Genomic DNA, 251,435 nt, shown 5'->3' with positions numbered 1-251,435 from the left:
ATAAATTTTACAATATTTAATAAGGAAACACAGAGATACAATAATCGATTCAAATATCTTATATTAATACTAGAACTATCATTTTATACTATCTAAATATCTATTTTATATATAAATGATTGCAATTAAAATCGTTTCACAAAAATAATTAGATATTCAGTGAAATAAATAATAATATTAATTTTATCGAGATAACTTTCATATTTTTTAACAATGATAAAATTTTGTAAATTCTAATATTGATTCTATTTCAAAATATCAATTAATAAAACAATTAAAAATAATGTTACTTAATTTATAATTCGTGTTAAAACGTATTAAAATTATCTTTGAAAAATCTTATTTTATTTTAAACGATAAATATAAATACCATAATTGTAAATAATAAAAAAAAATTTAATTCGATAATGATTTGCAGTTTACATGGTGTACGGTAAACTGGTGACTAACAGCTCTAACTTTACCAAGCATTTTCGTCAGCGGGAAACACTGATCCCTTACTCTTGATAAGAAACAGCGAAAACGGCGTCGTATCTATATTACTCAGCAGACAAGTGTGTAAGTGCATACAGGTATGAACAAGCATACGTAATCCTGTTTTAAGCATGAACGTGACGAGAAACGCACGCACGCTATTGAAAAAGAAAAGTTGTATCTTTCGTGATGTTTCGATAAGAAAAATGTGGTAAATTTATTTCTTCCTACGTGGAAAAACGCACGAAGGACACGGTGGTTTTAGTATGTGAAGTGTAGCCAGTAATCTCACCGATTTCTCATACGAAGATAAATCGAGAACGTTGTGAAGAATTTTACTTATATCAAGAAAGTTCCATCCATTTTAAAAAATTGATTTTTTTAAAAAAAAAATATAAAATACTTGAACGATGGAATTTATTGGTTAGACTAGTTTTTGTGGGTAAAACTTTTATCCTATTCAACTTTGTTCTCTTTAGACTTTATTCTGATTCAAAAAAACTAAAAATATCACTAATGATAGAGAACAAGGATTTTTCTATTCATTTATCTAATATACAGTGTATTTTTGAGTCTCTTTTTTATTACATTTAAAGTATATATTAAAAAAAATTGAAATTAAAAGTTTTTAAACATTCTAAATTCTAAAATAATGCTCTAAAAATCAAGAATTTGAGAATATCTATTTAGAACAATGCATTTTCAAACGATGTATTTTAAAATAAAGAAAAAAAGAAAAAAAAGAAATACTTTATATTTTCATATGGAAATGTTCTCATGTTCTTATATGAAATGATCTCATGTTCCATTGTACCACCCATGCAGCCACAGTAATAAAATTCATCATCATCTTATGACTTCCTACACTAAGTAGTATGTTACACATACAATTTATTCTGTCATTTTTCAATCAATTTTTGAATCAAGGTTCTCCCACTTCATTGATAATATTACAATCTTCATTACACATCAATATGAAATAAGCATTTAATACTCCAATAAATGGTCATCATGGCCAGAATCATTGTGCACCGAATATATTCTCATTATAAAAATGTGTCAGCATAATATAATAATATAATATAATATAATAGTAACGATGGAAAATTCGTTCCAATGTGAAATATTTCATTCAGTGATTAACTATATTTCAGAAGTCGTAATAACGTTACATATAATTATGAATTTCAATGCATAATATGGAATGAGAATTAAATATTGATTAATTAATTTATTTACTTTATTTAATGTTAAATTTTAGTTAGACCACAATGATTATGATAATAATTTAACGAGTATATCATAAAAGGGGATATAATTTATAAGCATCATTACATTTGTAAATGATTTCAAAAGTTAAACAAATTTAAGAAAATTCACAAAGTTATTACATATAGTTTTTGATTATTAAATTTTCACTCCAACTCGAATTTTATTCAAAATTGAAACAATAAATGTAACCATCGAATAACGATATTGATGATGATAGAAAAATATTTTATCATTAGTTTAAAATATCAAATGGTAAATTATTCCTTTCTCAAATTTGACAAAAGCACGCAACTACGATACAAACCATATTCTAATATTATTTCTAGAATAATTTGGCAACATTGTGAAAGAAATAAAAACGATTTCAAACGATTACGATCATATTTCAAATAAGCAAATCGTGGAAATCGATATATATTCGCATTTCTTCCACGTCAAAAATACGTGATAAAGTTAACAGAATACGAAGCAATGATTTTCCTCACGATTTAGGTAGATCCCATGATCCAGTGTGGGCTTAGAAAACTACCCTCGCCGATTGTCGGCGATTTGCGGTATTTACGTCGATTATCGTCTTCCTGCGATTACAGTACAAAGACCTTGTCCCAGCGATATCCGGACTCTCGTGGTTGCACTCTTCGAGAAGGCTGCGATGTTATGCCACTTGCGGTTACTTTGTTCGTGATCTTTCACTGTCTCATAAACCGGGGCGAAATATAGAGATAAAATTCTTCGTTCGTTCGTCACTTTTAAAGTTTACGATCGTGATCTGAATTCGAAATTTTCGTCGAGGTGTCACAGATCATTTTCAATATATCTTGTATTTCTATTTTGAGACGAGAAACTTGGATGGAGGGAAAATTGTCGCAGCTATCCTCAATTTGTTTGTTCGTAATATATGGATATTGTTTTATAGTATGTTCTTTTATTTATAATACAAATACAATAAAAATTATATAAAGTTAAAAATTGTTGTGGCTTTAAAGATCAATCTGTATAATTATATAATTATACAATTTTAATTATTAATGATATATTTTAAAGAAAATTAGTCTCCAATCTTATTCTGCTTAAATCGAAATACGAAATTACACGAGTGTGATATTTCTTGAAAATATGTAATTCAGATAAAAGTACTTGAAAGGGAAAAAAAATAGTAGTTGATCAGGGCTTGAAAGGTAATCATAATTAATCATAATTTTTTTCTTTTCGTCCAATACAATGTCGAATGTTGTTTGTCGATGACCAGGAAGTTGCTCTCCGTTAAAAGAATGCGTGTTCTCGAGACGATGCTTCTTGAAACGATCGTTCTTTCAAGTGTACACCAGCTTACGTATCGTCGATGAAATTCTCATCGTGATTATTATTGCTACGGACCGATTTGATATGGCCGCGGTGATCGTAGACGAAACGCGATATCTTACAGAGGTTTACGAAATAGGCTTCTCGATGCCTCGTAGACGATACTTGACCCAAATAAAACTACTTCGACGCGGCCAGATTGACATTCTTCGCGTGAATTTTCCATTCTGAACTGCTCTGCTCCCATTTATTTATTTTTTAAATTTCGAGAGCAATCCGTTCACTGCTCCACTTTTTCTTCCAGATTCGAATAGAATCTCTGCATAAATTTCTTAGATGACAATTATTTTCGTTTAACAATAAAAAGAAGGTTAATATTTTATCTCTTTCGATAAATTTTAATACGATTTATAAAAATTTATATTCTCTTTTTGATCTTCGTGTCGATGCAAAAATACGTCAATAAATGTGGATATTTTTAGAATTAAATTTAATAATTAAAATCAAAAGATTTACATTCACATTCAATTAAATTATACAATCATCGAAATTGGTTGAAATACTTCTTGAATTCTATAATTTAATCTTTATTTTTAAATAATTCATTATTTTATTATTATACATACATGAAAGAAATAATAAAATTTCCTTGTCTATGAAACACATGATGTTTCGATTATACATTTTTTAACCGAAGATCACGAAAATTCTATTGCGTTCTTCTTTCGAAATAATTAACAAAAATTCGTGAAATTTAAAGATTCACCGACTGTTCGACTAGGAACCAAGTTAGCGAGAACACGCTCTTTGTCTAGTCAATAATGATCACGAGACCCCTCATTGCCTCTCCATCCGACAGATCGTACAGAGAGGGAAGTATCCACTTGTCTTGTCACCCCAACATTAGCCGCATCGCTTCGCTAAATCGTTCGCACGAAAATAAACAATCAAATTATTCCCAACATTCTTTCGTTTTTCTTTCCTTTGCTCCTGTTCGTCTCTTTTATTTTTTTTTTTTTTTTTTTTTTTTAATTGCAAATTGCAACACTTGCGCGATTATAGAAAAAATAGAAAATCTTTTGGAAGAAAAAATTATTCTCCTTTAAATATTTTAATTTGTTTCTTCTCTCAAATCTATGCACCTGGTAACACAGTCATAAAGTTTCTGAATTTTTGTGTCAAAACCTGTTGTGGAAATACCGTTAGATCACGGGTACGTACAATTACATTGATTTGAACGTTTTCAATCGCATTGAAATAACGTCTTTCATTTTCAAGAGAAATTTTATTTTTGGAGAACATATTCCACGAATATCGATTTTGATATTAATATAAATAAGAGAAATGATTGAAATTTGGTTAAACTCGATTGAAAACAGATTAAAACAGATTCACTTGTACGTTTTCAATAATATTAAAACGATATCTCCAAGATCTTTCAAGATTTCAAATTTCGAGAAATGGATGTCAATTTTAATGAATAAGAGAAGTGGTTAGAGTTTAATTAAATTTATTGAAAGATAATTCGAAAATAAAATTTGATGACCGTCACTCGTTATTTTTTTCCTTATTTTGATAATAAGTCTATTAAATAAATTATAATTGATTAGATATTTTTTTTATTTTTCCAATGACAGATACGTTTGTGAAAATTAATATCTTTATTCATTACGAAAATGTAATTACACATATGTAATATATTTTCATAATACTATATTTACATGTAGATATATTTAGACACACATTGCAAGTTGATAGTTTTAACGTTAAGCTGTGATAACATGGAGTTATAACATCATATAGGCAACTCGTGAAATTATTCGAATAATGTTACGTAGTAAGTAAAACTTTGCACAAATAAATTTAATGCAGAATTATTAAATTCAGACATGTTGCTAATCAATTCTAATAACTTTCTTTCCCCCCCCCCCTCCCCTAAAAAAAAATCTCTCACTTTTGAAAAAAGTTAATCTCACAAATAGATTGGTTGTTGTTTCGCATAAACGAAACTTTGCATAAATTAAATTCAAACGCGTTGTTGAAAAGTCAATCTTAAACAACAACTCCCTAACCTATTACATAAATGAATTATGTTGCACAAATTAAATTTCGAACCGTGCTCATCGTGCTCATCGTCGCTTAAAAAAAGTCTCTCGATCTCTCGAAAAAAATTCGCTTTCAAAATTCTTTCAAGACGTACCAGCCATTTACTACCGCCATGTCAGCGAAAGTCGTTGAAAACCGGAGGGGGGAGGGGAGGATATCAAATGCGATATTGCGTTTACCTTGAACGATAAAGTAGGGTGGATCCGATAATGCGTGTTCGTCCATGACGATATAGCGATCAGCTTCTTCGAGGCTGTCATAAAATTAAATGAAGCGTTCCAAGCTCCATTTCCTTCTTCGCTTCCCCGCCATCGCTTTCTTTCGTTCTTTTTTTTTTTTTTTCTTTTTACTATCCTTCCCTTTCTTCCCGATTCCCTCGAAGATGGGACCGTTCTTCTAAAATAAACTACGGTATTACAGGGGGAGGGGGATTGTAAAATATTTAACTAAGAATCTATCGCATCCATCGTGAGATTCTTGCCGCGCCGAAACAAGGAAAGGAAATGAAATTCCCTATAAAAGGGAAGGTATATCATCGTTCTGTTATTGCCGTGGATCAGAAAAAGTAATTTCTCCTTTCCTTAAGGGCTGTTTATAAGGGCTTATATTCTCAATCCTTTCGGTTATTTACGAGCCAATCTTCTTATTCTAAAAGGAATTTTTTTGGAAAAAAATTTGTGGGAGACGTGTTTTTTTTTTTCATTCTTTATTTCCATTTTATGCTAATGACAAATTTAAAATTTTAGAGTTTTAGAGAAAATAAGTTTTTCGTATAAATGATTATCTTATAAAATAATACAGTAATAATTTTTAAAATTAGAAAAATTAAAGAAATAATAGTTGTAAAATTATTGCTTTGATTTGACGTTAAAGAGAAATTTTATTTTATCCCTTATTCGCAGAAAATGATTATGATTTCGTTAATTGATTATTGTTAATTCAAAATGCAAGAGCAAGGCAGATTTGCATATTTATTGCACAAAAGTTCAAAAATTTTTTTCTCTATTAGATAAAAAATATATATTATTTTACATACAATAAATGATCAAATCTTATATATATATTAATAAGAAACTTTTAAATTAAAATATAAATTTTTATAATAAACAAACAGTGTACGAGACTCAATATTTACTAATTATATATTTAATAAAAGAGCAAAGACTTTTTGTATTAATTAAAGAACAGTAACTAATTTTTCGCCTTTCGACTAATAAACATTTGTTATTACTTTCATTGCTGTTATTAAAACAAAAAGAATATAACCAACAACCATCCGACATAACCATTACAAATTACTTCAACCGTACAGCATCGACGAATTTACTTATAATTCCGGAAAAAAAAAAAAAAAAAATTGGCCACTGTTTTAACAAAATTCCGCAAACATAAGATTTTCTCTTCAAAAAGTTCCCCAATCGACGTCAAGAGGCACAAGCAATCAGTATTTACAAATACCATCTACCCCTCGGTATCGGATGCTACTCCGGCAAAGCGGGATCGTTATGAATACAAAGAAGAGTTCGCAGGAGCAGGTAGAAGAAGGAAGATAAGGTCGAGGACGTCGACGAGGACGAGTCTCGGTGTACACATTGTAACGAACGAGTATTTTCCGTCGAGCGGAATACAAACTGCACATTGGCCGTCCCCTCGCCCTCCTGCCCTCAGCCCCCCCTTTACACGTGCAGACACATTCGCGGGGGTGGCGTGGATCCGTCCACGAAATGAGACTCTGCCTCAGTGTCTCGAAAACGTGTCTCGTACGTACGCTATCCTTCCCCCACCACCTCGCGTCGTCGTTCGCTCAGTCGTCCCCCCACCACTCACGATCCCCTTTCTCCGTTTCGCCCGTTCGGGTATCGTGCGCTCTGTCTCGCTCGCGCCCGTTCCACTCTACGTGTTCTCATCCTTATCCGCAGTGTCCACGTTTCTCCGTGGAGAGAAGCGCACGGAAACGAGGTGCAGGCTGTGTCGTCCCGACTGCGCCTGCTTCCTGGCGGAAACGCGACATAATGCGCCTCGTACCGCACCCCAACGATGACCAACGTGCCGTGAAGAGGGCATCGGCCGCGATGACTTTTTAATCACGACGCACGCTGCAACTTCACCCCTCGAACCTAGCCGGCAACGGCTACCAGAGGCTCTCAACCGTGGTCCATTGTCGATTCGGTGCCGGCCTCGGATGGGACCCGAGTGCTCTCGCACTCTGCTCAAGCACGTTTTGTAAGGGATCCTCGTGTTACGATGTTATTGCATCGTCGGCCATCGATGATGTTTCCCCGCGATTGGACACAGGATTAGATTTTGTTTGCAACGAGTATTTTCGATCGGTTAGAAAATTTTGTACGAATCGAGTGTGAATGGTCGAGGATGATATTTTTTCTTTGTTAGTGGACATTGTTCGATAAGTTAGTAACTTTCATTCTCGATTTTATCCTCGAATGAAGTTATTTAATAAAATGAAGATAAAAAGGGAATGAAATATTTACTTTTTTGAAATTTTTACTTCTGAAAGGAAACACTTTCCACGAGATATTCTGTTGTATGGTAAATATTTTATGATTTTTATTAACTTCGTAATTCCTTTTTAATTTCTGCAAGATTTATTGATTTTCTGATAACTGGGGCGTTAATAAAAGTTCTTATACATTGAGTAAATGAGAAATTTTATCGCCTCTTTTGTAATGGAAAAATAAATAATCATGAAAAATAAGAAAACTTTAGAAAGTAGCTGTATTTCTGCGGGTACAGTTGCAAGTGATTTTTGAGATTTAAAAATCTGATTACATAACCTTATTTTCGTAAAACTTGGCCAATTATCGAAACAAGAAAGATGTTTCTTATATTTCCGAAAGCGTGATTTCCTTCCCTTTTACATTTCTTTTCCTTCACAAAAGAAACTACAGATTCTCTTTGGTTATCTAATATTTCAAATAGAATTGAAATTGATATTATGTTTCGTAACACTCTGCCTTTAATACAAGTTCGAAGCAACGTGAAATTGATACTGGAAGTCATCGAGACATGTAATTTAACATTCGAAAGAGGTTCAAGAGAAACGATTTACAAAATAATATGGAAATTTATGTATTGCCAGTGCGGGCATTAAAGGATTCGTGTCGTGTGCACCCCGGCGCTTAGTCCTTCGGTTTTCTAGATAAGAAAAACGTCCAGATATTCTGGACCAAAAAATGAAGGTAAGATATTGCTGAAACGCCAAAGATAGATCTCTTCCTCGTGCGTGTTCCGAATGGTTTTCACCGATTAGTCTTTCACCGAGGAAACGAGAGAAACTATATAAGACGTATGTATGTATAGCTGTACGAAAAGGCTCTGATTAAATTCAGGCCGACAACGAGGAGGAATGCGATGTATGCTTTACCAAGACGAACGACCGTAGTATATTTCAACTTTACTTTTTCCCTTCTTCAACATTTAACTTATATCCCCTCGATAACGTTAATGGAAAGTAAGTGCGTCTAGATGACTTCACTGAACTGTTTGGAAAAAAAAAGAAATTGTGTTAGCGCTTTCTATTTGCTCTTCGAGATTCGATATTTTTTTAATAATACCTTGCCTTAAACCAATTGAATCCATTATTAAATTAAATATTCGTTTACACGAGATTATTGAAATTCTTTTTTCAGATGCAAGAGTCAATATATATTCACACAATTATCCTTTCGTCATTTTCAAAAAAAAAAATTTTTTTCTTCATAACAGATTTCAAATTTTCCTTGATGAAATATTCGTATTATTAAAGGCATTATTAATTGTATTGTAAAATTTCAACAATACCTTATCAATTATTATCATTATAACATTTTCTAATAAGAGTTTCATTTTAAGCGACGAAAAAGAATTTCGATTCGATGTTAATATTCCATGATATTCGATATTTCCTTTTGTTTGTAGATCAAATTGATGGCGTGAAACTAGACGCGTGTTACGGGGATCGTCACCCATGGATCGATGTTGCTCCATGAAACATCGATTAACATTCCTCTATTTGTTTTGCCATTCCTCTCGTCCCCCTCGTCCTTTCTCCTCCGTGTATCGACGATTTGTCCGCTTATTAGTTATACGATTAGCAGGTTGCTGCAGCATTCGATTTAGTATACGCGCAGAGGGCGAACAAGCCGAACGTACGTTCCAGGATGTAGTCTATAATCGCTTCCTGTGCTAGCGATTGGACGGTAGCAAGGGGTCGATTGTACGTATCCGTCACGTATACGTACACAGGGGATGTGTTTCAAGGGAAACGATCGATTCGTCGATCGATATTTCCTGATATAACTTTGTTTCGATCCGTTCCGTCACGATCCAACTCGTGAAAGTCGTGATTCGATGTCGGTTTAATTGGTTTAATTCATCCGACGGAAAAAAGAAAAAAAAAAAAAAGAAGAAAAAGAAGAAAGAAACGGATATATTCGAACGCGCATCAATTGTCTATTGCATAAAAAATATGCGTGTTCTTTTTTTTTTTTTTTTTAAACGAAAGTTTAGATGCTTTAAAAACACGTAGTAGTAGTAATTAGGTTCGAGGCGAACGTGTCGAATAATTACGTACGTGACAAAACAGAGTTTTATGGAGAGAATTTGATGGTAAGGGGAATGTACGTTTTTTTGAAGAATTTTTTTTTTTGTGGAACATGGCTCGTTAGTAACAATAGAGATTATAAAATTAATCTGTTTTATGTTTAATATTATAAAGGATATAATATATTCGTAAATAATACAGTTGAATTCGTTGGTTAATCTCTTTTTTTTTTAATATCTAATTATTTGTGTGAATAATATTAAAAAAATCTAAGGATTTTTATCAAATTTCCAAATTAAGAATAGAAAAATTATACATGTTTTAAATTTCATACAACTAATATATAACAGATATATAACAGTTTTGAAGATTATTTTAAAATAAAACGATCAAAAAAATTTCCGGATTAAAAAAAATTTAATCGCCACGAAATAATCGGACACGAGAAAACCGGTCGAAGAGAGACAGTGATTTTTCACACTCGATCAGCTTTTCATTTGGCCGTGTACGTACCGTTAACATCGCCCTCCCATGTAGCGGAATGAAAGGGTTGGAATTTAAAATAAGTTCGCACAATTTCGCACGCTCTGGCAGTCGCGCGATTCGAACGGTTAACAGAAAGAAGGAAAAACAAAAAGATAAATCCTCTAGCCGAAATCCAGTCGAATGGGGCGTATTGGAGGGGTAAATGGAAGGGCAAGGGAAAAGCAGGGTCGAATCAGTGCGAATGGAAGTGGACGTTAGGTCGACCGATCGTCCTCCACGCGTCCGGCAGCCGGTGGATGAGTCGAGGCCCGAAGACGGCCGAATATGGCCGAATATCGCCGAAGCGACGAACCCTCGGCCCTCGGCACAGCGTCGCCCCACCACATCCAGTCGTACTGCGAATGCCACGCTGTGTGCTTCGTATTCGCGGTATTTCGGTATACTTTTCGTTCGTTCCAATAAATCGAACCTCGTTGTGTTTAACACGTAATCATCGATGAAATACGCGTCGTACGAATCGTCGTTAGACTGACTCGATACCCCAGGAAATCCGAGGCTCCTCGTTGTTTCGATGATAATAGTTTTTCGACGGTTAGTTCCGCCACTGTTTATCGGTTTCGTTTCTCACGTTCTCTAAGCGTAAGCGTGTGCCAACGAGACGTTTGAAGGGCAAATACCATACCTATGATCGAGGTAATCGTGTCTCTTTCGCCGTTAAAGATAATCTTGAATTAAGGAGAGTGTGGAAAGTGCGCAAAGCCGAAGGAATCGCGATGCGACAGCGCCGGGTGATGCTCCATTTGCACCGGCAACGGCAACAGAAAGGACAAGACGTTCGAAGAGCAAGATAGACGGAAATAGAAGATTTCTAAAGGAAGAAGTTGGCTCGTGGTTAGATAGGATCGTGGTTAATTCCGAAACGGTCGGGTAGGGGGACGCTGTCATTGCTGTTCGAACATTTAAAACTAGCGCGCGTTTTAACGGAACACTCGTGTTCTGATTGGTGGCATCGTTTGTTGTTTACCAACGTCAGTGTGCGGTCAAACTGGGAACCTCGATTGCTCTAAGAAGGAGAGAGGGAGGGATAAAAAAGGAGAGAAAGAGCCACGAGCGCGTTCCTTGAAGGTAATAGAGAGATAGAAAGAGAGAGAGTGTACAGGCGAACGCGTGCTCTCGTGCGAGATAAAAGAAGAAGAAGAAGAAGAAGGAACGAGTCTAAGAAAGAGAGGTAAGCAATAACGGGCAAGTGGGTGCACGAGATGCATTCCAGATGGACGATGACGCCGTACAGTCTGTAAGACTCGCGTGGTTTCTCCATTGTATCGCGTTTATCCGTGATTGCCGTGTCAGGACGTATCGACGATCTTTGGGTGGGTTATGACGCGCGCTTAACGCGTTGCGTGTGCACGAATAGAAGCGAGAGCGTGTGTCGATCCTGTGTACAACATGGAGTCCGACACGGCGACCGACTGGTCGTCGCCGAGAAAAGGCTCCCTCGAGACATCGATGCCGAGGAAATTCCGCAAGGATTCCTGTCGAACCGAGGGTGTAACACTCAATTGGGCGATGTGCGCCCTCTGTATTACCAGCTTGGCCGTGTCCGGTCTACTCATGTACAGGGAACTGGGATTGGAATCGAGGATCGCCAATTTGGAAACTCGTTGTCAGCTTCAAGAAACGCCGGACGTTCTTATCCAGAGGCTGAAGAGGGAAGTTCAGGAACAGTTGGAGGTGCAGCGGTCTGCGTTGGAGACGAGCGTGTTTCGGATCAAACGAGACGTTTCGGAGTGCAACTGTCCACCAGGTAAGTCTAGCTCGACTAGTTTCTTCTCTTTAAATCTTGCGCGCTACCACACTATTCCACGTTGGCTCTCTCTCTCTCTCTCTCTCTCTCTCTCTCTCGCGGGAGAGAGAGATATTTGCAATTTGAATATCCGTGAAGCGGTACTAATTTTTGCATAACTATAAGAATATTATACATAAAATACTACGAATATAACCGTTCGGTAAAACTTTGGTAGAATTAGATAACTTAAGAATCTTAAGAAAAGAAATAAAATCATCGTGGTCGTAGAGATTTCGAAGTTTTCAAGTAAAATTCGACACCAATTATAAGGGCTTGAAGGAGGAAAATTTGCAAGCGTTATCTTTTGTTTTCGAACATTCGAGACAATTTTAAGTGAAAGAAAGGAAGGAACAGTTGAATGGAATCGCTAGTAGATTCTGATATGTATAATTACATTGAGAGGGCGATAAAAGTTTTATTTATACGAAATAAGTTTGGAATCTTAAAAGATAGGCTATTCTCTTAATTCGCGGATTAAGGTAGAAAGGCAAGTAATTTGATTTTAAAGTAAATCTATATTTTAATTTGTAGAGATTTTTTGCAATAATGGAAGGGATTAAACAAAATTCTGTATAGTGAAATGTTATTTATTTTAATCAATAGGATTAGAATAGATACGATTTACAATTATTGAAGGAAATATAAATATTCTTTTGAGACAAAGTGAACGATAAAACGAAAAGATTTATACGTAGCATAAATCAGCCGGAGAATACTTGGTCAATGGATCACTAAAATGACTATAACATTCATCACAAGTGACATTACTATACTCATTCACATATAATAATTTCTCTTTATTACAATATTTGTAGAATTTCAATTTTTTGCTTATCAATATTGTCTCATTATTAATAAATAAGATAATTAGGATAGTTAGACAAAAAAATTAAAGAAACCTAAAAATTTTCATTACAGTTTTACAAAATTTTTAAAATCTTTAAGAATTATTATTTCTATTTGAATTCCATTGAAAAACTATTGATGATTCGCTTTTATGTTACTTTGCACAAATACAAAGTTTCAAATTTATAATTAATTATCTTATTTCTGCTTGGTTCAAACAAGTAATTTCATAATTATTAAATGATAGAAATCTAAGCGATGGAAATCTAAGCTGCATGTTATATCTTTATAAATAAAATGTTTTTCAATAATTTTTTTAAAAATCACAAAAAAATACCAATATAATTTTTCAAATGCTGTCACGCAACTGGTCATCAATAACTAAGAAATAAAAGATATTCAGATAATTCACTGACATATCACTGAATTTATCCACAATAGGAAAAAAATTGATTTCCATTAAAAAAGATTTTTGACTTCACGTCAAAAAATATGATTTATTGGAAAAAAATCCACGTTATGCAATTCCTTTACAATCATACGACATTCATTTAAATTAATTTCCATTACAATTTTCAAAATATCAAAATGAATTTCATAAGTAGCATGTAATCAAGTATAATTATAATCCTAAGATAAAATATAAATATTCCTTTATGATAAACTATATAATGAGAGGTTTCAAAGTATATATATATATTAAATGACTTTGAATGAATTTTTGCACAATGATAAATTTTTAAAAACTGAAAAACTAATATTCGATTCTTTAATAGATGATTATCAATTCACCAGATATTCAACATTGAACTCATTTTCTTTACCGTTATTCCGTTATTGAGAAAAATATCGTACCTGAAGCGATTTTAGTGGTATTGGATTGACTCTTAGACCAATTGCTTATTCATTTTGCGTTGTTTCGAATGTAAAAATGTTTTTCAAACGTAAAAAGTTCAATCTTTCAATAACTTTTGACGAGAAAACTTTAAAATTACATATATTTTTATTCAAACTATTAATTTAAAAAAAAAAAAATATCAATCCAATTCGACAAATAATTTTCTTTTCAGAATAAATAATATTCATTGTTTCTTATACACTCTGCTTCGTCTCAAACTTAATAAATAACTCTCGATCGAATTTTTCTACCAACTTTGTGTTTATTTTAGAACATCTTTAAAGATGTTCCACTATTGAATGTATCAATCACTTTCAGGGTTAATATTTATTTTCCTCGTCTTAGCTCGAGTATTTTCGAGCGTCTTTCGACCACTTTCACTTCGAACTGAACTCCTTGATTATCTCTGCTATTCATTTATCTTCCTTCCACGCGTCTTTCGCCGGTTCTTTGACGTGAGAAAAAGGCACGCGTGGTACGTTGTGAGCAAGTACAAAGAGCTGCTGTACCGAGATCTCGTTCAATTGTCATCGTGCACGAGATGTCTCGGGTTTCTCGCCCCCCAAACTTTGTCGATAAGGGTTGTTTGAGCAAAAATAATGGAAAGTCGATGTTAAAAGGTAAAAAAAAAAAAAAGGTATGAAACGTGTTACAAATAATAGATGATACTATATAACAATGATAAATGATGATACAAATGAGATATGATGATAGATGAAATATTCCAATTCAGAATGTCGTCTCCCTTTATTAACACATGTCTGATATACCAATGTTGAATTGATCGTAGATTTAATTTATTGCATCTTATATTAAAGTTTACATAAAAATAACATTTCTGTCCATACTTTTACAATTAATTATTTTGCATTGGATATTCTTTGATGAATTTATAGTTATTTTCTTTCTTTTTTTTTTTTTTTTTACTCGTGGAATTTAAACAAAGCTTGTAAGGAGAAACCTTGGAACACTCTACATACGTACACGTGCCTGTGTACGTGCATGTGTTTAGGGCAAAGCAGGGAGGAAAGTACGTAGACGCGTGCAAAAAGGAAGGAGAGAGAGCTTTGTCTTGGAATGGAGCAGCTTCGGCACTCCCAAACAAAAGGTCTTGAGAATTTCGATCTTGGAGAATGCTCGAGAGAGCGCCTTTTTTCGAGATCGCCCTTTGCCCGGATCCCCCTGCATGGAGAGATCTTTCGAATGTATTTACTGGCTCGTGCTTTGCGTATTCCACGTATTCTACAATTTGTTGTCTGTGCAAGGCTAGTTGCCAATGGCAACGATATTTGAACATTTGGATTAAATGTGGAACGTTTCACAAGTTTGTTTATAGAAATAGTAAAAAAAAAAAAGGTTGCAAAAGTCTTCGCTTAAATTGAAAATTTTGATTTTTGTCGATGCTTGCAGTGGAGCAAAGTATACGAATAGGTTTGTGCAATGCAATTTTTTCGAAATGATAAATCTTTCTCCTTTTTGCGGGTATTTAATAAACGTAATAACGCATCGAGTTGAAAATATGTAAAGAATCTTATGCGGTCAGAGTTAAAATTAGGGATGGAATGAAATTCTCAACATTCTAGTGTTCATGCTCCACTGATTCCAGGATCGTGCTGTGTGTATTGGCTGGTTACTGCACGGTACGAAATCGAGAATCCATTTTGAAATGCAATTGCCAATTACGTATTTTTACGTATAATTTTTATTAATTAATCTTACACTCCAATAACTCATTTTATCGTTCTATGATTATATGATTTGTTGCAAAGCATGTATGAAAATTTGTTGAGAAATGAAAATTTTCACTCGCAATATTTCTCAATATTGGCATCAATATCAAGGCTTTTTTAACTTTTATGCCAATATTTTTATTCAAGATAAAACTTGGAATATTTTATCTTCTCGCGAGAAACTTTAAATCCTTTTTAAGATTGTTCTTATTTGCCAGAAAACAATTTTGAAGTTGAGACTTTTTTAAAATGTTATCGTAAAGGCAGATGATCAATTAATTTTTAAAAAGTAATTATTGGAAATAATTATCTTTATTACCTTATCTTTTATTACCTATAATGAGTGTCGTTTGCTGGAAAATTTGGATATAATTTGATTCAGAGAAATGGCGTCAAAATTTATCATAAATGAAAATGAAAATGGCTGTCCTTTTTAATATCGACTATCGAAATTGAAACTATTTTATATTAAAAAGAAATTATGAAATGCCAAAATTCCTGCACAACAAATGTCACTTATTAATTGATAGAATATTATAATTAGCCTGTAAATATTTATGCACAATTTAAATATACAAAAACTTTTCAGAATGGGCACGACGTACAGAAAATATTCATAAAGATTTGATTAATCAATAATTCAAACGAAATTTCCAACTGTTACAAAAATTTACTCAATACGCATATGAGAAGGCAGAGAAAATTCTATTTCTTTGAATTATGCTCGTAAAAATTTAATTCGTTATAAAAATCTTCAACTTCGATAACTTTTCTAGAAACACCTTTTTTTTTTTTTTTCGAGGAATTCGTATATAATAAAGATTAATGGATGGATCGTAAATTTTCGTCGAACGAATCGAGTCAAGGTTTCACTTCATCGATCGTGCACCAACGAAATGTCACTGTTCACTTCGAGAACTATGCGAAACCGGCGCTCCTCCGTTTTCGCCAGCCGGCATTCTTCCCGCGAGCACGAGATCGTCCAACGATTCACCTCACGTCCGCCAATCGGTTAATGGCTATTATCAAAGATCGAGCAATGCGATCTGCATTCTCGATGAAACTGCTCTCTCTCTCTCTCTCTCTCTCGTGTTACGACACAATCTAGCACATGCAATTTCTTTAAACTCTTCAATTAAGCGGCTATACGTGCAATAAGGTGGAACGAAACATTCTTTCCCGTTATTTATTACTTCTGAAAAATTAGAAGCGAAAAATCCTTGAGAATTAACTGTTTCAAGAATCATGCATTTTTACTTTTTATTACTAATTTAAGATTGAATTTTTACGGAAATTTAGAAGTAGATTTTTCATTAATGATTATTAGAAATATTTAAAATCAAAACAATTTAAAAGTAGAAAGTTAAGCACAAATTCTTTTCTTCTTTTGTTATATAAAATATAATCAACTTTGATCTTTTCGTTCCATTCGTACAAATATACGTGGAATACGATAGTTAAAATTTCTGATGCAGAATTCCGCTCGTAACCATTGTAATTCATTACCATAATCCCATTCTGTTAAAGTTTATATTTATCGATGGTGATGGCTTTCTATGGTTTAGCGCCAACTATTCATCTTCAAGTTTCGATTCTATCCTCCAATTCTTTCTTCGCGCGCCTATCCTAGCTAAAAGTGTTCACGAGTTTATGTGGATGCGCAGCAATGTGGATGCGGCATAAAGGTTCCAACGAATCTAATGCTGCATCTGCACTGATTCGAACTCTAGTGTGGACACGACACTTCTATTGTTTGTTTGCGAATAGCTCTGCTAAGCCAGCCAAATATTTGCGAATAGTAGTGAGGATGCGGCATAAGACTTCCGACAAATCTAATACTGCGTCAGCATTGGTTGGAACTCTAACATGGACACAATATTTCTGCTATTTGCGAATCGTTTCGAAAGCTCTAGCCAAATGTTTGCGAATTGCAGTGTGGATGCGACAAAAGGTTTTAATGCTGCACTTTGACTTTTAATGTGGACATAAAGATTCCAACGAATCTAATATTGCATCCGCACTGTCTAGAGTCTTGATATTTCTATTATTTGTCAATAGTTCTCAAACACAGAATTAAACAAACGAATTGCAGTGAGAATGCGGCATAAGGATTTTAACGAATCTAATGCTGCGTCAGCATTGGTTAGAGCTCTAACATGGACACAATATTTCTGCTATTTGCGAATCGTTTCCAAAACTCTAGCCAAGTGCTTGCGAATTGCAGTGTGGATGCGACAAAAGGTTCTAACGAATCTAATGCTGCGTCTGCGCTGACTAAACGTTTAACATACTTCCATTATTTGTCAAATATATTTTTGCCAATCCATTATTACTTCTCACGAAGCTAATCAAATGTTTGCGAGTTGCAGTGTGGATACGGCATAAGCATTTCTAATGAATTTAATATCTGCACTTATAAAAGTTCTGATATGGATATTTCTATTATTTGTCAATAGCTCTCAAACGAATTAAACGAATGTTTACGAATTGCAGTGTGAATGCGCCATAAGGATTCCGAATCTAATATTGAATCTGCTCTGATTAGAGTTCTGATACGAATATTTCTATTATCTCTCAATAGCTTTCAAACGAATTGCAGTGCAAATGCGGCATAAGGATTTCCAACGAATCTAATATCTGCACTTATAAAAGTTCTGATATGGATATTTCTATTATTTGTCAATAGATGTCGAATACAGGATTAAACGAACGTTTAATCGAAGTGCGGATGCGGCATAAGGATTCCACCGAATCTAATGCTGCATCTGCACTAACAGTCCGTGAGGATACGGTGTAATAATTTACACCGACTGGAGATGTAGCGTGAACACGATACTTCTGTTGTTTACGAACAGTTTCCAAACACAACCAAGTAGGCAAATAATTCGCGAATAGCAGTGAGGATACGGTATAAGGATTTCCAACGAATCTAATGTTGCATCTGCGCCAAAGTAGAGGTTATTCGCGAGTTATATAGCGCGAACACGATACTTTTATTGTTTGCGGATACGTTGCAAACACAATTATAAGCAAATGTTTGCGAATTGCAGTGTGGATGCGGCATTTCGTTTCGAATATATTCGCCGGCCCGGAAGCAACCGTTTGCCTTCGTTCCCACGAAGAAGAACAATTTCTCTTTCGCATGGTATTGTCTGTGTTTTCGAAATGGGCAAAAATACTACGTAACCCGATGAATATTCAGAGGATCGAAGTGGATAGGAAACGAACGTTCGATGCCTCGAAAGATATTAAAATGGATCGCATCTTTTCGCTCCGGAATATTCACGACGCGGACGATATTTTTCATCCATCGTTTAATCGTTGCTCGATTCTTCCGTTTGATCAGGGAAAATTTATTATACAACAACTTTATTCTTCTTGATTTTATTTATTTTTTTTTTTTTTAGGTAAAAGAAAATTCGCTGGAAAAGAGACAGAGAGTCTAATCCAGGAACGAAAATATGACTGCTTTTTCTCATTTTTATCCGCTTTAGCGTCTAAATATCTTTTTGTATAAGTAGAATTTCAACTATAATATATTTTTCACACAATTGTAAATATTAGAGATTTTCTACGACTTAAAAAATTTTGCGATAAAAATCGTGAAATTTAATGAAATTTCGTAAAAGGATAACAAAAATGCAATAAAAAATATAAATGAACGGCGTTGCACACATTTTTAATGCAATTTTAAATACAATTAATTTACAAACAATTTCACAAGCGTCAATTATATCTCAAATATTATCTCTATTATTATATGCAGAGTCCAATATATTTATATAACTCAGATCTACAAAAATTCACAAGATAGAATCGAAGCAACACGAGGTGTTATATATTAGAAACAAGAGGTCGAAACCGAGATAGATGTCGATTTAATACCTGTTAATTAAAAATTTCTCCCCATAATTGAGGGGGGGGGTTCTCGAAGAATGGTAGACAATGCCGAAAGCCGGGCAAAAGGTACCTCTTTTCCCCGTTTTTCCTTGTCCAATCCGATCCCTATCTCGAATCCTCTTTTTTCCCTCTCACTCTTCCCCAACCTCTTTCTTATCGTCCTCCAACAAAAGGGGAGAGCCGTGCGCCTCGTGACTCGCGGCATCCCCGAAATTGAGATGTGCGAGCTGACGCACGAGCATCATAAATCTTTCCGCCTCCCTCGTTCGAGCGTGGCATATCTATTCTCTGCCTCCCCCTCTGCTCCCTCCTCCTCCCCCTCCATAACGTTTCCGCCACCCGGTATCTTGTGCGTGGGTGAATCTTGATTTCTAGTTGGGCTACGTTTTACGTTGTATTAATTAATTTCTTGAAGAAAATGATGTTATTTATATATATTTTTCAGTATTCCTTATATATATATATATATTTTAGAGAAACTTGAGAACATTGATTTCCAGAATTTTGATGGATGGCTTCTGCCCTGATTTTGGAACTGTCGATTGTTGTACGATGTTGAGTATGTACGGATTATAATTGATGGATAGGTTAATAGAGTTGGACATGTTGGATGTTTGTTTCTTTTTATTTATTTATACATTTTTGCGCCTCTTTGATCTAACATTTTTCAAGTTAGAAGGATAATAATGTATTGCAAATAAAGTTGTTCGGGTTAGAAGTTATTTTAGTTTGAGAAACGAAAAAGAAGAAGAAGAAAACTCGTAATATCGTTGCTTAACTGTTGGATAGATGGTTTTGATTTAAGACAGGGTGAATTACTATTTGTGTAGAGAAGCGAAAGCGCAACGTTCGTTTCTCCCTGTCCCGGGAAATTGATGAGTGTTGTAAAGTTTTTATCGAGGAAACGCCTTCTCCTCCTCCTCCTCCTCCTCCTCGAAATCGATGTAAAGATCCGCTTGTCTCTCCTAATTCGAGGCCATTTGTTTGCTTCTTTCTTTCAAATTTATTATTTTTTCTTCTTCTTCTTCTTCTTAACGAATCCCTGGAATATTCTAATTCCCAATATGAACGCAGGGATTCCGATTCTCGAACGAAAATGTAATCACGATCACCAGAAAGTGGAAATTCCTTCGAAAATGTTTAATACAAATTTTCTATCTATCGATGCATTGCGCAAGAACTGTTGGATAACACTGAGAATAATATTGCCTTAGAGAATAATATCGAATTACGTAAAATTTGTATTACGTACAGCGATATCAAAGATGTGGAGGGGAATCGTAGTGGTCCAATCGAGAGAGAAAGGAATATTATAATTTTGCATTATTTTAAGTTTAATTAAAATCAAATCCAATAATGAAATTCAAAGAATACTGATAAAAGTTAAGTAAGAATTTCTGAATATGAAATTTTCAAAATAATTTTCACGCTGTCGTTATTTCTTGATGCTCTTCATACATGTTCTTGGAAGACAAAACAATTGTCATTATGTAAGTAAGAAAAAAAGAAAGAAGGGATTGAAAAAGAAGATTTTATTTTATTTTAATTTCGATTCAAGAAAGGATATGTAAAGGAAAAATTTATTTTCGTGGTGTCGAGTTTTTTTGAAATTTTTGCTGATCTTTTGCTGATGATGTTTTCTGAGTGACAAGAATTCTATCAAATTTTTAATGTTAATTTTCTTTTTTTTTTTTTTTAATTAATCCGCCATTTCATTCTTATTGTTTAAAAATTTACGAATAATATCACAATTAATTTCGTATTATTTTATATTAATTTATTGTTCGTTGTGAAAGGTAAAGTTTAAAAACAAGTGTTAAAAAATGTTCATTTTGATTCTGTTCTAAATTCCACGATTAATTAGCAGGAAAATTTACTTGTGACGTTTATGATAATTCTCTTTTTTATATTTTTTTGTGTTTGTTTAATACGTTGTTCCAATTTAACAGTAAAATTATAAACTTTTTTTTTTTTTTTTTTTGGTTATATTGGTTTTCGTAAAATATGGTATTAATGAAGTTTTTAATTAAAGTCACTTTATGACATATATTTCTATGGCTAAAACTGCGAATAAATATTGAGATATTTAAAAAAAAAAAAAAAAAAAACGAATAACACGAGTGTTTCGAGTGTTTTTTTTTAAGAATAAAAGGTTTATGCGAAATATTCTCATTTAAACAAAACAGGTAAAAATTAATTTAATTATAAAAATTAATTATTCTTTTAAATGTTTAAAATTAATTTTATAAATTATAGTTTGAATCACGATCGATCGAAAAATTAGAAATGTATATAAATTATAGTTATTTAAAGAACTGAAAACAGCCAGTAATACAAATAGCTGTGGTGTATTTTAAAACGTCAGAAAGAAAATTTGTCGTTTATATTTTACACGAAAATTTTATATGAAATATTTTAGCAATATTTTAGATAAATTAATTTTTATTGGATTGCACGTTACGAAATATTGCTATAAATTTTTTTTCGTTATTTATTGTTTTCGTTATTATTATTTTTTTCAGAGTATAAAAGCGATGATTAAAAAAGATAAAATGAAATAAATTATCATGAACGTGATATAAGATATGAATATTCAAAATTTAGAGATTGAAAAATTTTCAATATGAAAATTATTCGTATAATAATTAATTTGTTGAAAAAACTCAATAAATTCATTTATATTTGAAATTACTTGATTTATAGATAAAACTAGATATCTTTAGTATCTCTAATATCTAGATATCCCTAGAAACAGATACAAAATCTACTAGACTTTATATTTAGTTCTCTTAAATACATTTCTCCCAAATTTTAAAAATTGATCTGCTCTTATTTCAAATACAAGAAAATATTCATATTCTCTCTCTCTCTCTCTCTATTAAAATTCTGATTATTTATTTTTATTTGTAACTATTATATTATAAATAGTTTTAATATCGAAAGAATATTGAATGAAACAATAGTATGCAGCAAATACATTATAATAAATATATCCTTGAATATTTAATCTAATCTTTTTTGAAATCATAATTTGTTCAATGCTCTAATTTTCGCTCATATCAAGTTTAAAAAAAAATCACTTACATGAATGAGACAAAATTCGAGCAAGAAAAAACGAACGATCAAAGAATAATTCTTCCTCTCGATACGTTCAGGTGCACTTGTGCCAAACGCATCTAATCTGCATTCTATCGTAGTTGGGAAACACATTTTTCCAAACTTTTAAGCCGAAGTTCCCTCTTGTGAATACGAAACGGTACGAAAAAGGAAAAAAAAAAAAAAAAAAGAAAGTGAAAAATAGAAAATGGCGGAGAAGCTGCGACAAATTGAATGTTGCATTTTTACACTGACGATGTTGCCTTCAAAAAGTTCTCGAAAGAAGGTGCGATTTACGATTGGCGCACGTGCGTCAACTCTGCAGCTGGCTAGAAGTTTATGCTGAAGGACCTCTCTCTTATATCAAACTGCAGGCCAGCCATGCACAAAAGAATGGCCGCCCTTGTTTCTTACGACTTCTCGAATTCCTTTCTCATCGATGTTATTCACGCTCCACGAGTTTACCCGATTCTTGACGTCTCCCTTGTTTAGATGAGAGATTAACCCTCCATAGTTGGAATTCTATCCGCTTACGGAGAACAAAAATTATGGACGGATTAAGATTTTTTTCTTCTTCTCAGGATTAAGATTCTTCTATACCAATGTTGATTCCGAATATTGTAATTATTAGATCCGAGATATAATGATATCTTATGATGACTTAAAAAAAACTAGTAATCCCTAGTTAAGTATCTAGGTATCCCTAGTAATACATACGTTGCAATGATGGATAGATAATTGTAAATAATTGTAAAAAGGGAATCCATCGAGGTTATATGATGTACAGTTTAGATTTTAAAATATAGAAGTTTAATATTTACACGTGAAATTTATCGATACATTCTTCGTTCTTTTATTTCACTTTGATTTTTCTTGAGCCAATTTCCTTTCCAATTGACTCTTCACACCTCGTTGAATTAAAATTCAATCGAATCGCAAGTTGGATGCGTCGATTGTCACGCAGCATCGTGGAAAATTAGATTACGTTATAAATCTTATTGTTTATAAGCGGGGAATTCCTCTTTGTTCCTCGGAATCTACTCGATAATAGAACAATAGATTCTATTACCGGTCCGGTATCGACAACTTCGGTTGATCAATGGAGGTTTGGTTAACTTGGGTGTTATTCGAGACGACTTCCACTTCTGGCCAAGTGTTCGCAGGGGTTAAGAGCTAAGTAGACGAGAAGCTTTGTAGCCGCTCGGTTAGTTTGAGGTTGACCGCTGCAATGTATACATTTAGTGTGTGCTTTCGTTTGAAGGAATTTCCACGAATGTTTTATATACCAGCGCTCTGCTCGTGAAGCGGGGCGGTAAATGTTGAAAGAAAATGATGGAAGTAGTTTAGAAAGTGGAGATAATTATCCGTGAATCTCGTCCAATGCAGAGTTATAAGTGCGAGAATATAATTTGAAATTTTAAATTACGATTAATTTTTTTCGAGCGTTCATTATTGCAAATGTTCTCTCGTCTAATTCTCGAAATTATTTACACACATGATTATATTTATAATAATGTTATAATATCGTTATACAATTCTGTACGTATATGCATTATATCATTTTGTATATTACCATTTAAAATATTGTATTGTGTTTCTAGACATTATGTTGCGATGAATTTTTAAATTTTCGCATGATCAAACGCGTGATATAATCGTGCTTAAGAAGTAATTATTCTCCCATAAGATTCGAGAAAGTAAATAATAGTTGGATTTTAATAATTTGTACTCTTGCCGAAGGATAAAAGAAACGGAAAAGAAAAGAAAATAACGAACAAAGGATACGATTGAGGGTAAAAACTGGAAGTAATAAAAGGAAAGTAAACGAAAGAAGATTACAGAGTCGAAGCTAGAATGCGAGTACAAAAGGAGAAATTGTGTAAAAGGAGAGGATATAGGAATATAAGTTCAAACTGGAGAAATAAAATTGAGAATGAAAATGAAAAGAAAATAGAATGAACGAAGTAGAAGTACTTATGGTATGAAGCTAATGAAAAAGAAAGTGGTCGATGATTAGATAAAACTAGGGGTATCCAATAGTCTAGGTATCCCTAGTGATACACATCGCTTCTTCATTGAAACTAGGAAAGAAATTGTGAAAGGGAAGAAAAAAGCAAAGAAAGAAAAGTGTATAAATTGGAACGAAGTAAAAGAAAATGGAGAAAACGAAAGAGAAAAGAAATACTGGTTGATGATTAGATAAAATTCCCAATCTAGGTATCCCTAGATAATGCATCTGGTGTTATTGACGCTAACAAACTAATCATCGAAGAGGAAAGCAGAAAGATATATAAATTGAAAATGGAGAAATGAAAAAGAAAGATAAAATAGAGGTAGAATTATAAACGAGACGGAACAAAAAGTAACCCATGGTGATAAAATTAACCAATTATCCCTAGATATAACGAGAATTGTTGAAAAGAAATCGCGTTAAAGAAAAAGAGACAAGTACAAGTTAGAATGGAATAGAAATAAAAATAGAAAAAAGGATAAACAAAGAAAACCACGAAGATAAAGAAACGAAGCGAGGATAAAAATTGAAAGAAGGAAAGACAATGAGGTAGTAGAATCGCTAGTAGTCGGAAGTAACGAGGAAATAGAGGAAGGATAAACAAAGAAAAGAGGGAAAAAAATAGAATGCAAGCAAAGAAAAAGCAGAAAAGAGTTGTAAGAAGTTCGAGGGAAAGGATTTCGAAGAGAGGGAAATTTTTTTTCGCATTATATATAATGCACACATACGCACACACACACATGCATTTATAGTAGTACGAGAAAGGGAGGATAGAAGGAAAGATGAAGCTGTCGATGCGGTAGCGGCGGAAATGTTTGGCTCGGAAGTGGTTGAATTTGCATGAATCGCAGCCGGTCGTTACGTTTCAATGCTTACCCAGTTGCCTTCCGCTCGCTTAAATGTCGTTTAATTAATCGAAACGGCTTATTCGTGTGCAGTTTCGACGACCAATCCGCGGTATTTTCTTCGTTCATTGGATTCGCGAATTATGGAATAGAGCTTCGTTTTTGTGGAAACACGCGATGGATGGATGGATGGATCGCAATAAATTTTCGCAAAATAAAAATTAAAGAAACCAATTTCGATCCTCTCCGTTATGCATTTATGGTATAATATATGAATTTTAATTTTTCCCTTATAATTAAACTATCGTTATTCTCGTAATAAATCCTTATTTTAAAACGATTATAATAAATACGTAACGTAGTATCATATTCATATTCTACCATATTTCAGCATGTAAGATTCACTTTGAAATTCTAAAAACTACATACTCATTTTATAAATAAATAAGATTCTTTTCAAAAAATGAACGGTTTAAAATTGGAAAATCTCTATAGACTCTGTTCTTTAGTATTTTATTTACGTTATCCAAAATATCCAATCTGATCGAATAATCGAACCAAAAAAATACACGACATTCGCAGGAAATGTTCGCGTGGCATAAATTTTTTCGCGAGCGCGTTAATGAACGTCGTGTACCGCATGAAACGTTTCTCATCGTTGTTGCGAAGTGGCCGCTTGGACAAGCGTATTTCATCGTTTGCGATACACGTATTACCCCGTTTTAAATTACCCTTAATACCAGCAATTTCTTCCTACATACGTAACGCTCGGGATTAATTACATTCGAGGGACAGTATATCAAAACGAATTAAAAGGTACAACCGTGCCGACAACCATTTCTCTCTCTCTCTTCTTCGTTTTAATCAATCGGCAGAATCATCGCGCGTATGTTAACGAAGATTTTTTTTTTTTTCTTGCAAAACCTTCCACTTCGAGCCTCGATATCCAACAGATTCGTTGGAACAGGGAGAAAGAGAAAGAACGAAAAGAAACACAGAGAGAGAGAGAGAGAGAGAGAGACGATACGAAGATACAAAGGAGGAGAAAGAAAGAAAACAAAAGAACGAGAGAAATGACAAAATTACAAGTTTACAGAGAGAGCACAGAGAGCAAGCACGGTATAGCATAATTAGAGATGAATCGTTGGCAAAATTCGAACTGTACGATTAAACGAAGAGAATAGAGAGAGAGAGAAAGAGAGAGAGAAAGCCTATTCCCCTGATTCTGATTGGATTCGAATACATTTGGGTATATCGGTGTGGTGTACCTACATCGCGGACCGTAATGTACCGACCACGTGTACCCGCGTGTACCGAAATTGTCGAATGAATCACGTTCCGGCGGACAAGTACTCGCCGATTCCCCGATAACGAATTTGAGACCAGTGCAAACTAATCCGGATCCAAGATCAACCGGTTCCGGACCGGTTCTAGATGGTTTGCTGCTAACTCTTCTGCGAAACAGAATCCCCCGATTTTCACAGATTTTACGTTCGTGAGATTTAATTTTTAGAAAACGATTTTTTATTGTTTCTTAAAAAAAATTGTATAAATAATCGATACGTAAAAATGCGAAGATATACATTGAATTGTTGCTTATTCCTCCAAAATGTAATAAATAAATAAATAGAAACGTATATATTATAAGATAGCTTAAAGTGGCTGGATCAAAGAATCCGCTAGTGAAAACGTCACAAAATTAATTTTGGTATTAGTTTTACAAAGTTTTGAAGAAGGATCAAATAAAGGAAGTAAAAATAAAGTAGAAAGTTTCTACTTTCCATGTATCCAATCCTCTTATTCGCGTGGAATATATGAAAGATCATTGACATTCGATCATTTCTAACGTGAAGTAATTTACAAAAAAATGAAAGGTGTATAATTCGTTGTTTAATCGGTTAGTTTCTCTGCCTGTTTAAAACTGTTACACATTATAGGGAAACGATTATTTCTTATAAATTTGAAAGTGAATTTTAACATACATCGTTCGAATCACTGTGCATCGTTTCCCGATCGAGCAATATTCCTGAAATAATTATGGAAAGATGGTATCGCAGGATTTTATCGATTTTCATCTTACCTCTTTTGTTTTGCTTCGTTATTATTTCGTTTTATTGCGTTGTTTTATAGCGCGACAGAGTTGTTGAACTTTTTAGGAAATGTTCGAGACGAATTGATAAAACAAGTTTTATCGTGGCTGGGATTGAATCGGGTAGATGGAAATATTACGATTTATTTATTTCTTTTCGATCGGGTTTAATATCGGCGTAAATTTCAAATGCTGTTTTACGAGGATAATAAATCCGTTAAAGCGAAAATGAAGGGGCATCATCAAATATTATTTTTTCTCGCGAGGAACACTCCATATTCACAACGGAATAATACATAAATTTTTAACAGCTCTCTCGAAAGTTAATCTAATCTAAGTTTTGAATGAAGAATCAATTGTGGAATCTTCAACTCGATCTTTTTAACTCTCTTTCTCGATCGAAACGAAACGAAAAAATCGAATTAAAACCCGCCCGGTCGATCCAATTTCTCGTAAATTTCGAAAACTATTATTGCACGTTATTACACATTTCGATAACGCTCGTTACACGTCCCGTCGCGTAATAATTTAACGGATATCTTTATATCGGTGGCAAATGTCAAGTTCGGCCAATATCGTAATGTGCAAACAATGGGATGATAATGTCCTAGATAAGGTTACGCGCCGCGCATGTCTCTCATTCATGCATCTGTCGCTCTGCCGGCCGAACACGTTTCACTCGCTCGTCGTAAATCCCGTCATGCGGTATTATCGCGCATAAATTCTCCTATCGCGGACGTTTACGATACTTCTCCAATTACTTGTGCCGCCTAATAAACACTTTCTTACTCGTTAACAGGCGGTTGTGAACGGGTTGTGATTTTGAAATTTGGAAAATTGGGAAAATTGAATGAAAGAAAATGAACTTGATGATAATAATTTGAATTCATAATAATTTTAATTTCAATCGATTGTTATATTTTAATTAGGAAATAGATTATTTGCTAGAATTAAAATTCTAAAATTATTCCATTCGTTTGCTCGTTCGAGAATTTCACGTATCAATGTTAAAGTCTAATCGCTAATCTCTCTGACTTTTGCGTGCATGAGCCACAAATTACGGCTCATGATGTGCATACTTCGACAGAGCTTTCCAAAAAACGTTTGAAATACCAAGAGAGAGTTATTCCTCTAATAATTCTCAAAAGTGTTTCATTAAACAATAATTCCTCGATTCGTGGTAAAATAGCCATCTTCAACGACGATTCGAAAGTTTTCTTCTTCTTCTTCTTCTTCTTCTTTTTTTTTTGAAAAATAAAACTTTTTGAGAGAAAATAAACTGATCGTTGAGAAAAATTTGAGGGGAAAGAGTTTTACTCTCAACGAACAGTTATTTTGCAACACAATGCCCACTCGTGAGAGAAATACCACCCTCGATAGCGACTCTCAAGTGGATTTCACTCTCTCGAATGGATTTACACTCTTAGCCTTTAATTAACCATTGTTTCCAAACAACGTATCCCGAACGAAAATTACAATAAATTACACGGACTGATATTTTGGAAAGGTTGGATTAAAACGGATAAATTATATTTCGAGGAATACACGTCGAAAACAGGCTCGTTGCAAAATCTAATTTCAAGTTTTTCCTTTTTTAATCCTTCTTTCGAACGTTCTCCTCCTGTTAATCTTAGCTTTTCTTTTCAGATGTGAGATGAAAATAACATCTCTTTGCTATCGTTTTATATATCTTTGAAAGATTCATCTATTATTATTATTATTATTATTATTAAACGAGGATAACAAATGTCTTGATAACCTCGTACGCTGTGTTATTAACTTTCGTGTAGCATTCGATGAAAATGGTTCGTTTCACGTAGAAGCATGATAAATTTGTTTAAAGAGACGCGTGTCTGTTAAACCAAAAAATGAAAAAAATAATACGATGGATTCTTTGTTCTTTTCGAATCGTTAGTTTATAATAATATAATCTTTGTGACATCTCTTTAATAACCGTGGAGTTAATAATTTTAAAACACTCTTTACACGAGGATGTAAAGGATCCATTAAAAATAATTGCAATTATTTTTTTTAAGTTTTTCTGGAATACGTAAGAAAGGCATAAAATAAATGTCAAAACACGTTTCCTTCTCGTATCCTGGAATCTATCTCGTAATTTCATTTTTTGCTTCATAATATATATTTCTTGATATTTAATCGTTTGTCTCAGTTGTAGACAAGACACGTCGTAAATAGATTGTGTTTCAATTCTTCTTGAGATATTTTTTTGAAAAAAAAAAAAAAAAATGTTTCGTTTGTTTGTTTAAATAGATTGTCAAACTTTCGAGAATTAATAGTAAAGAAAATTTATTTTTTTTGCTTATTTTTAAGTCATTATCTATTCGTTTCGGTCGAGAATTTAATTAAACACATATTTGACAAATTTTTGAATTTTTGAATTATTCGAAAATAAGATGGCAAAGTTGAAAAAGTTTTTAATTTTGAATCTTCAACTTGTTTTTTATTTTATATTTGATGTTAAGATATTGTTCTTGGTAAAATAGATTTGTACCTCAAACTGGAATAGGCATTCTAGATCAATTTTAGAAAAATTTTCAGAAAGTTTTTTAAAAGAATTCTACTTTTCTGAATTTAAAAATAAAGATTTCCAGCTTTCCGAATACCTTATTCCACATTTCTTTTAATCAAGCTTAATTACATTATAAATTTAGAATCATTCCTTTTTTTTCACGTTAAATCTAATCTTCTAATCTCATTATAATTCCAAATTAACTTTTCCTTGTTTTACATTTGTGGTTAAGATATTGTCCTTGATAAAATAAACGGAATACGCATTCTAGAGTCAATTTCGAAAGATTTTCAGAATTTTAAAACTTCACAAAGAATTCCACTTTTCTGAATTTAAAAATAAAGATTTCCAGCTTTCAAGATATCTTATTCTTCATTCTTTTAATCGTTCTTCTTTTTCTTTTTCGCTTCTTCTAATCTTCTTATTAATTCCAAATTAACGTTCATCGAAATACGGATAGTAATTATTCGCACATCTCATTTTCGAACGAATTATTTTTCACTAAGTTAGATAACTAACTCAATTAAAAATTTCACGAGGCTCATTATCGATTCCAAAGCTCTCTCGGCCAGCGATCTAAAATAAAATCGCCAACTTCCTGCCACGAGGCTTTACACATTTTCGAAGAAAAGTTGTTGGCCAAAGAGGCCAACTGGAACGAGTTATACATCTTTTTAAAAAATTCCCATTCGAGGATTCCAATTCGCTTTGATGCATAAATCAGTTCCTCGTTTTCACTTGTCGCGCATACACGTTTCATCACGATCATTTGTTTCTGATTAATAAAATTCGAACGATAAGTCGAAGTTTATCAACGTTTTTCGAAGCAGAATTGATTTTATTCGACAAAATGACGAATCTCATATTTTTTGTTTTCTCGCGAAATTAATATTTTATCGAGATGCAAATTACACCTTTGCTTATTTCTATATTACTTTTATTTTCAGTCACTTATCACTATTTATATGTAAAATTTAGATATTTAGATAGTGTGAAGGATGAATCTTTTAAAAATCAGAGAATCAAGTAATTAGATTACTGTGTCAGAGTAAAACTTTGACTTTAAAATGCAATCACATGTATCTTCACATGTTTATTTCTACATCACTTTAATTATAATTGTAATTTGTACCTGAAAATATGATAGTTCCAGTGTGAAGGATGACTGAAAGAATCTTTTAAAAACCAGAGAATCAAGTAATTAGATTATCAGAATAAAACTTTGAGTCTAAAATACAATCACATGTATCTTTCTTTATTTCTACATCATCATTTTAATCACAATCGTAATTTGTACCTAAAATATGACACTTACATAGTATAAAGGATGAGTGAAAGAATCTTTTAAAAACCTGAGAATCAAGTAATTAAAGTAATTTTTAAAAGTTTGGATATTTTCGATAAACTCCAACTTTAACTCTGATCACTCACGACAAAAAATCCTCCAACAAAATAACCCCCTCGAATAGCTCTTACAATTTCTGTTCAAATCCCAGGTGAATCAAAATTCGCCCGCCAAACCTACGAAATATCGTCCCGTCCCATTGTGCATCGAATTGATATCGTTAAACCAGAATAACAACTCTTTTCCCCTTCAGACTTCGAGAACACCCTCTGCACCCTCCTCTTGACCGCGTTTCCGTACCCTTTTGCACCGTCTAGGCGAGATCCATCCGTTCGTACGTCTCGTGGCGAACGATCCTCGAGGCATAACAGTTTCTCCTCGACAGATAGCACGCTGGCAGGATGCGTCCCGCACACCGACGAGCACTGTGACGCGTAATGGACCGTTCAAATCCGTCCACGTCGTCGATCTTCGATAACGAGAGATCGTTTCTATGGTTACACGCCGATCAATTGCCATTCGACTTGACTGTTACTCGCCCCCTCCTCCTGTTATTGAACCCGAGAGAACCACGGGGAGAGTATGTGTCACGGTGCGCCTTCCAGTTCGGCATCTCTCGGCATTCCAAGACGGTATTTCTGTCCACGGGTATAAATATGTGCCACGAGTCTCTCCTCCTCAACGAGGAGGAGCAGGAGGAGGAGGAGAGGCCTCGTATATAGATGAACGAACAACGTGTATCCCGTGGAAGGTTGATGGATGGAACGAGGTAATAATTTCACTTGGCGGTGTTTTCGAAGGCTGTGAAAATACGAAAGTTGGCGCGATGATGGGTGTAACGAACGGTGATGATCGCGGGGAAAAGTGTGAGAAGCTTCACGGTTCAGAGACAGCGATGAGTAATGTCTGCGTCTCTCTCGAGCAATGGATACTTTTTTTTTTCCCCCCCCTAAATTTTCCATTTTGGATTATATATTTTTCTCGAATACATCGAATGATTGCAAATATTCGTTGAACTTTTGAAATTTGCAATTTCCAATCTATGAGAATTTATTCTGGCGTATAATGATAAATCATTAGGCAATTTTATTCGATCGTTTTACTTCGTTGATTGTTGTTTGCTCGATTGTTAATTTTTCATCGTATAAATATTAACTTAACTGTTTTATTGAAAAAAACGTACGTCCGAGGGAAAGGTCGTAAATAAATCTTCTATTCGTTATTTGTTACATAAATCCATTGATTCGCGAATTTATTAATTTATTTATATCGAAAGAAAATATTGGTGTACGTACGTAAAGAAAAAGACGATTACCTTTAATCAAACGTGAAACAATATTTGTTCAAATGTATTCTTTATACCGATTCGTGTATCGATAAAAATAACACAAAGCTGGTAGTATATTTTCTTGTATCCTACCGTGAAAACAAGGATCCGATATATCTCAGTGGTTCCCAACCTGTTGATCTCTATCTATAAGAGATGGTTTACTTAAAAAAAAGCTTGGAAATTTATTCTTTTGGTAGGAATAAAAATATAATGTAAGATATTTAAAATAGGGATTCTTTTAATTTCTTCTAAATAATTATTTCTTTTTTTTTTGTTCACAGGTAAGCAATAAAAAGAAATCGAATATGAATTATGGACAATCAACAATCTTTTCTTGGAAGAAGAGTCGTCAAAGGTTTCTATTATCAATATTTTATATTAATATTCTCTTCTCCAAAATTAATTTAGCTAACGATACAATTTACTTTTTTCAATTTAATATTAATTCGTAAATAAATCTCCACCGAATATAAAATGCTTAGAAACAAGGGAAGAAAATTCTTAATTTAATCTCTTTGATAAATTATAAATGTTAATTGAATTGAAAAAAAAAGATGTTAATATTAGAATTGATAAATCGTTTGAACATAGTTTAAAGGAATAACAATTCTAAAATAAGATTAGAAAACGGTATTTCAATAGTTAACTTAATCCGAATCTAATCTAATTTAATTTTCTCGATAAATTTTTGATATCAAGTAAATCGAAAGAATAAAATATTAGGATTGAAACGTGTTTTAACATATGAGAATTATAATTAAACCCAAACCTAACCTCTATTATACATTTTAAACATTAGCTGAACCGAAGGGATAAAGTATTAATATTAAAAGTCATTTGAATATCACGTAAAAGAATCATAATTCAAAAAAAAAAAAAAAAGAAAAAAACAGTTATTTTTTCTAAACTTAACCTAACTTTCCACAAATTCACAGCATTAAGTTTGAAAGAAGAAAATATTAATTTTGGTAAATGGTATTTGAAATGAACCAAAATAATTTGATCCTTCATCTGAGCCACTGTTCTCGATTCTATTCGTGTCTTCTCTAGTAAAATGTCTTGACGAAGGGATGTAGCCATTTAGAAATGCCACAATTGCTCCCCATGTATGCCCGCACGAATACAACATCGGATGTATAGTGGCCAAAGGGAACTCGTTTTGCCGGCTTTCTCTCTCTCTCTCTCTCTCTCTCTCGCTCTTTCTTTCTATGCTGATTGCCGAATATCATGGAACAAAGCGATATTATTAAAGGCTCGTTCAAAAGGCTCGTTCACTCTGTTAATTCTAATGAAATTTCTACGCCTCGATGATATCGGTAGGTTTACCTTCACTTTGCATAAATACTACCAGTTTCTCAGCCGCGATTTTATTTCCTCGTTTGCAGAATTAGGTTAGGTTAGGTTAAGTTACTATTTAAAAATCAGTGGAATAGGTTAGATTCGATTTTTTAGATAGAGAGAAATTTATTTTTTAACAAGTCATCGATTAATTTTTGTATTATGATTATTGCGTTAGAAGTTCGAGCTAGAATTGATCGACTATCAAAATTTCGTTCGTATAAATGGATTTCCATTATAAGAGGTAAGAGGAGGAGAAAATAGAAGATCCGGTTTTGAAAATTTTTATTTCTATTTCATTTCTATACCCATCATGGATCGATTCATAAAACTCGATCCGCGATAATTACTGTTAAAACAAAAATTAACGATGTAATGATCGGCTGTTCAACTCATGTTCGCGAACTATATATACCACGTATCTTTACCACGTAATTTGTTGGAAATCGTTTCTTTTTTCCTTCATTCCGCATACGATGTATAAAATCGTTTTTCCAATTAACGTTTTACAGGAAAAACAACGGGATGGAACTTTCTCTTTCGCAAAGTTAATTTGTCTTTCATTTACGCGAATGTCGATAAAGAAGGAAGTAAAAGCTATGCACCGACGAGGAAGGGATGGGGAAGTTAGTTATTCTATCGCGCAATGCGATTCACGTAGGCGAAGAAATGTTCAGATAGTTGTGTTACTCGTGTATTGAATTACGATTGTTTGATTTTTTTCTCTTTCTTTCTCTTTTTCTTCTTCTCCTTTTTTTTTTAGCGTATAATACGCACGATCCGATATATATTTCACTTTAAAGTATATAGGATGCATATAAATTTTAGCTTTATTTATTCATCGTGGGTTATATAATTATCGATTGAGTTATTTTAAATGATTGGTATTTCGTTATACGTACGTGAATGCAACAACGTGATATTTTAAATACATTTTAATGTCATTACACTGTTGCGCACAATTTTTGGGGCTGTATATATAAATTGATATTTTTATTTTATACAACATGTGATTCTTGTCGCTTAAAATTCACTCTTGAATGGAGTGATATTCGTCGAATGCGAAATATATATAACACGTGTAAATAATTTCTTTTTTCCTTTTTTTTTTTAAATTTCTTTACGCTTATGCATGTTATCTTTGATTGAACGAGTAATTTTTTAAAATTATCTATAAAATGGGTTTAATTAGATTTCTCTGTTTTTCCTTTCTTTCTTTCTTCAGGGATGGAATTAAAATGGTGATTTAACGAGTTGGTTGAAATTAATCGTTTAAAAATATCGATCGATCGACCGAGGAATAATTAATTGAAAATTGAATTAAAGCTTCACAATTTGATACGTATTAATGTGCATTTTATATGTTTATTAATATGCATTTCGCGATGAGCTATTTTACCATATCGACACGAAATAAATTCGATTCGTTTAAAAATCTCGTTTCGAATTCAGTCGAAAATAATCGGATCCGTTCACAGTAACTCCAATTCCAAATTTACCTTTGGATATAAATATCCAATCTCATTTAACTGACGAACGTCAGTCAGATGATAAAAGCTCGATCTGAACGATCCATCCATTTTTTCAGAAATTTCTTTAAAATCGATGTAAACAAAATTCATATTTCAATTTTCATTCAAAGTCAAGAGTTATTTAAAGCAATTTGAGCAATTTTGTTTTCCTCCTTTTTTGTCATTTATTTTAATAAATATTCGAAAAATATTCCACTTTCTTGTCAATCAACGTTAACATTATAAAGGGATAAAAATACCCAACAATAAAATTCGCCATAAATTCAAAATTATATCTTGCAGCCTTAGGTAAGCTTCAAATGTTTCTGAAATAGATAACACAAGATAAGAGTACCAATGTTTTTTCTTTTTCTTCTTTTAAATTTATAATCTTATATAACACATAATTTTTAAAGAGACAGAAACACGAATCTATTGAAACAAAAAAATTGCTTTATTATAGTTTAAATATACACAAATTTCTGTTAAAAATCTGAATTTTCTTATAACATTCAAATACTTTCACTTCCTCGTTTAATTACCTTCAAAACAAATTTCGAGACACTCCATTTCTCTCCCATTAATTCGAATGATTAATCCACTAAGATGAAAATTTTTAAACACGCCGTATAACACGTGGCTACAAATTTACCTCGCGAGCCCAATTCCAAACAGTATACAGCATAAATATAGCATTCTCGAATATTCGAGAACGTGTCGGTAAGGCAATAAAAACTATCGTATCGACGTATCCCCGATATTTCTTCGACATGCGAAAATATATAAGCTCGAAAAATGGATCTTCTGTTTCTAAAACACGTCAAAAGGACGATATTATCCGCATCTCGGATGCAACAGCCGCGCTTTGAGAACGATGAAATATCGGAAAAATATACCGAAACGCCACGTTTAACCACGAGGCGTGAACCACTCGTATTTGCTAGATTTATAACTCGCACCATCGTTCGTTCATCCCCTCCTCTGCGATGATTTATACCGGGTGGAATTTAATGTATCGCGAACAATAGGGAACGGATCTCGATGTATTTATCGTCAAGTTGCTCGACGATACGTCGATCCAAACAACAGTCGAAAGAACAGGAGGTCGAGAGAGGGCGCTGGTGTGACGCGTTTTCACGCCGGTGGTGGATCAGCTCAACTTGATTAATTACATTACGAAAACGGGCAGCCTCGAAGCCTGGCCCGATACGACAAAACTGTCTCTGTGGCTTCACGGAACCGTCGATCTGAAACTGATGCTAGCTCTTCTTAAAGAATAAATATTTTCGATTGTTTCGTGTTTTTTCATGTCTCAACTTAAATTATCTAGCTAATTTCTTAGCTAACTTAAAATGATTTCACATATAAAATTTTTTGTTGAATATTAAAGTATCACGTTTTATGTCTTTCGTCTTTCTTATTTCGTTGAGAACAAATATTACAATATTAATATTCTTATTTTTCAACTTGTGCTGCATCGCTATTTTCCTTCTCTCGAATAGAAATAATTTCGTTTTTTAATAACGAGAAATCAAACTCATCTCCATCTCGAACTAATTTCATTCCATGCCTACAAAACTCGAAAACATTGAAAATAATATTTCTATTGCGACTGTCAAAGTTGAACTGTAATTCGATCATGATCTAATTTCAGATAAAAGAATCCAATCATTCGATTTGTCATTTGAAGTCTTTCTTATTTTTCAACTTCTTGTGCTGCATCTTTATTTTTATCGCTATTTTCCTTCTCAAACTCAATATTTCTATTTCCACGACTGTCAAACTTTACAAGATTATAAGTAAACAGCTTAGGAATCTATTCGTGAAACGATATTTTAAAAAAATCAAATACAATTAAATATTGTCGCTGAGAGTCAGCATTGGAGCGCGAAGGGTTAAAAATGTCGTCAAAAGGAATATTGAACGTTGTTGATGACAGTGAAAGTTTTGCAAAAAGCGATTTTTATAAATATTTTAAACAGAGATTGCGATAGTGGATGGAGAGTTACAAGCCTTTTTTAATTATGGCCCACAATGTTTCGTTCTTATAAAAAGAGAATGCTTTATGAACTAAAAACTATTTTTTTATTTTATAAAAAATTGGAACAGATCCAATTGAATTTCTATGGGTTTCAAAATAATCGATTCGTTACACGGCTTTTCGCTTCACGGCCAACTTTTTCGAAACGTATCTAGGCCGTGAAGGTATTAGTTTCTCGAGTCCTTTGATTGTTTAACCCAATGACATCATATTTAAATGCTCTACCAGATGTGATCATAATAGTTTCTAAAAAAATCATACAAAATCGACAAATCAATAAAGATTCCAAAATTTTGCACGCCATAATACTAAAAGATTGAACTCACAAATATACATATCAGCTAGCATGAATGTTATATACATGGTAGAAATGCCATAGCAACTTCACAGCTCGAGATTTGACGCGATTGGATCAAAACTTATTAAGTCACAACTTGATTGATTTCAGATTTGGAAAGCACTTTTGGAAAAATTAACTTCATCGTTTGTTCGAAATGTTAGAATTGAAAATAATCGTTGTTCTAATATAAAATTTCGATTATTTGTTCGCGTTATTCCCAATTAAAAAATTCATCTCGTAGATCAGTTTCCTGTTCTCGTCGAGAAAAACAGGCTTTCATCCCCGAAAGTCGTTGGGCCATGAACCAGGTCCCACAAATGAACCGTGTATGCGCGTGTACAAATCGACGATTTCTTTGTTTTTGCATTCGGTGCATCAATCTGGACAATCGAATTTCTTCCGAGCCGCGGAAAAGTGGAGGGAAAAATCGATGCGCGTTGGGCGGCGAGTCGCGCAGAGATCGATCGACGATTCCTTTGTGGATTTGGAAACCTCGCGCTTTATGAGATTACACACAGGTTGTGAAAAGAAGCGCGTATTGGTGAGAAACGATCGATGTCAAAGAACGAGAGAGAGAGAGAGAGAGAGATTTTTCTTTCCTTTTTTTTTTTTTTTTGAATAAATCGTAGGAGAAAGGATCCGTAGTCGGGTAAAATTAGGGGGAAAAAATGGATATTCTTAATAAATCATTTCTTTTTAAATCGAGAATTCCATTTAGAGGACGAAATTTCTATTATCATCATCTATCATCGTTATTTGGAAAATAAATTCGAAATGTTTGTTGATAAATTTGTGTTATAAACATTTATATTGATTGCAATTATTTCGCCAACGATTTTACCAGCAAAATTTGTGTTTGCTTAATGTACAATCAAATATGTTAAATGATAATTGTTTGAACTTCATAGAATTTTGTTATTTTTCTAGTAAACGATAAAAAGTAATAATAATCAACATTCCAATTTATTTCAATTCTCATCGTCGTCAAAAAGTAATTGAAATGATCCCTCTTTTCTCTAAAAAGACATTTTTCTTTTTCATTTTTCCTTCGTGCCAAAAGTCGTTAGCAACATTCCCAATTAGACACATGTAACCAATTATATCGGTCTTAACGCTGCTTTCCGAAATTACATCGGGCAGATTAGTCAAGCTTTTCGAGACGTTGGTAAAAAATAAATTAGCGGCTGGCTTTGGTTTCAAAGGATCGAAAGGGAAAAATAATTTTCGAAAATTGTCACGATTATTATTATTATAAATTCTTCGAATACAAATTTTTGACATTTCTTTATTTCAATATTCAGTTATATATGGAATGTGTTAATATTACATCGTATTCGTGGTACACTTTCGAAAGATCGAAAAATGAATAAATTAAAATTGTTAATAAGTAGGTATTTTATTTTTGAAAAAACAAGAAACGCGTTTTTAGGAAATAAAGTAAATTTGAGTTGTTATGAAAATTGTTCGTGTAACTTAGGAAATAAGCCTCGATCCATATTTTTGTGCAATAAATAATCGCGATAAAAAGCTCGTGAATTTATTTCTTCGAAAAATCCACTCCCTTAAAAATGAATTCCTACGTAATTTTTACGAGAAGCATATTACAAAATGCAAAACTATTTCTCACAATCTAGACGACTCGAGGATAAGAAAATCAAAGTGTACGATTCTACGTAATTACGTAAAAAAAAAAAAAAAAAAAAAAAAAAAAGAAGAAGAAGGCATCGAAATCGTTCCACCAAACACCGCACTTCTAACCTCTAAGAGAGGAAGAAGGAAACGGAGAGAAGAAGTCGAATCACGAGCCATAAAACGTAAAAAAGGATTACCAATTTACGAAGGCCATTAAGAAAAAAAAAAAAAAGGAGGAGAAAATTCTTTCATTCTTCGAATCGACGACAGCGCCGCCCCTGTTTTCAAACTCGTCGCTCATTTCCTTTCCTTTATATATATATATATAAAAAGGCAAAGGGATGGGAGAGATACAACCGTTTCGAACAACCGTCTCTCCTCGACAAAACCATTAACCGTTGTCTCTCGATTTAATACGTTTAGCCAACAACGAAATCGAATGAACGGCAGAGTATAAAGAGGAGGGAAAAAAGAGGAGGGAGGGGCGGCGAAAAACGAGAAAACTCTGCCTTCGATTACACGCAAGAATAAATAGCGAATAAAGGGAGGGAAGTAACGACGTGTGAACCAGAAGAGGTCGAAAGGCATCGTTGGTGCGCAGCCTTTCCCAACAGCCTGTCGATTCGCATCTGCACACAGGCGAACCTCATTTTCCACGTACTCGCATCCACTCCCCTTATATCCGCCCCTTTATATACTTCCATTTGCGCTTAAAGCGGCGTCCAATTATCGCGAATCTTTCGAAGAGATTCTTTCAAGGCTGGGCTCTTTTCCTACTCGTCGCCATATTTTTTTCTGGGTTAAATTCTTCGTTTCTCGATCTTTCGATCGCCGATTTTTATCCATTCTTTCGTGCAATGTCTTAGTTTTTTTTTCTTTTTTTTTTTAATATTATCTGATGGAAGAGGAACATAACATAACGTTATTACATTCAATATAACGTTACGAGACTCGATTTCAGAAAATCGATTAACCATTATGAAAACGAGTGCCAATTACAAAATTAAACATTCATTTTAATTTCGAAGAAGAATCGTAATCGTATAATCTAACGGATATCTCAAAATTACTTGAAGATTAAACATACACGATCACGATGAAAAAAACTACTACGAAACTTTTCTATTCACCATTTATTATAATTTAATATACGTAGGAAAGGACGATTTAAGATTGAAATATTAGCTCCCTCGAGCTTTTATCACTGAAACACGAAACGATTGTTAGCTGCCAAAATGAGACACCGATACACGCAACGAATCTCTTCTTCTTCTTCTTCTTCTCTATTATGGACGAGTTTGGTGGTCGAATTGAAGAGGCGTGTAAAATGGGAGAAAGGAAGACGGGATATGCATAAACGCATCTGGGAGGAGAAATAGAAAAGGCGTGTATACGAGGCATCGATCCCTCGACGACACTGGTACACGCCCCACGTTATTCCATCTTTAACGAGCTCTCATTATCGCTAGATTATCGTACAAGAGGATTTGACGTCGTAATGGGCAGCAATGAATCCATTGACAACGTGGACGAACTAATGACGCTCGTCATTCACCGGCAATCGTCGTCGTCGACATTGAGGTGCCGCCTCGCCTCTTGTCTTCCTATCTTACCGATCGCTCTCTCAGCGATCTCTTTCTCCACTTTTCACGTCCGAGGCCAGTGCCTCTCATGCCTTCTCTCTCTCTCTTTCTTTTTTTAATCGTCGAATCTTTTTCGAGAAGGAAAGAAATTCATTTTTTCTTTTTTCATTTAGCTTAGTTTTATCAGTTTTATAAGGAGAAAAAGTAGTAGTATTTGAAATGTTTGATATCGTTTGAATCATTTGTCGAACGAAACGAAATCTTTCTTAATTTTGTTTCGCGGGATAAAGTTAAACGAAATAAGTGACGATTCGAAGTTGGGATTCGATTTTGTTGGAAACGAGTATTTATTAGAAATGAATAAATTAAGAAAAATCAAAATTCGAAAATCTTTCTTTTGGATTTTTGCCAAAAGTGAAGGATTAATTTGACATTCTGAAGATATGAAATTTGGCATTATTTCCACGAGATGAGCAAAATCAAAATCTTTTAACGAGGTTGAGAAACACTGCTCCAGATTTTTTTCCTCGCGCGAATCGTCTTCGTCTCGCTCTATTTTTGTCCGCTTCTCCCCCCTCCCCCCTCTCCTTCTCTTCTCTTTTTCTTTATTCAATTTTTGTTCTCTACCTCGCACGTGCTTAATTTTCTCTTCCTTTTTCCGATCCCTTTAGTAATTCACTTTTTGTTACGTTCACACGTTTCGTTTCTTTTATCGTTACGCGTGTCTCCTTTTCGCTATCGCTTTCATCCTCTACAGTGTTTGCCCCACCCTTTATTTTTCTTCCATGGATTCGAACGGATTCTTTTTTCTTTTTTTTTTTTCTTTCGCAAATTTTCACTTTTCCCCTTTGTTTTTACGTATGCTGTATACGCACAAGCGCGAGAAGGAAAGTTTGTTTTCTTCTCATCTCATTAGAAAAAGAGCGAATTACGCGCTTCATCGAAATTAATTTTTCTCATTCCTCGTATTTTCAAGATTCAAGTTTATAATAAACTTGCAGAATTCATCGGAAATTCATATAAAATTGGTGTGTCGTTGTGCAGTTTTCCCTTTAAAAGGAACATAGATAAGATTCTCAAAGTTGAAAGTTAATTTCGATCTGAATTCGTGTAATCGATTTGTACTTTTATTATTAAAAAAAAGAGATGCTTATATCGAAAACGACGAGAATATTTATAATGTTTAAGAATATTCTATAATATTCTCGACTCTTTCCAAGGTCGAAAAGAAAAATTTAATACGCCAAGTTAAATTAAAGTGAGTGAATAAGTACTCGAACAAAAATATTTTATTCCTTTAATTATTCGGATCAATTCTGCAAATCGATGCTGTAGCTCGATTCACATTACGGATCACCCTTTACCAGCTCTTGGTTATCGCTAGCTGAGGATTGCAAAAGAATTCGGAGAAAGGAGAGATAATGGGCGTGGATTATATGTCATTCGTTTTAAAGTGTATACGATATTGCAATTAAACATTTAGACGTTGCAATCGAATATAAAAGATCGTCTCTCTGTTACTCGACCACTTGTTATTCCAAGATTTTTATCACACTGTTCCGCCATCTTGAATCGTGCCACTATTATGTATACGTATATATTTCAACGTTCTTTTCATCCCAATAACATCGTTCCAAATGTTTCGTTATTCGAATTATTTTTTTATTATTAATTCCACCTCTTCTTATTCTATAGAATTATTTAATTATCTATCCATTTTCTCTTCCATATTTTATCCTTGTGAATGTTTCATATATATATGTGTGTGTTATTCAAGTATTCGAATATTTTGTTACGTTTCAATATTTTATTTTTCAAATTCTTTATTTAGATATACCAGTGCCTTCCATTTATTTTCACTTTTCCACGAATATATTAATAAACTATAGGAGATTAAAAGCGAGACAGAGAACAGAGTCGTCTCGTTCTTCTTCGTGAACTTCAATCGTTTGCAACTTAATGAATAAGCATTGTCCAATATTTTTCGATTCCATTATTCGTTTCGATCTCTAGAACCGAATTTGGTGCACTCGTATTTACATTTAAAAAGATTACCAATCAACTCGAAATTATTTTCCATATTCGATCGAAAATTTTTTAATATATTACTTCAAGTTAAATTGCCGTAGAAGAGAATTTGAAAGATACACAAATCTCAACCCCTTGATCAGTTTTTTGACTTTTCAAATTGTGTTTAAAAAATAAATAAAACTAACTTCCCCTCGAAAATAAAATAAATATAAACACAATATAAAAACAACTGTGAAAAATCGAAAAATATTCGTGATACATATATTTTTGGAAGACTTTTTTTTACAAATAAAATGATCTCGAGAACAAAATCAATGGCGAATGCAAGCTGGGTTGATAGAGAAGACGACCTTCCAAAAAAGAAAGCCTTCTCACGACCTAACCGTTAATTCCTAACCTAACTCTGTTCACTCGCACAATATTTCACAAGCGGTTAATTAAGAAAAAATGTGAAAAACAATAGGAGGAAAAAAAAAAAGAGGCAAAGGTATCATCTGGCTCGGCCTATTAATCCGCAAACTTTCCCCAATCCATCCACGTTCATCCACTCGACACACGTAGATCTCCCGTTGTTCGTTAATCGGATCGGGGTACACGAGCCATTACTTATCCACGTTCATTTCATCAAACCTCGGTCGAGTTGGCATCGCCCATGTCTCTTCTGTGGCTGGCCGTGATCCCGCACACCTTCTCTCTCTTTCACGTTGTCGAGTGCGTGTGCACGCGCATGAATTGCCGCGTGCATCGTTGCTTGTAAGATAACTGGTATCAGATCCTCTTGCGCGTGCCGCCGGCGTATCACGATCGAACGCGTTCGAAATCGAAAAAGAGAGAGAGCGAGAAGGGTGAGGAAAAGAGAAAAGAAGGGTGCGCGAAAGTGAAACGTGGCGTGGTGTGGGAGGAGGGGTTGCGTGTCGCGTGATCGTGGCGTACGCAGCCGATAATCTTTCGGTTCATTAGGTTTTTGGATCGGCGCCGCGTTGCGGAAGGTTGATCGTTGATGGTGTTGTTATGGAATTAGTATGGACGGGTTGAAGGGGAAGGGGATTGGTTTCGTTGGCTTTTTATTTTTTTTTTTTTTTTTTTTGGTGAGACAGATCGATCTCTCTTTATTTTATTTATGGAGGGGGTTGGAAATTTGGAAATGTTGTTGTGGAAAATGTAATTGGTAATTGTTTTTTTGAAATTGTTCTTTTTAAATATAGGGATAGCGTTGAAATTTTGGAAGTTTTATTGTGGAAGATGTTAATGTTTTTTAAATGCGAACGGGATGAGCTTTGAAATTTAGAAAATTTTGTGAAAAATTATAATTTTTTGAAGTATTTTTGAAATGTGAATGGGGTAGCTTTGAAATTTTGGAAATTTTATTGTGGAAGATGTTAATGTTTTTTAAATGTGAACGGGATGAGCTTTGAAATTTAGAAAATTTTGTGAAAAATTATAATTTTTTAAAGTATTTTTGAAATGTGAATGGGGTAGTTTTGAAATTTAGGAAATTTTATTGTGAAAGATATTAATGTTTTTTAAATGTGAACGGGATGAGCTTTGAAATTTAGAAAATTTTGTGAAAAATTATAATTTTTTGAAGTATTTTTGAAATGTGAATGGGGTAGCTTTGAAATTTTGGAAATTTTATTGTGGAAGATGTTAATGTTTTTTAAATGTGAACGGGATGAGCTTTGAAATTTAGAAAATTTTGTGAAAAATTATAATTTTTTGAAGTATTTTTGAAATGTGAATGGGGTAGCTTTGAAATTTTGGAAATTTTATTGTGGAAGATGTTAATGTTTTTTAAATGTGAACGGGATGAGCTTTGAAATTTAGAAAATTTTGTGAAAAATTATAATTTTTTGAAGTATTTTTGAAATGTGAATGGGGTAGCTTTGAAATTTAGGAAATTTTATTGTGAAAGATGATAATCTTCTTCAAATGTGAATAGGGAAATTTTGTTGTTTGAAGATGATAATTAATAAGTTTTGAAATGTTTTGAAATGTGAATGGGATAGCTTTGAAATTTCATTGTTTGAAGATAATTTTTTAAAATATTTTTTAAATATAAACGAGATAGTTTTGAAATTTAGAAAATTTAAAAATATTTTTAAATAATGGAGAATTTTTGGAAAAGGAACGATTAATCTGTAATCTATTATACAAATGTTTACGTTTAAAATATCATATTAAAAATATTGATCAAAAATAGATTTAATTGACAATACTTCCTTCCTCTTACAGACATTTATATCTCAAATGTTATGCATAATAATGAATAATAAAATAAATAATATAATTTTAACGACAATAAAATAATTATTTTCTAAATTGAATCGAATTGAGTTGAATTATATCGAGTTCTTTGAAATCTTATCAGAGGATTATCAAAGAATTTTTATATCAATTAACTATTTATCTGGATAAATCTACATAATTATTCAATATACTAAAATTCACAAAGATTTCCTAATTATATAACAATAAGAATTTTAAAACTCCAGCCAAACGTTGCACGAAATTCAATAAAGATACTGTAATTTTTTTAAACAAGAGGAAACAAAAAAAATACAAAAAAAATAATTTAATTTTTTTCGTGGATACATCACGAAGAAAAACATAGCGGTGAAACAAAATGGTAGTTTTGGAAGAAGGTATTTGGCCAACAGAAAAAATATTCGTTATCGAACGAATTCACAAAGAAACAAACGTTATTTATCAAAATATTTCCTATCTAATATTTTTCCATTCTTTTCCATCTCCATCGTGTAACTATTTTTATACGCGTTGAAATTCAAACTATTTCTCTTCCTCACACGCAACTATTCTTTCTCTCCCCTTTGCTTAAAAATATTTTCAATTAAATTTCTCATTCTTCTATTTATTTCGCTATTAAACACATTTTTACATCTCAAAAAACAACTTGGCAAAACATTGTATACTCGATAAAAATATAAGAAGGAAACGGGAAGACGATAATAATTTTCTTATCGAAAGTGAATCTCAAAATATTTTATATCGACTCGCTTATATAGAATACGAACTCTATTATTAAATTGACAAGCAGTCAACGATGTTAATGTATGGCGCTTGTCGAAGTTTCGTGGCATGTCGTAGTTGTCACCTTCTTTTCACGGAACACGTGTGAAAAATATACGAAGCCACTCGAGGTTCAAAGTGGACAAGTGCGATATAATTAAAGCGATATCTGATCGAGCGAGATGTTATCGATATTCGATGGGAAGCTTCTTCACAGAGGAGAGATTATTCAAAACGACGAGTAAAAACGTTGTTGAAACGCGAGGATTGAATCGGGAAAAATTTTATACGTCGAAACAGGATCGAGCTTTTTATCAAAAATATAAGATATGATACGACAATTGGAAAACATCGAACTAAGAAAGTTAGATTGATTTAACAATGTAAATTGGATCGTAAAAAATTCGATTATTCGAATTTATACTTAATTAGAATGGAGAAACGAGTTTGTCCTCGAATTAATTCTTAAATAATAGTCACAAAGATAATATAATATTTAAAATTATAAAATATGATAGGACGATTGGAAAATATTGGACATCGAACTAAGAAAGTTACATTGATTTAAGGATCGATTATTCGAATATATTTAATTTAGTTAGAATAGAGAAACAATTTTGTATAAATCGAAATAATTCTTGTTAGATAATAGTCACAAAGAATAATATTTAAAATGATCGATGTAAATTTAGGCTCATGATTGTTTCAGATCGAATATGAGATTTTTTGGATAATAAATTCAAGTTTTTGACTTTTTTAACAAAAAAATATTGATCCACAGAGTAATATATATATATTACGAGAATCTTATCATTAATGAATAAAATGAAATAATAAAAATTTAATAAAATATTCATCAAGCACATGTAATCGATAACTCGATCGAAGATCAACTCAACAGAGAAGGAAAAAGAAAATTAGTGGAAAATTTTTGGAAAAAATTTAAACTTGAATTTAAATATCAAAGAGAATACGGATATATTGAATATATGTAAATTGTGTCGAAAATCTTCTTCGAATATTTTTTTTATATCGTTGAGAGTTTTGACAGCCTCAAATGTGGAATACACGAATGACTGGAAAACGAGAAACGACAAGATCGGTTTTTAAATTAATTGAATTAACCATTTATATATTATTATACATAATTCTGTAACAAATTGAATGAAAATTAAATTCGTGAATTAAATTAAATTAAATTAAATTTAAAGTGCCAGCAATAGTTCAATAAATTAATATAAAAATTATTCGTTAATTTTAGGTAAATTTTAAATAATTATTAATCAATTAATTAAAAAGTCGAGTGAAAAATCAGAATTAGACGGCTTATTATGGAAAATTAAAAGAAAATTTATTAAATGTTGTTATCAAATGTTGAATCATTAAAATTAAATCATACGAAGACTTTTATTCTAATCAGAGAAATTAATTTGATAATCCACGATAAGAAATATTTAAGTTATATTTATGTATTATGTTACTTTAATTAATTTTAATACTTCAAATTTAATAATATCAAATTGAAATCATATAATATAAATTCAAATCAAAATGTAATATATTTAAGGTTACTCTCTGTTTCTCGCAAGAACATGATATTGTTTAATTAATTAATTTCGCGTATATATATAATTAATTAATCATCGTGACTATTGAATAAAATTGAATAAAAATTATGGAAGAACGAGTGGCAGACGCAATGAATGGATGCAACAATATTTATCACGTTTTTCATTTTTTCATTTAATCTATCATATATTCATACGCTGTACTTTGATCAATTTCATTATGAATATTTTATACCTAAATTAAATTTAATTCTAAAAAAAAAAAAAAAAAGAAACTAGAACCACAAATAAATAAATTTCTAAATTTATATTTCTAATTTTATTTAAACGAAAAAAATTTTACAAATCGAGTTTACTTTCGAGATTTATTATTATTATTGAAACAATTTCAATTAATCGTACAAATTTAAATTTCTCCTAAACTTCTTACCTTCAAACATTCCAAAACTATTCCCAATAACTATCTCGCCCGAGAACGAACACCCGTTCTATCAGCCAACAAAACGAAAACAAAAGTTTGGCGCTCGACAAAAAGTTAAGCTTCACGGACGATGAATCGAGAAATCGCTTTTTCTTTCGACCGTTTAACCCTTTCTCGAGGTTAAACGAGGAGAAAAGAAGAGAAAAGCAAAAAAAAGAAGAAATTCATTAGGATTTACACCCCCGTGAATAACACGAGGAGAGATTCCTCGAGAGGTTTGTGTTTCAGCTGCGACTGAATAACGAGTGTCGCAACTTGACTCCACCCCGATTCACCCCTCTCTGAGCATCTCTCTCTCTCCTTCCCCTCCTAGCCGTGTAATGTATGGAACGTCAGGCCCACGTCGTTACGTCGCGAGAGGTCATTAGCGAAGTTGAGTGTGGAAAAGTTTGCGACGTCTTCGTGCGAAGCGGTGACACGGCCACCTATCGTCCGCCACTCGAACCATTCGTTTGGGGAAATTGGAAACGGTTTCAATCCGTCGAATTCAAATCGATCGATCGAGTTTACGATCGTTTCGATGGGAATTTAAATTTCTTGGATATTGGCAAGCACAGTGTTGACGAGCTTCGAATGAATTGTATCACTGAGAAGAGGATGATCAGAAAAAGACCTTTTCTTAAAATTTCTTCTCTTATGAAAATTTTAATATTTAAAGAAAGGAAATTTTGTCGAATATTAAAGTGTATATTGTTGTTTCGTGCGACATTTCAATAATAATGTTTAATTACCAAGATGCATCGGGGCGAGTATAAAATGTCTTTGAAAACAATATTCCTATTTCCAAAATCTAACCAAAATTCCACGCTTTATAAGATTGCACGTAAAATAATGGAATCTTAGAAATTTTAAAAATTCTAGATACCTAACGAATTCCTAACTTCTTTCTCGAGAGAGAGAGAGAGAGAGAGAGAGAGAGAGAGAGGAGGGAGAGGGGGGAGGAGCCGAGAGGAACACAGAGGGAACGAAATTAAATCAAATTCACCCTTTGTTGTACAAGGATATTTTCCCTTCCCAAACCTTGTAAAACGCGCCGCCAAACGTGTTTTAATCCCGCGCCTTCCGACGCCGTGGACGGATTTAATTTAAGTCGAATTCCGTGAGGATCACGAAGGCCGACGTAGCAACGTGTGCTATATTGCCATTCCTGGCCGTCGGATCGGGCCCAGCCTCGTGTCGTGCAAACACGATCAAACGGATGAGAACGAATATATTCCCTCTTCTTCTTTTCTTTTCCTATCCTTCTCCCTCCCCCGCGTTATTCCACGTATTCTGCGGCAGTTCCGCTAACAGCCATCCGTCCGACGAGTGTCACCGTGCAAATAAATCCGCGACGCGAGATAGGAGCGAAACAGGAAGGAAGGAAGGAAGGAAACGATGCCAATACTTATGTGCCACCAGCGGATTCTCATCGTCACCCTCTTTCGAAGATACCAGCGGCAGGGAAGAGGCCATCGAGATTTCCGCAAGATAGGCAGGGTCTCCAAGGGGGAGGAGCAGCTCGATCACCGTTCTTTCGAAACTTTGGTTACGTAGAAATGGTAGAAATTCGAGAGAAATTTGAAACGGAATTTTGCCAATTTCGGGAAAGTTGTGCGCAAGTTGAAAGTTTGGCCGCAATGTGAATGGAGGAAGAGGGATCGTTGAAGAATTTGGAAGAAGGGAGAATGAATTGGAAATTCGAATTAGGATCAGGATTTTTGGGAAATCGTTTTCAAAATCGTTAATAATTTTCTTGTAAGGGAAGAGTGTTTGCAAGTTTAAAAGTGTTGATTAACTTTTTTTGGATAATTATAAGAACTTCAAGTATTTGATGCAAGATAAAATTTTGATTATATCCTCGTTTACATATTAATTTATTCGAAAGTAGCTTACTTTCAATCGATAACGATAGTAAAATTATGGAAAAACGAGATATTCCGAATTGAATAAATTTCGTTGGTAAAAGAAATTACGATAAAATTAATCAATTGATGATAATAATAAAGTAACTTGAAACTTGAATAATTATCGTTAATAATTGAGAATCAAAAGAATGGACGAGTGAATACGTCAAAAGCGAAGAAAAAGTAGAAAATGACGAGAAATTTATATTACAACAGGAAATTATCGTCTTTGATAATCACCACCCATCATCCTCTAACGATGAAACTCTTTTCACAAAAGAGTGTCTTGTTGTCTTCAACAAACAACGATTCGTGTTACCATTTTCATAATTTCGAAAAAGACATTTTCTCTCTCTTCTCTATTTTCTTTTGTGCACAGATAACTCCAGAGAGATCCCGCACATGCGTTGCACGTTTCAATAATTATAATGGGTTTTGAAAAGATCCGAGAAAATTAGTAATTGTGAATCAAGAGTCTCAGTCAATTTTTAGATTAATCGTAATACTCATTGATATTATAAAAAAAAAAAAAATAAAAAAGGGAAGCACGATATCGAAGCAAAATATTCGATAAAAGAGCACAACACTTTTCAAAAAATTCCTATTCAAACTAAGAACGATAGGATGATACACCTCGACACATTGACCCCGATCACGCATATTTCTCCATCTAAAGAAAAAGAGAGAGAGAGAGAGAAAGAAACTAATTCATAAAACTAATTTCCCTTCTACCTCTTCTCGGTCGGTAATCAAGATTCCTCTCCCTCAATTAGAGGCCCTCTCCCCATCGAATCAGAAACTTGCCCATTCGCAAGATTGCTAATTTGTCGTTAAGTTTCGATGGAAAGCCAAGAGTTGGGATAAGGTGAGAGAGATTTTCGTCTCTCGATCGAGAGGGGTGCGTGGTGGGTGCTCGTACATCGATGGCGGATAAGCTACGAAGATCATTCGCGGGCTAAGCTCCCAGGCTTAAGTCCCTCCCTCCCAATCCACGATGGGTTATATCGCCGACACTTTATTTCGGGACCGTCCTCTCCTCCACTCTATCAAGATCCAGCTCGACTATCGATCCTCCTTTAAGACTCTCCTCCGCCTGTTTTCTTCCATCCGCCTGTGCTTCCTCTTGCCTCTTCCTATTGGCCACGCGGTGCGTGCGTGTATGCACACGCGTAAGCACAGATGGAGAAGACCGAGTAAACGGATTAACCGTGGCAAGCGTTTTGGAAATTGAATTTAATATGGTGATTAAATTCGTCTGGGGTTGAAGGGAGGGGATTTATCTTGGCAGCACGATGTACGTACGTCGTTAATGTGCAATTACAAGTGGAACTGTGAGATTCGAATGTTAGTTAGGGAGGATGACGTTCTCTTTCGAGGAAGAATTGGCGAAAAATAAAATTGAAGTAAGTGAAACTTTTCGTTCCGAGGAAAATTGACGATCGATGTTTGGAAATTCGTGTGAAGAAAGAGAGAAAGAGAATGTGCGTTGATTTATCTAGAAATGGAAATGTAGCGAATTTGTTTTGAAATTTGGAATAAAAATTTTTTGTTTATAATTAATATTTGAAAATTTATGGAAAATTCGTCGATAAATGATACATATGTATAGCCTGTTGTTATGAAATCGATGATCTTTATTTATATAAATAATTCACAATGTTATATTCAGAAAATTTATTTATGTTGCATCGATGATTCGAGGAAAAAGGAATATTTTATTCGAAACGATCGTTTCCCTTTTCTTCCAATTTTTTTCTTTTCCTCCCGATTTGTTCAAATTTGCACTCGCGATGCACTCGATCCCATCGCTACTTGTCATATTTAATCAGCGAGATGACGCTGTCCTTCGAGTTACGGCGCATCTGTCGCCAATAGAAGGATAATGGGACTCTAACGGAACCCTGGAGAGGATTGAGAAGCAGCTTAAGGGTAACTTAAAGATCGCTTCTCGTCTATAGGTAAGATGAGAAAGTACACAACAATGATACGATATTTTGTCAAAGGAATGATTCCTTTCGTTCTTTTATTTTCTATTCGTTATTGTATTTTAAAAGCTGTTGAAATTTTTTTTCAAAGGTGCGTATCTAAAAATTGCTTGAAATGAAAAATTTAAATCTTTCAAATCAAGTAACGTTTCTTATTATTATAACAAGGAACATACGCTATATACTTTCCAAAAGAACAAAGGTTTAACTTGAAGAAATTTTATTTATGGCTCAATTATTTCTTTCTTTCTTTTTTTTTTTTTTCTATAATTTTTACATACAAATTTTTATTTATTATATGTCCAAGTAATTATATATTTAAAATCGTTTATACACGTTCAAAGTTTTTCCTTTCCTTTTTCTTTTTTTTAAAACGAAAATTAATTTATCTTTATCAAGTTTATTCAACTTCAATCTCAAGCATGGGAAAAAGATTGACACGGATTCGGATTTAAATACTTTCTCGCTTCGAACGGGAAATATCGATGGAAAAAAAATAGAAAACCGTTTTCGAAATTTATAAAATATTTCGATCATACCGTCCGTATGAAGTAGCGTCATGTACGACGAACGTTTTCATCCACAATGCACGATGTACGTATATCTGCACGAATTGATACCCGTGAAAGAATTAATTGCATCGCGCGCCCAGCCCGTAGCGAGGTGTTAAAAAACGAGTTAACCATTTCATATGTGCTCTATATATATATATTTCGCGAAATTTAATAAAAAAAAATGCACGCGAATATAACTCGAAAAGCTCGTATTGTCCGAGTATGGAAGCGATTTTCCGCCTCTGATAATTCGTTTCGAACGCGCTATGGAAATCAATTTTTGCCCGCCTCTGTCTTCTTTCAAGGGGCAGGGGTATGAGAATATAATTGTATAGTTTTGAGGATAGTTCGACCAAAGCTCTCGTGAACGTCCCACGCTTTGGCCGGATGGACGAATTTACCACCTCTTTTAATTTTAAAGTGTACCAACCCCCCTCCCCCTCCCCCCTCCCCCCGCTCTCCCTTTTTCTTTTCGCCAACCAACAACTCCTTAGCTAAGTTAAAATGATTTCACGGGTAAATTGACGTATAAAACTTTTAATATTTTACGTATTTTTATGTAAAGAGAGATAATTTGTTGAATGTTAAAGTCTTATGTTAAAGTAATTAACATAAGATGATGAATCTTCGATAAAAATGTTGGTTAAAAAAACATGTCACGATCCCAAACGTGCGTTCTCACATTCCATTCTTATTTTGTTTCGAGGCATTTGCGAAAATTTTGCCCTGCCCCTTCTTCGTTTAAGTAAATGTTCGCCAAGAAGCGTTGAAGCGTATCCCGGGGGCCGCTATTCACCCTGTTAAATCTTAATTTAAGTTATGTCGTTTCAAAGGGGGGATGTGGCGCAACTTGTCGCTTTCCAGAAATTCTACTTCCATTTTCAAACGCGTGCACACCTGTGCACACGTAGTACACGTAGTGTGTAGAACGCGAGACAGTTTGGCTATATTTAGCGTGTCACTCAAGATGTCTGCCAGACATCGAGGAACATTTTCAATGGTTTTATTTGTTTCGCAATGTGTATCTTGTCATCTCTCTCTCTCTCTCTCTCTCTTACGAGAAAAAGACGTTTTAACGTCTGTTCAATTTTGTTTTGTATCTATCCGGTCGAACGACAAAAGGAAGCCAATATTCAATGATGGCATAATTTTAACGTCTAGTTCGATCGTTTCGAAAACTTTTGGAAGGATGATTTTTTTCTTTTGGAGATGAAAATAGAAGAGAATAAGGATTCGTAAATTTCAATCGCTTCAATTATAAACGTATCAGGATGATTATTAATTCATATGAATGGAGCTTCATTTTATTTTTTAATATATTATATACGTATTCATATTAAGACGAAATATATTTTATCATTCATTTGAATAGAGGAATTGGTATCTTCAATATCAATGTATTCTTCTTTGAGGTCAAAAATAATTGAGGGCCTAGAATAATTACAAATTTATTATCAGCTTATTTCGTTATATTGGAAATACAATTGTATCATGAATTCGAGGGAGTGGATTTTCAATTAATAATGCAATCTTAAATCGATTTCTTTCATTTAACAGGATCATCTAACCCAATTGGATGGAAAGTTTAATGAAATTATAAAAATTTCATCCATATTTTATTTATTTCCATATCATTTAGAATCCATCCAGATAATTTTAAAATTTAAAAATCCAATAAATACACCAAACTCATATTAAACCTGAATGATATTCTTCTTCTTATTTACTTATTCAATTTTACGAGCAATAAACAATCGTTCCAACATTTTCGAAAAGTTCTTGATTCTATAATCTGGAAAAAAGAAATTAAAAAGTGAAAGCTCGTGAAAATTTCAAATGAAGGAAATAAAATTTTCATGTTCGTGGATGATCGTACATACAATTGAGATGATAATATGGCCAAATAAGAAATTCAATACGACGTTAATTCTGGCCAAATTCTCAAATTAGGAAGATATTCGAGCCAGTGATCGACGATTGTTACAAACTGAGCTAGACACGATACTCCTCGTACTCTTCGACTTGTAACCACCCACGCAAACAGTACCCGCGCAAAAGTCCTAAGCTATCTACGTAACAAGCCTTGTAATGAGATGTAACGTGCCTTTATGAAACGTTTCTACATGCCATTATATGGAAATGAATATTTTCTCGTATTCCATTCACCGCCACTTTTCTTCTTTTTTTTTTTTTTTTCTTTTATATAGAAGATAGAACAAGTGCAAAGCGTAAATTTTCTAATTGATATTTAGAAAGGAATATACATTGAAATTTTAAGCGAGAGAATTAAAATAATATGAAATATCACTTTTGCATAATTGTATGTCGTTTCCATCCATAGAAATAATTATACTCGTAGAATTTACACTCGAATCTCGTGTATCAGTCTTATCGTCCTTGAGATAGATTCGAATCGAGACTGACATTTCCTTTGTGAAACAACTGTGCAAAACTCTGTAATTATTCGTAATTATCGAAAGAAAAAGCAAACTGAATCGACGAGTTGAAAAAGATTTCAAGAATCTAATTATTTTCGATGGAATTTAATCACAATTAATTCTGTCATCTGGAATTCTCACTGATATCGTTCGTCATCAATTACACGAGCATAAGAAACACAACTCGATCGATATTAGCCGCAAGGTATAATTGATAAGAGACTTCCTGTCTAGACACGATTAAATTAATGACAAGATTATTGTCCAGTACAACATATAGATAAATCTCCCATGGTAAAAGGGATCCACGCGCAATTCTGTTCCAATACAATGAACGCTACTTTTGTCCTCTCTAATTAATCGCAATTGTACGCGTATCTTTGTGCATTAAAGCAAAGTTATACTTTAGAAGAGAAAAAAAAAAAAAAAAAAGAAAAAATAGATAAGCGTCTTTGTATTATTTCTTTAACATTACTTTTAACACTTTTCCAATTATAATATAATCTCTATTTTCTTCATAAACGAAATGACCGATCGGGAAATTTGATATTGGAGATAAAGTAAGGGCGAAAAATCGATATTTTCCAATAATATTTTCATTCGCAAATATTTAAATAAAGGTAAAATACATTATTCATATTGCCTATACATTATTCATTTTTGGCTATTAAACGTACACTTTAACATTCAATTTTCAATCGATTTTCCCATAATTATCTCACGCTCTCAAGTTCAGAAACATAACCTAACTTTCAAAATGATGGATGCGTAGCGACATCTAGCTCCCTCTTAACGAACATCTTCTTCTTCTTTCACGAGCGAAATTTCGCGAAAAATTCGATAGTCGATCTAGAACAGGTTCGAATAATTAGAGCCAATTGGTGAAACGATCGAACGACCTGGAAATAGGGGATAAATCGAAAGGCGTCCCCTTTTTATTCGTCGATCCAGAATTTGTCCAGTGGAAATAGGCGCATACAGCCTTAAAAGGGACAGCCGATCGCCAGCAGTAGTGGGACACACAAAGGATAAATTGACTTCGCATTCCATGGAAACTTGGCTTCTATTCGGGCACCACCGCAGACCCGATATAGCATAGACCTTTGCGATCACGTTGATATACCGCATATTGTATCTCTCTTCCTCTCTCTCTCGCTATGTACACGCGCATCCGGTACATAGCGGTGAAAAGTACGCGTTGTCTGGGAGCCAGGAAGAACTCCATTTCGACGTTAAACTTCACTAAACTCGCGTTAGCACGGGTCAAAGATGTTCAACGTTCAAAGCGTCGATTTTCGGCTATTACGACGTTGCCCGAGCGAAGTCTGGTCTCGAAAACTTGTACATATTTACAAGAGTTCCATCAGTCCATCGACCAAGTATCCGTTAATTTTAGCATTCGAATCACTGACCTAGTTAAACCCAACAGTTTTTTCCTCTCTTTGCCAGTTTGTACAAACGTGTCGATGCTTTCGGCCAGGCTAGTATTCAATGTTTGGTCAAGCAGTATAATCGCATCATTTGCGGTTTATTAACAGCGTGCTGATTCTATTCAAAAAAAAAGAAAAAAAAAAAAAGAAATAACACTTTCAAGGCCTTCGTTCTCAAAGTTTACCCAAATTTGGCCAAAATGCTAGGAATTTTAATTTCAGTCGAGCATCGTTTAGATTAGAGCTACAATCCAATTTTTCCACGCGTGATAAACACGATAAACTCAACTCGCTTTCGCCCATTGATATCTCTTCCAATCATCCCGCGGGGCTCAACTTTCGGCGGTTCAAACTCGAAGTTCGTGGCGGTCGCGTCGAAAGGCCGCGTTTTAAAAGGCGGGCCGTCCATCCGGCTTGTGAATTGGAGTTCAATTGGGGATTGACCCCTCCGGCGCAAGACTTCTATAATTACATTTCGCATTCCACGACGTTACGAGGAGCAACTCGACGCGAGAGAGGAGCAAACGACACGACTCGGCCGGGGGAGGGGGAGGCGACCGGTTCTTGGCTCGCCGAGAACTCTCTTTCTCCCGTTGTCGGCCGGACCCAAGTGATGGAAGAGACGAAAAACTCGCCGCCACGAATCTCCTAGACTGAGGGAAAATACCGGTGGGACGGCTTACGGCCCGGATGTGTGCGCCACAAGCTTTTACCTTGCCTTGCACGCGGCGGCCCCATTCGCCTCGCTCGAGCCTCGTTCACGGTTGTTGAGCTCGGTCTACCGCCTCGATCTCGATTTTAATCTCTTGTCTCTCTTGTGGTTTTTTGTGTTTTTTTTTTTTTTTATTGGAATAAGACGAGCGAGAAGAAATTATGTCGGTATAACGTATGTTGGCATGCATTGTATCGGTGTTACATTGGTTTCAAGATTTTTATGCGAAATGACATTCTTTGTTTTTTTTTTTTTTTCTTGCTTTTGTTAGATCGTTGGAGGGTCTAATTAATTTTAGAATCGTGATAATAGTTTTTTAAGTTGCGATAAGTGTTTGATCCTTTTTTTTTTTTTTTTCAAAAAGAAGCGAGATTTTGAAAGATTAAATATTGAAATTGAGCAAGTCGTATTTGTTTGAAATTTCTACCGGTCTATTAATTTTGAAAAAAAATATAGAAAAACGGATCGGATAAATTAAAAACGTCTCGCTCGAGGTCGATAATTCAATGACCAGTGAGTAGGCGTGTTGAACTTTCTCTCACGATTGGGTGCGGTTTCCTTTGGAGGACACTTCTAACGATTCCAGTAAAAATTCTCATAATGAAATCGAAACGAGCACTTCCGTTAAATCAGTTTTAAATTGTTCCAATCGTGTCATTTCGTTGTGAAAAAATTTAAAATCATTCTTGAACTGTTGTTCGCATTGAAATACATTAGATTTTTTTTTTTTGTAATTGGAGCGTGACACATCTTATCCATCCAAGTTTCTATTATTTTATATCCTTCCGTCATCGAATTGAAAATCTTTCCTATCTTCGCACAACTGCGAATTAAATACAATTCATCGATTTATATACGTTGTTGCGAATAAATATTTAACGCATCTATTGATTTTCAAACTCATCCAATTTGTCATTTCGACATTATATATCGTATAAATTATTTCGAGCCAATCTCTCTCAGTTTCAATTTTATCCGTTACGTTAAATTAACTTAACGCAAAGGCAAATTATTCTTGGCAAAAATCATAATTTCTAAACTACGATAATTAAGGGGAAGAGGGGAGCAAAAATATTCCCCTCTCCCCTCTCCCCGTTTTATTTCGTTGTAATTAACCTGTTAAAGTGTAATTTACAGTGTAACTCGAAGTAACGTTAAATTATCGCGCAGCTTCATTCCAAGCTTCCCGGCGTGTAAAAATCCGCATTCTAATTATCACCCTTAACGATCGTTTATTCCCACCCGTATTCATTTTTGCCTTCATCTTTGCATTCATCCCACGGCTTTATATTCATGAGAAGGTTCATAAACGTTGAATTCGAATCATCCTCTGAGAAAAAGAAGAGATTGATGCCTTTTAAAAGAAGAAGAGAAAGGAAGAACGAACGAAAAAAGGAAGGAAATTTATATCAACATTGAACATTAATTCCTCACCCGTGCAATATCGTATATTTCTAACCCCTCTCCCCCTAATGCCCCCTATTTTACATTTTAAACGCGTATTTAACCGTTTCACCCGTGCAATGCGAAAGGGAACCGGCGCTGTTAAGCCGAACCGTAAATCCCATACACGTTAAATCTCATTTATATATATGTGTGTGTGTGTGTGTGTGACGTAATTATTAAAATTTATATCACGTGGACGGATGAAATCCCGTGCCTTTCTGTTTCATACGAAAGTATTAATGTTTTACAGAGTTATTGCTATTTGTGCGTTTCTCGTTTATTCGAAAATTCGTGAAACGTCGTTTCTCAGTATTAAAAATGATAATCGATGATACGTTTCTTTCCCCCGCGAAATTATTAATAACGAGAGAGAGAGAGAGAGAGAGAGAGAGAGAGAGAGAGAGAGAGAGAGAGAGAGAGAATGGATATTTAGGAATAAAGATAATAGAAAATGAAGGATTTTTAATTCGATTTAATTTTATTAGGATTAACCAATTTTGAGGCAACTGAAACGAAATTCCAGCTGGAAATTAATTTAAACTTGAGCAATCGGGATTAGAAGCCAGCACGGCTTCGCTCTATTGTTTTCCAATCCGATAATATTAGTAATTAACTCGGCCCCGCAAAATTGTTTCAAACCCACTCGTTTAACCGCGATAAATTTCTAAATACGATTCCGCTAAATTTAACGATAAATTTTCCACAGGAAATTCTAAATATTTCATCCGAGAGGGAAAGGGTATCGCCAGTTTGAATTATCCTCCAATATCTAAGCTGCTAATTTTCAATAAATTCAATAAAATCGCCATTTTTTTACATCGACAAATACACGTACAATATAATTACAAAAGATCCTTTCTTTTCTCTCTCTCTCTCTCTCTCTCTTGCAGCTTCTCGAAAATCTGAAATATTCCATATATATATATATATATGTATATTATCGCCCAATAAAGAGATCCAAGCATCGAACAAGAATGAAGATCAACGCCAGACCACGATCCCAATCGCACGGTATATCAATTTCACACCTAATTTCACCCAATCGTTCTCAAGCATGTTTCAGGCATGCGTCACCGAATTATACAAACATCCTTTCGAGAATACCTCGCCCCGTTCATTGTATCGCGTTTCACGAAGGAGGCGAGGGTGCGTCGTCCTTGCGCACAACGTTGGCGCCTAATTTCGAGGGCTTGGCACCGGGGCCCCACCCGTGCGCTGTCGTCTCGTGAAGTTAGGGGTCCGTGTCTAACGAGCCAAGATGGCGCCACCTCCGCGAACGAGAAGAGGCGTCTTATATATTAAGCTTCGTGAAGAAATTTGGAAGAAATTTTATTAACTTACATTAATACATCGTGCTAATTTTCTTGGATTCTCGTGCAGAAAATATATTTTCTTGAAAAATATTTAAAAAATGCCCAGGCGATTCGGTGAATTTCTTAGCTAAAGCTTAAATTTCAATTATGCAAATTAACGTGGAAAAGTTTTATATTTTAATATTCTTTGAACGAAATAATATTTCCATTCGATTGTCAAATGACTCTGACAAACCGAAAATGTAGCTCGATCATCGGTCTAATTTCAGATAAAAAGATCTAATCATTCGATAGTATATTATTTTAAACTATTATAAGATTATGCGTATAGAGCTTAAGAATAAATATGGGTTAAGAAAGGAATATTATAAACGTTGTTGATGACGGTGAAAGTTTGATTTTTATAAATATTTTGAATAGCGATATTTTACTTCCTCTACGAAAACGTTGTAAGCCTCTGGTTATAGAAGATGATGTACAAAACGTGTAAACTTGCCCTTACATGCACCGATATTCTTCGAAAAATACCACACGATCGAGGATTAAATTTTTGTAAATTTTATCGAAACAGATAAAATATAATAAATCTTTCTTGTTCAATGATCGTTTGATAATAATTATTTTATCAAACGTTTTGCAAAATAAAATTAACCGTAACTTTATTATACACGGATTCACGTATCATCGAGCTATTGGAACTTAAATTGAATTGTTAAGGAATAATTTTAATCGCATTGAAAATATTGAAATTTCTTGAACAGTATCAAAGACTCGTTTACATTTAAATTTAAATTACTGATTTCTCTTTTGGAAATTTTTCCCTCCAACCAAAATGTAATCTTGTTATTTAATTTTGTCATTTTTAACACGTATACGTCGTAATATTCAAAAGTTCCACGTATTTCTATATCTCTTGGTAAAGCCTCTTATCCTAACAGGAATCGAATTCTCGTTTCGAAACTGTGGACAGAAAATTTTAATAAGGAGGGCGGATATATATATAAAACTATGATTATATGTATATCTCGAATAGATTTATTCGTCTCGCCATTATCTCGATCCAATGTGGCAAATAAAAGAACGCGCGACATCCACACACAGGCCATAAATTATATGCCACCGCAAAAGTCAAAGGAGGAAAGAGGAATAGGACACCTCTTATATACAACTTTTGACACTTTGGCCGTCGCTGCAAAATCATAAATGATGCTCGATTAATATTCTCACCTACTTAAAATGAATAAATGTATATATCTTTTCGAAACTTTGCCGAGGTTAATTTGCGCAAATCACCTCTTCCGCTCGATTCAGGCGTGTGTTGAGAATTTTTATGATGTTTGATCAACACCAAATTGGAGGAAATTTATTTTCTATAGACCTGTCAAAGCAAATTGCTGCAAAACTTTTTATCACAGATAATATATTTTTAATTTAAATTTGTTTTTCCATATTTTCTTGCTTAGTAATTAATGTGACTTAGAAAAAAAAAATAATTAACACAAAAAAAATGTACAGATCATTCACTCCCCCGAAATTCCTCGATAATCAAACATATTACGTGCTACGATAAATAATAACACGAGGCAAATAAGATCGAACGAATATCTTTCTTCCCTTCCTATTTTTTCATTCTCCCAGAAATTCAACGGATCCCAAAATTTCCCTCCCCCTTCTTCCCGCACGATAATATCTCCCCGTTGCTTTTATTATACCAAAAACCCTGCGTGTGTATCCACCTTAAACGTGCTTATCACTTTTTTTAACCGTAATCTTCTCGTTCGAAAATTCCACGGCTTGCGAACGAAGGGAAAATGGTGTCGAAGCAGCCCCCAACAACAACGCTGGTGGAAAAATGACGAAGCAATCGGAGAGTACGAAAACAAAATCAAGAGATTGTAATTTAATGTAATCGTCGTCTCGGTTTATATTTAACACGAGTGAATAAAGGTATATGTGTGTGTGTGTGTGCGCGCGCATCGCTTCAAATTTAACAGGAACAATGTACGGATGCTTGCACGGTTGCGAGTGGTTTGAAGGTAAAACAGGGTTTGTTACCTACCTCGTTTAGACCTCTGAGTTTTATTTACGCGCGTTGGATAGTTTAACATTAATCCTGATTAAGGGGGGAGGAGGGGTTCGAAAGGGAATTGAATTCGACGATCGAAAATACCAAATGGAATGGGAAAAATTCCAAATTTCGAGAACAATTAACAAGGCAAGACCTTTGTCGCCTTGATTCAAACAGACCCTCCTCTTCGATCGAACAGATCAAAAGCGTAGAATTCCAAATGCTCGAAACAATTAACAAACGACTCTTTCTTTTTTTCTTCAAAGTAAAATAAAAGAAAACGATACAACATATACAACTTCAAAAATTGTTAAATGACGAGACGATCAAAATCCTTTCCGATTTAATTTCGTTCGAAATTCTTCGGAAAAGTATCAATTCGACTCTCTCTCTCTCTTCACTCCAATTTCATTCCGCTTGAAAATCAAATGTAAAATAAATATCAATTTCCCGAGATACAACTGGAATAATTAAAATCGAAGGGTAAAAAAAAGCGAAATCCTTCCTTTCCAAGGGGGAAAAATTCAAATTCAAAGGCTGCCTGCCAGCAATCGGGGCAGGGAAGTTAGGTCGAGATTCCACGAATGTTTCCCATAGAGGAGCCGATTCAACCACCGATTCCCGAGAAGTAGGAAGCTTGCGGCGGCATTTTATCGGTTCGATAAGGGTTTCCCTTTTCCCCTACCCACCTCCCCCCATCCTGGAAGGAAGGAAGGCATCGTGTCCTTCTTTCCACGCCACGGTTCCGCTGGAAATCGGATTCTTATCGTTCGGAAGAGAGGCGAATCCGTGCCAGGATTCGGGGTTCGAAACGAGCGACAACGAATTCCCTTCCTCCTCTTCCCTTCGACGAGACGAGCGTCGGAGTGGCGAGGCCGAGATAAGATCCGAGGCTAAGTGATTTTTCGCCTCGACGGGGCTACCATCCAGCCGTGCGCGGAAGGAATTCATTTCGATCGGTATATCAGATATATCTCGCCTCGAACAACGTGGTTCCGCGTCCAATCGATTCCATCGATCGTAGCCCCTTGCGGAGGGTGGCGAGTCTAGAAGTAACAGTGAAATTTGACGATGTTTAACGAGGGGTTCGATCCAGTGCGCGTTGCGTTGGAAAATAGGAGTGAAATGCTTTTTCGATTTGACAACGAGTCTAAAGGCTTGGTGTTGTATGGCTCTTTCTTTTGAGATTTTGACGAGTTTGATGAGGTTTAGGGTAGTATGGCTCAGAAGGGAAATAAGAATGAACTATCTTTAATTTGAGATTTTAATGAATTCGATAATGGCTTATAAAATGGATAGGAACGAGTCGAAAAGTAGGGGTGAAATTTTTTTTCCCTTTGAGATTTGAGGAAAATAAGAGTGAACTATTTTTAGTTTGAGATTTTAAGGAGATTGAACTTTTAAGAAGATTAATGGCGCCTCAAAACGGAGATAAGAATAAGTCGAAAATTAGGAATAAAATTTTTTTTTCGAGATTTTATGAACGAATTTAATGAGATGTAGTATGAATAAAAAGAAACGAAGAAAGTAAGAGTGAAATGAATTCGTGAGAATGGATGGCTCAGAAATAAGAGCAAGATTTTTGAGATTTTGAAGAAATTGTTGAATTTTACTCATTGACACGATTCTTTTGTAAAAAAAAAAAAAAAAGAATTGGACACGAACTAATCAAGAACAAGGACAATCTCTCTCTCTTAAATCGAATCTCCATCCCCCAATACCCCATTTCGATCCTGTTGACCGAGATATCCCCCTTTTTTAAAATTCTTCTTCTTCTCCTTCCTCCTCTTTCTTTTCCACGCTGCTTCTACATTCCAATTTATACCAACAATAAGGACTCATTAGAGAACATTAATTTACCTCTATACTCGTTAAAGGCTTGAAACTTGAAACGGTCGCCAATTATCTCGGGCGCAATCTCTTATTCCACCGCCTCTGAATGTTAATGCATCCCTTTGATGATTCCACGCTTCTTGACCCAGTAATTTGTAACAGCTTTTAGAAACATTTCTTCCTCGAATAATTCTCTCCTCGCCCACACCTCGACGATAATCTCTCTATCTCGTACGGCTTGGAAATCTCAGGTATATACGACAGGTATATAATCCTAACCCTTGGACGCGATTAAGGGCGAGGTAACGACGCACTTCGTCGATGAAGTCGCCACGAAGAGCATTCCTTCTGGATTAGAAGAAACACGATACGAACGATCAATTTTCTTTCTTTGGTTGGTTGGTTGGTTGGTTGGTTATGGGAAATCGAAATTTCGAATATGGAATTCTGGAAGTTGGTCATGGTATGGAGGAAATTTGATGCTTGGCGTAAAATGTTCTCTGGGTTTCTTTGTTTCGATGTGTGGACGGAGGCGTATTTCTGATAGTGAAAGTAATTTGATATATTTTGTCAGGAATGAATTTTTGAGGTATATTTTTTTTTCTTCTTCTTCTGAGAATGGTTATTATTTTGTTATTAATTTTCCTTCATTAGGATGCAATTAAAAATGCTCTACGATGAAAGAAATTCGTTGGTTGTAATGGAGAAAAAAAAATGAAAATAAAATTGTGAAGAGATGAAAATATTGAGAATCGATAGAATAAAATTTTTGTAACTTGCAAAATTAGAATTAGAATTTTTTAAATTGAATGATCTGAAATATTCAGGATACCAAATTTTTCAACTTGTGAAGGCTGAAACTTTTTGAATTCGAGTTATATAAAATAATGTTTCTAATCACACAGAAAATTATTTCAATTTAACAAAAGTCTCGACAACAACACGAAAGAGAATAAACAAAAATTATAATTTTCGAGTTTCTGCAATTCTCTCGAGACTGAGACTGAGGCTATTTTCCTCCTTCGGCTTACCAGAAAAAGAGACAGCATCGAAAAGGAAGAAAACGTAGAAGATGTAGGCGTGCACGCTTAAATAATAAGATGGTGGGTAAAGGTGACTGGTAAGCGGTATCGAGCGATAAATAAACGGCGATAAACGTCGTGTTGGGGAATGTTCTTCAAGTATCATCTTCCTGATGCGTGGAGAAGCGTAGGTGTCGTTAAATATTCCCCAGGAACAATGTATTTGTTTCTTCCTGAAACTCGCCAGGGTTCGCAGTTTCAAATATATTTAGATTAAACGCAGGCCCCCACAACTCATTTACATATTTTTGTAACGTACGATCGTGCGAAGTTTGTCGTGCAAATGTTCCAAAAGTTTTAATAAAGCATGTATAATTACAACATACGGTTTATACTATATATTATAATTTTATATAATGAAGTAATGAAAATTTCGTGGCTAGTGACATCTAGGGATTATGTTATATGGATATATCTCTATTCTTGTATAAATATATTTTCACGCAAATATTTCGATATAAAGTTGATACAAAACATATGGTTTATATTATAATTTTATATAGAAGATAAAGATTCCTCATTCAGACATCTAATGATTATATTTATCATGGATATATTCGATATTATTATTTGGAAATATATGGTTTTCCACGATGCAAATACTTTTTTTCATGATAAAATGGTGATTTTCTCGTTTGCACCTAGTGACATCTAGTGACTATATGTATGAATGAATCTATTAGTTATATGTATATAATTTAGATACGCAAGAAAGTATTCAAATTCGATTAAATTTGTCATTATTTAATATAATTCTTGATTTATAATTCCAAGATATATTTCGAATTTTGCTGACGTGAAAATTATCGAAACTCGAACGATGGTTAAAATCTTGGACTAACTAACACATTTGACATGATTGTTATTGACTTCTATATCTATCTCAAAATTAGGAGTTTGTTGGGAAAAATTATTGAAATCGAAACTTGATTGACGACAAAAATCTTACGGGTGCTGATGCATTTGGAATAACTATCACTGATTTACATTTCAACATTAGGATTTTACTACGAGAAAGTTATTAAAATCAAAACTTGATTGACTAGAAAAATCTTGGGTGCTGACATATATGGCATAATTGTCATTGATTTACATTCCAAGATTAAAATTTTTCCATCCAAGAAAGTTATCGAAACTTGAATTACTCAAGAAAAATCTTGAGTAAATCTACTGTCTACGTATTTGGCATAATCGTTTATATTTCAAAATTAGAATTTTACTATGAGAAAATACAAAATTTCTATATATTTGACATAATTATCGATTTCATATTTCAAGATCAAATTACTGAGAAAACTACCATTAAAATCAAAATTGAAACAATTACGAAAATTTCGATGTATTTGGCACGAATTGTTATCGATTTACGATTCGAAAATGAAAATTTTACTAGGAGAAAATTACCAAAATCAACGAGGAAAATTTCGAACATCGTCACAAAGTGTTAGTTCCAATTCGCGCCGCTAGTCGCGACGATAATCCTCGCGATAATTGTTATGTATCGACACGTTCTGCCCCTGATTTCGAATTTCCGAAACGAATTCGAAATTGGTAACACGTGCGCGCGATTATGTTGCATTTCGACCAATGAACACAAGATCGATGTAATACAGTGTTTCGCAACCTTTTCTGCTTCATCGGATCAAAATTTTTATTTACAATTTCATCGTAACAATTAGTTAATAATAAGTTATAAAAGATATTTCGTTTATAAGTTATATCTCTCAAATAAAAGTTATGAGCATTATAAGGTATATACGATTAAAATTGTTCGTACAAATAAATAATTGTAATAATTGTATCGTAAATATAAATTATTAAATTAAATATAAGTTTTTTGAAATAAAATTAGAAATTCTTAATATGCTTTGAAAGAATCTGAAAATCTTCATAGACAAAAGTTAAGTAATTCAGAAAAAGTTACACATAACCTCAAACATTTTTATATACTGTCCAAAATATTCAGATTATATTTTAACAAAGCTTAGAAATTATAATTTCCAATTTTCTTCTATTTACTTCCCAAAATACTCAAATTATTTTTTCTATAAAAAGATATTAAAGGTAAAAAATTACAATGTCTTCTATATTTCCAGACAATATTTCCACAAACACACATATATATATATGACATCGAACGAGAGTGCAGCAACCGCAAACATTTTAAATTTCCCCCCAAAACATCCAGATTGGCCTCCACGTTGGGAAACACTGATCTAATAAATAGCGATACGCGTGCTGAAGCCACGCCGTCAGTATTGCATACACACGGGAGGAGGAGCGTGGCATTAACCGCGGACGCGGCCTAGAATGCGTTACAAAGCGTTCGATCGGATTAAGCGGCTAATAGCCAGTCTATAATAATAATCCCGACATAATAACGTGGTATTACGCGAAGGATCGGTCTACACCGTATAATTTCGTCGCGGCGTGGTCGCACCCAACCGCCAAAAGGGCTAACCTAAATCTTGCTCGGTTTCGTACCTTGCTCGAGAAAGAAGATGATGATCGGCTATCGCTGCCAAAACCGATTAGCCATCGATTTTAAAGTCGATCATCGTGCAGTCTCTCTCGATTATTTTTTTTTTTTTTTTTAATATCTCGTTGTTGAAATAAGCATTTTTTTTTATGTCCATTGAAATTGTCCGAATGAAATCATTCTGTTGCCGCTTACTTTGTGCTGTCTTATTGTCTTTTTAGGTTAGGAAAATAAATCGATTAAAATTTATTATTTTAAGGAAAAGTAAGTATTTTTCTCATGATATTTTTTGAAAAATATTTTCTTTATTCATTTACATTTATAAATTCAAATAATTATATGAAAAAAATATAGAGAAGTTATATTCGAAACTTGTATAATTATTGTAAAATAAACAATTTAGCAAAAAATTGATTATGGATATCTCTTCAAACGAGAAATATCATTTCAACGAAAAAAAAAAAAAACATTTAGGAATTAAAACACTCATATTTACATTTTCAATCGTCTTCAATCTAAAATATTTCAAATATTGTTCCATTTGTGCACAATTTCCGACAAATGATGGAAGAAATTTTCTCATTTCGTTTCTTTCCCCACTCGACACGTACGAAACGAAATCACAATGAAATATCACGCGGAGTTTCGTTTATTCGAAACATCTTCTTCTTTTTACCTCGAACTTTAACGATTTAACCTTAACGTCGTTTCCACGCGGATGCGTTTAAAACGTAATTGAAAAATCTCGTTGCCACTTGGCAATGAATAAAACATAACCTCATCCTTTTGAGTTTCCATGCATCGCAGCAACTCTGATTTCGTATAATTGTATCACAATCAAATTTATGCGAAATTTATAAATTGGCCGTAATCCTTTCCTTTTTTTTTTTTTCATATATATATATATATATCCATCCAACACACCATCGATTCCAATTCGTCGTTCAACGTTTTCACCTTCACCTTTACGATAACTCGTTTTATTTTTCTTTCAGACAATTTTATACACCGTTTGTGAAACGGATGAAAAGAGCGAAAAAACGAAAAGGAGGATTAAGGATGGAAACTCAATTTACGTTTAATCAATTCGAAGAGTTCGAACGGAGTACAAAGGGATATCGAGGAAAGCGCGAAATGTAAAGGGGCGGGGAAGAGGGAGGGGAGTAAATCGAGGGAGAAAGGAAACGGTTTACGGTGTTTTCCAGCCGGTGGAATATATTCTCGAGAATGGGACACGTGTGTTCTTCCACGTACCGTGGAGCATCGATTATTCGAAATTTGGTTATTCGGATAAGTAATTATCTAAATGTCTATTGTTCGAAGCTTTGTCAAACGATTGATATTTAAGCTAGCTCGTCTAATATTTGTATTTTATAAGGATACACGTTCTCAAGGAAATTCATTTCTCTTATACGTATACCTTGTGTAACAAAGATCTATATTTAAAAATTATTTAATTTTTAAATCGTTTCATGATGATGGATAAATTTCACTCTTTCAATTAGTTTATTAGATGATCTGCTGTAATTCCTTACACTCGTCTGATTTTAATAAAAAAAGAGAAAAGTGCCGAAGGAGGAAAGAATTCAAAAATCGAAGTTCGAGTACAAGCAATTAAATGACATTTTGCAAGAAATATACAGAACTATTTCTCATCGTTGTCTCGATTTCGAGGATCCTCGACGATGGAACGGAAGAAGAAGAAGAATGAACGATTCTGGCAACGCGTTGAATATCCTCTCGCCGCTGGTTCGAAGATTCGTTGGCCGATTCTCAGTCGTCTAACTTGCATCTCTCGGCTGCCTTTTCGTTTTTACGATCTTACTCCTGCTCGCGGTGTTCCATTCCTCTTACTCTTGTTCGAGACGTTGTACGTAGGCCTGGACGGATTCTGGTTTTCCTTCGGATAGGTGAAGTAGCGATGGGATTAAGCGCGTCGCAAGTTGACGAACAAGACTCGAATCCTTTATACATATAATTTTTTAAACAAATAGAATGAAACGTTGATGGAATGGATTCGATGATTCTTCTCGTTTATTTAAAATCGAGTTTCCTCTATATTTTTATTTCCAAATGTATTCAAGGATTCGCATTTTCATCGAGCAAAAATAAAATCTACTAAATTGAATGATTAATAAATTTAATCTTTTAAAATTTCATTCGTCAATATCAATCTTGAAAGAATCGACTTATATTTTACAACAAACCTTTCACTCGATCGAAAAATCGAGAATATTCTCAAATAAAAAGTTACGCGAGTTAATCATTTTCTCGATTTTTCCTTAAAGTCATCGCAGTTTCGCAGAACAATCGAAGAAATGAATTTTCTCTATTGGAACTTGGACATACAGATTGAGCTTGGTCCCATCGCTAGGTGACAGAGACAGGTCGAGGACCACGCAGAACAGAATCTTTCGTTCGATGTTGTCGCGACACTCCTCCGACCGTCTCGACGAGTTAGTTGCTCTCAGTCTGTCGTCTTATCGCCGTGACATCGGTAAGAGAATTATTATCGAACTCGATCGGTACGAAGGGGAATTTATTAAAACCTGACCGGTGCACCGATCGCTATTTACTTCTCCGTTTATTAGATTCGTTTTTATCGTTGGATATTGACTCGAACTACTCCGATTTATCTATAGAAATCTTCTTGAGATCTCCATGTCCGAATAAGAGCATAAATACGAGCTTATTACTTAACTCGTTTTTATTAAACGCGTGAAAAATATTCGTATTTTTTTTATTATTAAACACTTTCCAAAAGAATGTGAAAAATCTCTGATATCCTCGTTAATTATCTAATATCGTTTTAAAAGAATACAGATTTGTATATAGGGTGTCTCGAAAATATGAAAAAATATACATTTAACATTAATCAATATCGTTTTTCTTTTGCAAAAATGTTTATTTTTAAACATTGTTGACGAATTTTTGAAAAAATACATAAATACAAAAATATGTTGTATAATATTTAAAGAAAATTAATCATTGATATTTGCAGAATAATATAAAATCTTTGCTTAAATATCACTTATGAGTGTCTAGTTAAAGTTCATGGTAGATTAATATATATAGGGTGTCTGGAAAATACGAGAACACTTAACTCGATCATTTTCCTTTGCAAAAATGTTGTTATTTTGATTTTGTTAATAAGTTTTTAAAAATACATACATCTTTTACGATTTTTACGTACATTTATATGTACAAAAATTAATTTAGAAGTAATTTTAAAATTGGGAAAAAAGATACGAATTTGTACAAATCTATTGCAAAACGTGAAATCTGGATTAAAAATTACAATCCCCCATCTTATCAATTTCGAACTCGTTGCACACAATTCACAGATATTCCGGAGTTGGCGTGTTTAAAAGCGACATTTGATTCCCAACTATACGAACAATTTGATATTGCCAAGACCAAATTGATCTCTTCTCACCTAAACCTCCACTCCGCCTCAGAATTGCGAACTTCGCTCAAATGTGTCAAATTGTGCATTCGAACCATTCCTCCCCGTCTGATAACCTCGTTCCACGTGTAACGTTGGACCGCAGCCAAATTGTGTCAAACAAACAAATACACAAGTAAAGTTGTATGCATATTCGATAGATAAGAAAATTGTGATTCACGACAAATATAATAAAGTTTGATTTCGATAATTAATTCGAATATCCACCTGTTAAACTTGACTATATTATTCGATATGACAATTACATGGAAACACTTTCATCACCTCTTTGAAAACTTAGGATACGCAATTTGATTAAATAATAATAAAAAGTATATTTCCGTATATTTTCATATTTGCAAAAAAATGAAGTAAAAAACAAAGTTACGTTTCTATTATCGTTGTTTACATCAAGGAAATATAGGTCGTAATAAAAACGTGTAACAAATATAAAATTCCACCCTCCATTTTTCGAAAAAATATTCTTTTTGTTCCGCCGATGATCGATTAAAGATGCATCGATAGCAATGTTATAAAATTTCAAAGCAACTGTATTTTCTTTCATCGTGTTGCGCCCGCTTTCGAAACGTCGATGGAAAATACGCGCGTGAAACATTGATGCGCTACTCCGATATTTCCAATACAATAACATTCTCCTATAACATTTTTTATTTTATTATCTTATTCTATTTTCTACTATTTTTAACTCGAATTAAAATATATATAAACTTACTTCACTTGAAATATTGTAAATAGGAATTTTCTAAAACTTGTGATTCTGAAAAATAAACGAAATTAATAATAATAATAATAATTTGGGAGTTAAATTATTTCTTGCTTCAATAATTTTTTATTTTTTACTAGTTTAGTATAAAATGATTGGAATCCTTTAAGATAAAGTTATGGAACGTTGAAAATTTCGAAGGGATTTTTTTTTTTTTTTTTTTACTTCCAAACTTCTTTATCTTCTTTACAGTTTGGTTCAGGGTAAGAAGAAGACGACAAAGTTCAAAGTTAACGTAATATCGAGTATTTTAAAGCAAAAAAAAAAAAAAAAAAAAAAAAAAAAAATTTTTTTTTCTTCTTTTACTTTAGAATTTCTCCACTTTTCTCAGTTCAATGTAAAGTAATAAAAATACGTCAGGGTATAGAAACATGCAACTTCTACTAGCTAATAATAATAAATTTATCTTATACGTTATTTCCATATCCACTAACCTCGATAATATTTTTTTCGTAATAAATTATCATTTTTAATCAAAGAGAATTGATATTTATCGAATATGAAGAAAAATGAAAAGATTATTATTTCTTTCCAATTTTAACAGAATTCTATTTTTACATCTTGATCTAATCTAATCTTGCGTTGATCTAACGGTAAAGAAAAATTCAAGTTGAATCTACGATTATATAATCTACTAATGGCGGAGAGCAAGTAAAGTTATAATTACTGCAATATTTATTAATGATATGAAACTCACAGAAATTGCATTATGAATACCTGGTTAAAATTGAATTAAAATTATATTTCATATGTTTCAGCCAATCTACTAATGGAAAAAAAAAAAAAAAAAAAAAAACAAAAATTCAACTTGAATCCACGATATCTGGATTAATATTTACAGAAATTATGTAATATTGGTTGAAAAGAATCGATAAGATTATCTCTTTGCCAGTCTGAAAAAAAAAAAAAAATCTATTTTTACTATTTCATTGGCGAGAAACTATTTATTCACATATAAAATTCACTTCTTCCCTATTCTCTACTTCCATACTTTCGATTAGTATACTAATAATAAGTAGAATATATATAAGTCACTCAAACATCGTATTATTCTTAATTCAACGTTTATCGACGTGTATCGATCTCCCCCTATTTATAACTGTTACATCAGTTACACTCGTATCGAACAGATAGAAGGGAAACCCATTAAAATTTTTCAAAAGAAAAAGTTTGCAAAGTCTGAGAACGATCGATCTTCGCAACGGAGCCAGCCTAAAAAGTGGTTTCCCGGTGGCGAGACGACCCAGTTACCCAGCAACATCGGAATCGATAGATCGCGTCAACACTCTGTTGCACGTCGATGATGTTGTTTCGTTTCGAAAATGCGATAGCAGACGCTGACCCGATGTACGAAATGTTTATCTCGTAAACAGAACGGGCGTGGGCGTTCGATACCTGTTTATAATCCGTGTAAATATCATTTTCATTCAAACGGCGGCTATTAATAGTTATTAAATCGAAAATAAACGGGAGAACACCGCTGTTCGCCGGTCAATAATACACACCGCGTTCTCACTTTTTAAATGTTACGCTCATGCTCGCCATTCGTAAATTCGAATATCTTTGGTTCGATTTTAAATACGAATAATCGTCGAAGCCAATGGAAAATTATAATTAATAAAGTTGTAGATATTTTTTACTCTCACTTTTTTTACAATTTTCGATCCCACTTTTCGATTGAATCATTTTTGGTTCGATTTTCGAATAATCGTCGAAGCCAATGGAAAATTATAATTAATAAAGTTGTAGATATTTTTTACTCTCACTTCCTTTACAATTTTTGATCCCACTTTTTGATTGAATCATTTTTGGTTCGATTTTCGAATAATCGTCGAAGCCAATGGAAAATTATAATTAATAAAGTTGTAGATATTTTTTACTCTCACTTCCTTTACAATTTTTGATCCCATTTTTTGATTGAATCAATTTTGGTTCGATTTTCGAATAATCGTCGAAGCCAATGGAAAATTATAATTAATAAAGTTGTAGATATTTTTTACTCTCACTTTTTTTACAATTTTCGATCCCACTTTTCGATTGAATCAATTTTGGTTCGATTTTCGAATAATCGTTTGAAGCTAATGGAAAATTATAATTAATAAAGTTGTAGATATTTTTTACTCTCACTTCCTTTACAATTTTTGATCCTATTTTTTGATTGAATCAATTTTGGTTCGATTTTCGAATAATCGTTGAAGCTAATGGAAAATTATAATTAATAAAGTTGTAGATATTTTTTACTCTCACTTCCTTTACAATTTTCGATCCCACTTTTTGATTGAATCATTTTTGGTTCGATTTTCGAATAATCGTTGAAGTTAATGGAAAGTTATAATTAATAAAGTTGTAGATATTTTTTACTCTCACTTTTTTTACAATTTTCGATCCCACTTTTCGATTGAATCAATTTTGGTTCGATTTTCGAATAATCGTCGAAGCCAATGGAAAATTATAATTAATAAAGTTATAGATATTTTTTACTCTCACTTTTTTTACAATTTTCGATCCCACTTTTCGATTGAATCATTTTTGGTTCGATTTTCGAATAATCGTTGAAGTTAATGGAAAGTTATAATTAATAAAGTTGTAGATATTTTTTACTCTCACTTTTTTACAATTTTCGATCCCACTTTTCGATTGAACTATGTCTGGTTCAATTTTCAAATAATTGGTTAAAGTTAAAATTATAATTAATAAAATTAATATTTTTGGAAAAAATTTTTTCTGATCACTTTTTTTACAATTCTTTCGATCGAAGAAGTTTGAAAATAAATGTAACAATAACAATTCATTTGTGTTTTAAAATATACTTCTAAGAGGATTAGGGGATTCAATTAGAAGTTAAAACAAATACAAAAGTTCGTAAACAAGATCAATCAATATTTTTCTTTCTCCAAAAGTATCTCACAAATATATATTAATATTTCCCATAATAAACAATTTCGTATCCAGACACGAATCTGATAGTGCCACTAATAAATAGAAAATGATAAAAAAAAAATATTTAAAAACGTCAAAATTCATATTCTTACATCCATCTTTTAAGTTATCTCGATATCAATTATCAACGAGCAGGGAAATCAAGCTATCACGAAATCGAAGATCGACACGACCCAATTGACCTTTCAACCGTAAAGCTTCACACTTCCAACTTGCCTCCACAACTTGTTCCACTTTCCTTCGGTTAAAAATAATTCTATCATTTTTATCCGAAAACTCGTACAATTTCCTAAGGAAATGGATACCTATCGACCATGCTCCAATCTGTTCAAAATCTGACCAGACTTCTTTCTTTCTTCCCTCTCCCTCTCTCTCCCCCTTTTGCATGGATACACTTTGCCCAACATCCACGAGATCGTCCGCTCGCCCTTAAAACGAACTATTATTATAGCACCACAATGCAACTGGATACTGGATTTCCTCGGCTCGATTCGCCCCGACGACACGGTCCACCGGGTAACCTCAATTTCCCTAGGTCACAGTAGCAGGCACCTCTCCACTCTCAGGAGACACAGGATTACTCGGGATACCTATTACAGACGAACCGGTAGACTATCGTTCCTATCGAGCCTGAATAATGCGAACGTTATTCCCCGAAATGAGTTTTCGGTCCCGCTCAGAGTAGTGGAGGAGGGATTGACCTCGCTCTGTTTACGCATACCTGCGATGCACGTGCGCGCGCGTGTGTTTACCCACGCGATGTGTCTGATAATCGATTCGCAGCGTGTTCAACGTGCTACATTAATTGGGCTGGATAATTTCGTTACCTCGATTTTTGAATAAAAAATTCTTGGGAAGGAAGGGATGGGTTTCAATTTCAATGCTAAGGTCGAGGTTAACGTTGCATTAGCAGGGAAGATCTGAACTAATGAGAAAGATTGTGAGTGAAAATTCTTCTATTAATTTCCTTTTTTTAGAAATCAAAAAGAAACCTTTCTTTCCTTTTAATATCTTTAATTTGGTAAACGAAGTCTCCATTCATCTTCCCACCTCTTTCTCTTCATTGCGAACAAGGGTTGCTTCGAATAGGATTATATCTGGAATGGTTTCGGATTCCCTGATGAGCAGATTAAATAAATAATTGAATATAAACCTCTTAACCTGTTAGAGTCGCGAATATAATTCGCGAATATAAAGCGGGAAAAGGTGATGGTTTCTCGAAAAAGGATAAATCGATAATTCAAAATTTCATTTTCCAAAATGACTTCAACTTCTATTTTTAGGTTGAGACTTTTGACGGAGAATAACGTAAGATCAATTTCCAACCGAATGCTTGCTTCAATAACGAGAAACGAGATACCAAAGAATGCGAATAATAAGAGGAAAAAAGAATTTTCGCAATGATCGAATCGTAATATAATTTGGAAAAAAAATTATTGTCACTTTGCACAAATTGTGTCCATTATTGAAAATTATTAAAATCGATATTTCCTTTTCTAAAGAATTGCATTTGCACGACGTGTAAATCTGGAGTGGAGTGAAGCTATTTTGAACGCGAATTACGGATGGTCTAATTAAGGCAATCTCTCGGCCAACGTCGTTAATGATCCAGTAACGCCGTTTACATTACATTACGCGGTATGTACAGTCGGTATATATGGAGTCAAAGCAATGCATGATGTAACTGCTCATTGTCTCGTCTAGCGTGAAGCGAATTATATTAAAATTTTGATGATAATATAATGAATGATCGGCGCTAAATTGGATCGAAAATTATCGTGCGACAAATTGGAAAGAGAGGGCAACGATTTTTACATCGATTAATCATCGTTCCATTAAATATATATATGTATATAAGATAAGAAGAAATAAGAGAAGATGTGATAAATTATTTTTTTTCATTTTAAAAATTTCTTTTCGTTTATGCAATTACATTGTAATTAAACTTGGGACGAATAATAATGCGAAAATTTAATTTACATTTCTCGGCAGACATCAATCTCAATCGTTGGACGATACATCAATGGATTGACAACCTGTAAGAAAGAAAACTTGCCGTCTGATGTTCAGAATACGTAACAATACATATATACATGCGTGCAATAAATCCAAGCTGAAGGGAGAAAAGGATTATATCTATCTGGAATAAATTCAATCTGAAAATAAAAATTGTGATATCGAATAGAATCCACGGTAAGCACGTTTAATACATGCGCATATATCAACTTTATTCAAAACGTTTCATATAAAATTTTCCTTGTGAAAGTACAAGTAGTTAATAGAGTAACATATTTATATTAAATATTCAACAATTTCAAGTATCTCAAGAAAAATTTATATGTAATAAAGTTCGCTTAATCGTCAAGTGAAAAAAAGGAAATGCTTCATAGTCACATTTACATGTGCAACAAATCCGAAAAAGAATGTGTATGCACAAATACAAAGTACATATGAAATGAAAAGAAATTTATGATATATTCAAAACATTAAATATATCTATTGATTATGAAAAATTGTAATGACAATGCACATGTAATAAAGTTCCCTTGACCACATATCAAATGAAGGAAAGATTGCTTCATACATCTATCTGCAACGAATCCGAAAAAGAATGTGTATGCACAAATACAAAGTACATATGAAATGAAAAGAAATTTATGATATATTCAAAACGTTAAATATATCTATTGACTATGAAAAATTGTAATAACAATGCATATGTAATAAAGGAAAGATCGCTTCGTACATCTGTCTGCAACAAATCCAAATCTGAAAAAGAATGTGTATGTATACAAATATAAAATACACGTGGAATGAAAAGAGATTGCTTTATTAACGTATTATTTATCACAAAGAAAAATTTGTAAAATATGTATACAAATATAAAAGTACGTATGTATCGAGTGAGAAGAGGTTGATCTATGATATTCAAAATATGTAATACATTCATATATATTCGTGTCGTCTATCCACGATAAATCCAATCCGGAGAAGAAAAATTGACTTGCGACGATCGACTTGCGCAATTTGCACACATATTAAAAAAAGAAAAGAAAAGAAAAAGTTGCGGTAAAGAGTGCGCACACGATATGCAGACAGATATGAAAGGCTCTTTTCTATAGTGCACACGAGAGAGAAGTAACGGAAATATTGTGAGACGGGCAGGAAATGCCTCGCGGTGCAATGGTTTAACTCGTTTGCGTGTGAAAAGGAGGAGAACCCTTTAAGCCTCACCGTGGCAACGTTATTGCGAATGCTCCTCCTTTTCCACACACTTGACACGTGTGTATACACACGGGGCTTTTCCACGAGGTTCAAAGGTTGACTGCGTATTTAACGTTGCAGAGTATTACTTATACCTTTTCGAGAGTGTCGTCCATTGTTTGTTGGTTAAATCGGTTAAATTGATTGGCCAAATAATATTTATTCCTTTCCTTTTCTTTTTTTTTTTTTTTTTTTTTTTTTTGAATATCTGTGCAAAGATTTCCTGTTTTGATTGAGACATTGATAAAAGTAAGGGAAAGCGAGAATGGAAGAGTGGATGGCAGATGTAATTAATTGAACAATAGAGATGTATAGTAATTAACGGGTGATTGTTGTGATCAATAATCGATAGAGATTATTTGCAAAGATTTCTTGTTATTTTAATGGACAAATGGAAGAAGGAATAATGGAAATGGAGGATGAAAGAATAACAGATAATTAATAAAGATTATTTCTTCTTTTTTTTTTTTTTATAAAGAAATAGAAAGAAAAAGGATAATATGTAAATGGAGAATAAGAATAGAAGAGTACGAAGTGATAGAGATAATAGAAAATTAAGATCGTGATGTGATTGGCCCGAGAGAAAAATATTTGAGGATGAAATCGAGTAGGTCTGATTAAAATTCAAAGCGGGATGAATATTTAGCCAAATATCGCAAAGTTTTCTCTTCCTACTATTTTTGATAATTCTGTAGCATTTTTTTTTTTTTTAATATTTCAAATGAATTTGATTATTTAGTTTAAACATTGTTGAATTAATTTAAATATTTGGGCAATTTTCACTAATATTCCAAGTTAATTTGAATTTTCTATTGATTTTAAATTTCCTGAAAATTAATGAGTAAATATTAACAATTTTTATTCAATTATGATTATTTAATTATACATTAATTATACAAAGGAAAAGAAAGAGAGAACACGTTGGTAACAAACATAAATCATGAAATTGTCTAAGAGGCACGTTTGGAGCACAAAGGATTAAACTTAGTTCAGTTTGGCTCGTTTTTGCTAACTGCTTGGACATCTCTAGTTTACCCATTTTGGAAATTCCCTCTTGTGCAATGATTCAACCACGAATGTTCATGCGAAAGCAATATAAAATAACCTAAAATAATAGTTAATATAAATTCTTTACAACAATCAAATCTTAAATACTGCAAGGAATTAAATAATGAATTTCCTTTATTATTTTCACTAAACCTATCTCAACATTTCAAATCAGCCAATCATAAAACAATGAATGTATCACTAACTAATATTAAAAATATAAATAATTCAGTATACCTCAAATATTCAAACATCACTGACATGATATTTCGTCGTGTAATAAACGAGAAGAAAATCAAAAAAATAACCATCAACTTCAATCTCACCTAATATCAACCTAATATACGATTTTTCAATAACCAATAATCCGTCATAAAAAAATTTAATTCATCGTCCTAATTCACCCGAATCGAATGATTCTCTTTATAAAAATAATTTAACAAAAGATAAAATATTCCACGATCGTGCAAATTAAGAAATGCATTTTCCATTTCAAAGGAACGATCGCGCAACACCGATCGCATCCAATCGCAATCAAATCGTCTCCCGCAATTAAGGATCCTCGCAGGAATCAAATCGGGCCCCAAACGAATAAAGCTTAAACACCTCTACGCCGTGATCGTAAATCAGGCACCAGTTGGCGACTACGTTCTCTAATCTATTCGAGGCTGGGCTGGCTGGCGCACACGTGTACACACGTGTAATCTAGGAACCTAGTGTCCGCCGTTCGGCTATTTATAGAGGAAGGGAAAAATGGCCCGTGTCGATATATCGATTCGCGCCGACCTCCGTCTTCAACCGCCCCCTCGTATTGCCAACCGACGCTTTTAAACCGCGTGCTGGACACGCTTCCTGAATTTTCAATGGGGCACGATTCGCGCCTCCGATCATCCGAATTTTAACCTCCTCGTGGACGTTTTTATTGGGAAATTTACGGGCGGGGATATTTTTAATCGGATGGCGGATTTCTTGGAACGAGATCGGGGGGGGGGGGGTGAATACCCCCTTCGAGGAGGAGGAGTTATTTTTAACCATTGTCGAATCGAATCAAGGGATTTGTTATGCATATCTGTAACAATGGATTCGCAAATTTTGTAGAAATTTTAGTAAAACGAGGAGTTGTACAGAGTCGAATTTCGCTAAATCTATCTCAATATTTCAAATCAGCCAATCAACGAATACATTATTAACTAATGTTGAAAAATGTAAATATATTCGATATATATATATATATATATATATTCAAACATCATTGACGTGATATTTCGTCGTGTAATAAACGAGAAGAAAATCGAATAACCATTTTCTTAGCTTCAATTTCACCTAATATTAACATTATACAATTTTTCAATAATCCAATAATAAAAAAATTTAATTACTCGTCCGAATTACCCTTAATCCACCTGAATCGATTGATTCTCTTTATAAAAATAATTTAACAAGGTGGAGAATCAAAGAGATCATTTTATCCTGTATTTCAATTATAGTAGAGTGTATCTTTGTGATTTGATTTGATACTGTAATCGAAGATAACACATATATTTTATATCGCAGAAGAATTAGATTTGTAAATGAGAATTGAACATGTAAAATTGTCTATTTGTTTGTAATATGTAAATTATATTCCAGAAATGATCTCGTCGATAATATGAAGAAATGAAATCTAAATAAAGGTTTGACTGATTCATTTTTATTGCGATATTTAATATTTCTTTCCATTTAATAAATGTTAGAATCAGAAAGTTTCGATTTTATTGAATATCCGTGCTCGTATTTTAAAATTAAACGCGATCGAATATTATATTGCGTTATCAGAGTATTCAGCATTTTTTCAGAAATTTTCTCTCCAAATACTCAAGAATTTTCGTCAGCACGTTTTCGTATATATTGGTGGCAGATGCGACACGAAATGCATTAAATTCTGAATGGCCGCTTCGTGAATAAAAATTTCGTAAAACCTGGCTAAAGTAGATGTTCAATTTCGTTCGAATTTATTAATTAATTCGTTTGAAAATCGTATCTTGTTATAATAATTCTTTACATAATGTCATAATAAGCTTATTATTAAATCGATTATAAAATTGTGTATATCGAGATATTAACAAAGATTGTTAATTATTAAAAATTGTGTGCATCAGCCAGTTATTTTTCTATTCGCAAAGAGCTTGGAGATAATCAAAATCACAATGATATTTATCAAGGGTTGTTTTATATTTTATTTTTAATCCACATATTAATTCTAGAATCTTTAATCAATAAAAGCATAAGTTTTTCAAAAGGAAAAAAAAAACAATTTTATTGTTACTTATTATTACATACATTTTCATTATAAGATAATAAAACACTTGAAGGGTTAATAATCGCTCTCTACAAGTTCGATATACAATATTTTAGTTGCAAACTGCAGGAATTATTTTTTCGTCTATCTTAAACATGTGTCGTCCTGGAAAACCGTTTACCCATCCTGTTCTGGTTAGATCACGTATGTACGGGGTTTGAGAGTAAGGCTTGTATTCGTAGCTTCCTGTCCCATTTCCAGCGTTGAAACCAACCTAAAACAAGAATCAGATCGAATTTATCATTAATTAATAAAAATGTTTGAAACGAATCAATGGTTAAAATTTCCCCAAAACTTTTAGATTGATACGATAAAGTAAAAACGTTGGCCTGGCATAGTTGGACATCTTATTGAATCAAATATGATTAATGACAAAAAATGGATAACTTGTTGAAAAACAATTGAAGACTGAATTAAAGAGACAAAAGGAAGAGACATCCATAAAAATCTCCATTTACAAATGAAAAAAAGATTGCTTGATAGTTATATCTATCTATCAACAAATCCAATCTGAAAAAGAATGTATATGCAAAATTTTTAGATTTGTATGTTAAAGTGATATAAAATAAAAATATGTTACACATATTGCGATGGCTGATTCAGACAATTACGAAAAATGCTTATAATTAATGAACTATGTAGTTAGAAATCTTGTTGAGTCGAAATATGATTAATAACAAAAAAATGGATAACTTGTTCAAAAACAATTGAAGATTGAATTAAAGGTAAAGAAACAAAAGGAAGAGACATTCGTAAAAATCTCACTTTACAAATAAAAAACACATATCAAACGAAAAAAAGATTGCTTCGTAATTACATCTACCAGCAACAAATTCAATTTGAAAAACAATACAATTTATATAAATATAAAATACAAAATAGAAATATATTACATATATTGTGACGTCTGATTTACACAATTATGGAAAATGTTTATAAGAAAGGGTTCCTTAACAACTCTTACTTGTTTAAAAACAATTAAAAACAGCTTCGACGATTTGCATACAACAATTGAAACGTATTCAATGATAAACTCACGAATGCTGAGACGCCACCATCGCCGTGCACAGTGTCGCCACCGGCCTCCGTGTGACTGGTCCACCGAATGTCCGGATAATTAAACATCGCGTAGGTGTTCGTTTCGTCAGTTGCCAGGACCATTTGGAAAGTGTTGGTGGTGTAAAGGGACACGTCGACACCGCCCATGAACGATACGCTCTTCCATGTGACGGTGATCGCGTGTTTTGGCACGAAAGCTTCTGCGCCAGTGATACCCTCGCGAACATCCCACTTGAGACGTTCGCGCATCTCGACCCCGAATTGGTCTCTCCTCGTTCGCAAATCTCGTTCGATCCTAAAAATTTCCTCGAAATCAATCATTCAAAAAGTCGAAATATAATTTTATCCCATCTTCGATTAAACTTTGAGTGATTGATAAACTCTTGATAAGCATATCCTTTATAATGTACCTAAAGTATACACCTGGCTTCCTCTGGTCTCTGTCTGTCGGCCGTATTTCCCCTATGCGACATTTACTGAAAAATATCCCTATGAAACTGGGATCGTTTTCCTTCGGCCAACATTTGACCGGGAACACGAGAGGATACGTGTAATGTTTTGGAGGGTCGGTGAACTCTAAGTAGCCGTTCATCGATACCTGAAAAGGAGCGATTTTTTTCTTTTTATCTTTTGATCGAAAGATTTGAGACCCTTTGCGCTCGATCGCAAAATATATTGGATTGTTCGAAAAGTAATTTCGTTTCCCTTTTTTTTTTTCACGACAACGAAAGAACAAGTCAAGTTTCGCGTGATCATGAACAGTCGAATTGGACAAATTCAATCTCGTACCTTTATTTTGTTTTGATCAACTTCAGAAATTTTGAAAATCAGTAATAAAAAAGTAAAATATCACAGAATCGAACTGCCAACTCTCAAAATGTATAATAACACGGTTCAGAACGAAGTTGGCTGAATAAACTAGCGACGCTCGCGTGAAAGAACGGAATTACTTTCTGAATAAATTTTTCTACATTTCTTATATATTGATTACTATGATTATTTTTTATTCCACACTAATTAAACGCAATGTTAATTTTTATTTTACATATTTATTAGTTATATTTTTACGTCATTTATACATTTTATTTTTTAAAGAAATAATAAAAAGTGATATTGCTTTGCAAAAATTAAATCTCCAAAACTGGAAAATAATAATTTTGTCCAGTTTGGCTCTATCCTTCGAACCACTTGCAACAACTCGACTGATCTAGATTTCCTCATCTCCAAATTTAATAAGATTGATTTACACGAATAGGTTTCTCTTTATTACGAGGATCATCTGAAAAAACTGGTCGAGCGCAAAACGGATGGAGGAGAGCGACAACTTACTCTGGTGTAATCGAATCTGAACCCGAAGAAGGGCAGTTGAAAAGTGAAATTCTTATTCGTTTGAGGTGTCGAAGCTCGAATTTCCTTCAGGTAATCGCCTTCGTTATTCTCGCCCCCTTTGTCGAAGAACCAGTACATCAACTCGGATCTGATCTCTTTCAACCTTTCCTCCGTCAACACGTAATCCGAGCACCGAACTTGACTAACCGAACCGTCTGCTTTTCCTGAATCGGGATTCGTGAAGACACAAGTCAATTAATGTGGTGGTCATTTCATCACAGTTTCTATCCATCGAAATTGAACATATTTTAAAAAAAATATTATCGTTTCGAAAAGTTTCAACAGATATTTTAAATAGTTTTAAATAGTTTTAAATAATAACAAAATTTAATATTTGGAGTAAGATTTCTCTCATCGAGTCAGTCATTGTAAGATTAGAGAAAAAAGTAAAGGTGGAATCAAAGGAAATGAAATTTTAATTCAGATATCAAGAAAAAAGATCGCGATACATTTTCTATTCAATAACTGAACAAAATTGTAAGTAAGCTTTCTTAAGGTTAAGAGTTAATATATTCATGGAATATATGTTTGAAAAGTCATAATTTTAAAGGGGCAAAAGAAAATGCAAAATTTCGATTGCTATCATGAAAATATAAGTTGAAGCTTATTTCCAGAGAGGTAGAGACAGAAAAACTTTAATTGCTTATAAATAAATAAATAAACAAAGTTACAAGCAATTTTTATACATTTCTTTTTTTCTAGAATATATAATCATCTATCATTTTAGCATAAAGTCAAAAAAAGAATTTTTCGATTAAAAAAAATTTTAAAAATAATTTTAAATTAATTTTTCTTTCAGTTCTTGAAAGAGAAAAAAAAAAAAAATCATCTAAATTATTTTCTAGAATCCTTCAGATATAATAATACTAACAACTTGTATAATAACATTATATATCCATCTATCATTTCAGCAAAAATCAAGAAAGAAATTTATCTGAAGAATTTTTCAATTAAAAGATATCCTCAGAATTTTAAATTAATTTTTCTTTCAGTTCTTAAAAGAAAAAAGGAATCATCTAAAGTATTTATACCATAACCAATATATTTCCCATTTCTTCCATCAATTCCGCCAGAGAGACGACTAGAAACCGCGATCTCTTCCTTATCTCGTAGCTCATAATTATCATCATCATCATCATCGAGGACTTTCTTCTCCTTTTCCTCTCCATCCTTGTTCTTGTCACGATTCGTTCTGTCTTCGTTCAGCCCCGCCGTTTCTGATAAATTATTCAACGCCTCGTTCGATGATTGTCCGTTATTTTCATCGTTTCCTGGAAAAATCGATTTTTCGTACGCCTTAGATTCGTGTCCATCCAACACATTTTCGATTCCCGCCGATATCACGTTGATCGGCGGAAGAAGAAGGAAGCACAAGGGAACGATGAACGCAAAGGGAACACGATTTCGCATTTTTTAACAAAGGATGATAAATCAACCGATTTGTCTAATTTATCGAACGAGACTGAGCTTGGTTTAATTTAAATAGCGAGTGATATCAGTTACATACGATAACATTTATCTTCTTGCCAAAGTATATATTTAATTTTGCGATAAAGATGAGATTAATAAATAAATGGTGTAAATAGCAATGATTTTTTCAATTGGAAAGAAATGAAGAATAAGCAGAGTTGAGAATCACAGAAAATGATGTAAATATTTCTGAAAGGAGAAATATATTTGCGAACGTATCTGTCGTAGATTCTTTTTGACATTTCTATTTTCTTTTTTGGAATGCAAACGTGACGCGAACTAGCCACATCAACCACGCGTGTGTCACGAGCTGTCAATGTCGCGTGTCACGTAACAGTCGGGTGCTTGCCACCCGTGAAAATTTTCTTTGTTTTCGTGAGAATGAAAATTGCTTTTCGGTAAAATCTTTGTTTTATTCTTATTTCGATTTTGAAAACATCTATGGTAATCTATTAAAATTTGATTAAAAAAAAGATACCACAATTTTTCGATCCTTCTTTCTGTTCGCGAGAAAATTCAAATATTGTAAAATAAAATTATCTGTAATTCAGATATGAATGAAATAAAAGTGATCTGATTCGATTCTTATTTTTTCGAAAAAAAAAAAAAAAAAAAAAGTCTCAAAAATATCAATTGTCAATTGTAACATCTCCATCGTGAAATTTATTAACCATTGAAACGAATAAAATTTAATAGAAAGAATTATTGTTTAACAAAATTTCAATCTCTTTGGAAAATAAAATTTAAATATCGATTAAATTTGTTAATCCTTCTTTCACAAGAAAATATTGAAACAGAAGAGAATAGCGTAAAAATGAAATAATTCAGATATGAATGAAAAGTGATCTGGCTCGATTATTGGTATTGCATTAAAATCATATTTTTCCCAAAAAATAATCTCAAAAACGTTAATCTTCAGTACAATCATCCCTATCGTGAAAATTTAACAAAAAGAATTGTTACAATTGTTTAACAAAATCTCTTTCGAAATAAAATTTAAATATTGAATTCGTAAAAATTCGTAGAACAAGATATGACATTTAGCCAGATATCCAATCAAATAAAATAACATAAAATTTAAACAGAGATTCTAGAAAAACTAAAACGATATAATAAAAAAAAAAAAAATACTTACCACGATGTTCCAATCTCTGAAAACTCTCTTATTACACTTAAAACGCCAATTATTCGTTCGACAAAACGTTCTCCAGAATTCTCCGGAGGGCGCAACATCATCCCCCTCCCTAAATACCTATCAATATCTCAACAACCGCAAATTCGATTTCCTCTCCGATGCTTGCCCGTCTTAATCCCGCCCCCGTCGAGCATAAATTCCCTCCCCTCCCCAGGTTGGAAAAAAACCTCAGCCCCAACATCTTCGACATAGATTTATCGTAGCCGGATTTAACGTGAAATCAGCCTCATTGTCGAAAGAGGAATCTTCGAATCAGCTCTTTGAACAAATCGGATCTTCTTTCGTTGGCTTCATTTACCTGGCTGAATGGCCGATTCCGTCGGCAATATTCGTCTGAACGGCCGTAGAAATTGGTTTCGTTTGTGAAATTCCTCGCGTGGTTAAAGTACTTTGGGTGGCTCCGGCTTCTCTCGTCATCTCGCTCGTGGATTGCTCGAGTGACACCTTAGGGGTCGAGTCTTGGAGGGGTGGATGGTAATGGAATCTCAGGTTCGATAATGGGGAGGGGAGTATAACGAAATCCATGGCGAATATTCGTATAATTGATCGTTTCTACGAATACTACGAGAAACAGAGTTTCGTTATCTTAAAATGAATTTTAAAAAATGTTTTAGACCTGCGTATTCCAATAAATAATACATGTACAATGTGATTACATTCTAGGGACTTTTGTTACCTTGATTGGTAATAACTTGGTTAAAAAATAAATACGAGTGCAAAATAAGAGTGACACGATCAGTGAAAACAAATAGACGATTTAGAGGCTGGTATCTTTGCTCCAACAGCATTCGAATCTGGCCTGGCCAGTGTTCTAATCTAGTTGCGACTTAGTTGGCCCCATGGCTGGCCGTAGGTGTTCCGGATTCTCGGGGAGTAAGTACTTGGGTTGTTCCTGCGCTCTGATACTTTGGAAGTGAAATAGTGTGTATCCGGGTAGCTGCCAAATATCCAACTACTAGTCCAAGGGAACTACCCTGGAATATTGTCGAACCGCAAAGAGGTAATCCCGGGAAGTGCAAGAGCTCGAGAGCTCAGAATCAACTGGGCGACCACTGTAGACTGTGGTTTAATATCCGACGATCTTGGAAAGGTTGGTGGTGATAAGAAATTGAGGATATACGTTATTTGGCGCGGCGATGGGGCGAGGTGGCACATATTTTCCAAGCGAAGTGTTTTCAATTTGTTACATTACATGCTCGGATAATCGTAGTTGCAATCGTGTGGCACGGGTTTGCATCTTCTCTTTCTCTTTTTCACAAGTACGCAGTTTCGCTTGTCTTGTTGTAGAGAAAAATCTTTGTCTTATGTGCAAATCCTTTCTTATTAAAATTTTATCAAAAATTTTTTATATCAGACTTATAAAGTTTGTTTGTAAATCCTTACAATAATCGAGAAAGATATGATTCATAATTCGTTCGTTTTTTTGAAATTAGTTTCTAGACTCTGATTGCAGCTCAATTTCCAAAAAATTTCAATCAATATCAATTAAATTCCTTCTAGCAGTTTCAAAATCAATAAATCAACACGATTTCCAATATGAAAATTCGATATTAGAAGATATATTTTTCTTTCGATAAGCATCCTTCGTAATTCTTATTATCCACGTTTGAACGAAAATATTAATTTCAACGAGATTAACGAAACTTTTACAAAAAAAAAAAGAAATACAGAAACACGTTTATCCGAATAATTCACTCGCTCCTCCTCCTCCCCTCCCCCACTGATTCACATCTTAATACACAACTCGTGTTATGCAAATGCGTTACGCAAACTTAAATCGCAAAGCAAACAAAAGACACAACCGAACACCGGATAAACGTCGTATAAATGGCACGTACGATAACAAAACAGTGTCCTCGTGTCCTCTTACCGAATAATACCTATCGTATCCACGCTCGAGAATTTACTTTAGCCGAGCCAGTAGAAGGTACGTTAGTTATGCCGACGTACCTGTCGATAACGCGTGTTCTTTTTATCAAAACGTGATACAGGGTCAGACGTCGCGTCTCCCACGCGCGTTCGCTCACCATCTGTATACCGGGTGTCGCGTTTCGAACGTCGACGAACCGACTCAAAAGAGCGCCGAATCAGATCAATTTTGCCGATGGAATGGATACGGAGAAACAACATTACGTAAGCTTGTTTCATCCGATCAAATTAACCGAGAAATGGAAAGATCGAGGTGATTGGATATTGGAAAAACGATGGTTCGCTTCGATAAAGAAATGGATGAAAGAGGAATTGAGAGATGATTTTAGAGATTTTTTTTCCTTTTAGTAGACTTTTGTACTACAATGCTTCGTTTTTTATTTTTTTGAGAAGGGAGAGAGGGTTTAAAATTATATCTTGTTTATATTTTTAACAAGCGGTCGATAAAGTTTAACATCGTTTTTGAACAGTATTTGTATATTTCTTTGGGGAAGTGAAGTATATAAGTCAAATTAATACGAATTATTTATCTGAATCTCCATAATCTCCAAATTTCTTGTCTCGACTCGTTCTTTATATCCGTTGACTATTACAAATACGCCTTAAAATTTAAATTATCGATAATAGAATGATAATCTATATAATAATGATATATATATGTAAACTGGATAATAAATAATAAGAAACTTTAAATCGACGAAGTTTAAATTTCGCTTGATCTTGAATATGAAATATGCAAAGAAAGAAAAATAGAAAGCCAATGCATTTTCTCGCAGTCAGAGTCGTCATTCTAGTCTCGCTCTATCTTCGTTTCCCCCATAAATCTTGGCAAAGATCAAACAAATCGACGGCACGGTACGCAATTTCTATTTTCCTTCAACGAAGTTCCTCTTCAAATAATATCACGTAACTCCACACCTGAAATATCGGCAACGTTCATCACAAACGTGCGTAAACGAGTAAAAACTATCGACACATGTGACGTACTTGCACATCCATCTCGAAGTTAATACCTCCTTTCATCCAATCCACAACCACAGGAAATTCTCTCTCAACTTTCTTCATTCATTTTTCGTCTTAATCCCCCAGAAACTCGTCGATTCGAATTTTTCTTTCTTCTTCGTTCGAACATCGTCGTCACCCGGTATACTTGCCCTCCCCCTCCTTTCCTCCTCGCCCGACATTTCCCTCCAAACAAAAGCAAAACGTCTCGACACGACGAACGTTTTCAGAAACCTTTTAAACGGCGCTCGTATCAACGAGATTAAAAAAGAAAGAAAGAAACGAAAAAAAGAAATAAAGAAAGCGCAAGGAGGAAGTCAACGAACCGAAGAAACCAAACTCCTTCTCCTCCCCCCTCCCATTCCTCTCGTTTCGCGTGTCCAGGTATTATCGATGATCCCACGTAGGCGCTCAACGACCGATTATCGTGTTTCCCTCCTCCTCGAGGGACGAGAAAACAAGCTCGTGAATGATTTTAAACCCGCGATGAATTTACGAGGTAAATTGTCCAGGATAATGCACACCTTTCGACGGATCCACGTATTATGTTGATTTTAACGCTGTATTAACGCTCGATGTATCGTTTTCGCGATGTTTGCGTTTCCGTTAAGCTTCTTTGAAAATTGGGTTTCAATCGTTTTCTGAATTGAATCTCGAAATTCGAAATAAATGGCGTGACAAAGTCACGTTTAAAGGAACAACCGTGCGAGGTGTTTATCCGTGCTTTTTATTCGTGTCGCAATTGTTTGAGAAAAATTGGTTTTGATCAGATGGATCGTTCCCATGGAACAATCAACGCGCGTGTAATCGCGTGTTTGACACGACACACGCTCTTTTGTCGCGCGTCAAACACGAATATCGATTATCGTGTTAATTAAGCTACGTAATTTCCATCTTAATTAAGAGGAAAGAACGAGGCACCGATTAACGAGGCGTTTAACCATATCGATCTTTCTCGATATCGATCAGAGATTTCTAGTCGAGAATGAATACTGGAATGAAGAAACTGTTCCGTTGATTCGCATAAACAGCGCAACCGAGCGGAATCTCCATTATCCAAATTGATTAAAGGGGAAACGTCTCTTACGATACTGTTATTAGTTTTTTTTTTTTTTTTCGAACAATTTTTCGAACCGATCGATCATTCGATCCCGATTTTTTCCCCGAGCATTTTAAAATTACCGCCAAAACTATTCGATCGAGGCGCGGCGAACGGCGGAAACTGGAACTAACAAAGTCGCTTCAGAGATCAGATTCAGAGTTAAGAAAAGTATAAAAGATACAGAGAGAACGCCTCATCCCGAGCATTTTAAAATTACCGCCAAAACGATTCGATCGAGGCGCGGCGAACGGCGGAAACTGGAACTAACAAAGTCGCTTCAGAGATCAGATTCAGAGTTAAGAAAAATATAAAAGATAGAACGTCTCATTCTCGATTGTGCTACGTTTAATTTAAATTAATTTTAACCGATCTTTTGCGCGCAAAATTTGAAAATTATTGAAAAAAAAAACAAAAAAAAACAAAAAGAAACACGCGAAACATCGATTCGATTGTTTCGTTTTCCGTCGAAACAGGCGTAGCGAGACGAGCGAGCTTCGAAGAAAGCCTTGGTCGAAAAACCGCTAAAGACTCGTTTATACTTGCAAAGGGGGAGGGGAGAGGGAATGGGAGGGGAGAGGAAAAAAGGAAGAGGAAAAAGTCGCCGGTTGGAATTGCTCTCTCGCCTTCCTCCTTTTCTCGGAAAATTACATCTCGCCGTCTTGTTTCGCGTCTCACCTGTGGCGAGACTGTTCGCCACTGAAATCCTTCCCTCGTTAAAATGCAAAGTAAGCGAAAATAAAGGGAAACAAGATGGTGGCGCGCGCGCGCGTGTTATGGCAGTTTCCGCCGCTCGCTCGTTAAATATGAATCGTTTCGAACGTGCTCTCGAGCTCTCCCCGCTTCGATATTAAACAGATTCGAAATTTTCCTATTTGTTCGACAGATTTGCCGTACTCCGCCAACAAGGAGGCGTTTCAAAGGTAATGAGAGTTTTTTTGTTTTCTCGTAATCTTCGTGAAAACGACACATCTTATTTTATAAATTTATATTCCTTTTTCTCACCTTTGTTTTATCCCTAAAATTCGATTGAAAATATACAGCACGATTAACAACAAATTCAACAGATCATTATATTCACCGACGAATGATGAAAGAAATATTTTTATTAGTTTTTGATTCCAGTCGAATTGAAAAAGACAAAAAAATCAAATCTGATTTCGAATCGAAACGAGGAAAAAACTAGAAATTCCACAGCACACGGATGAAAGAAAATGCTGAAGCAAAGGAAGAAAATACGATTAAATACGATTCGAGCTAAAGGAAAGATTACAAAATTTCCAATTTCAAAATCGTTTCCACGGGCAATCATCACCGTCTATCTTGGAACGATAAAAGAAAACTCGAAGAGGCGAGAGACAGCTCTCCTCCGCTCGAAATCCATTTCCATTGGCCCGAATCGAACCGGAAACGCGGGTGGAGGGGATGGTATTGTGGGCCAAGACGTCTGTGACGTCTTTATCGCGGGGTGGAGAGGGGTAACGAGCGAGGAGCAAGCCAGAAATTCCAGGGACGGCGAGTCCTAATGAATTGCCTACTCCATTTGCCGTGTGCAACACCGTGGTGCACCACGCTGGAATTACTTTCGCTCGATCTGTGCAGCTTCCGCTAGAATGGCGCGAATCCTCGAGCGTTCTTGACTTTGCACCTCGACACACGATTACTTCTCTCTCTCTCTCTCTCTCTCTCTCCCTTTCTAAATGCTTCTCTCTTTTTCGAAAAGAGGAGGAGGAATAAACGTCGTCGTAAATCTGCATTCAAGATCTTTTCTTATCCGCTTTTGGAAATAATATTATTCGATAATAAATAATTTTGAACACGATTGGGTTGGTATGATGATTAGAGTTTGGAAAAATATATTGTTGTCGTCGATTCTAGCCATTTCATATATTCCAAGTTCATATATAATTATTAAAAGTAATTTTGCTTCACCAAAAATCGTATATTATTGTTAATAACGTTTTTCAGAATACTTGAGAAAATGTGTTTGCTGATTGTAATGTTTCGTACAGCTCTGTCAATCGTGACATTGTAATTGGAATCAAAAGTACATGGAAAAAGAAAAAGAGAAAAGTAGAGTAAAAAAAAAAGGCAAAGTATAATGATTAAAGAGTGATATAAAGGAGATCATATAAGATTCACAATAATTTTGATTTTTCGAAACTCAAAAAAAAAAAGAAAAAAACCATTTCACATCTTTAATTGAAAATGAACGCCAATTACATAAATGTAAACGAGTGCAGAAAACGGTGTAGAAAAAGAAGCTTTTCAATTTGAGAAATCTATGAGAAGAATAATAGACATTCTAATAGAATTCGTTCAAACATTTTTCACAAACATTGAATGTATGCGTTCAAGTTTTGGATAAATTGGATTTTGTTACATTTATTATCTCTGATTTTAAAAAAAGATGTATCACGAATATAATTAAATTTAATTTGATTATAATTTTTTTTGTACTGTTTCTTTTATTTCGAATCTGTACATACACAATGATTATTTTCTTCAAATTATGAAAAAAATGAAATGTTCGTTTGAAAAATCTGAAATCTCGATGAAAAAGTGAAAAATAGCAAAAAATTAATCACTGCACCATTCGTCTTCGTATCGCAATATTTTTGTTTTTAAATTTTCCAACAAACAATTTACGTTTACCATACGTATGTATGCACATGTATTTATATATATATATATATATTGATTGATAAATCTCTCTGTATATGAAATTTAAATTAAATTAAAAAACTTTCATTCCCATAGTTTCAACAATTTTAACAATTTTAAACAATTATAACTTAAATACTGAATAAAATCTTTCTCCCTTTTTTAATTTCAAATATGAAAAAAAAAAAGAAAGAAAAACAAAAATAACAAATCTTTTGATATTACATTTTTAAATAATTTAAAAGCGAAGAGGAAAATTTAAAAAAATGCATCTTGAATACAGATAACGTATTTTCGATTCATCCGATTTAAATCGAAACAAATTTAAAACGTTGTATCACACCGAAAGAAAAAAAAATTTTTTTCGAAAATTTGTCTCTATGGAAATCTTCATACAGATATGGCTACTCTTTGCGAGCGAAATGTAGTTGATATTCCATATGCAAATTACATTACGAGTATTAGTTTTAAAGCGTTCACTGTTAGCTCAAAGAATTCCTTTGTACCAAAGAGAGTTGCCCTTGCAACGAACAAAAATCCGGTGTAAGAAATAATTAACAAATTGCTTTCGCGCCCAGAATATTCAACATGGCGCTAATTAAAATTGCAACATCACTGAAATATTTGTTTTCATTTATATACATATATATATTAACACACAAATTTACTTTTTCGTTCTTCATTAACTTTTATCATTATTTCCACTTCGAGATCTTCCTTAATTTTAAAATATTCAATCATTTTTGGAAAAAAAAATTTGTTAATTTTAATTCAAATTTTGTATCATTTACAAAAATGAAGAATTACTTTTCTATAATTATAATCTTGGATAAATTCTTTTTATTCAAACGATTGTTCGAATTCTCATACTTTATACATTTTTCACCACTTTAGAATTTATTTCCAAACGAATCTTCGCAATCAGACACAATACTCTTCATTTTACCTAATATAATTACCTCTTATTTCGGATAAAAAAGTGTCTGGATCTCGAAACCGATACAACGAAAAATAAAGTAACCAGGAAAACTGTGGAATGAAACACGTGCACGAACATCAATCACTTTCGTTCGCTTTTTATTCCTCTTGGTTCATCGGTTAATCAAGAGAAAGAGGAAACCCTTTGAGTAATAGAACACGCGCAGGAAATAGAATATATATATATCCCTGTATGTGCTTACGTACACGAGATTGAATCGACCAAAGGATTAAAGTATTACGGAATAAGTGAAACGTATTGCTCAAATACCATCAAGAATTTCTCCTGTCCCCTTTCCACTTTTGCTTTTCCGCAACGACGGCCATAAATCAGAATTTCAAAGTTATTTTCCCTCCCTCCCTCTCTCTCTCTCTCTCTCTTTCTCTTCTTCTTTTTATCCCACTCGTGCAGCCTCGGTATTTAAACTTAAGCCCCGCGTAACGATTCACGGAAAATTAACTTAAGCCGACTAGTCGTCGTTACATTAAGGCACGAGTGCAAAACGGGGATTCTCTTTAATTGCACTGTGTCTGCCACCGGCGTTCTTTACGTTTAACGCTCTTTGAAACGATACCTTTAATCCTTATCCGTTGCTAAATATTCATACCCGCTTCGCGTCAACATGTTGTCGGCGATGGGCGCGACATCTGGCTCGCGCATGCGCATGAGACGTTCCGAGTGTATTTCAAAATGGCGGGAAGATACGTCGAATTCCATTTGTTCGTGAACGGAAAAATACGTTCGCACGTTGTATAATGAGAGTTCGGTTAATTGTGATCATTCTGGAAATTAGTAGAAGTTGTGTGTGTAAAAAAAATTGAATTGTCAATACATTTTTAATGTATGTATATTATTTATACTATTATTGAGAGATAATGCGTGTGTAATAATCAGACTGTTCGTCATAATAGAAATTCGCGTTTATACACAGCATCTGATAATAATAACATTTTTCATAGCACATTAAAAATTTAAAAATTCATACATTATTTCACTATTTAAAGGAAAATAAAGCAATAGCAGAACAGCATTAAAATTATAGCATCGAGCCAATGAAAGAAACATCAAAGACTTTTATTGTCCAAGACATTCAAAATTTATATTTGTGCTTTGCAAGAAGCAAAAATCGTTAATGCTATCGTCATGTTTGTCGTTAACTCTCCGGGAGAGTTATAAACTGCGGAGTACAAGGGGCGCATGCAAATGGCTGGTTTTACCCCAGTGTCGACGACCGACCGCAAATTTCTTCGCAGAGGAATACGCCAGAAAATTACGCGGGAAATTTCTTTTAAACGAAAAGTGCGCTGTTCGAAAAGTGATGACAGATTCCATCCCATGAATTTTCATTCACCCCTTGGCCTCTCCTTCTTAATTTATTTTACAACGCAGCGTGAGAAGGAAATAAGATTTTTTTTGTATCGTAAGAACGATCCTTTCTTTCTTAACTTAAGCCTTCAGTCAGTTGAGAAGTTTTTCTAATTTCCTTTATCGAGCCATCTTCGATTTATTAATGCAAGCAGATCGTGGATATTTTGTATGAATACGAGTATGGAATTTGGAAATGGAGATCTGTGTCGGCCTATTTATTTTTGCATGTCATGTATATTTTGAAGACATGGAAGAAAATTTGTACACGTAGAGAGATATATTCTTGAAATAATAAATTCATGGAATTTTTATGTGCTACTTTTTTTTTTTTTTTTTCATAATAAAATTCATCTCAAATATTTTTTTAGATTAATGATTCTCGAATTATAATTTGTGACAGAGAAAGAATCTTGGAAATGAATTTTAATAATAAATACAACGATATTTATTTACCAATTTTTGGAAAATATTGTTTTACATCGAATAATAATTTTCTAAACGATGCAAAGGTACGAAAGATTTCTCAAAAGTATCGGAATCGTTGTTGCTATTTTTTTAACAACAATATCTTTCCAATGATAAATAGCTGAGAGGCGAGGCACGAATGCAAAGGTTTGAATTCGTATTCTAGGTTCGACATCTTGCATAAAGGGAACGATTTCGGTGGCCCGCGGTTCGAGCGCAGTTGCCATAAATTCTTCGTGCACGGCCGAGGAAAAGAAGGTTAAAATAAAATGAAGTAACGATGGAAGATAAATGGAGGAGGGAAAATCAGGAATGAGAATCAGGATCACGTATCCCACGACTATAATATTCGCTTTTGTTACGTCGGGTGTTCGCCAACTATGCATACGAACGAACGTTTTCGGCTCGTTTTCTCCGCATCCGTGGCCGCGTATTGCAACGACATTGCAATTTAAACGCGATTATTCGACAAACACCTGCGGTAAAACATTGTAGAGGGTGTAAAATGTGAGCAAATATTAATGCAACGCAATAATAATAATAATAATACCGTAAAATGGTAGGTAACGTTTATTTGAAATTTATTCCAATTTAGGCCAATATTTTAAATTCGACCAAATTAGGAAACATTATATAATTTAAGTTTCTATAGGTATCTCGATTTTTTAATTCTAATCAGTTATAATTTTAAAAGGAAAAAATCTTTTCAAGTTTTTCTGAATAACAATCAAGATAAGTAAATTGAAAGATACTTAAGAAAATAAAAATTTTCTATTCCTATTTATAATAAACTTTTAGAAGAAAGTATTTGTAATTTTATTAATCCAATAATATTTAATAATATTAGTTGCCTTGATTTTTGTTGAATTTCAATGATTTCAATATATTCAAGCACATTTTTTAATATATTATAATTTCAGAAATTCTAGAAGAAAAAAATGTTTTCAAGTTTTTCCGAATAACAATCAAGATAAATAAAAAATTCAAAGATACTTATAACAGAAAATTTTCTGGTACTTTTTCTATATTATAATTAATTTTTGGAAGAAAATACTTGTAATCTTATTAATCTAATAATATTTAGTATCTTGATTTTTCTTGAATGCTGTTGATTTCAATGATATATTCGAGCACATTTTTAAATATAATTTTGAAAATTCTAGAAGAAAAAAATCTTTTCAAGTTTTCTGAGTAACAATCAAGATGTAAAAAAATGAAACTTCAGTTCAAATAAACTTAATAAGATACTTAATAAAGGAAAAAACTTTCTAATAAATTTTTACAAGAAAATATTTATACCCTCATTAATCCAATAACATTTAGCGCCTTGATTTTTGTTGAATCTTGATTTCAATGATATATTCAAGCATGTATGAAAGTATGTGGAACCGATTGGAGTAATTACATAAACTTTCTAATAAAATTTAAAAAGAGAGTACTCTTATCAATCCAGTAATATTATCCAAGACAATATGTAACGTAGTTAAACAAAAACATTTGTCTTAAAAATTCCAAAAAACCATGCATTCCCTCCCCCTCAGAGTTGTAACCATTTAAGATGGATGAAACGGGTATATGCTTATGAATAATCTTCCTTTTCAAACTAAAGCTTCACGTTCAAATGTTATTACCAGTGTACAGACTTTAAAGAACCACATGCAACACATATTCCCTTTGTTCCTCTGTTAACCGCGCCAATAATACTTGACTTACAAAGTCTTACCTTATACTTATATACTTTACAAAGTGTACATACAAAGCAACCAGGAGTAAATCGTGGCAACAATATTCAAACTGTTATATAGAAATTATGGGACGAATTATAGCGCATTTGTAAAACGGAATTTCATATTGCCGTTGCGTTTTTCATTCAAACAAATTAGATTGGATACAATTCGATCGAAATAATAAATTTATTTTTAATCTTTTTAAGTATCTTCTTCTAAATTCTAATATCTAATAAACCTGTTATAATAAAATTAAATTACTTCGACTAAATATATATATATACACGAGTATCAAAAAGAATCCCATCCCCCGTTAGCATTACTATTTCAACCACACCGACAAATAGGCAGAGTTAACACGGGATTCGAGAGAACAGAATTTCAGAAAAATATTATTATTTATCCTTTCCAGTGGTAATAAATTTTATCCAAGACAATTCGCGCTACCTGACTTTCCATCCAGTAATATATTATTCAGGGGCACGCAGAGTTCCCAAGAATGCGATTGGCCATGGGCCAAAGATTCTCTCGACAGTCTGCGCGACAGCTCCCGACAATACCGGACGAATGTGCATATCGTGTGCGTATTCGACTTGTCCTCGATTATTCACGACCACCGGCCACGAGCAAACGTGGAAAGCGTATATATCCGATTCAACTTTATCAGATTTATCCTGTCCTCGATTATTAAGGATAATTGCCAAATCCTCTACACGTTCGTTCTCAAGTTGCGATATCGTTTTTTCAACATGATAGAAATTTTATTTATTTCTCATCGCACGATGGGTGTTATCTTAATACCGTAATTTTCAACGGTATTGCATTTTAATTGAGACAAGTTTATATACGTTTGGATTAAGCGACAAATCAGTTGTTATTCTTTATTTTTTTTTTTCTTTTTTGTTCACAGGTAAGAAATAAAAGGAGACCGTGTGGGAATACATTCAACAACTTAGGAGGCTAATTCCAAGGTTTTTACTTGTACTTCTTTCTTTCTGGCAAAATTCATTTATATCGTTCGTGATTTTGTTAATATCTACGAGGTATGTTAGAGCGTAACATTTTGCAATATGATAAATATTAATCAGTTTTTTTTTCTTGGTATCAAATTTTTAGATATCACTTAATTTTAACAATGAACTTATAACAATAATATATGCAAAATTAAATATATAATAGGAATAGTAGTAAACAGGAAACATAAATAATAATAATAAAAAAATTGATTTAGCTAATTGATTAGTATTTTAAAAAATTGCGAGTGAAATGCTTTATCATTTTTACATAAAGATTTTTGCATAGATAGAGAAATAGATAGAGATATATAATCAAGGAATGTTTCATTCGAGAAACTTATCCAACGAAATTGGGCTTTAATTAATTGTATCGAATATTTATCATCGGTAAAAATATCAGAAGAACAGACAATCTTTATCAAAAAGAATTACACAATAAAGAATAATATTAAAATTTATCACACACAAAAAGGAATATTCTATTATTTGTTTAAAATATTTTATCTCGATAAAAATTCAATTCAAATCAAGAAAATAATTTTGATTTCCGATCTTGCTCTACCAAGAATTAAAATTTCTCATAATCCTTCTTATTTAACCGAATGCGACGAATCGACTCAAATTCAAGCTCAATAAAAATAAAACGAATCGAAACAGCGAGATATCTCCTTCTCTATGAAAATTTCTAAAAGAAGAAGAACGGAATTCCTCATATCCGAAAGTATGGATGTTATTCGTCCTTTCTCGTGATGTCGATAAAATTGTTCATTTACCCACGCGATATTGTATTTACCATCGAGTCAGAGCAAACTGTTACCGCGTGAAACTTTGTCAGACGAGGAGGAGGGGGAAGGCACGTGCCACTCGTGAGACTACGACGATATCGCGGAAGAAACTCCACCGGCTAGACCGGCTCTTACACACCCCTTCCTCTCACGTTTCCCTGAATAATTAAAACTTTGGATACCGAAATTTCACGGTGAATGCGCGCTATTCGAGGAGACGATATTACAATTAACGATATTCGTGTCGCGTGATCGTCTTCTTCCTTTTTCTTTTTTTTTTTTTTTTTTTTTCACGAGAAATTGAAATGAAAATGGTAAAAATTTATTTCCAGATCGGAGGATTGGTATTTTGGTCGATATTCTAATCGAATTGTAAAATTGGAATTTTTTGATCAGGAAGAAAGATCGCATAAGGATGTGATAGAAATATAACGGATTAATTCTTTTTAACGTTTTAAAGTATTCGATCGATTGATGCTAACTAGGCCATTCGCTCTATGATACGATCAATTAATTCGATCAATCGTGATTCATAATTATGTGTTGATTAAACCATTATATAATTGATTTAATTAAAATTAAGATAATCAATCTTAATTTTAATCCCAAAAATATTTTTGAATATGCAATATTACTATTAAATCGACAAACCTAAATTAAATTTAAATTATTAATTTAAATATAATCCTATTCCTACATAGAATATCTGTGTAAATATTTTCGTTTCGTTCGATGATCGGTTATTTATAAAAGTAAGAAATCCCACGTTCTATATAAATTTGACGTTTATCACCTGCTCGCACCATGTTTCCGGTCTTCCTACTTCTGCGGAACTTGCAGTTCTAGCCACGGGGCCATTACTCATACCAGGGGGATTCCCTTGCTCGTGCTTGCACAAGACGGTCAATATCAATATTTCATCCTACTTTTAACGTCGTTCCTGTTAAAGGGATTTTGCACATAAACGATAATTTCTTCCTTACGAATAACTCGAATTAACGAATTATAAGCGTAAATATAAACTCGTTCCTTCTTTTTTTTTTTTTACGATTTAAATTCGTCAATATAAAAAAATAAAGAATGAAGATACTTCATTCCTCTGGCGTACGCGCATCCATTTCCGGTAAATTGATTACGATTTTCGCGAGGGAGTTCGATACCGATGTTGATACAAAGTCGGAAGAACTTTGTAACCTGAAGTTGCTTAAAGTCGAGAAAGTTTTCAGAGAGAGAGAGAGAAAATTTTCAAAGCGAGAGAAATTCTTTGTTTCGACGAAAAAGTTTCCCATTTGTCCCATTTTTAGGTTAGTTTACAAAATTCTAATTTGTACCCACTTGCCACCATTTTAAATATTGTCCACGAATTTTCCAATGTATCATTTTTCCAAAAACACGAATAATTATATAATACAATTACATTAATGTGATCCAATTGTGTGGATCTTTATCTTTAAGATCGATGATCTTAAGATAATACAGTTGTTAGAGAGACGGTTATTCAAATTTCTCCCCAATTTCTTCAATTCAATGATCGTCCATAAATTATTAATCGACGTCTTCCTTGTCGTTCCCTCCAACAAGATTCAAGATCGAGCAGAATCGTTTTCCTTCGATAAAACGAGGAAACTGGTAGGTTAAACGGGAAGAAAGTCGCTCCTTCTCATTTTTAGAGAGACCAACTGTCCAATTAGAAGTCCTCTGGTGGGTGCGCGCAGAAGTTGGTCCATGAAAATTCGAGGGGGCGTCTTTGTTCCACAGCTCGTTAGTCATAGCTAGCAGGGCGCGTAGGTCATCCGGCAATTAAGTTTTCGTTGCTGCATGCGGCCATTGTGCGTGCATCGATCCTTAATTCCAAGAATGAAAATACGATCGTAAAATTTCTCCTCCTCCTGATAAATGAATACTGAGAGAAAAGCTTTCGGAAAAATTCGAAATACTCGAGTCGAAAAATGATTATTTGGCGGAATAAATATTAAAAGTAATCTTTTTGGATAAGAGATAAAAACTCGTTTCGAAGAAGAATCCCTTGAGTTTAATCGACTACGATATACCTCGCCTATATAAGCGTGGAAAATTTTAATTACAGAGAGTTAATCGGCTGTTGCGTGAACTATGGTAACTTCAATTTAATTTTTGCAGTTCCCCTTCCTGGGGAACAATACGCGCGAGAAAATTGCAAAATAAAATAAAACTTTGGGTTGTAATTATAGTGTGGCGGTAGAAAGCACCGCGTTAAATAGTAATTTAAACTTATTCGTTTACTTCTGGGATAGAAAAAAAAAAAAAAGAGGGGGGTGTGCAATCGTAACGAACTGTTGCTAATTGCGCTCAAATTTAAAACGCTGGAATATTATGAGGAGAAAAAGAAAAAATTTTATTCCGAACAAATGAAGTTGAAGCACGACTGTTCGTAAAGTCTCGTTAAAATTGTTATAATTTCGTGCAAATTGTTCAAAAAAAAAATTTTTTCCAGCTCCTGAAAACACTTATAGTAATCATCTCGACGAAATGTCAAGTTTAAATCTTCGATCTTGTATTACTTCGTGCCAAACAATATTATACGCACGTATTATTTCGAATAAAAGTTTCGTTATCAAAGTTTCCATTCTCAGAAAGAAAATTTCCAAGCAAGTTTTTTTTTTAGTTTATTTATCGTCGAAAAATTGACAAGTCATTTAAATAAATAAACACAAATTTGTGTATCAATAAATTGACAAACTCTATAATTTGACACAAACCAACTCTCTCCCTTCCCCTCTCCCTTTCCTCTTCTAACTTATTCGACATTTTCTATTTGCCTCGTTCAACCTTGTTCAATCGAAAAACAAGAAATTCGTTCGCGAAGTCACCTTCGCGTAATGTTTACAATCTCGTAGTACACGACTCGATACAAATTGGCAAAGCGAGAAACCAACAGTTGAATTATTATCTACGCCCGGATGAGAATTAATAGCGCGATAGGTACATGGCGGGCGTGCGGCCGTAAAATCGAAATGATAAGAAACGAAACGAGGAGAAAGGCGAAAAATTCGCGCCACGTGGCCCAACCACGTTGGCTGGCGCGGTGTTTAAATCAGCCTGGTCGGTGATTTTTCTTTTCTTTTCTTTTTTCGTAACACGTTGATTCTACGCGTTGGCGATTTTACAGTTCTTTGCATTTAGCCCATGGCGTGTCTTTTACACGCTGGTCACGGTGAAACGTGGCAGCGGCCGGTGTTGGTAATTTTATGCACGTACATCTATTACGACCGGCTTGCAATCAGTCTCGTTTGTGTCGTAAAACAATGGGGCCGAAGTTGGCGTCGATCGGCCAATACAAATGGCGCCTGTGTGCATTCTTAACTCGGCCTAACCTATGCGACGGAATTTCGATTAAAACTTTGTTAATTGGACGATCGACCGACTTTTCTTCATCATAAATAAATGAACACAATGATAATGAATGATCTAAGAGTGTTGCGTTGATCGAGCTGGATTAGATGTCGAAATTAATTCTCTTTCTGTTAGGTTAGGTTAGGTTAGGTTAGGTCAATCAATGAAGAAATATAGCAAAATGGACGAGAATAATTAATACGAATATTGTGTAACTGGACCATGAAATATTAATTGTTTGTTCATCAAGGAAAAGTAAGTCAAATATTCTTCAAGATTTTTTTACACAAGTTTAAACTTGGAAAGTGAATGGAAGAAGAAATGTAAATTTTGATCTTGATCAAAAATCTTTCGAATTCAAAATAAATCTGTGATGAATAAAAAGTATCTCTGATATAAATTTATTTAATTAACAATGTAACTCGAATAAGAACAATATCAATTAATATATGGTGACGTGAATTAAAACGCTTTTTTTTCTTTTTTTTTTTTTTGAACCAATTTGAAAGAAAGGAATGTTGTTCGTTTAATGGGATGATAAATAAAGATTGTACCGGGGGGAGGGGGAAAAAAAAAAAAAGAGAAATTGAAATTTGTTCTCGTTTTCAACTTCATCGTGTTATTACCATTAATATAAACGTTCGCCCCGGCACGAAATGGGAATGCGAGTTTAATTAAACGTTTCCATAGTTACTAATTGCGCACACTTTCTCTAAACCGCGGCAATAATTCTTGTGTGTTAATTACCGTTCATATCTGAGACACTATTGTGCATTAAGCGGCGATCACAACTTATTTAGATTTAAACACGTGCCTGGCGCGTGCTGAATTATATATAATTGAACGAATGGCATCGTTTCCCAACGAAATTAATTGGAAATTTCTCGAAAAAAAGGAAAGAATTATTATTAAAACGTGTCCACCAATTTGAAAATTCTTCGAGAGAAATTAAAATTAATGTTTCTTCTAGCCAAGCATTTTCTTCCATTTGGCTAGAATACTCCATGTGGATTTAATTCTCTAGAATTAGCTACCGTTATGTGGTTCTCAGACAAGCTAATTTAAAATTCAAAGCAGATTACAGCTTGCACAAACTTTTTGCTTAGAGCTGATTTGAAACGAGGCTTGTTGTGCAATTCGATTCGTACAAAGGTGCAATCAGCAGGAATTGTAGTGTGAGATGAAACGAATTAATATTTGGTGGATATTTGGTTTCTAGTCGATATAATTTTGTATTTCCACGTGTCTAATTGAATATTCCTTTATCGAGAGTGTTTCGAGTAAATTATAGGATTATTTTGCAAACGAGAATATTCTATTAACTTTTTAACAGGGTTTGTGTCAATTTTAATCGAGCAAATTGGCGAGAGATTTGTCGCCTTTGAAAAGAGAGGGGATTTAAAATTGAGAAGGCAATTTTAAGAAAAAAAGAAAGTCGTGTGTGACTGGCATATTTCAAAGTCATAAAGAAAAAGTCATTGCATTTTTTCATTGCGACTTTGATGTTGAAGTTTCTTCATCACGCGCACAAGTTTCGAATGAAGCATTTGCGAGAAACATTTTTATTTTTTCTCCAATATCGTTTTAAACGAAATTATTTATATGATATTATCTTGGAATTCTTTGAAGATGTGCATAATTATCTTCAAAAAAAAAGAAAAAAAGGAAATATTTTAAATTTGCAAAAATGTTGTAAAAAATTTTTAAGCGTCACTATCTTTATTAAAATAAAAATATTAAATTGAAGAAGTATAATAATCTTATAATAATAAAATTACTTGGCGAAAAGAATAAGAAATAAATAATTTTTGACGTGTCAAATTGTTTAAAAATTATTATAAACTGCTTGAGTTTGTAAATTCTTGTCGTTTTTCCGTCTATTATTTTCATTTACTTACTATATATATAAGGACAGATATCAAACTGTCTGATATGTCTTCCATATTTTCACTTGAAACTCGATAACGAGATAGAAATTTCGAATCTTTCGAAATGGAGATTCGGAGATCAAAAATTGATTTGAAACGTGTTTGTTAAATATATTGAATTTAGTGGACGTGTTTCCACCTTGCGTTAGTTTGCAAAATTGGATCGTGATAGGAAATAGTTTGCTTGATTTACGAGATCTGGAGGGTAAAACGTTGATTACAAGACTCGAGCTTGTTAAACGGTAGTCGTGTTGCTTATTGTCGATAGACTGGTTCGAGTTTGATTCGAAACGAGACTTGGTTGCTTGGTGGCGTTCGAAGCGAGACTCGTTTGGTTGGTAATCTCGTTAAGATTGATAGATCTTGGATGAAATCTTAGAAATCTTATATAGTGGAACGCTGAGATTTGGATAATTGAAAATCTTTGATATTTTTAGAATTCCATTCCATAAAAGAATGTATGATTGATAAATAGGAAAATTTTAAAAAATGTGCAATATGGAAGATTATGTGTCTTCTTTAAAAAGAAACAATTTATAACATGTTTTATCACAGCAAGCAGAAAATTTATTTTTTTTTTTTTTTATATATATTCACGAATTTCCATAATGTTTCGATTCTTCGCATTTGTTTCTAGACTGCGTGATACTTATTGAGCAACAAAAATTCTTTCTAAATTTAAACCTAATTATAACAAAGGTATAAGTTTCGTTTTAAAATTGTCAGATTCATCAGTAGTTTGATAATTTATGCTCTAAACATTAAAAAGTATGGAATTTGTATTTAAAAAATCATTGATGAGAAAACACTCGCGAGAAAGCGATACGAGGAATGAGTCATCTGGCGGCGAGAAATCGAAATATCATCAACTCCTACGTTCTCTAACAACATAGCTATAAATACTGCTATCGTTGATATTGAATTCCTTACACAAACCACAATTTTTACAATTCGTTTCCAAAAAAAAAAAAAAAAAAAAAAAAAGAAATCTCTAAAAAGTCTCGAAAATTCAATTTTTCTCGAACATCCAAATCCTACGCTTCCACAACGATCGTAATAGATACTGACCAACGGAAGAAACGAGATTCCAATATCACGACGATCCTCGCAGAATCAGAATCGGAATCAGCCCAACTTGACACACGGCTTCGAAACGAAAGGGTTGAACAAGGGTGGAAAAGGGCGCGCACGCCTTTTATTCCACGTATGATATATGCATCTAGATAGGCGGGTGCAGGATTAGCAAACCTCGACACCGTACCAACACATTGTTATCCGAGAATATGGGGGGAGGAGGGAGAGGAGGGGGGTACAAGGACTGAACGTCCACGAGGATTATCTTGATTCCACGTTACGAGCTCGCTCCGTACACCCTTTGCACCCGTTGCCATCTGCAACCATCCCTGGAACCGTGTTACATTGAAATCCCGCAAAGTCACTTAATGTCGAATGTCGGCCGGTTTAAAGTCGGGAACGTCGCCGGAAACCGGCCAATAAATTCTCGAGATAAGGGGGCATCCCTATCGCCAAGTATATGCAAAGGAAACCTCTGTGTAGAGGGTTGGTTAATACCAAATACTATCACGATCTCGTTCCACGGATCGTTGTTATTGCGAAAAATTCTCCAGACGAATAATTTGAGGATGATTTAATGGAAACAGCATTGTTACATTAACTCCTTCGCGAAACGCGTATATGTACGCGTCCAGTTTCGTTTTTTTTTTTTAAATTAAAATTGTTCCAAGTAAAATCTATCGAAGAAATCTTCGTTATCTTTTTTGACAATGAAAGCTCGAATAATATTTTGATTTTATGGGCAAGTTCGTGTTTTTAGTGGTAAAGAGATACAGATTTCTTCTTCTTTTACAAGTTTCAAATTAATTCGATAAATTTCAAATATTCCTTAGCGATTCTTGAAATGGATTAATATTTTTTTGTAGAGAACATACAATCTCGTTTAATCTCATTTTTATATATTCTTTTAAGTATTAATTAACTAATAATATCAAAACTAGTATTTTTTAAAAAACATTCAACTCCGTTTTATATTACAGTTGATGATAAACTATTGCCAAAAAAAAGGCAACTTATATTAACCAAATATTGGGATCACGCATGAGATCTTCTTTCACAAGATTTTACAATATCTCCTCCAGGTAAGAAACTTTCAGAATTCAGCGCCATTACTAGAAGTCACTGTTTGAATTATACCATCAAAAAGCATTAGAAAGCGGTCAAACAGCTAGCAATAAACGTTGGCAAGGACTCAATTTTTGCTGGAAAAAAAAAAAAAAAAAAAAAAAAAATAGTCATCCTTCTTCGCGTTATAAATCTTATCTGCTGAAGAAGAGGACTCCACGTGTTCCTTTGCGCCGCACACTCGACACGCCATCGAGTTTCTAACTCGCATCTCGCGTCTCTGTCCCTCGCCCGGTGGGACACGATAGGTCTGTCTTTGGTACGTGATGCGCTTCTGTGACACGTTATCGTGTCCGGATAACCGTGGAGGAATTTCTGTTTCGCGACAGACGCGACACGCGGCGGATTCGAGTGTCGGTTAACGGCTGGGAACTACATAGTTTGAGAGTTCTCTTACTTAGAGCTTCCCTTACTTTGATCGGTTTTCCATTGTCTCGTTCGAGACGAGCAATTACGTTTTTAACGGATATATTTGTTATTTCTTTTTTTCCCCCAATTTTTTGGTTTCTTATTCTATTCTTGGTATTTTTGTTGCAGTATATTATCGTGTGCCAGAAGTTTGTACTTTTTATAATTCCAACGTGTATATTTGGTACAATGGAGGCCATACGTAGCATTATATCGATCGATATAATAGAGCAATATTCGTTTTAAACGGGACGATTGGAGAAAATCGGAGAAATGTGAAACGGGGATCTTTTTGTGGAAGGTTTTAAAAGGCGAAAGATCAATCGATTCGAAGAAATAGATTTTAAAGGTAAAACTCGCAAACAGTGTTAACGCATTACCGACGGGAAACGAGAATTCTCGTTTTATTGAAATATACGTTACCGACGGGAAACGAGTACTCTCGTTTTATATAAGTGTGTGTTTTTCTAGTAATTTCTCCGATATTATTTATGACAATAGTGCATTTTTATATTTATTAGTATGGATACAGCGGAACTATTATTTATACCGACGACTTTTTTGCGTATCTATGCCAAGAAACAAATAGATATCACGATGAACAAGGATATAAATATAAAATTTTGAAACGTGCATAAAAATGATGGTCGATGTTACCTCGATAGAAATGAAGAAGTTTCTTGGAATAATGATGCTAATGGATTTTATAAAACTTAATTGTTCCGTTAATTGAAACGCTAATATTTTCAAAAATTACGAGTCGTGCAAGATTTGAAAAAAATTTTCTGGTACTTTAAAAAATTCTAATATTTTCCACATGCTTATTTTAAAGGAATTTGACATTATTAAAATTATCTATCGTATAGGAAAGTTTTATAAAAATACATTCGCTAGAGGCGAAAATTGAAATTTTATTTATTAGATTATAAGCGATTGAAATTTGTGTAAATAATAATATCTTAACCCTAAGCTAGATGTTTTTGATCTACATTGATAAACATTTTATATACACATATTTATATTTCAGCTATATACCATAAAGTTAAATCTAAAGAACCTCCAATGACTATTCATGATTGATAGTAATAGAGACTGTATTTCAAGATTGGCGGTACGTAGAATCGTAAAAATTGTGAATTTAACTAGATGTTACGTGATTTTATCTTCAAAACAATTTCCACTTCAATTTTCAACACGTGCAATTCCATCGTGAATCATCGCACGAAAGAGGATTAATGTAATTCATGCCCCGTTAAATTCGGTATGGAATGACGCGACATCATCCTATCTGCTCTTCCTTAATGCCTTTCGATCTTTGCAATACCGGTTTCTCTCCTCTTGATCGAAGCTTAACGTCGATCGTGTTGCCATCTATATCTCCAATAATCGAAGACGTTGCTACGTATCATTGAGGCGAGTAAAAATTAAAGTTCAGAATTTACGAGTACGTCACGCGAATAATTTTCAAAATTCGATTTTCTCAAAAAAAGAGAAACGAGATTTTAAAATTGTATTTCATTTCATGGAGCAGTCATTTGTTGATTATTTAACGTTCAATTGGAAACGAGCCGGGTGGTACATCTGCTTGATCGATTTTCAAGTGTATTTTTGATTTTCGTTTCATTTCCACTATCTCCTTGGCCATTTATACACAAATATTTATTATTGTTTCTCTGCCCAAAATTTATCTCTTCGAACGAACCAAGCGGAGCTCGATTAGATTATTTTTTTATTTATGTTGCAGATACACACTATTCGAGTAATAAAAATTTTTCATTCATAATCTGATTTCGCATAGGACAGGAGAATGGTGGAGAATCGAAGTCGATAGAGTTTGCTCGTTCTTCACAAAGAACGTTGATATTCGACGAAAATAAAAAAAAAAGAAATCTGGAAAGATTTATTTTCAATCGTCGTGATTTCTAACCAAGATTTCACCCAATTTCTGCTATTCACGCGTACTAAATTGTAATAATTACGTGTAATGCACGATATAATTTGAGACAGGAAGCGTATTTTGAGGGTTTGCTCGAGCATCTCTCATGTTAAGCTATGAAAGGATTAATTCCAGAATTAGTGGATAATTAGCGCAGTCTGACCTCCTTCCCTGCTCCTCTAACAGCTGCAATTTATTTGAAGATGCTGTTAAGTTAACTTCTTCTTCTTCTTCTTTTTTATTTTTTTTTTTTTTTTTTTTTAATAATCCTCTTACATATTTTCGCTCAGCCTGTTCTTCTTTCATCCATTTTCATCCATCTTATTCTCATTCCTCTTCGCTCTGCATATCAAATCCAGACGATTGATCAATTTAGTCGTTAATTAACAATATTGGATGAATTAAATTAAATTCAAACAAGAAAGACAATTTTCTTCCAACTTTTTCGAAGTTAATTCTAAAATTTCTTTTAAGTCGATTTTTTCAATTACACGTACATTTCATATATATCTACATACGTTCAAGCAAATCAAGCATTCTGTTCTTTTCGAACGATTCACGACACAAACAAAATTATCGACCGAGGCGAAATTTATTTGCCTTTACAGCACAATTTTCTCCGACGATAATTATAGCCGCATCAAAGTTGTAATTGTAAAAGAAAGGTTCATTTATTCGCTATTTAGTCGATCCAATTCTCCGATCGCTTTTATACACCTCAGTAATTCACAGTAAACCGATATACTCCCCCCTCTCTCCCATTAAACGCGTAATACAATTATGTCGTACGATTTAATTAGTCTCGTAACGATTTGTCCAACCAGAACCGTCCAACTACCATCCTGCCCTCTATCTTACTTTTATCGAACTATTTCCGACCGCGATATATCCACATCGCGATTATCTTCTTCTCTTCCCTCTTCGTAATAGCTGTACCTTCATTTGTTTTCATCGTCAAAAATCTCGACCATAATAAATAAACAGTTAATAAACAATTTAACGCGAACAATTATTATCATTCGTTAAATTCTTCGAAAAAAGTCTATTTAAGAAACGCGTTCGAAGAATGGGAAGAGGGGAGGGGGGAGACGCGCCGTATACGCCACACAGCGGATATTTCCCTGTGTCTCGATTCGGTTTGGATCTACAATTCGTTGCGTGGGACAGGCCGTGCTCACCGTGTCCCACGTCTTCGAGCCATAAGCGCCTCGGTCAAGAGCATCTTTATCCGCAGCATAACGCGAACGAAGCATTCCAACGGCCTGCTGCCATCTTCGATGGCGGTCCAATAAGGGGGGAGAGGGGAAGAGAAGGACGTTATTACCACCGTGTGTATATAAACCACAACTGTAGATTTTCACGCGGGTTTCCTTGCCGCGTTCTTGCAAATTTTATGTAGAGATGAACGATGTAAAGGAATGGGGCGTCCTTGGGAGCTGTGTAAGCTTTCTGATCATCTATTTTATTTATACAATTTGATACAATTTAATTGTCTCGGTAATTTAATAAATTCCATTTGTGTAAAAGGAGAATTTCAATTTATAGTTATTTTACATATATATATCTGCTCATATGAAAAAAAATAATATAATTGATCGGTCTCATTTCTTCTTCTTCAATTGTTAAAAGTATTGAATATTTATTTAAAAACGTATGATTTTGATATTAAAAAAAAAAAAAAATATTGGTTTTTATTCGAACAAAAGACACATTTCCAATGTGTGTGCGTAGATACACGCGTTAGAACGAAAACAAAATATGCGAGGCGAAATTTATAATACGCGAGAAAAGGTCGCCCTTCCGGGCAATTGTCGACAGTCGTGGCTCGTGCTTCGACGAGTGAACACGCGTGTGGACGGAAATTAATATCGCGAATAATAATTGCTGTATTTACTTATTCAAATTAAACATTATAAATAAATGTTGGATAAAAAAAACACTTTAATAACAAATTGAAATATAACGAAAGAGAAATACCAATTTACATTTTGTTTCTACAAATTTACCTAAAAAAACACATAAATTGCAATTGTTAATAAATATAAATATATCCAATTTACTTAAACTTTTTTTTAAAATTTATATAACTATCGTAATTCCCTCGGGAAAATTATCGAGAATCTTGCTCGAGCATAAAACATCAAAAAGAATGCTTCTACTCGTATTGTTGTGCCCGCTATCTGTATCCAAAAAGGAAAGAAAGAGATAAAGAAAGGGAATATCGAGTGGAAGGTGAAGGTTTTCGCCGCTCTCTATCGCCATTACGGACGACAGATCGCAGTGGTCGCGGAATCGCGGCCGGCAAATCGGGGAACCAGCACGAGAACGTGTATTTCAGAGTTTATTACGATCGTTGGACAGGCGAGCAGGGCTTCCCTACGGCGTGGAGAGTGTCAGAGTCAGGCCAATAAAACGGAACAGGAGGGCACGTAGGTGTGTATAACGGATGGCCGAGAACAGATTTGTTTGACACCGTGCTGCGGCAGCACCTAATAATAAAAGATGCTAATATATCCCCCGGTGTCGTGGAAACGGAGAAAGACGCGATTGGGTTTTGCCTCGTTGGTGGGCTGGTTCAAGGTTCAATTTGTTCTGCGTGTCCTTGTTCCTTTTTTTTTTTTTTTCAGATTTTTCAGATTTCAGAGTTTTTGGACGAGCGAATTCGATTGAAAGTTAAAAAAAAAATTGAACGAATATGGAAATTAATTAATCGAATTTAATTACTCGTATTTATTTTTGAATAGCGAAAGGATTAGTTTTTAGAAATTATATATTCAAATAGAATAATTAGAAATATAAATCGACTTGTTTTTATTTTCAATCGAATAATGAAAGGACTACTAGTATTTAAAAATGATATACTGAAATAGAATAATTAGAAATAAGAATGGAATCACATTTATTTTCAATCGAATAATGAAAGGAATTATTACAGTATTTAGAAATGTATTGAAATAATTAGACTTATTTAGAAATGAATATACTGAATCAAAATAATTAATATACTGAAATATAAGAACAATCGAATAACGAAAAGACTATTAGTATTTAGAAATGATATATACACTGAAATAGAATATAAATCGACTTGTATTTATTTCCAATCGAATAACAAACGATATATTGATTGTTTAAAATAGGTATAATATGGACGCAAAAGGATTAAATATAATTATGTTGAGAAACGATTATCATCGATCTGTCGGAGGAAAGATTAACGTTAGTTTTCGAATCGACAACGATAGATCGAATCCAAAGACCGTCCATTTATCTCTCGTGAATGAGCGAGTAGTAGATCTAACTTGTTTTCCTTACCTAGCTGGATTCAATCCCACGAACTTTATCGCGGTTAGAGAATCTATCTTCTAATAACGGAAAGTTATTCCATTCGCGTTGGATCTTTCGAACGTGACGTTCAAAATTTTCAACAGACCGAAGACGATGTTGAATGATCGAACAGTAATTTTTCTTGCAATTTGATGTAAGCTAATTAATAATTATCGTTGCTATTCCAGTATAAATCGATGATAGATGTGATAAGATGTTTATATCAATTTCATTATTTCGTAAGGAGAATAACATTGATTGTACAATTAATCGATAAATAAGTGCCTGTATTTAGAAATTCAATTTGTCGTTTTAAATTTTTAAAATTAGAAATAAACTTTCCAGATTCTTTGTACGATTTAATGGATAGCCGGAAAATATTTAATATCTTTTGATTCTTTTAACATTCAAACTGCAACAAATTTTAAAAGGAGACTTCGATTTTCAAACTTGTTATGAATTCTCTCAAATTTTTGAAGAGATTATTAAACTCAAAATTGTGAAAATAGAGATTTCTTTTTTTTTTTTTTTTTTACAAAGTTCCTTTAAAATATCGTAATTAAAATTTTTCATCGATTCTCTTTCCCATACATTATGTCGTCCAATAGTTAAAATTTTTTTTCTAGTATTGAAAACTTTTTCACGGCGCATTAACCACGAAAAGGCATCTTTCGTCGAAACACGATTACGGACAAACAATGCTACGGACGCCAGTATCCAGTATAATGCACAATAATTGGACTGGTCACTGGTTCTTTGCTAATAATCGACAAAATCATTTCACTTTCGCGAAATCTTCCATTAATTAAGGGAAAATTACGATACGAGAAATGAAACGATTATTTTAAAAAAAAATAATAAAAATTTGAATCGATTCGAGGCTTCGATTCCTAGTATCGAATAAAGTTTCCAATGAAGAACGCTTGCTCGATGTTTTTCGATGATGGTAACGTTTCGAATCGTACGTAAACAGGGAGGAAACTGAAAGAGGGTTAAAGGAGAGTGAGGAAAGGACACGAGACGGCTAAAAGGCTGCTGCAGGATGGCCTGAGCTGAATGTAATATTTACACGTCTCGGTTTGATGATTTTTGCCCGGCTATGAAAGGAAAGGGAAAAATATGATGGGAATTACACACGTGAAGGTATGAAACACACGGCGGAAAAGCGAGGTAACGTTCTCGAAAAGACAGGAAATTGATGCTGTGCGCATGTGTGGGTGCATGCTTTCTGTTCCGAATGAAAAATTTTTGAAATCGAATAATTTCTTGATTCCTTGATTACTGAGAATTTTACGACTTTTCTTTTCCTTCTTTGTTTACGAATCGTTCATTCGGCTGATAATTGATATCCAATGATTGAAAGGAAAAGATATAGTAGAACGGGAAAATTTTAATAGGAAAATAATCCACTTATTTATTTTCAATTAAATTATCTTTGCAGTTTGTATTTTCAAAGATTTTGCTATTTGATAAATTTTTGAATAATTTCTTAATTCCTTGATTATTGAGAAATTTATGATTTTTCTTTACGAATTTCACGAAATTCATTCAGCAACTAATTGATTGTCCAATGATTGAAATCGAAAGGAAAGTTTAAAAGATATAGTGGAATGGAAAAATTTTAGTAGAAAAACGATCCACTTATTTTCAATTAAATTAAATTATCTTTCCAATTAGAGAATCAATTTAATATTCTGCAGTTTGTTGCATTTTCAAAGGCTTTGTTATTTGATAAATTTTACAGTGAAAAAATAGATGGTAATTCTCAAAATTGCGTACTCTTTATTTAATTTTATCAATTTTGCAATCCTTTAAAACAACAGAATGATATATCATAACAATATTAGTTCAAACAATTTCGCTCAAATGATTCTCGACCATAAAAAATAATTACGATAATTTCGAGTATTCCCTTATAAAACTTAAAAAAAAAAAAGAAAAATAAAATCCAATCTATTAATTAAGAAAAATCAGCACACTATTTATCTCCTCCTCGTTGGATTGGGAATAAAAATCGATTCGTCCAATTGAATTAATCCCATTTTTCATCCTCTGAACAGTTATCCGATCCGAACAACAGGTTGAAAACAACAATAGCAAATCTGTTGCCCCCGAATGGAGAGGCGCGCCGCTCTTCATTTTCACGCGCGAGAAGCCGCCATAATTCGAAACAACAACGTGTATTCGTCGGCGCGGAATTCATAATTTTCGAAATTTGTAACCGGTTGAGATAACGAACTCCTTCCCATAGTCGATCGGGCCGACAACGAGTGTCGATTACCGCCACTGAAAAATCGATACGAAACAACAACAACAACAACAATCGGGAACGGGATTCAGAGCACGTTCTATTTGCTTTTCATTGTTCTATGAAATCATAAAACGGGGGAGGGGGTGGGAATCACATTGCAACAGAGTGCGGCGCGACGGTGCGAGCAACAACGTCAAAATAGCGTACACGCGATCTATCAACGTCGCGGTGATAACTGTCCCGAATTTCTGAGTCTCCGAACGTTCAGACAAAAGCATTGGTCGTCGTTAGTATTGCGCGAGAAACGCTCGCGAATGTGTGTAGCAGCTGTCGCGCACGGAAATGCGGTTCCGCTATATTCATATACAGGGTGTTCCGTTTGACTGGATGATTTGGTCGAACGTTTCGTGAGAGGTTGGAGTTAAGGAAAAGGAATATTCTGATGAAAGTTGTTTGTTTCAAGTCGTTTAATTTGAAATAATCTAAACGTTTTGCTATTTATATACAGGGTGTTCCGTTTGACTGGATGATTTGGACGGTCGAACGTTTCGTGAGAGGTTGGAGTTAAGGAAAAGGAATATTCTGATGAAAGTTGTTTGTTTCAAGTCGTTTAATTTGAAATAATCTAAACGTTTTGCTATTTATATACAGGGTGTTCCGTTTGACTGGATGATTTGGACGGTCGAACGTTTCGTGAGAGTTTGGAGTTAAGGAAAAGGAATATTCTGATGAAAGTTGTTTGGTTTAAGTCGTTTAATTTAAAATAATCTAAACGTTTTGCTATTTATATACAGGGTGTTCCATTTGACTTGATGATTGAATGTTTCGTGAGAGATTGAAGTTAAGGGAAAGAAATGTTTTACTATATATATACAGGATATTCTGTTTAAAGATTTGGATGATTTGAATTGAAATTAAGAAAAAGAAATATTTTGATAAAAATTGTTTGGTTCAATTAATTTAATCTAATCTAATTTAATCGAAACTAGTATGGTAAACTGAGTATAGTTGAAGATTTCATTAGAGACTGAAGTTAAGGAAAAAATTTTTTAGCAAAAATTGCTTGAATTAATTAATTTAACTTAATCTAAACTATTTATATACAGATGTTTCATGTAATTGGGTGTGCTTGAAAAAGAACAAAGTTGTTTGATTCAAAGAAATATATATTATGCAAACAATTATATATATATAATGTAATACATAATAATAGAGAATATTTGAAAATTAATTTCACTTTTTTTTTAAATATAAAATATTAATTTATTCATATAATATTGAGTTAATATTATGGTACATTGTGTATGGTAAAGGATTTCCCAAATCTAATTAATTGAAATTTAATTTTCGTAAATGAGATCGATAATCTTAAAGAACTTTAGAATTGGAACTTTAGAACTTATTTGAAATCCTAGATTGTCCTTTAACTGAATTCCTGATTTACTAACTTGTTTGAACTTTGATTGTCCGATGTTTTTCAACTATGAGTTCTGAAATCTTCTTTCGAAACCTTCGATCTCGCCAGTTCCAATCGAAAAACTTTCAAAGTTTCTGATTGACAATTTTATTAAAAGCAATCTAAATCAAAATCTCCATAATAATTTTCTCGAAGAATCCGATTGACTTAGAATTTTTCTTCTAAATCTTCTCAGATTCTTCGAATATCAGATAAATTTAATTCTCTGTATCTGTATTGTTGAAGAATAAAATTTTCAATTATTCAATGGCAATCCCGAAAAAAATAAATAAAAGGATAAATTTAATGTCCATCACAAACCATCTAAATTATGATAATAAATTATGATAAATATCTAAGGAGAAATAAATACTTTAAAAATAAAATATTTAAGAAGCCATATATGTTCTTAATATTGAAAAAAGAAAGAAAGAAAGCCTAATTACAGTCTATCAAATCAAAATAGACACAAATATTGACAAAGAACCAGTGAAAAACTACTAATTCTCTGATTCTTTACAAAGGACTTTCATGGTAACAAAATTAAGTAACTAGATATTTTCCAGGTACACTCAAGAGGTGCATAAAGTTAACACAATTTATCTATAATAATCCTTTTCGGATTTGAAAGTGGAATTACCACTTTATACAACATTATACCATAATCCACGCTTAAACCAAGTAATTCCTGACTTTCAACCCTCAGCGTGTAATTTCTCTGGTAACGTTACACGATGAATTTGCATAACAAACGCGAAATATCAAGTTGATCCATGTTAATTACATAACGAGATAAAAAAAAAAATCGAGGTTTGACAAACTCTTCTTTACGTATCCTTATGTTTATGTGTATTTATGTATGTATGTATATATACATGCTTGAGAAAAGAACGTAAATATATTTAGAATCATTCGTATATCTCGCGTGAACCAACAATAATTTTTCGATTCAATAATCCAGAAATCAATCCTTAATTTATGACTGCCATTTTGAGAGAAAGATCATCACAATTGTTGTTTTCATTACAATAATTTCAAATGATAACAGTATAGTGAATAAATAATTAATTCTTTATAATGTATAGAGAAAAATCTTAAAATACAGACTTCTTACATATGTATGGAACAGTTAATTCTAGAGATCAAAGATTATTTGTTAAATCTCAGGTAAATAAGATTTACATTAAATGAAGGAAGATGAAGAAAGAAGTCTGATTTTGTCTAACATAAATTTAAATTGTAACTTAAAAAATTCCAATTGACACTGATCTAGAAGTATATTAACTCTCTATACATGTAATAAAAAATTAAAAAAGTAATATTCACATATATGTGACCTAATCTAACCTAACCTAATTTAACTTGTCATATATGTGATAATGAAAATATCAAACGTCCATTATTTATTCTCTTTTTTTCAAATACAACTTTTGATGCAAAAAAACAAACTAAAATATATTTAAATATATAAAATATTTATCAAAATAAGGAATTATTTTTCGAGTAAATTATCTTATAAGATCTTAATGTATGTAGATTTTTGTGCGAATATATCTAAGATGGTGGCCTAATAAAGAGTCGCGAAAGAGGAGAAAATATTGGAAGAGACGAGAAACGAATTGCTGGTTCCTTGGAAACTCGAACTTTCTACCGGTGCTACCGGTTTCTTGATCCTTCGAATATGGCGTCTACTTGGAAGACATTATTTAACTCCTTACGCGACGAAATCTGTTTCGCTGCAGATTGCTCTACGAAGTATTACCCTTTGCGAAACGTGGCAATAAAATGACGTTATACGTCCACAAAACTTTACGACTATCTTTGTCTTTCGATATTTTCAAAACGTTGCTTCTCCAGTTTCCATTATACTGGAAATAAAATGCAAATGAAAATGAACGAATGTTGTGATATTAAACGTAAGTATTATTGTTAATAAATTTCTTTTATTAATTATTTATTTGATCATGTAATTTTTTAACGCTTCATCATATCCGAGTTTAAACTAATAAATACTCTACTCGTGATTCAATTTATTTATGAATATATTTATGGAAATATAGTTTTTTTTTTTTTAGTATTTTTATTCAATTGTTCAATAAAAATAAAAATTTGTACACTTTTCTTTTTATATAGATTTCGTATAATTAATCAATTCAGAATTTGTTATTGACTTAACAATTAATTTTTATATAAGCAATTTGCCTTTTTTTTATAGTGAAACGATATTTGAAAATCTTTGTTTGAAGAAATTTCCTTCGAAAACATGGTATTTTATTCAAGACCCTCGATTTACTATTTCACGAAGAATTATCTTCTTCTAGATTCCACCATTAATATATTACCCTTTATACATCGCTATAAAGAAATCTAACTAAGATCTTTTACGACAATACATTTATCGGTCTATCAAAATTATTAAAATGAATAAAAATCGAAATACTCATTTCATACTAATTTATCCATTTCGAAAATTTATTTCTCTGCTAATTACAAGATATATTCATATTTCGTACATCGTATCAAACCACTCGACACTAATTTTACAAAACTTCTGCGCCAAACTTCGCACTTCAAACTTCCACAAACATCGAAACAATATACTCTCACAAACGATAAATAATCGTAACACGTATCATAAAATTATACCGTTAAAAGTACTGCTTAAAAAAGTTTCACTTCATTCGCGACAAACTGAAACTTTGGCCAAAACGACTCTACACGTATCCCAAGAAAGGAATAGGTGATAAAGATGAAGAAACGGTTTCCATCCCGAGTGATGGAAACACGGCAGAGAAAAGGGAGACTTCTTTTCCACGTGGAAATTGTAATATAAAACTATGCTATGTAACATGATAGCGCCACAGTTCGCTCGGCGTTCGTTGCTTGTGTGCGTTAGTCTCCGTACGATGGGATACTGCGCCGCGAACCGAGAATTTATGGAACATCGTGTCACGGTGTCGGAGTGGTAACAATAGAAATGAATGCGAGCCGTTCCACCGAACTGACTACACTGCCGTTATTAAAGCCCAGCTTTTTATACCTGTAAAACGTTGGCAATACGTTGCGGATTTATCGCCGCTGTTCCATTTTTATTCGTTTCCTTCAGAAGCGATAAATCGTCCTCAAAGAAACTCCGCGCTCACACCTCGAAACTTAATTACCACGCGCCCCTCTATCTCTCTCTCTCTCTCTCTCGTTCTAACAAGTTTTAAACTCGATTTTCTCGAAAACAAAACCACGTGTTAAAAAGGGGGGGAGGGAAGGAATTTTATCCGTTAATGTAGAGGGGTTTATTTAATCAGCTATCAGAGGAATATGAAGTTTAATTATTCTATTGTTGTATTAGTTTGGCAAGTATTTTAATTTTTAATTTTCAATTGAAGTTAAAAGAAATGTCGCTTCTTCTTTGTTTCTCTTCTTTGTGGTAAAGTTTTATAAAATTCAAATTGAAATCAATATATTTTTGACACCAATTATTTTAGATTGTGCTTATTTATAATAATAGAAATTTGATCTTTATATGTTCTTATTATCCAACAATATAACAATGTGCTTATTAACTAATATATGAACGAAGATGATCTCTTCTTATTTAAAAATAATTATTTTCAGGAAATTAAAATAATTGTTAATTTTCAATATTACAACGGAACTGTTGATTTTCTTTCTCGGTCACCATTAATTATTTTTCCAAGGGAAGGTGCCGCAAAAATTCAGTTGGTAAAGCGCTATAGAAAACTTGAATCGCTCTTTTCGTCAAGCGTGTGAAAGGATTTCCTGGAAATGCTCGATGTTTGGATGTATCCGGTACAAGATCTAGTTAATGGTAACCTCCGTGAGGAAGGATGGAATTTCTGTAACGTGTAAGTAAAGGAGCGAGTGAAAACCACACTTGAAAAGGATTTTAAAATTCTTAAAGCGAGATGAGAAGGATGGCGTTCAAATGGCGAAGAGAACGAACGGGTATATTGGCAATGCATATGAAATTTCGTTTCATTCGAGGTGTTAGAAAAGAAACCTTGTTTCTAAAGAGAAAGAAATCCAATAAAAATTAAGTAAGAAAGATTATGATGAGATGCAGTATTATTATAGGAACTTAATAAAAACTTAATTTTTGTATATAATTTAAAATTTCATTATTGGTTTTCAAATATAATAATTCATGACTTTTTAAAATTTGCTTTCTAAACCTAAATTTTGAACAAGCAATTTCCTAGATTTTATAAATAATTTCTTCTTCAATAATTTACAATAATATAATTTTTGTTTCCAATAAATAACGTTTCTTACTATGCACAAATATAAATTTTGAACGAAGAAATTTGGATTCACCTCAAATTTATAAATTTAAAATATCAAAAAAAATTACAACTTCAAAGCCCCTCATTAATTTTACAAAAAACTATTTTTTACATACTAAATTCGAAACAATAAATTGCGAGTGGATGTTCCATTATTCGCTAAATTATTAAAATATTAATACGTAAAGTTTCGCTTTAAATTAAAAAAAAAAAAAAGTAATCCTACAATTTTTTCTTACTAGTCACTTCAACACGTATGCTTAAAAAACACTCGCGAACGACGGAAGGTTAAAGCAGTAATCGTTTTTCTTATCGCTTCCTCGACAATTTGCGACAGGTGACGGTGGCAAGACCAACGACAACGATACGTCGGACGTGCATCGAGTTCGGATGCACGCGGGACGAGCAAATTCCTCGTTCAACGTGGGTCGGACAGGAATATAATATCGCGACAAGAAAATGCGCTACATCTCCCCCCCTCCATTAAATTAAGCCTGGCTGTGAAATAAACGTTTCGAATGGAATACGTTTCCATGCGTGTACGGCCAGGACTGGTCGGTCCGTCGCTACCTGCATATCCTATCAGGGATAATTGCTCTATTATGCTCGCGCGTTCATAAACTTGAGCGAATAATCGCGCTGGCTGGCTCGCAACGATCGTGAATGTTCAACGTAGGCGCGAGATGGCGGGTACATCGCATACCAACGTTACTTACGAGCTTTAAAGAGGATTGTCTGGATACGGTAAAATATCCCTCTCCTCTGGCAAAGGATGTTTCACATTAGGCGTATAATTTGGTTGATTTTGAAATTAGGTATTGTCGTTGAACATTATTATATGGAAATCGGTGTGTATTTTTTTTTTTTTTTTTAGATTTCATCATTCAGAAAATTGCTACGTTCTGAAAGTTATCATGTATGTATCATGTATTTTGTTACGAGATATATATATATATTTTGGGTGATTTTAAGAACAATTTACAAATTATTGCGCATCCTACATTCAATTAAACCAAATTGAATGGAATGAATTTGAAAGGAAAACTGTATACTTTGCAATTATGGCGTTTGTCAAACGATATATTTTATCGCAATTCCGACAGTTTAAATGGCGTATTTTAGAACAGGTTTCCCTCAAAGGAAGCATTACATAACATTCGATAAACGTCGATACGCTTATCAATCATAAAATCGCGGTCACAATTCCGTTTAAACGCGAATTCACAGCTCGTTGCATTGAGCGTATGTAGCGAAAATTTGATTTCATACAAGCAAATATCAATACACCGGGGGACGAAATGTATCACCGCGTGTAGATCGTACCGAAATTACGGGCATGAATATGAAATGAAATTGTGACATCCTATAAATTATAAATCTTTGATCGTTACTAGTCCGGTTTAAGCAATTTCAAATAAATAAATCAGTTCGTGTCGTTTAAATTTGCTTTGTGTCGTTCGTCCGAGCATTTCGAGTTATTTCGATCAACGAGTTTGGTCAACGCATTAAATTCGCGTGTAAATAAAAAAAAAAAAAAAAAAAGAAAAGAAAAAAAAAGAAAAAACGCATAAACATTGAATCGATAGATTTGAAAGAAAATAAATCGTAATAAAGACATTTATTCAGAGTGTCATCTCAAAAATATGAAAAATCTTGAGATAATTTCAAGCAATATTTTCATTTGCAAAAACTTTTTTTTTTTTTTGGTTTTTTTGGTTGATCAAATAATTATTGACAAAATAAGAAACGTAGAACTGTTTCCTTATTTTTTGAACATCCTGTAGAATGTATCTAACTATCTTAAAAAAGTTCATTTGACTTGGAAATTTTGATTTCGATGAAAGTTTGTAGAATATAATGAATTACATAGAGTAATTCTTTTTTCAGAGAAAGAATTTGTTTGAAGGAGATAATTCCACCGTCTTTGTGAATTCCATTTCATATTTTTTATATCGTAGATCTGAATATTTTATTTAAAAAAACATTGAAACTTTGAAAGGTTAATTTTACCCTCTGATGAAAAATGATATTCCATGTACAACACATTCAACACATAATAAAAGTTTCATGAAAATTAGATTTTTTTGATAATACAAGTTATTATTATAGGAAAATTGAGCAATTTTATTACATTACAATATCATTATCATTACAAATAATTATTAAAAATGTTAAAAATTTTATTGTTTAAAAAGCGATGTCGCCTTTATTTTTTTATGCAAACAAATATCTGATCTAGTCGTGAATAATCGCAATTTTAAAAAATTTATTAAAAGTTTAATTATTTAATTTTTTTTTTCTTCAGAGATGGAAACTTAATGAGATAATATCATTAATAAAATTTTATTCTTCTTATATTTTGTACACAAATGTTGATACGATAAATCGCATACGATCTTGCATATCTTTAAAAATAATAAAATAGCTTCAAATATTTAAGCAAATTGATCTTAACCTTAATATTCAAATTCGATAACTTGGAAATGGAAATTCGATTATTTATTAAACTAGGAAAACACATCAACTTGGATGATCCGAAGTGGCTTGAATACTTCAATAATTCATTCATATATTCATACTTAATCTCTTCAGAATTTTTTCCAAAGGACAATTATACTTTTTTTCTAAAACTATATCGTCAAACATTAATTAAATAATATTTATATACAAGTAATGTTCAGTTACACATGTTGGAAAAATTTTAATTCCATTTCAAGCATTTAAACCGCCAAGCTGAAGTTATTCAAACTAATCAAATCCTTGCTGGCTCATTGAAATAACCAAGTTACTCGAAATACGTGCTATTTGAATAATTGAGCGGTTTACTCGGTTTGGAAAACCAAATTTCGTTCCGTTTGAATTTCAAATACTCGAATATTCCAAGTGCCTACTCGAACCACCCCCTCCCCACTTGATCCCTTCAGTTTACATCGTTCTTAAAACTAAAACCGCGCGTATGAAAGAAGATTTTTTTCGACATTCGATACATTCGACTCACTTGTTAAAATTACACTCGAAAATATTCGAATCGAAACTTTTTTAATCATCGCTTTCGAAATTCCGGAATGTCACATATTGTATTATATTCGTTGCCAACAAGAATGAATCTCGACGTTGATGTTCCACGCCACTCGTTTTGATTATCGGTTTCTTTTAAACTCTGAGAGAACCAGCTTCCATTTGTAATGGAACTTCGAGGTTGATGGAATTTTTAGGTCAAGTGCGACCAACTCCAATGTGGAGGGTAGAAAAAGAAATAAAAAATAAAAAAAACTGGTACAGTAGAATTTATTTTAATAATCATCGAAGATACCGGCAGAATATTTTAAATATTTTCGAATAATCAAAGATTTCGGTATTTTAAATTTATTAATAATTCATAATGTGTATTGATATTATATAGAAAGGAATTATTAAATGAATGAATATTATTATTGAATTTAATTATAAAAATTTTAAGAGAACGATTTTAATTTATTATTATTTGATATATAGGATGTTCATAATTTCTTGGCTGAATCATTAAATGTTGTTAAATCATCATAAAAACGTTGAAATAAATTTATCTTGCAATTATTTTTCAGGAATTATAACATTTGTGCTTAGGAACTTGTTATTTAAAGTTGCAACAAAATATATCAAAAATTTACTATTACACGCTTCAATCATGTTTTTCGCCCTCCACTGTAAATTCTACAATCTTCCTAAACTTCCAACTAGGAAGTTGATAATTCCGTGGAATTATATTCTGGGCGTGCTTCGTACCACTTGAATACCATCTCTAATATAAACGCTTCCGTATACACTACCGATCAAAAGTTTGTATCCCTAATATATTCCATAGAACTGGAGAATTTAAACGTTTTGTATCGTCTAATTACAAATAATTGCATTATCCGACAGATGGCAGGAGAGAGTTAAGTATCTAATATATACAGATTGTTCTGGAAATGGATCGACTTAATGATTCTTTTTCTTTGATATTACGACCCAATTACCAAGTTCCAGCCGAGGATTAATCGATTTTTATTCCATATAAATATTTTACAAGAAAAACAATATATTTCCATGGAAGGAAAATTTAAATACATAATTTAAAACAGGCTCTGAATGAAGCTAAAAATAGAGACTTAAAAGAGAAGCGACAAAACTTTATTTTCTCTGTTTCTATTCTTCTCTCTTTCTTTCTCGTTTAATTTACTTTAATATTTTTTTCTTCGAATGAACGCAACAGAGACAGAGAGATAACAGCGAGCTCGATGATTCGATAAAGGCTTCCGCCGCGTGTCCGTGCTCGAAGAAATCCATCGTAATCGATGTACAATTGATTTACCGATTAATGCAGGTCGACGAGCAATTCAGGGATTTTGCCTACTCATTGAGACGGCTATACTGGGCCGGAGGAGAGATGCAGATGTAATTGGATTTTCAAGCGAGATCGATGGTGGCCATTCACGACGGCTTAATTAGGTTTCACGAGTGCCCGTCGAAAATCACGTAGCTGATATTCTGTCAGCCGTTAGCATTTTGGAAATTCTATGCTTCGCTAAATTATTGCGCGACATCCCGATTCCATCCACACGTATGCGCGATACAACAACAGGCTGTTTCAGGGAATTGGGCAACTCTTAAATAAATACCCTTTTGAGTTCTTTGTGTAATATATATATATATATATATATATATGTGTGTGTGTGTGTATTGAAAAATTTATAGGTTAGATTTGGAAATGATGGAATAGAATTTTTTTAATATTTTTTGAATTGTGATCCTCTTTTGTTGAACCTTACAAATGATCTTTGAGTTTTCTTCACTTTTAATGTTCAAAATTTATTAAAGACATTAAATAAAGTTAGGTTAAATTAGATCTAACCATATTTTTAAAATTTTTAAATTAAATGGTAGAATGGTTATTTTTTTAATTAAATTTATTAATTTGGATTCTTTTGTAACATTCAAATGATCTGTGATCTTTGATATTTTTTCTTGAAGAGGTTAAGTAAGATTTAGATTAGATAAACTGGATGTAATTCTTAAACTATAGAACAATGTTCTCCAAATGATTTTCAAATGACCTGTGATTTTTTATATTTCTTCACCCCAACTCATTTAATGTATAAAATTTATAAATAGATTACATGATATTTATTTACTTTTTTTTTAATGGAATTGTGATCTCCTTCTCTTTATTCCAACCTGTAGCTCTAACCTGTAATTGCAAAGAGAATCGTGAAACGAAAGAGAAATTGCTATTTTATTTTTAACATTTATTTATTTTAAAATAATTAAATTGTTATATCCTATAAATGTATTGGGATAATCTTATTATAATTATTAATTCAAACGTTTGTAACTTTTTTATGAGAGGATTATTTGAATATTAAAAGAAAATTATAATTTAAAAAAAGAAATTTGGAAATTATAACAGAATATGATTTAATTACAGTAGAAAATAATTAATAATTCCTTTTGTTTACAGAAATAGAAGGAAACTAGCACGTGGATGCTTAACCTACCAATAATTTACAAGGCTGATTAAAAGTTTTTATATTTCATATTTATATTATTTAATTCTTTGTCAAAATAATTCTAATCGATTTTTAGTGCACTTACAATTATTTCACATAATTTTAATGTTCTTATATCAATAAGTAATTAAAAAAATATTTTCGGAATTCTCAGTGACTCCATTTTGATAATTAAATTTACTTGTTCGATTAATCGATTTTAAAATATTTTAAACAATTTTATATAATTGAAAAATTTAAATAATACGTCATTAAAATGAGATGATCCTGTTCCATGAAACGCTCTGTATGCATACGTGAGGGATGAAAAGTTTGTTAAATTTTCGTAACCATTGTTGCGTATCCTGTCGTGCGTAATTTAAAATTACGCGATGAAAATTCGTATATTCCATGATGAATATGAAACCCTATCAGTATCGAGATTAAAAACATTTATTAAAAAGATTTAACTCGTTGAATATTTCCATCAAGTTTTTTTTTTTTAAATTTTACAAATATTGCATATTATTAAAAAAAAAAAACCTATAAATAAGGAATATGTATAGCAAAAATTCTATGAATTTTTACAAGAATCTTACAAATTCTATGATATTTTAAAAAAGTTTAACAAAATTTTTCAAAAAAAAAAAAAAAAAAGGAGAAATTGCGTATTAAACGATAATAAAATTTGATTTACATACTCGCTATATTACGATACATTAATAATAAAATAATTTGCTGAATCGAACGAGGAACATATCCGCTACGTTAACGCGATATTATCCTTAAATGAGACATCGAAATAAATTTTATTGTAATTTACAACAACAAGGGAAGGAAAATAATGTAAACATGAAATTCGAATCGAACAATTGCATTCGATCATGAACGAATTCTACATCAAAGTTCAATATCAATTTTAAATTCATTCCATCTGTACTGACATATTCCGCTGAAATTTTTAACACGGTCGAGGCAAAGATTGATATATGTTTTTGCATTATGAAAAATTGTGAATCATTGGTTGATAGATTATGAATTTCCAAGCTGTGTGGAATACGACAGGAAATTGTAAAAATGTAATTTTTGAAAGATTGTTTTTTTTCTCTTTTAATTATTTAAAAATTTTAAATAAAAATTTAGATTTAATATAAATAAAAATAATTTATAAAATATGTATAAATGTAACTATATAATTTGTGTCTTTAAGAGAATTTCAATAACCAAGTTACGATAGATTTGTGGTACAGTCATAATATGTGCTTTGAAATTTGAACATATTTTAGAAATCTTGAAGGTACGCAAGGTAAGAAAAGATAATTTAATGATGGCCAAGCAGAACATAACGTTGATAATTTCTATTCTTACATTTCTGTTACTCAGTCTGGAAATGTTGAAAAACCTATCATAATTGCTGATATTTATTGTTTTTGACAACAAGTTTTAAAAGTCATTGTTGTTAGATTTAAAATATGGAAAACATTGTGGAAACATATTCCAAAATGAATTTACTTCATTAACAATAAAATATTTTAATAATAGTTAGAAACAAAGTATTTTTAAAGAAACTTTATGAATAAATAAAAATAATACTAGTATTTGAATGTTAAATTGATTGAATTAGAAAATAATACCAAGATTCTTGATACTGCTTATGAACACTAGTATATTATTATTAATAATAGTAATTTTATTTCATATGGCTAAAACTAATGAAAAAAATCGTAGAATTCCATTTATTGGATTAAAATTTTCGTCAATGTTGGATTAAACGAATTCTAATTGAATGTCTATCTCATTCGTATTCCAATTATATGAACGTTTGCTGCGAATAAAAAACACAAACAATGAATTAACACCTCCAATAATACAAAAAATATGATTGAATCCATTTATCTGAATCCCTACAATTTCGTAAACCCCTGAAAAATCACAGATAAATAAAACGGTATAAAAACAATTAATTGTATAATTAGATAGACTCCCATTACATGAATTGTTTGTCTGCCAAAAGGTTCGTTCTTCTATATCATAAAAAAAAGTCATCTCTCGAAAAAGATTGGATATTCGTTTACTATAAAATCGGTCCTCGAAAAAGTTGGAAAAAAAAAAAACACCGCTACAGACGGATTATAAAAATCCAATCCTCGAACGTTGGCGTGGAACGTGTGGTGTCGCAATTGGATTTACCGTTGGTGACACCAACGCGCCATCTATATAACAACGGTGTCCAACCCCGCGGTTCTGTAACGCAATAAAACGAACACGACCATCGAGCACAAGACTCGACCGAAAAACTCACAAAGCAACAGTGATTCTCCACGTTTGCTTCTTTCATCGCAAAAATTATTTCGAGAACTTGTAATCCACCTAGCGGCGAGTAGCGATCGGTATACAACTCGATAGATGGAGCGCGTGGAAGGAAATGGAGGGGATTGCGTCTCGTTCATCTAATTGCGAGCGTCAACTTCTGTGCAAGCATTCGCGGTATTTCGAAGACGGACGACAGTACTAATTTTGCGGAAACACAGTAACCGGTAAATTGTCGAGATGATAAATACGAGACGATTAACATGGTGTGTATGTGTTTTCATGTTGGCCAACGTGTGCGCGTGTGTGTGAAAGATGATTGTTTCTGTTTGAAGATACGGTTTCTAACCTAACTGTGCACACATGTTGTACACCTTGGAATTGCTGTGTCTTTCTTTTATATACTTCTTATATAATATCATACAATTTTCCTTATTAGCACTGATATCATTTATATTGTCTTTATTGTTTGCATTATTCCATTCATTCTCATCGTATTCGTCATTATTTTCGTGCGTTTATCGCGTTCATTTTCGTTTCGTATCGTTATCACCATTCTCCATCTTCGTCCGAGAGAAATGGCTAGAAATGTAAAGGATACGCAAAATGATTAGTTGTAGCGTAAGAGTAACATCAGTAGTAACTATAATGAATTGTCGAGATGATAAATACGGGATAGTTACATACTGTGTGTTCATGTGATGTGCGCGCATGTGTATGAAAGATGGTTGTTCTGAACTGGTTGGAAATGCGGTTTCTAATCTAGTGTGCACACGTTGTGCACAATTGGCGTGTCTTTCTTTTTGGTACTTATTCATTATCCTTAATACTATCATATATATATATATGTATTATCACAATCATATTATTATCTTCATCATTTTAAGAAATAGGCAAAGATTAGGTTAAATGATTAACTATGAAATAAAAGTGATATTCGATTCATTTCATTATTGAATAAATTAATCATTTACAAGTTGCGATATTGCTAGGAAATTAAAGATGGAAAATGACAGAATGATTGCCATTTTTGTTCTAATTTCTCTAAATTTTTAATTAATGTAGCAGCTATTGTATTATACTAGCTACACTTATCTTTAAATCAAAATATAATAGATATTGTTGTTTATATATATTTAATCACACGTTTACAAAATTTTGTATTCGACAATCTAATAATTTTGATTATTTTTCTTGCTTTATTACGATTGAATACAGTATGGATTTGTATAATCAAGTTTCAAATAATAAATTGAAAAACATGATACGATAAAATTATTTAAAGTTTAAATTCAGTTTATTCTCGATGAAATTGCAAAGGATAAATTCGATACACTGCTTTTATATTTTTGCTGATTTATGCGTAAGATAAGAAGGAAATTTTTCAATATCGAAAATTATCAAAAATTAAAGCTCTTCCACAGTTTAATTGTTTTATCGCATTGGTTAAATAATTTTGATGTTGATAATTAATAAAATATGGATGTTTTATTCATTTAGAAATAAGTGTTCTATTCTATTAGCACGTTTTGAAATATATTTTTAAAATAAATTTTTACAATATTCTTGTGCATTTTTTAACCATTTTTAATAATCGATATAAAATCATTTGAAACTGATTTTATATTAAACAATAATATCTGTTTTTAACAGACTGTTTGCTGTTTTATTTATCTTTCTAACAAGGAAGGATCGCCAACTGTTACAGCGTAAAATTAAAAAATTATGCGCGAGTTTTCTAGCCCGTACATCCCTTATTAAAACTACCGGTGTTTGCTTATTTAAATTGTTTGAAATAGGTGACACCACTTTGAAAATTCTCCCGAAAATGTCTTCCTTAAATTCTTGTTTAAAAATAAAGTGCTCGTATCATTGATATGAAGAAAAAAATAAATAAATCGAACATGGAAGATATATATCTTATTTAATTTCTTATTTATTTAAAAAAGATACTCGTATCTAATTTCTAATCGTCGAATCAAGATGATTGGAAAATCGAGAAAACATAGTATAAATCGAACGATTAATTTACTAGAAAAAACTTTAGAAATCTCTCAAAAGAACAATTATTGCCTATAAAAAAAAAAAAAAAAAAAAAAAATCGTACAGCTCATCAATCTTTCATCTCTCAACAAATTGCATACTGTTTCAATCCTGTACACAATTTACGTTGAAAACGGTGAAAAGCATAACGTTTTAAAAAAAAATCGCACGAATTAACTGCGCATTCGAGTGCCGCTTTTCAACGGAATTCCTCTCAAATTGCAAAAACGGGTATCCAGATTTCACCGAGTGTACAGTAGCGGACAAAATCGCAATTTCGAAATATACACGGATATAACCTAAAAAAAGAAAACGTGTGTAATGTACGTATATATAATAAAATTTTACCAACTAATTATAATTCCTCAACATCGTGAAATGGTTTTTTAAAAAAAAAAAAAAAAAAAAGAGTGACGTCTCGTCGATCATCAAAATCGTTTCGATTAAATCGTGGTCGAGGCAAAGCTGTCATAATTTTATACAGCATTGTATGCGCTGCACATCGACGTTTCCCGCCATTTACAAATAGAGGAGGCCATGTGACGGTCTCAATTCACCCGGGGTTCGTACGTTTGCACAAAAGAAGCGCTCTCACCCTTCTCGTTTCGTAGTGTCTAATCGCGTGTAATAGCATTTGTAAATGTTTACATATCAATCCATTCGCGTAATACCGGGGCAGAGAGAGGATCAACGTGACAGCTGTGAATATATCTCGTTCTATTTTTTCTTTTTTTTTTTTTTTTTTTTCTAATTCGTCTCCCTTCCTGCCCATTATTTAATTTGTCTTTAAAACTTCTTTCTTACTTTACTGCATTTTCATTTAACGTAACGTGGAATTCGAGGAGGTTTTATAGATTTAATGACATCGAAATTAGCACATCTATACATGCATTTACGTGTAATTGAAATAAATTGAAATAAAATGAGATGGAAATCTCATTTAGTCTGTCTAAGAATCGAATCTTCAAAGATTTTCTATATATTGACACTTTATATAAAATTTTGAATATTTTTTGAAAATAGTTATTCTAATAAATATTTGATTTCCTAATAAAGGAGAAACGATATAAAATTGTTTTGTCTTTTGATTTAGGAAGAAAAAAAGAAAAAAACTTCAGAAATTTTCACAATAAAAAAGAATTTTATAATTTTGTTGCATAAACTTTAAAATTTTGTAAGTTTTGGGGAACTTGTGATTTTTAAATAAAGATAAAATGAATATTATAATATAATATATAGATAAAAAAATAACTGGAATTTTTAATTGAATAACAGATCACTTTAATACGATATAATTGTTGAATCGGTTCAGAAAATTAAACAAGAGAAAGAACTTAATACACGATCAATACAACACGTATCAGAAGTGGAAAAGTGTGTGCTTAGCCCAGAATGGTCTCTATCCAGGATTAGAAAGAACTCGAAGCTAAAGGGGTTAAAGAAGGATTGAAGTCGATTGCGCTTTACGAACGATGGTCGCAGTCTGGGTCAAAAGTAAGTGGGCGATTTAACTGGATTTTATTTGATTGTGCTGAAAAATCCTATCGTTAGTGGAAATGGAATTAATTTGGCAATACGATGTGTACAGAGATAAAGAGGAGTATAATTGCAAAACTAATTCATAAAAAAATAAGCGAAGATTAAAAGGAAAATTATTTTATCGTAAGCCATTAACTAACAATATTATAAATTAAAACTTGAAGAAAGAATATTGAAATGGGATCGTTCGAATGCAATTCCTATTTTTAAACAATTCGATTAATAATTTTAAATCGAGTCATAAAATTATTACACACATTTTCGCATTCCAACTTCTTCTTCAAGCGAATAAAGGAATATTTTATCTTAAAGATTTTCTTGTTAATAAGCCAGTTCAATTTGTTTAATCCTTTGATCTGATATTTCTTGATTGATAATTCTGCTTCGTCCGATATACGAAGTTCAGAATTTTGCACGATGATTCAACTTACAAAATGTCTCGTGTCCGATGTCGTGTTTCGAGATACGAAGGTGGCAGTAAACGGAGGAGGAAGTGGATTGACAAGTTCGGCCGACAGAAGGACAGTCTGTAGATTTCCTCATGGCTATGCGTGAAAATTTCTTATGACACTTACAGCTTCTCGACACTCGGGTGTTATAAAAATGTCTACAACCATGTGTTCGAGCTTGCTCGACCTTTATGATTATATCCTTACTAGCGATGGCCACGAACATCTCGCGAGCAGATTCGAATATTGATCAATTACATTCAAATGGAATCAAGAAGATTTGAGAATTATTTATAATATAATTTTAAATTAACATATTTTTATAAGCGTCTGAGAAAAGACTATAAACAACAATATGAAAATATTATAAAAATGAATACTTGAATATGAAGATTTTTTTAAGAAAAATTTTCTTATTCATGCGTGTTTTAAAAAAATAAAAATAAATATAGATCAATTTATTATTGTCAAACAATTACAAATACGCGAAATAATAATGTTTTAATTATTAATATAAATTATTATTCTTATCTACAATTCCTTATATTTATTTATATTATTCAATTTTTCTAATTTATTAAAATTAATTTGAAAGTACGCACCGAACTCGAACCCATCACTAGCTTTAACAACTCAGCCGTCGAAATATTCCCCCGTTACTACAAATGACTTTTCGCCATCTCTTGGGCACTTTGATCCAACAATTCTGAATTTCTCCTGAATTTCGAATTTTCTAGCGCCGATGAATTGCAAACGATATTGAAGCTAAGTTTCTCTTACGAGATCTATGAATCCATATCTTATATTTCTTATCATTCTATTTTACAAGGCGATTTGAAACTTGAAATAAATTACTTTGAGCAATTACACGTGTTTTTACCGGTTGAAATACAATAAGTTTTCATCAACAACCATTGTATTCATACAACTGTTTCTTCGGTTTTATCGCGAATAAAATGGCAAACGCTATTTTCAGAACTAAATGTCGCCGTTGTAAACACACACCGTTGTTAAAGGGAGGCAAAATCTCGATTTAGAACAATGATGTAGACTGTGACAAGAATTCTTTCGATACTTTACCCTGCATTTGATACTTTACCAAAAATTGTATATATTGAATAGTGTGAAAGAATAGTGTAGAAGAGTATTCTAAAAACGAGATAAATACAGAAAACAATATACAAGATTTACGTAGAGAATTTTTTCTTTATATAAATATTTTTATTAAGTATAAATGATAATAATATTAATTTTTGGAAAATTTCTTTTTATGATTAAGATTAAATTTTCAAATCATTCTTTCAATTCTTTGCTTTATGGATAACTTACGTCCAATTTTATTCTTATTTCTTACTTTATTTTGTTTTTTTTTTTTTTCCCCTCTTTAATTTAATTTAAATTTAATTTTCTTTCCCTTTTCTCTTTGTTTCTCCCAATTAATTTTTTATGACGATATTATTACTTATTATACTGGAAATAGAATATTTTCAATTATAAAATAATAATACGCGATAACAAGATATTCGAAGTTATATTTTTACGTAACTCGAAACAACGTGGAAAAATTGAAAAACATATCGAACAAATAATTCAGATCGAAATTATTCGATCCTTTCTTTTTTTTTTTTTTTTTTCAAATTGAAAAATATTTCTAGAAATAAATACTTTTTCATTTTAGATATAAATAGAATTATTTTTCTTTTAATTCAAAATCGATGAACCAGGTGGAAGTAACCATTTTTTTCATTTCTTATTTTTTAGAAAATAAATTATTTTTTACACATTACATATTAAATGTATAATACGATTTCAACACTATTTTCCAAAAATCTATATTTGAAATGTTATCTCATCATGCGATCAGTTCCTTATAATTTACAAAATGATTAAAAAAAAAATATTCATTTTATCTATTTTTTTTTTTCCATCCCTGCAATCGTACTATTCCAAAATTTCTTTTAATATTTTTTCCTCGCCACACCCTTGCAAACGAGCAGCACCGTGACTCATTGTGACAAATCTTGGTTCTCGCATTGGACTGGTTTCGAGAGAACGTCACCGAGATAGAGCAAAAATGGACAAGTATCGTGGTGATGGCGCCAAGCCAGGAATATCGTGTGAATTTTCTCTGTGAAACATATTTTTAACGCGTATTTTTCTCACTCTTCCCCTATGAACTCCTCACCTCCGACCGGTTTTCTATCCAGCTATGACAGTTTCACCATATAAGTCACCGAAGGGGAGGAACATGAGCGTTGTATTTAAATTCTAGGAATATTTCGACGCCTCCACTTGAGTCTCCGTTGCTTTCATAATATTTCTTATCGTAAAGATTATACTATTGCGTAATTAAACCACCAAAGAGTCAAAATTTTGAAAATTGACAAGGATTATTCCATGGAATTTAAAAAAGAGGAGTTTCTTGGTTTACAAAAATCTGTCGAAATGGGAAGAAATTATTGATAGTTTCAAATAAGAAAATTTACAGTTTCTATTTATTATTCCTACTTCCAGAACAAGAAAAAGAGAGACAATATAATGTCAAAACTGTTTATATCCACTCTTATTAAATTAACGTTAAAAGTAAAAATTTAAACATATCGTTACAATTATTACAACACTTGCTTGAAATGCCAAAATGAAAGAAACAGTCTCCAAGTAATATTTTTCAAACAACCAAGAAACTATTATACATTTTGAATATCAGAAGAACTTGGATGTACCAGTTGTTGTATCTCGAATTTCTCAAAATTCCAGTAAAAACAGATTCCAATAAATATCTCGATACTCTTCAGAAATCAAGCACGAATACGAATTTTGATACCGTAATATTCCCCATATATATATATATAAGATTTTGGTCCAGTGTACGTCCCAGTTACCCAGAGCACAAGCTGTTGACAGAAATTTTCCTAACAACGTGTCATAACCGTCTGCACGACGCGCAGTCAGCCGCTTTAACCGAATCGCCCACCCTTGGGTCCGGTTTCCGGCAATATTCCGCATAGCAAACCGTACAGGTCACTTGTGCACCGTGATGAATAGGCATACGGAATAGAACTGGCTCAAAGGAAAACGTTTCGTCCACGCTGATTCCCTATTCCCTCGTTATTCACGTTTCTGCGCTTAATGGCGAATGCTCGGGCAAAAGTTCGAACTTGGACCGATTGCGAAAATTGTTGTGATAATTAATTTCTTGATACATAAAATTCGCTTTTTTTATTTTTTCGCTTTGTTCGTGATTTTTGGTAACGAGAAATAAGATTTTTCTTAGGAAATAATTACGTTCAAAGTAGATTGGAGGCCAATTCCTAATATTCACAACTGCTTCAACCAATTTTTTCCAATAATTGCAGTGTAATGATCTTTGGAATTTGGAGAGGAAAGAATTTGAATCGGTTATCCCTTTCTCACGACCTTGATAAAAGGCTATACGTCAGAAACTTCGAGCACATTGTGCTTGTGATAATTAATTTCTTGTTACATAAAATTCGCTTTTTTTATTTTTTCGCTTTGTTCGTGATTTTTGGTAACGAGAAATAAGATTTTTCTTAGGAAATAATTACATTCAAAGTAGATTGGAGGCCAATTCCTAATATTCACAACTGCTTCAACCAATTTTTTCCAATAATTGCAGTGTAATGATCTTTGGAATTTGGAGAGGAAAGAATTTGAATCGGTTATCCCTTTCTCACGACCTTGATAAAAGGCTATACGTCAGAAACTTCGAGCACATTGTGCTTGTGATAATTAATTTCTTGTTACATAAAATTCGCTTTTTTTATTTTTTCGCTTTGTTCGTGATTTTTGGTAACGTGAAATAAGATTTTTCTTAGGAAATAATTACGTTCAAAGTAGATTGGAGGCCAATTCCTAATATTCACAACTGCTTCAACCAATTTTTTCCAATAATTGCAGTGTAATGATCTTTGGAATTTGGAGAGGAAAGAATTTGAATCGGTTATCCCTTTCTCACGACCTTGATAAAAGGCTATACGTCAGAAACTACGGGACTAAAGCTAATAGATCTACAGCTTTCTAAAATATGCGCGTTCCCCGCCTCTACGAAAGTTGGATAAACTTGACAGTTTCTGGCCGTTCCCATTCTCTGACGGCCGGTCCTCCTCTTCGTTTTAACGCGCACGCGTGAAAGGTGAATTGACGAGGAACCGGTTAACGCGGTGTCCCATGCCGTCTATACTTGGTTGAGAAATCGGGAGAACGACACCGTATACCCGCATCCATCCACTGGATTACTGTTTGCTCGCATCTAAAGCGGAAGTCGTTTCACGGGCGATGGCCATTTCGAGGGAAGAAGCTGAAGAAGAATCTGGTTTCCAAGATGATTCTTCGTGAAAAAAAGTAATTTCGAGGTTTTTTCCCAAGCAAATCGAAGATTTTCGAATAGATTAGAAATGAATGAGAGAATGAAGGAGAGAATTGGGACCTGATCATTCATCGACTCGAAGTTAGCCTTCTAATTTCAGTCTCATTTTCGAATTTGTTTTATACTGCTTGCAGAATTGGACGATTGGATCGTTAGAGTGACTACAAAAGTTATTCGTATAATTTGTGTAATTGGAAATTTACGTATTTAAACGTGCAGAAATTTATTTGGAACGCGAATACGTGAAATTACAATTTCAAATTCCAATCTACATATTATGATAATTGAAGAGTTCAAATCTTCGTTTCAGTTTCCATTTTTTTTTTTTTTTTGTAACTCTGTTCGACAAATTTTTAATCTGCATAAATATTTCCACTCTAATAATCGCCGCATAGATTTTATGTGCATAAATTTTAAGGAATTACGTAAGGAAAGAAAAATTCACTTCAACGTATATTCAGAGCGTGAGAGAAGGAAATCACGTTGGAAAAAAAAAAAAAAAATATGAAATCCGTTAATAAACACTGATAACACTGAAAATTTTAAACGAAAAATTTACCATGCAACAACATTTCCCGGGTTAATAAATCTTGGTGGAAAGTAAAAGCTTAGCCATCCCCCTTCTCCCCTTAACCAAACCTAGTTCATAAATATAAACAAGGCATAATGTGTGTGCACGCCTATGAAATTTATCACATTAATTTTCACCCAAGTGCACACGCGGCACAAAATTTTTAAATTCCTTCCTCATAATAACACAAGAATTTTCTTTTCTCAGATTCTCATCTCGGTTAATCATCCTGTGTATTAAAATAACATATATCTCGTCGTAAAACCAGAGTCAGAAATTTATGTCGTTTCACTTTATCGATCAATTATTGCGATCAATTGTTTGGTAAAAGGCGAGAAATCGAGATTAAAATTCGATAAATTCTGATTTCGAAGTGTTATGAAGATATTCTACGATGGAATCTTTCACATTAAAAAAAAAAAAAAGATATACAAAGAAGATATAAAGAACTCTCTCAACTTTCCATTATTGTTGTTGCACGACTTTCAAGTATACTTGAATTGTTTAAAAAAAAATAAGGAATAAATTATTAAGGAAACAAGATTTAAGATAGTTAAAGTTCGAAACAAATATTCTCTAAACAAGTTTCAATTTTCAAATTTCCATGTTCATGAATTTCGAAAGCGTGAACGTGCTCTCGTACGTTATCATATTCTCGATATATGCGGATCGAAACGAGGCCTGACGTAACGTTTCCAATGAACGTTTTATTAATCCCCCCGGTTCACGGAACGTAATAACACGAAACCGCGATACACAATTCGAAGTAACAACAAGGAGGAACGCGTGCGAGCAAGTATCGGACAAGTATCGTTTGTGGAGACAGAGTGAAGGCAATGTGAACAATGAGGACGGAACGGGACGAGTCGAATAATATCGTGAATAAAGGAGAATTCTGGAATAAGGATGGAAACGAATGATAATTTGCATACGAGAGCAATCTTGTGCATATTGTTCTTGATGATCTATAGGGTGGGTCGTTTAATTTGTTATTAATGGAAGGAATTTTCAAATTTGAAGAAATGTGTCAAAAATTGAAATAAGGATCGATCATTGTGTAACTATTATGTTTTTTTTAATGTTAAGTAAATAATTTTATAAACAGTTTTCTTTTCATTTAAACTTTTTATTAGAACTGTTGTCTATAACGTTGTTTTCAAATTCTTCGTGATAAAATAGTTGAAAATCCATTTAATTCTTATTTTTTTAATTAATTAAACTCAATTAAATTAGTAATTAAAATAAAACGAGTCTGATTAGAACGCAAGAGTAAAATTTAATTTTTCGAAATAAAATGTACAAGAAGAAATTTCGATCCCTGCTTAATAAACGTATCTACCGAACCACTCGGCGGTTCATCCTTCTCACGGATCGAAGAGAACCACCGAGACCAAAGTCGACTCAGACGCATAAATACTCTTTCCACCTTTCTTCTATCTACACCCTTCTCGCTCTTCCTCGTTTCAACTTTTGCTCTCTATCTCATTCGACTTTATCCCCTCGACCGTATACACTATTGTTCATAAGTATCCCTGCTCTTCTAGTGCATCCAACTTTGGTCCATTGAACATGATGCTTGAATTTTTTTAACTCCTTCTTTTGGCAATGAATATGAACGTCAGAGTAGAACCACGAAATATGACGAATCTAGTAATCTAGAAATCAAATATAGGAAAATTTAATAACAAATACTCTATTATTTATTTTTCATAAATGATTACACTTTGTCCTTTAATAAAACTTTCGTTAGAATTCCAAAGGAATTTATCCATAGACGCAAAATATATTCGATATCCTGTTAAAGCGACAATAATTTCCTTCAATTCGACATTTTCAGATAGAAGAATTAGCAATTTGATCTGCAAAACTGTTGAAATATCTACACGCAAAACTGTTGAAATATCTACACGCAACACCTATAACTAACCTATATTTAATTTCGAAGTTAAATCAATACCCTGCGTCCAATTCGTTCCTCGACCGAGTCAGAAATCCACCGCCAAATAAAAAAATAAAAAAATCCTCCCCCATTGCTTCCGTACTTTTGAACCATACTGTACCTACCTCTCTTCCTCGTCCACGTGTAACTTCACACCCTCCCCACCACCCACTCTCCCTCCCTGCTCCTCCCCACTCCTCTCCTCGTGGAAGGAGTGGCATCGGTATAAACGCGCGAGGCGCTCTTTTATCTCTGGAACTCGTCGCAAACAACCACCCCCGATTCGAGGAACGAAAGCACACCGCGTTCCGGTTAAACGGCGCTGCGACGGTGGCGCGCTCTCGGATGGATATACGTCTAATTGGGTTCAATGTCGTTCGAAAGAAATCCGGGGGATTGTAAGAGCACGCGGCGAACAATGGCGCGGGTATTCTTGGAAACGGTTCCGCCAATATTTTCGATCTCTCGGCGGCGACTAATCCGGAAATTTATTATTAAATTCGTCGTTGGGGAGGGGATATTCTCGAGCATTCTTTCTTTCTCCCCGTTTAGATTTGGTTGATTCTTGAATTTTTGTTCAGATTAGGTGATCGCTTTTTCTTATCCTTTAATTTAGAATCAATCAATTTTTTCAAATTAACGAACGATGAATAAATTATTGTTAACACCGCACGCATATATTTTATCGACTCGAGTTTGCACTCGATTTTAATAGGATATGACACGAAAATTATGATTGGTGCGAAGAAAAAAGGAATGTTCGAAACACGATACAAGTGACGCGTGTACTTTTTCCTTTCGATGTACTGTGTGTAATGTGAAATGTGATACGAGCTCCTTATCGTCGAAGCACGTGTAACAAATATAATTGCAGTGTAAAATCAAATTTCGAGGAAATCTTATTAAAATATAATATGATAAGTAAATGGAAAAAAAAAATTATTTAATAAAGTATTTCGTATAAAAAAAGAAAAACTATGCTTGAAAAAATATTTTTGTTTTTTCTCCTCTCCGTTGAAAATGCAAAAATGTAAAATGCAATTTCATTTTTTTTTTTTCTTTCCCCCGCATCGCACAGCGAATGTTGAGATATTAATTTAACAAAAGAGATTTTAATTTAATAACAAATTTTATTGTTAAATACTTCGTATTTTCGAATGCATATTTTTTTTTCAGCTTATAAGAAATATCATCCGAATTAATTTATACACGTAACGAATTCTGTAAAACTTTTATCCAATTCTTATTATCATGCTCATCGTTAAGTTTTCCCTTGCTATTATTCAAGATTTTGCAATCCAGCAACGGATTTCAAATAATCCAAAGTTTCATAGCTTGTAATGCGATATTAAACTTGTATCGAAATATCGAAAAAAAATAAATCTCTTGTATAGAAATAAGAATAAAGAAATAAATTGGCAAGACGGATTAACTTCGATATATGTAATTACTGTGAAATGGATTTTGTCTTCCAATTGTCGACGTAAAAAAGAAAAAAAAAAAAAAATAAATCGAATTTTAAGCACAAACATTGAATAAACATTTCGTGTTATAAAACAGTATTACTTTTCATTTCAAGGAAAAATTAATTACTACATGTACCATTGTTATATATAAAATTTTTGTAGAAATTTGCAATAAACGAAGCATCACTGCCTAACCTAACCTAACCTAACCTCTAATTTAACGCAATGACAACAGTTGCATTGTCTTAGATTTAACACATTATTTAAACAAAATACTTGAACACGATTTTACTTTTTAAACTAATTTAATTTAGCTTTTCTAATCCATAAATTAAGAATATTCGAGTTTTTAATCCGTTTAATTTACGAGTTGCTAATGCGGTGTAAAAAATTTAAATAATGGCGTTTTTTAAATATTACAAGATGAGGATCATAAATTGTATAAAAAAAATTTCTACGAAGGTTGTGCAATGCATAATACATATACAGGTATATCAGGGATGCATAAGAGGGCAAGAATGCCGGGTTGGAAATTTTTCTTTACTCTTGGGATCCAATATGGATCCCGAAAGTACCGTGTCGCAAGAATATCGGGATTCCCGAAATCTTCCACTATCCACCGAATATTCCAGGATAAATATTATATATCTAATATAAACGCATGGCTGGGATTCTCAAACCGTGAAGTGGTTCTTGCGAATTCTACGTGTTATAGAGGACACTTTAATAAATCGTAGAAAATAAAATATGAAACGAACGTAATGCATCAAATATTATATGTATAATTTATACGCGAAAGATGAAATTTAACGCAGCATGGAAAATTGTCTAATGCAATATTTTATTTTTATAATTTTCATATTAAGAAAATAATCGTTCTTTTTTTTTTTTTTTTCTTCCATAATTTTATTTACGAAGAAGAGACAGCTAGTAGTAATATTTTGAAAAAATATAAAATAGATGTAAAATTTTATTTGGTAATTTTTGTTGCAATAATACAAAAATCGTGTGCAATTCATTCTATATCGAAATTTGCAATATTTTTAACTCTAAAATGTGTGCAATGTGTGTAAAAACTTTCTAAGGATCAGGCAGTGAATTATAAAAGTTATTTTTCTTTCCTATTTACAATTTCAAAATTTCAAAATCCTCCTGAATGAAAAAGTACAATACAATATATGTATTAAGCTTTTAATCGATATTTCATCACGATATAAAAATTCGGTGTAAAAACAGAGAAGAAAATAAAGCATCATCAGTTACAGAAAGTAGTTCTCTAAATAAAAAATAAAATATACATTTATTTTTAATCATCGTATAAATTTCAAAGATTGTAAAAATTCCCATTTGATCCGAGTCAATCAATTCTATCAAATTTCGATTCGATTTGGGTCAGTCGCACGAGCAGCCGAAATATGCTATGTTATATACCGCATATGCACAATATTTCGGAAATTCTGATATTCCGGTTGTCCCATGATGCATTCAGGTTTATCATCCATATATTGACTACACATATGCACGAATGTGCACGCGAATGTGATGATTTGGGGGTTATTTTGTTTTATATTGTTTCATACGACAGAAGTTGTTTCGTTTCAAAAAAAAAAAGAAAGCTTTCTCCGCTTCGTAGTCATTTCTTTTTTCTTCTAAGTTTTAAATTTTAGGAAATATATTTTTTCAGAATTTTTATGAAATAATAATAATAATAAGAATCTCTCGTGTTGCAATTTCGATATCTAAGAAATCGCCTAGGGATATTTTTTTCTTTCCTTTTCTCAAGTTTACACGAATTTTTCGGACTCCAGAAATTTTCCATGATCCAAACAAGCTTAACAAATTTCAAACTAAACTGTACGAGAATTTCTTTCAACGAATTTCTTCCAAAAATATCCACGATGCTAGAAAGTTTCTAAACAGCCCCCTGCGTGAACGCGATACGCGCACAATGCGCGGCGAATAATCGACTTATCGAGGCACCGCGACATTCATCCTTTGTCGCCGAATTTGCTCCGCTCGAGTTCCAGCATTTCCTCCGCTGTGTAACTTAATCGCGGCGCACACGCCTGTAATCCAACGTCAACGTGGGATCCTCGAGTGACAACGAGAGCCCATCCTCCGCCCGAGGTGTAAATCTCGCGGAGATAAAACGATGAAAAAAAAAAAAAAAAAAAAGAGGAGGAGAAGAGAGGAATAAAAAAAAAAAAAAAGAAAAAAAGAAAAGGAAAACACGTGGGCGATCCTCGAAGCGCCTACGTGATTCCGTGGAATTTCTGTCGGCCTCCTGTAAACAAGAAGGCAAGGGAAGGCGACAGGGATAAAGTCGGCAGGAGTGGACGACAGCCATTCTCGAACTCCTCGTGTCTCGAGTGCTCGACCAGCTTTGGCCTTACACGCGATGAGCGCAGAGATACGTGTACAATACTTGTATTATGTACGGCGAGTAAGAAGAAGTATTTTGTGGTAAAATGGAGGAGGGCAAGTTCGCGAGAGTTAATTAGACACCGATGGTGGATGGTAAAATTTAATAACAAATTTGGAAGTTGGGAATAGAAGTTGTTACTCTCACAGATCGTTTTGTCGTTCGAAAATAAAACTATCGGGTCGAGATTATAGGAATTTATTAATTATTAGGCATTTGTTAACACAAAGGTGATTACTTTACTTAGTAATTTTCAACTGGTCACTTTTTGGATGTTGTGGATCAATAAAGTGGAAGAATTTTTGAAAGTGAATCATGGAAATTTTGTTGAGAATTTTTTTTTTTTGGAATTGGACAAATTTTGCAAATTTTACAGGAGTTTTGAAGGATTTATGAATTTTTGGTAACTCGAACTAAATTTGTAAATTTCGTCCAACTTTAGTAATCCTGAGAATTATGTAAATTTTACGAATTTTAATAGAAAGTTTAGTAAATCTCGAGGATTTTACAAGTTTTAGAAACTTATTTATGCGAAACGGAATTAAAAGTAAATTTTAGGTGAAAGAGTGAAGGAGATATATAAGTTTTATTTAATATATAGGAAATATTTTAACATCTTTCAACATTTTTTTATTATATTTTTTTATTATACAATTAAAAAGAAAAGGTTTTGATATGATATTATTTTTGTTATCATATATACAGGAAACGAAAAATTCAATCAGTAATGAAATCATTATATATTTTTTAATTTTAGTTTATTTGTTATTGCATTTTATTTGAATATTTTCTCGATATGTTTTGTGTTTTTTTTTTTTTTCAAAATCTAAGAATAAATTATGTTTGAAAGTACTTTCCAAATATTGAAGTGAATCTGGTTAATTCTGGATTGAATATGAATGAACTCTACAATATAGCTCTAATTGTGCACACAACTGCGAGAAATAGTTACGTGAATAATTTGTACAGTATAGTTTATACTGTACAATAATTTCTTCGTTTAACTTTATATATATGAATTAATTTATATGGTTGCCTCAATTCTAATTTCAAATAATCCAAATAAAATGCTTTCATTCCTTTTTTAAATTAAATTAAAAGATTTGCAATCAATGGTTTATTAAAGAAATATTTTAAGGGAGAAAAAAGGGGAAGAGGATTAAGTTACAATTTGAATTTACCTTAGATGAAGCGAAATGAAGATAGAATTGTCTTTATCTTTTCATCTAAAATTGAAAATTATTTTTATATACGAATTTTTGCATTTATTTTATCTTTTAGAATCAAAACGTTTCAAAAACGTTTCACGAATATTTTAACATCCTGCACGTTCATAATTGTTGATGACAAGCAATTATACGAAAAGCTATTACAATAATGAATTTTTATTGTAGATGCAAAAATATACGGAATTTATTTAAAATTCAACTTCTTTACTCTTATAAGAAATATTAAAAAACCAACGTTTCACGACATGTGCAAAACAATGTAAAGAAAATTGAGGATCTCCTTGATGAATTCTCCTTCAAAGATTTTATCTCGAAACGTTCGCTTCTTAATAGAATGGAATCGAAGAAAAAAGTCAATTATCGCCAAGCTTTTACAAGCGCCAACGAAGAATTTTTGTTGGAAATTTCCAAGACCTCGACACGAAGAGCAAACATTCGAGATATTAAACACCAGTCCCGTCACTCGATTTTAATTATAATCCAGGAGCAAGCAGGGTGAGTAAAAAGTTGATGATAATTCCGATAGCAAAGAGCGCAATATGTATATTAGAAAGTACTTCATTGAAAGTTCTGAACACACTCACGTTTAATACGCTTTGAGCCAGTGCATTGTATCGATCTAAATAATTAATTTTAAAGAAAAATTGTTCGTACTAATTTTTTTTATTAAATTCCTTTGAAGAACGAATTTAATTAAGTGCTAATAAACAGATATTAAACTGCAGACGAACGAAAAGTAGACAAATTTTATATATTGCTATACTTATATGTATATACGTTATTGTATAAATAGTAGCTAGTTAATTTGGAAATCTTTTATTAATTCCCTTTATAATTTCTAAAGTAAATATAATTTTTTCTTCTACATAATTAATCTATGTGATAATAATAACAGTAATTATATTTGTTATAATTGTTATAAATGCAACATATTTAATTATTTTCACTGTCAATATTTAACAATTTTTGTATAATCCTTCTTAAAAAATAGTCTTGCTATTCATTAATTAAAAAAATATATATCGTTAATAAGTTATGTTCAATTTATATATATATATATATAATCTTCATTTGAGGTTATGTTACCTCAAATGATTTCATTCGCTACATTTCCACCAATAGCAATAGCGAAACGTTAAATATATTCAAGAAAAATCGAGGTAAAAGAAATTGTTATAAATGCAACATATTTAATTTCTTTCACTGTCAATATTTAACAATTTTTGTATAATCCTTCTTAAAAAATAGTCTTGTTTTTCATTAATTAAAAAAATATATATCGTTAATAAGTTATGTTCAATTTATATATATATATATATAATCTTCATTTGAGGTTATGTTACCTCAAATGATTTCATTCGCTACATTTCCACCAATAGCAATAGCGAAACGTTAAATATATTCAAGAAAAATCGAGGCAAAAGAAAAGAAAAAAGACCAAAAAAATATCGAATACCAATGTAAGTAAATATCATGTTTAAAATAATATCTTGTCGATCTTCGTAGCACAAGATACACGGATAACAACTGGCCAATATATAATTTCATATACACGTGCAATTACCAACTTTGCATAACGAGCACACAGTTTCGAGAGAGTGGCTTCGACTTATCGAGGGGTAAAAGAGAGATAAAACCAAGGGACAGGAAGAGAAACAAGGAAGATGGAAAGGAGAACGTACTTACGTGACTCCTTATTGTGTCTCGTTTCCCTTCGCTGCGTGCGGTCCCCGGGGACCTCCCGCTGAGAGAATCGAGTCCCGAGCTTAGAATCGGACCAGAAGGCCCCGGATTCCGTCCCTGGGATTATAACTTACGACTTATAATCCCCGTTCCACGTGAATTAATCGGGAATACCGAGCATGAGTGTGCCATTGATCTCGGAGATTTCGTGTCAATTATCGTCCAATCTTGAATTTTTGTCGTTCAAAGAGGTGAAACTTTACTGGTCTTGAAGGATTTTTTGCACAGTGCTGCCCTCTTTGATTAAAATTTCTTTTACTTTAAATACCAATTAGAATATTTGAAAACAAATTGTATCTCTTTGTTTGGTGATTTTTTTTTATTAAAATAAATAATTGAACTGTTGATATTTGGTTAAAATATGAGGTTAGTGTTGACTTGACACGTTCAATATGGCGTGGAAAGTCGAAGGAGGTTCCCTCTGGCGGATAGATTTTCGATAAGCAGAGAAAACATGGAACGAGATTCGAAATGGCTGTGCACACCATTTGATAACAACATGCACCAAATTCGTATGTGGAAAACTTTTTTGATTTTCATATTTTCGAGAAAAGTTCATGATCTATGCATCGATTATAGAATACAGGAAATCTCCATAATTCGTATGTGTTGAAAGATAAAAATAGTAAGCTATGAAAAATTAATTTCAATGGCTTCCACCAATTTTTATAAATTAAAAAATTTTATTTATTCGAATTTCCCCTTTTTCGCGCATTTTGACGCATCACAATTTTTATTTTATTCCTTTTAGAATGACTTTGCCAATATTGGCTCATTTCAGAATCCTCTCGAGGATGAGATTGGTCTTTTAAGACAAAGCTCGTAGTCAAACACCGTTATGAAATTTAATATAAAAAGAATTCGAATAATTCGATTCAACGTTGGTTAAAGGTATATCAAAGGATTGGTAATGTTTCCACGGTGAAGAGAAGCGAGAAGATTTCGCGAGGAAGATGTTGTTGGTCGAGGAAGTATATTCTCGGATATAAAAATCAACTATTCTTTGCGGTTATCTGTTTCGAAGGTTATTCATAACCGCCTTTATATCTATCCTTTGTGCCTACAAAGTGGAGATTATGCAGGGCTTAAAGCCAGATGAAAGGCGCCCATGTTAAACTCGTTTTTAGCATTCTGCAGTATTGATTCTACGGTTAATAAAATAAAGTGCCTTTATTTCGTTATTTTTGGTTTGAAAAAATGGTTACGAGAATTTTAACGATGATTTCTTGTTGCCGAGTATTTCTTTCGTTACCGAGGATAATGAAAAAATAAAAAATGAAGTTATTGTGCGTTATGAAAAGCTACAAGGATGATTTAAAACACGATGTGTTCACCTTTTTTCTTCGTTGTTAAAAATATAAAGGATCGAAAAAATTGTGAAGTAAAGAATATTTAAGTTATTATTTAGTTAATAAAAAATGGAAATTTAATAAGTATTTAATACAGGATTGATATAAGCTTAAAAATAGAATAAAGAAAGAGAATATCACGAAAAATATAAATTAACTTATCTTTAAACAATGCTGTTTTAATAATTTAATAATAATTAATTCTAATTTTCTTATTTCATATTTTATAAATATTTTTGCAGTATATAAAAAGAATTTATATCATAAGATTTTCCTTAGTCACAATTATCTGTTTGATATTTCAAAACATAAAAACTAAAAATTTTACCATTTTCCGTGTCGTCCGTATTAGAAAGAAAGAATAAACAAAGCTATATTCTAGATCCTTAATTTCCTAACTTTATTTAAATTATACAAAACATATCGAATTCGCTTCATAAATGAAATAACACACATTTATTACTATCAAATCAAAACTATTAATCCTTGAAACATTAATGTTCAAAGCATTACGTTAATCTACCTCCATAAATAATCGCTCTTCTCCATATTTGAACAGAGTAGGAATGGCGCGACGTGTTCCATTATTATAACCGCATAACAATTATATCGCATACCCGATAACTTGGCTAACCCGATAACTAGTCGAAAAGCGATTGACCCACGCGCTTTCTGTTTATCTATCGTTCTTTTCTTTTTTTTTAAACAAATGAAACTCAACTTGCCGGAATCGCCATTGGCAATTATGCAATGGCCACTGCCTGGGACACGCATTATGTCCCCGTAATTGCGGGTTTGCCGTTATCACGATGATACATTCGGTAGTGGCCGCCGATGTTATCGTCACGCACAGCACAGTCCTCCGGGAATTCGTTAATTCCCTCTTACCGCGTCGTGCAACGTGTCGCTCGAGTGAATTGGCTGCGCTACTGCGATTCGTCTCGCCTTCGTAAAACCGCTTTCACAATCATCGACTTTTCTTTCGCAATGAAAAATTTTTAAAATTAGATAGAAATTGATTATGTTTAGATTTCATTTTTCGAATTTCTACTGTGTTTCACAAGTGTACTCGATACGAATGAGCATAATATATTCATAAACGCGTTCAAAATCGTTCTTCTTACAATTTGTATTCATTTCATTCGCAAAACCAACGCGAATTCCAACTTTTCATCGTATGAAATCGCCCGGTTTATTCAAGCAAGGTGAAAATAGCAGGTAAATAGCGCGATGATGACTGAGATCAGAATAATCTAACCTAGAAATCACTAGTGTGAAACTGCACTAAAAGACAGATCGCGACGCCCTCTGTCGGAATCGCGGACCACACACGCATGCGCAGTAAAACTCGTCCCGTGGAACGTCAGAAACCCAGTATTCTTATATCTTCCTTCGATAAACCGCTTAATGGACGTATTATGCGGCGGATGTCCGCACGAGAGAAGCGGTAGCAGCAGGTGATATCGAGTGTAAAGGTTCGCTTGTTGTCTTCCCTGTTGCGACAAGTAATAGTTGTGGAAACCAATCCATGAAATAGTCGATTATTGCTAGGTTATGAAAGCATTTGTGCGTAAAATTTAAGTGCAAAAAATTTACAAAATGCACAATGATATTATACGAGAATATATAAAAATATTTATATTATGATATTTATAAGACGGATTTTTATTTCAATTTTTAATTTGCAATATAGTTACAAAATTGGCAATTGGTTATTAGATTACTGATTCTTAGAAATTTGGAAAATTTATTTAATTTCTTGCGATAGATAAAGCGAACGAGTGAGGAAAGGTTTTATTTTGGAAAATAGGTTAATAAGAAGATCGGATAGGTATTATTGTATTTAATTATCGAGTCCATCAGGAATCATTTGAGAGGCTTGAAAAGATTTAAGTTAATCGTCTGAATTCAAGTGGGTTGAAGGGCAAATAAACCGTTCAAATATCCAAGCAGTTAAAATGATTCAAATAGGTCGGATTTTTTCAAGCTGGTTTGAATAATCAAGCTGTTCGAGGTATTACATAGGTGATCAAGTAAGTACTCGACCCAGTTTGAAAAACCAAGTTTTATTTGATTTGATCTTTAACCACTTCAATAACGTAAATACATTTTCCGGATTCCGTAAAAATTATACTTTGAAGGATCCTCGTTTAAGAGGCAAACGTAATCCCCCACTCTTGATTTTTCAAATTTTTAAAACGTATTGCCATCTGTCACGATTGACCATTGTTAAAATGAAATTATTCAATGATCAAGAAAATCTATTAGAAAATCTATTGGATAAATAAATAATGGTGCCAAGTTAGATAGAATAAATCAAAGGAAAATAATGTTAATACATGTACAATATTATCGTAATTAAATTATTAATTGTTTTAAAAGTCAACTGATATTTTCTTTTACTTTTTATCATAAAAATTAATTCACTTTAAAATCACTCTATACTTTTCGTGTCATACTTAAGAACATAAAATCTCATAGAAAGTTTTATTATAAATATTACTTTTTTAATTTAATAAATATGTAACATTTGTTAAATATCACAATAATAGATTTTTAAAGATTCTTTATTTAATTTTTAACACGGTATATTGAAATATTCCAATAATAATTTTTTAAAGATCCATTAAATTTCCTTATTCATTTTAATATTGTCTTCATTCCACAACTTTTGATAGATTCTTAATATTCACGTATCTCTTAAACAGGCTCGCATTTACTAGAAAGTTAAACTGTCGAATATTAAAGGAACTCGAAGCGAAAATTTTAAAGTATAATTGAGTTAATAACTATACAATGAAGATATAATCATGGCTATGCACGTACAAGTTCTGCACCTCTAAAATTCCTAATCAAACTTTCTCCCAAGAGGTCTGGAAACTTGTTAGTTCCAAAGCAGCGCATAACAAATTGGCGTTGCGTGCTTTCTTAGACGTTTATCTGTACGATAAATAGAATAATACGACGTTTTAAATTTCTTGTGGCATTAAGAATAATTTAATGCAAAGTTTAAGTAATCTCCATAATCTCCATTTTCCAATCGACTTTTTTATACATTTCACGCGACGTAACGTAATTTAATTTTAATTTGAAATGATTAATTTAAAAAACGTATGCAGACACGATTCTCTACACCCTCGATTCACAATCAGAACGTTTATTATTAGTCTCATACGAGATACGATAATTGGTCTGGATTATTGAAAAATCGATTAAATGTAATTATTCTTCGATCTCTCTTTCGTCACATAAAAGTTAAATATAAAAAAATAAATGTAACATTTTATTCTTTTTATCTGCATGCTTTTGGAATTAAAAAAAAAAATAAATATATATATTATATTCTTCAAGATCGTACATCATGAAATTAAAAAGAAATAAAGAGATACATTTTCAATGGAATAGATATATCTTCGGCCAGTAGATATAATAATTCCAGAAACACTGCTTTTATTGTACACCAGTGGATTATTTTCAGTACACGTGCTATTACATCACCGCAATCCTCTGATTTAAATCCGATCGTGCATTCTGAATTGAATTAGTCCATATTAGAAGCAAATAACTATTGAAACAAATAATTACTTTTATCAAATTAGGTATGTTTAAAAATTATATTATAAAATATTCAATTAAAATACTTTAATTTATCAAGTAAACAAATTAGTTCTGCAAAATTCAAAATCCAATAAATATTAATACGTGAACCTAGAAATTTTTATCATATCCCAAATGTTATAATTAGATTATACACTGTTAATAAAAATCCAATACACTTTATATAAAGTAATTAAGAAATAATTCTTCCAATATAATATTCTTAAAAAAAAAAAGAGATGGAATAAATTCTTCTTCTTAAACTTATTTTGTTTGTTAATTTCTATATATATATTTTTTTTTCTTTCACATCGTACGTACGTTTTCTGCAGAAATTCTCAACGTTATCAATCAGAGTGTTTGCCACCAACTGCTTAAACTAACGAAGGATTATCGATATTAATTCAAGCACGGTTTCAGAGGGAATTCTCGGTAGGAGAGAGAAAGAGAGAGAGGCAAGGTATTATCCTTGAACATCTCCTTAAGTCTACAATATTGAATCAATTTAACATACTACTCGAACCAGCAATTTTACTTTATATACGATTTAACGAGGGCAGGGCTGCGTATCCGGGAGAAAAAGAAGTGGAGAAGTGCTTAACCCAGAATAGTATCTATCCTGAACTCGAAAGAAGAAGTTGGAGCTTCAAAAGGGTTGCAAAAGGATTGAAAAAAGAATCGAAGACGATTGCGCTTTACGAATGGTCGTTAGAGTATGGGTCGAAAAGGGAACAGGACGATTTAAGTATTATTGATCTTATTGGGATTTGGGTTAGATAGGGAGGAATTTTAAGCACAAATCGAGAGAAATGTATTTTTATGGAATTGACATTTTATCGAATATCGTGTAATATTTTATTTAGCTGAGATATTTGGAATATTTATTAATTATTTTTCAAAAGTGTTATATAAATTAGATTGAGAAAAATCTATTGTTAAATCTTTGATTTTTGTTTATTTAAATTAAATCTCATTTCTTCTAAAACAAATAAAGATTACTCTTACCTTCTACGTTTGCATAAAAATTATATTTATTATAAATGTATATTCAAAAAGTTTCTTTTTAAACCTTTCAAATTCAAATTCAAATAGAGATTTTAAAAAGGGCACGGTTCGAATTATTGTTTGTAAAACAAAATTAAAACAAATCGTGTAAGAAAATAATCGAGATTGCAACAAGCTTTTACAATCTACCTGTGTATGTTGTTTATAAAAATCAGGATTCTACTACATTGGAAAAGTAAATTGGAAAAGTAGAAAGAGTATCAGCTTTTACTTGAACTATTTATTGCAATACAATATTTTTCAATATTTTTTTCAAAAGATTAAATGTCAAAACAATTACGAGTAGATATCCTCAATAGTGTAGTAAATAACTGTGAGAGAGGATTCCAAGAATATCAACAAACTACACCCTAGTTCTTCACTGGTTCCCTCGTGTCGAAGCACGTTCGAGGAATGATTTAGAGAAAGGGCCTCTACCTACCGGATAGAGAGGCCATGCACGAATGAACAAGAATCAGGAAGAAGGAGGAGAAAGGAAAGGAGCATCGTAAAAAGAGAACGAAACACTGTCGAGGATGCAGGCTACATCAAGGCGTACCGATTACGTATCTCAATCATGGGAAACTACCGAGGCTGGAATCAGAGCTGGGCCCCAATATAACCGTACTGGCCCGCGGCCGCAACATGTGAGGTCCCCGGCTTCTCTACCTTGCCTCCTGCTCCGCTTTCCTTTGCTCCGTTTTACCGTGTGCCATCCCCATTTGCTTCACTGCTTTGCCTCTCTATGGATGCGCCAGTGGTTCTCAATATATCACTCCTAAATGTAGACTTTTGGCCATTTACTGTTGATTCTTAATCTGTGAGTCATAATTTATAAAAGAAAAAACAAACGTTTCTGTGTTCATTTTTAAATGATATTGCCTCTTGTTTTTGTTTGCTTTAATTCTATGTGCCAGTGGTTCTCAAGTGTAGATTTTTTCCCAGTGACTTAATGACAATAATGTTAATAATAATATCAATATAGCTCTCTTGCCTATTTCTTTAGCGTCCATGAGTCATAATTTATAAAAAAAAGTATTTCATGTTTGTCATTTTTAGTTAAATGATATTGCTCTCTGCTTTAATTCTACGGATTTGTCTGAGTGGTTCTCAGTATATTAGTTTCAAATGTAGATTTTTGGCCAACAATAATGTTAAAAGTAATAATAATATAGAATTTAGAGGTTAGCTCTCTTGCCTAGTCTTCATAATTTTGTTTCTTTATTGTCCATGATGCTGATTCTTAATCTGTGAATCATAATTCATAAGAAAAAGCGTATCTTGTCATTTTTAATTAAATAATATTGTCTTCTATTTTTGTTTGCTTCCCTACTTTAATTCTATAAATATAGATTTTTGATTAATGATCAGTAAGAATGTCGATTAAAAATAATAATATAGATTTATAAAAATATAATTCGAGGCAGAATTCGATTGTTCTGAATAACAATGGGATTCTATTAAAACCCTCTACTAAACTCTTGTCTTGTTCTTCGTTATTTTGTTTCGTTGGCAGTGATTCGCAATTCAAAAGAGAGTTGCCATTGAGAATTGTCATTTTTAGCTAAATGAATATTGCATTTCTTTGTCTCGTCTAATCTTTTGCATTTGCTTCTCCACTGTAGTAACTATTCAGTGATTCTCAATCTGTGACCTGTGTAAAGCGATAATTATAATTAATTATGATTTTATATTAAAGAAAAGAGTTAATAATTCAAGAAAGATTGAGAAAAACTTAATAATTTTCAATTTAACCAGAATTTCGTCGATATTGAACAAGAGATATCTTTGAAATGATACATGCATAATTTATGATTGGATTTTATTGCAGAGTATAATATATGTACATTCAGTAGCGCAAACGAAACTTCTGTTCATGAATATTACTACGTTCGATAGTCTTGTACCGAATATGATAATTGGTTCAAGTTATCATCAGTATGATTAAGAATTTCATAGTGCAAAGGTAATAATTCATATATTGAAAATGAGAGAAGTTTATATTTATTAAAAATATATATTTGTAACAATAACTTATGGAATAATGGAAAAAAATTAATGAATTAAACATTAAAAAAAATAATCTTAAATAAAATTAATTTAAAAAAGATCGACACGAAAATAATTAAAGATTGCATTAACGCAGTATTTATTTCGCGTGTAATTATATAATAATATATCATAATTTCAACAGCTCGTGAAAGTTACACATGACAACTTTCTGTGTACCACTATATGTTTTACAAATATTTTTAAATGTGCAACCTATCAAATTTCTTGTAAAATTTGATAGATCTGATCATTAATCATTTAGTCAGTGCACGATCGATTCGATGATTAATTATATCCTCATTTTATGCATATCTGATCGATTTAATTGTTAAATATCTCTAAATGTATCGTACGTTCGAGCAATCGTTATTAAAAAATTTTAAATATTACAATTTCGTGTTGTAAAATTTAAAAAGAAAATGGCATGGACGTACAATTTATTTATTAAATGCAGATAAATGCACGCAAAGGTAGAAATGCAATTATTTGAAAGAAAAAAAAAATATGTGAACGTTAGCCTATTGATCTGTGCAATGAAAAACGACAGTTGCTGTTCTGGGACAATTTTGAAGCAAACATGAAATACGACCGTGTTTCTCGTTTAAATCTCTCCAACTATTCTTCCGTCGTAATAAAACGAATAAATACGTAATTTTACTGAAAAAGTAATATCCCGCGACGAATTTTAGAATCTAATAAATTTCTAAAGCACAGAGACTATAACTATAATATTTTTGAAGTATATTTACAAATATTTCGATATTGTAATAAATAATTGATACTCGATAAATTTCGATAATTAATATAATAACATTTCGAATGTGAAATTTGACAATCTCTTTCTTGGAACGAAGAAAAAGTTAGAAAAAAAAAAAAAAAGAAAAGAAAACTCTCAAGTTTTCATTTCTACCATGATTTCTCTCAAATATAATTAGGAGAAGATTTCGAAATTAATTTTCGATCTCGATCAAATAGACATTTCTATTCAATCTCACCGAATAGTCGATAGAATTACAGAATACACCATGCTAGAATCTCAATTCTGCGAAATCCGATCATCTGGTTTAAATACTCGATTACTCGATTTTGGGCTAAGAAATATCGTCGTTTAGAAAAGTCGTTTCAAATTTTCTTTCTATACACTCAAAAGTTATTCTTTAATATATTTTTAATTTACAAGACATCTTCATGAAGAATATTCATCTCTTTTTCGTCCTTATCATTTCGACATGACAAAACTATACGATTGTCGTTTACACCCATTACTACCGCTTCACCACGAATCACCCATCCTATTCATCAAAACTAAGAAACTCCTGTACACTCTCCTTCGTTCACTTTGGGATGAAAGCAAAAATCTTACAGCCGGAATCGTCGTCAAAGTGTCTTAAAAATTCGCCTTGAGCCAAGTGTCTCGAACGCGTCCCCTAAAATTTCTATCCGACTGTTCACAACCGGCATAAATAATCCACCATCTCTCTCTCTCTCTCTCTTTCTCACAAACAAATCATTATAAGCAAAATCCTAAAGCCTGTTCCGTCCACGAGTGGCTAATCCAACGGATCCATCACGATCCAACGGACGACGATCCCCAAAGAAGCAATTGGAGCCGGGGCAAGTAAGTAAGCAACGATCAATCTCATCTCGAGAACCTGGCGAACAGTTGGAGGCCCCCCTTTGTATCGTTTCCATCCGCCTGAAGCTATTCCGTAAGCGAAAACGAAGTGTCGTTAAGTTGACCGGGAGTCCCTTGCCCTTGGTACGGTGCCAAAGCGTCGCGTTAATCTCGTTCTTACGAGGTGGAGGGGGGGCTCCCCTACCCTGGGAACGGTTCCTGCGGGAACAACCGTTCCAGACGAGCGTAACCGAGGTGAAAAGCGCCAGTTTTATCGCGCACCTCGACGAGTATTTTCGTCGCGTCTAGACCGACTGCCTTTCCTTCCTTCTCCTACGCGTCTCTTGATGCTTGCTTAGGCGCCAACCTATGGATGCCATATTACGCTTCGAGATCCGTTTTCTCATCCTCCACTTACTTGACTTAATACTTAAAAAGAAATAATAAATGCTTGATATTGATTTGGACAACTTGAATATGTAAATTTTAATTTGTGGATTGCAGATATTTCTTCTGATCGTCCATTTTGTGCGCAGCTATCGACCTCTAGCGTCATTCTCGAGTACTAAAAAAAAGTAATCTTGCTCCATGTTGGAAAAACTCATTTCGAAACTTTCTTTACATTTCTTTCTTGACGAGGCAGATTATTCTCGATTGTGTTATGCACGAAAATTGTAGCAGGCAATTGAGATTCGATTCAATTATCATTGCTAATACTACAGTTGATGGTATACTTTTATATATGATACTAGAACGAGATAACACGCAATTTTCTTAACAACAGTAATAATAAGTCTCGTTTCTGTACACCGATTTTTGTTTCGAGTTTCAAATCTGTCCCACGCGAACGTCTTATACGTCTTGCGCGCGTATAAGAAAGGAGAGAGCGATCAAGAAAGCAACAAGGAGTGTTAAGTCAAGGAGTGTTCCTCCTCTTTTCCGGTACAACTTTCCTCGTTACTCGCCGGAATTCCTCGAGTACACACTCTCTGTGGTCGTGCTCGTCATTTGCGGTTTGACGAGAACTCTGAGGAGAAGAAAACTTCTGGTTACATCCGCGAGCCAACGAGACGGGAGAGGAACGGTTGTGAAAAGTAATGGTAACAACGAGGCGAAATGGAATATATAGGCGAAAAGAGATATCCTCGCCTATACCATATCTCTCTCTCTCTCTCTCTCCTTTTTCCTCATTCGCCTTCTAGTTTACTTTAGTTTTATTTAGTTTCTCTTCTTAGTAGAGTAGGACGATCGATCGAAAGAGATTCTTGCGGTTGTATCATCCATGTCCTTGTTCCATCCTGGCTCCCATTTGCCGCTTTAAAGTCGCTGTCGTCTTCTCGTCTCCCCTCCTCCTTATTTTTCCTCTTCGTAATAGAGGGAGAGAGAGAGAAAGTATCAACAGATGTCTTCATTGCTCTCTCTCTCTCTCTTTCTCTTTCTTTCTTCTCCTTCTCCTCTGTCGTCGATGATAATCCCGTGATGAGCGGATGTACCGTGTTGTAACGTCTACGTTACACAGTTTTCTTTCTCCCTTTTTATGGCCTCTTGTTTTTCTTGTTTTTTTTTCTCTTTCTTTCTTTTTACTCTTTCTCCGTGTTTTGTTTTCGTTCGAGGTTATAGGTTGGAAGGAGGAGGAAACGGTTGAAGAAAGTTGGAAGGTGACGATGGTGCAAAAACGAGATGAACAGCTGGTGAAGATAAATTTGAACGAAGGGAAGAGCACAGTAGTTACGACGCGTATATATTAACAGGGATTCGGATTTTGTTGCCAACAGATGAACCAATATTATTAAGAGAATTTTATAAGCCTCTTAAATCACACGAAGAAGAATCGAAATTACTTTTTTTCGATCGAACATCATTTAATAGGAAATCCATGGATAAAACGTATTTCAACAAACGTGTTTCTGGGTTGTCGAAAAAGAACTGCACGCTGTTCTATTGCAATGAGACCAATGAAATTTTCCTAATTAAACGTTACATCAAAATGTTGCCTGGCTTTATTAATTTCTTTCTTACTAATTAAATTCGAGGCAACTATTTCGAAATATATTCTCGTTTTATCCGACGATTAACGAAGAGGAGAACGAGAAGATCAAAGCTAAGGATAGGTAAAAAAAAAAAAAGAAGAGGAAAATAGGAGGGGGAGAGGTTCGAATGGGCGATATTAGCCAATGGGCGCGAACCAAAAACTTTCTCGTCGACTTTTTCCCTTTTACAATCCGGGACACGAATATAAATCTCCTCGCCAGCTGACGAGGGGAGGGCAAAGATGAAATAAGAAACGTGCTAACAAGGAAAGTTGGGATGGCCGATATCGGCCTGATATTGAGGCAAGAACTTGAAAACAATTCTCGGACGGGGTTGTGACGCGCGGGGAAAAAACTTGGCTAATATTTCCTGGCCCGGAAATAAACTTTGCTCCTTTGGCCTATATACCATCCACGAGATGATTAGATCTTTGAGCAAATTTAAATGATACGTGATTCTTCAACGTGAAATTCTTGTGAATAAATTGCAACGATCACAGCTGAGCACAATTCTACTTTTATTTATTAAGTATCCTCTGTGACAGGATTATTGACGATTTCATTGGTTCACGTTGTTTCTTATTTATTATTTCGTATTCGAAATTGAAGGATTGTATGTGACTTTTAAACTTATAGGTTTACACAAGGGATTTCTCAAAGAGATCGAAAAGTATTTTCTGTATGGATTATAAGTTATTTTTTTAAGCAAAGAAAAGAAATCGATAAGAATAAATTAAATTCAATTTTGATTGGACAAATACGAGAATGTAAGAGTTTATTTTCGCGGATGTTGAAATAACAATGAAAAAGCGATCAAAGCGTTCAAAAGACTTGATCCCATGATATTCTCTTCTCGAGAGCATCGTTATAAAGATTAAACCGTCATTATTTCTGCAAAAGCAGAGGGGAAGGAAAAATCCTCCCCTCGAGGAAAAAAAGAAAAAAAAAAAAAAAAAACACGAAATCGACACGAAAAACACGGGGCAGAGAAATATCGAAAAGAAAAACGATTTCCGCGGGAAAATAGAAAAACGATTGAAATCCGTACGAGCGTTGGGAAACGATTTCCCTCCTCCCCGCTGTTCCACAGAATCACGCATTATGGAACGCTTTACACGGGAAATGCGGTTACACGAAATCTTATTACACGACAGACGCAGCGACACAGACGCTAAAACGTTGCTCGAAATTGCGAGGTAGCCCTCAGGATCGATTGATTTCTTTTTTTTTTTCGCATTACGTAACGATGGACGAGAAATTTTCGAAAATATCCTTAACCAGAGTGGGGGGAGGGGAAACTTCGTTTTCAACTTCGATCCAGAGCTTTTTTTTTTTTCTTTTGCGCCCCCTTTCTTTTCTTGCGTGCGCTACTAGCGATGGGAGTGAACAGATCGTAAGTACACTTTTGAACATGGACGAGATTCTGATTTTTTTTCGAAAGTAGGTGTGTTTAAGTAAGAAAATAAGGGAGTGAAATAATAAGAAATATATATAAGAGTAGTGAGTTTGTTACTCTCCATTTGTTTGAAAATCGATATTTGTTGATTGTTGATTGCTGTAATTAATGTAATAGTAAATTAGGAGATGATTAAACATCTATCTATCTGGATTGAATTGATTATTTGAAAAGAAAGAATTTGTTAAGTGGATTAAATCTTGTAAAATTTCGATGAAATGTCAATTTTTCCAAGTCTGATTATTTCATTATAAAAACTATTTATAAAAACATTGAATATATTTTTAATATATCAAAGGATTCATAGATAGATTTTTTATATTTGTAAATAAGCTGTATCAATATACTTAGCAAGTATTAGAACGAAGCATTATTATAAGCCATGTAGGTAGAAAGTAAATCAATCAATTCCATTTTTTGAATTTGAAAATTTTTGAATTTACTAAAATATACAGAATATATGAAACTTATATACATCTTTAAAAGTCAATTGTAGAAATCAAAATAAAATAAATTTATTAAATTATGAACTAATTGAAATCTGTGATAGATAAAGTGTATTATATTATATCATAAATTTATCTCTAAAATTTTCAAAAATGTTCCATAAATATATTAATTCTTTGTATAATCAATTTCATTTCTGAAGATTTGTGAATTTTATATATGATTAAATATAAACTTTTCAAAAATTAAAGGATTAAGCTTAATGAATTCTCTAATGCCAAAATATAACAATATATAATTATTTAACTGTCTGAAAATTTCCAAATTTCAATACCAAATATATACATAGACATTTAACTTTTTGGAAGAAATGATTAATCTTAATCTTTCTAAAAACTTTCGAATTTCTGATGCTAAAACATACAATTACTATTCAACTTTTTACCAAGTAAAATTGGATAGAATAAAAACTTGCAAATTTCAAAATATACAGATATTTTTCAAAGACTAAATGATTCGTCTAATAATTTCTTGTCTAATTTTAAAATAGTGAATGAAACGAGTGTTTTGGACTTTGGATTCAATTGAAAACTTCCAAATTTCAAAATGTATAGATATTTTCCAAAAACCAAATGACTTATTAACTGTCTTATAATTGTTTAAGTTTAAAATACCAAATAAAACGAGTCTTTTGGACTTTGGATCCATAGATATTTTTCAAAAACTAAAATGACTTGTCTAATAATTTCTTGCCCAAGTTTAAAATATGAAACGAGTGTTTTGGACTTTGAATTCAATTCAAAAATTCCAAATTTCAAAATACATAGATATTTTTCAAAAACTAAATGATTTCTCTAATAATTTCTTGTCCAAGTTTAAAAATACTGTAAATGAAACTGTAGCGTTTTTGGACTTTGGATTCAGATTCCCAAACACAAATTGATCCCATCACTATGTGTAACCTTCGTTACCACCACCTATCTCGGCCGAGAGCCACTCGCGTGTTTCGCTCCCAGCGCCGAAAACTCATTTCCACCCTTCTCTCTGTCCTCGCCCTGCTTTTTCGTTCAAGTGCGTTCAAAGTATCGATTTATTGTTTGTTCCTGGTTGTAGGTCCTCCCGGTGAGCCTGGAAAACGAGGGAAAAAAGGGAAAAAGGGCGACCCTGGGGAACCAGGCCCGCAGGTGAGTAGATCCGTTCCTCCGTTTCGTTACCACCCCTTTGCTCCCTCGATCCTGTAGTGCACCCCGTCGTGCTGGCACGTGCGTGTCTTTTTTTTTTTTTTTGTTTTTTTTTTTCATAGTGTAGCTCGATGCATGGTGTGTAGTTTTGCTAACGATACGTACATGGTAGAATTCGTATTTAACCGTCGGTAAGCACAGGGTATGCACCTAGGTATACCTCTTATCGAATCAAGTCTGACAAAGGCGATTTAACTCAACGAAAATTGGGCGCGATCACTTTTCAAATTTTTCTACTAATTTATAAGAATCTCACAGTACAAAAGGCTCATCATTGTCTGTTTCAACAAACAATCAGTTATATATTTAACTTCTTTGGAAACGGGAATAATTAATTATTTCTATCTACAGCGTATGCCCTTATATATATTTTCACGAAAATAATACGTTTCACGATTTTCTTCTCGTTTTTTTTTCCTTCATCCCGCATATCTCAATACTTTAAAAGTATCGTAATCTCTTCAAAAGAAAAAAAAGAACCGAAACTTTTCATTAACGAATAACAATCGAGGCTTTTGTTTTTCCGACAAACACGGGTCGAAACGAAATCTCTGACAAAAAGTGTCGCTTTTCATCGGTGCGTGGATGAAGTTTATTGATCGTGGAACGAAAAGACCGGTCTGGCAAGCGTGTCATCCGGAGGGATGAGAAGAGACAGATTTGACCCTGTGATCTAGCCAAGTTTCGATAACTGAGGTGCGTACCCGTGTGTGCGTGCGTGCGTGTGTGTGTGTGTGTGTAACCGCCACTTGAGATGATATCTAATTGGTTGGAATAATTATCGGGTGTAGCTGTATTTGTAGCGGATCTTTAACATCACGTGAGAAATTATGGTCACGTGGCACGCGACGAGCCGAGTCGGCCGCGACGAGAAAATTTGCTTTTGCATGGACCGCGAGAACACTTTTTTTAACCCTTGCCCCCTTATGAACGAGTTTTTAATTTTTTATACCCCTTCTTACAGGGTGTGGCCGGGACGCCGGGCAAGAACGGTTTTCCGGTATATTATTTTTTATTTTCTTTCCATTCTCTTCTGTCACTTTATTATTATTATTATTATTATTATTATCTGTCTGCTTTTATTTCCTTCGTTTTATCTCTCTCTCACACATCGCTCTCACATGTCGTCATGTTATTTTCACGCGTGCACGTAAACTACGGCTAAATCGTGTTTTTTCTTTTTTTTTTTTTGTTAATTAACAATATATATTTATATTAATGTGTCAAGATATTTATTAACAAGGATATGATCCAGTGTTTGCGATGAATATTCGAATATTTGAAATTGGACGATGTTGTTGTGACAAATAAGAAAGAATTTGAGAGTCGTTATATATCGATATATTGATATCGATATAAATTTAAAAAAATAAAGAGCGAGAAGGAATATTCGAATATTGATTGTAATGTCGAAAGTATGACATTTTTTTCGTCTCTCTTTCAATAGTGTGTCTTTTTTTTTTTTTTTTATCTCGTTCCCCTTTTATTTTTTTCGATGTTTCTCTTTTTCCACACGCCCCACTTTGTCACATTGTATTTCCTTCTTCGTTCGTACAATTTGCGCTTTTTTTTTTTTTTCCTCCCCCTGGATTTTTTGGCAATATCCTTTTTTTTACACTTTCCTCCACAGCGTCAGATTTATGCCTATATGTGTATATGTGTATATATATATATATATATATATATATATATACATATATCGATTGCCAAATCGAAGCTCGACATATGCTTTCAAATATGATGTTTCGTTGTGTAAAACACAACGTCGAACGAATGGTAAAAATTTTGCGTGGACAAAGAAGGAGGGGAAAGATTGGGAAAAATGGTGATTAGTTTTGAAACAAATTTGAAAAAAAGAAAAAAGTGACAATCGATGTGGATCGATGGACACGAAATGGGATTTTGTAAAGAGGGAAATGAAGAGTGGTTCGAAAAAAAAATACTATTGCTCGTATTTCTATAACAAATGTATACTATAATTAATAATAAATCATATATAATCAGATAATACATTTTGCATAAACGTTCTACTTTATAATTTATGATTTACTTTCCAAAGTGATTCTTTTAAAAAATGAGACACACAATTTTTGATACAACACACGTGTATTTTTCGAGTGGAAATCTATTATGGAAAGAATTTTGAAAGAAAAATATTTTCGCGCACTTTAATCGTTCTTTTATATCACTCCTTTCGTAAACGTCATATCTGAAAGCATTTCGATATCGCTAGAATATCAATATCATCATATTATCGCAAGGAATGATTTTATTTTATTTTATTTTATTTATTTTTATTTTTCAAAGGCTGCTCGCCACGGCCTTTTTGATTTTTTTTTTTTTTTTCACACCTTCCTCTTCCCCCTTTTTTCTATTATTCGAACTTACCAGCGTGTTCTTTCAGGGACCTATTGGGTTAGATGGACCAAAAGGTGAGCCGGTAAGTGCACGCACAAACCTACCTATTTTTTAATATAATTAAAAATTTTCCGAAAAATTATTTCTATAAATTTCCATAAAGATAGAGATATGATTTTACAAAATATTATTGCGTATTATCGCGTTTAAATGATTGAAATTAATTAATTAATCGATCGATGTTAAAATCAATATTGAAATCTGATCAATGGTAAACAATCAAAATCTGTAATTATTATTTTATCGTTATATTAATATTAGTTAGATAAACGTTTGTAAATAATTATACCATTTAATTAATAATAAAGCTTCTTGTATCAACTATCAAACGATCAAAAAATATTTACACTTTTATCAATCGCATAAGATGCGAATAATGCATATATACAGTGGATGAACACGAAGAGAATTACAGTGTCCAAATATTAAGAGTTATTTCGCCGTTATACATCATCTTCGAATATCCTCTACAATTACAGTGGGTAATATTATATCCCTGTGGAAAGTGGAGTGTTATCGCTGGTTAAACTAAGAGACGTTAATGGCCAATAATTGGTGGGAAGAGTAACGCGTTAATCATACATTGTAACAGAATATAATTGCGGATTGAATCGCATTGTTTATCGTTCGATATGGATCTGATAGGCTGATAGATGCACCTATTTCAAAATTATTTTCTAAAAAACAATGTTTAAAACAATAACAATTTTTAGAAATTTCGAGGAAAAAGTGTATCGTTATTAAGGAATGGAAAAAATAGAATGAGTATATTTCTGGTTTGGTGGGTTTCTTTTGGTGAACAGAAATAGAGCTAGATGGTAATGCGTGCAACTTCAATTGCTTATCTGTGTGTCAACATCTAATATAAGTAATATAACAAAAGAAAGATTAAAGATTCAGGTAAAGGGGAAAATTTAAATGTTGTTGGCTGGTTGCAGATGTTTATGCATTTGTGGAAAATTGTATGCAAAAATGTATAAAGCATCTAAAGTAAATTACATGTTAATAATATATTTCAAATGGTGGAATGAGCCCTGTTTTACTTATTTACTTTCCAACTTAATTTATTGCATTCACACGTGAAAATATTAATGTTTGAATAATGTATTTAAGCATTTTAAACATTTTAATTTTTGATAATACAACCATGCGATCGAAAGTTACATATCCATTTTTGTACCTTATAAACAAATCTTCAACCATTTTCAATCTCTACTGTCGTTGAATTAAATATTGTTCAAATATCACGTGATAATTAAATGCAAGAAAAACAAGGAACGATGTCATTCGTTTAACATTACAGATACGTGTTAAATTGATCGGAACGAGATTAAAAAAAAAAAAAAAAATAAAAAAACAAATACAGAAGAAAAATTTACTCGTAAGCTTATTCGCGAATACATTAATATGGATGAGACAGAATAAATACCAATAATTTACGAATCAAGATAATACTACTTCTACTTCTTTTCCTTTCCGTAGAGATAAAATTTCAAAATATATACCCAACCAATCCTAAACAATTAAATTTCAAATTTTTAACATTTGAATTTTGCAACCAATCCTATCGTGCAAAAATTCGCCGCTTAAAGGGGTTCGAAAAGCGGAGAGAAAGAAATTCCGCGGGAACTGGTCCTCGGAACGGAGATAAAAGGTCACGTATCGGGAATACAAATACACCGAGATATATAACATCGTTGTTTCTTCAAACGCGAGGTTCGTACGTGACGCGCATGCGCGAACGCCGAATTCCGCTTTAATTGTAAATACTTCCGAAGGTCTCTGATTCGGTAGGGAAACGTTACGGGAATCACGTGTTACACGGAGAGTCGAGGTGTGCGTGTGTGTGCGCGCGCTAGCCAAAGCGTGCACGGATGGGACAGAAGAGAGAAAAAGGAAGAGAGGGACACGAGTGCATTGCAAATATCACGCGATATTTGTTCTGTCTTGATGGTGGTGCGGTCTGGTTTGAAAGAATTTCGATCGAGCTGCTCTTCCACCTTTACGTTTGCTGTTCGTGTAACCTCGTGTATACGTACGTATGCGCGTGTGTGTGGCTACGAAGATAGTGGCCAGTCGATGGTCGATATACTGGACGAGGCGTCAAAAACTCGGGGATTGAAAAGTTTTCTTAACCCTGTTCGACGCTTAAACTCTCTTTCCAATATCGGGTGGGCTTTATTGTATTTTTTTTTTTTCCCCTCTCTTTTAGCGACGTATAAACGTAATTTGCGAAATGGAATTTCGTCCCGTCGAATCTCAGAATTTTTCTTTCTCAACGTTGGATCGACGTTAGATGTTAAGTTGACGCGGTTTCGCCACGAATGTGTAATATTTGAGAGCGAAACGGGAGTTGTGAACACTGACGAAGTGGTCGTGGAGTAAGTTGTTGGAGTTGACTCGAAAATAGATATATATGTTAAAAAAACGAATGATCATAATCATTATTTTCTATATATTTTTATTCTATTAACGCGATTGGCTTGAGAATAGTAGAATGATAGATATAATTAATCTTAATCCAATTTAACATAATTCTCATTCGTTTTCATTTTCGAAGAACAAGGAAAGACGCGTGTATAATCGCGCCAGGTCTTAGACAGTCGATCGATTCTTTCAAATGTGGAATACGAAGCAATTGTTTGAAGAAACCATAAAATATTGGGTTAATATTATTAGAAGTTTCCATTGCTAGCAACGCCTGGAAACTTAACTTTTGCAATCTTAATATTCGAAATATATTTTCAGAGCAGATGAAATGAAACAAACGAGAGAAATGGTGTCTTTAAATATTTCTAACTGTTCAAATCCGAATTTAATGATTAAGAAATTTCATATTTTACTTATTAGTTTCATTGATTTCATAACTTTTCGTCCGAATAATTTTAGATAAAGAAATTTGAAATTTGTAGTATTAGAAATATTGATAATTGATAATATAACGAAGAAATAAAGAATTAAAAGGTAAAAGATACGTTTGAGAATAAGTTTTAAAATGAAACAAACGATTAAAATTTCAAAAATCATTCAAAATTTAGAATTTTTTCCTTTTCTCAATCTTTGAACTGATTTATCGATAATAACATGATTTTTGGGAACCGTGCAAACAATTTTGGAAAAACTAGATTATTGTGGCATGTACGTTTTTCTAATTTGAACCCACGTAATTCGTTTCCCAAAATTATCCCATCACAATTTAAATTTCAAGTTATTTCCCCTTTTTTCATTATTAAAAAGAATTAAATGAAAATCTTGTAATTAATCCCTTTCATGCGACAAGCTTTGCGCGTCAAATTTATATGTAAATATATTGCAGAAACCAGAAAAATACCCAAGTTATTTGGATTTTACGCGTGTCGCATTGTTTTCTCTAAATAATGGCATCACATTTATTGATACCACTATCAAAATGATAGAATTAAACTTGCCACGACGCTGCTTTGAAACAAGAGAAGCATAAAATAAATAAATATTTTTCTTTCGAATTTATCCGTAATATTTCAATATTCAATTCTCTGCAATTTTGATCTTCCTTTATTTATAAAAGGAGTTTGCTCGCTATTTGCTTGCTGAAAAAATCGTGCCAGGATTAATAATACAATAAAATACATAAAACGTAGAATCGTAATTAATAAATAAAAACTTTAAGAAATTAGATGCACATTTCTTTTTTTAAATTATTACGTGATTTATTTATAGATCAAAATTACATTTGTTCTCTTTGTACGCGTAACAATAATTAAAGCAAAAGATATGTAACTTTCAAATTTCGCGCAAAATCCACAATTTCACGAATAAAACTACTCTTACTTAATAAAAAAAACTCGCCGTTTTGCAAACGCGAAAGCACGAAAACCCGGCCAGACTGTACAATATTCGAAAGAAAAACAAGAAGGGAAAAGGGAAGAGCGTAAAAATTCGAAACACAGTGTCGAAAGAGCCATCATCGGTCGAGCGTTGTAAAAGTGTGAGCCAGCTAAAAATTTCGAACCTTTTTCGAAATAATAGCGGCCTGTTATCTTTTTTTCCACCCGAAATGAAAACGGTGTGTTTCCGTTTTTACAGGGGCGACCGGGGGAGAAAGGGCAGAAAGGAGAGCTTGGCAGCCCGGGCTTCGACGTCTTTTCCGCAGTAAAGGTATCTAGCTAACGTTATCTAGAGGAGGAGACGGGGTGCAGTTAAGTGAAGTTTGGTCAACGATGTGCAGCAATGTGAAACGAAAGTATTCGAACGTCGGTGGTGGGAAATTGCTCGTCACTTGTCGAAACAAATTGCACTTGCGATATGGCACAGCAGTAGTATAAACTGTAAAATTTTGAATTTTTGGAAAGAAATTATATATGTAAAATTAAATATTTACAATCAATGGAAATTTTCGGATCAACTAAAAAATTGTGTTGCTTTCCGATAAAAAAGAAAAAAAATAAAGAAGACTATGAATTTGGAAGAGAAGAATTGTTTTACGTGCAATTTGTTTCGATGAATCGTGTTTCACGTATACGCTTATTACACGATGAATCGATTTCTACCGTATTCGTACGATTCGAACACTTTAGTTCTACTAACTGTACTCGTGTGCAACACGCGAAAGTATATCGTTTCTCTTTCGATCTGTACGTTTGCCATCCCTTCAGAAACCAATCTCGTCGAATTCTGTACATCAGCAACAGAGTGGATGGATGAGAGAAAAATAATAGAGACGTGAAAGGAAAACGTGGAGCGAAATGGCACGAAGGATAAACGATGTATTTTCCTTGAGAGAGAATGTATTTTTATTTACACACCTCGTGAGATATATAAACGTACTAAAAAGAAACGTGTTCCAATTGGAAAATATTAATTTTTCTTTTTCATATTTTCATATCATTTGTTGCCTAATCATTTTTTATCTATTAATTTTTAGTAAAATTCTAATTGATGTGTTACTATTATTCCATAGAATAAGAATGTCGAGTGAAGTCCAATTCTTTTATTCCAACATTTTTAAAAATTAATTTTTTTAACAATTAATAACTTTATAAAATCGGTATTTATAATTTTCTTTCTCATTTTCTTAAAAGAAAGATAAAATTTCTTGGTTAAACATTGAAAAAAGTTAATGTGAAAATACTTTTTTCCTTTTTTTTTTTTTTACGATACAATTTCGCAATTAATTCCCAAAATCGTTAAGACGAATCGAATAATATCATCGAACATTTTCTGATTGGAACAACGTTCAACACGTGTTACGTGTAATCAAAATAATTTCCGGCAGCAATTTTTGTAGAAACTCATGGACAGTGAATCTCGATGTTTCTCGTTAGCTCGACGATTCGAGGACAACGGCTTCGTTCTTAACTATAATTAGCATTTGGTAATGTTTAACGGACATGTAATACAGCCTGCCACTGATGAAACAGGCACGGCATGAATTACGATGAGCAGTTGCGCCTAAACGCGAATATTTATACACGCGTACGTGTATTCGTGAGATCGAAGCTTGGTTCTCGATTCAATAGTGGCGAACACCACTCGATATATCGATTTCTCGCTGATAATTTCGCCACGTTGCGATCGAGAGTCCGTGCAACGCCTTTTTATCGGGTATTTTTAACGAATGATTGAAAAATTACCGGTTGAAGGATACAAGTAATGGTATTGGAGACGAAAATATATGTTTGTTTTTTACAGAAATTGAATTTTTTCGATAAATTTTAAATTAATAAGTCTATGCACAATAAAGATATCTTTGTTGATAAAAAGTTTGAAAAAGTTATAATAACTCTTACGATCTTAAAATACGATCGAGAACACTGTAAAAATTGGATAACTGTGCACAGAATGATCTATACTATTCGTTCTCATTTTTAATTTACTTTAATTCGCAATCTTTTCCTATTTCTTCGACATGCAATGCAAAAGAAATATTATTGTTACACTTTTTTAACATAATTTTACTTAAAAGTTTTAAAACGTTCAATTTAAGTTAAGAATTCTTTTGAAAACGAGATATTAAAATTTAATTTATCAATAAAAAAGAATTTTACACGCCAGTCAAGATACTTCATAATTGTAATTGCCCCATGAAACTTTCTAGCAGTTATCCAAACTTTACTTGAACTTTACGTAGATACACAATCGACCATCGACCTCAAAAATCAACGCCCTCTAGCTCCAAAAGATCATCTTCCATTTATCAAAAACTGGACTCTCGATGGCTGCCTGGGCCACCACAACACACCTTGTTATTATTATTTTTCTCACAACGACAACAACGCATCGATCTTCGATGATACAGATTAACAATATAAACCATGTTTCCGCCTACGGGTCAATGCACAGGGATTAGGGTTAAAGAGGTCGGTGACGACGCTCCGCGGCGGGACGCTTGGCTATGCGGAAATCGTCGCTCTGAAGGTAACCGGCCTCTTCGGAAGGCGACACGGCCTCGTGTTGCTGTTCACAAATCTCTTCTCGTCGTCGCTACTCCTGCTTCTCGTACCCTTATCTTTCTTCTCGCCGCTACTTCTCCCCCTCTCCCTACCCACAATCTGTCTGTCTCTCTTTCTGTGTGCGCCTGTGTATAACCACCATCTGCTCGCCCACCTCCCTCTCCCTCGTCCTCGACTCCCAACGACTCAATCGTCCATACGTGTCCACGAATACACCAGCCACGATCACGTCTCCAATCTATCTAACTCCTGTCCTCGCTCCTAGACGCAATCCTATTTCTAGTCGTTGCCTCGTGCGGTGCTTTCGGTGTAGCGTACACTCAAGTTGGTCTCAAGTGCGACGGCGACCATTCTATTTGGAAGGAAACCGGCGGTTTCTCTTTCCAAAGACCAAAGATTGACGCGTATGGAAAATGTTGGAGATGACGTCGAGATGACGTTTTTTTTTTTTTTTTCTTTTTTTCTGCTTTCAGATTCGGTAGGTGGATGGAGATTTTTTTTAACGCTACTTTTTGAGGTTTTAAGGCGATTTTTAAGGAATTATTTTTTTTTATCGATTAAATTAAATTCTGCACAATTTATTATTGTGCTGTTGTTAAGTAAGATTTAAAAAAGGAGGAAATTTTACTGTTTTACGGCACTGTTATCTACCTACTTTGATTTCGTTTCGATATAAAATACAGTGATTCGATCGAATAATTCTTTGCAATTGAAACTTATCGAAAAAATTATAACATTTCTCTTTTGCCTCGCTCACTTTCTTCCACCTGGAACTGTCGTCGCCGCCGCATTTTGTCGTATTTGGTTTTTTGGTTGGTAATGGTATTTACTTTAAGTTACAGTATTTAGGTATATCTCTGGGCATGCCTTGGATACGGAAGAGCAATGAGAAACGAGATATACATATATCCCAAGAAAAGATCCATTTTAGGTTCTTCTTCTCCCCCCCACCCGCCCACCCTACCCCCCACCCTACCTTTCCACTATGTTTTCGTCTGCGTAGCGATTTGGTTTTTACCCGTAGTGTTGACCTACTTCTAGGGACTTCAGGAGCAAGGGCATAATATCTCAGCGCAGACCATCATACAACTGAAAGTAAGTGCGCCTGCTCTTTCGGAGCCCCTTCCCCCCCTTTCCTTATCCTTTTCTTGTCATCGATTCTCCAGACATTCGATTTCGCATTTTTCACGCGGAAAATAGCCGCAGAAAATACCATAAATTTTACTCTACAAATACATCGAATCGAATATATTCAATCATACTTTTATCATGCGTATATTGTGTATTATTGTATATTTAGAAAAAGAGAAAAACAAACAGGCAAATAAAATTGTAGGGAGAACGTAAAATTTAGTAAAAGAGAGTTTACAAAGTTTTCTGTAAAAAAAGAAAAAAAAATCGTTTATCTGGTGAATCGAGTAATAACGGAAGTATAATGGAAGTTTCGAGAATAAGATAAAATCCCTTGAGAAGGGATAAGAAATCGTATTGAAATTTCCCTTTTCGACCGTTAGTTGTATCGAAAGAAATATACAATTTACCTTGCACCTTCTTATTTTACAACTTCGTTACCAAGTATCGTTTCATTCTTTTATACCCTTCTTCCTCAGGGCCGTGTAGGATAACAGTCTCCGTTTTATCGTGTAAATTTGATAGCAAGAGGAGTGCAAGACGTTCGAGTTACCGATTTTGTTGTTAATGTGATGAACACTTGCGGATCTTCTCTGTTATTGTTACTGTTTAGAAAAATACTCCGTATATAACGAAGCAAAGAGGTGTTTATCTTTTGAAATATTCATGATTAAAGATTCAATGATGCATTAAGTTGAGGCGATGCGTTGAATAAACGCCACGTGTATTTTAATGAGGCGAAACTTTGAACACGAAGTGTCTTGAATGTGAGTTTCTCATTAATGAAATATTTATTAATTTATTTATTCGAACGATGTCACGTTCGTTCCGTAATTGTTAGTGATTATTAGATTGCGGATTTTTATGTAAATGCGTATTTTTGCATAAACGCTCTTCAAAATAAAACATTTCCGACAATTAAAAATCGAGAAAAATATCATTGGACACGCAGCAGCAAGTCACGAGCTTTTAAAGCTTCGTTAAAAGTATATTAAAAATTAAAAAAACTTTGAACCGTTGTAACTCCGAAGATAGTTACTTCCGGTCAACGAATGAACGGTCATTAGAAGCGCGAAACTTTCCCCTTTAAAACGCTTTTTCGTTTATCCCGATACGATTTTTGATTCCTGAAATATCATCGTGTAAAGAAAAGAGTAATTTTTGATCGTTTACTCTATCCTTGTCATTTGTTCGGACTTTTCGCTCGCGCCTCTCCGCTGAGTTATCGCAAGTTACTTTATAACCTCAGAAATTCTATTAAAATTAGAAAAACTTTGAATCGCTGTAACTTCGAAACTATTAACTTCTAATCAACGAATGAACGATCATTAGAAGCGTTAAACTTTCCTCTTTAAAACGCTTTTTCGTTTATCCCGATACGATTTTCGATTCCTGAGATATCATCGTGTAAAGAAAAGAGTAATTTTTGATCGTTTACTCTATCCTTGTCATTTGTTCGGACCTTTCGCTCGCGCCTCTCCGCTGAGTTATCGCAAGTTACTTTATAACCTCAGAAATTCTATTAAAATTAGAAAAACTTTGAATCGCTGTAACTTCGAAACTATTAACTTCTAATCAACGAATGAACGATCATTAGAAGCGTTAAACTTTCCTCTTTAAAACGCTTTTTCGTTTATCCCGATACGATTTTCGATTCCTGAGATATCATCGTGTAAAGAAAAGAGTAATTTTTGATCGTTTATTATCGTTTCTTACTCGCACCTTTCGCTTGCACTGACTATTTCAAATCTCAGACACAAGTGATTAACGCGATTCCTGGAAAAACATAGTACGTAATTCCTAGAAAAAATGTAAGTCACTGCGTCACGATTCATTCGTAATTTTCGCACAGTCTTAAACGCTATGGAAAATTTGAGTCTTTATGAAACAAAATCGTGTCAATTTATTCTATTTTATAAGGATAAATATATGAACGTTTTAATTATATAAAAATTCGCAATCTACTGGTTATATTATACATTTAATATTGAAATATTTAAATTAATAATATAAAATATTAAGATATTTATCTATTCATATCATTCATTTTCAAGAAAATCGTAAGAATCTTAATTTTTATTAAATTTAATAAATATATTTGATAGTGATAATTGAAATATTGTGAGAAAATAATTTATAATGATAGGTTTAATTAGCTGTTTTATAATAAATTTTTGTTTTTTTTGTGAAATCTACCAGTGCTCAAAACTTCAATTAAATTGGTCATCTGAATATCTTGCATTCTCTCATTATGAGAATTTAATTTAGAATTATTTGCAAGCTGGATTACAACGAGAGTAAGTAATAATACGAATAAAATTGTAATTATAATAATTGTTGTTTTAAATACATGTTACAAGTTATGTAACAAATGTGTGAATATTTAAGATTGCTAATGGAGCATTGCTTGTGTACACATCAGGGTGGTTTTTAATTTCTGTTCTTTCTCCTACATCTGAGAATAGTTCCAATTTATTCAAGAATAATACAATGCAATTTAAACTTGTATTATTAATTTTCTGGATGTGGAAAATAAAACAATTGAAAAATAAAAGCTTTTGTTTTTGCAAAAAAAAAAAAATGAACACATATATAATATATACATACAATATATGAATCTTTTAAAATCCATATCTTATGAAATGTAATCAGAAATTCTTTCATAGTATGAAAATGAATTAATTAAAAAGAATATAATAATTTATAATTTCTAAGTAGAAAGTACATTACGTATTTTAAATATGCTGTTGTCAAATTATTATGTAAAATTGAACTGTTAACTGGATCGTATTTAATTGAAAATTTCTTTTTATCATGAAGCAATTAACATAAGCGAAGTAATGGACTCTTAATTCATCATGAATGAAAAAAGTTTTGGTTTAATCTAGAAAGAGTTAAAAAAAGAGATGTAAAAAAATGATAATGGAGAATTAATAACAGTAATAAAGTTTTCATTATATTAAAATGATATTAAAAAAAAATCAGAAAATTAGTCAACTCGTTACGTTGATATTAATATTATTAATATAATTAAAATTTAATCATTTTCTATCTCATAAATATAAATAAATGGACGATATCTTATATACATGGTCATCAAGAAACTTTTTAAATTTTAAAAACTTAAAAACGCAAAAACTTTTGTACAAAAATACCTATAAACATTGCTCTTTTATAATTAATATAACAATTAGTTATCGTTTTATAAACGAGAACTAATCTCAGAAAGAAAAGAAATTCGCAACCACCCATGACTACAAAATCATTACAATATATATATACATATAGCATATTCTATAGTCGATGATTTCACTATGATATAAAAACAAAAATCCAAAATAAAAATTCTTTATCATAAATTAAATTTGAACATTCTTTAAAATTGATGAAAAACCGTCTGGAAAGAGTTGAGTCCACGTGTAAGAATTTTCAAATTTAATTTCTTGGAACAAAAGAAAAAAAAAAAAAAAATAGAAAAAGAAGTTTATATTGACTTTATAGTCTACTACTTTTTGATTTCTTTTTTTCGCATAAACTCACATAAACTCATTTTGAGACTTTATTATATATATGGCATATCAAAGGAAAAAAAAAAAGGAAAAAGAGGAAAAAAGAAAAGTAATAAGAAAAGGTATTCGTGAGACGTAAAGAAGGAAACACGGTCCTGTTCTCTCTGCATGTCATTTTACATCCAATATGTCACGCATATTCAACAACGCACTTGTATGAACGAAAGTGCGCGCACGTGCGTGTATTGCATGTTCCATTATTTCCTGTTTCAGAAATTTTATTACAGTCGTAAGTTCTTTTTGAAAATTTATTATTACAAACGTTGTACGCTGTGTATTATTACATTAGATGAATGTAGTATCAAATTGTATGCAAATAGATAGATATACTTTTGTACAATTTTGCGATATTGTATACATATGTCTATATGTAGGTAAAGAAAAAATCACCGCTTAAAAATATCCGTATACTTGTATATTTGTCTCTTTGACAACATGAAATTCTCCAAAAAAAAAAAGAAAAAAAGAAAAAATAGTTTAAATCATTTAAATTTTGACAACCGTTTGATTTGATGTTGAAGTATATTATTTACAATATTTTTAAATTTCTTTTTGTTTTAGATTTTGTGGTAAAAAAATCGAATGATCCCAATTTTTTAATATCGTCATTATTATTATATAAATTACTCGATCAAAATTTATTGAATTTCTCTATGAAAAAAAAGAGAATATTATTTTATTATACTGATAAATAATTTACAATTTATCCTGACTTCGATATTATTATAATTATTATTTCTGATCGTCATCGTGTCATCAATTTTAATATTCGTGCACTGTTGCCACAAATCAGCCACAAAGTATCCGGATATTCATGAACGGTAATGTATACCTTGAACGTGTACGGTTACTGAAAGCATTTTTTCATCTTACTCACGTGCAAAGTGTTTTTACTTGCCAACAACCTCCTACGAGCAGAGTAATTGGAATTTATTTTCCAATTAAAGTGAATAATGATAAATATCAGACAGAAGACATAAGAGGTCCATACTTTATTGAAATAAGTTATAACGTAAAATGTTCTCTTCATAAATTTACAAGTTAAACGTGTATTCTCTATACATATATATATGTAAATGAAGTTTTTTTTCTCAACAGTGTACACTATTTATGCTCATCAGCTATTAATTATTAAAAATAGATTCCGCTATATTAGTATTAGAATTTTTTTATTCTTTTATTTAAAATACAATTTTAAACGTGATTTGATGCTTGTGCAATATTCAATGTGTCAAAAAAGGAAATGAGAATATTTTTCATAGAAAAATCATAGTTATTACAAATTTTATTACACAAGTTTACTTGCATCCACTCGAGTTCTACATAGTGTTTCTGACTAGTATTTTTGCATGATTGCTCTCAGAATTTAAAACTGTGCGTGGAATATAAGTATGTTAATTAGATCCTGCAATTAATCTCAGAAATCAATTGATTTTTTTACATTTTCATTTACACATATCTTTTTTTTTTTTTTTCAAATTTGATTTAAAATTTTTATTTGTAGAGATTCATTATCGAGGATTAAATCATACTGATTTATCTTGCCAAACAAGATATTAATTGAAATTATATTCTAAGAGATATGTAAATATAATTAATGTGAAATTAGTTGGCTTTAAAAAACATCAAACATCTCTTCTTCAAAGAGAATGAGATAAATAGGTTCGAGATGAATAATTCCTCTTTTTGTATCTCGAGTCATTAGTACAAACTTTACTTCAAACAACATTTACCTTGAAACATGTCGTGCAAGATGAAAGTTTTGATAAGTTTTGATAAAGTTTTGATAAGTAGTTTATCTTTGATTAAGATACTCCTTCTTGCATCATAAAGATACGTATTTCTCATCTGCAAAACATATTCTAATTATAGAAGCTTATAAAATGGATTATCAACACCTAAATTCATTTATATTTATTATTTAACATCCACTTGGGAAATTTTCATTCTTGATTCTGTTTCCATTGATCAAGTTGAATTCCACACCTTTTATATTTTACCTTTTATATTTGTCATGCTTATTATAAATAAAATACACATCTATTTTTATTTCTCGTAGATATTCAGTGATTCAATATTACTGAGAATGTGTTTCGTTAAGTGTTAAAGACCATTATGATTATGCAAAAATCGTATAATGTATAATTGTATCGTGATAAATGAACTTCATGTGTTTTCAACTTTTAACTATATTATTCTAACTATTATTTTTCAAAATGGCACACGAAGAAAGTGAAATTTCTCTCAAAGTTTAATTCCCATGTAATTAACGATAAAACACGTCTGCACTTTGTAAAAAAAAAAATATATATCGTATACACTTCATTATTCAACTAGACGAGCAGCTTAATAATCTTCTTGCAGGGATCATACGTTTAACTATTAACTACAAGTGTTTCAATCCCAATCATATTTCACTGTCGAGATTATAAATTAATACTTAACTCTTTGCTGTGATCACGTCACATGGAAATATCAAGATGAAATATTATAACTAAATTTCCATTTAACGATTCACACAGAACTATTTTAGAATTAAAATTTCATTTACATTTGTAGAATCCATTCTGGTATGATAATATATCTTCAATTTTATTTTACAATTGTCGCAGAGGTTAATTGCAATATACATACCTTTACATTACCTTTACATTAAATTCATAAAACAATAAATTTATCCAAAAACCACGAATAATTTTTAGAGTAATTAAAATCTCTTAAAAACCTCATCGAAATTTCTTCGATTCATCTCTTCAGTTCTGCCAAAAATATTTCACACCATATTAATTGTTGGATCATAATTTCATTAAATCACCAAGATAACCTAAACAAACTTTCCAAACTCTGTCAAAAATATTTAAAGCCGTACCAAAAACCACAAAGTCAAATGAACCACTCTTTGGCCATTTCTAATCCGACGATTAAATAAGAAAATAATATAGAACGAATACCACGCACAGTTTTCTCAACGCGCTTTCTCTTTCTCTCTGTCTCTGTCCGCGATCCTCTTCCTCCTATTCTTCTCTCTCTCTCTCTCTCTATCTCTCTTTCCTCTCTCTCTTCTTCATCTTCTAGCCTCTTTGTAATAAGATTCACCACCGACGATTTTTCTCCGACTGCTCCTTCCCTCTCCCCCTCCCCCTGTCTCTCTCTCTCTCTCTCTCTCTCTCTCTCTCTCTCTCTCTCTCTCCGCCCGTGGCACAAACCGACGAGCACCGAGAGACACTCTTGTCGAGGGCTCTCGCCGGAAGAAAGCGGTAACGACGTAACACTGTTGGAAACGTAACAGGGAGAGCCAGGCGAGCCTGGGCCACCGGGTCCACCCGGTCCTCCGGGTGCCGAGGGTCTTCCCGGCCACGAGGGAAGGCAAGGAGCGCCGGGCGACGTTGGACCGCCGGGTGAAAAGGGAACACCGGGATCGGCCGGGCCGATCGGCCCACCTGGTACACCGGGACTTCCGGGTCCTAAGGTAACGTGCCACTCTTTCGTTTCTCGTCGTTTTTTCCACGATATATTTTTCGTGCAAGTGATCTTAGAAAATTTATTAGAAGATTTTATTTGTCGAGTATTTGGGAGTAAATTGAAAAGTGTTTGTAACTCGATAATTAATAAACTTAAGTCTGTTTTTTTAAGGGCTTTCCAGTCGAGATATGATGTTGTTTTTTTAATCTTAATAGATTTGGAATGCAGTAGTGTTTCTAAAAGAATTATATTCGGGATTGAAAATAGGAAATGAACTTTTTGATCACATTATTTTCTTAAAATTTCTTGTCGATATTAAATATATTATTTTGTACTTGTAAACTTGTATTGTCCCAAGTTGTTTCTGAATATTTTTAGGATCGACAAATTTTAGGTTAGGTTTTGATTCACTTTATTCGATTTCGATGCTGATTAGTAGTTTTGGTATCTAGGTATTGGCCAATTGGGTTAAGTTTTGATGGATCGCCACTGCAGACTGTTTCTGACTAGTTTTGACTAGTTTCGTTAATGCTGATTTTAACTTGGTCAAAACAAGTAGGGAATATTGGTATTGTTTAACTAGTTAAACTTGCAATAGGATTGACGACAGATGGCGTTGATAAACTAGTTTTGTCTGGTCATATTGAGTATTGGAATTGGAATTTGAGTTCTGACCTTTACATGTAATTTTGCTATCCTATAGCAAAGATTACAATGTTCACGAATTAACATTTTTGAAATAATATAAATGTATAATAATTATTCAACATATATAATAAATATTCTGACTCAATAGAAGAGATGATAAATTTTCTTAACTCAAGATACAAGAGAACTCACTCACCCTGAAAATTTTAATTTTAATTGGAAACTTGGTGGCAATGAACAGCTTTCATTCTTGCAGAAAATCACTTTGAAAGGATGAAATCAACTCTCAGAGTTTATAAAGTCTTTTCTTGTTTTGAATATAAAATACATAAAACTTTGTACATATATATATATATATATATATATATCCGTTATTTAGTTTCTTTTTATTAAGGAGAAACCGTAGCGAGAAGTCAGTGTACAATTTTCATTGTAACTTGAAGAATATTGTGTTGCAACACGAAAAGGATCACCTAGAATTGTATCTTTATCATATTCACTTTAAAAGTATAATTTTACAAGGATCATTTCTTATAATTGAGCCAACTTTTTAATTCGCTTTTCAACAAATTTTTTACCTTTCCAATCCAAAGAAGAAATTTGTTTAATATTAATAATCTTTGTGGCCAAAAAATTAAAGATTAAAAAATAATCTTTTGATTTTGAGATCCAGTATTATTTAATTTTTGCTACTTTCCAATCAATTATTTTCTCACTCACGATAATTTAATTTTTCCATTGAAATAATTCAATAAATAAATAATACTTTTACTGAACGTTCAAAGTGTTCTAATATCTCAATCGAGTAACGCTTCGAATCACTTCGATCGAATATTTCGTTCAATGGGCAGAATACATTTTCCAAAAATATTAAGCTTATTAACCACGATCAAAGTATAGAATTCTAGAGAGGAAAACTGCCAACGCTTACATTCGAGCAAATAGAAGGGAAGGAAGAGGATGCATCGACCCCCTACTATGGCTCTTCACGGTGCCTTTGATTAGGCCGATTCTCTTTGATTCCTCTTATTGACCTAATTGGCTGCGATCGTAGAAGCTTCATTTTACAATTGGCCATCTATTATATACCTCTAAAAATCCTTCTGTCTACGAACCTTTTACTTCAACTATTGGCCAACTTTACTTTTGTCGAAGTGCTCGATGGATTTTCTCGTGGTCGTTGACTGTGTACAGGGTGTTTTAAAATTTTCTATTATCATGATATTATACGATATAATACGATTAAGATCTTCAGGATCATGATCAAATTTATAATACAATTGTAACTAGATTGATTAATTCCATTAGGATCTCCAGACATAGCTTTTTCACGAATAAATAATATTAGATTTTGATTATTATCTTCTTCATTATTGTTATTATTATTAAGAAATTTATTTTGTCTTTACATATTTTTTTTTTTTTTTTTTTTTTTTTTACATATACCAGGAATTTCATCAGTTCAGATAGGTTCATTGAATTTAATAGTAACTATTGTAATGATAAAAAATTCATGTTAAAGAGATGAGTATCTAAAAATTAAGAAAGAAAGAAAGAAAGAAACGGAGCGTGCTTGTTGAATTTCAATTTTTTGTGGAAATATTTCATTATTTTTTTTATTTTCCAACATTTCTTTTTCTAACTTTATTTCTGTGAAAAAATGAAATCAGGGAAATCAAGAAAGAAAATGCTTGTTAGGAAGTTAGACATTTCAAGAAAATGTATATCCATAAAATTTGTGCAAAATTGCATTCGTAAAAGTTAATGGTAAAGCTTTCTCTAGTTCTCTAATATACTTTTGCACTTAAACTAATTAGCACGTAGTCTCTGTGAGTGTGTGTTGTACGTAGCATCGTCTAATGTATACGTGTATTGTGATTCTCACAGAGAATGAAACAACGAGCAATTTAATTAAACAAATTCGTTTCATTTATGTATTTAAATGATAATTAATTGGAAACAAAATTAAACGACCTTATTTTATTCGAAATAAATTATTCATTATCGAGATGAAATTGATTTTTGCATAAGAAATATAACATTATTAACGCACAAGTATTAATTTCATTTTTTGACATAATTGAAGAAGTAGAAATAATATAAATTTCATAAAAGTTTGTATTTCACAAATCTTGATGGAATAATTACTGCACAATTTAACAAACTTCCATTTTATTAAAGGATACGGCAAATTCATTATCATTAATCCCTTAATTTTTCTAAAAATTTTCTTTAATCTCTAAAATAACTTGAATTTCAAGCCTATTTAAAATTCAATACATTCACTTGACATTGATTTAACATTCTCATGTGACAAAATATTAAAATCGATAAACTTTTATAACATTCTTTGAAAAATTCATCCATGGAGAAAATTTCCCATTGAATATACTAATTAAAAAAAAAAAAAGAAATACAATGCAATATTTACAACAAACAATAAACATCACATACAAATGCCTCATAATATTTCAAACGTTCTGAAACACAATCTCCCGATAATTAGCATTTTTAAAATTAAAAATGATGTATATCAACATCAAATGTCCAGGCCAGATTCCCTATCAAACTCGTTAATCTCCTTCCAAGACGTCCATTAATTGAAGCAACGTTATTCTCGGCAGGGTGACAAGGGTGATAGAGGCGACCGAGGTATAACAACGTCTTTGAACGGGGAACCATTTGCAACTGGAGTATTCGAAGGACCCCCTGGTCCACCAGGACCACCTGGTAAGTATATATACATATACATATATATATATATACATACACGCGGTATAATTTAAAATCTCTCCAGACTGATACGCATAATATATTAATGCAGCATAATAAGACCACATGAAGCGATTTAAATTATGTTTTCTAGGTCTCTTAAGATTATACTTATAAGGTGTCTCATAACATGTGAGATTCATTTTGAATGGAGGAGATTTATAACAAGATACATATTATTGATGATAAATATTCATTTAATAATAGCGTGTATAGTTGGCACTTAATTGATTTAACAGAATTTTATTGGAATTATTATTTTATTAGAATAATTCTTACAGGAATTCTTATTTATGTAATGTTGTAATATTGTAATTTCACTAATAAAGATATGTATAAATAGAAAGGTATATTTGTTAGTTGAGATTGTATTGTTCTGCTGAGAAATATTGTTTTTTAATAAAATTCTGAGAATATCAAGTGTTGTGGAATATTTATGAGCACTTAGAATTCTTGAAAAACTTGAGAGAAAGTGAGCAATTTTGAGTTGGATGACATGATCTGTTGTGTTCCTTTTAAAAAAAATAATAATAGTTCAGGAAGAATGTTAAACAAGTATTTATATTTATACAAGCTTTTTCTTCTCCTCCATTGAAGTGGATGTTTCATGTCACTTTGTACATTCATTTACATGCACAATGTACATGTAAATATTATCACATTATCTATGATGTTCCTTGAACTTTATAAAAGATTTCAAGAAAATATGTAAAAATTTAAATCTGCATAATTTTTATGAAACAAAATTTTCCATCTGCATTTTTTTTCTAAATTAAATTATCCTTTTTAAATATTTTTTTATTAGAATTATATATAATGATAAATTTTACAAGAAAAAAAAAAAGTGAATACAAATATGTGTAAAAGCCAAATTATATTTAATTGTATCAAGTATATTGTATCAAGTATTATATTATATTAGAGAGAACGTGTAAATTTTCGTGCAAGACATGGTATTAGAAAACAGAAGATTCATATTACCAATTACAACAAGATTATTCGTGTTCATTTAGGCAGAAAATTTGGGAAACAAATTATATTTGTACGCTCATTATCTCAATTGGCCTTTTTTTGAATTTTTACTGTATTTTTTCTTCGTCTACAATCTATTAATGATTTCAATCCAAAATACGCAGAAAATTAAGCAAAGAAGCTTTACATTTACTTAAAGATTTTCACTCTGGCAAATTTGCTTGTTCAAGCAAAGCTACGTTTCCAAAAAGATGGATTGCAATTTAAATATTTATTGTTAATTAAACGTTCAATTATATAACTTTTTTTTGAAGTATTTTTTATAATATATCTATAATTGTTTGAGAAGAATTATTTAAGATAAAAATTATTAATATTTAAAATTATCGTTTCAAAATTTCAACTGATAACAGGAGAATATATATATTTTTTTATTATTGAAAAAATGTAGGTGAAAAAATTTTGATTCGTAAAAATATTATTTTACAAAGAATTTGAATATCAATTCAAATCTCTCGTTTGATATAATCTTTAAAAAGTTGGAGGAAATTTTGACTTTTAATCAAGCCTACGAATATTCTTGAAACTGCTTGCTTTGTTTCCGAGGAAGATTATTTTGGAGATAAGCAATTTTCTTCTTCGAGCAAATGTATTCAAAATTTCAATTTCAAAAATATTCTTCGTTTACGTGTACATTTAATTTCTAAATTCAATTCAAGAATAATTTCAAAAAATAATAATATCTATATTTTATTTTTCCCAATTATTATTAAAATATATATTATTCAATATTTGAGTATTTAAAATTACAGTATTTGCTTTACAAGAATCACGCAATTCCCTGTTAAAATTCACAAATGTTCAATTTATCAATGTCACTTTTCGAATAGTGTAGATTGTAAAGAAAGTCATCCCTTGTGTTATGTTCAGAGAAATAATTTCACTTCCTCCCTTGACATAGTTAGATGAAAAGAAATGATGATTGAAAGAACAGGATGACTGAAGCATTAGAGGTATCTCTCGATAGCCTTGAGCTGTGGTACAGTTAAAAGAGCATGTGACATGATTTAACAAAGCAAAGAAAGAATATCCTTGTGATGCGTTAGGAAGAAAAGTTCTATTCTCTCAAAAAAAGGATCCACTTTGAAACAAAGCAATTCCATTTTCGAATATATTTTTAATATCGTTCATCGTTTCTATGATATATTCGTACGCGGTTGATCAAAATTAATTAAAAAAATGAACACCCTTTATACGTATTTACAGGGATGTTGATATATCGAACGATCGATCTTTAGACAATGAAATAAATATGAAAAGTGCTATTCAAAAATATCGATCGACAATTATTTATTAAGTTGTAAATAACATTTTTTGGAAGAAGCAAGATGGAGAATGAATTTGTCAGATAATTTAAATGATAAAAATATTCCTATAATTTGAAAAATTTATAAATTGTTATTATTTTTTTTTTTTTTTTTTTTTTTTTGTTTAGAATTTTTCTTCTTTTTCAATATTGTCTCATCCTATCTCCATCTTGATATAATGCAAAATTGATTGATGAGTCGAGCAGAATTTTTGCATACCAACTTTCATGTTTGTTCAGTCTAAAATCGACTCTTCAAAAATCGCCCACGAATACATTAATACTCTATGTAAATGCAAAAAGATATTTGCATCCAGTTTTTGTTTTGTGTATTCATATTCATATTTTAATCTTTTTGTTAGAGTGTTCTAGAAAATGTTAGAAATACTTTTTACTTTCTAAAACTATTTATTAAAAAAATGTCTTTGTATATTTAATTAAAAAAATGTTACGAGCTTTATAATATTTTCTAGGATAATCTAATGATACATGCAAACAAATAATCTCAGGATGAAGTATTTCTCCTAATAGGTAATTTGCTTAAAACTGTCTCACAATAAAACATGTACACATGTATCCCATTCACAAACAATTCAATAACAGATTGAAACCAATCCAACTTTGTACCCTCCTAGTATTTATCCAGTATTATTAAACTTGTGGCATTGGTTGTGGTATCATTCTTGGGTAAATGTCGATATATATATAATACATAAAACTTGTTAATAATAATAGTAAACCTTTTTTAACATTTAATTAATAAAATTAATACAAATAAACATAAAAGTTTTTTTAAAAGTTAATTGTGTATTTTAAAAACAAATAATTATAAAATTTATAACAAAGATTAGAAAAACGAGTTAGATGTTTTTAACACAAATTGTACTTCTTTAGAACGTGAAGAATAAGTACAAGTTAACCTCTTGTTTTCTTTTAGTTTCTGCTTAAATATAAATAAAATAAAATAAACAAATAAAAGATAATGCATAAATCTTCATTGATCAAAGGATTGAGATTTACAAAATTTATTTTATACATTTTTAAGCTAACTTGTAGTAATATATTCCCAGAAAAATGTCGTCATTTCAATCTAAAATATAAAAAAAAAAATTGCTTGGTAACCTTCTCAGATATAAGTACAAGTGTGCAAAGGGTTTGATAAATTGTTTCGTCACGTTTTTACCGCAACGTTAATTCGACCTGTAAGAAAACAAGCACGAGGAAAAGTGACAGTGAACGAGGAAGCACACTCGGTTCGAATGGTTACACACGTACAAAGTTGAACGTGATCAGATTTCACTAATCTAGCCGCTATCTTCTTGCACTGGAATTGATTCGCATTAAGGTGCGCCTCCTATACAGCCTTCGTTTCAATCGATTGGAATGTAGTACAGTTAATGCCCCTTTAGAGATGTAACTGTTATTCAAGTCCTCCAAGCGTTCACTATGGGATGATACCAACAACTGTGAATCTGATATACTGAATTCGCGACATTCGTACCGTTAACGAATCGATTGTCTCTCTCGAAACGCTTCTCGAAATTGATAACTAATTGATAGCCAAGAATTTAATAAAATTCCTGGATCTTTCTCTGGATTTAAATTTAATTTATGAAACTATGAAGATTCGATTCGTGTTGGGATATTCGGGATATTCTCTTCTCGATTTTAATCTTGAACGAAGGAAAATAATTGGAACGAGTTGTTTTCAATTCGTAGTTAGAGCTATTATATATAAAATATGGATCGTGGAACATGTGAATAGAAATAGAAAGGGTGCTTTAACTTTTGAATTTTCATTTTTAATTCGAGAGTAATTCGAATTATTGATATCTCTTTTCGATTCAATTCGTCGATTTTTCGAGTTCACCGAATAAAAGCAATATTTTATTAGGGCAAACTCTATTATTGCTTCCACAGGGCTGGTGATCGAATATTGGCATTATGGATTTCGGTATCCACGAGGTGGGCGCGTTATTTTAAATTTTAAAAGAGAAAGGCCGTTAAAAAAAATAAATGTTTATTATCATCGAATGTAAAAAAGAAAAAAACCTTTCAAGTAAGTAATTATTTATTTAAATATCATCGGTTCCTCTACAAAAATTTCTCGCGAAAAATAAAATTCGTGCGATAGGTAAAAATTGCATAACTTTATGCCAACATTCGATAATTTACGAGAAAATGTTTTCACTTCGCAGTGAATGTGGGCAATAAATAATTCTCTTCTAATCTCGGATTAGTATTTGAAACCGAAAAAATTGTAGTAAGCTTTCCAAACCATTCCAATAATGAACATTGCGCGAGATTTATTACTTGTCTTTGGTATTTGCTCAATGAAATATAAAAATGATTGTGTAACCAAGAGAAATGTTTATCTTAACTACTTATCGAATAATCTGACTTCTGGATTTGCAGTATATCCATCCATGCAGTGTATGTGCGAGAAGAAATAACACGTACAGGGTGTGCCAAGATTTTTCGATCAAATTTCATTAATCGATCGACGCTGTTTACACGAATAAACGAAAATTTTGAAAATTATTTGTAAAACAGTAAAGAAAGGATTTCAATCGACGCGAAGGATCGTATAATTAATTTGATCGAGATATAAGACAAAATTAACAAGTTTCTTCCGCCGATATTAATAGAATTGAATAATTTTATAAATAATCATTATAAATAAACAATTATTATAAATCCTTTTCAAACAAACCAACAATATAAATTTCAAATAAAACACCCTGTATAACTGGGGTATAAATCCACCCACGAAATACGTGAGAAGGTAACAAATCAATCGGACAGGGGAACGGTGATCCTGATAGTATATCACACGTTTTCTGCGCTTTCTCGTGATCATTTGTCCACGTACATGTGCGTGGAAAGCAGTGAGCGCAACAAAAGCGATTTACGATCGAGCTCGGCTATCAAATGCCTAAGTCCAGCCTCTCAGGCCTCCGTTCATTCATTTATTCCTTATTTCCAAAAGTGTTCCAACGTTAATTCGTGTATTTTATACATCTGGAGTGAGGATGTGCGAGACGAATAAAAATTTGTCATGTATGTAAAATATAATGAAACGTTCTTAGACTTAGAGCTAATTAAAACACGAGCAAATACAACTGACAAATAAATATAAATGAATATTGAAAATATTGTTTTTTGTAAAATCGATGAAGTGATAATAATAATAATAATAATAATAATAATACAGAAAATGGGTAGCAATAAAATTTAAATTTTTCTGATGCCACGTATTCCAATTTTTCTTATTATTAATTCATAATTCTCTCTCGTTCGTTGTATATAGTTAAACATGTGTGAATGAAGAGGCAAGAGTTAGTTAATCTTCGAATTTGTAAATGTATATGCAGAAAAAAGAAACTTCCTCAAAAATCCTCCTCCCTCTCCTTTTCCTTTAAGATACATGTTATAATTAAGATTTGTGTATAACAATGTTACTTGTCCTTGCACAACACAGGCTTTAACGGTACGTACATCCACATCCATACAAACAATTTTACTTTCACACTATTATATTACTTTCGCGAAATTAGACGAAAGAATCAGCACGTCAGAAAATTAAAATCTTTACCCGCAAACTTTCAACATCAATTTCTTCGAATTCGTTTCGAAAAAACGATTTTTCTTTAAATTCTTTAAAACTCTCACGTTGCACGCGCGTTAAAGATGGAGCACAAAGCATTGCCCACTTAAGAGTCGAGAGAGACCGGTTTAAACGGGGAGGATTCGACTTCTGTGAATTCGATCGAATGGAAGGGGAGAAGAAGGTGAAATATCGCGTATAAACTCAGTCAAATGTTAGTTTCAAACGTCTTCAAACCGCAAGAATTTCTAAGAATTGGCCGACGCTTAAGTGGGTTAATATCGCGTCAATTTATCGTAATAATCCGCGCCTTCGAAGAAACACCAGATGCTAATTCTCCTCCTCAAAAATCAATATACACACACACACACACACACATAATTTTATTTAAAAACTCATTCCAATTCTTTTTCTTCCTCCAAAAAATACTTACACATACACACACACACACACGATAGAGAGAAATACGATAGAAGAATAATAATCCCAACCCCTCGAAAGAGGGGGTAGTTTCCCTCCGATAATAGCGTAATCGATATGTGATTTATGCACGATGAAACGCGAGAGAGAGAGAGAGAGAGAGAGAGAGAGAGAGAGAGAGAGAGAGAGAGAGTGCGAAACGAGCGGACGTGTCATGTATTATTTTATGCACGTGATGTACACGCACACAGGGCCCCAGGGCGAGAAGGGGGAGCTGGGTCCGACGGGACCACCCGGTCTGCCGGGAGAGAAGGGTGCCCGGGGAAAGCAAGGGAAGAGGGTAAGCTTCAGCGAGGTCCTCCGGCGAACGACCACCGACCAAATCGACCGTACGAAACCGTATCCTCCTCGTCGCCCACCCCCACCCCCTCCGTTCCTTTTCTTCGAACAACCACGCTTCGTCGTCGAAAACGAACTTTTTCCTCCCACTATATTCGAATGTATATGTACACGTTTACTTCTGGAAAAAATATCCCATCCAGGATCATCCAAATTAGTCCTGTGATTCCTGAGATCTGATTCCTCAATATTCAACGACTTCTCCCTTCTTCTTCCAGAGAGATTTTTTTTTTTTTTTTCCTTTTTATTTTTATTTTTATTTTTATTTTTTGGGAATTTGAAATTCCAATCTGTGATGCGTATTGCACGAGCCAGAAAGCATTGTTTAGCAGTGGAAGCGGTTGTTGCTTCTTATACATTTTACAAGCAAGGGCTGTGACCGGATATGCATGATACACGACTCTGGTTGGAACTGGTTAACGTTGATTTCTTGGAATTCGGAGGCATTGAATTGATGGTTCGACAAATTATTGGAATTATATATATATATATATTTGAGTCGTTCATATCGTATCTTGCGTGCTGATGGATAATTGGATGGGCAAGCAAGATCGTTGGACGTGGAAAATGTACATCGTGATATATATTTGAGAATAGAAGTCTATTTTCCGCCGAGTGGTGTTGTTAACGCTTTATCTTTACCGGAAGGGGCTATTAATAAGTTGTTTTTCGAGTCAGTTGGCCGAGGAGTGTCAAGAGTGAGGACATCGCAGGCCAGTGTCCATTCAGTCGATTTTCGAGAGTAATTCTCGAGTGTTCCATTCTCAAATGTTGTTTTGCGCAATTTTGTAGAATGGAAAAACGACACATCGATGAGTGGATCCATAAATAAATAAATAAATCTATGATCTAATCGAAGGCTCGCGTATCAAGTGATTTGAGATTTATGCTGGATGGAGCCTCTCTCGATCGTTTTATTTAATTCGATAAATAAGCTTCGATTGACACTTTTCTATCTTTATTTTGACAAGAATCAACATATCCTTACATATAAGAGATATTCTCGAGAATATTTTTTTGTATAGAAAGTGAAAGCTATTTTTGGGATTTTTTTTTTCCCAAGATATTGAGACCCTTCTAAATGCAGTTTTAAAGTGAAGACACTATCGGAAAAATCGAATTATTCTCAAATATATTTGCACACTAGATTATTATCTATTTTCCCTCTTTTATTTCTCATATAAAATTCAATGCAAAAGTTCAGAACGAGTTCTTTCCTTTCTTCTTTTCCCCTGTTGAGAAGAGAACAAATTTAAACATTCTGTTTAGAATGTCTAGATTCCGGAAGTGAAATCGATGTAAAGTTCAAGATCCAGATTTAAAATTGCTTGTCACCCCGGTTGCGGAATGACGTGACAGTTTATATATATATATATATAATTCACGCTTTGAAACACCTGCATGGAAATCACGAAAGAAAGCACATGCATGATCTTATCGAGCACGCATGCGAGCATGCCAGTACACGTATGGCACAGTACGATCACCTGCCTCTTCTCATTTAATAAACTGAGAAACAAGTAGCCGTTAAATTGCATTGTCGTTCCGGCGACAAAGACGATGATGGATGGATACGGCGTTCTTTTTGTGTTGAGACTGATGTAAGTACGTTTTCCACGGCCGTGTTTAATCGTATTATTACACGAGAAGTTGGAGGAAGGAAGGGATTGAAATAGCACGAATGAAATAGCAAAGAACAGGGATGAATTTATAAAAAGAAATTCTCAAAACAATTTTTCTTCTTCGCAGAAAATTTGTTTTACGAGAAATCCTTCTTCTTCTTCTTCAAAACTTCAAAATATAAAATTGTTTATACCGTACACTTTGTCTTGACACACAAAAGGGATTTCCTGAAGTCATCGTCCAACGCTTGATGCGTGACTTAATTTTACCGAAAAAAAAAAAAAAGAAAACCAGTGAAGCTCAGTTACAGAAGAAAAAGTAGAAACGTTGGTGGCAGCAAATAACACGTACCCTCGAAACATAAAATATATATGATATAAATTTAAACAATAACTGCTCGAGCCGCTACTATTTGTGTCACAGAAGAGATATAAAAAAAAAAAAAGAAAAAAAGGGGGGGATGTCTTCCTCGCAGTAAGGAACCGAAAATGAATTCTCTCTTCTGACGATGGATGTGACCAAATTACACACACCTGCGCACTAAAAAGAAAGAAAAAATTTCTAACCACGGCTTACAGAAAAGATACAAAAAAAAAAAAAAAAAAAAACTCGACTCCATCCATCCCTTGTGCTCTCTTAACTCATTATTCTTCACTTTTTTTCAAGGTTTAAAACCGTAAGTATGCTCGCATATTTATCAAATCGACGTCTCGGTTCTCGGATATCTCGCAGGATAGGAACAAATGGAAAAGGGAAAAAAGAGAGAAGAAAAAAAAAAAAAAGGAAAAATGATCGTTTCGAATCGTTAATTAAGTCAGCTGGTTCGCGGTCGAGTGGAACGCCGATAAAATCACCGTGCAGCACCTCTCTCGTTTTTCTATATCTGTATCGAATGTATCATATCGACGAAACGAGTCGCAATCGATATTCTGGTAATGCACGATCCTCGGCGAGGAGAGAGTCGCGACGTTTTTACAGAAAGGGTGTATTATATATACATATTTTTATACAGGGTGAGTCGTTTGAATCGTGGAATTTTTTTTTCTCTTTTTCTTTTTCTTTTTTTTTTTTTTTGAATATTTTCGAACGTGATTGTTGTACGGGAAAAAATATTTTAGTGGAAATAATTTGGTGCAAATGCAGTTTTTCTTTTTTCTTCAAATGGAATCGTACGTTTTCGTAGGTTAAATCATTTTCTTATTATAAAATATAAGAATGATTATAGTTATTTCTACTTTTTATTATATATATATATATATATTTATTGTATTATAGATTCTTGTATTTTAATATAGGAAATGATGAGCTGGTATATCGAGGAGATATTTGATTGCCAAAGTGGTTGACGAATCATTTAGAAACCTAAATTTTTTTTGTTTAGATTAATGGATGTTTAAAAATGTTTAAAGATCGATTATTAATGAAATTCAAATATCTCTACTTTGAATTGAAAAAAAGAAAATTGTCGTTAAATATCCTTTGTACGATTATTTAACTTGCTAAGAAATTAATATACTGCAATCAAATTATTTTCTTTTCGAAATCACACAATTTTCGTTCGAAATATAATATTTTTAATAAATAATTTCGAGGATAATTTAAATAAGGGGAATTGAATTTAAATGACTCACCCTGTAGGTCGTCGAGTTAACCGGAGAATTCTGCTAAATCGTAAGTTTATTGGTGGCCTGGAAAGAAAGAGGATACTCGACCAGTAAAAAGAATCGAGCCACTTTTGTTTCAAATTACACCGTATTTCAGACATACATTATGCATATTTCGTTTGAATTTACTCGAGCACCGGAATTTTTCATAACGATGATGGTTTCACTTGTCGAGGATTTTATTTCCTCGAGCCTGCAAAGAAAAAAAGTAATATCCGACATATTAAGTGTTGGGGTCGATTTAAAAAAATTTTTGATTTTTGATTAATGATTCAGAGAAATGTCAGACAAATCTGAATTTTTATTTTACTGCTTCTTGAAAAAAATGAAGTTTTATTTATTTCTTTGGTGTTATTCATTTTTAAATGATTACATTGATGAATTTAAAAAGTGAACAAAATGTAAATGTTTTCATATATCTACCTGAAAAATAAAAAAAAAGATAGGATATTTTATGAAGGATAATGTACAGTTAAGGATTGATTGTCAAAAATAGCGATTGAGTTCAATCATCTATTATGAATTTAACTATCAATTGCTGATCAAAAAAATAATTAATGATTGGAATATTTTTTTATTTTTCATTACATGAGGCTCAATGTGCAATTTTAATGGTATCTTTTATATTAAATTCAAATTTAAAGTTTTTGTTAGTGAATATAGTTTTGTTTATTTATCATTTTAAACAATCTCATAGGACTCTTTACAAACTAAATATAATTTAAAAAATAATAGATTCCTTTTTCAAATATTTTCAACATTCTCTTTAAGTCTTATAAATTCGTAGTTATTAAGAAATAAAGACTGAAAATTTAAAATTCAATGTGAAAAATTGCACATTTTCATATTGTGATAAAAATATTATTAACCAATTGACAAATCAAAATAACTAATTCAGTTATTAATCCAATTAACGATCAAATACCTCGCGTAATCGTTAATCACAGTTATACATCAATTAAAATAAAAATAATCATTAATCGCAATTGATAATCAGAGTAATAGTCATAATCATTAATCATTGATTAATTAAATTAATTACCCCAACACTGATCTCTATTAACAAGAGAATACATTCCACAATTACAATACAATTTACAATTACAATATTTTGATGAAATTTATACGAGAGATAGTTTTCAAAAAAAAAAAAATATTCTTTCTCCATCATCCATGAAATGAAAATCGAAGTTATCGAAAACTTTGCTCTTTTAAAAAATCCATCATCTATTTATCAAAAGGATAAGAGAAAAATTTGTTGTATTCTTAAAGTTTTTTAAAAGTTTACCCACACCAAAAAAAAAAAACAAAAACAAAAATATCAATGATATAAAGATTTGAGGATTAATTCTCAAATAAAGTTAATCGAATGAACCTGTACTACATTAAATATATTATTCTCTCGCAAGCAATTCCTCTACTCGATTCTTATCTCGTCGCGTGAAAGTGAACAGTTCTAGTTCATCTAACAAACTGTCCATCTGTGTGCGCTATAATAACAACGAATTGCGAAAGAATAAATTGATTGGGGACAAGGGAGGGTAAGAAGAAAGAGACGATGATGGCGAAGGTGAGAGAGAAAGAGAGAGAACGAGAACGAGAAAGAGAGAGAGAGAGAGAGAGAGAAAGACTGTGTGATGTCGCTTTTTTATCTTATCTTAGTCAATAGTCTTTGGCGTAGTGTACGTAGCTTGTGTAACTAATTTGTGTTTAATGTAGCAAAAGTAACACCACACTACTTCTTCCCTCGTGTGTGTCGGTACAAATCACTAATAACTAATACTACTACCACTACCACTACTACTACTACTACTACTACTACTACTACTACCCCGGCTTTGAGGCTCTCGCAACTTTATCGACCGGTGATCGATGCAAGCCTGCGATTGTCGCGTAAGTATCAAACAACAGCCCCTCAACTACTACTACTAGCAGTAGCTTTACGGTTTCGAAAAAGTATTCGTACGTCGTGTCATACGCAGCTAATTTTACTATTGTTTTTTTTTTAATTATATATACGTATTTTTTTTTTTTTTTTGTTTTGGCCCTCTTCTAATTCGTTCGTTTTAATCCCCTCTTTTCTCTCGGACAAATATTTTTGATCGAAGTGAAATTCATAATTAATTTTTGTACATAATAACTGGACTATCGTCTTTTTGCTTAATGAATTTATTACTTGAAACATTTTCAAATTCGGTCAAATTATGATTATCACCAGGAATATATTTATCATCGATTTACGATGAAAAACAATACCGAATTAAAATTTAATGAAACGGAGAGGAAAGTGGGGATAAGGATTCTAATAGCTTCCATTTTTCTACTAAATTTGATCCCTACTAACAAGCGTTCCCGTTGTTGTCGTCGATTGCATGCGATATTCACACCCTTAGTAAAACTTTTGTGTTTTTCGAATTAAACGTTAGTGTGTCTAGGTTTCGTGTTTTTTGTTAATCGTAATCCTCGATCGATCGATTTTGGCACAAGTCGTTTCCAAATCGAAAAAAAAAAAAAAAAAAAAAAACAATCGCAGCCAAGAAAGAAAAGAAAATCGATCAGAAAAAAAAAAAAAAACTGATGCCAAAATCGACCACCGAAATAGATAACTTCCATGATAAATAAAACCGAATCTCCTCTCCCTCTGTGCCCATCCTAACCTAAAAATGACACCGATTAACGCTTCGTCGTAAGAGAAAAAGAATTTTCGAAAAAAAAAAAAAAAAAAAAGATAGTTTAAAGATGGAGGACCTGGTTGGACCTGACCTTACAGTGTTACATTATAGGGTTTCAAGGGTGAGAGCGGTGTGGCATTGATGAGAGGCCCACCCGGTCTACCGGGTCCAAAGGGTGATCCCGGGGAACGGGGTTACCGAGGCGATAAAGGAACCAAGGGAGACACGGGCTCACCAGGTAGATTTTTCAAGAGCCATTCCTCTGCGAAATTGAAGAAAAAGATGGATGACAATATGAACGATATATATATATAAATCCTGCTACAACCAAATAAAAGGGTTTTCTTCCCCTCGCATCTCTCCCGATCTTGTGGATCGTCTATATAGTCGTGTTCGTCATAGGATGTGACTATTCTTTAAAAACTATTCTTTAAAACTCGACACGATCGATATATCGTATCCTCCTACATCTCGTCTGGATATCACGATGGAGTGAATGGACGAACAAGAAAAGCCTGTTCTGTCTTTTCGTACACTTTCGATATATATATATATATAGTCTCTTTTCAAAAATTTTCAAACCATCCTCGATTGAAATCTTTCCCCTCGATTGACGTTTCTCTCTTTTATCGTTTCTTGTCCGATCTTGAAAATTTGAGAGAGAGAGATCACTCATCTCCAGTGTCTTATTATTCATTATTACCTCGTGGAATCTCGATATATATATATATATATATCATTTGCTCCCATTAATGGTGATTCGAATGAATTCGAAAATGAAGAGAGTGTTGCGATGATGTAGCCAGAGAGAGAGAGAGAGAGAGAGAGAGTGAAATTAATAATCGAGTATTTCATCTGTAGGGGATGGATTATCGCGAAGGATACGAAGGATCGAGAACAATCGTATTATTTAATCGTACTAGTAAAGAACTTCGTAATTTCAGGACCAAAGGGAGAGCAAGGACATCCTGGTTTACCTGGGCTCAATGGAACGGATGGGGAGACTGGTATACAGGGTCCTCCAGGATTGCCAGTAAGTAAATTACGCGTGTGAAAATGTAATCAATTAAATTAATCTGATTTCTTTGTCGATCTACACAAAAACGTATTAATAGAAACGTTGATAATTTTCATCGTATGCACATTGTTTGAAGGAATTGTTTTTTATACTGCAAAACTTTATATTTGTTCTTCACATATACGAGATCTTACGAGGTTTTAACAATGTTGTGATAACATTCTGGTTAAATATCACAGGAATTATTATCGAATTTTTGACGAAATTTTATTTTCGAGTACATTATATGGGTTCTCAAGGAATAAAATTTGATGTATATACACACATTTATTGCCAATATTAAATATTTGTACAGGGAATTTCTGGGCCCAAAGGTGAAAAAGGTGACTACGGAGATATCGGACCTCCGGGACTTATGGGGCCACCAGGTTTGCCTGGTCCACCGGTATGTAAACCACTCGACTTGTTACAATATTTATTCAATTATATCAGGTAACCAAGAAAATTCTGCCTTTTATCGTGGAAAAATATACGATGAAATAAATTATTCGTGCAATGCTGCTCTATAAATAATTCTCGTGACTTGAAAAATTAGATATATGATGGATATTGGCTAAAAATTGGATAAATTGATCTTGAAATAATCGAATTTTTTCCTTTAACTCGTGACTTTTATTTTTAAACCCATATTTATAATATCCTTGTTAAACAAAGAAAGAACGATCTTCCGTTTCTTTCGACAGGCAGAGCTTTCTTGGCATAAAAAAAAAAAAGAAAACTACGAAATAATACGTATTCGAACAAAGATTTAACGCCACCACGTTGTTCTAAACAGGGTTATCCAGGGTTGAAAGGTGAAAAAGGGGAGAAAGGTGAATCGGTGAGTCGATCTCTCGATAATACTTAAACGCGCAGCAGATGGACGATCAAAAAAAAAGAAAGAAAAAAACCCTCTCTCTCTCGTATCGAAATCTTTTCATTTTAAATCCCAATTGAACGGGCAAAGATGAGAGATATAATTGACCCCTCCCATAGAATACCGTTCGTCGAACCCGAGAGTCGTTGAATATCCATCAATTTTCGCTGCGAGTAATTCCGGGCCTTTGATTTCGACGTGTGTGACAAGTGTGTGTATATATATATATACATATGTATCGTCCAGCGTCAATTGCCTCGAAATCGAAGGCTCGGGAGCATAATAAACGGCGTTTTAACGAGCATGGTTGAACCGACGAAATTTCAACGATAAAAATCTATTTCTTTTCATGAAACGACACGCACAATTCGCACTGGCCGTTCGACAGAAATACAAGAAACTTAGGAGAAGGCAGGTACGTCCACCATCTCACATTTCTAATAATAACGTAACATTGTTGGGAATCGACGAATCTTGTCGAGATTTTATTATCGTGAGAGAATATTCACACCGTTCGCGTAGTAACGTTGCGCTCGTTTTATTGCAGGGAGACGGCACGTTTGAAGTAAACGCTGGTGAAGTGGTGAGTAACGTTTGAACTTTTCGTATTCCGTTCGGGTCTTATCGTTTGATTAATAAAACGCAGTGTCCCCCAATTTTATTTCTCTTCTTGCGAGTAATTCTTACGATAAATAAAAGTTATAAATTGTGGAAATTGGCAACGTGAAATAATTTAACAAGATTTTTATAGATGCAAATAAAAGTTTGAAGAAAAGTTTAAAAGAGGACTCTCGAGAAATAATTGATAAACTTGTGTTCTTTTCCTTTTTTTTTTTTTTTTTTTTCCTAAGACGAATTCTCTTTTTTCATTAGAAGATGAGAAAAATTTTCAAAAGAAAAGTGTCTTATTGGTAATTAATAAATATTAATAATATTGTTTTCCAATTTTTTTCTTCTTTCTTCGAATTGTGATTCCCTTTTGTAATATTCAAGTAACCTACGATTCCTTTTCAATGTAAAAATCAACATCAACATGGAATAATTTAACGACGAAGTCTTTGAATACGAAAATTTTTGAAAAAATTTTTTTTTTGCATCCTTTGAATAAACCAAAGCGAAGAATTGTGAAAAAAGTGAAAATATTATGGATTTAGAACCACTGTTTTAAATTATTTTAAATAAAATTTGAAATAACGAGACGAACTCTGGTTGCAGATAATGGGACCACCGGGACCACCAGGCCCAGCTGGTACTCCTGGCCTCCAAGGTCCACCTGGCATAAAAGGCGACCGAGGACACGATGGTGCCAAAGGCGATCCTGTCAGTAATATTAAACAAAAAAAATCATTCTATAATTGCAATCTGTAGAATACGCATCAACGCGTTATATCAACGCCATATCAATGATTTTGTATAATTTTAACGATACGTCACGCCATCCTTTTTAAAATTAAAATAATCCATCTGGCATAATCAAGATATACTTCAACTAAAAAGTTACGATAGATCCTAGAATTGTTTCTCACTCTACTTGCTGAAAGTGAAAAATCTTGATAAATATTTTGGAAAATAAAAAAAGAAAGAAAATGCTAGAATGGAACGTCACAGATTTTAATTTAGAAGGAAGAAAAAAAAGTTTGTTAAGTTTAGTAAATTGACATTATCTGTTTCTTCTATATATATACTTTCACACATTGTAGTTGAGATATAAACGTTACGTTATATCATACGACATCGACGAGGGCGAGGAAACGAAACGTGTTATATATAAAGTGGAATAGGAATATTCTCATTTGATCGTTTTTTTTTTTTTTTTACATTACAGGGAGAGAAGGGTGCGAAAGGAGATCCTGGTCCAATGGGACTACCCGTACGTATTTTCCTCTCAAGATTAGGTTTGTAGGTTAGGTAGGTTGTAAAACGCGATAAAATACCAGGAATAGAGTTAAATGCATATGGAACCATCCTTGAAATTTATTTATCCCTAAGGTGTTAGAAAAGGTATCGAAGAAAAGTGTCAGTTTGAAAAGTGAAATATAGTTCGAGAAGTTCGTAGCGGAAATTAACGATCATTTTTTTCTTTGCAGTAATTTCTTTGCCATTTCTTTCTTGTATTCTTTTAACAATGCTGCTTGAAATAAGTAAATAAGTAAAGTATGATATTATTTTATGTTATCTCGTTGAAATAACAAGATATATACTTTTTATTTATTTATTTTTTTTTTTATTCATATTTTCTTTAAATATTAATTTTCAATTTTACACTTGAAACAATAATAATAAAATTTTAAATTTCATACATAACGAAGTAATTATTTTATGATTAGAAAAATAATTTATCTTGAAGGATACATAAACGAGATATCTTCTCTTTTTTAAATAAGAAAGAAAATGTATTTATTAAACTTATTGTAAAAAAAATTCTATGAACTTTCCGAACTGTCTACTGTATTATAAAAAAATTCTACAAATTCGATTTCTGATAAAAATTATAATAAATCGATCATGTTGCTAGAATAAAAATTACAGAGGAACAAGAAAACACACAAACGAAACAATTACACGATAAGTAATATGTATGCATATCGATGCCACGAACAGCTAAAAAACAAAAAAAAAAAAAAAATGGCACGCTGAAATAATCAACCAATATAAAAATTCGTTCATTACGTTTAATCAGAGATGGGTCGAAACCTGATTTTTAGATTCGCGAAATTTTCTACGGTCTCAAAACTTTCGAAATTATCGAAACTCGAAATTCTCGATGTTTGAAATTATTTTTTCCTTTTTTCCTTTTTTTTTTTTTTTTTTTTTACATTATAATAATCTTTTCGTAATTTATTTATACAAGTTATTTTTTGGATTTCAAAAGTCTGAAAGTGACTACAACAGTAAGAAGATTCAAATAACGATGAAATCAAGTTTAATCGAAATCAGTATCAAGGATTAGTGTCAAAGTCGATCGAATCTTTAAATAGTAATCAAAGAAACAAAACTTATAAACATACCTAATACAATTTTTCAGTAAAAAGTATTCTTTAATCTCCCAAGAAAGATGAATCCTGTATCACAAAACTTTGTACTTTTAAATATACAAAATACAAAATAATCAAATATTATCATCATGAACTAAAGTTACATATATAAATTTCACGAAAAATTTGTATATCCATCGATTTTCAAGTTTCCATTCCCACTTAAATTTCGCTAATTTCAAATTCGAAAGAGTCGATCGAGTTTCGAAGGATTTCGAGCGACCCATCCCCTCGCCCCCAATCGAATCACTGATCGACAGCATCGATCTGTTTCTTTGCAGGGCCCCATGGGACTGAGAGGAGAGTCCGGAAAACCCGGGGATGCCGGGAAACCTGGTGCCATGGTAAGAACGCGGACCTCTCGCTCCTAACGTCATCGTTATTTGGCCTCGCTGCTGAATCATTACTAGGCATTCACTAACGACCAGTGTAAAATTGTCGCTCATTCGGCAAGAATGTCGTATATATACATATATATATATACACACCTCTTCGGATGATCCCTTGATTTTGCCTCTCGAGTTTGTTTGCCACCGTGTCGTTACGTGTGAAACGATTCGATTATTATTATTATTATTATTATTATTATCGTCATCCTGCAAAAACAAAAAGAAAAAAAAGAAAGGGACAACTCGAGGGACGAATAAGGATCCCTTCTCGGATGAACAAACTTGTCGAAACAAGTTTCTCGATGTTGCAAGTCATATCGTTAGCATTTATTGGATATAAGTGTATAATCGCGAGGATGATGAGTGTTAGTTAATCGCATTCGAGTTATATCGTACGAGCAATGTCTGGTGGATATTTTCATAGGATTATCGATTGGGATCTAACTAACGATATCCTTCAACCATGAGTAATGATAGGGGAGCTTAAAGGGCCGTCCTTAAAGAAAAAAGGGGGAGGAAAATTTGCGGGCATATATATATATATATATCATGCTCTCGAACCGAAACGAAAAGAGGAAAGGAGAAAGGATTTTACTACGATTTTAGTAGTAGTGTTATTCGAGGAAGAAGAAAGATCGTAGCGAAACGTGTCTTAAACGTGTGGTTAATATGGATAAGGTGACTGTGTAACTCTTGTATTTATAATAGCGGGTGCAAAAGTGTAGCAGCAGACGTAATAAGATATTAAAAAAGGAAAAAAAAAAAAAAAAAAAAAAAAAAGATAATTTACTCTTGAGATAGAGGATAATCGATAAATCGATAATAATTTCGATCGATGGATATTCTTCGTGTCGATGTGTGAAAAGAGAGTGAAGTTTCGGGAGAAACGAAGCGTCTTCCAATAGATACTCGATGTGTAAATTATTCGATGCTTGTCTCTGTTCCCCCCTTTTTTTTTTTTTTTTTTTTTCCTCTCTCAATTTTTTTGTTCATCTTTTTTTTTTTTCTTCTTTTTTTTTAAATTTCTTCCTCTCTTTCGATATATGCAAATATAACACTCGGTCGGTGCTGTACATTTAATTTATCCAACGGTAATTATCGAGCGGATGATCGCACTACCATCCGTCCTTTTTAACGTATATACATATATATATATATATATACTCTATATAAATTTAACTCAACGTTTTGTGTGCGTGTGCGTGTGTATGTTTGCGTGCGCGCGCGCACGTGTGTGTATGTGTTTTGTGTATGGTGTGTGTGCGCATACACCAAGGGATAAATACCTTATACTGATACTACTGATGTTAAATCGGAAAGCTTTGGCGTTATAACGTGGTAACGCGGTACGAAAGCTAAGCAAATTTTGCCTTAAAACGTTTTTAAATTAAACACACTATATATAGATTAAGGTTGATAAATATTGTATAAAATATTTTGCGACACCTTGTAAGCTATCGAAAAACACCACTGGGACACGTTTATCGAACATTTTGATAGCTCAATTATCTTTAGATACTTATTTCTATATTATTTCTTTATTTATCTACTATTTTATATGTATTTTTTTTTTCTTTCTCTTAGTTTATTTCTTCGTTTTAGATTTTAATTTTTTTTTAATAATCTCGCAACTTTTTATCGTGGACTTATTTATTTATATCAAACTTTTTTTTATTCCATCATATTTTAGTTTAAATTATTTACGATTTGTACTTAACAAGCTATTTTTTTTTTTTTTTTTTTTTTTTTTTACATTGTACTTCTGTTTATTTCCAAAATATATTTTTTTCGATCATTGTGTTTGTTCGAGATGTAACGTATCAATAAAAAAAAATGTGTATAATAGAAAAATTTAGGTTTTTTCATATATATATATATATATAAACATTTTATTGGCAAATATAAATTTATCGTATCTTTCGTACCGCCAGAAATGTGAACCTGATCGTATTAAAATTTGGAAATATAATAAATTTTTGTATAGAAGTAGTTTATATATTTTAGAATTGAAGAGAAGAGAAAAATCTATAAGATTTGTCTGAAATTATTTTCTAATATATTTTGTTATACACACACATATAAATTTATTCATACAAATTTTACTTTTATTTTAAATTTTAAATCGTTACTTTCCAAAAGTAATATTTTTAAATAAGAAATCACATCACCGTCTATTTAATTTACGATCACGAAACATATATTTTTTTAACACGTTTTGACTCAAGATCATCCGGGAAAAAATGTTATTTCTTAGAATTTTATAGTTTTTTGTTTTAAAACACATTTTTACGTTCGCTATTTTTTAACACCTACACTTACACTATAATCCATTTATTTTTTCACGTATAATGCATGGTATGCTCACGTACAAATAACCAAACGTAAATAATTAATTAACAATATAAATTTATAGATCGATAATTAATTGAATAATAATTTAGGCAAATAAGAAATTCGAATGATAGAGAAAATTCCGATTCGAATGAAAACACGAGAAGAGATAAATTGATTCGTCTAATTTGTTACACGAAAATAATTGAAAAATGCAAGGACAGACACAACTATAATAATGGCCTAAAAGAACACAAGATATAGTACAGAGTGGGAAAGATACATATAACTACCACGTGTAATAACTTACAATGTACTTAACGTGTGAAATGAGTATCCTTTATTTTGTGATCCTAGTCACCTATAACACGTTGACACCTTAAATTAAATAAAACGAGAGGAAAAGTTGTACAATTTAGAATAATATCGACACCGATAGAAACGGGGTTTGCCAAATGTGTTGAACGATATTTTCGCTGGCCTCGGTTAGAAAGCGTCTAATAAATAGCCTACCGTTTCGCTGTGCATATCCTAACCTAAAATAGTGCATAAAGGTTAATGCGAGTAGTTTTTAAACGAAAAGTAATGGAAAACGAGTAAAAGTATGAAGCTCTCGTATCGTGAAAGCACATTAAATGGTAACGTTAATGCGATAATGCGAAGTAATAACGATAAAACAGTGTGAATGAGCGCCCATTACGGTGAACAATCCATACACGTGCATATGCACACAAGAGTTTCGAAGAAAAATAAAAAAAAAAAGAAGAAAGAGAGAGAGAAGTAATGGTAATCGATCGAGACGTGTATGTATGCGTGTGTATGCGTGTTTACGATATCTGTATGCATGTGTATGTGTATATGTACACGTACACGGTTATACGTGTGTACGTACGCATATACGTGTACACGTGCATGTGACGACGAGTATAGAAAAAAGTATGCGGGGAAGGAATAAACACATAACATTTTATGTGCGTGCGTATGTGTGTATTGTAAAGCGGCGCGCCTTGGTAATTAACGAAAAAAAAAAAAAAAAAAAAAGAAAAAAAGAAAAGATAAGAAAAGAAAAGAAAAGAAAAGAAAAGAAAAAAAAAATTATAGAGAATACGGCGACGTATTTACGTATAAGAATTAATTGACTCTAACAATTTTGTTTTACATTGTCCCAATTAATAAACAGAATGTGCATGTGCCTGTGTCCTTTGCTTCTATATGATGCCCTTTCGAAATTTTTTAACGCTTATCCACCAACACACACACACACCTTGTAGTGAAATTACCGCTTTGCATTTTGCTCTGGCTGCGATCCGACGATCATTGTTCAAAAATTTCTATCTCTTTTTTTTTTTTTTTATTACACTTTGTTTCTCTTCTTCGTCCTTCTTTCTTCTTTCTGCGAATATCTACATCTTTCTTTCTTCTTTTTCTTTTTCTTTTTTTTTATTAATATTATATTATAAGATCATGATCATGAAAGAGAGAGAGAAAGAGAGCGAGAGAGAGAGAGAGAGAGAAATTAACACGTGTTAATTTGCTGCGACCACCACGGTAACGTAAATTAAATTGTTGGATCGTTATGCCATCTCGTAAATAGATTATTATTGCGAAGGTTTATTTTTTTTTTTTTTTTTTTTTTTTCAGTCATAATTCAAGCGTACCAACGTGAAATCCGCTGGTTTTATTTTAGTTCTCTATTTTTTCTCGAATTCGATTGAGCTCCTTCTTCATCTTTTCCTTTGCCTAACACGCCCACCCATCTTTTGTACCTTTGCCTGGCTCTAGGAAAAGATTGATATTTTATCTGTCGTTAAATATCAGAAGATTTTCTGTACGATGAATGATATTTGATTAATTCATTTTATATTTACATTTACAACATCAAAATACGTGGTACATTAATTTTATTTTATTTGTTTTATCACATCAAAAAGATTATTTTACAATGAATCGATACACCTAATATTATTTTTTTATCGAAATAAGTCAGAAATAAATAAATAATGACAATTAGCCAATTTATCGTCATTCGTTAATTTTTTTATTAAACTTTTGTTTCGAACCATTATGAATTGATAAGAATGCTTAATTTTATTCTGAAACATGCGTGCACAAATATATCAGTCAAGATAAGGTTGAAACGTTTCTGAAGAGCTTGGCAAGATACAATATTGCTGTGAATGAAGGGCGTCAAAGGGCGTCGTCTTAATAAAAATATCTTGATAATAAATTACACTTGAATCGGCATATTCGATATCGATTATCAGGTGACTTCAATGAATCTGACAAGATTTCCTCTGCCTTTCAGGGGCCACCAGGATTAGACGGCATGAAGGTGAGCAATCCTCGGGGAGACCCGTTTAACCATACATTATATTTATGATTTTTGGATCCTCGATTACTACGCTCACACTACGATTTCATCACATTCAGGCATAGATTAAGTCCTGGTTGAAAATATAACGGGTATTGTTCGAGCGTGTGCGTGCAGATCACATTATTCGTTATATTTCTTCATACTTGCAGGGTGCGCAAGGAGAACCAGGGACAAAAGGAGAAAGAGGGGATCCTGGCCTACCTGTAAGTATCCTCTTCCCAAATGAAAATGAAAAATTATTGAAACTATCCTAGAATTTTATAATTAATATTTGTTACTAAAAAACCATTTTTCATTCTAAATTTGCCAAATAACGTTTCAATTAGCGTAAAATGGGGTGAATAAAAAACATCTTTATTAATCTTTCAAAAACTTATGAACGATAAATATAATTAGATCGTGAATTTTTATATAGCCAGTATTCAAATTTAATTTATATTTTAATATTCATTAAAATTCCTTTTTGTTTCATCTCGATATTTCGATCGGTTACCGAGACAAAAAAGTTTCTATAGAGATGCGAAAATAAATGGGGCTATGACACAGTGACATACATTTTTTTTTGTGTACTACGTCTTTCCAGGAATGTATTTTTCTAAAAATTACGGCTGTTATTTGTCTGAATGGGTCATTAAGACGAGCGGGAGATCCGAGACTAAGTGACAAAGATAGAAATAGTAAAAATGAAAAATTACTTTTTTCTTTACACGACGATATCTCGGCAACCGGGAATTGTATCGGGATAAATAAAAAAACGTTTTAAAGAGGAAGGTTCTACGCTTCTAATGATCGTTCATTCGTTGGCCAAAGATTATTTACTTCGAAGTTATAGCGGTTTAAAGTTTTGCTAATTTTAATAGAATTTCTAAGGTATATTGCGATAACTCAGCGAGAAAGACGTGCGAGCGAAAGATCCGAATAAGTGACAATGATGGAGATAAACGATAAAAAATTATCTTTTTCTTTGCACGACGATATCTCGGCAACCGGAAGTCGTATTGAAATAAATGAAAAAATATTTTAAAGAGGAAGGTTCTGCGCCTCTAATGATAGCTCATTCGTTAACCGGAAGTAACTATCTTCGGAATTACAACGGTTCAAAATTTTACTAATTTTAATAAGATTCAATTGGGTAAATGATTAAAAATTACTTTTCTTTTAGATGATAATATCGCAGGAACCGGAAATCGTATTAGAATAAATGAAAAAATATTTTAAAGAATAAGATTCATATTCAATGATTCGAAATTATAACGATTTAAAGTTTTTCTAATTTCTAATTTCTAATTTTGCTCGTAAGAATCTTATCAATGATATATTGAAGATCCAATGCGATTATTCAAAGCGTGTTAATAAAATTTGCGAGTTTTCTTAAATTTATCTTACTCTTATTGCGTGAGAAATTGAAAGTTATTCGAGTATTAAAGAAAAAAGACAAATAACTCAATCGTAACTCAAAAAAGATTATTTTTTTTTTTTTTTTTTGCTAAAATTTTCTTTCTACTTCCATCCACCCCATTTTACGACACTTTCCCAACAATCGCAAACTCTACCATAGCACGAAGTTTCAAGTTGTCTAATCCTCTTATTATCAAAACGGCTCGATGTCCGATCTAACTATTTAACCGTGAACAACGATATTTCATCCGAGCTGAAACTCGATTACGATGTCGTCGAGACACCCAACGACACATTCTGTTTATCCCCAGGGTACCGATGGAATTCCTGGCGCGGAGGTACAGTGGCATTCGATTATCGCTCGCCCCTCGGTGTGACTGCGACACAGTCTAACCAGCCCGGGGTAACGACGATACATCTGCCTGATCTACCCCGGGGACTGCCCCAAAATTCGTCTCTTTACTTCTTTTGCACGAAAAAGGAGGGGGCTGAAATTAAAAGTTTTGCGCCTTTCTCCCTCTTTAACACCAAAGATGTTGTTGCACGATCATCCCTTTACTCTTGCAAATTTTATCGATTATTTATTTGCCACTTCAAAGTATACATTTCGAAAATTTATTTTCTCTTTCGATTTCGTAGTATTTTTTTTTTTTTTTTTTTTTTTTTTATCTTGTTATGATGTAGTGAACAGTAGTAGTCTGTTCGATCGAGCATTACGAGATTTGAATTTTATTAAGGCAATTCGAAAATTTTTACGAAATTTTCAATGTTAAAAAGAAGTTGGAAATATAAGATGGAATTAATAGTCAGAGATATTATTTGTTAAAGAGTCAAGTTTTTGTGTACACAGTGGCTCATCGTTAATATTCGGGCATCGTTTTTTTTTTTTTTTTTTTTTTATTTTATTGATTGTTTTTTGATAAATATTTTTTGTAGCTGGTTGCGCAGTAAACAATAAATTGGATATGACGAAAGTTAAAAAATATCGCGAAAATATTTTTCTATAAATTTTGTAATTAAATTACAAAATTTACATTCTAAATCAATGATAAAATAAATTGAATATAAACCGATGTTTATTAAATTTTTATTAAATTTCGCCATTATTTAATTTATTGCATATCGGGCAAAAAAGAATAAATCGAATAAATAAAATTTATTTATAGAGAACAATCAATAACATGTCATGTCAGAATATTAATAAAACGGATCACTGTATATTTACGTTAAAGTGACAATTTTAAAGACTACAAAAGCTATGCGTGTTTTGTACATATGCATTCTCTGTTCCTTTTTTTTTGGAAATTTTTTTTTTTGAAAATTATCAAATCGAGTAAAAAATTTCTTGAATATTTATTAACCAAACTTTCTATAAATTTCTTAAAAATTCTTTATAATAGGATTTTTTCGCTCCAATGAAAATTAACCTGTTAATTATTTTCAAAATTTAATTAAATCTAAAAGAGAGGGAGAAGCGCACAATCCTCTCCATTTTGATATTCAAATTCTCTAAGAATGTACAAAACTGATAAAAAAAAAAAAAAAAATGATACAAAAAAAACAAACCGATCATCCGTTAAAAATTAAAAGTAAAACGGGTTTCAAATGTAATTGTAGCTTTCATTGCTTGCTTCTTTTAACATTAATTATTTAATTTTCACGCATTTGTGATCGTAGTCACATGTTGTATGCCATTTGAAAGCAAGTTTCGCATAGAGAAATTGTATAATATAGAAAAGTTCTTTTCTATACAATACGTATCGTGCATGTAGAAAAGAAACGAAGAGAGGCACGACCGTCACTTAACGAATAAATTCTTTGACGTACCAATTCCAGGGACCGAAGGGAGAGAAAGGTGCTAAAGGCGAATCTGTGAGTATTGATGAAATTCGACTAATCAGTTTTAAATAATTGGGCAAGGAAAAAAAAAAAAAAAAAGAAAAAAAATTCGTAGTTTGTGGCGAGCGAGCAAGCTCATAATAAATTCTTTATACATTCGATCGATTAAAAAAAAAAAAAAAACTCTCTGATTGACGAGAAATTTATTCCTCGTTCCTAGATCTAAAAATCTGTTGTATACAGTTCATTACTAATATCATTTTTACACCATTATTATCATTAACAATAAACTGCTATCACGTTGCCAACTAATACCGATTAATCAATTATTCGCATAGATAATTTAATTTTAATTGTCACGTGTGTTCCGATCCTTTCTTAATCTTAAATTTTTGTAGCACAAAGTTGTAAGATTTGTCTATCATTTGTCAAAAATAATGGGATAATACACTGTGTTCATTGCACACACGCATGTAACGTTGAAAGACGAGGAAAATCATAAATAAAAAAAAGAATAGATAGATTCAATTTTTTATGCGTATTACGTGTGCTGCCACCAGCGTATAAATTAATAAACTAAATAACTTCCTTAGAAATGTGCATAGCATAACATTAGACTACCCACTACTTTCTTTTATTATTCTGAATAAGCTCGACGTTTAAAGATCGATCAAAGACAAATTTTATACATATACACACATATGTATACATATCACGACGCCTTTATCTTGGACCGTTTAATGCTCATTTGCACAGTTTTTAATCACGATTTATTATTATTGCATAAAGAGATTTTTTATCTTGTGCCTGGCCTTTTTTGCACGTCCGCGAAAATAATTTCGCCTGTACGTTAACACGCCATTTGGATGCTGAAACGTTTCTCGTGTATGAATACAGGGACCGCCGGGGAAACGGGGTAGGAAAGGCGACAAAGGCAACAAAGGAGATCAGGGTGTACCCGGCCTCGATGCTCCCTGTCCATTAGGGGCCGACGGACTTCCGCTGGCAGGATGCGGTTGGAGGCCACCCCAGGTATCTCACCAGGTTCTCCCTATTCGTTTCAATTAATTCTTCTCGTCGGCTTAACCAACGTCGGGATGGACGACTTCCTTGTTCTTGTCTTCTTTTCTCACGTTTCTCTTTTCCCCACCTCCCCCCATTTATACGCGCTGATACTTGATTCTTTTTTCTTTGAGCCAAGGTTTATTTATCTAATCGGTTCTATTGAAGATTGAAGTAATTTGGGGTGGGAGAATTTTCTAGATATATGTATATATATATTTATATAGATTGAATAAGTATGAAGGTTTAACCTTTATCCTTAGAGTACTTGGCATGATTATTTTCGATTGTTATTAACCCTGAATTGACGCACGAGAAAAGAATTTATAGATTCTAGGGTATAAGTGATAGTGAATTAAATTTTGGAAATATTCAAATTAAAGAAACGAATAAAAGCAAAAGGTACAGTGCGCCAAGATACAGGGTTAATTTAATCATCGTCAACCTTTGCTTTCGTTGGAGTAACTAACAAGTGTCGGTGTGTAACAACGAGAGATAAAAATCGAAATGTCTATAATAGTAAGCTTGGAACATGATTGGTGAGAAGGGGAGTTGTAAAACAAACAAAAAAAAAGAAAACTAAGTAGGTAGAAACGCTTGGATTCTCGTATGTGCTTAGCAGGACATCACTAGCACCTCGATACCAGCTGTCGAAGGTCCTGAACCTGCAGAAACGGATTACGAGGAGCCGGAAGAGGAATACGAGGAGTATACGGATCCGAATGGAAATCTAGCCGAGCAATAATTGCTCGTTGTGCGCTGCCCTAATCACTACCAACAACTACCACCACTACTACCACTACCATCACCACTACAACCACCAAAACCACCACAGCCATCGCCCTCATCACTCGTCTCACCTTGCTCTCCCAAACTAACGTGGTCCTGGTAATTGCAAGTCCCGTAGTTATACTAACTGTTGTGTGCACGTACAGTCGCGGCTATATATACCATGCTCCTGAATAACGGAGAAGAAAACTACGATTTCGATAAAATTAATCTTGCAAATCTTATTCCTTTCCGGTTTCATTGCTGCATCATCCCAATTGTTGTACCTATTCTACGCTGTAATAGAGTGAAAGAAGTCTAAGCTTGCTTTGCTTTCCTATTTATAAAAAAGGATTGATCCATATTAAAAAAGAAAAAGATTTAATAGTAAGGTTAAAAACAAGTAAATTGTAACAGCAATATTTTCTGGCTGCCTATGCTTGTCTAAAATTGTCCGCTTTTCATTTCTCGTTTGCTAACTAATTAAATATTAATGACGAAATGCATAAAATGCAAATCACGACGAAAATGGAATCGTTTCGAAATTTCAAAAGCATACGACGTACTTTTACTTTTTATTGTATTTCAAAGCGATCATCTTCTATTTTTTTTTTTTTCTCTCTTCATCTTTGAATGCGAACACAAATCTTCATTACGTTTGCTTTAAGCTTTAAAGAAACGTCGTTGCAAATATTTACATCAGAATTTCTTTTTTTTTTTGATCTCGTGTTTTCAGAGAAGAAGGAATATTCTTCACGATTGGCTAGAAGAGGAAGCGCAAAAGGAAGAAGGGCAGTGATACAAACGCATTAAAAGAAGAAGATAGTACATATTTTCGAGGACCTCTGTGTATACTCCATCGTAAAAAAAAAAAAAAAAAGGAAAAAAAAGAAAAAACAAAAAAAATTTATCCAGTTTAACGCGAACTAGAATCGAGTTATTTGAGAAAAAGAAATATATATATTTTTTTACATATATATATATTTTTTTTTCTTTTTTTTGGCATATAATTACACGTATGCCAGAAATAATATTCTTGCCATCGGGTGTTGTAAATAAGTGTACTTACAGTGTTTAGCGTCCGCAAATAGTGCGTGTACATAAATATTTAGAGCTTACTACCGGAAATGCGGTTAGAACATCATAATTTTATCGACAATTTGTTTATAATTGTAAACGTAAACACCGGTAATTTATAAATTACTTTAATTATAAGTAAAAGTGAGAGAGAGAGAGAGAGAGAGAGAGAGAGAGAGAGAGAGAGAGAGAAGATACCGAATTATATCAAATATCGTTCGCACAACGTAACATAGCGATATAGCAAAGTTCTAAAACAATAGACAATTTATTGATCTATTAATATGATTATCAATGTGTGTTCTTTTTCTTATTTTTTTTTTTTTTTTTTTTTATATATATATAAATACTACGTGAATTCTATATGAAAAATAAATTTGTCTCTCTGTTGGTTATATGAATGAGAATGTTTCGAGAAAGCATAAAATGTAAAAAAATTTCAGATCTTTAAAATTGTCAAATTGTTAATCTTATTCTACCTTTTTTAACTCGAAATTAATTCGAAAAGGAAAATTGTATCTTTTAAAATATTAAAAAAAAAAAAAAAAAAAAATTATATCTTTCAAAATATTGTTACCTTGGACGTATTATATTCTCAAGTAAATTTCTAAATCAATTAGTTATTTTTCTATCTATTTATTTGTTTGCTAAAGTGCAATCAAAAGCATTTAAGCATAATTATAATATTATGTATTTATATTACTATAATTTCTACTATAATTATTACTTTTATTATACATTATTATGTTTTTAAGATATTTTTTTTTTTTTCTTCTTAAATTATGTCTATCTATAAAAAAATCTGATTTTTCTGATGTATCAAAATTTGTATTCATAAATTTCAATTGTGTTCAATCATCTAGGAAACTTGAATTTTATTTTCATCGAAAAAATAATGAGATATGATTATTATAACGAGGAACGATTAATACTTATTCCCCCGATATGTGTCATTTATGTGCACAATAAATATGTGCGTACCTGTGTCATTTTATCGCCTTTGGTACGTTCTAATAAAATAGTGCATATTTTTGCACAATCGTGAGGGAAAATTTTTATACAAATATCAGTTAATAATGCATATCTTGATATCATTTTTATCTAGATTAGTAATAATATCAACTGTAAAGCAAAGGAGTAACGTGTACACATTGTCAATACTATCAAGTATTGTTAAATAAAGAATAAGTATATATCTATCGTTTTCATATTGGCGTATAGCAAATCCCGAGATGGAATTGATTCCTATTTATACATACATATATATATATATATATATATATATATATATATATATATATATATATATATATAAAGAAAAATAAAATATAAAAAATAAAGGGAAAAGTTTATAAATTTATGAGATTAATTTATTACTTGATAATTGAATACGTGTTAATGTTATCTTTTTCTAAACTAAATTTGAAATTTTTTTTTGTAAGTTCTTGTAGTAAAAATCTTTCAGGTACTAAAATTTTATATTGATTATTCCTTAAAATATATAGTACTATATTAATTATTATTTTATAATATTTAGTTTTATTACAATTAATGTACAATGTAGAAGATATATAACATAGTTATATAATCAAAATTATATCTTTTTACAATTTAAGTAACTTATATTTCTTAAAATATGATTGTACTTTATCCTTTGGGTAAGGTTTTGTTGCTAAACATGTTGGAATATTTTCAGGCTGTTCAATCCAGAGTTTATGATGGATGTTCTCATTTGTCAATGTTAAAGATAAATTATTTAAACTGGTCTCATCTGGAATCTAACATTAATATAAATATAAATATATCTATATATGAATATATTATAAATGTCACCATACTCCTTCGCTATTTTAAAAATTGTATACACAAGAGTTATGCACAATAATATGTTCAAATTGACGTCTAATATCTATAATACATATAGTTCCTGGATATACTTACTTCCAAGACAACTTTGTGCATAACATCTAAATTGGCAAGGTAGGCTTGTGTGTAATTATCATTATAAAAAAGATGAGTAACAGCAGTGCACGCATGGCATGCTTGAGCTATAACTGCGCCAATGGGCCAATCCATTGTTTTCAGAAGATCTCCTCTTACTATCACATATTGAACTAGCACGCTCATCCTAATGATGTAAAAGATATTTAATTTTCTTAGAACATTATAAAATTATAGAATATGCAAAAATTATCGTAAGGCTGATCTTGATGAATTATTAAATTTTGGACATTTGTGTCAATTGTGTCAAATTCTTTTAATTTTCTGTATACTAAATTTAATGCAATTTACAATCCTTACATAGTAAGTGCCAAAAATATATATAATTCATATAAATAAGAAAACAATAGGAAGTACTTTTAAAGTATTTATCTATTGAAATGTCTGTTTAGTATTATAATATCCAAAAGTAAAATACAAATATCATTGTAATATTCTTTTGGCGTTGTAGTTTAAATCAGATGTATTATTTATATAAATTGTTGTTATTAAAGACAAATTACTCATACAAAAATACTGTGTATAATATGTTATAATGTTTAAAACATATTTCATTTATGTAGAATACAATAACTTTGTACATTTAAAATATTTTTCATTATTATTAATATACCAAAAGATGTATGACCTGATGCAATTTTTTTATGAATAAAAGTTTAAAAAAAAATTTTGATCATCTTTACTTCTTTTAAATAAAATATGTTTTTATAATTTTATCAAAATAAATACACACATTTAAATACACCTCATTAATATATACAATAAAATATAAAATTTGAAATTTTATTCGTTTATTTAATAAAAAATCTATGTTTAGAAAAAATGCTACCTGTTTATAACACTATTATCAATTAGAAAAATACCGATTATATTATTATTTTAAAAAAAATTAATAAAAATTTTGATATACAATAATTTATGATTTAATTAAAAAAAAAATACAAAATGAATATTATATAAATTTCAATCTTTGTTCGAATATAAATAAAAAAAGAGACGAAATTTAATCATAGGAAAAATTCATTTAAAGAATTACAAGATTATAACATTAAATAAAAATGTAATAGTAATTAAAAAAATTAATACAGATCATTATTTCAATCATTACATGTAACTTCCTATATTATATTCCTATATTATTTTATCTATACATTATTCTAGAATTATTCTATCTACATTTTCTGATTACATTTATGAAATTTTTTTTTTTATGTAAAATTTTATTATTTTATATGACTCAAATTTTTTTACTATACTATAATATTATTTATTTAAATTTTCATTTATAATATTATTTAAACATATTTTATTTTACATGAAAATTATTGTTATAATATAACTTATATTCGAGATTTTTTTTATTGTATTTTATTATTTATAATAAATATTGTTTTTTAAAATACAATTTGTTTTTATTCAAATCTTTCTATGTATAATATATTAATCAATTAATTGATAATTTTATAATTTTCATTTATAAATAATAAGATATACACATTTATTAAAATCAAGAAAAATAATCTTTATGCGTTCTTCTTCTTTTTGTATAAACAATCATTAATAATACCTATCAAAAAATAAAACTGATTTTTCTCTAAAAGAACTATACTATACTATACATAGAAAAAAATATAATCTTCCAGAGGGCAGCACTGATTATAGATGGCGCATATGATGTTTTTCAGTTACAAATATTACATAGGAGGTGAATTCCATTGAACCGGTTACCATTCTCATCTTTGCAAGTGAGACTGTTGGACGAATAGTGATTCTGCATAAAATATAATTTTGTCACAAAATATAAGGTATAAATTTTATGTAGTTACATTAATTTTGAACTGAATATTTATATGCAATTAATTTTATAATATTTTTAATTTTTATCTGTTTAATATATATTTAAATATGATTATAAACGGAAATTTAAAAATTGTGAAATATTATAATAAATATAAATCTTTATATATACAAAAAATGCAAAAATTATATTTCATTATTATTAAACAGATCGAAATTATATAGAATTTTGCTTTTATTTGTTTTTAATTTTTTTTTTTAAAGTTTATTCGATCTAGTTTCAGAAAGTTCTCGATGGTGCAATAACCACTCACACAAAAGAAATACCTAATATACTTACTATACATGAAAATGATTGAATAATTATTGCAAATCAATTTATTAGTTTTAGAAATAGAATTTAATTGTATTTTATAAAATTATATAAATTATAATATACTTTTTTAAAATATATTACTGATTATATGAAATATATCTTTAATAATATATAAAAAAATTTCATAATTGTAAAGGTCTTTTTAGAAAGACCATATAAATTCTTATATATCTTTTTTCACATAATAAGTATACATATATAAGATACTTTTTAGTATATCTATATGTATATATATTGAATATCGATTAAATTGTATTGATCTGTAATATAGCAAAAGCGTCTTGTAGTTTTCCTTGTTTTTTTTAATTTTAAATGAGTATTCCTAAAATTTTGTTTTATTATTTGGAATAAAGGAATGATTATCTTTTGTAATTATTCATTTGCTTTTTTCCAATTATTAATATATTATTAAATTTTATGAGTTTTTTATATCATAATTTCGTATATAGAATCAATTTTTTTTCTTTTTGACATTATTTTTTTAGCAAATAAAATATAATATATGATAATGATATAGCTAACTAAAATTTATGTAACAATTTTCAGAGATATGTAAAAAGGTTAAAGATAGGATGAATAAGGTTATTTTTAGTTTTTGTAAATAAGATAAATTAAAAGATTATGAAAAAGAAATAATTGAATGAAAAATGTTAAAAGTTTAAAAAAAATTTTCACGAAAATTGAAAATCATAATTTTATAATTAAAAAAAAAAAAATGATTAATTTTGCTATAAAGAAAACTTAAAAATTTATATTAATATTTTATGTTCATGCAAAAAGATATGTAAATTTTTATTATATTACAAATACCTAAGTAATTATTTAAAAGAATAATTATAAAAGATAGAGAGTAATTAAAGACATGCTTGCATTTCATTTTAAGGAAATTAAAACATTTTATAAATTATTTAGTTTTTAATGTAGAAATTTTATTATATTATTATATAAAACTACTATTGTATAAAAAATTTTTCACAAAATTAATTTATTCTAAGAAAAATTATGTTTTAATTTTTAAAAAAATATAATAATTGCATTTTCCAAGTACAAAAATATATAAAACTATATAAATATAATACAGGAATATAAATTTAGTTTTGTCCTGTAAAATTTTTTTCTATCTCTAATTTTTTCTATCTTTTTTACTATCTATCTTTTTTTTCTATCTTTTTTGAAGTATGTAACTATGCTCAATTAAGTAGAAAATCTTATATATTGTATATATTAATCAGGCACAATATATAATGTTTTTTACATTAATAATAAATAATAATATTGATATTATTATATAATATCTGTAAATATTATAATTTTAATAAAATATTATAACCTATAACTATAATCTAAAATGGATATTTACATAAACTTTCTTTTATAATGGAAAATAAAATTCTTTTCAAATTATATTCATGAAAATTTTTTTCCTATTACAGAAATACAAAACTTAATAATGCCGGTCCCAGCACTTCAAAAACCTGCACCTGCTTTTCAAGGTACTGCAGTTGTAAATGGAGAATTTAAAGATATTTCTCTTTCTGATTATAAAGGAAAATATCTTGTTCTATTCTTCTATCCATTAGACTTGTACGTATTTTAATTCATGATTTTATATGTGTGTATTTGATGATGTAATTTTTTAATTATGTATCATATGTTAAAAAATGATAATTTATTTTACAGTACATTTGTTTGCCCTACTGAAATCATTGCCTTTTCCGATCGTGCTGATGAATTTGAACAAATTGGTTGTAAACTCATTGCAGCATCAACTGATTCTCACTTCAGTCATTTAGCATGGGTAAATACACCACGTAAGCAAGGTGGTCTTGGTGAAATGAACATTCCTCTTCTTGCTGATAAAAGTTCCAAGATCGCACGTGATTATGGCGTGCTTGATGAAGAAAGTGGAATTCCATTTCGTGGTCTCTTTATCATAGATGACAAACAAAATTTACGTCAAATTACTATCAATGACTTGCCAGTTGGCAGGTAAAATTCACATAAACTAATATTTTTACATATCTAATAAATAATGTTGCTTTATTTTAATAAATTCATATATTTATAGGTCTGTTGATGAGACTTTGCGTTTAGTTCAAGCATTCCAATATACTGATAAACATGGAGAAGTATGTCCAGCTGGCTGGAAACCAGGAAAGAAAACTATGAAGCCTGATGTAGTTGCTTCTAAAGAATATTTTAAAGATACATAAGTAAAAAAAAAAGAAAGAAAAAAATTTCTATACTTTATTAAAACTGTCATTTATGTAAAATATTACATTTTTTAAAAATCAATCAAAAACTTGTTCTGTAATGAACATGGTATATAATTTAAAATCTTAACACTAATTATATTTTCAATATCAACTATTTTCATTTCTTACAATAAATAAGTATCTTTCATACATTGTGTATTTTATTAATCACTCATTTAAATAATATATTTCACTATCTAGTTTTATTTTTGTTTAATGATTATAAATATACATACAATCATATTTCAAATGAAGATTGTCATTATTAACTATTGAATGGTTTTTGTTAGCAATTTAATTTTGAAAGTATGAGATTGGAAATTATTGAATTGACATCATTAATTACGGATAAAATAATGTATATACATCTTTATGGCTTCTCAATATAACAAATGGACTTATATAAATCAATATTTATCATTAAATTATAAAATATATAATGTCTAATAATTGTGAAAATGTCATTGCTAAAACAGGTTAAGAAATTTATAAAATACTTTAATTTGCCTAAAATATTATAATAATAAATTTCTAATAGAAGGGACGATAAATTTAAAACATTAATATTTATTGAATATCATGATATAATATTTACAATTATAAGTCAAAATTTGACTTTTCCATTTTAGTTTTAAATGTTAAAGTATTATTATAATCTTTCAAACGATAATTTAATATTCTAATAATTATAATGTCGTAGAAACCTAACTAGTTTTAAAATGTATCCCTATCGTAAAAAAGATTAGGAAACTATATACGCAGTTCAACGTATGACGGGAATAATATTATTTAATATAATTCAATTACAGGATGTGGTCTCTTTCATTGTTTTATTATTGGATTATGTGGCATGTGTGCAATTGCAGAAGCCTGCGTTCTTCCGACTATTCTAATTGTAGTTCCATTCATGGCATGTGATTTAAGCCTAAGTGCAAGCCAAGCAACTGCTGTGCACGCTACGTTAACTTTAGGTACATATAGAATGTATGTACGTAGATATTTTTTTAACAATATATGACAAACTGAAATTAACCGAAATTAATAATTTATACAAAACACAATAAAAAATTATTTATAATAAAACTAATAATTAATAAGAACGTGAGATTGAACACGCCATCCTAATCATAAAAAATCATTTCAAAAAATTAAATATCAATGCTATGATAATTCAATTTAAAGTGTCGTTCTAGATGATAAAACTAGAATCAAAGAATATTTTTTTTTTTTATACTTGATACTTCTGATTAGATCTTTATGAAATAATAATTATATAAGTGAAGTATTATAAGATTCATAAAAATAACTTCTAATATTCAAACTATATTTATATTCATATTTATCCAATTAGTACTATTTTTTTCTTGGATTCACTCATCAGATTCTCTATTATTACAAGAGTCCGATAATAATAAATGAAAATGTAATTCAAATTTTCAATTCATTGAAAAAAATAGAAGGATATTTCACTGATACGCAATAAAATGATTCATCATTATTCATTCTATTGCTAGGGAATACGTAATTCGATTTCTTATCCGGAAATTATTCCTCGTTAAATTTCACTAGTCACTGATTATGAATCATTCAGGGTCGTGAGATTTCTATTCATTTCTATTCAATGGCAATTATAGTTCCGTTATTTCTAAACTTTCTAATATACTATAATAAGATTTTTACATAAAATTTTATGATAAATCAATATATATATATATATATATATATATATATACATACATATTTGAAATGATTTATAGTATATTTTTTGATAATAAGATTATGTATAGGAATGGCTGTAGGAGGATTTCTGTTCGGAATAATAATCGATGCAAGTGGACGTAAGGGTTCCATTCCTGTCACTATGATCGTTGTATTTTGCGCTACTATCAGTTTATCCTTTGCGCAAACTACATTTCTGATATACATTTCAACATTTATACTTGGATTAGGGTAAGTTTATCTAATCATTCGTAAATTTTTACGAAATCCTATTCTTTCGAATATTATAATATATATTGCTTAATTTATATTTTAAATAATAATTAATGAGTCCTTAAAATAATAAAAAAAATATTATCACCTATCTTTCCTGTGCACAACACATACATTCAACATACATTCAACATGTACGTAAGAACAACATAAAAACATTCGTTTATTTCAGATTAGCTGGTAATAATGTGGTTTTAAGAGTATATCTAATCGAATTACTGCCCATGAAACGAAGAGGCTTTTGTTTAGTTATTTTGGATGTATTAGGAGTCCTTAGTTACATATCTATTTTAGGCTAGTGTTTATAAATACGTATAGAACACGTGTATTTATCACATTACACAAAGAAGTATAAAGAAATAAAATTGAAACTATGATCAAATTCGCAGGATTGTCATGGCTGCTAATGCCCTCGATCTTACTATTCCAAAATAAAAAATTTCGACCAAATTCTTGGCGAGTCCTTACAGGATTAGGAGGTATACCAAATTTGATCATAGCGTGTGCGACTAGTCTGCTGCCGGCAAGTCCAAGATATTTGCTTTATCGACGACGCCATGAGGAAGCATTATCGATATTACGACAAATTTATGCTATTAATAATTCGAAACACGTCGATACTTTCGTACTTTCGGTACGAAATTTTCCATTTTAATCTCACATAACAATGCAAAATTGCGTAACGATATTTTTTCTTATTCCAGCAAAGCAATTTGGAAAACTGTGTTCAACAAATTGAAGAGGAAGACGAAGAGACGAATAATATGATCAAAACGATACATAAATTTTGTGTCAAAACGTATAAACGTATTCGAGAAATATGTAAATCATTTAAATATACTACAATATTAGGAATCTGTACTAATTTTCTGCAATTCCCGGGGTAAAATGTCATATCATCTTTTTTTCATCTATATTAATTTTGCATTAATTTCCACAACACATTTTTTCCATACCGATATCTTTTTTTAAAATCGATTTCGAATTTAACGAGTGATTATAATTAAAATTAGGATGATGTGGGTTGCTCTCTGGAGCGTACAAATTCTTCAGCAAACGGAAAATGTACACAAATCGTCGAGGAAGGATTACGCATGCGTTATTGATATAGAAGACTTGGCGTTAGGATTTTTGCGTAATTGTCAAGAGGTAGACATGGATCGTTTTCGAATGATTTTGTATCTATCGTTGAGCTATTTGGTGGCAGAAATTTTATTGGCAATTGGGATCGATATTGTGGGTAGAAAAATATTTCTAGGTAAAAATCGTCTATTAAACAACTATTAACATAGTTTCACAAATATTTCCATTTGAATATATATTTTACATATTAATCAACAACTTCTTCCGTTGTTACAATTTTGTAAGAATTAACTTGAATTTTTTTCAGTGCTTTCGGGCCTAGTGGGAGCAACAGCATGCTTGGGCTTATTGTTTACAGTTCATAACGTAATACAACTCGTTCTTTCACTGATTATATTAGCAACTTACGTAATTGGTCGTACAACAGCGTCGATAATCTTGCTGGAAAATTATTTTACTGGCGTAAGGTTAATTATGAAACAGTTTGTGAAAAATTCATGCGTCTCTCTCTCTCTCTCTCTCTCTCTCTCTCTCTCTCTCTCTCTCTCTCTCTCTCTCTGGTGCACGCCATGAAATTTTTGTTAAATCGTTTCATGGTTTATTTCAGGGGTACGATCATCGGTTTATCTAGAATATTTCCATACTTGGTCGGTAGTTTTAGTAAATTATTTCTAAATGTACAGTGCGCTTCTAGTATCATCGTTATGTCAGGAATTTTAATAAGTAAACGAAAGAAAATTTTCCACTTTCTCTAGCTTTTTTTTTTTTTGTAGAAATAAAAAAAAAAAAGAAGAAGGTTGTGGGGGAAAATTTTTAACGAACCAATGATTCCAGGCGCCGCAGTTGCAGGATCACGAATGACTGATCTAACCCGGTTACCGATGCAAGAATAACTCGTTAACATTCCTCTATGGTCTTATATAATCTTGACAAATTATGGATTAATGATGATTAATTTATTGCATCATGATTGTGAGCACAATGTAATTTGCAAATCTACAACGGAGAGAATAAAAATTTTTTTTTTTTTATACAAAAAAAAAAAGAAGCATTATACGAAATCCTTCCCTTTTTATTACACTTTGTAATTATCAATTAACGAAATAAGATTTAATCGAATATTCTTGATAACCAGTATCTAATTATAACACGATCACCGTGGAATTCATCGAAACGATTATTTCTGATATTTTAAGAAAATGATTTAATGTTATTGCACGCGTGTTAAATATGTCTGCGATCTATATACACAAACGTTACACAATATTTCTAATGCTATATATTCGGCGAATGAATGAAATCATGAAATGGAAATCTACCATTTCAAAGTTCTGCTTTTCGAATATTTATCAAATGTTCTACTTACTGAAATAGCCCGTTCCATTTATTGCTTCGTACGATAATTCAATACGAAATTTCGTGGATTAATATCTTCTGCGACGGATTAATTTGTCGAAAAGGAATCGTAAGAGTTTTGGGAAAAAATTTCTCACCTCGAAGTATTTACGAGTATATTGAAGAAGAGAGAAAAGAAAGGTTTCGAAATTTCGAAGTTTCCAGAAAAATATCTAGAAAAGAGTAATTATCAACATATTTCAATATCAACAGTTTTATCAATCGTAATTAAATATTATATTACACGATATGAGGAAAACTATGGCTGTAGTTGTATTGCAAGTGTTGCTTTCACAGCAGAGTTTCTGATGCTATTACAAAGTGATTTTTGGAAAATTGTCATAGTTATTTTCTTTTAATCGTTTATTACTTCTTTTTTTATTTTAACTTAAGAGTTTGATTCATTGGTAAAAATAAATTCGTATTTAAAAATGTATTCTAATTTTCGACTTATCTTTATTACAAAGAAATTTTGTTTAGTGTCACACGTCAAACAGGTTCATATAATCAGATTGTTTATATATAACAGGATTTTACATAACTTTTAATCGAATACACATATACGAAAGAATTTCACGAATTATTTTCTTTTAAATGTACAATTAAAAAATATTTTACAAAGATAATAATTACCTAATAATTTTTACATATCTTCAATTTATATATCAGGCATTTAATTATATATTCAAATTGAGATAAAAAAATATAACTAGTATTTCAAGTTTCTTCTTCTTCAAGTATAAAGTTCACTTTACATTCACATTAATTGTGAGATATCAATATTCAATTGACTCTTAATTTTCTTCGCGAGCTCAACTCAACTTTTATCCAATTTTCATCAATGGCGATCGTATTTCATTAGAAACTGCAATTTTGTTTGTCAATCATTTCTCGATTAATAATATAAACTTGCAAGACGACACCGACTTGGAAGAAACACCGATTAACGATAAAATACAACGAAGAAGAGGACATTAATTGGCCATCAACATTATATAATTCGATCGAGAATGTAATAGAAAATTAATCAAAACAAATTCAGCTCAAACACATCTCAAATGTACCAAACGTTTCGTTCGAATAACGAAAATTGATCTAGAATAATCGGACAATGAATTTTACTAAGATAAAAATCGTTCGTACAGTTACAACAACCAAATGAAATTTGTACAAAATTTCACTGCGGGCAAAAAAGGGGCAAGTATTCTCTAATTTGTTTGCCTATTTTATAAAAAGGGGGTTGCCTCGAGAAACACACCGCGACAGTATGCAGACGCGTATAAATACGAACGTGGGCGGCCATTCGAGAGGATACGCGCGCCATAGTGTTTTCCACCGTCTATTTTCGACAGAGGAGAACAGGAAGAGCCGTCTCTTTTCGCTCGTGCGCATGCTCGCCGAGCGTCGGTGTTCCAAGCCTGTCACGAATACACCGCTCTTCGTATTCGTTGTAAATACCGAATGCCGAATGCTCGCTACCGAAAATAATCACGCGAGGACGACGTCGCTGCGATTTCGGACCGCTTCTTCTTCCGCGGCCCTCCCGACACCGCCAAAAAATGCATTCCCAACGTGAACCTTCGAGATATTCCATCGTCCTCCTCCTCCCATCTTCCCTCGACGTTGCTTCGTGAACTCACGAGATATAATAAAATTCCGCTCGATTCCTGTGCGCGCGTGTTTAGATCAGACAAAATGAAGGATCTGTCGAGCATCTTTTCGTCGATCTGCCAGACATGTGAAATAGTAGGGAAATGGTTCACGATCCATCGACTGTTGAGCATAGTATAAGTGAGTCGGTTCTGCGGTAACGTGTTGCGAAGGAGAGATGTAGATAATGCAGCATAACTGTGTAATTTGTAAGTTATTGGTGATATTTAGTGATGCTACCCGTCCTGTGATGTGTTAAAGATGTTTAAAAATAAAATACAACGGGGAGAGTATATTACGTTTAAACACGTCGTTCTTTTCCGATTCCACGCGCGATTTAATTTAAAAATAAACAGATTCGAATAAACCTTTGTTGCACAGCGTTACATACTCGACCCTTATTTTGTCGAGGATTAAATGCGTCGAACGCATTAAATTTTGGCGCCGAAGGTGGCCTGCAAAAAGCTCTGAATCCGGAAAATTAAACCCCTCCCTATATATTTGGCGGATCGAGGGAGTGAATTTTCAATCGGAATCATACATGTCGTGGAGACGAGCACAGCCAGATGGCCGAGAACGAGAAATTGGGCGAGCAAGCGGGTCGGGGCCGTAACGGCGAACAAAGAGCGCAATCGAGGCCGGGTTCGAGGCGGAAAGCGGAGGAGAGCGAGCTGCCCGCGCCACCGCCGGACCCGTGGTTGGCCAATCTCTGGCTGGCCAATCCTCAGGCGGGGAGGAGGAACAGCCGGAGCCTGGACGAGGACGAGGACGTGATCGGCTACCTGACCGACGACCTCGGCTCGCTGCCGTTCGAGGGTCAAACGTCCGGCTGCCCGTCGAGAAATTCCGCCCTGGCTATTTCGAGCCTTTACGCGGAAGACGCGTTCGAGCATTTGGACCGGCTGTACGCGTTCGTGGACCAGATTCTCGAGCTGAGGGATCGCAACGCCAAGTTCTTCAGGCGCGTGAGGAATCTGGAACGGTTGAAGGTGTTGAGGGACGCGAACCACAAGTTGGAGAATGCCTTCGCGCGCGGGAACGGGGAGAGCGCCGCGTGCGAGGAGGACACCGGCTTCGCCGAGTCGCTGCTCGACGCTATGCTGTCCAACTGCAGGGACTCCCCGTTCCAGAGGAGGGGCGCCAGGTCGGGGTCGAGGCAGGCGAGGAACAAATTCGACGTGGACAACAAGCAAATCTCGCAGCTCGACGAGATCTCTGGAGCCGCGCCCAAGGTCTCCAAGTGGACCAGAGTTAAGGCCGCGTTCAAGTGGGAAAGGGCCTACACGAACGACACCGCCGAGAACGCGGATTCGAGCGCGCCACCCCTGATCGCCGCTAGGCACAGAAATCAAGACGTAGAGGCGAGAGACTCGACTTCGTCGCCTGTTAACGAGAATTGTAACGAGAAGGGGACGCCTGTCGCTCGAACATCCTCGCCCTCTTCGTCCAACGATGGATTTTACGATTGTAATCCTTTTCTTCTTCGTTTCGATGGAATGTATATTCGCTTTTTGATCATTGGACGATTAATCGTTTAAGCTATTAAATTATTCTATATTTTATCGGTATATACAATTAATAACTAATCGATTGTAAAAAGTTCAACGAATTTTTCTAGGCCGGAGAGCTGCAAGTACGAACCAAGTAGATTGCCAATCTTTAAAGAGAAGATCTAATAAAAAAGCGGATTTTGCAAATTGGCATAGCGAATCCCTCGATGATAATATTCTCATGGATACTTTGCAACCCCACGAGACAGGAGTAACAAATGAGGTAAATACCGAATGAAATTCTCCTGATTTTTTAACAAAACAAAGATTAAATTTGTTTCAATTATTGTATCACTTTATTCAGTTATATCAATTTACATATATATATATATATATATATATGTGTGTGTGTACTTTATACATATACATGCGATATTATATTAATGGAGATACTTTTACAAAATCGTTTAACAAAATTTTTACAGCGATAGATTCAACTTAACTCAAATTTTCCACGGGACGTTTACTCTCGTAATAATTATTGCGAAGACAACAATTCACCATTTTTCAATACTTATTCAAATATCACAACACGAATGTTTCTACAACTAGGCTGGCCAAGGGAAGCCTTTAATACGTATCACGTCGGACAAGAGTCACGGGGGTAAGACAGACGAGAAGGATGAAGGAGAATCGATATCAAAGAGATCAACACCGACATTAACGATTGCAATACCTTCGCACGAGGAGGATATCAGATACACATCGTCCCCTGAATCGAGCTCACCGCTCTTTTTCAACGCGAACGCCTCTGCCGGAAATTCTCCGCAACATAGGAAGACGTATCGAGACCAATCTGCGAAGAACGATTTTAAACGACAGGTTAGTAAGATTTCTTCTTTCTCTTATTGTGAGTCTCTCGTGTTAAAGACTAGGCAAATTATCTAGGCGTCTTCTCTATATTATAAAATAAAAATTTTCACTCACTTTAAAAAAGAAGAGAGAGAGAGGAAAAAAAGATTGAAAAACGTGAATTCGACGATTAAAAGTAGGATTAATAGCGATAAGTTAAGATTTAATTTTCTTCTTCAACGTTTGAATCATTGTGCACAGAGTATGACTTTTTTTTTTCTTTTTTTTTAATTCTGATCGCATTATTTATTTTCCCTTACTTTTCTATCACATTCTCGATAAAAGTACATTTTACAGGACACCCTATATATGTTGAATTCTTTACAAACTATTACACCTTGGATCTTTCTTTGCGCGTGGTGGATGCATACAAAAAAAGAAGTCGCGTAACAATTGATTTGTTGTTAACAAAAATTAAAATTTAAAACATAGATGCGTATATAATTGATAAAAGAAAAATTGATGTGTTGAAGAAATGAAGAAAGAAATATTTTCTTAGAATTATCTCGAGTTAAAATTTGCTTTGCAAAGAAAAAAAAAAAAAAAAAAGAAAGAAAAAGAGGTTCAGGTGTATTTTAAACTTTGTTCGTGAACTAGCTTCTAAATTAAATTTCACACTTTCGTTCCAATGCGTAGCAATCGTACGGTGGAGAAACATTGATGTCGAAGATGCAGAGGCAAGACTCGAAATGGAACAAGGTCAGACGAGCATTTCTAACGAATTCAACCCCAAACGTGCCATCGAACCTCAACGTTCCCAGACAGACGCTCTTTCAAGATGGTAATTAACAAACGAAACGACAATTACTCACGCCACTATATATTCCTCTTTTAAAAATTTAACGCGATCCTCCTTTCTTCCCGTTTTTAACGCTCAAAACGCAATTGTTCAAATGGGTCAAAAGTTTTTCGCTATCCTTCCGACACCTTCGCGAGATACAGTGCAAAGTCGCTTTGTGATAGTCCAAAGTTTCCCGTTTCAACGATTCCATTTCGTTCAAGCTGTTTTGCGCATTATGCGACGCTTTGTCCAATATCTTGGTCGCGTATTTCGTATTCTCGTCGATGCATTTCGCCAATGACTCGGCAGTTTTACACTTTTTACACGAGAATATCAGGGACTTGGCTCGGTCGATACAAACTGACACGTCGCGCTCTAGCTTATCGACGATCTCTATCATCCGATTTATTTGAGGGATCGAGTTCTGTTCCACGTCGTTGAAAGCTTGATGGACCTTGTTGCTCAAATACATCGCAGATTTCCTTTTATGGGAGCCGAACATTGGATCCAGGGCTAGCAACTTTTGAAGCGTTTTTTTTATATCCTGCAATATCCCTTGCAACATCACCTGCTCGTTCTTCTTGCTCGATTCGATATCCCGCGCCAATTGATCTATCATAGTGCTCGATGTTCTCTGAATATTTTCCAAAAGATTTTCCGCTCGTTTCGTTATATCGTCGCATGCTTTGTGATACTCGTCGGTAATATTTTTTATATCGCACTGAAATTTGCAAGATTACGTTTAAAATATTCTGAAATGTCGATTTCATTTCGAATTGGGCAACTTTTATGATCAATTATTTTCAAATTAATATTTCACTTGTCAAACGTTTGATTATTTCAAATAATAATAATAGGAGATAAAAGATAAGAATACAAAAATTAATGATAACGATGATAAGTAGTTCCTGATATATAAGAAAAACTCAAATTTTATCTTGTTAGAAATGGAAATATGATTCTTGGAGATAAAAATTCCATTGCAGAGAAATCACATCCCTATATTTTTGTAACGAAATCAAATAACGAATATCCAATTATCAAATAGATATGAAAGTAATTTTCCTTTCAAATACATTATTTCAAATAATATTTTTTAAGATAAATCATACTTAAACTTATTATTTAGAATAAAGACTTATTCTAAAATCATCCAATATTGATTTGATCCTTGTGTCAATATCTAAATACTCTTAAAATTTCTTATTTTCTCGTAAAAAAAAAAAAAAAAAAAAAAAAATTCAATCAAATCGTTCTGTATATTTGACGTATTTGTTATATCGATTCTATTTCAAATTTGGAATTTTTATTATCGAAAGAACATTAATGGAATAAAAATTCTAATGCAAGAGTAGTGATAAGAATGTGAATGGAAAAATGAGATTTAAATTTTGACAATTTTGGATGACAATGGCATAAAAACGATTGAAAAAAAAAATAATGGATGAATGAAAGTGTTTCGTTACTTTCGGTGGAGATTGTGGCGAGTCTTTACATTCTTTTACTCGTTTTGGACATTTAGCAAGTTTCTTCTCGTATTCTTTACACGTTTCTTTGTGCGTTACTTTTTCTTTCCTAACATTTTTCAGATTTTTACACGCCTCCCTCCCGCATTGATTGTCACGTAATAAAAATTTAAAAATATTAGTGTGAATTCTTCGAGTAATAGGAACGATTAATTTTGTGGCCAACATGCCAAATTCGACATGCCATGGTACGAATGGGGAATACAGCAACTAATCGATTTTTCTTGCGACAAAAGAAAACACATGGTGTGCATTCAAGAAAATATATGCACAATGAAGTTTGAAATATATAAAAAAATTTCTAGTTATTTTCGAAAAATTACTTAGGGTTTTAGATTTTTAAAGAACTGGTTTCGAAGAATTTGAATTCTTCCAATGTATCCTGTAGTAAAATTTTCATTGTATTTATATTCGAATAAAATATTACTGTAAACGAAATTTAGAATTAATTTACTTCAACAAAGTTTTATGCTATAAATTCATTTAATTTTCTCTTCTTATATTTTTCTTCTCCTATTAGTTTTTACTGTATGAACAGTTTAATTCCGAATAAAAATTTAGTTGACAAAATGACTTCAGTACTTAAAAATTCTGAATGCTATCATGCTATCACAGCTATAGAAGAATATCCTAATAAGAAATGTCCCAATACTAAAATAAAAAATATGTTTTTGAGTGATGTAGAACAATTTTTTTCAACCAACTAATTCTTGGAGATACTATTAACGAAAAAATTATAATATAATAAACTAATGCTTTAAACATATATGTAATATATTGTGTACTACGTGTACGCATATCCTCAAAATTTTAAATATATTTTAAGTAACATTGACATTACTTTGAATATTCTGGATATTAAATCTAATTATTACTACTGAGAAAGCAAGTCAATAAATTCATTTCTCATTCGTCAGGTTTCGAAACTTCGATAAGCAGCAATTACGACAGCGTGGAAAATATGGAGAAAACGACACCTTCCAACACACCGTCGCAAGACACGAGGCAAGATTACCGCGCCCTCAGAGAGAAACTGGGCACCGAATTCCATCAGAAGCTGATCGAGTGGGAGCGTTTAAAAAATTTTCCACCTCGTGTTTCCAGCACGAAAGAAACCTCCTCGAATTTACCGAGCCCTCGAGAAAGCTTGCTATCGGAAGAAAGATTAGCACCCGAGTTCAGGAAGAAATTGCAAGACTGGAAACGCGCGAAAAAAATACGAAGAGGAAGTGCCCCGTTTGTGCTGCAGCAGAGGCTGAATAGGCGTCGTTTAACGGATTGGCAACTTTGGAGATCTCCTTTGAAAACCGAATTCAGGAATAAAGAAATCTTCAGTCTCGCTGGTGGTGAAAGCGGTGAGACCGCGAACGATGGGAGGACGCAAGTTTGTGACGATTACCCGAGAAAAATGGAATCTTGGAAGAGAACGAACGAGAGTAATTGCGATGCGAAAAGTCAAACGCGAGCCAAGTCACATCAACTTGGGATTGCATCTGGAATCGACGAAAGCGAGTTTCTCGCTTTGGAAAGATTACTGTCGCTTTTCAACAATAACGCGAGTAAGGAGAGACGAGAGAGTGATGTTCAACAATTGGACGAGTGCTTCGATGGGGATGCAAGGTAAGATGCATGTGTGTGATTGTTAATCCATATAGAAATTATTCCAAAAATTGTAAAATAATGAAAATTTACGAAGGGATATAAACAAGAATAGAAATTAATGGAAAAAGAATAAAGATAGATTAAAAATTAAATGAAACTAGCATAGACAAGAAAAGCATATAATAGGAGAAGGATAATAAGAAATGACTGCCAGCACTACTTTGTAGGAGTAGGAGACATCTTTTCAAAGCAGGATAAGGTAGAGCAAAAATTGAGGATCAGCGTCATCTCTTGAGTACTTTTAAAACTTACTTAGTATTTGAAAGAAATGTTTTCAGTGCTCAAGAAATGGCGCTGATGGTTTATTCTTACTATATCTGCTGTTACTATCTTATGAGAATAAATAGTAATAAGTAATATGAGAAATTTATCCTTAATTAATGAATTTTCTATCTACAAAAAATATAATTGGCCAATTATATTTCAAGTTTACATTATTTTTTATAAAATATATAATTGTACCACTATATTAGAAGAAATATGATTATATATTAAAGAGTAATAATTTCCAAAAAATAGCTCTCATTATATCATATTGCCTTATCCTGCTTTTGAAAAGAAAATTTATTTATTTTCAAATTAATTCTCTCTTTAGCAAAATAATCAAAGATTTATTGCAAACTTATACTAAAAAAAGGAATCAACTTACCTTTTTATATCTTCATATTTCCATCATGAAAATTAAAAATAATTGATAATTTGTCCATGATGACTGAATAATGGGCCAGCATGCATTGGCCAGACAACACAACAACAATAATTACTACGTATTATTAAAACGAGCACAGTGACAAAGTAGTAACAATGACTTCCCATTCTTTGGACCTAAAAAGAATCCAAAAGATGAGAAACCATTCGTTGCAGCCCTCTTCGCGACAGTTTGTCGGGCCTCTTCGGTCTTCTTTCTTCGGGCGCAATACCCGCTGAAACTTAAATCTAGGCTCGGGATTCCCTAATTGCGAAAACGCGCCTACTCAGAGATCAGAGACTGTGACAACTTGCCCGGCCCTACCTACTTATAGTTAACAGGCATACCAGAAGTATACTACCTATCCTACCTAACTCTATATTTAAAAAAAATGGCAAAACAGGCACACCAACACATTCATTCTACGAATCTCACTCATAACACTCGGGCGCAAAAAGCCTACACTAGGGAAAGCGTCCCGGGACGCCTCCGACACCCGAGCTTGGCACGCTACACGCATACTCTAACTTTACGTACCATTTTTTCCTGAAATCGACTGACGACGGCTGGTGACCATTGCGTGAAAAAGATAATAAAGTTTTGTGTATATGTTGATATTTTAATTGTAAATAATATTCATTGAAAAAAATATACACGTTCCGAACGAATCATGTTATTTAAATAACGTGAATAATATCATTTTATTATAATTTAAGTAAGCAGGATTAATAATTGAAACGACGCAATTCCACAGCCTAACCAAACACACACAATGTGGAAAATACGTCGTGCACGATACACTAACACATCGTCAATCGCTGAGAAATTATGTTATGAACTAGGGTCGTCATACCTATCGCCTTTCTCTCACTCAAGTAGCACCTGGGCACGTGAGTGAGATCCTGACAATTGGCATGGAAAGGGTTAAATCTGAAAATCCTGAGCTAGAAAGATATATTAGACAAATATTCTATATCTAATCGAGCTAATCAACTTTGATTTTGTATCGTTTGATCAATATCTCAAATTTTATTGTAAATTTTATTTAGAGTCTACTTTATATTTTACTTTTTTATCAATGTAATATATTGTTGAAATTTTATAAATAAGAATTATTAATTAAAAAAGAATGTATATATATATATATTAAAAAATGCAATGAATTGATTTTAAAAATGTTAAATATTAATGAAAATAGCCTCAGGCGACTTTTTTATCAAAGCACATTTTTGAAAATATGAAAGAATTATTCATAATTTGTAACTTTGATTTCAAAATCTGCCTGTCGCGAAGTGTCTTCTTGTACATAATATTTCATATTTTTAGACGAGAGAAATACAATTATTATCTTTACTATCTTGAGAATCAAACAACATGTTTAGAATATTACCATAAAGAAAAAGATAAGAATAAAAATGATTTATTATCACATTATTTATCATTTATTCGAATATTCATATCTAATCCATGCACGAATATTTAAATAGTTAATATTTGCAAATATCTCTAATGAATATACTCTAATAGATTTCAATAAATCAATTTGATCAAATCAAAAACTCACTAATATTTAAAAACGCGGTGTACAAGAAAACCTAGCCTAAACTAATAAATAAAACACAGAAAAAGAAAATGTTACTACTCACGGGTATAATAAATACCCGCGGTCACTGTGCTCGTGCAAAATTCTACGTATACAACCAGTCACCCGTGTCGATTCGGACCTTTCATCCTACGACATGATTGAATGACCGGAGGAATCAAAATGCATGCGACTCACCATAGATGCAAAGAATCGCCATAAATTTCGTAATCCATGTAATCAAGTAACCAATGTAATCATGAAGTCGTCGTCAAGTAGAGGAAAATGAAAACTATAATAAAAAATGAAATATTGTAATGTAAAATGATATATATAATGATTGTTTAAAAAATTAAAGTGAGAAAAATTGATGGAAAATATATGAAGATAGTTACCTTTTCTAATGATGGATAATCGCCTTATGCTTTCGAAGCACTGATTCTAATGAACCGAATATTTAAAAAAAAAAATAAAAATAAAAGACTACTATTTGATTTATAATCGAACAAACACTGATTCTAATTTCGCGAGTGAATATTATAAATTAACTGAATTAGAATAGTTATATTTTAAAAAGTACTATTACGAAGTAAACACTGACTCTATTGACCGCATTGCACGCGGTTACAAAATTTCTCTGAAAATAAAATTATAATTAATTAGAGAATAAAATAAAAAAAGAAAAAATATAATTTAAAATAAATAAAATGTAATTTGATATATTGATATATTATGAATTACTTAACAAGGATAAATAATAAAATATATCTTTTTATTTCTGATTAAATGTTACTATAAAAAATTACCATTAGATTATTCTTCATGTCCATTGAAGAGTGAACACGTAAAAACGTTCATTATGGCATCCATATTGAATTTTTTTCTCTTGATAGTTCTATCAACTGCCACTCAACTTCTAAAATTTTTAAAATAAGTATAAAATTGTTAAAATATATAAAATTAGAACTAATTGTATTATAAAACAAGATAATAATTAAATTGGAATCCTATTTTTGAAGCTCAAAACGCAAAATATAGGTGATTTTAACGATAAATAAATTAATAAAAAGAAAATAAATTATTTCTTAAAAAATTACAAATTATAACAATATTTAATCAATTATCGAATAATGTGTATTAATTAAATAATAATAAACGAAAAATAAGATAATAATTATGAAAATAAGTATTATAAGATAAATTAATTACGCACCTGAAATAAAGCAGCTAACGCCATGACTTTTTAATAAAACTGCGATATTCTGCGCCACGATTTCAACGACCAACGGTTTTCTCGATATATCGATAAAAAGTCGAAGCATGTCGAGAATGATATGACGCCAACGATCATTTTTCCGAAAAAGCTATATTGGAAAAAATATTTTCTATCTTAAACATAATATCCAAACAAATACAAAAATATATTGTCAATTTTCTGAAAATTGAATTATAAAAAAATTCTCAATCTTTAGCGTAAAATCAAAACAAATAATTTGAGTTCAACGCAACGATAAATGCATTTAAGAAAAAAATATTTCACTTTTACTTCCATACAAATGAAAATAAATAAAGACAAAAGAAACTTATAGTAATTATTGTATGTTTTTTATTAAAATAAGACAAATCTTACCATATTTGGATGAAAGTCATTACATGTGCATAACCTATTGCACTTTCGAAGCCATTCCAATAATTAAATGATAATCTATACACATAAAAGCAAATGTATAAAATGAAAATAATATTGAAATAAAGTAATAATAATTAAATTCAAGTCCGATTTCAAATGTTAACACGAACTACCGGTAACTGTAACTATTAGATGCACGAACAAATGAAGAACGACAAAAAAGTTCAAAAGTTAATTCAATATTGATAACAACTTGATGATTAAACACATACGTTTCAATTAAACAATAGCACTATACACATAATAATCTAAAAATTATACAATAATATCAAATTTCACATAAAACACTTGTATATCTCTATGCCGGTGTAACGTACTCTCTTCCTACGATTCTTGACAGCAAACTGACGCCATACATATGATTTGTCTAACCGTTGAATCTTAGGAGCTTTTTGATTGGCTGGAGCAATGGAGAATTTATTCACTTTAGTCGCGCGAAAATTAAAATACAACATAATGTATTTTAACTGTTAATTTCTATACATCAAAATCATACAAAAACATGTTAATTAAAAATATAATAAGAATAGATTATTACAATTAATTATATTATTACAATTATTAATTATATAATTACAATTATTACAATTAATTTAATATTGAAATTATTCAAATTAGAAATATTAAAACATGATAAACATTTAAAATAAAAATTAATCAAATTTAAAAAAAATATAATATGAAAAAAAAGTCAATATAAAATATGCTTCAATTAATTCACATGGAAAATATGATGAAGAAAGACAAATATTAAATTAAAAAAGAGACTGAAAAATAAATAAAAGAGTTTATATGAAAATTATATTAAATAAAATACAATATATTAAATAAAATTAATTTTGAAAAAGCATTGTACATTAAGTCTATATCTTATTTATGATATTAGTTTCATTTATAGCTCTCTGATTCCATAATTTTTAATTTATCTTTGTTCTTTTAATATATATAATATAAAATATTAAATTTCATAGATAGAATAGAAGTATTGGAAAAACTAGGGACAGAGAATTTCATGAACAAACAAAAAAAAAAAAAAAAATTAGTAAATTAAATGAAATTCCTTTGCATGGGAATCCACAATATTAAAAAACAAACTTCGAATATATAAATGAAAAAAATTTTAAGTAAAAAATATTGATCTTTAACGGAATAAATCAATATTAAAATGTACAAATGAAAGTTAAATGAAAAATTATTTATAAATTATCAATAGTTCCAAATATTAGAGAAAAAAAAATCTAATATAATTTTATTTAAGATCGTATGCCGATGGAACACAAAATTTAAATGACACCAACGAAGTTTTCGTTCGAACATCTGTTGGATCTTACCGATTCGAAGGTATTTCACGAGAATTCACAAGGAAACTGTACGACTGGGAACAATATCGTGGAATATCACCGACGTCTTCGACCTTCCGCCTTTTAGGACCTTCTTACATACCATTTTTAAGACAGACAACTATGGAAACATCGACGGATAATTCACCGATAACAAGTAAGATTCTAAATTTACTTAATCATCGAATAAAAAATATTCTACGTGATTTAAGTGACAAATCATTTAGAAGTTGGAAGCGACGAACCGATATCGTTCAAAGTCTGCTCTTTGAAGAGGTCGAAATCTGTCGGCAATGTGGTCGAGCAAAATGATCGAAATGAACTTTTCATACGCCGTTCGAACAGTCTACAATCATTGGACCATCTCACGAACAGGTTAAAAGATGCTGATCGCATAGATGTTTTACAAGAATCAAGTAAGTATTTAATTCCATTAATTCACGTGGAAAATATTTAAATATGTATCTATACATTCTAGTATTAAGAAAAATCCATCATTGATTTTACTTTTCATTTCATACTTCATTTCTAGTCGATCCTCAAAGATCAGAGGACATAGTCGAAGACATAATGGACGATTCGGAACCGGAAGCAATGATCGTGGACATCGAAGACGTGATCGAAGAAACTGCGAGCCCCCTGGAAAGGGTGCAACCACACCAAACACCCGTGTACTCGGTTGCAGCGAGCGAAACGACGAGTATCGCGGTACCATTGGGAACTGTTACATCTAGTCACGAACCATCGCCGGTATTCTTGATAGAAATAGAGGAAAATTCGGATTCGAAACGGTGGGAGTCGAAAAAGTGGAATCAAAGGAAAAGTGTCTCGAGCGAAGACAGTTTGAGCCTGGAGCAATCCGAAATGGCGAAATCTTGGGAGAGAAACTCTTCGAGTAACGTGGATTCGGAGCATTGGTCCTCTGCAAGCTCGTGGAGCAAGAGGGAAACGTTTGATGCGAAGGAGAACGTTGATAATTTGGATCGGGAATTGGACAAAGATTCGGTGAAATCGAACAGCTCGATTTATTCGACCGATGTGGATACGGAATTTAACGTTGTAAACGAAGGAAAGGATCAAGTTAATTTCGAGAGGTAAAGTCATTCACGAAAATCTTTTTTCGTCTTGTAACATTTATTAAAATAAAACGTTGTTAAATATTCTTACAGTATTTGTTAAAATAATTATAATAAATAATTATTGATATTAAAATTTTCAAGATCCAATTTCCAAGTATAAAATTTATTAATTTGTTCGCATCATGATATATAATTTATTTTATTAGATAACTGTGCAATATGAAATGAAAAAAAAAAAAATATTTTAAAGAATTAATTTTAAGCTCTATTTCTAGAGAAGATGTTCCTGTAACATTACCTGAAAAGGAAGATGGACTTGAAAGGAATCTGAAGGAATCCGATGGTAAGTTCAACAATATCAAATTTCTGTAAGGTTCAAAGATTGGTCATGAAAGTAGAGTAAAAAATTCTTTTTTGTAAAAAAGAACGAAAACAAAGCTATATCAATAAATGAAATCTTGAAATCTCGTTTGAATAATTTTAGAAAATTTTCTATTAAATTTTAAATGATCAAAAATCCGATAATTTGTCCAAAAATTATTATAATATTTAAATTTAGATTTTTCGAAAAAAAAAAAAAATATCTTCAGAAATAACTTTTATCATAGCACAATCAAAAGTAGCGATCTGTCGATACAACCAAGAGTTATCGATTGAGAAGGAACAAGGATACGATTACCAACAGATAGAAGAGGATGAAAACATCGATGATGAAAAAAATCTTGCTGAAACTACTACTAAATCCAACAATGAGTATGAAGAAATAATCGTGACCAATTCTTTTACGAATTTGCAGTCAATGGAAAATTATAACGATGAAACGGCTAAAAATTTATTGAAAACATCGATTAATTGTAAATTAGGTATGTTATAATTATTTAAATATCATAATTGATTAGGATCTATATCGAAAACGATCCTTGTCAATTTCTTCAATGTTTCAAAATTAATAATTTTTCATCAATAAATCTATATTCTTTTTTTAAAAAAAACATTCATTGCGTACTGTTGCACAGTACTACAAGTGTTATAAAGAAAAGTGACATCACAAAAAAGTTATATTTAATTCAAATCATGAAGTTGTAATGAATTTCATATTTGAAATTAAACAAGGCTCGTTTTTATTACAGCATGTATTAAATTTTATTTATAAACGTAAAAATAATAAAAAACATTCATAAAAATACATTTTCCCAATATTGTTCTATAGTTTAATTATAAATTTCTGAGTCTTTAACGTTTTGATATATCCATGAAAAATCATACAGATTCTTCCATTATAATTCAATAATATCTTTACTCGAAAGTTTAACAATTTTCAAATATTCTAATTATTTCTAGAGCAAGCCAAATTTGCAACACGTGACGTAGATCGTTTCTACACCAATCAAGATCAAAAAAATTCCAAAAAAGCTGAAGAAATTTATACCGTAATCAGGGATGACACCGTTCATCGAGACTTATCCAAAATAGAATTAGACACGAATCGTTACGATTCATCCAAACCGTGCATCAATTATCCAATCTACGAAAAAGAGAACGATCGTTTCAAAGAAGCAACGAGAAGTTCACAATCCGTCGAAAGAAAGAAATGGCAAGAATATCGTAACCCCGAGCCTGCTTCGTCTTCCATGTTATCGTGCACCTCGAATCCCTCCTCGTTCGAACGTCATCGTGAGCCAACTATTCAAACAACTGCGTACACGGTAGCGCCATCTCGCGACCAACGTTGCTTCGAGAGAATCGTCATCAACGAAGAAACTCTGAACAAAATAGTGGTACCCACGGCAACGGGCTGCGTGGAGAAAGCAAGTACCTCGAGATCGCCGATAGAGCGAGCGCCAATTGAATATCGATCGAGCAACGATCATCACGTTCCAGTCAATCGAGAAACAAGTATTAAAAAGCAAATCTCCAATTCACCGACTCGAAACGTTTTCATCAGGACGAAACGTATAATATTCTCTCCGTTCCGACGTTCGGAAGAGCACTCGTCTGGTAAAAAGGAGAACAACGGTAACGAGGATGATCGCGTGTTCTCTACGAAGAGCAAAAGCAAGTCGAGGTCGGGATCGCCCAAAGCGAACCGACAAGACGCCCTCTTGAGGATGTCTCTTTCGTTACCGTGGCCCCTTCGCCCATCCTCGAAGGATCGTGAGACGAGAGAAGCGACGAAAATCGAAGAGGAACGGGCGCCCGTTAAACAGAAGCAAAACTTCAAACGGTGCAAGTCTGTGGAGAGCTCGAGGAAATCGTCCATCGGCGACAACATATTCCAAACGAGGCGAGATAGAGGTTCGTCGATCGAATTGAAAAATTCTACGAACGAGAGAGAGAGTGTCTCGGTACAAACAGTTGCAAGTGAACGAGAAAATCGAGCTTCCTTTAGAGTCAGCTTGCCCAGCTTGAAAACTGAGGAGAAAACGAAAGAAAATTCTTCTTCCTCCTCCTCCTCCTCCTCTTCCTCCTCTTCCTCCTCTTCTTCCTCCACGTCTTCTTCGAGATTCGACCCACAATCTTCGGATCTTATCCACAAATTGACGATTCTGTCGAATGCAGTGGCGAGACGAGACGGCAGAACCAACACGATCTCCGAAGAATCGTCCCTCGTCGAATCACATTCGTTAAAGGTGCGACGAGCGAAAGAGGATTTCTTGTCTCGTCGAGGTGGTCCGCTTTGCCATTCCATGTTGGAGCCTTCATCCGTCAAACGGGAGGGTTCGCCAAGAACGTTGGTCCATTTCTACGAGCAGATCTCGGAAAATCAAGAAAGAATGGCAAGCGGGGAGCAGATATCGAGTGTAAATTGTGCCCCAAACTCGTTGTTAGACGCGTCGAATGAAAAGGAAGGGCAGCAACACGGGTTGGCAACCAAAGAGAAGAAGATGGAACATTTTTTGAACGATTACAACGAGTTGTCGAACGGTTCGCGACCCGATCGTGTTAAATCCGCCAGTGCTGGAATGATAAACGTGGATCCGGACACGTTCGTGCGTTTGACCGAAACCAGCCGGGGATGCGAGTCTCTTCCAAGATCGATCTCGAAGCAGCCTCAGCCGTTAGGATCGCTCGCGAAAATTGTTAATAAATTAAAGTTTACGAGATTGATACGTAGCAAGGATGCTCAGGAAGAGAATATGAGCACGATCTCGAAATTGTGCAGACAGAGTTTATTGATCGATGTTAGAAACGATTTTGACAAGTGTTGGGAGTCGAGCGATCGTGAGAAGGTTCCTAAAGCGGGTAGCGTTGAGAAGAATAAGAGAAACGAATGATTGTGATTGTTAAATTATAAATTTTGCAGTGAAACTTCCAGTATTCGAATTAGTAATTATATATGTATATTTTAATTATCATTTTTTTTTGTCGTATAAATCGTTCGATTGTGTTGATTTTATAAATAGCGAATAGTGAAAAATATCTGGATAAGATTTCGCAATTTTTATGGATCATCGTTCTTTCCATCTTCTATCAAGAGGATCGTAAAAGTAATTTATGGAGAATTGAATCGTAGAATTATTTGCGTGAGAAATTTTCCGATATATTTCAATTAGATATATAAAATATTGTATTATTATCTTATTATGTGTCTCGAAAAAAATTATCCTATAATATTTTTCGTTGTTATATATACAAAATAATTAGAAATATAATACTAGAGTATAGGGGACAAATGTTTGAATAATGGAGGTTCTACTGTATCGAATATAAGCAGTAATTGTCGATGAATAGTTGCGGTTACGGAAAAGATTTTAATAATTTTTTTAATAACGAAGTTAGAATAACTATGAGAAGTAAAAGAAAGAATACATAATTCTAATTAATTTTACAACGAAAACGAAACGACAATCGACCACCAATCCAACCACGACTCGAATCCGAAAAGCTGAAAAATTGCAATACAAAAACGTAACAAAATCCCAATTAATCATCGTCTCGGGCTTTAATCCAATTCCCAAGCAGCCCAAAACAAATAAACCGGTATTTCCCTATCCTACACGAGCACCGTCCCACATCATCTTAAAAACTTAAATGTAAACGAATCAGAGTAGTTGGAGAACAAGGGTAAACAAAAGGCCCAGGGGTCGTTCCCAAGTATTACCGGTGTTTGACGAAATGAAATTAATACCCCAGGGGTGGTCTCGAGTGGTGGTGCGCGTAGAAACTAAAAGTAAGCTCGTGTCGTGTGCGACCAATACCCGCCCCTCCTTCTCTTTCTCTTCTTCCTCCCCTCTCCATTTTAACTTTCCCATCCCTCTTCGAACGACCCCTTCGTCTAAGCGTTACACCTCTCTCTCTTTCTCGAGCACGAAACACTCGACGATCGCATTAAGCGGATTTCGTCCGATCGACGAAGCGGTCGAACAAACAAATCGGTCGAACGGGCGCGTTTCGTTTCGTTTCGTGGACGATTGTGAGCGGCCATTGTGCCATCGCGCCGGCGAAGAATAGGCCCGCCTCGGGAAGAGTTTTGATTTATAACGAGTTTAAGCCGACCCAGATCACTGCTGGGATATCCGCTCTCCTTCCTCCCCTGCGAGATCTCGTTTTCCCGTTTTCTCGCATTCGTTCGAATGACTGTGTGAAATTTTGTTTATTGCTGTTGTAAAGCTCAAGATTGCGTCACGATTCTTACCATCTGTTCGAGATATTAATATTTTTAACTTAAGCTTTAACTAAGAAATTAAAAATTTAAAATACAGTGAACGATCAAAACGATCAAAATTTTATTCATTTTATAAAAAATAAATTGGATAAATTCTTTCTCGATCCTTCGATTTTAAAGCTTCTTTATACGTTTCTCTTCCAAAATATTTCAATCATCCCCCAATTTAAAACTCTCTTTATCTCAGAAATCGGAAAAGCGAGCAGCATAATTAAGAGGTTCAAAAGAATCGACTTCCTCCAATCGATTGAATTATCCAACTATCGAACACTCAACAACGAAGATTCCTCGATCCTCCCAAAATTCCAATTCCTGTCGCGTGGCTATTGTTGCTCTTCCCTCCTCTGTGTTACATACGTTCCCACACCACCAGGAATTCAATATGCATCCTCGAACGAAGGGAAAGGAACGATCTCGAGGCAAACTCTCGATAAAAATCGCGCGACATCTTCCTCCTCCGTTTCTGAGGAGGTATCTCGGGCCTCGAAGTTTTCGTGAAGAGGGGAAAAAAAAAAAAAAAAAAAAAAAAAATAGAAGGAAATAAAGGAAAGGAAGGAAGAAGAGGAATCTCTTAGACGAGAGAACGTAAATATTGTTCAAAGCAATTAATTCTCCGGCGGGCTACCACCTTCGCTTTGTCAGAGGGGTTCGCCTTGGCAAAGAGGGAAGCTTGGAAATGCCAGCCAGCAATGACCAGTGGCCACTGTCGTCAAAATGTTGGAAGGGAGGGGTTGGAACGAGGAAGATAAAAGACAAACCGCCGCCTCTTAGTCGTTGTCTGATCGTGGAGATTGCTTTATTTGAGCGCATTTAGCGATCGGGATCGAGAAATCCCTGGCCGAATATTTTGTCCCGGCTACCGGTGGGGGGAGGGGAGAGGCGTAACGCATTAAGCATCAAAATAATGTAATCTGCCGGCTGGGATCGGGCGATAAATGTAATCGAAATTTGTCGGCCAGAGTTTGCATATTATTCACCTGTGCGCCCTTCCCCCCCTCCCCCTCCCCTTTGTGTTTCGAGATTGATCGAATTGATCTTCAATTTGGGCGGGGCTGCCGAATTTTGCAAATCTGTTTGTTCGTCTACTCGTCGAAGCGTGAGCGATTGTTAGAATAAAAATAAAGAATTTTAATGAATTTCTATTTCTATTTCTATTAAAAGTGTTATAAAATAATTTTCGTTTTTCTCGATTGGAGAAGAGTTTTCCTCACACCTTGTAAAAATTTTATCTTGTAGATATTCACGAATTTACGATTACTCTCTTTTATTGGAGAAGAGTTTTCTTTCTCCCTGTAAAAATAAAGAATTTTAATGAATTTTATCTTATCGCGATGCCTTTTTATGCTTTTATCTCACTTTAATCCTTTATAACTTTTCTTATAAGGAACTTTCTTTATTGTCACTTTATGTCGTTATGTTACTTAAATTAAATTAAATCAAAATCGATATAATATACAGCAACACGAGAAACATTTGAAGATAAAGAAGATATCTATTTATGCAATCCACTGTACTCGAAAAATTATTTCGAGCACATAAATCAATGGGATCTCCAACTCGTCCGCGTGACAAACTTGTGCGATTCAACGTAGAAGCATGATTTATTCAAGAGTTCGGTCTTCTTCAACTCGGCCTAAATCATAATATTCATTGATTCGAAACGAGAGGTCAAGCTGCATATATGAATTCGAAAGTAATAATAAACGAAAAATAAGCGGGAAGCGACAGGTGATCAAAAGAATCGAAATTTTCGAAAACGGGAGAAGGAAAAGAAAAAATAATTAAGTAAGCATAATTTGATTATTGCCAAAAGAAATGCATTATATTTATTGCTAAATACAACAATACGAAAATATTCCAATTGTTATAACATATCCTTTCATAAACGTTCAATAAATAATTATATTCGTCGAATAGATATACTCAAATCTTAATTATCATATTAAAGCGTTCCATTTATACTTTTTTGCCAGATAACCTTTTGCTATTAAAATGCTATTAATCCTTTCCTTATGTCTTACTTACGTCGCCATCCTACATTTTACTATTATACACATATTCACATATGGCAAATATACGTATAATATAATTATATCCTTACTACTTGATTGATAACCTCCTTAAACATAAAGTGCAAAATAATATTTAACGTAGATGCCTGTACGTCGAATCGCTTATACGTGTTCCCTTTTCACTTATGATCTAAACAAAAATCTGTCACACAATACGCAGAGTCGTTCGATAAAAGGGATCATACAATGTGTCGATACACACAAGGTATCTTTTTAAATGTTTCGAGCGTTGGTGCGTGCGCTCTCGCGGATGCTTCCGGATTATAAACGCAGGTAGAAGGTGTGGTCGATCCTGGTGGATGCAACGAAAAACACGACCGCCCATTGTGAGGGATTTCGATGATCCTACGAGTTTGACGTTCACTTCGTAAATCGGTAAAAGATCCCCTACCTGTGATCGGGAATAAGAGCCTGGTTCCATTTTTCTCGAATTGTTTTCTCGAAGCTTCCCGTGTGACCATCAAAGTGTGTAATCTTTCCTCGATGAAAGTAGCGTGCCAGAGAAGATTAGCGATTTCTTTTTGATTTTATTTTGCGCGTGAAAGTCGTGTATTGGTTGATTCATAATGTAGAGGGTTGCGAATTTTGGTTCGAGTGTCTTTTCTTTTTTCTCTCTTATTTAATGGAAAAAGATTGGATAAACTTTCGAGCTTCGTGATATTTCTTTAAAAATTAGTGAGCGAAGATTGATTGAATCAAGATTATTAATAAAACGAAAGGAACGTATCTTTAATCTGAAATTTTCACCGTTGAGGTAAAATTTAATTTAGAAATTGTTGTGAAAAAAAAAAGGAAACTAGCCTTTAACATTTTACATGTCGCGTGTAAATATTTATTTACAGGAATGAAAAAAATTACAATTTGTATTTAGTTGTAAGAATAATCAATAAATCGTTATAATAAGAGGAAAAGATGTTAACGAAAAAAGGTTGTTTGTTGGACAATAAAAGTTTTATATTAGGGTCCTTCCCAGTATTTTTCGCCTATCTTTCTACTTTTTACGATAAAAATATATAAGCTTGTTTCCTCGTCTTCCCTACAAACTTTACACTTTTCGTGTAAAACAAGAGTTCACACGTAATATTGACTCTAGCGCCAAATAGTGCTAATCATCGGGATGATATTCTTTCCTTCCTTTTTTCTTCCTTTAACCATGCTAATTAGATATAACAAATACTGGCATTACATCATTGCAGAATATACAGAATACATCGATAATCGTCATTCTTGGACAAATTTTATTTATTAATCTTAAAAAACTTTTCTTTCTGTCGTGTAAATTGTTAATGTATCACAATTAGAATTTTTCCAAAGTTTGTTTGCCCTTTTCTTTTTCCAAAAGAATCTGATATTCACAATCGCGTAATTGATTGGAAAAAAACTTTTCTTTCTCCATTCCACTTTACCTTACTTAAAAATTATCCAACGATCGAGTATTCCTTTGATAAACAGATAATCGAGAGAAATGGAGCAGGATGGAACTAGGAAAGAATCAAAGGTGAAAAGAGCGAAGAGGGAGGGGGAAGAGAGAAGAGTCATCGTCAAAGAAAGGAGGCTGCAGGTTCTCAAATTGCAATGAAACCCGGCACCGACGCGTCGCGTGGGTTTCGTATGACGACCAGACCACCGATGACGATGCTGTTTTTCTTTCGCCCCGAATATTACTCCTCTTCATCCCTTACGATACAACTTCGTATTCGAAGGAAACTGTAAACCCGCCGCGACCAAATGAACGAGACAATTTTATTCCATGCTCTTCCCGTAAATGGAAATAAAATGAACGAGAGTTTCAGCACTTTCGAAAAAACTTCGATCTTATTCCCTCGGTGAGTAAAAGTTTTTCGAAAGAAATTTTAAAACGGGGGAAGGGGTTATTTTTTGCAAACACGAGAAGTTTATAAAATAATTATATTTATCGACACATGCCGTTTTTCTTTCGTTTCTCTCAGTCTCAAAGAGCGCATTAATATATATTCGTATGATACAATAAATTATAAGTACCTGACTTGGTCCTTTTCTTCCTTTCTTTCTTTTTTCCTTTTTTTCTTTTCTTATATATAATACAATGTCTCGTTAAAAATCTACGCAATTAAAATATCGTTATTATTTTACAACATTTACAACAATGTTCTAGTATTTACAAGAGATTGTCTCCACGCTACGTTTATCGTGATACGATAAATATTGACAATGATAATAATTATTACAAAAGAAGACAAAAAAATAACTACAAAACGACCAAATATTGTTTTACAAAAAAAAAAAAAATAAAATAAAATAAAACGAACGACGCGATACACACATTTATAAGAATCATAAGACGAAATTCTTCAATTACAATTGTAAAATAATACTCAATTGATCCTCTTCTTCGATCGATCTCGTGAAAACAAAATTTCTCCTTTCATTCGCGCTTAACCTTAAAATTCACCTACTCCCCTACCCTCAATTTCTTCACTAACACTCCAGTTCCTTTCCAGTATCATATCATTACCAAAATTCGTCCGACACGACAATTCTCCACCCCTGTGAAACGAAAAGGCGCAGTTACTGCAACAGATCGTAGAGAGCCGTGATGTAAGACTGCGCCATCTGAAGAGTTTCGTATTTCGATAGTTGCCTGTCGTTTCCCAAAGACGGGAGATACGCCCTCAACCTGTCGAACGCCTTGTTCAAATTCTGCATCCTCCTCCGTTCCCTCGCGTTCGCCGCCAATCTTCGTTTCCTCACGATCGTCGAGCTCACGTATTTCCCCCTCCTCCTCGCCACACCGCTCCTATTACCCCCGCTCCCGTCCATCCCCGAGCCCACGTGATCCGCACTGTCGCTCAACTCGGCCTCATCCTCGCTGTCACCGTCCACGATCCTGTCCGAGAAACTGCTACCGTTGCTGATCACACTCCCCCTCGACGACTGCGCCTTCTCGTGCTCCGTCTCCGCCTCGGGATCCGCCGTTCCATCCGTGGAATCCGCGTCCATACTGTTCACCTCCTCCGCCCCGCGATTCATCGTCCCCGTACTCCTCCTCTTCGCCGCGTACCTCTTGTTCAACTCCTCCATCGAGCCTAGTAAACGGTAGGTGACTGGAGTGGTTACGGTCTCGGGCTCGGACGACACGGACAAAGTTGTGGCGGGACTAACCGATCGCAAGCTCGCGGTTGGACTCGGCGTGTGCCACCCATCGCTCCGGCTCCCGTCGTAAACGATGCACTGAGGTATCGAGATCGTGCTTACCGGTGGCAGGTCGGATTTGCTCTTCGAATAGGTGTAACTCGGTAAATCCAGGTACGCGCAGGACACCACCTCGTCCTCCCTCGGTGGAAACATGTATCCGTAACGGAACATCTCTTGAAGCTCCATCTCTCTGTCCTCACCACCGCTCAATCTCTCTCTCTCTCTCTCACTGTACTGTTCTTGTGTTTCTCGAAAAGAAGAAGAAGAGGAGGAGGAGGAGAAAGAAGAAGAAACGAGTCACGCAGCGAGTCAAGTGATGCGAAGCGTTATGTATTTGTAGCGCGATCGTGGCCTATTAGGCGAGTTAGTTACGTTCGTTTAGATTCCCGGATGTGGGAAAAACGAGGTTTCCACGGATGTTGACACACGCCGACTCGGGCGTCGGGGTGATTCTAAAGTCGGCTGGCGCAGTGGCGGGGGATTTATGCGTTTTCGGAGCGAGGCACCCTCGTGCAGCACGTGCCGCTCGGCCAATCGGAGGCAGCCGCCTATCCCCACCGCTCGCGCGGCGAGGCAAAGCCGACCAGCCCCGAGCATGCGAGGGGCTAGGGCAACAGGTGGCATCGGCGCCTCCGTTCTTATACGATCATGTGTAAAGTCGCACAGCTATTACCTTCGGTGACATACGTGAGCGTGTATTAATACGTATGCACGGGAATGGGAATATTAAGCAGCTCCATTGAATGCATATTACGTACGCGCATCGAGTGCAACCGTTTCTTTTTCTCGATCGAGGTGAGATTAAGTACCTTGGGTTACTGATACGTTTTTATTCGATAAAAATGAAACGACAGTTTTCTACGGTAAATAAGCAAATGGAAGATTGCGCGAAGTTTGTAAGATGAGTTTGTTATAATCAATAACGCATGCTTTAGAATCGTGAAGATTATAAGATGGAGGTAGAGGTCGTTGCAATACTCACGTAAATATACATAATCCTATAAATATTATTTCAGCATTGAATATTAAAATTCCACGAAATACAGTTTCGATAATTGTTCATTGCCTCGCAATCTTGATACATCCGTTTACGATACAACAATTATTAATGAAAAAAAAAAAAAAAAAAGAGAGAGAGAGAAAGAAATCAATGAACGAAAAACAAGAAAAGGATAAAATAAGGTTGTTCAAAGAAATAATTATAATTCGGGGTACACGATTAAGCAATCTGAACGGGTAAAACGATCGGGTGGAGCGATTGTGGAACGAGGAACGCGGTCCAGCGCAAAACCTTGGGAAAAGAACGGATCGTATCTTGAAAAGGGTGCAAATACCTCAGGGGCGTAAGGTCCAGTTACATTTTTACTCGCTCAATTAGCGAAAACAGATAGGATAAAGTTTGCGGCGAGCACGAAGGTGGTCCGCAGCAACCCGATCTCTGTCATTCCCTTCGGACACAGCCGTCTTGGATTTCGGGATCGTCCCGCCATTCCCTTAAAATTCTTCCTAAGTAGCGACACGATAATCCTTTGCTCGAAAACCTTTTTTTCCCTCTTTTTTTTCTTTTTTTGTTTTTTTTTGTTTTTTTTTTTTCTTTTTTGAGGAAAAAAAGAGTACTCTTCCTTACGTTCTTTTCACTCGCGATCCTCGTGTTTTCGAGTCTTTTTGAAAACGAGAAACATTCCTCGATGATCGTATGTTTCTATAAGAAAGTTGAAGTAAAGGAAACTTTTAAGGGCAAAATTCTTTTTTTCTTTCTTTCTTTTTCTCTTGCTATTCGTGATTTCTAATGGAGAATGGAGAAGTTCCGTTTTACGATTGTTGCGTTGGAGATTATCGTTTTCATCGATCTTGTTCGATCTTTGTTTCATTTTTTTCATTATCATTTTTGTATTTTTATTTCCATTTTGATAAGAGAAGAGATAATTGGAATGATAATGTTCAATTGGTTCAACAGTTTCAAAATAAAGTTGTTTTATCTATTTTTAATATTAAATAATATGCAATATTCGTTTGATAATAAGGATATTAAGTTTCTATTTTTTTTTTTTTCATCATTATCACAAGTTTCAAACGGATTATTAAAGCAGAATGAGCGTGTAATTAATATACTCGATCGCGAGGAATACTTTTTTTCTTCTTTGTTTCTTTACATTTAAATACGTTCGCCATTTTCACGCGAGAAATATATATTCCTCCTGGTTGGATTAGGATGTAATTTAAAAATTGATTGCTTCCATCTATTATCTTCTTGTTCCAGAACGGAACTGGGACGGAACTAATAATTAGGCCTACGAAATGTTGCCTATGTCTATTCCTTCCTCTATTCGACCATTCAGCATTACCTTAAAACCTTCTGCCTTTTGTTTTCACCTTTTTCCTTACCTGCTCCTTACCCCCTCGTTGCATCGTGGGGTTCAACCCACTCCGTTCTTCCTTGTCAAAACTTTCCTCAAAAGTTTTATCTTCCACTTTCGTATCGATCAGTTAAAGAGATTTTGTATCGATCTTGACTCGAACGATTTAGCAACGAGTCTAAGGAATAACGATAATGGCTTATTGATCTCGTTATTTTTTTTTTTTTTTTTTTACGCAGGGAATAAAATACGTGGAAAAAAAAATATATTACGAAAAGAAGGGGGTAAAGTTTCGACGAGGCGAGCGCATGAGAAAGGAGGGGGGGAGAGAGAGAGAAAGAGAGAGAGAGAGAAAGGAAAGTGTGAGAAAGGAAAAAATGGATAACAACAGAAGGGATATTCCTTGGAAGGCAAAAATGATCCGAGGTGGGCCCGGCATGGAGGATGCGCCCTGGGCGTGAGTCGAGTAATTAAATACAAAGTGCGCTCATTTGTGAGGTCAGTGGCAAATAACATGTTATCCGACCAGCGGTAATTTATGAGAGTTATTGCCGCATGATGCGCTATTCCGTCTGACCCTCCACGAAGTTCGAACCTCGAGAAAAAAAAAAAATATATATATATATATATATGGAATTATACATACCTGGATCCATTCAATGAATATGTATATATTCATAAGGAAATAGAGACGTAAGAGGAGGTTTCGCAGGAATGTGGGACTTGGACTAATTATCATTTATTCCACCTCCATTCTTTCTTAAGATTTTCCATCTTATTAATAATTCATCCGGGGAGAAATATTTCCATAATTTAGAAAAGATTGAATTTTTTTGAATTTCTCTAGGAGATTCTTCTAATGATAATTATTATTATTGAGTGGAAAATTTGCATAAATTAATAAATTTCAATAGCTCGTTGGTTATATATTCGATTTCTTTTGGATATAAGTAAAATAGTACAAGATGATGCTTAAAAATGGGGGAGGTTATTTAAATTTTAAATTTAAACAAATTAAACGCGTGGCACATGCTGACCACCAACGAATCTATTGTTTTCCTTCGAACGGATAAAATAACTTTATTTTCCTCTGGTTTTCTTTCCCTCGTTTGAACTTACCGCCACGCCGCCTAGTTATTTGAGCGCCCTTGAGATATACCATTTTCGGGAGCGTAATCGCTAATCGGTCGTCCGATTTCAAAGAAAGGGACACAAGTCACAGATAAAGACCAGTTTCGAAGTGACTTCGGGTTCGAGTCCGCTTCGACCGCTGAAAATCTATATAACTACGCTTTGTTGGCGGATTTTACGATTTCTACGAAACCGTGCTCCCTCTATATACACAAATCGTGACTTCCGGCAGAAACTACTGTTCCCTTATGCAACAGTTCTTCTTATCTCCATAATATGTTTGACATTGAAGTGTAATCTGAAATGAAATTGACACTTGATTATTTTTCTTTGCAATACAGGAAATAATACGATATACTTTTACGAGTATATTGATATTTACGAATTTTGATAATTTATGATACAATTGCTTTCGAGTAAGAACCCCTTCCTTCCCTTCAAATTCGTATTTTCCCTAACAAAGTATTCGATTCGAGCATCGGAGGATAAATAAAAAGAATTGGAAAGTCTTGGAAATCTTATCTCGAGTTTCTTTGACAGAAATTACTGTTCCTTCATGCAATACACAGTTCTTCTTATTTCCATACGTTTGACATTCAATATAATCTGAAATGAAATTGACACTTGCCTTTGATTATTTTTCTTTGCAATACAGGAAATAATACAGTATAGTTTTTAGAGCGTGATTAAATATGGATTTGAAACCTTTTATTTTACGATAAAAAATATTTTACGAATTTTGAAAATTTATGATACAATGATAAAGTATTCGATTCGAGGTACAAGAATATCGGAGGATAAATAAAAAGAATTGGAAAGTCTTGGAAGCTTATCTCGAATCGCGACTTCCGTTCTTTGGCAGAAATTGCTATTCCTTTACAGTTACAGTTCTTCAATATAATCTTAAATAATCGATTGACGCTTGCGCTTGATTATTTTTTCTTGCAATAAATAATACAATAAATTTTACGAGTATATTACTTTTTATTTTTCCAAAAAATATTTTTAGTGCAATGCGCTAAAGAAATTGCTTTTGAATAGTAAACAATTCCTCCAAATTCGTAATATTAATCTTTCTACGAACATTGCATGGAGGATGGATAAAAATTTGACATTAAAGTTAAAAATTGGAAAGGCAAAGAGTTGGAAGCTATCTCGAATCGCAATTTCCTTTGGCAGAAATTGTTATTCCTTTATCGTTACTCAATCACATTTCCATCCATATGTTTGACATGGAAGTTGAAATATAATCTGAAATGAAATTGATACTTGCATTTGATTGAGTATGATTAAGCTAAAGAAATTGCTTTTGAATAATCTTTCCAAATCCATAACATTACTTCACTCGACTTTCAACAAATTTATTTTCTCTAATTGCAATCAAGCGTTCGTTCATCAAGAATATTACATCGAAGAATAAATGATATTAGAATTAAATCGGAAAGGGTTGGAATTCCTTTATGACTTCCATATATTTGACATGAAAATATAATCTGAAATGAAATTGACACTTGATTATTTTTCCTTGCAGTACACAGGTATAAATTTAAAAACTTTTATCTTCCAAAAAATATTTTACGAACTTATGGTACAATGTTCTAAATAAATTGCTTTTGAATAAAAACGAGTAATCCTCCCAAATAACATTACTTCACCCGACTTTTAACAAGTTTATTTTCTCTCTAATCAAGTATTCACTCGACAATTACGAATATTACATTGGAAGATAAAATAACAAGAAAATATAGTATAATTTAACGAATATGTTAATTTAATTTCTTTCTTGAATCTTTTTTTAATAATCACATGATTTTAAATATAGATTTAAAAACTTTTATTTTCCAAAAAATATTTTACGAATTTACGACACAAGAAATTTTGAATAAGAACGAATAATCTTCCCAAATTCGAGTATTCGCTCGATAATTACGAATATTACAAGTGAATTTATAGTAATATTTTACGAATTATAGTTATATTACAATGTTTTAAATAAATTGCTTTTGACTTTTAACAAATTTATCTCCTCCAATCAAATGTTCGAGGCTCAGGAATACGATTGCATCGCAGATTGGAGATTTGAATAACATTTGACATAAAAATTGGAAAGCTTATCTCCGTTGAACAGGAGGAGATGCGGTTTTCATCTCGCCTTTTCGAGGAGGTAACCGGCCGGCTCGTAATAGTCGATGATGCTTAAACACGAATGGCGGCGGAACCACGTCACGAGGCCGTGCCTCGAAAGGACAAAATGAGGAATTCGAAAGCGGAACCGGATAATGCGGTAATTGTATTCCAGGAATCGGTTCGGCACGCACAACTCCTTAACAAGCGAGCCCCGGCGCGAGCCTCTCCCTGTCTGATCTTCTAGA

General features: G+C 32.8%; 8 protein-coding genes and 3 long non-coding RNA genes across 49 annotated transcripts; 5 read left to right on the top strand and 6 right to left on the bottom strand.

Annotated features, from left to right (window-relative positions):
• The first annotated feature begins 10,568 nt into the window (after window positions 1-10,568).
• On the top strand, window positions 10,569-210,917 carry LOC100867579 (uncharacterized). Of its 29 annotated transcripts, XM_086911533.1 has the most exons (26): window positions 10,569-11,984; window positions 160,876-160,946; window positions 161,968-162,003; window positions 163,408-163,443; window positions 167,487-167,560; window positions 169,733-169,817; window positions 170,894-170,947; window positions 177,842-178,021; window positions 181,287-181,392; window positions 188,051-188,139; window positions 194,269-194,395; window positions 195,102-195,190; window positions 195,531-195,620; window positions 196,011-196,055; window positions 196,480-196,506; window positions 196,639-196,674; window positions 197,307-197,411; window positions 197,917-197,961; window positions 199,408-199,470; window positions 204,152-204,178; window positions 204,370-204,423; window positions 205,930-205,956; window positions 207,455-207,490; window positions 208,355-208,489; window positions 209,139-209,407; window positions 210,024-210,193. In XM_086911533.1, the coding sequence occupies exons 1-25, from the start codon at window positions 11,627-11,629 to the stop codon at window positions 209,262-209,264; spliced, it is 2,121 nt and encodes a 706-aa protein (XP_086767659.1). In that variant the 5' UTR covers window positions 10,569-11,626; the 3' UTR covers window positions 209,265-209,407; window positions 210,024-210,193. The 29 variants fall into 29 exon arrangements, with proteins under 29 accessions (XP_086767659.1, XP_086767520.1, XP_086767623.1 ...); XM_086911394.1 differs by lacking the exon at window positions 170,894-170,947 and having other exon boundaries at window positions 209,142-209,407; window positions 210,024-210,554; XM_086911497.1 differs by lacking the exon at window positions 170,894-170,947 and having other exon boundaries at window positions 205,930-206,021; window positions 209,142-209,407; window positions 210,024-210,524.
• On the bottom strand, window positions 34,905-36,471 carry LOC147658662 (uncharacterized). The gene is made up of 2 exons (XR_015292329.1): window positions 36,038-36,471; window positions 34,905-35,821 (listed from the first exon to the last, which is right to left on the bottom strand). It is a non-coding gene; the product is annotated as an uncharacterized LOC147658662 (long non-coding RNA).
• Window positions 68,006-69,017, top strand: LOC147658661 (uncharacterized). Its single transcript, XR_015293174.1, has 2 exons — window positions 68,006-68,155; window positions 68,420-69,017. It is a non-coding gene; the product is annotated as an uncharacterized LOC147658661 (long non-coding RNA).
• LOC105736202 (protein mesh) lies at window positions 81,173-85,192 on the bottom strand. Of its 2 annotated transcripts, none has more exons than XM_086911573.1 (5): window positions 84,722-85,192; window positions 83,631-83,854; window positions 82,712-82,899; window positions 82,281-82,596; window positions 81,173-81,456 (listed from the first exon to the last, which is right to left on the bottom strand). In XM_086911573.1, the coding sequence occupies exons 1-5, from the start codon at window positions 85,098-85,100 to the stop codon at window positions 81,295-81,297; spliced, it is 1,269 nt and encodes a 422-aa protein (XP_086767699.1). In that variant the 5' UTR covers window positions 85,101-85,192; the 3' UTR covers window positions 81,173-81,294. The 2 variants fall into 2 exon arrangements, with proteins under 2 accessions (XP_086767699.1, XP_086767705.1); XM_086911579.1 differs by having other exon boundaries at window positions 81,324-81,456; window positions 82,207-82,596.
• Window positions 210,918-211,880: 963 nt separating the features above from the next.
• Window positions 211,881-214,025, bottom strand: LOC100867701 (putative peptidyl-tRNA hydrolase PTRHD1). 4 transcript variants are annotated; one of them, XM_012489848.3, is made up of 3 exons: window positions 213,933-214,025; window positions 212,306-212,492; window positions 211,881-212,142 (listed from the first exon to the last, which is right to left on the bottom strand). In XM_012489848.3, the coding sequence occupies exons 2-3, from the start codon at window positions 212,489-212,491 to the stop codon at window positions 211,969-211,971; spliced, it is 360 nt and encodes a 119-aa protein (XP_012345302.1). In that variant the 5' UTR covers window position 212,492; window positions 213,933-214,025; the 3' UTR covers window positions 211,881-211,968. The 4 variants fall into 4 exon arrangements, with proteins under 4 accessions (XP_012345302.1, XP_086767742.1, XP_086767744.1 ...); XM_086911616.1 differs by having other exon boundaries at window positions 213,862-213,998; XM_086911618.1 differs by having other exon boundaries at window positions 213,195-213,950.
• Window positions 214,009-216,943, top strand: Prx2 (Peroxiredoxin 2). The gene is made up of 4 exons (XM_086911603.1): window positions 214,009-214,170; window positions 215,972-216,122; window positions 216,219-216,527; window positions 216,607-216,943. The coding sequence occupies exons 2-4, from the start codon at window positions 215,989-215,991 to the stop codon at window positions 216,749-216,751; spliced, it is 588 nt and encodes a 195-aa protein (XP_086767729.1). The 5' UTR covers window positions 214,009-214,170; window positions 215,972-215,988; the 3' UTR covers window positions 216,752-216,943.
• An 87-nt stretch (window positions 216,944-217,030) lies between these two features.
• Window positions 217,031-220,913, top strand: LOC105736199 (synaptic vesicle 2-related protein). Of its 6 annotated transcripts, none has more exons than XM_086911557.1 (10): window positions 217,031-217,269; window positions 217,603-217,777; window positions 218,581-218,743; window positions 218,958-219,079; window positions 219,175-219,419; window positions 219,490-219,668; window positions 219,799-220,043; window positions 220,176-220,335; window positions 220,476-220,591; window positions 220,703-220,913. In XM_086911557.1, exons 3-10 carry the CDS (start codon window positions 218,583-218,585, stop codon window positions 220,759-220,761), a joined length of 1,287 nt encoding a protein of 428 aa, XP_086767683.1. In that variant the 5' UTR covers window positions 217,031-217,269; window positions 217,603-217,777; window positions 218,581-218,582; the 3' UTR covers window positions 220,762-220,913. The 6 variants fall into 6 exon arrangements, 5 of the variants coding, with proteins under 5 accessions (XP_086767683.1, XP_012345297.2, XP_086767676.1 ...); XR_004225368.2 differs by having other exon boundaries at window positions 217,041-217,269; window positions 217,603-217,764; window positions 220,176-220,330; XM_012489843.3 differs by having other exon boundaries at window positions 217,041-217,269; window positions 217,603-217,764.
• Window positions 220,037-221,436, bottom strand: LOC147658660 (uncharacterized). Its single transcript, XR_015293173.1, has 3 exons — window positions 221,235-221,436; window positions 220,691-220,864; window positions 220,037-220,309 (listed from the first exon to the last, which is right to left on the bottom strand). It is a non-coding gene; the product is annotated as an uncharacterized LOC147658660 (long non-coding RNA).
• Window positions 221,437-222,704: 1,268 nt separating this feature from the next.
• LOC100871194 (uncharacterized) lies at window positions 222,705-240,433 on the top strand. The gene is made up of 11 exons (XM_012489442.3): window positions 222,705-224,380; window positions 224,532-224,686; window positions 225,016-225,285; window positions 225,952-226,096; window positions 228,540-229,242; window positions 234,503-234,741; window positions 234,812-235,000; window positions 235,117-235,678; window positions 235,939-236,006; window positions 236,272-236,526; window positions 237,005-240,433. The coding sequence occupies exons 1-11, from the start codon at window positions 223,480-223,482 to the stop codon at window positions 238,936-238,938; spliced, it is 5,421 nt and encodes a 1,806-aa protein (XP_012344896.3). The 5' UTR covers window positions 222,705-223,479; the 3' UTR covers window positions 238,939-240,433.
• LOC116414810 (uncharacterized) lies at window positions 224,737-228,054 on the bottom strand. Of its 2 annotated transcripts, XM_086911591.1 has the most exons (3): window positions 227,563-228,054; window positions 226,128-226,817; window positions 224,737-225,259 (listed from the first exon to the last, which is right to left on the bottom strand). In XM_086911591.1, exons 1-2 carry the CDS (start codon window positions 227,788-227,790, stop codon window positions 226,155-226,157), a joined length of 891 nt encoding a protein of 296 aa, XP_086767717.1. In that variant the 5' UTR covers window positions 227,791-228,054; the 3' UTR covers window positions 224,737-225,259; window positions 226,128-226,154. The 2 variants fall into 2 exon arrangements, with proteins under 2 accessions (XP_086767717.1, XP_086767712.1); XM_086911586.1 differs by having other exon boundaries at window positions 224,737-226,817.
• Window positions 240,434-244,879: 4,446 nt separating the features above from the next.
• Window positions 244,880-245,761, bottom strand: ato (atonal). The gene has a single exon (XM_003696126.4). It carries the CDS (start codon window positions 245,759-245,761, stop codon window positions 244,949-244,951), a length of 813 nt encoding a protein of 270 aa, XP_003696174.1. The 3' UTR covers window positions 244,880-244,948.
• Window positions 245,762-251,435: the final 5,674 nt, after the last annotated feature.

This window comes from Apis florea, unplaced genomic scaffold, assembly GCF_048593485.1.
Source record: "Apis florea isolate Af1SG1 unplaced genomic scaffold, ASM4859348v1 contig_1789_pilon, whole genome shotgun sequence".
Taxonomy (NCBI): Eukaryota; Metazoa; Arthropoda; class Insecta; order Hymenoptera; family Apidae; genus Apis; species Apis florea.
This window is presented reverse-complemented; position numbering and strand designations above follow the sequence as displayed.

What these genes read in the sequence shown, in the direction of transcription:
- LOC105736199 (XM_012489843.3), top strand. Translation starts at nt 217,233, where the DNA reads ATGTCTAATAATTGTGAAAATGTCATTGCTAAAACAG. An exon ending in AAATGTCATTGCTAAAACAG is followed by an intron (nt 217,270 to 217,602) that starts GTTAAGAAATTT and finishes ATTCAATTACAG; the next exon opens with GATGTGGTCTCTTTCATTGT. An exon ending in AATTATTTTACTGGCGTAAG is followed by an intron (nt 220,336 to 220,475) that starts GTTAATTATGAA and finishes GGTTTATTTCAG; the next exon opens with GGGTACGATCATCGGTTTAT.
- LOC116414810 (XM_086911586.1), bottom strand. Translation starts at nt 227,790, where the DNA reads ATGTTGGCCACAAAATTAATCGTTCCTATTACTCGAAGAATTCACACT. An exon ending in CGCCACAATCTCCACCGAAA is followed by an intron (nt 226,818 to 227,562) that starts GTAACGAAACAC and finishes TGCAAATTTCAG; the next exon opens with TGCGATATAAAAAATATTAC.
- LOC100867701 (XM_086911616.1), bottom strand. An exon ending in TGCACAAAGTTGTCTTGGAA is followed by an intron (nt 212,143 to 212,305) that starts GTAAGTATATCC and finishes TATTAATGTTAG; the next exon opens with ATTCCAGATGAGACCAGTTT.
- LOC100871194 (XM_012489442.3), top strand. Translation starts at nt 223,480, where the DNA reads ATGGCCGAGAACGAGAAATTGGGCGAGCAAGCGGGTCGGGGCCGTAAC. An exon ending in CAACGATGGATTTTACGATT is followed by an intron (nt 224,381 to 224,531) that starts GTAATCCTTTTC and finishes GAATTTTTCTAG; the next exon opens with GCCGGAGAGCTGCAAGTACG. An exon ending in AGACAGGAGTAACAAATGAG is followed by an intron (nt 224,687 to 225,015) that starts GTAAATACCGAA and finishes TTCTACAACTAG; the next exon opens with GCTGGCCAAGGGAAGCCTTT.
- LOC105736202 (XM_086911573.1), bottom strand. Translation starts at nt 85,100, where the DNA reads ATGCGAAATCGTGTTCCCTTTGCGTTCATCGTTCCCTTGTGCTTCCTT. An exon ending in TGGGAAATATATTGGTTATG is followed by an intron (nt 83,855 to 84,721) that starts GTATAAATACTT and finishes ATCCCGATTCAG; the next exon opens with GAAAAGCAGACGGTTCGGTT. An exon ending in TCAGATTCGATTACACCAGA is followed by an intron (nt 82,900 to 83,630) that starts GTAAGTTGTCGC and finishes GCTCCTTTTCAG; the next exon opens with GTATCGATGAACGGCTACTT.
- LOC100867579 (XM_086911533.1), top strand. Translation starts at nt 11,627, where the DNA reads ATGGAGTCCGACACGGCGACCGACTGGTCGTCGCCGAGAAAAGGCTCC. An exon ending in ATGGACCAAAAGGTGAGCCG is followed by an intron (nt 163,444 to 167,486) that starts GTAAGTGCACGC and finishes CCGTTTTTACAG; the next exon opens with GGGCGACCGGGGGAGAAAGG. An exon ending in AGACCATCATACAACTGAAA is followed by an intron (nt 170,948 to 177,841) that starts GTAAGTGCGCCT and finishes GAAACGTAACAG; the next exon opens with GGAGAGCCAGGCGAGCCTGG.
- Prx2 (XM_086911603.1), top strand. Translation starts at nt 215,989, where the DNA reads ATGCCGGTCCCAGCACTTCAAAAACCTGCACCTGCTTTTCAAGGTACT. An exon ending in TTCTTCTATCCATTAGACTT is followed by an intron (nt 216,123 to 216,218) that starts GTACGTATTTTA and finishes TTTATTTTACAG; the next exon opens with TACATTTGTTTGCCCTACTG. An exon ending in AATGACTTGCCAGTTGGCAG is followed by an intron (nt 216,528 to 216,606) that starts GTAAAATTCACA and finishes ATATATTTATAG; the next exon opens with GTCTGTTGATGAGACTTTGC.
- ato (XM_003696126.4), bottom strand. Translation starts at nt 245,761, where the DNA reads ATGGAGCTTCAAGAGATGTTCCGTTACGGATACATGTTTCCACCGAGG.